General features: G+C 45.4%; 4 protein-coding genes, 1 long non-coding RNA gene and 5 other non-coding genes across 17 annotated transcripts; 7 read left to right on the top strand and 3 right to left on the bottom strand.

Annotated features, from left to right (window-relative positions):
• Window positions 1-5,835: 5,835 nt before the first annotated feature.
• On the bottom strand, window positions 5,836-29,831 carry STUB1 (STIP1 homology and U-box containing protein 1). The gene is made up of 7 exons (XM_075702027.1): window positions 29,595-29,831; window positions 23,042-23,240; window positions 20,164-20,329; window positions 17,610-17,676; window positions 14,753-14,809; window positions 13,927-14,043; window positions 5,836-9,875 (listed from the first exon to the last, which is right to left on the bottom strand). The coding sequence occupies exons 1-7, from the start codon at window positions 29,694-29,696 to the stop codon at window positions 9,750-9,752; spliced, it is 834 nt and encodes a 277-aa protein (XP_075558142.1). The 5' UTR covers window positions 29,697-29,831; the 3' UTR covers window positions 5,836-9,749.
• Window positions 29,832-30,203: 372 nt separating this feature from the next.
• Window positions 30,204-50,552, bottom strand: dare (NADPH:adrenodoxin oxidoreductase, mitochondrial). Of its 2 annotated transcripts, XM_075702029.1 has the most exons (13): window positions 50,193-50,552; window positions 49,041-49,232; window positions 47,789-47,881; window positions 46,786-46,908; window positions 44,737-44,781; window positions 43,853-44,023; window positions 42,955-43,147; window positions 41,023-41,198; window positions 39,354-39,416; window positions 37,206-37,314; window positions 33,824-33,994; window positions 30,646-30,726; window positions 30,204-30,517 (listed from the first exon to the last, which is right to left on the bottom strand). In XM_075702029.1, exons 2-13 carry the CDS (start codon window positions 49,197-49,199, stop codon window positions 30,510-30,512), a joined length of 1,392 nt encoding a protein of 463 aa, XP_075558144.1. In that variant the 5' UTR covers window positions 49,200-49,232; window positions 50,193-50,552; the 3' UTR covers window positions 30,204-30,509. The 2 variants fall into 2 exon arrangements, with proteins under 2 accessions (XP_075558144.1, XP_075558143.1); XM_075702028.1 differs by having other exon boundaries at window positions 30,204-30,726.
• A 207-nt stretch (window positions 50,553-50,759) lies between these two features.
• RhoGDI (rho GDP-dissociation inhibitor) lies at window positions 50,760-67,407 on the top strand. 2 transcript variants are annotated; one of them, XM_075702030.1, is made up of 5 exons: window positions 50,760-50,869; window positions 57,691-57,888; window positions 58,280-58,363; window positions 59,796-59,936; window positions 64,192-67,407. In XM_075702030.1, exons 2-5 carry the CDS (start codon window positions 57,705-57,707, stop codon window positions 64,389-64,391), a joined length of 609 nt encoding a protein of 202 aa, XP_075558145.1. In that variant the 5' UTR covers window positions 50,760-50,869; window positions 57,691-57,704; the 3' UTR covers window positions 64,392-67,407. The 2 variants fall into 2 exon arrangements, with proteins under 2 accessions (XP_075558145.1, XP_075558147.1); XM_075702032.1 differs by lacking the exon at window positions 50,760-50,869 and adding an exon at window positions 50,897-51,067.
• Window positions 67,408-73,205: 5,798 nt separating this feature from the next.
• On the bottom strand, window positions 73,206-86,289 carry LOC142590148 (uncharacterized). 2 transcript variants are annotated; one of them, XR_012830048.1, is made up of 3 exons: window positions 86,182-86,289; window positions 74,021-74,122; window positions 73,206-73,335 (listed from the first exon to the last, which is right to left on the bottom strand). It is a non-coding gene; the product is annotated as an uncharacterized LOC142590148 (long non-coding RNA). The 2 variants fall into 2 exon arrangements; XR_012830047.1 differs by lacking the exon at window positions 73,206-73,335 and adding an exon at window positions 73,565-73,688.
• Window positions 77,675-170,592, top strand: LOC142590147 (uncharacterized). Of its 5 annotated transcripts, none has more exons than XM_075702034.1 (7): window positions 77,683-78,302; window positions 141,752-141,860; window positions 157,293-157,490; window positions 157,769-157,963; window positions 161,494-161,691; window positions 162,781-162,975; window positions 169,913-170,592. In XM_075702034.1, the coding sequence occupies exons 1-7, from the start codon at window positions 78,262-78,264 to the stop codon at window positions 170,177-170,179; spliced, it is 1,203 nt and encodes a 400-aa protein (XP_075558149.1). In that variant the 5' UTR covers window positions 77,683-78,261; the 3' UTR covers window positions 170,180-170,592. The 5 variants fall into 5 exon arrangements, with proteins under 5 accessions (XP_075558152.1, XP_075558149.1, XP_075558151.1 ...); XM_075702033.1 differs by having other exon boundaries at window positions 78,128-78,302; window positions 169,910-170,592; XM_075702035.1 differs by lacking the exons at window positions 77,683-78,302; window positions 141,752-141,860 and adding exons at window positions 146,496-146,573; window positions 149,229-149,405 and having other exon boundaries at window positions 169,910-170,592.
• LOC142591736 (U1 spliceosomal RNA) lies at window positions 86,834-86,997 on the top strand. Its single transcript, XR_012830500.1, has one exon. It is a non-coding gene; the product is annotated as a U1 spliceosomal RNA (small nuclear RNA).
• Window positions 96,293-96,456, top strand: LOC142591739 (U1 spliceosomal RNA). Its single transcript, XR_012830503.1, has one exon. It is a non-coding gene; the product is annotated as a U1 spliceosomal RNA (small nuclear RNA).
• Window positions 104,572-104,735, top strand: LOC142591731 (U1 spliceosomal RNA). Its single transcript, XR_012830496.1, has one exon. It is a non-coding gene; the product is annotated as a U1 spliceosomal RNA (small nuclear RNA).
• On the top strand, window positions 111,810-111,973 carry LOC142591733 (U1 spliceosomal RNA). Its single transcript, XR_012830497.1, has one exon. It is a non-coding gene; the product is annotated as a U1 spliceosomal RNA (small nuclear RNA).
• On the top strand, window positions 134,039-134,202 carry LOC142591735 (U1 spliceosomal RNA). Its single transcript, XR_012830499.1, has one exon. It is a non-coding gene; the product is annotated as a U1 spliceosomal RNA (small nuclear RNA).
• Window positions 170,593-288,358: the final 117,766 nt, after the last annotated feature.

Raw genomic sequence — 288,358 nt, forward strand, 5'->3', positions numbered from 1 at the left:
TAGATAGGAGCCTCCTCGAGCTGAGCTAAAGCTTCCTCTTAAAAGCAGCAGACGGGCTACAGTAGAGACGTCGTCGTGCAGAGCTCCGCATTCATGTTGAACTTCTCGGGTTTTCACAACGTGCGCCCAATGACACGGCGGTGCGCCTCGTGCTCCAATTTCGCGGGCGACACGACCACGTGACAGCAACGATGCGAGTGGGCCCCGTTGCGCGATCCGATGACTCGGTTCCGGCTCCTTCGTAGAGTTATATTACATATTACAATGAGGGAAAATTGAAGCCAACCAAAGTCGGCCGTACGTGTGTGTCGAAAACACGAATGCAACAGGGACGTGCATGCGCCCGCACGTTACAAGAAATTAGCGAAATTGCACTAGCATATCGGGAGAAAAAAAACTACGCTAGTCAACGCGCACGCTGGTGTACATGTGAATGAGTTAATAATCAGATGCTATAAATCTAAATGCGGTGCGTATGCAGCGTCTTTATGAAGTCCTTCTGTACGTCGCGTCATGTCATGCACTGTTAATTGTGCACTACGCCGTTCGCAAGATATGTAAAAAAAATTGGAGGACGTTTAAGCTTCGCCTTCAAGAGTGGAATGCGATAGCGTTATCGCACTCCGTTGGCACCGCCTACTCAAACGATCTACGCGAGCCAAACGTCGCGATCGGCTCGGAGAGCCGGGCCGCGACGCGCCATGAAGGCGGACGCGATCATGGGGCGAGTGGCGCGCCACGTGTCGGGGCAGTGCCGTACATTGCGAGGAGGGGGTCTTCTGTTTGCCGCAAGATGTCTCTGCGTATGCGCAGAGCGCAGAAGAAATGTAGCGGAAACGTACTTCGCTACTCGTGAAATTGCGACTTCTGTAATTTACATGGTCATTATTACCGATATACACCGCAGTATAACTTTCTACGGCACGTCTCTAAGGCAACACCGCATTCACTAGAGGCGATTTTGTACCGCTTTGAACGCTCGAACTCGTGGCTGAGTGGTAGCGTTTCCGTTTCACACTCCAGAGACACTGGCTCGATTCCCACCAGCCCATCTTGCACGATGTTTTTTTATTTATGAAGTGCCTTCCGGGATTTATCGCTCACGGCCAACGCCGCTGACGCCGACGACACCGGCTTTTCTGCGACACGAGCTCCTTAACGCTGTCGCGTTAAAAAATGCGAGCGGCGCAGTTGATACGAATGCACGCGCCAGCGCTCCAAGACGTCGACGCAGCGACGTCACGGCCGAGGACTATGTTTGTCGTGGGACGAACGGTGAGGCGAGGTGTATGGAGAGAGGGGCGCGCGATTCAAAAAGCAAGCGCGGTAGGATTGACTACATTGTTTGTCCGTTTCGTTCCCGACTCTTTTGGCCTAATGGAAACTGGCGCGCATGCTCGGTCGTGCCACGCGACTGCATATAACGGTGGCCTAATGGTTACAGAGCATCGAGCTCTAAAACCATCACGCAGCAATTGCACGCATACTTCGATGATACTATTGCAGGCGCTTCTCCTCTCCACAATACCGAGGAGGAGAAGGGTTTTCGACGATTTCGGGGAGCGATGCGAGACTGCGCAGCGAGGGCGGGGTAGCGGGAGTGCGTTAAAAACGCAAGCCCTCCGATTTCCAACACATTTTACTCCGTACATGATATTACAAGTTCGACTTAAGTTGTACGAAAAAAAGCTATTAGGTATGATGCATTAGGCGCATTTCTTTCGTTAGAAATACGTAGAGAGACTTTCCGGACGTCGAGACCACTCAACGCGTTTCTTTGTCCCGGCTATACTAATCGATATTAAGGCACGTGACCGCGGACTCCAGTAACAGTGACGTCCGATGAATATCCTGTGGACATCCACAGCCGACTAGGACGTGGACATCGCAGGGATATGTCGAGTACGCGTCCTGCGCGGATATGTCCCTCAGACGATTGTTTGGCAGCACTTTCCGCGTCCTGCGGACGTCCCTCCCACGTTCCGCAAGAGACTCACGTGGAAACGCAGCTGCATGCATTTTGTCGACATGTTGGGAGCTTCTGCACATTGTTGTCTATTACGTTCCTGGTGACATGCTGTGCACGAACAGGTGTATACATTTGCGTGCACATACGTTGTGCGTGCGGAAGCATGTGCATGCTGGCAATGCCTCCTTTCTAACACTCTAAAAAAAGTTTACACCCTTTGGGGTGTATATCTGCCACACAACGATAAGCGTCATCTGCCTTGCTTGCGTTTTTTTCTTCTTGAAAGCGCCGCGCCCGCTACTTTCCTGTCGGCAATGCTATGTCATGCTGACAACGCTACTGCCGTTCGCTACTGGTAAGTACCGGGCTCGCAGCGTTAATGAAAGGAAATGCGGACAAGACAGGTCGTTGTCTGGCAACGATCTGTCTGTTTATCGTTGTCTGGCAAGATACGACTCAAAGGGTGTAAACTTTTCTTAGAGTGAAGACGCCTGCCGCGCGAGCTGAGAAGCTGGTTGCGGCCCCTCTCCTCTTTCCTCCTCTCCACCAGGGTCGGCTGCGAGCGCCAGTTGCGACGTCTAATCACGTTCCACTGCCTCTTCGAGATTTTAGCGGCGCCTGTTGCGAACCCGGAAGCAGGAACCGCGGCCTCTCGTCAAGCCATTGGTCGAGCGCGCGCCAGCCTAGTAATCGTCACTTCCTCCGCAACAGGAAGTAGCGTCGGCAGCGAGCGCCGTCTCTCCGCGACTACCCGAACTACAGGAACCTCCATTCCAATGGGAAAACCAGCGACGCGGCATGCATCTAGCAAAGGAGGCATTGATACTCCTCATTCTTCTAGGCCTTTCTTAAAGTGAAAGTGGCTCACCGACCCACTAACCGACGTTTTCGAAGCAAACTGCGTCGAAAAATTACAATGTGTCGACGAACACGCGAGCCACAGACACGATATATAGCCTCGGACTTCAATTCGAACGTAGGGGGAAATGCAACTCGACTACGTGGAAACTCAGTTTCTTGGAGGACAAAATATTCACTGTATGCTGGAAAATGTCCATGAGCGATATCCTTGGGATGTCAATGGTAGGACATATCCAACACTCGACGGCAAGTGCGACGTTGCATCCGAAATGGTGCACGGACATTGGCATACGATGTGGATGTCTTACGGACGAAGTGTTTCCACTGGAGTGATTTTTGGGGCCACAGTCCCATTGCCGTTAGCGCATACGTGGAACCATTTCATGTGTAGAGGAACGAAATTAAAGCTATGGTTTGTGTCGGACAACCAGCAGAGAACCAACATGAACAGCTCCCTAAAATCTTCCTCTTGTCGCCCTTCCACCAACTGAAAGGAAGGTTCACAGAAGTATTAGCAGTGCAAGATGGACGAGCCTTCCTCGAGCTCTCCCTTGCATGTTGCAGCAGAAAATGACAGTACCACGCAAGCATGATATGTCTAGCTTTTCGACATACCTTTCCAATTCCTGCTGTTCTGGGAAGTTCCAAGGAATTTCCACGTCGAGCTCTTGTGATGGTCTCGAGTGCAACAGAATGCTTGTTTGCTCACAAACACAATAACACTGTCAAACGCGATTTAAGGAGCTTCAAGGTGGCAGAACCAACTGTTTCACGTTTATGTCCCGCCTGGAACCTTCTGAAGGTGTCTGAACTAGCTTGAAATAACGCTAAAGAGAATCAGTTGTGATAGGAAAAGTATCTTTTTTTAAACCTCTATTTTCATTCCTCGTATATGGCAGAAATATTACGGGAGAAAGCTATGACCAAATGACCAAAAATTCATTTTATCACGTTCACTATGGCGGCACTTGTCTCGAATTCAGCGCTTCATGACCCACCGGTGGTTCGCTTTGTCGCATTCCTCTGGTGCATCGTGACCCACTGTAGTAACAAGTGTTTTGTGCTCCTGTTATACTTCAAGTGAAAAAATAGCGCACCACGTGTCAAATCAAAAATGGGAACTTTTCCTCTCCATTAATTTCTGCCAAAGACTCGACTTGGACACTGCAAGAAAGCCACACCCAGCCGTTCCGGGCGAATAACTGTCGTAACCCGTGTCACAATGAAAGTGTTAATTTTGAGCAATAACCATGGCTCCCGCACGTCTCTGCGACACCACGGATTTCAATACAGTACATTGTCATGCTTGAGCAATTTTGGTGCCAGCGGAGTTTATGAAGATTACTCTGTTGATTCCTTCGTTCACTGAAAGTCCAATAAAGTCCTTCTTTGGCAATAAGCAGCCAATTAAGCCCAAATAGACGTAGCTAAAATCCATGACGCCACAATCAACTGGTTGGTGCGAACACTTCAGTATGGCACAGCCACCTGTACTTCGATTCTGCATATCTTCCGGCTTACCAAGCCGGCTCCTGTTGCAAGAGCGGCCAATTTGCTATTCCACAGAAGCATAATTTGCTAATCAAGCTTCAATCAATTCTGCACAGTGCCCGTTTAACACGTTTTATTTTTACCGCCCCTCAACACACTTTGGCTAATGTGAAACGCACAAGTACTCCCGATTAGGTAAATGCCAACACTGAGCAAATGAAAATTGCTGCATCAGAAAGGTAAACCACGTAGCGAACAGTCGTCATAAAGTACGAATTTCAGAATACTTGATCAAAACTGAGCATTGCAAGCTTTCAAACAATAATATACTCATTTACAAGTCTGATGAAAGCAAACAGTATCACGATTCTGTAAACTGCATTTGACAAAGTATAAAAACAGATCAGTAGAATTACCCACATGTGGCTTTAAACAATCGTGGCATTTCAAAAATGGAGTTGCTGCAAAACTGACATACTCAGTGCAACTAATACTGTACACTGTGAAAAAATTTTCTTTTTCGCTTCGAGATATCAGGTGCAGTTCATTGATGTGCAATATTTTGGTTTCAAATCAGATGTTACTGTTTAATATATTTCTTCTCTCAGCTCTTACAACCAAGTTAAGGGACTAAATACATTCGTTACAAATATATCAGTCCCCACCCCGTGACTTTAACCTTTTAAGTGCGACATATTTTACTTTAAAGAGACACTAAATGGATGGATGGATGGATGGATGCAAAACTTTAATGAAGGTCCTGAGGTACGCGACTCAGCGCGCTGCGGGCCGCTCCCACGTTGGGACAGTCAGGCCATACCCGACCGCCGCATCGTGGGCCCTCTGGACAGCCCATAGTTGCGAGAAAATGATTTTTTTCTGTATCAGTAAATCAACCTTCCACAATGCCAAAAACACCACTGTTATCACGAAAAAACACTTAGCAGGCCAGAAAAGGGGCAAAAACAACAGACGGAGGGGGTGACACCTCCACGAAGTTCTCGCGCCAGCCTGCCGTGAAGTCATAGATTTTGATGGCGTCTGCTATGGCCTTGGTAATTATTTAGTGGTAAAGCTCGGCTGCGTTGTGTTCTAACGGAGCTGGACACCGACAACAGCAAGATTCAGGAATGTCTACTAAGCCTACAGTGCTAAAATGTGAAAGATTACTTTGAAATCCATGATGTTGCGCCAACATATGACATTTGACTTTCGGTGCAAAATTAAAAAAAAAAAGATGAAACTCTGACCTTCATTTTGTCTTCTAATAATCAACCTATCATCATGAAATTAATGACAAGTTTTCAAAGGCTACTTTATGTCTAAACTGACTTATTGCTTCACTTTAGCATTGTCCCTTTAGCTGCCTCAAGTGATTTCCTAATGAGAGCATTCCTGCATTTTTCGTCAATAAATACAGGAAAACTGGAATTTGGCATGCGCCCAAACTTCCTCAACAGGTTTGTACATAGCAGGACGACTTCACCAAACATGGAAACAAGAAAGACACTCGGTTTAACAGTTTGAAACTCGACCAGTGTTTATTTACACACATCGCTGTTAACTCGATCTCGAAAAGAAAGGAAGGAAATAAAAGATGTGGCAGCCCAGTCCACTCACTTTCATACCTTGCACACATACCAACATCAACGTCGATCAGACAGTCGCCTTGGTTGCCTTGCACAAATACACGACTGCTATCAGAGGCAGCGGCAGTATCGTTTATGATTCTCATTCACCAACGCACACTTTCCCTTCAATACTTCAATGCATGAACATACACACACCACTCACACAGTGTTTCAACGCTTGCACTTCGCTTAAGCCAGTGCAGAGCAGCTACCCGAAGCACGAATAATCAGGGACAGAGAAAGCGAGCAAATGCTGTGAAACACTTGGTGCCTGCAGCGCTGAAGATTGTTGCGCGATAGAAGCCAACTGCTTCATTCCAACTGTAACGCAGATACTTAGTGTGCTATGTGTCCTCTGTGCAAATACTTTATTGATCTGAGTCATTTGTGTTGACCCAGGTCACTGACCAGGTCAGTGTTGACCCAGGTCAACACTGACCTGAGTCAAATACTGACCTGGGTCATTTTCCAACAGCAGTGCAGAGTTTTCATGCTTGTGCCACGCACACATGCAATGGGCAGCCATTTCCAGCACCAAGCGACACCGGGAAAAGAAAGAAGTGGGGAGGATGTTGCATGCTAGTGTTCCCTGTTGATGAGCAAAACGTGAACAAAGTGAATGCAGGAGCCAACGTTTCAACAAGTGGACTTGTCTTCTTCAAGGCCTTGAAGAAGACAAGTCCACTTGTCGAAACGTTGGCTCCTTCCTGCATTCACCTTGTTCACGTTTTGCTCAATCGTCTTGAATTTCCATCTCCCGCATTCCACACAAAAGGCAAGCACTGAATTTATCGGTGTTGCGTTACCCTTCCAGAAACATTTTTTTTTTTGGTGCCAAGAGCGGCAGCGGGTCTGGGAAAACAAGTGATCCCCCAATACTTCCTATTGGCCCCCTAACAGCCCCCCCCCCCCCAGCACCGTGGAGTGTCAAGTGACAGAACAGCCTCCTAAAATTGTAATGAAAGTGGACAATCATGCTCTGTTCTCCCAACAAAAGAATCCTGGTGCCACCCGTGGCCAACAGGTTACTTAGTTTCCGAGAAAACTGCAACCTAAAGGGCTACGCAGTTCATCCGCAATTTAGATCAGCAACGACAAACACGGCTGCAACAACCTCGGATGTCGTGCTCTGCCGACTGTTTTGAGTCACGAGCTTCACACGGAAAGGTTACCCGCACTACCGCAAAACGGTGCCAATAGAACCATGTGACGTAGCAGCACCAGCCAGTTTGGCAAATTCAGCAAAATATGACCCAACTGCGTTAGTTTTCTGCTGCGATGCAACTTTTTTTGTCATCAGTGATTGACCACAGTTTACCAGTTATAAATGGAGGCATGCTATATGCCACGAAAGCTAGTGTCACATTTTCACAGTGGCTACCAATTTTCTCTTTCCATTCATGGCATTACCTTCAATATAAATAAAGTGTTGTAATCCATTGCTTTATCTCAATTTAATACTCGACTTTAATGTAGCATTAAGCATGGCTTTTGTGGTTTCCTGTAGAGTTACGAAGCCTTCACAATGTGGTCATCAATCCAGAACCATCTCCCAATGTAACAAAGAGCTCGGAAACTGGCTGAGGCTGCAAGTAGCCAATCAAATTTCAAGCAACAGCAGTGCAAACAGACACCACATTGTGTCCGCATCCCGTGCAATGCTAGTGGCTTAAAATACACCACTGCTGTTTTCTCCTCGAGGTAGCTCTCCCTTGGCCCTAGTTCTCTTTGCTTCGAGTGTTTGAGATTTCAAAACAGGGATCCTTTTGCCCGACTCCGTTCCTCTCCTATCATCCATAACTCATGACAGACTAATTCTGCCGATAACGTAGACGGAGCACCACTAGCGCCCCTGCCTAAGTGTGAATGTGGACTGGCATGGAATCGCCACATTATTCCAGCCCAAAATGTGCTAGAATGGCCAATGGCATCGCACCGGGAAGGGCACATTCAACACACCCTTTATCAACACGGAGCAATGGTGGTCTTGGACTTGCCAACTGCAAGGTCAAAAGAAAGATGGACTGCCCGTGCTCAGTTCAACAGTCAGATTGCTGCCAGACTATTTGCAAGATCAAACCGCATCCAAATCCATTGAAGAAATCAAACACTCTGAATTGATGTAGCCAGCAACAACAACAATGCAACATCGTGTCACTTTCACATGTGTGCGCAGACGGCGCTATGTGAGCTGACAGTCACATAATGCCATCAAGATGAATGACACAGGCTGTACCACACCACTCTGTTGGTGTAATATGTGGAAATCCAAACCACATCATCATCATCATTATACGCAGCTTGACAAAGAAAAGGTACCGACATCGATTCCGCACTTACGACGCAAGGAAGCCTGTGTCGGTGACTGCTGCAGTATTACGACAGTCCCACCACTAGACACTCCTGAACAAAGCCATACAAGTGAACGCAAGGCTTGATAATGGGAAACCCAGATCCCCACTTCATAACAGTGTACAAAACGGCACGCCCAGACAAACCTACGTTTACAACACACCAAGTTCTAAAAACAGGCATTCCTGGAACCGGGTACCACTGGGCTTTTTTGCCACTTTGGACTCTATGGCTGCAGTAGAGCGTACAAGTGCCAAGGCTAGTGCGGTATGGGACAAGCAAACCTAGAGCTATGGGACCATTCGAAGAGTAACGCGGATGCCCTAGGGCAGTAATGGTTCATCACGCCCATGACACTGGATGTATGTACAACTTATACCTTTACATGGGCGGTTGGAGAGAAGGCAGCAGGTCACTGACACAAAGCGACAAGACTGACTTAAAGGCTGCACACACCACGTCAATTTTCCCGCTGCCTCTTCAGACATAGACAAGAAGCTCACCTGAACCTCACAATTTCAAAACATTCCATCAGACGGTTATGGTGGTAACCACTAAGTCGTCGCGACCAGCACAGTGAGAATGGAACAGACGACGAGAAGGGGGACAGCGCCAGCTTTTCTCGTATCTCCCTTGTCGTCATCTGTTCTGTTCGCAATGTCCACTGTGGATGAGGCCCGCTTCCAGCAATTCCAAACTGTTCGTTTAAGTTTGTAGGAAAACACAAGAAACTTCTTCAGTGCAAGCTTCTATGAAGCCCGTGTGGTACAGCCAAGACCTTCCTCCGGTTGCCCACTGTAACACTTGCATTTGAAATTGACGGAAATCAAGACTTTCCAACTGTAACTCATCTGTGATTGCAGACTCTTCCAGACGCCACAGTGGGCTGTTCTTTCAGGATACTACCTTGCCGTTACGTTGCATTTGAAGTCCTGCTGTTGAAGACGTTGGGTGAAACGAATATGACACTGTGCAATCAATCAAGCCAAGACTGAACAACATGCTGCTCCAACGGCTCGTTAATTTCGTAATCGGAATGCTCAAAGAGTGAGTGAATCCATGCTACTAACCATTACAGCAGAGGCTCGCACAATGCAATTCACAGCTGTTACCAGAGTTGAGTGTGCATAAATCATTCACTCGTGTACATGAGAGACCGATCTATACGCAGGACTTGTTCAAGACCCGATTTCACGGGGAAACCTGACGACCAGCTGCGGGCATGTCGAGAACAGACAGGTGCGGACAAAGAAAAAAAAAAAGGAAAGAAAGAAAGAGCCCGCTGTCTGGTAGCTGCGCAACACACGCACGGCAGCTTAGGGAGGTGCCCACCAGCTCGGTCTTGTTAAGAGCGAAGAAAGCAGGTGGTGACATGAAATCGAAGCGGGCGACTTTTGACGGGACAGCGCACGGTCCTGTGCAAAGTCACGGCGGACGGGGCATTCTCAGTAGTCGAGGGCCCACTCGTTTTCCGCGAGGAAGCCGTCCACCACCTCCTTCATTGCCAAGTTTGGAATCAGCTGGTCCTGGGTCAGCGGTGTTCTCGTCACTGGGTCGAAGTGGCCGACCCTCTGTTTGCGATTAAAGAAAGGGAGACCGGTTATTTAGGTGCCATACGAAGCAGCAAGACGGCAGCTTGCATGCGAGTTGCCAGAGCAAAAACGTTGAGCCTCCTCACTCTCTCAAAACAAAGGGTCGCCACCCACCTTAATCAGGCACAAACACACACACAGAAGTACTCGTACACACATACAAAAAAAAATCAAGAAATGTGCGGGGCAACAGTCATGACTGTAGTTCAGTTGGCACAGCATTGCACACGTAAAGCAGTTGTGGGTTTGGCTCCTACCAGGAAATTTTCTTTTCTTCCATTTGCATTTTCTTTCTGTTTTGGAAAGGATATTAGCTGCACTACAAATTTAACCATTTTTAATAATTGTACACGTAAGAAAAAAGCACATAATATCCCCCCACACTGTTCTTGGCCCAACTGTCTCTTGGTTTCATACGCATGTGACCATAAATATACTTGGAAGTCAGCGCCTTCGCCTGTACTTTTTTCCTATGTATACATGTTTCCCTTGCGCTATTTCAGCCGCAATGAATTCACACCGACTAGCTTGAAACAAGCTATGAGGTTTTACGTGCCACAACTACTTGCCGATTATGAAGCAAGCCGTGGTGGGGGAATCCGGAAATTTGGACCGCCTGGGGTTCTTTAACGTGCACCTAACTCTAGCGAGTTGCTCAACTTTCATTTCTTCGAAGGCTTCTTATGGTTGCTACTAAAACTTAAGCCCCTTTGTTCCCCTAATCATCTGCCTGAATGTTAGCACGAAGCTATGGTGGAAGCCCATACGCATTTTGTACGGGGTGAGTGCTTCACAGATGAACCTGTGTCCTGGTCAGCAGATCAAATTCAGCACCACGAGCTGGCAAGCTAACCAGCAGGATAACACCTGGCAGCATGAGGGTCAGAATGAGCACCAAATGGCAACATTAAAAAGGCAAACGGCAATGAATATTTGGACTAGTACATAAAAAAGTGCACTTTCAGACAGCCTAGATATTTGGCAGCCTCTGAGCAAAATTTTACATTCAACGAAAAAAAGACAAGTCTTTTTTTCATCGTGCCTCTTCCCGACCAGACAGGATTCCGTAAAAAACCCTGGATATTAATCTAACATTTTAAATACGAGTAGATGAATCCCAAGAAGTTCTCAAAAGAAAAAAAAAATGATGTTTTTGATACCAAAACTGAAAAACAAAAACACTGCCGTCACCGCTTGCCGAAGATGAGGCAGGATCAGGACGCTGAGGACCAGCGAGTCGCTTCTACATAAGCGCCAAGGTTAGACGGCGCCTGTGGCACGGCGGAAATAGTGGGAGGCTGTGGTCTGGGATTTGCATCACGTACACTGAACACCTCCAGGCGCATGTGCCATCTGCTAAAGGTGCCACTTAAAGGTCCTTAATACGAAAGACAACTGCCAGCCCCGCAGATTTGTCGAGATTGCATCAAAAGTACATACTATTATTAAAGAAAAGCTTTCTCTGGGAATCCTTCCAGACTTTCCTGACCATGGCAGCAGGCTGAGCTCTACTACTGCTGTAGTGCTGAATATGTGGCTTAAAGGGCAGCGCTGACGTCTTGGCTACCCTTAAAGGTGTCCAGGCTGCTGGCCTCGTTTTCTACGAATTACTTGAGTGACTAAACAACAAATGATACCTAAACACCCCCACTGCAACAAAGATACCTTATAGAGAGCAATATTCCTGTAGTAAAACCAACTTTTCTCACCTTGCTATGCCTACTTTCGTAACCATTAGGACTGTACTATACAGTGGAATCTCGATGATACGAATCTCACGGGGTCACGAAAAATATTTGTACTAGCCGAAATTCATATCATCGAAACACAATTAAAACGAGCTAAATTAAAGAGTCAGAGGTGAACTCACTTCAGCACACGTACGTAAAAAGCATTTATTTCTTGAAGAAAAAGTCTCTAATGTCCTTCTGCTTCTTTTTCTTTGTCAGGTAACTTAGCAGACTTTGTTCAAATCCATAAAAACACGTGCTCGTGTCGTCGCTGATTTCATCTGCCGCCATAGCACGCTTCGGGACGTCGAGTGCGTGCAGCATTTCAGCCGCCGGTGGTGGTCCTTCGCCATCGCCCACGTCTATGTCGTCGCCATCATCGCTAGAATCAGTAGCCTCGCATGTGGCCTCTTCTACAAAGTCTTATACCGTGCGCACACCACAGGTGGCGAGATTGTCATCTGCTGTGCAAAAATCATCAGCTGTGCAAAAATCATCAGCTGTGCAAAAATCATCAGCTGTGCACTCGACATTAAGCCGTTCCCAATCCTCAATTGTATCTTCCGGCTCTGTGGGCACCTCTTCTGGACTCCCGAAGAAGCCGCATTTGCCAAAGCAGTTTGCTATGCTAGTCCGAGTTACCTGATCCCATGCCATAGCTATAAAATGGATGGCGTCCAAGAGGCTTATTCGTAGGTCGCCTTCGTCCTTTCAATCAATTTTAGCAAGTAGGTGGCCCACAAGAAGGCTCTTGAAATGGTGCTTTGCGTTCTTTATAATCCCAGCGTCAAGGGGTTGCAGGTGCATTGTCGTGTTCGCAGGTAAAAAGACAAGTTTGACGTTTTGAAGCGTTACTTGCCTCGGGTGGGCGGCGCACTGGTCAAGAAACAGAACAATCTTCCGAATTATGCAAGCCATCCTCCTGTTGAGGAGCGACAGAAACTCTTCGAACAGCGCCGCCGTCATCCATGCCTTTTTGTTTGCGCGATAGACGCATGGCAAATGACTCTTGCACTTGAAGCACCGGGGCTTATGAAACTTGCCAACTACCGTGAGCTTAAGTTTCTCCGATCTGTCGGCATTACAGCATAAGGTAACCGTAATGCGCTCTTTGCTTTTTCTTGCCTCCTTTGCATGCTTCGCCTTTTAAACAGAGGCTCTTCTCGGGTTGCAGGTTAAAAGACAGGCCTGCCTCATCGGCATTAAAAACATCACAAGGCTCATACTCCTCGAAGAGTGACGGCAGCTTCGCTAGCCAGCCGCTGACAACTGGCTCGTCAGCTTTTTTCGCTTCGCTGCAAACACTTTTATAAACAAGACGTGCCTAGTCTTAAAACGCTGCAGCCACCCACCTGAGGAGGCCTGGAATCCATCGATGTGTAGAGCAAATGCAAACTCGTCAGCTTTCTCCTGCAAAACTTTACCGTCAATATTTACACCAGCTGCTGTTACTTCTTTAAACCAAGTCAGGAGAATCTCCTCAAGCCTCACGAGCTGGGAGGTCTCGCTGTGCAACAATTGTGCTCAGTGTTGACGTTGTGAGGCCTAGCTTCTTAGCCAACTTCGTCCCCTTCCTCTTGGGATCCTCATCGACCTTTCAAAGAATGTCTAATTTCTCTTTAAAGGAGAGCGCTTTCTGCTTGTGAGACATAGCTCGCTGCGACTAGGCAAAGTGGCGCAAACACAAAGAACACGGCCCGAAGCACAGCAGCCACTCCGTTTGATGGCACACGGAAAAGGAGGAAAAGCACAAAAGCAACAAAAGCGCAATCACTTCAAACTCTTAACGCCCAGTCGCGTCCTCCGCGCTGTCCGGCGCCGCGTTCGTGCCGCCGCACCAAAATAGAAAGGGAGAAATCGCGCGACTGCGCTCTGTTCTCTTTCGCGGCTGTCGGTAGGGCGGCATTTATTCGTATCAACCAATGCGGGTCGAAAATCCATTCGTAACAACCGTTCTCTAGCACGTTGCAAAGTAACGAGGCTCGGCCGGGACCACAGGAAAATTCGTATCATCCGGAAATTCGTATTAGCCGAGATCGTATCATCGAGGTTCCACTGCGCTTGAAAGTGATAAACCAAAACTTGAAATGCCTTTACTGCTATGTAAAAATTTCACTGCCCTTATCGCATCTCATTGAAAACGCAATTCCCTTTCTCCGCTGCCACCATGGAAGACTAGACAACTACAACTGTGAAGAAAAGACGTGAGGGAAAACTTGGTGCAAAAGAAACCTTGCATGCGACAGCATGGGATAAAGAGAAGCTGGCGTTGGCAACAGACAGAGGCAAAAGTGAGTCACCTGTAAGTGCTCCTCGATGTCCCTGCGGTCGTAGGTGATCCCGCTGGGCGTGATGACAGGCTCGCGCATGATCTCAAAGCTGATCTTGCCGCACAGGTAGTCTGGCACGTCTCGCTTCTGCACATCAACACATTGTTTTTTCAATGTCGGAACATTCAAAAGAGAAAAAAAGTTCAACACATTTACCAGGCCGATAAGGAACAAACGTAGATGATGAATGCTTTACTACTCAGGCACAGGAAACTGAAGTGTAAGAATCAAGGCTGCCTTACAAGAAGATTTTAGTGTTTTACGTAAAAAAAAAAAAAAAACGCCATCACTGAAGGAATAAGACTGCAGTTTCACCCAAAAGGGGAAGAATTGATAGTAATAGCAAAGCAACAGAGAATTACATGGAGTAAGGTTCAGAGTTCCTTGGACCGCACATATTGTAGCGAAAATTTGCTAATTCTCCCCGCACTTTGGAAAGTATTCGGGACAGCAAGACAATGCGCCTGGAAAGCACGATGATGCGCCAGGCACAATGTTGTGCGTGTGTGCGTGTCGCGTACACACACACACACTAAAAAAAATGTTGGTCTGTGTCTCGCATGTGGAAGCATTCAAACAAGGTATGCGGCATTACTAGTGGAGCCCCTAATCCACTGATCATTATGGGTTTGGTAAAACCCATGTGCCTTGCCGATCCTAAATTATGTGCTATACAAGCTCGCAAAGTACACTGCTCGATTGTCAGCGGCACCACCCGGTTTGCTGCGTGGTGCACAACCTAGCAGACGATCTTGTCATTCCTTCAGTGGTGATGCAAGGCATAAATGCAACTCACTCTGCGCTTGTCGTCCACTTTTGCAAATATGTTGTTCAACTCTGATATGTACTTGTCCTGCAAAGAGAAAAAGGTACAGTTGAACGTCGTCATAACAACGTCGTATCCGACATGAAAATACCTTCATTACATCCAATATTCGTTATAAGCATATTACACTACACACTGATATTGGTGAGAAAGTTTTTGTATTTGCCTCATTACATCCGCTAATTCGTTACATCCACATTGGTTATATCAAGGTTTGACTGTATAGCCCCAAGGTAAAAGAAAGAAACCACAAAAGCCTTTCCAGTCATCTCATGGACATCTCAAAGTTAACGTTGGTTGTGTCCAAGCATCAGAGAGGTGCTTATTCTTTTCAAGATGCACAGGCCATGAAGAACAGTACTTGAACATAAATTACCACTGCATGTACGAAGTGACTCAATGTCTTTTGCGCCGCACTCTGAAGCATGTGACCCAAAGCCCTACAATGTAAAACTATTCTAATATGCTTTTATTCCAATCTCCTGACGTCAAATCTGCGTAACCGCTGATGCAAATCAAATCTGCGTAACCACCGACGCAAGCATCAGTCAGTGACCTGAAAGGTTGTCTAAAGGTTAATGAAACGGTCCCCTCGTTCATAAGAAGTCACTTTTGTTTGCTTTAAAAACGAATAACATTGCTTACACTGAGCGGCTTGTCTTATCTAATTGGCTGACAAGAAGAGAGGAGCACGCTCAAGTGGAGAGGGATTCGATGAGGCCAAGCCAGTGCACTGGAAATCGATAACCGAGTGAAGAGGGTGGCGCCGGCGTCTGCGATTGGTCAGCTTTTCCTTACTTAGCTTGCGGTGGCTGGTCGAAAATCGCGGGGGCATGCAACGGAAGGTTATGGATGCCGCTAAATTGGATCCTCAGCAAAGAAGAGTTGGCAGAGCCAGGTGGTAAACATGCCGAAAGTGCTCGAAAACACTACGCGGCCACGCAAAAGGTTTTGTTGTATGCAAATAAACCCATGCCCTCAGGCAGGTGCGAGTAGCCAGTGCCTGAGCGATCGGTGGCAACCATCTTTTATTCCTTTCGGAACGGGGCAGCCTGCGGCTATTCAGAAAAAAATTGAGTTTTGTTCGGCATATTGATACATCTTTAACGCGTACCCATCACTTTGACGCGATGAATTGGCTGCAGTCTGAAAACTTTTGACCAATAGCCGAGGGCTAATGCCGAAAAGGCGTCGAATCAGAAACAACTATTTTTCATTTGTTCAGTCCAATCATGCATAATCAGTGTGTACGTGTAATATCAGGTGGGGAGCTATCGCAGTTTTTGTGACGTCGCATGACAGACAGGCTAAGTGGGGGTTGTCCAAAAAAGTTTTCGGCCAATCGCGGAGGGCCGACTGCAGAACTGGAATTGAAAAGTTTGGAATAGCTTTACGTTACAGCGCCCCTGCCGATGGCTGCACCCTCAATCGCCAATCCATGGAAGAGTCTGCTCATATAACCCATGCAAATAAAAGCATAAAATAATGTTTGAAACTTTATCAATACAGCATGTCACAACAGAACCTCGCTCCCCCCCCCCACCTCATTCCAAGTTGGAAATGCACTTCCCTGCATGCACTTAAGACGAAATTATTCAAATGAAGACGTGCAAACCCTTGTACCTCATATAATACAGTATCTGTGAACGTAACCGCTGGTTAATAATCTGGTTGCGCCCCCACGAGCTCAGCATGCCGCCTTAAGAGGAGCTGACATGACACTAATGATAAAGCTCTGTATTGTCAGCACAAAGAAAACACCCACCCCTCAAGAAAATTTCATCCGCCGGTCATCACCAATTTCACTGCTGTTCTCGGGTATCAGGGGTAGCACAATATAACTTCGCAGCAGAGAGGAAAACATGAAATTGTGACTGCATCTTTAGTGGTGATTTGCATTGGTTGAACAGCAGCACAGGCAGAGGTTGGCAAGCAGTAGAGTGTACAGACGACAAAGGAAAGAAACATAAGTGAAATCACCGTTATCACCCTTTACTGCTATCCTGTCATGTGTCTGTGCACTCGTGGGTTTGTATCGCCCTCAGAGGAGTATATTGTAACTTAGCGTCCATGTTGTCCTCCGAGCTTGTTATTTTTGTGTTCTGCCTTTGTTCTTTGCTCAGTTGATGTGTTCCAGAGCTGCCATCGTTCAGAACACAGCAAAACATGAGCCTGCTTGTACAAAGTGTTTTTGAAAACCTGTAGGCGAACTGCCCAAACTGGCACAAGCGAGACTAACCTTTCACATGGCAAGTTGTTCGGTGACGAAGCAGCAACTTGGTGCAAACCACCGTCACTCAACAACTCACACTGTCACTAGAGCGAAGCTTTTCGTCTGCAGGTCAATTTACCTACAGGTGGAATGCTTTGTACAGGCAACCTGTATTTTCGCTCGCCCAAGGGGCAATCTTGACCCTCCCCCCCCTTTTTGTTTAAAAACTGAAAGCCGAGCACTCACGCAGGAGCAGCTTTGATGATGAATTGAATTTTTTGGTGCAGAAGCTGTGTTGACCAGTGCACCAGAATAGAGTTATGGAATGATCAACTCATTGCAGAACAGATTAAAACGGTGAACAGGGCTGGACAATAATGACTTCTTTGTGTTCTATAATCTCCACACACTATTAATTGCTGCTTCGAAATACATATAGTGACAGGATCAAGAGGTTCTTCTAAAAGAAGTTGAACATAAAAGAGCATGTCAAATTTTTCAAAAGTCACTGAAAAATTTAAGAGTAGCTTTCAACTGCAGCTGTTAGTGCAGAGGAAATCATCATCAGGCAGCAAAACGAACTTCAGAAAAGCAGAAGCAGTTTCATTAACGAACCAGTGCAGCCTCCACTCGTTCGATGTCCGCCTCGCGGGTTCCCTTCATCCTCATTTCTTGCACCCTCCTGGAAAATGAACAAGAACAGAAGACGTGCACGATTCCACAGCGCACGGGAGAAACACTGCAATTCTGCACTACAAACAATCGTACTTTGTTGTCGTAACACGTCAGGCCTTCAGATCTACTGCATATCTCTCTGTGCCCCATTTCATAATATTAGAGCCAGGGTTGCACAATTGTTTTCAGCGTGCTTCTCGCGCCATTTACAGCGATTCTAACACAGCTATTTGCCGAGGGCCATCACTTGGTCAAAACGGGCTCCACTGCATTGCGGAGAAGCCAACACTTCACAGGTGATGCCAACACTCCGTGGGACCTGATCGTGCAAGCGCAACTGACATCGGCACGGCAGCCGACCTAGTTGCTTCTTCCTCAATGCTACTGGCTCAAAAAAGTGCGTTCACAAGTGTTTTCTCAGTTAAATTGTGGAATCCATGTCAAACGACGCATTGACAGTTCCTGCAGTATGACGAGTTGTAAAAAAAAGACTGCTCACCAAGTTTCGCGAGCAGTACAAGAACAAGAATGCATGCAAAAAGGAAGTATGCAATGCACAGTCCTGGCCCACTGCGCCAGTTTTTACGGAGCAGCCTAGGCTGCTCCACAGAGCGATCGCAGATTGAAATGTGCTCTCGATCTTTCATTGGAACACAGTTTCTTTGAGAAAGAGCAGGAAAAGATGCACTGACTCCGCAACTCGACTTCGCCGTTAAGTTACAGGTGCATTTTCTCCATGTTCCCAAAACAAGGTTGCTGATGCTGTACATCTGGCAAATAATAATCAATTGTGCTGGTCTTCATGCTGAACCCGAGCTGTGATCATAGCCGGAATGTTAAAAGTATATCAGCACCTCCTGCCTAAATACATGGGAACAGAGAAATCATTTCACTCAGCAGCCATTGCGTTGAATTTGACAAGGTCTGTTTCATTTAAAAGAAAAAGTTAGAACATACTGAATGCAGTCAGTAATTTTTTAGTTATGTCATCAATTCTATAACAAACACTGTTCGATATTGCAAAACAGAAAGAAGAAAGAAAAAATAAAAGAAAAAGAAAACGCATGAAGCATCAAGCTTGCACCTCGATAACTCAGCAACAAAACACGATATCACAATTACATAAATTGCATCTACTGTGACACCTAAATCAGACAAAATTGCTATATCATACACCACTCTAATATAAGTCAGTAATTTGCAAAAGCCCCCATAAGAATTTGCAAGACTTCATGCAAGCAGTAAACTTGCATATCAAATTTGACCATTTCAGATGTTGTAACAGATGCAATTTAAAAGAGAACTGCATTATTTGTTCTTGGCGGAGAGTTACAAATTTGCAAAACTTCAAGCTTCAGTTTTTCTTTGATACATTTGAATTTTCTCCAATTTCTTTAAAACCTACAGGGTCCCAGGTCACAATTCTGCTTCCTACAGTGAATGGAATCCAGTTTTCTCTCTTATGTGAGGCAAATGCAATTCAACAAAGCTACATCACTGTCTAATCGGAGTGTTTATTTGTTTTACATATATCTGAATAGGTGGTCAGACTTATCCCTCAGCTAAAGCCTGCTCTTAACATAAATGTTTGTCGCTGTAAGCTGATATGGTGGCACCGGCATTCGTAAATGTCGAGCAAGAAAGGGCAAAAAGAAAAGTGAAATGAACGACTGCAAAATATGGCCCCTGTTTACCGACACCTCTTGAATTCACAATGGCAAACTAGCCTCATGAAAGTTAACATCTTCAATCGGAGGCAGGAAAAACAAAGAAGCAGGAAAAAAAGAAAAGAAAGATAAGTGAGTAAGCAAACAGTTGGCCACAAATGTTTACGGAACATGGGTTCCATAAAAATGCAAACTTACAATCTGTTTAAATATAAACCCCCATGCAAGCGATCTTGTACGCGACAGCGACAAGCGACGCGATGAAGATGGCTGTCGCGTTCGCTCGTCGCCTACAAGTTGCACCCCATGCGAGCGATGACTTTGAGCGACGTCTCCCCAGTGTTGCTGGTATGAGGGCAGCAATATAGGCGCTGAAACTAGTGTGATGAGTGCTTTATTAACTTAAGTTCATGTGTTTTACTGTAAAAAGCAGCATAAAATATTTCTGAAAGTCTTGCAGTAGGTTCTTATCCTTGCACGTATAAAAATTCAATCGTTTGCTCGTTCAGTGCGACAATCGGAAGTACTTGAGTTATGTACATCCAATCCCGGCTTCGCGCGACAAGGCCGAGCGATCTGTTCATGCGATGGCCCGATCCGTCGCTCGAAGTCGTCGCTCGTCACTGTCGCGCACAAAATCGCGCTCATGGGGATTAGCCTTAAGGGTTGACGCTTCCAATTTAATGAATCGGCTGTCTAGGTCGCAGACACAACAACAGACCGAGACTTTAAATTCGAAACTATGTGCAGATATTTCGCGATAGTTCCGCTTTCTCGTGTATCCCATGTCCCACGAACTTTTTGTGGCCGACCGCAGCGCTACGCACTTCTGCTTGTCGAGCAGGATCAGCTGGTTGAGGTAGGTCTGCAGCTCGATCTCCTGCTGGAGCCGCTTCTCCTCGATGAGCTGCCAGCGTCGCTTGCGCGCCAGCCGCAGCTGGCACGCAATGTCGTCCCCAAAGTTGAGCTTCTGCTCACGGGCCAGGTCGTTGGCTGCACAAGGTCAACAAAGAATTTGTTCGTGACCTGTCAATGCAACAACAGACAAAGACGAAAAACAACAGACAATCACGCAGAAGTCCTTGGCAAAACGGGTCTTCATTTACATCAGCTTATGCTATCACATACATTGCAACTTGGCAAACTGACGGGCCCTAGTCACCATAAGCTAAGAAAAAAAAAATCAATTTGCATGTTACAGTAATTCTTCATGAATTATTGTGACATGCGAATGGCTTTGCTTACCAAAGCAATGACACCGCAAGCATGCCACTGCTGCATCACAGGCACTCGGTAAGCATAGTGAACAAATTTCTTGCAAACTGACAACGTGAAATTGACTAATGAAGCGGGATGTTAGCAATGCCAAGTATGAAATGTGATCTTCTGTTCCAGGTTACAGGGCAAGGCACCGATGAAATCAGGTTCTTTACAGGTGCACAAAACATGTCCAGACATGAAAGGAACATCACACTTTGCCTGACTTCATGCACTGAAAGATAACGGGAACCAAAAATCTCAAATTTTTCTTATATGCTTGCAGGGAACAAAAGGTTCATGCCAGGCTCCGTGTGCAAAGTTAATTTTTTCCTTTGGTATTTTTTCACCAAGTGTTTTCTAAAAAAATGTTTTCTAAAGATGGTTTTTTGTTATGATTATCTGAGGCACTCTTTCAATTTCAATGAAGGGGACCTTGGCACAATAGTGAAAAGCAAATTCTTGTTTAGACTCATACTAACTGTGCTGTCAGAAATATTTGCTTTCCGTGGTCACAGATACTTTTATTTATTTATTTCATACTCGTTTCCCAGCAAATTTGTGTTTAACAAGCTCACAATGAGCAAGAATTTAATCTATAAGTTTATAAGTTTATAAAAACACGAGCTTGAAATTTTCACAAACCCTATAAATGGCTTCAACTGTTCACAATGTCCAAAGACAGACATAAAGAAAGTTGCAGTTCTGCCCATAATGTCAAGCAGTGTTGCGATAGCTTGTGCAATATTACATGCAGTAAAGTTTTGTACTGTTTCGTGTGGTTTCGGTTAGAGCAAACATTCACAGATGCATGCTAGCCATCGTCTTTGGAGATGAAGTTCAAGTCATCTTTGTTTGTGGAACTGGCGCAGATAGAATCTGACAGGCAATCTGTGGTTCCAGAGCTTGAATCCTCGCAGGGTAACTTTTTTTCTCTTTTATTTACTGCCTCAAACTATACTGGCAGAGCATGCGTAACTGAGCACAAACGTTCATTTGCCTGTGGCACATCGTCCAACCTTTCACTACGCAGTCAAAATTGCAAATGCACTCTGAAATTTGTAGACAGTGCAGTTCTGTTTGGACATAAGAATCCAGAAATATGCATTACGGTCAATGCTTGGCATACCGTTAACAGCGGTAGCACATGCTTAATTAAGTTAGCCCTCGATTACTTTACATAAAGACGAATTGTCATACCTTAACGGTTATCTTTCACGAGTGCCTGCACGAGTCCACGACTGGTGCGTTTGTGATGCCTATACTTGAGCATGTGCAGATAAGTTTCGTGTCCTCCTTCTCTTCTGCCATCGTGCGGCCTCTCACTTGATAACGAGAGTTTGCGTTCTGCTTTTTGTTTTACTTGTGAAACCATGTTTGCACACTTGCCTTTCGGTAACGTGAATTCCTACCAACCTGCTCAACCTTTAGTCATTCTTGTGAAATACTTTGGGATTCCTGCGTTGGACACCGGCGGGCATCAACATAACCAGAGGAGTGCGCGCATAACAGCTATTGCTGCACACAACAGCACGCTGCGTAAAAACATAAGTTATTAGAAACGGAGCGCAATTAACACACAAACACAGATGAAGTGCAGACAGGCCAAGCGACAGCAACTGCTCTATTACGCCTCCGAAAATTCGCCTCTACACTGCACACAATACCTGGAGGACATGCGTAGCACCACAAGGGAACAGATGAAAAACAGGCAGGAACTACTATATGGGTGAATTTTGAAGGCCTAATTAAACAGTCGGTAGCGTCGCTCATCCTATCTATACTTCGTCTGTGCATGTGTGTTAATTGGTGGCCACTCTTCTAATAGCTACGCTTCAGCAACGAGCCCAGCAAGAAGTATATTTATACGCCAAAACAAGTTTCAGCTTGAAAGGGTGCGTTTTAATTCTGGCCAGAATAAGAGACAGGCTAGGTAGATGGCTAATAAGACGGCTCTGAGTGCAAGTAATGGAATGCATTTGAAACCGCCCGAAAGACGTCATTACGACATGACGCCACCTTGAGACAACAAGAAACGGCTATGAAATGGACTATTTTAGTACTTTGCATGTGTAAACCTATGAAAACACAATGTAGCTTAGATTAAGCGCATAGGCAAGCATGACTATGTTTTCTTGTGCGCAGACAAACCTTCCTGTTGAGTTTCCAAGCTTCCTGTTTGGCTGCCATCTTGTTTGGACAGCAAGGTAGCCTGCATCGTTCTTGACTTCAATGCTGTCTTCTTTGACGCTTTCGTCAGAATTGGGATGAGACTGAAGATGGCGGCTGTCCAATTAGCTGTCTACTTTGCCGCCAACGGCGAATATTGGAACACAGCCAGAGAAGGAGCAACAAAAGATTTGGGAAGCTACTTTCAACAGAACTCGCACATGATGGCTTGCTCGTTGCGACCGGGTCAAAAATGCAACCAAGGAGCGGGCGACTCACCCCTCTGCAGGTACTTGACGGCTTCGTCGTAGTTGTCCATCTCCTGCAGTGCTTGACCCAGGAAGAAATGGCCCTTGACCGAGCTGGGGTCCAGGTCGAGCGCGCGCCGGCAGTCCTGGCATGCCAGCTCCCATTGCTGGAGCTTGAGGTAACATAGCGCCCGGTTGGTGAAGTAGGTGGCCGTGGATGGGCTCTTGATCTGCAGGGAGAAAACGAGCAAATGGCAAAAGAGAAGCAAAAATCATTCGAAAAGGAAAAACAAAGGAAGGAAAGTTATCAGAGCCACCCCTCCCCAGGTTGTCCGTCTTAAGCAGACAAACAAGTAGACGTGATGCACAGATGATCACGTCTGCAAAGTATTACAGTGCTGCGCTCCAGCAAGAACAGCGAAAATTTAAAAGCAAACGTTGTGCGCCTTCTATCTCGAAAAAACACGCTCTCGGAAAGAGTCACGTTCACATGCACAAATGCCTCTCTGCAGTGTTTGTTTCGTCGCTCACCAGGACTAATCATCCAATGCGGAAGGCACGTCGCAAAAAGGGGGGAAAAGGAGGCAGGATTTGACACCATGGTGCATCCTTTGGCTCCAGTACAAGAGAAGAGGGAAGGAACACCACTTGAAAATGCTACCAGAGGCAGAGGGGGGGAGTGCCTCCAGGGCAGTGACGCTCGCCTCACCGGAGGCGTGGTAGCAGGACGGTCAATTTCTACTACCTTGTCCAATAACGAACCAATATAGAAAATTATTTCAGTGAAATGCTCCTTTGATGGCATTTGACAGCTTCCAGCGTACAACTAAACTTTGCACCGGGGCATGGTGAGGGGCCCTCTAAGAGCAAGCTTAGGCTCGGGAGCTCCTGTCTAAATATGCAGAAAAACGGAAAAATTGTTTTCTCAGTCACGGCCGCTGGATAAAAAAAAAAGGTGCAGCCTGCCACGTCAGGCGGGCTGCAATGGGAGCGAATGTCTCAGCCGTAGTTGCATTCTCAGCCGCTTGGCTGGGCCGAACAGTGCTAGCTCTCGGGTACGCGACAAGTTGCGTCCCCAAGAGCTAGCATTTTTTTTAATCTTTATTTTTTGTTTTTATCCAGCCGCCGTGTCTCAGTGTTCCCTGCGCTGATTTTGATGAGGTTTGTTGCATTTAAAACGAAAAGTTCGAGATATGGTAAATGTAAGACGCAGAATTTTTATTTAGGCTGTGGATATTTTATCAGGAATTGTTCAATACTGTTAAAAAAAAGAAGAAAAAGAAGAAAGAAAACTGAAATGCCAACTTTTCGACTATGTAACACAGTAATAAATAACAACATCACACTTCTGTGAAATGCACCTATTGAGTTATCTCAAGCAGAGAACACCGATGTATTATACACTTTCTCAAGTAGGACTTTCGGAAAAAACCTTGAAGACAGAATAAATTTCACGAAAGCTGTAAATTCACACATCAAATTTGTTTGCTTCAGTTCTCCAACAGACACAGTTTGGAGAGCTGATTATATTTGTCTTTGATACAGAGTTACAGATTTGTAAACGCTGTGCATCTTGTTTTTAAGCTTGCCAATTTCAAAAAAAAAAAAAAAAGTTTTTATAAACTATGAGGTCCCACATTAAAATTCTGTTTTTTACAGTTGCTATATTTACCTTTTTCTCTTGAATGCAGCACATATTATTTAAATCGGTTCAGGATTCGTGCAGTGAGAACATTTCTGTGTTTCATATGTCTTCCAATAGAGGAAATTGGAGTTGGACCCCAACCTAAAGTCTTTTTTTTTTGTAATTATAAATTTTAAAATAAGAAGTTTAATTTACGCTTCTGTAATGGTAAAAGAGCCACTCTTACCTTGATAGTACTCTTGGTACGGGAAATATGTAACCTCCTTCCCCCCCTTCCCAGTGAAAGATAAAACATCACTTTACGACTCTCAAAAAAAAAAAAAAAAAAGATTCAGTTATTCCCCTGCACATTCCTTGGTCTCAGTCAGCTGAACTTTGCTCCCTCTGATAAGCAGGACACATTCACGAATGACGCATGTGAATCACATTCCTTTCTGTCTCATAGTAATTATATCTCACTTTAGGAAAAGATCATTATGCTGATTTCTCAAGAGAAGGCAGAATTAGTAAATGAGACAACTGAAGTTCAAAGTTGTCGCATTGTGGCAGTTGTAGAATTCCAGCACTTCTTATCTAAAACCATTGATAACAATAGCCAGGTAGATGCGGTATTTATTGATTTTCAAAAAGCTTTCGATATTATGTCCCATAAGCTCCTAGATGTAAAGCTCGCTGCATTAAATGTAAACGAAAACGTTCAAAATTGGATACGAAACTACCTAAACGGAAGAACCCAGTCTGTTGTTCTAAACAATGCTGCATCTTCACCAATAACTGTTTCTTCGGGCGTTCCTCAGGGAAGCGTACTGGGCCCCTTGTTATTTTTAATCTACATAAATGACATTGTCGAACTAATTACATCACCCATAAAACTATTTGCTGATGGCTGTGTGATTTACAGAGAAATTACCACTGAAGATGACATAGATACATTGCAAACAGATTTAGATAAGGTAGCGATCTGGTGTAAAAAATGGAACATGAATTTAGATATAGAAAAGTGCAGTAGCGTAAGCTTTTCCAGAAAATTATCCAAATGTCAGCACCGATATAACATCAATGGCATGCTTATCGACTTACAGTCGGAATATAAGTATTTAGGAGTCGATTTTACCGAATCACTCACTTGGCATAAACAGATTGACACTGTCATAGCAAAAGCTAGTAGGATGTTACATTTTATTCGCAGGAATTTTAAACAGGCAACACGCGAAGTTAAAGAAACTTTATACTTCTTACAAGTTAGAACAATACTTGATTATGCTTGTGTAATATGGGATCCCTATCAAGATTACCTCATTAATAGACTGGAAAAACTACTGAATCAAGCAGTAAGGTTTGTTTGCAATAATTACAGCCCGTACTCTAGCGTTTCCGAAATGAAGGCCACTTTAGGATGGGATCTACTACATATGCGTAGGCAGAAGTTAAGGCTTAAACTATTGCACCGAATATATAATAATCACACAGGTATTAATCGCTGTAACTATCTCCTGGAACCAGATTATATATCGACTCGCTGTGATAACAACAAAAAGACCTCAGCCTATAACTGCAGAACAAACACTTTTTACTACTCTTTTTTCCCCAAATCAATTAGACAATGGAACAGTTTATCAAATGATATAGTAAATGTGTCAAATAACGAACTATTCTATTCAATGCTGTGATGGCGCTCTTGTAAAACAAATGTATGTGTTATATATCTTGAAACCTGCTTGTTTCACGTTGCTTGTATGCCTTTCTCTAACAGCTATTGTAGTGCTTCTGTTTGTGAGTATATCTGTCCAAAAGCTTTTCTGTATCACCGGTTATATTTTGTTCCCCCCTACGTAATGCCTTTATGGCCTGATGTAGGTACTCTGTGAATAAATAAATAAATAAATAAGAAAACCAAACAATGTTGTCATGAAACAATGTGATCCAAAAAAATCTGTTCATGCCTTCAATCACAGCAAAAGTGCCATGCGGACAAATGTCTATGATGTTGACTTGGGCTAGCCAGATTTATTCCAAACTGTGAACATCTAAGAGACACCGACAACTGAAAAGACAACACACTTTCGTACTCAAACATGTTTTTAGATGCTTTACGAAGGAATAGACCTTTCTCATAATTCTAAAGCTACCTTATTTACCTTGGTCAACAAAGCAGTCGGCCCAGGTAATGCCAGCTAGTCATGTTTAGTGACATCTGTGTACAAGTGCAGGTTTGCTTGTGTTTTGACATTAAAAAATGTAGACATAGCTCTCGTGATGAAGCCTTACATGCAAGGCAAGCTCTGACATGCGCAGCTAGCACTTTCGTCCTCATCAGAGCCATGACTGGTGCCACCATTGTTTTGAAAAATATGCAGTGCATAGAAGTTAGGAAAAGAGTTGTCTACTCCAACTCATCGTAATTAGAAAAGGCTTCTGCTCATAAAAAAACATATAGCTATAACACGACTGTGTAGTCAGGCATCAGGCACACTTCGCTTTAATTAATGGTCTGCAACAGATACCCGCTAGATGAATAAATTCAGGGCTCCAAGTTGACACCCAGCTCACAAAGCTACCTTCTTTTTCATTTATTTATCTTTTGCATGAACACGAAAGATTAATATTGAGAAATGTGAAAAGTAGACTGGCCGGTGGCTTGCATCCACTGGTCGTCAGCAAAAGCTACTTACTGACTCTCCCCCATGCACGTACACATGCAAAAATAAAGGAGTTCATGCAGGTTTTTTACACAGGAATTCACCCATGCTGAGCTATAATTTTATGTTCTCTGTAAAAAAAAAAAAGTACTAAAAATTCTAGAATTAGTCCGCTGGCAATGAACGCAAGAAGCAGAGTCTGGTGCTGTATCAAGCGCACCTCTTGATGAATGTGTCATATTTGTGCTCCGTCAATGGGCTATTCTATGCCTGCAGTCATTCAGTTGCAGCGACAATCATGTAAATCGCAAGCAGCCAATAGCACGATACGACACCAAGTGCACTAGCTTGACGCTTGGAACACATTTTGAGCACACAGCAGCAATATTATGAAAGAGGTAACGCAACATATTTTTTTTTTTGCTAGCAATTGGGGGTTCTATAAATATGCTTACCGTCGCACAGATCACACTAACGCATGATAGTGTGTGCGTCTGTTTACAACAGCCACGTAGCTTGCTTAGTTGCATTGTGCATAAGTGCTTGTGCACCATTTGCTTGTGAAAGCAGGAGAACAACAGGTCACTCACTACACTTTGGTTATACTCAACACAGTAACAATATTTACATAAGCATGAAAAAAAAAAAAGAAGTCAGAATGACGTGCAGTTGTTACCACACAGGGGTAACCACACAGGGGATGAGCAAATCATACGCGGCTAATGTAAAAATTAGCATATAAGATAAGAACTGCACAGTTTAGATTCGAATACCGGCTTCTAACGTGGCGCTCGATTTCTACACATCACTGCGTACATGAAACGCCAAGATATCGAGCCTAATGATAGCGCTCGACGCTGGCAACACAGACGCACGCAGCATAAAACAATAAACTGAACCATGAAACACGTGGCTTGCACTGCCTGTTTGCAAACAAGGCCAACGCGAACGACCCACGTGGGCTGTTTACCAGGAAATCGTAGTAAAAAAAAAAAAAAAAAAAAGACAAACACAAACAGAGCAGCATGTCACTGGAAGCCGCGGCGAAGCTGCGGTTTAAAGAACACGTCCAGCCCGCCGAACCGGGGCATTGCAGCCCTTTTTTCTTTTTCTCTCTAAACAATGAGGCTGTTTTTAGAATTAAGCCGACCCCCCGCCGAGCAGACTTCAAGCTGATTCATGATCCACTGCCGCGCGCCCGAGGAAGCCGCAACGTGACACAGGCGTCGCAAAGGCTTTCGTCGAGGCAGAAGCCCCAGCAGCGCGGCAAACAAACAAATCTGCTGGTTCGGCAGGGACAGAGGAACCGGATGTTTTAATATCTCGGGAGAAGCTCGATCGTTTCGCTCGTACGCGACGAGACACCGCGCGGTATCTCGAGTTTGGCAGAAATTAATTGGCTTTCGTCTCTTGCGAGTCTTCGGCGCGACGCCGATGTCGACCGAGCCAGCCAGACCGAACGGGTTTTACCCGCGCTTCAATCAAACGTCCACAGACGATCGACTGCATCGTTTCGACGACTGACAGACGCCTTGCCGATCGTTCGAGGCACGCCGATAATTGCCGACGACGTTTAAAAAAAAAAAAAAAAAGGAAAGCTAGTTCTGCCGCTATCGTCTGGTCGCACGACGTGGATTCCATCGAAAACGAAAACAGCAATACAAACACGCTCGGCATGAGATAAAATGCGTCAAATCCGGTCGCAACGGGGGGTTTCTGACAGCTCGGAGAGTTCGCTCTCGGAATTCAAAACAAAAACGAACAAAAAACGAGTCCGTATTTTCAAAACATTTTGTTTTGTTCGTTCGCTTACGGGCGAAAACGGCCTTCGAAACACCCTGCACAGCAACTGCGCGACGACGGGGGATTAAAATTTCTTTCAATGCCATCAATAAAGGACGTTTCGCTTCCGCGTCGCATCAGCTGTTCTCAGTTGAAACGAACAGCAATTCTCCTGTTACATGTCGTCGAACGTGCCGATTATTGACAAGCAGCAAGTTCTGAACGCGGCAACGCGCTGCAGACTATTTAAATAATATAGCCAAACTCGTGAAACTGCTATCGGAGCTAGATTAACTGACAATTTTCGAGATGATATCGAGCGACTGTTCCGACTGTCGAAGAAAACCAAGTCCGTCTTGGCGTCGAGCTTTTTACACACCGTACGCTAAATTAATGCAATCACAGCTTTGATAATAATAAGCTCACTTACAGAAGGTCACTTCCGCGCGGAGCAGCACTGCTAAAACGTGATGACTGTTTATCGAAGAAAGGATTGCGAATGCGAACTTGAAACTTACGATGGCTTTGCTGTAGCAGGATATGGCGTCTTCGTACTTTCGGGCACTGAATAATTTGTTACCGAGGTCCTTCAGTTCGATGGCAGTCATAGTGTCTTTCATAATCCGGTCTCGTCCACCGGGTAGTCCACGAGTGAAGAGTAATTAAAAAAAAGAAAGAAAGAATAACTGCACTGCTTTCGTCGCCTAGCCGATCTGCCAACCTCCGGCGGCCGCCATTTATTTTCGGAGCTTCCCGCCAGGCCTCGACGTGGATTCATCAAAGTTAAAGGCTTAGAATCCCACGAGGGCGCTGGTAACAAGCCGCAGTTGAAAAAAAAAGAAAAGAAGACTAACCGTTCGGCATTAATGACAACTAAGTTACATTTATTTGGAAGTGGAAATATATGACGTCGTTTTTTAAAGCTAAAATGTAACTGTTGTAGATTAACAGCTCGCAAATTAGCTCTGCTAGCAGCCAATATCGAACATTGTCAGTTAAGTATGCTGTTATTGCGTTAATTATTACTTTATTACTGCATCTTACTTGCAGCTAAACGATTTTGAGCCACGGGTTAGTACAGCAGCTACATTTAGTACTGCCATGTAGATAAGAGACCACCCAGGATGTTTTATGTTCAGTAATTTTATTGTCAGCTGTACAGGCACACATACATAAGGCACGCCTTCTCAATGGCCAAATGCATGAAACCATAACTATAAAAGAAATCTCACTTCGACGTAAACTAAACAAACTATCCATGAATAAACCACTTCATCACACAAGCCCTTTTTGCCAAAGTTCTGGCTACCATGAGACACTTGCAACAAGAACAGAAGCAGAGCTTTTATTCCACAAGAAGCAGGGCCTTCGTTTCACATGTTTAAGAAACAGTAGCCAGCGCTTGGCCTGGCTGCAACCTTCGGCTTCACTTATTATTTGTCTTGTATCCAAAACGAGGTAGGAGAGACAGAGAGAGAAAGAAAGAAGAGAAAGAGAATCTATGAGACAACATGAACGACTAGCTAAATGCAACACTAAGCATTTCTTTGACGGAAAGCAGCTTCTCACTGGGTTTGCCTTTACATTCACCTTGCGCCTTCTCGTACGCTTCGATCTTGAGCCACTCGTCGAAAGTGACTGGTCGTATACCTGAAAGATCGAAAGAGAGTTCGAAATTATCCCTGGAGCTCAACTTAGTTACGTCCAGATGGATGAAAAACAGTGCAACCCCCCCCCCCCCCCCCGCAACAATTGAAACTCTTCATTCATTTTCTCAAGCAAAAGAGAAATACTACAAGTACAAGCAGTGATATGTCCATTTCGCTCCCGCAAGAGATACGCACCTGGTCACCTGCAAAGAAACTAATTTCCCCAACATATTGTCATAGGCATGGCATGAACATTATCGCTAAAGTTGTCACTCCAACTCGGGAAAGACAGTGTAGTGTCGGTTTTGTGGTTTCTTTTCCCCCCCAGTACAAACAGGAGAATTTCGTTTTGGATCCATGCAGAGCGACCAAGTTTGGGTGAACAGCGAAGAAGTGCCACCGATTCGTGGTCGGCACACAGAAATATCAGGGCAATTATTTTTATAGTTCTGTAGAGGAGCACTACGGCTGAACCTCGTACATTTTCTATATCTACAACCTGTGAACCTCTCTCGAGCGCCGCTTTGCAAAGCACCGGACGCTGGACAAAAACGCTACACAGAACTCGAAATTTGTCCAACCAATGCACATCACCTTAAATGCGCGCAGCCCGCCTTTGAATTTTACCTTCAAGATGAGACCACTACAAGTCCCTATGCTAAAAGGGGAGAGGGAGACCTGTAAGGCAAAATGGCAGGTCATGCAAGGACAAGAGCTCCTATGCTGTGCAACGGACATTCAAGATGAATGTAACAGAGACCTGGCTCTGAAAGATCACGCTCCTCAAATTATTAACAACGGTCGACAATAAATAGTGTAAAGCCACATTTGCGGAAAATTATGGCTGAAGAGTGGTTTAATCAGCTGGATCTCATGTCCGTTCACTTAGTGCCAGCCAGTGTCGACAAAGTTATCTCCGTGTTTATGGAGAAGCCCTGACGTACGAAAATCATGGTGTGAAGGAAATATTTGAACCAGGGACAAAACATCTTTTAAATGAAAGGAACTGTATTAAGCACATACAGCGCTGTTATTACGGTCACACTTTTAAAAGCATGTAGGTTGGAGACGGCTTTGCGTAGTAAAATCATCATGCCATCTTCTGATAGAATAACGTTATGCCTCCTAAATCTGCAACCGTATATGTTGTCGTAATTCTGAATAAACTACTATATGCATGGTTGAGCTTGAACCCTCATCTATGGCTGCCATTGCATATACTGTTTCATCATGTGAACAACTGTTGGACCCTCCGCGTCTGTCCGGTGCATTAAAAATGAAGCTATAAACAAAGATGGACCATGGCATGTTAAACATGTAGTCCATGTTTAATGCTCCTTCCCAAATTTTCTCGCATGTATAATATAATCACTGAGATACCATTTATGTCATAATACAGTGGATTTGCATTACTTTGACTCCGGTTAACTCAATTTTACAGTTATTCCGATCCTAACCGCAGGTCCCGCCCAGTGCCCATGCATTTCTATGGGCCCACTTTCATTATTTCGATCCTAAAACTGGCATTCGCCAGATAATTCAAACTTGACAAGTCAAGTAAAACTCTTGCTTGGGCTAGTTGGTTCGTGCTTAAATGAGTAAATAGCAAGGCGCAATAGACCAGGACAGAAGACCAGAAGACCAGGACAGAAGTGACATGCGCCGGTCCTGTCGTTTGTGTTCTTCTTCTGTCCTGGTCTATTGTGCCGTGCTATTTACTCGTTGACAAGTCAGCATGCATGCACCTAATTCTTAAGCTGATCCCAATAGCAACTCCGTTACTGGCAGCGCCTGTCTGGGCAGAGCTTAGAGGACAGGGAATGCGCTGGACGCCTGTCGCCGAAAATTCCTATTTTCGTCCTGCTCAAGAAAGGTTTTTCAAGCAATAATGGTAGCTCACAATGTCCGACTACGGCATTTACCTGAACCTAACGCATGTCTTTTTTTTCCCCAAGAAAATGTGATTGAAAATCACATTAGAAAAGTTTGTATGCTTTAACGCATAACACAGCTGCGGATTGTGGCAAAGCTGAGTTTAGGTAACTGGCTACCACTGTGCAACTGAAATTAGCCTTGCCCATTTTTCTTGCTAAAAGTCAGGTGAATGTTAGATTCATACTTTGTTTAGAAGCTTTCCTGTCATTCCTACGTTAGTTTTCTGCTTTGAAGACATAGAAAGCAGTGCGCGTTTGATTCAGGGGCATGTTAAAATCGGGCAGTTACTGCCAAATGAATCGGCAGTGTGCTTTAACTTTATTTTTCTGCATCTTGTTTAATCTGACCCACCGGATAATTCGATCAGTTTCGTTGGTTCCATCAGGCTCGAATAAAGGCAGAATAAAGGTCTACTTCGGTGGCTGCTGTTAAGGGCGCGGCCGTGCGGGCACTGTATCTTGAAAGCGATCTGCGATGTGGGCAAAGTGCACCTAGTGCCGGGGCAGCTTCGTATGTGCTGTGCTTTCAACGTTTCGTTCGTGTTGAAGCGAGAGAGCACGAAGGTCAATTCGCTTGCTGCTGTCGCTGCGCTTATCTCGCTTAATTTGCGATCGCAATCGATGCTTCGCCTTTCGGGCTAAAATGCGACTTTTTGTTTGTTTACTTCGAACATTTGTCACTCACTGTTTGCAATAAAGTTGTCAGACATCGCGACGAAAGTTCCGGAAGTGAGGCGTTCGGATCTTACGAACTACGGATGAAACGGACGTTTTTTGTAGTTATCAGGGTCTGTTGTAATGAGAGTCGATTGTGCGCGCGCGCGCGCGCGCGCGCGCGTGTGTGTGTGTGTGTGTGTGTGTGTGTGTGTGTGTGTGCGTGTGTACACACATGTATACATATATTGAAAAAGTGCAGGTGCATATATCCTACCAATACTAGATCCGAAGAACTACTTCCTTCCCACAAAAATTATATATATATACATAGGGAAAAACAGTTTGTTCAAGAAACAGTTCAAAATATTTCAGGCGTCGTGCCTGGAAGTGGATCCTTTAGATATCTAGTCACTACAGCTTGTCTCAAATGGTTACCTTTAGTACCATTAAACCATGCGCCTTAACTGTAGCACTATGCATGCACCAGTTTGGAAGTCCAACACTTGCCTTTCGACTCGAGCAGTTTCAAGATAGATGCCGAGCCCTCCCTGTCGTCTGCTGGCAGAAGACCCGACTCAGCATCTTTTACTATTGCCTGGCCCGTTTCAAAGCTGCTGTTCATCGTCGCCACCAAAACGCCTACTGGACCAGTCTTGAGCCAGCCACTACAGTAGACACCTAGACAGGTAAATAAGGTCACATGTACACATACTTACAAATACAAGTCTGACAGCCTTAGAGTACTGTCAGCCCCAATGCTAACGGGATGCGGGATCTCCGGGATAGTTTAATATTTCTAAAGCATAAGCATGCAGCGTCAAGTTTGGATTTGCAGCCTTGAGAAGCTTGTGCTAGCAACACTGTGTTGTACTGCTTTACTGGCTGCACACCAAAACTACCGCATTTACTCGAATCTAACGCGCACTTTTTCCCCAACGAAACGGGTCCAAAAATTGCGTGCGCATTAGAATCAAGTAGGACCCTAAATCTGCGTTACCATATTGCCATCGGCATTTCAAACTGCCCGCCTCGTACACGCTTCGAGCCTAGCTGCTGTAGCTTCCTCCATGTGGTGTAGTATGTGTGCTTAGGTTAGTACACCTATGGTGTACTGGAATCGCGCAGTGCCTCGTCCGGCGGCGAAAACATGACTCTTATTGTGATGACGGCCGGGAGTGCTGGAGCATGCCAGTCTACTTCAGTGCCGCCTGTCGCTGCAGCCGAGAGTCATTGCTGGTGAGAGGAAAAATAATGGCGCAACGCAGGGCCTCCGGCATTAGCAGCTATGGTGGTCGCGGACGTCGTGCATGCGCGTGCGGAACTCGACAATTGCTTGCTTGCTGTGGTTTTTCCTGCCGTGTTTACACATTCTTAATATGCACGGCAAGCGCTAGGTTTGTAAATGTTTTTTTTTTTGTGTGTGTGTGCATTGAGGTTCCTACATAACGATCAGAACAACTACAGGCTGCTTCAAATCGGGAACATTGGGAAGACTGGCTCAATATGCCCTTCTTGACCTTCGGCGTCCTTTTGCAGAGCGAAATACCGAGGCGATAGAGGCTGCATTCATCACAGAGCAAATTTTTCTTCTTCAGTGAAACCTGGTTACTGCCCTTCTGGCTGATGCAACACGAAAGGAATCCCATGCAACCCACCAGGCACAGTGCAGGTGCTCCTTCCAGGCTTCCAAACTTCCAGGTGTGTTTCGAAATACTACAAACATGTTTGCTTACTGAATGGAACGAGCAAACGAGCGTTTCTTTGTCTGCTGCAACCAAAACGCTGAGCAGACGATCAGGAACACTGCATGATCTGTGGTTGGAAATGTGCAAGCTTAGATGGCGTTATTGATGTATCCTACCAGTTTGCCTTATTTATTTTTTTGTAAATTATAATAATCTAAATGGTGTTTTGAGAGTGCTTTTATAAAAGCAGAAAGTTTTGCACAAAATTTCACACAAATTTCACGTGCTAGGTACGCTGGTCAATCACAGCGCCCGCCTGGTGGCGTCATCGCAGAAGCGTCCCCAGTTCTCTCGTTGTTTTGCTGTACGGACGACACGCTGCCAAATTCCAGCACACCATGGTACACCGTCCGTCTTCCCTTTTTCCGCATTTGCTCTGTCAGCGTGCAAGTGCCGACTGCGAAGACAATGCAATGCTGCAATTAAAAGGAAAGTGATCACGGAGACGGACAGAAATCGGGCTGCATCATGGGCGTTTGGAGTTCCGGAAACTTGCGTGCGGGACTGGCGGAAACGGAAGAGGCGTTCTCTCTGTTAGCTGCTGCGTATGGCGCAGCGTCCCCCATCTTGAAATCGATCTGTGATGAAGACAGAGTCTACGCATCTAGGCTGCACAAAGGTCAATTTGCTCGCTCCTGCTACAGCACTTCCTCACTCCAGCATTTTGATAAAATAGTTTCTGTGGTCACTGGGTGAGATGTGTTCATGTTTGCTCATGCGCACGTGATGCCACGCTTGTTAATTTAGTTAGTAAGTGAATGTTTAAAAGTTTATACGGCTGATAAAACTACTATCCTTACTTTTCATATAGCTGTCCATTAATTTGCCATCGCAATCGATGCTTCGCCTTTGGGACGAGACTGCGACTTTTTTTATTTACTGCAACGTTAGTGTATTGGAAGTAAATATTTGTTTCTCTAAATGAGAAACATGTACATGTATTTCTGTATGAAAGAATGAGGTGTGCAATACTGCAAAAGACTTTCCTTTTTTAGGTCATGGCAAATGGGTGCGCGTTACAATCGAGGGTGCGTTAGAATCGAGTAAATACGCTACACAGAAAAACTGATGTTTTGGTAAATCTGCATGTCGTACATTTTTAACGCCCATCTGAAATATGTGTGCACATTCCAACAAGTCTAATGCTTTTGAGTGCAATTCAATTAAGCGAAAGCGTTCACGTTTGAATTTCACGAGACCAGAAAAGAGAAATCTGTGGATTATAAAGCTGCTGGATTACTGAATGAATGGCGAAAACAATAAGAAAATGCTTACTTAGCAAAGAATTCATTCACATTTTTAGTTTGTATTTTGCTCTAAATTTAAATGAAGGGCAAGCTTTTCCTAATCTGGTGTACATTACGCAGCGCATGGAAATTATAAGGCAATCTGTACTAAACCTCTCTCGAGCAGTGGGAGCCTTTCAACATCCTTCACATTATGGTGCTGGCATGGAACACACATATCCGTCCAAAGCTGACTTCCCACAAATTAATAAACGAAATAATTTTGTTCTTGGCATGTTGGATGATGTAATTTCCCACCACAAGAAAGAGAAGCATTAGTGCCTGCATTGCGCCTGAACCGATTTGCAGTTTCAGGTGGCTTCTAGACAGTCTGCCACATCGCGATTCTCGCAATGAATGAAACTGAAACTGCTTCTTGATGCACCCTCATTTTTGCACGAGTCCTATATACATACAATGTGAAATAAGAGAAAGAATAAACAGCCTAATCAATTAAAATGTCTTCTCTGTTGTTTTTTTTTGTATGTTCACTGTTATGCTTCGCTCGTTCACCAATCATTGCCACGTGCATGCTGCCTCAAGCTCCTACCAATCAACCAGTGAAAAGCGAAAACCTTCATAACAAAGAGCTTTTTATGCTGTAGAACAATGTAGATTTATGCGAACACTAGATATGATGTCCAAATGATCCAATCTGCCGAATTAAAGAGCAGTGAATGGACAAAATTTTAGTGCATTTACTTTAATATTGCTTCGGCACGGTGTCACCAAAGGCGGACCTTCAATATAAAGATCCTATCCACGAGAGATTAGTGCAGTCCCATTTATTTAGTAAAGGTTAAGTTTCCTTTTTTTTTTTCTTATCCAATGTGAGATAAGTGATGGGGAATCAAGTACCTGGCAATGACTCGACTCGACCTTGAGAATTCGGCACGAAACCTCGCTTGCCGTCGAACGGGACGGCGGGATCAACAACTTCACTCGTGTAGCCAATGCTTTTCAGGACCTAGGAATTACATGGAAGACAAAGAAATAGAGAAACGAAGGACTAAGCACTGGTGACCAAAGAGAAAATTATAATACAGTTGAACCCACTTATAATGATCCCAGATATAACAATAAAGGCCCCACTTCACTGTATTTGTGATTTTCCGACCCTGCCTGTTTTAAAACAACGTCCAGATATAGCGAACGTTTGCAACAGTGCCGTACTGCTACAACGAACACTTCAAACCCAGTCGTGGTATAAGGAGGGTGCATGAAAAGTTCCGAAGCATGGAAACGCGACTGAAGTGGGTGGCCCGAGACAGCGCGAATGTCATGAACAGATGTTTACTTAGGATTCTGGTTTTGGGCAGGTGCTACCAAAACTCACACATACACACATATATATACCAGGTATTTCTACACAGACTTGAAGCAATACTTAAAGATAGCCCTTTTGAAAAAAAAAAAAAAAAAACAATTCCTCCGGAGACACGCAGTTGTCGGTGGTGGTGACCACAGGGCGACGGGCAATACAGGATAATTGGTCACCAATTAACAAGAACTCGTTGATTTAACTTTTAAGCTTTTAGTTTCAGCAGGCTCATTGTAACCGGGAAATCGAAGCGAGATTGCCAAAGCCAGCGACTCGCCAGGTTGGAGGTATATGTCATTTAAAAACTGGCAATATATGCTCTACCTGATAAAAAATGCTGTCGATAAATGGCACTACATGTGCACTACAGCGGAGGTTCGATTTCTTAGATATTTTGTTTACATTTGTAGAATGTTTGGACGTGCTTTCGACTTGTGAAGAGATGCCGACGAGGGGTGGTCGGCCCACACTGTCGGATGAAGAAATTTTCAATATTCTTTTCGATAGTGAAGTAAGTGAGGACGCAGATGGTGACGGCGACTTCCTTGGAGAGCCTTCTGAAGACGAAAGCTGCCCGGACGGCAGTGTGGTGCTCCTGTCCACATGCCTGAATGTTTCTGGGTTTTTCATACAAAAACGAATCTTTGGCTTTCACTTCTAGTCCACAACTGAAAAGTGTCGCTTGAGTTTGTAAATAAAACTTATTTGTTCGCATTTCCTTAGCATTTATTACCGTAAAGCACTATATAACGGATGCATCCACAGAAGTCTGTGTAATTCCCACATGCGGCAAAAATAATCCATACGGAGGGCCCCGCAGCGTGTGTAATGCGTATATGGTAGCCAACAGGTTAAATGCGTCGGTCCCATCCTGTCGCCACTCCTTTTCTTCTCTCGGGCATTCTTCTCACACGCCAATCTCGAAGGGTTGCCAAAAGTGCAACGTGAAAGGAAGAAAAAGTGAAGGAGGAGGAAAAGGCAGGGCAGAGCTCTCAGCGCTGTCCAAGATGGCCAAGAAACATTCAGTTGAGGGGGAAATGGGGGAAAGTAAACACTGCACTCTTCAAATGTCCATCCTTATTAGGTCCTTTTCAAAAATTTCTGCGGGAATATATTCCTTGAAAGGCATCGCAGTCACTCCCAGTTTGATCTCAGTTCTGAAGAACAGGGACTCCAGGGCCCCTTTAAAAGCTAACAAGAAGGACAACACGCTGAAAACAAGGAAAGCACGCAGAAAGTGAAGTTTTACTGTAATGAAAATGAACAGGGCCTATGCAAGAAACAGCCAACCTAAGGCACGGCCTTATAACGCTGTATTCACAAATGGGGGTTGAATTGAAGCTCTTTGACTCCGCACAGCATACAACATCTATCACTCCTCAATTGAAGCGGTCACATCGAAGAACGCTCCTCAGCGATTCCAGCTACGAGGAATTGCTTGATGAAAACTTTTCCCCTCCTGGGCCTCCCTCCAAAGCTCATTTCTAGTTCTGAAAGTTTAGCTCAGGTATACCTGAGGAGCCTTACTGATGATTGGTGAGTACTTTACTAATACGGCAGCACTGACCTTTTCTTTCTGGAGTTTTTCTAGGGTCTTTTTGGAACTGAGGTGAATTATCGAGAGATGAAACATTTTAGAAGTACATGCGTCAGACAAGAACGACACTGAAGCAAGTGATGCTTACCATCTGGCAAGGAATTGTCTCAGTTTCGCTTGTTGCAATGGCCTTGCTTCCTGATTCAGTTTTCTGGAAGCATCAACAGGAAAGTCGTGAGCCGCAGGCTTTACAATTTTTCTGCCTGCAGGAAAAGCAGCAGCCTTTCTGTAGTCTAGTACATTTTTTTTTTTTTTACTATACAGGTCATGCTAGATATTGAAGTGTATAGCATCAAATTGAAGAGGAAGAAATTCTCTTTTAGACAGTACTAGTCCCAAACCACACGTCTATTAAGAAGAACTTGAAAAGGAAGGTGAACAAAAATTTTCTAAAAGAATCGAGAAAGTTATAGAATAACATCATCTTTGCTTCGCATGGAAAAAAATAAAACTGAAAAAAAAAAAAATCCAGAGTATCCACTTTCAATGCAAGGAACCTGGGCAATATTCCAGGAAATATCAACTTTCTGTGTATGGAATTTCTCAGGATATAAAAGAAAATGTTAATCCTAGTGACAAGCCCTAGCGCAATGCAGAGGTAGACTTCGGGACGTCTGTTCCTGAGACACCGTAATTCGCTGCGCAGCCACTGGAACATGATTCCGTCTGAAGGAGAATAACACCCTGCAGATGAGAACTGAAACTTTGAGAACACACAGGTTATCTTAATATTGGTGCACGGCGAAGAAAGTGAAACACCGTTCTGAAATCTCATTAACCAAAGTTGCCTTCCACGTCAGTGCTGCTTGTAAACTCCAAAAACTTGTGCACAAACGCACCAGCATCGGCAGCAATGCAATGTTTCCATGGATGAGCAGTGTGCAACACCGATGCCATCATGGCACCTATGAGCGCTCATCACGCCAACCACGTCCCTTCTCGGAGGCACGTTAAAGAGCCACGCGCGACGGTAAACGAAGACAGAAAAGCGAAACCAACTAGTTTTCAAATAACCCAATAGATGGTACTAGCTGTCCGAGAGCACTCATAAAGCGGCAAAATATGATTTTGCAACCATATATAGCGGGCTATCAAAATGGCAATCAATGGGAATAGTAGCACGTGCAAACAGGAAAGTGTGCCAAAAATAAAAAATAAAGGTAGAGGCACTTTACATGAAGCTGGGTGAAAGAGGATTTGTGATAGCTCGTTCATGTCTGTATTGCACACGGTGTCCTTGACGTACATGCTGCAGCTCATCTATTTCCCCTTCAGTCACACATCACTCGAAAGACGCTGGTGCTAAGCACCTGGGTGAAGCCTCTGTTTTTGCTGTGGCACAGTGTTGCGGTGCTGTCTAGCACGCACACAGCGAATGGTGGCTGTTACCACTGAGAAAAATGCCCACTGTCATGCCCTCTTCTGCCCCATCTTGTGTGATTAGACACATGACGCAAATGAGGCTGCAGACAAGACGAAACAAAACAGTGAGCACAGCCACTATGTATAACTTCCTATTTTATGTAAAATTTAGTTCGATTACACATCTCGGAGGCACATATGACACACAAGGGGCTTCACACAAGAGGCACAACAGACTGAAGCACACAGTAAGTATAGCTTGCTACCATAATTAAAACAGGTTTGAAGTGCTACCATGCAAGTAGTTTGCATGGCTCTTTCAATTCAGCTGACTATGATTAAAAGAGTTTTACTTTTTAGCTTTGAGCAGTTATGACACTCAACAGGTTGCTGACCTCAAGTCGGTTGACAGCCAGCTCAACGCCTGAGACACGCCCTGTGCTTGAGTCTGCCAAAAAGCGCAGCGGACTTCGCAGAAAACGTAGCTCCCAGGAGCGGGGCTGGTTGCTCGGTTTCCTCTCCGACGTCTGCACCATCAGATCAAGCAGACGCTTGCGGGGTCGTGGTAGGTCTGCACACAAGCACGGGGCAACACACAAGCACGTCTCATCAACTGGTTTGCATTGAAGCCAAGAACTTCCCACACAGGGCTCCCCGACATCTTGCCAGAACATGAAAGTTACTGCCACACGCTCTTCTCCGCTTTATTGTTTCTGCACACCAGCGAGAACACAGCTTGCCAGCACGACCCTTTGAATTGAAAGAGCATGGTGTGTGCTTTCCAATTAATTTCTTGTGTGGCCATTCCACTGAGTGCATGCGCCTTGTTCGCTGCATGTGGAACAGCGACGTTTCTAAGCCCTACTTTAAAAGTTTAATTGTTTTATTCGTGTTACCCTTAGGTCAAGAGGCATTAGAGTTGCAGATGTCTTCCAAGATTTAAAAAAGCAAAAAATCCTCAGCCACACTTTGAAGGGACAATAAAAAAGAAAATATTGAGCTGTATTAGTAGACTACCCTTCCTGCAATACCAAGGTTGCTCTCACTGAGAGAAGAGGCTTGGTAAGCAAGAAGAGAGGCAAGAATTAAAGGCAGGTGCTGATCCCACTATGAAGTTCCTGCACCATGCCATGGATTTTGATGCCGTCTGCACAGGCCTTGTTAATGCTTTATTGGAAAAGACGGACTACACTGTACTTCAAAATCGCCGAAGACTGAACACATTTCAGGAACTTTTACTGAGCTGCAATAGCTCCAACGTATAATAAAACAATTTTAAATCCGTGATGTAGTACTGAAGCGCCGACATTGGGGCTGGCTTTGGTGCGAAATTTAGAAACTGGAATCGACATTCATTTTCTCTTCTAACGATCAACCTCTTACCATCAAATTAACAAAAACAGTTCTTAAAGAGTACTTCGTCAGCCTATACTGACTTCACGTTTCCATTTCAGCCCCTTTAATGGGCTGTACATACATGTCTACGTGTTCAGCCTAAAATTCGTAAGAAGTTGCCTTGCACATGCCGATGGCTCGTCCATTGCGAAATCTCCCACATGTCAGTTTAGTCTAATAGTCAAATCGAAGTATTGAGTCAACTCAACCGAAGTAATATCACAGATATTTGTGAAGCAGTGCTCTTCCTGCTAACTTGATGAATAAGATTGCACGTCAGTGTGCAGGGAGTGCAAAGCTGTTGAATGGTGATGTTTTTGAACCCCAGTACTTGCAGATGTTTCTACAAAACACAGGTATGAAATGAATGCAGGTATGGCCTGAAGGTATACTATAATATGAATTAATTAAACTTACACCAGTGTGTTTCTTACACTATCAATTAAATATTTACAATTGCTAAGGTTATCATAAGTATTATTCATTATGCTTGCAATTACATGAAGCTTTGTTTTTCATGTAGGTAGAAAATAATCTTTACTGGCTTTTAGCAGCATTTTCTGACACCTCTTTGCTGCATTACTGAACTGTTTCAACCTTGGGGGCATTATATAAAAAAAACAAAGTGTATTCCATTTAAGGGTAACCTTGTTGAGACAAATTATTTGATAAGCTGAACAATATGAAGACCTTTGTTTAGGTTATACTGATTCAGTGAACTTTTGATAAAACAAACGGATCTTGAAGGTACTTCCATGTTCACCTGAAAAGGTGTTTACTGTAAATAAATAATGTCCCAGATCTTCACAAATAGGCCCCCTCACCTTGAGGGTGCCTTTGAGGTAATCAAAAAGAAATGGAACGAAAAGTTCTTCCGTTTCAGCCCATGTCAATGCATATAACAGTGACTGACCAAGCAACAGCACCCGTACCGGCCAACCTCTCTCGGACCTCGTTGAAGTCCTCTGGCCGGAAGATGCTGTCCACACCTGGGATCTTGGTCATCTCTCGCAGTTCCTTAATGGTGAAAGCTACCTCAAAGGGCCCTCTCCGCCCGATCACAATCACGTTCCGCACACGGCTCTTTCTCAGTGCTTCCAGGGCCGGTTCGACTATGTCCGTCTCCTGTAGGTGGAAAAAGAAGTGTGACAATAAGGTTCGCCTTTCTTGACCACTCAGTGTGTGGGTCAACACAGGGACAGCTGATGAGTGAACTGGTTTGGAGTAAAAGAAAGCTGATACAAGGCAGACCCTTTCATTCCATTTTAATCATCTGTCGTGATGACTAGCTGCCTGTGCAAACAATGAAGGCATGGGGGCACGCAATGTTTGTGATAAAAGGGAAGAACATATAGATCTTGAACAAAAATGAAACTAGTGTATTACAGCAGAATATAAGTTCGGGACAGTTGACGCTTGCTGAGACTCATGTAACTTTTTTTTTTTTTTCACATAGCTTTTAGCGTTGTTCTGCATCACAGAATAAAAAAACAAACAAGTATGAAAGGCTACGAGTGGCCTTTACAAGGCCTTCTGCCTTTCGCATTAGAATGACCGACAGGGCTACGTGCAATGGATGTTGCGGCGAACAGACCACCGAGCATGTTTCGTGTGAATGTGCTGGATCGAGTTGATCACAGACCTTAGTCAGAACACACCATTTTGGAATGCCAACCTCAGAAGCGATCACACTAGTGGGTGACAAAGGCACAGTCACAGCTCTCAAGGACAACAACAAACCTGCGCAAGCAGCATTACATCAGCCAGCAACCGTGCATTCACAAATGACCGCAGTGGTTGTTTCTTCAGTCTGCATAGAACAATGCGCACCTGAAGCGACTCTGAGGGTGATAGCAGAATGCGAGCGACATCCAGGGCGACGTTGCCGTGGCCGATGACGACGGCCGTCTCACCGGAAAGGTCCGGGCAGACACCAACGTCGGCAGGGTGGCCGTTGTACCAGCCGACAAACTTGCGGGCGCTGAACACGTTCGGAAGGTCCTGCACATCGTAATTGCGGAGAGCGGGCCACGTGCATTGTGAGAGTCGAAAGTCATGGCACTTGAAAGTTGCACTGAGTCGGTGCAGAGCTCGTGGGGACACCCGACTTTCACGTTCCCGAACCTTCTAGCTGCATGCGCAACATGCATGCAACTCTCCCAAGGTTAGTAATGACCAAACGAAGCCATGAAGAAAATTAGTTGTGCAGTTTGATTGAAATGTAGAAATAACAAAGAAATGGGAAATGAAAGTAGAAGACCTGATGCTTGTTGGTAACAAACCCACAACCTTTGCACGATACATACAATGCTCTACCAATTGAGCTAAGACAGCAACTGTCTCTTTCTTTGGATATATCTGTGTGTTGCAGCTAACCTAGCCCTGACAGTGTTGGCAATGCCATTCGTGACCATGGCAGAGACACATCTTGTCAAAGTTAGTTTCTCTAGAATAAAACTTGTGTGCTAAGGGAGCCTGTTCGTTGCGCCTACGGCAGCAACAACAGCTGGTATGTTCGGAAACCACCCAATGGTGCACAGGGGACTCAATTCCTCCTTTTTTGGCTTTGGAATTTCGGCAGGGGTGAAATTATCGCGCAAATTTTAGACAGCTGCTTCGGGGGATTATGCTATGTGCGGTTTCCCGCTATGGTTTAGAGCACAGCCCTGGCATGGGTAACAAGGGAGTCAGAAGAATAACAAAGCACGCCCTACCTCACCAGGAACACCGAGGCTCCTTTCTTGATCAGCGCCATATGTCTGAAAAAAATTAAATTAAATTAAAATCTGGGGCTTTACAGGCCAAAACCACAATCTGACTGTGAGGCACACCTCGGTGGAGCACTCCGCATTAATTTTGACCACCTGGGGTGCTTCCATGTGCACCCCAATCTAAGTACACAAGCATTTTTGCATGTTGAAACCACTGAGATTTGGCTGCCACGGCCGGGATCAAACCAGTGGCATCACAGCGCAGCACCGCAGGTACTGGACTACCAGGATGGGTGGGAAAAAAAAAATATTTGCTGTCTTGGTCAGGTGCACTGCCAATGAAGAACAATTTCACTGGGTGCCTCAGCTAACACAGAGCCAGTAAATCAGTGAGCTATGCCTCAACCAACCCTATGTTGTTAGCAAACTTCTACACAAGCCTCCAGTAATTTTTGTGGTCTTATTTATAGAGAAATTACTATTGATTAATTAGCAAACAAACATTTTATTCGATAACATTGTGGCCACAATATCGATACAAGGTTTGTAGGGCCCATCTTAATTTTTTTATATTTAGGACACAATAGCAAAATTTTTTTGCTTTTTTATAGTTTAATGTAAGGTCCTGAAACCTTTAACTGCTGCAACCCTCTGCGTGCACACCACAGAGGCTACCTTAAATGCGGGAAAAAGGGTCACACAGAAGTCAGCATCGCAAACTCAGAATCATTTTTAAATGCCTTCTGCAATCCTTGTATGACGTTGTGGCGACAAGGGATACCTATTCTGGACGTTGTAAAATTCCACCACATCGCTGAATTCTCTAACAGCGGCATATTGAGCCAATCAGACGCCGCAGCAGCCCTCGTGGCCAATCAGAGCTGACAAGATGGTGAATTTGACAATATGGCAGAATTTTACAATGTTCAGAAAAGTGCCCTAGGTTAATAATTTAGAAGTTGTTAATTCACTGCTATTTGCTAACACAGTAAGAACACAATATGGGAGGACTCTTAATGAGGTAGCCAACAACATACAGGTGGTTTCATACACCCATGGTGGCTTCACATTATTTTGAAGAAGGAAAAAAAAATTATTTTGTGTTAGCTGAGGCACCCAGTAGATGGCAGGAAAGCTCTTCGATCTTGTTATACAACCCAAAATAATGCTACCAGCTCTTCATTTGTGTGTTTTTACGTTCTCAACAGCTGGTGAGTGGATGACGAAGGATACCATAGTGGAGAATTCTGAACTAATTCTGACAACCTGCCCTCCCTGAAAGTACAGCCAGCTGCAAGAGTTTGCAGGACACGCGATTTGCGAAAAAAAAAAAAAAACCTGAATTCCCACAAGGCCCAGGCTCATAGGCTCAAAGCCAAAGTTTCAGTGCCATACTTTTTTTGCGACCAACACAGTGACTCATTTTAATCGGAAGTATGATGGCTTAACAGGGCAGAAGTTTACATTTGGTACAAGACCTGTGCCTCATTAACTTTCTGTGCCTGACTCTGCAATGAAATGCGGTATATGAGTGTTTCTGCATTCACCCCTCGAGGGATGTAGTTGCAGAAGTCCGGGAATCAAACCTGCGACCTTGTGCCCAGCAGCAGCATTGCGTAGCCACCAAACTGGAGCAGCGAGTTGCGGCCGGCTTTTGCGTGGGGCCCAGGAGCTACAGCATCAAGTAGGGATTCCTAAACTCTGGGGCCCGGGGGAATCACGACAAGTTTTGGAAAGAGCCGCGGAATTTTCGCCTCCTTGCTCCACAAGCGTATAATGCAGGGAATAAGAATAGTACAGGTGCATATGCACACAAAATACAGTCGTGGCCAAACAAGGAATGCCTCTGAAGCCATTGTTTTAACAAGCATACTTGTCTTCACCACAGCAATCAGCAAAGACGATTCCTGTTTGTTTGGCTCCAGGCTGAGGATCACCTCGTTCGGCACTTGCTGATCACGTTAAGTCTCCATCTTCCCTTGTACCTTTGCATTGTGCACGGAAAAAACAACAACACACAGATGCACAAATACACACACACACAGGACTGACCAGCACGACAGCGTGGTAGGCCTTCCTCAAGTCAGCCACCGTGACGTCCGTGCCGAGGCGGACGTTGCCGTACAGGTTGCACCGGGGGTTCTTGGCAATGTTTGTGAAGGTGTGGACCACATTCTGAAAGTGCGAGTTTGCATGGGACAGTTACCAACGGTACTGACAGCCCACATGTATGAGCGCAATCATCACTTGCGGCAAAGCTTTAGCAAGAGCTAGCCAGCTGGAATCAGAAGCTTATTTAGTTCGGAATTGTAGAATTTCGACATGATATACAGAAGAAGGTCCCGTAGTGATTCACTGTGCGAGACCTCTAGACAGAAATACACAAACACGGTGTAAACGAAATGGCAGTAACAAAAATGACCAATTGGGTGAAAAAACATCACAAATAATATAAAAACAAAAAAAATTAATTGAGAAAATTTTATGACTACTGGCAGGAAATGATCAAGAGTAAAAGTGTGCTCTATCTGGGATAGTAAAGTTGTTTTAGTTTGAACGGCACATAAAATGAGGAACACAACAAGGAGGAGACATAACAGGTCCTAACCTCCAATTCTTCCATGCATCTCCTTCTGTCATGTTCCTCATTTTAAGTGAGGTTATTTGATGATCCCGAATAACCAAAGTGATTTCCAGTGTTTAAGCTTGGTAAATGTCATCCTTTCTATGCGTGAGAAGCCTGTGGTAGTTTCTACAACTGAAAGCTGCATTCTGCAAATATTCGACTTCGTGTGTGGACATCACACCAACTACTACACAACTAGATTCTGCTTATGGTGCACTTTCGACTATGTTTTGTCCATTTCAACTGACTCACTTGACAGCTTAGTTTTGCTTTGGATTTTCCAATACTTTAACCCTTATATTGCCTATGTTCTAACATTTTCTTTTTTGCACAAGAAAAACATTCGGATTGCACATAAAAATATTTGATGTGAGGTCAGAACCCCATACCATAATTAGTTTCATTCCATTTCTCGACTTTCACACTTACCTTCACCTCGGGATGGTCTGGGGCAACACCAAAGCGGACCAAACCGAACGGCACTGGCAAACCCTCGTAGATGTCAACAAGGGCATTTGGATGCTGTTTTGGGAAGACAGTTAGGTCCTATCAACACACCGTAGAGTGCTTCTTGAACTGCAGTTGAGTGAATTCTACACAAACAGACTGACTATACTGCTGGTCAAGGATGCACTAGAGACCAGCATTGGGTTGAGCTGGACTAGCAGATTACACTTCCAGACCCGCATAAACGTCAATTTCAACATGAGCAGAACATTGGCAAAGCAAGAAGGATGGAAAGCATGAAGGAAGGAGGTGCCGCCACCCTGAACTTCCTAGAGTAACTATGTACCTATAGTTACTGTAGGGAGCCAGCCAGATACAGATGTTTCTATGCCAGCTTGCCATGACGTGGGTTTTGACAACATCCACTTGGGTATACTTAATTTTTTGTTAGTAAAGACGGGCTGCGTCACATTCTAAATGGACCAAGGTCTCATACCAGCAAGTTTCTATAACATTTCCTGCACCAAAGTGGCCCAAATAAAAGATAAGTACTTAAAAATCTGCAACGTCCCACTTACATACCAATGTTGGGATTGCATCACAAATTTCAATAAGTAGCGGAAAGTTAGGCCTTCATTTCCTTCACTAGCAATCAACCATATTCTGTCAAAGGAATCAGGATAGGAATTTGAAAGAATACTTTATCAGTCTAAAATGACTTTGCGCTGCTCTTAAGATGCGACGAGGTATGGCGAGCCAGAAAAGACTCAAAAAACAAAAAGACAAGTGGTGACGACGCTCTGAAGCACCTGCACCAGCACACCATGACATCATGAATTTTGGCAGCACATCTCGAGCATAGTTTACTGGTTATATATGCAAAGAAGCATTGCGTTACACTTGAAGTGAACCAAAGGCTCAACATACCAAGCTTTGACAACATTTCTCAAGCCGAAATGGCCCCAATATGAGAAAATGCTTTGAAATCGGTGAAACCAGGCCAACATACCAGTGCTCAGGTTTCAGCTCAAGATTCAAGAAATGCCTCTCAGAGGCTAGGCCATCACTTTTCTGACCATCATCAACCTGCCCTTTTTCGGTAAATGATTTAAAATAGGGTTTTGAACAATACCTCACCAGTAGAAATTGGTTTAGTGCAAGCTCTTTTAGTGTCGCTTCAAGGAACACTAGCCTAGGTGAACATAGTGGATAGTGCGACGTAGGACGCACCTACTTTGAGAACCTGCTGTGCCGTGTAGAAGCTCGCCGGACCGGCACCCACGATTGACACCTTGAGGGGTGAGTTGGAGTGCTTCCACCGTCGCACGTAGCACCGGGAACGCGAGCTTCTGAGCAGGTGGCACCTCACAGCACCGACGTTGAAGACAACCATGGTGTCGTGGTTGCGTCGTCGTACGGCTGCGGCCTGGCAGAACAAGAACAAGGGGAGAAATGGTCTTATGCTGGCGAGCATAAAAATAAACAAAGAGGAGGCTAACACGGGTGAAGTGATCCTGACGTGAACATAGCGAGCAGTGCAAACATAACCCGAGGTCAAGTGATAAAAAGCAGAGGTCCTCGTTCGAGATTACGTTGCGACAACAGTTGCCGGTGTACCGCCGACCGTTTCAGAGCCGACGGACAGATGAGTGGTCTCCGCGAAACAGCTGTGGGTGAATCGCGTGTAACGGCGTTTGTCTCTGACACAATGACAGGCATGAGCTGTTCGTGTTTTGTCGACAGTGACAGACCTGACCTGCAGCAACAACATGAACTTATTCTAACTTAGTAAATTTGAATAACCTTGTTGGGCTCACTTACGGAAGTCTTTTCATTCAAGAATGGAGAAATGGCGCAGCGGTAAAGATAGTCAAGAAATCGTGCCGTTCTAAAGCGGGTGTCACACGGCGTACTACTTGATCCCGATCGAGGCCGATCCGGATCGAATTTTTCGGTCGTGATTGGCTTCCTTGCTGATCTGCGGAAGGGAGCCAATCGCGGTCGGTAAGCTCGATTCAGATCGGGCTAGATTGCGATCGAAAGTGGCCGTATGACACCAGTATAATTTCCTTTGGCGAAACGATTAGTTATTCAGCTATGAAGACTGTAATAAAAATAAGCGTTAATGTTCAGCATTCACGAATTTACACACAATTTAAGAGGATATGAACATTGCCTCAGGGATGTAAAATACATGCAGACGAGTATCACGGCAGCTTTTGATCAATGAGCCAAGACAGGCAATCAGCGTAATTCGCCAACCTTAACGCTGTGGTGACAGACATGCAAGAGAGAGAAGGCATGCTGTTTGAAGCAATCGTGTCAGAACCTCGCCATTTCGCATCAGCATTGGGAATGCCTGCGAAAGTTTTCAAAGCGCGGTTACCTGTTAAGCCAGCGTCCTTGCGTTGATGCGGTACACACGTGAAGGCCTTCTGGGACGATTCACTCGGCTGTTAGCAGCTGACATCGCGCATTAAGTGCAGTGCAGCTTATGATCGCTGTGGGCGAACCTAAAGAGTAGTTCGCACGGCCTGTTCGTCAACGAATCGGGTAGTAAATGGAGCCAGACTCGCAAAACTTTGCTTCTAATTCCTAGCAAGCAATTTAAGACGTCATCGCAACTACAACGGCACGTAACACAAACAACCGCTGGGTATGTTTATAAACTGTTTACCGCGCGCCGGCTACCACTACGACGAGCTGAAGCGTGATCGAGGAGCCATGCACACTTCACAGCCGGCACTATTCATGTATCAATCCGCCGTCCTGCAATGAGCGTTTTTCAAACAAACATTGTTTATGCAAGCTCGTAAAAATTCTCGCATGCTTAAGTTACAGGTAATTATGTTTTGAGTTTCATTCAAGGCAAGTGCTTGCGACAATAAAGTTAACTAGTCGCCTTCCGTTGGTACACCTTTTATTGCGCGCACGCACCTCCGCGCTACGCGCCGGAAGTCGATAAAGAGTAGCCATCTTGGATTGATTTTTACGAACACCGCGGGTGGCGAATCTCAAAGCACAATCAGCGCACCTCCACGACTTGTAGACGACACCCGAAAGGTCAGTTTCCTTTCTTTCACGGCCACGGGGACTCCTTCTCCCGCCGACGATCACGTCTTGGTTTCCGAAAACGAAACGTGGGGTGCAAGACGCGAGTTTTTTTCATCGGGGGTCGAAGAGCATGGCTTCCGTCCGTTTGAACCAAAGCAGCCGGCGTTCTCCGCAATTCCATACTTTTGCAGACTGCGAAGCGTAGAAGTGAGTACGATTTGCTGGTGTTGGATCCGGTTGTGGTGAATTTCGCGTGTACGACGTTGATCTCACTAGCGAGCTTTGTGATCGCGCTTAAAAGCGAAGTGAAACCCTCTCACGAGGGCGTACTGTCACGAGCTGCCCGCGGAAACACCCAACCTTTTTTTTTTTTCTCCCCCTCCCCCCTCTTTTTTTTTTCTCGCCGTTGCTTTGATCATTGAGAATGATCTCATCGGCATCTGACATGCAAGAAACCGTGTACGCAGTTACTCGTCACACTGAACCCTGCGGATATAACGTGTTCACTGCAAAACCGACATTCGCAGGCGGCGTTTATGTTTGTGGCTGTAGAGCGACTTCGGCCTCTCTTTGGAAACACAGTTGTCGCTCTGTGCGACTATTGCGCAACAAGTGGTTCCGCGCTTTTCAATCTCGAGCGCGAGCTTTTGAGCCGAGCATATAGATCTCGTATCCAAACGTCGGCTGAATGTCTCCTTCATTTCCGTGGTCAGACGAGCCATTGCCTCTTTAAAGAGCCTGATCGCTCCGCGAGTTCTCTTCAGCCACCTTTCTTCTCTCTCGTTTTTTTTTTTTTTTTTCCTGCTTCTTTAAAACTCTCCCGTCGTTTGTCTCGCCGAACTGACGTGTCCGGGAAGTCAGATTTTTTTTTCTTTTTCTTCTTTTTTTAGTGCTTTCTTGCAGTCGCGTCAGGTTTTTTTTTTTTTTTTTGCCACACGATCGTTCCTTTTTCTTTATTTAGGTGTTTGTCAAGGCGACGCGGTGTAGAAGTACCGTTAACCGTGCGGTTCGTTTATAGCAAATGAATAACCCGCCCAGCTTTCGGACCCTTCAAAACTAAGTATCGTTCTTTTTGTTTTTCGTTTTCAAACCGCTGCGACGAAATTTCAAACTCTCGTCGTCTGTCGGCCAAAGTAGGGGATGTGCCAAGCCCCGAAGTGAAAAGAAAAAATAAAGGAGAGAGAGAGACGGTTGCTGTGCTTGGCTAAGCCAAGCTACGTGCAGGAGCGTAACTTGTATTACGTTACCCGACTTCGGCAGCAGATATGTTTCATTGTTATCTTTTAGCAACAGCACACTCGGGGGCATGGTAGACCCCATACATTTCACATACCTGAGATTTTCTGCACCGTGCCTGGCATGTTGGACGAGTTCCAGGAGTTGTTGGCATTATTGCTCAAGCATGTCTAGAAAGATGTGAAAAACCGTTTGGGTGCGTAATTGGTTAAAATAGGATTTCGTCCCTTGGCAGGTCAGCAAGGAAAGGTATACGTTCCCACGATCTACTGCGGTGCGTAAAGTTGAAGCATGTTGTCTTCGTTTTCGATGCTGTCATTGTGGCCTCATGTATGTTTAGGGTTCAGAAGAGTACCTCGATTTTAAGCCTGCTGTTTCCTCTTTCACAGGCAACGCACATGAGAGCTTTAATTTGCTTTTCCTCAGTACCCATTTTGGTCAGGAATTGTGCTGGTAGTGAGCAAGGTACCTCTGATGGCTAGTGTAAATGATTGTTAGAGAGCCACACAAACATCTGATGCGAAGATGGTTTTACATAAAGTTGATTATGCTTACAAGAACACCACACTAAACTCGGAAGGTGAAGCACAGAGATGTGGTGCCATGCGGTGGTTTTGGCATCTCATGTAACCCCAGTAGTGCATGTTATGTCATCATGTACAACAATGTTGCAGCCCCTTTGTCAGTTCCTTTAGCACTCATGGATGTATATTGAAAACATGGGTGGATCGCATTGAAATCTATTCGTACAGTTCCACACAAAGCCATGTGCTTAAAATGACCATATATTTGCTGGGCTAAAATTTGTGCGTGTGTACCAAAGACATGTACGTGGGCGCGCTACATGGATGCTGTGTACCAAAGACATGTACTCCGTATGTCATTGCAAAACTGCAGCCTTGTTAATGTAAGTGGGTTGTGAAAGGCATGCAAACAAATTTAAGCCTTTTGACATGCACATTTGTGTGAAAACTGTTGCCCTTACTTTTGTTTTCTTTGGATTTGTAAGCAGTGGCATTCAACAAAAGACAGCCTCTGCTATTTATGTCACTGAATCAATATGGACTCTAATAGCGAAAATGGTTGGTCAGTTTGAAGTGATGTTTTACTGCCCGCTGGAGTCATAAAGGCCTCTTCATTAGGTTATGTGCTAGACAGCATGTTGCGTTGACAAAATTCAATTTAAATAAGTCATTTGAAGTAGGCCTTGTCAAGCAAACAGGCACTCCCTTCCTCTGGCAGAGTCAGACTGCGCCTAAGTGACCAGTGGAATTCGCTCATTACTTGTGCCTCTATGTGTTTGCGTTAACTACAACTTTTGGGGCTTAAAATTTTGTTGGTCACCCAACTATTGCTTTTTACTAGGTTCATTCAATAGGTAATAAAAACAAAGCCATCATGCTTTGTCTGAAACGTAGTTTCTGGAATGCTCTATTCTATACATATGGAAATTACTTATCCTTCAATTTATGGATGCCCAAGTCATTTGTTAGTTAGGCCTGCTTCCAATTCAACGCGTATCCGAGTAGTGCTGCTTGACAGATTTGAGACTCGTCATGGCAGGGAATGAAATTAGTTGCATTGTGTTGTGAATGATTTCCAACCCTGCTGATGTACACTGCCACCACTGTTGATTGTGCAACTCCTATCCTAATACCCCCCCCCCCCCCGAGCTTTTTTCCTGATTAAAGCTAGATAATGGTGGCAGATAGAGATTCCTTATCTGGCTCTTTGGACTCCATAGATTAAATACTAGCAGAAGTCACAGCCTTGAGTGAAAATCAGCTGAGCACACTATTCTTGGAACCTGATGCAAAAAGAGATATGTGGACTTTCAACTTCTGTTGTACTAAGCATTTATTTTAGGCTTGGCGTGGTAGCAGGTACACTCGCCCAGAAAATACTGTGGGACACACAAGCTCATGGCTGCACTCAATGCTCTGAAGCAAACTTGTGCAGGTGCAGTGACTCGTAGAGGTGTGGGTTGGTGTGGGTCTGCTACATAGTGCGGGGCCTGCCAAGCCTGAATTTTGGTGAGGTCAGCCTTGCTTTCAGTAGCATATCGCCATTTCAGCAAGCCAGCCTTACTTTTGTGCACCACATGTGAAAGGATGGCGGTTTCACCACCTTGAGTCCCAGTGCACCACGCCATCGATTCCAGTGAACATTTCTGTAGTGTGCCCAAATATTGTAGCTGACCACACGAAGCCATGCCTCCAGGCATCACTGTGGATGCTGCACTGGCGCTCTGCGGCAAATGACAACACGCTTGCGTGTTGCCATGCATCGTTAAAGAGTGTACATTTATTTTTTTTTTCACTGATGTTTCACACTATGCTGAAGGATTGAGCTTGTGATTGCAAAAGTTCTTCCTCCTTTCAGGTCCATATTTCTCGCATTAGGCCATAATACAAATGCCATTTACTCATCTGTGTATCATTAGTTTTCTAACCAAACTTACTTGCCTGGCAGGTCCTGTTAGTTGACGCACGTAGAGGTGACACTGGGCATGGCTCTCTCTGGAGCTTCTAGCACACCATAGCATTTCCATTGCACCTTGCCAAGATTGCATATTGTCGCACTGTTACTTGCATGGGTCTTTCAGCGCAAAAGGAAAAAAATAGTGAAAGCTTTCACTAGTGCTTCACCCAGCAGTCAGTGCAAAGAATTCCTTTCGTACGAGAGGGCTGGTAGCAAAGGGGAGTAGAAGGACAGAAAGGGTAGCGGGAAGGATAAGAGAACTATTTAAATGTGTAGAACAAAGTGACGAGATACAAGTTATCCATAGTTCGCTTGTGGAGTGACATGTGCATGTGAACTATGGGCACTGGGGGCTTTAGATTGGCATTTTCAGTTGCAACATTCTGTCCATCACAATGTTTCAGTCATCACTAAAACAGCATGTAAAGTGCAGTTTTTTTTAACATGTTATCATGTACGAAACACATTATACTAAAACATAACTACTCCCGCTGTAGTGCACAGTTATGTCCCGTGGTAGCAGTGTTGAAAGGTTGCTAAGGTTGGAGGAAAATCGGGAATCTCCTCGCTCGCCGTGCTGCAGTTTCAGTCAAGCGTCTTTTGGTTTACTTTTTCTCCTCGTACTATGTGTGAGCAAACTTTAACGCTAGCTGTATTGTGGAAGAACCAAGACGTTTTATAATGATTTCATTCTAAGAAAGCTTGGCGCCACTGTGGCCACATTTTGGGCCAAGCCGCATTAAAGACGAGCGGAACAACTCAGGATTCCCACAATGAAACCTGCCGTGTTTTGAAAAGCTTGCATAGACAATCTTGCCAGATTTATTTCTCAATAGTACTGAAAGAAGCTGTGTGGATGACAGAAGGGCCGTAAACTGAAGTTGGACGTAATAGTTCTGCGGAAACCCGCAAGGTGGAGAGAAGTAATTAATAAAGGGAAAATCGGACATCCACCCGTTCATGGCGGGTTTCTGCAGAACTATTACGTCAAACTGTTGCCTTTGCTTCGAGTTGTCAACAAATTCGACTTCGCCCTGCCATCTGCTAGCCGTCTGGTTAGCTCAGATGGTAGAGTGGCTGCCCCGGTAAGGTGGTGGTCCCGAGTTCGAGTACCGGACCAGGACGAATTTTTCTTCAACTGCAAAGCTTTTCTTTTGAGGAACCCGTATGGGTTTCCTTTGTAGCGTTTGCTACGAATGGGTGGATGTCTGATTTTCCCTTTATTAAGTACACTGAAGTTGTACATATCTTCATGAACACTTGGGGATAGCGAAAAAATAATGGGACAGGCTTGTGTTGTGTATTCTCACCCCCATTTTTCGTGCTGCACTCAGGTATTCACTCGTCTACCTATGGTTGACAGCCTTGATCGCAGTCCTTCAGACCGTTCAACGTTGGCAGCGAGAGGTCGTGAACACCTGCTGCTTTTCTTAATTAATATTCTGCTTTAATCAGGTGGTTGGTGCACTTAAAGGTTCCCTGCATTGTATGAACAGACATTCTGCATTGTGTGTTAATGCACGAGTGCTTCCTGTTGGTGATAACGGTTGCATAGGCACCCTGTGGCAGTCGGCCACAGTGCTTCCTCTGGCTAGTTATTTTAAAGTTTTAACGACATGGTGGCGCAAGGACTTGACAACAGAGTTGGTGGGATGCGTACAGTACACCGTGCTGATATCAGCTGTTTACTGTTTATTATGAAGCACGTGTTTCCTGAGGCATTCCAGCTTAGATAGAAAACCAATTAAAGTGAGTGTTTCATTGTATAACTGTGGCTGTGCCAGCCATTGCTGTCTCAGTTCACGTGTGTGAGGTATCGCACGTGCTCTTTGGACCTTTAAAGGAGTGACAACACAGTAGTGCAAACAGTGACATGGGCATATATTGTGCCTTTTTGTACACGAATGCTTGCTAACCGAATTGCTATCTACAAAACATGCCGATGGGCGCGTGACAAATCTAGGAAGTCCGACTCACTGTGACTGGATATCGAGTGGATGCGTTCACCCATCCTGGACAGCAACGCCTAGTCATTTGCATGTGCAGTCGCCGAGCAGTAGTGTTTGTCCATTCCGGTGTCTTGCTCTAATAATCTATAAATTTGCAAGTCAGCGCTGTGTGTCTCTTTCTCTCCACTCTCTTTCTTTGTCCTATGTCGGCAGCGTTGTTTTTAGGTAATATAGATGTTAGAAGCTGTTTCTCTGTCATTCCTATCTACCAATTCAAAATTCATAATAAGTTTATAAATTTCTTTCATTGCATGGAAATGCAGGTGCATGAAACACGGATGCAAGGACCTAGACCCTGACTATCGACTGACAAGTCGTGCAGGGGTGGAAAAGAGCGACCACTGTACGACCTTTTGGTTGATAGTTGACATTTGTGTTGCCTGGCTCATTCTTGTGTCCGTGTTATGCATGCCTGAATTTTTGTGCCATGAATCCCCACCTATTTGCCCTGTTTTCTGTTGTTCATAAATTCCATAGTCTATCAAAGTGCAGATGTATCTGCCACTCTAACTTGCCTTAACTTCCCTGCCCATTCTAATTCCCTATTGGACTTTTTTTTCTTTTTGCATATTTGTTTAGCTGACTTTTTATGCTACATAAAAGCTTGTGCTTCGTTGTCAGTTTCTCCCAGTTTGCAAACAGTTTTGAAATCCCCTCGTCCGCCTAAGTGCAGAGGCCTACCATGCTAACTCACCATGGCTGCCCTGCTAAGACAGTGACAGAGCATCAAGTAATGTCAGGTTTGTGTGTTGTAAACGACCTCTCAGTGGATGACACAAATTGTACGCAATGTTATCTTTTGCATGAGTTGCAGAGGCAGAGAGTGCACTGAACAAACAAAACGAATATGCTCTGAAGAAGCAGGGGTCGCCATCTGCACAGATCTTCAGGAATGCCGTCAGCCATACACTTCGACACGTCCAGTGCCGAGTCGCGCGAAATCTCACGAAGGGGATCATATTCACGAAATTGATCACTCGAGCACACTGTCTCAGGTCCTGTTAACAGTGACCTGGTGCCATCTTGTTGTCTTTCATTGTGTGGTGTGCGCTTGTCATTGTTGGGCCCCTTGTAAAAAGTGCATGTTCGCACATCCACATTCAGGCGAGCAGTGGGCCATGGCCGACGACAAGGTGCAGACGGCAGTGCCCGAGGTAGAGGAAGACGAGGACCACCCCAACTACAAGCCACCTGCAGCCAAGAGCCTCAAGGACATCGTTGAGGCCGACAAGGAGGACCCGTCACTCCAGAAGTACAAGGAGACGCTTCTAGGGGCCGCCACTGCGGAGGCCATTGTTGTCGGTGGGCACCTGCCATGTGCATGCATGTTATCCAGTGCAACTTTTGCAAGCTTGTCCAATAGGGAAAACAAACTCATTTGTAACCTGTAATGCAAGGTGGTATACCTGTGACGCATGGCTGCAAAAAGCACTTGAGGTTTAATACCATTCATGCAGTATATTCACATAAGAAGTGCATATACCCATACTTTTTCATGTAATAAAATCACTTCAAGACCAGCATCCTGCCTGTCCTTTTGCCCTTCCTCTTCTCTTAGTTATTCCTGTTTCTTTAAAGCGCTGGAAATGCAGAAAATTGCCTGAGTAGATGCTGTGCACAATTAGATGCTATTTGTTCGTAACGAGACATTGCTTGTCTGCATTGCTTTTTCCTTTTTGCTTCTCCCTTTCAGAACCAGACAACCCCAACCGCGTTCTTGTGAAGAAGCTGGTGCTGGTTGTCGAGGGGAGACCCGACGTCGTGCTCGATCTCACAGGTGACCGGCTGTCTGGCACTTGTGCATTTTTAATTCTTCTCGAGTGGGCTTCTGCTATAACGAATTCGTCATTCGTAGTGAGAATGGAGCTTTTGCAAGCAAGAAGATGACTAAAAAAATGCTGCCACTTTTCGCGGACTGTTGTACACTCTTCTGTGTTATTGGCCCTAGTTGATACACAGAGTACATGCCACTGATAAAGTTCACGTGGAGATTTTGTCAAATCATTCATTCTGGCGTGGGTTCAGATTTGAGGAGCAGCAGCTGGACACTACGGTGTCAATTTTCTGCGCAACAGAATGACATATTGGCACACAAAAAATGATGATAAGCTTCTAGACAACTGATCTATCAATCTAGCTCGACTTAATATTTTCCCTTTAGTGTCCATTTAAGGGAACCCCAGGTATCCGAGATAGATCTGCAGTCCCCCACTGCAGCATCTGTTTTAACTTCCTGTGCTGTTTCGGGCCGTTGGACCCTGTGATTTTATTTGATTTTGACATTCATAAGGTGCATCTCGAACACAGTAATGTGATCCAGCTATTATAACCAAAAGTGAGCTTGTTACTTTCGTCGAGGTGCTTTGTAAAAACAGTATATTGATTGCCGCAGTATTGTTAGTAGGGCGGGTGGGGTGGCTGGCATTTGCACTCGCATTTACTGGTTTTAAAGGTTCAGATTTTTTGTGTCCTGAAATGTCGCTGGACACTACTTCGTTTGGTTTTGACACCATATTTATCACCCTGGCTTCACACGAAAATCTGCAATGAGATAGTTTGTAGGTACCATTGCCACATGCTTTATCAGTCCTACTTCCCGTTTTTTAACGAAAAATCCGGACATTATGCTTGCATCATTGTGAAATTCATAGTTGAGATTTAGACTTCAGTAGCGCAGCACTGCTACTCATAAGCACACAGATAGGAACTGTTGGGCCTTTCCCATTACGCATCATCGGCGGGGGGCAACAGCTGCATGCCAAGTGTTGGAGTGCTGTGCATGATGGTGCACTCGAACTCTCTGGATTTTAGCATGATCGACTACCCCTGCCAGTTTAATCCAATTACTGGAAGTTATCCGGCAGCCTCGTTACTGGCATGTTTGTAAACTAGCACTAAGCAGTATTTTTCTGCTCCAGTCGTTGGTCACTTGTGCTAACCTTTCACGGATGACTGCGCAGGTCAAGCTTCTCATATGGCAGTATTTCTTTATCACACACTCTTTTCGATGAAACATGAAATAAACAGAATTGAGTTGAACCGTTCTCCTGCATACAAATCAAACGTAATACGGTGCATCTTGATGTTATACTTTAGTTGCCTGTATTGTGCCTACATCCTGTAATGGCAGCACTCCAATGCCCACAATAAAATAGCCTGTCGGTCTGTTGATACTGATGGAATGGTCTTGCTCTGTGCAACACACGCAGAGGACTTCGAGCAGATCAAGAAGCGCACATTCATCGTCAAGGAGGGCATCCAGTACCGGATCCGGATCGAGTTCTTTGTGCAGCGCGAGATCGTCACAGGGCTCAAGTATGTCCAGAAGATATACAGGCACGGACTGCAGGGTGAGTGGCGCTTGACTGTGCGGCCAGTTCTCCCATAGTTTGGGCCTGTACTGCCGATTTCAGTCGGCCATCCATGACGCACGAGTGCTGCAGGTCCAGAAGCTTCTCATTCAAGGAACTTGAATAGCCCTTCACCACACGCAGGTGATGGTTACAAGGTTAGCACATCTGCTGGACACCTAAAACAGCTAGGTCACGATATGCTAGCCTACTGTAGCAGAGTGTCGATTGTGCGCACAACTGCATGGCGTGCAAACTGCACTAGCCAGTCTCGAATACACTGCATAGTGGATGACATCAGCCGCGCTCACCAGTTGCTTCCACACAGTACCTGCATATGCACAATGCAGGATGCACTGCGTGCTTAAGGGCTGGTGAACTTTGCAATAAGCTCGAGTGATGACATCAGTTTTCATTGTAGCGACAGTATAGAGAAAGTAAATGCTACGGACTCGCCATCCTTGCTACATTTGGCTTGTGTCAGTACTACAAACTTACAACCACGCATACACACTAAATCCATGGCTTTTCTTAATGCGCAAAACACTTACAATGCAGACTTGCCTTAGTATGAAGCATGAAATAAGTTTGCAAAACACCAGCAAATATACTTACAAGTGGAGTGGCCAGCCGTGCCTGCACCATTTTGGAAAATGGATAACTGGATCTTTACAAGCGAGAGCAGCTTTTGCCTCTTTGTCTGCCCTCTCTTGTCATTCCGTTCTGATTGACTTGTGACAAAGTGTGTTTTAAGTGTTAAAAATCGGTCTTGAACATAATAGGTTGCCGGAGCACGTTATTGTCCATGTAGATCGGTGACTGGAAAACTCGTGCGAATAAACATTACGCAGTAGACCCTGATTCATACATTTAAAGAAAAGCAAAAATGTACTAACCAGGAAAATGTGTGATCTGGAGTCACTACAAAAATTTTAAAGGCTCGACTGTAGTTGACGTATAAGTAATGCAAATTGTTGCAACACAGAACGCCAATGTGTGCCAAGGTGGTGGGGCCTGAGCAGCCCGAGACATGCGCTGTCATTTTTGCGGCTTCTGCAAGCTTACGTTGGCACTCCCGGGTCATTTTGGTGGGAATGCCCACTTGGGGGCAAATCATTGTGGCACGAGACTCGGACGCATGTCGAGCTGGTGGGTCCCCAAGTGACCCAAGGCACACATTGTTTTCCTATTGCATACTGTTTAAGGACGGCGACACAAAACGAAATCGAGCTGGTGGATGCCGCTGGAATTCAGTGCCTATGATGCTGCCAGAGCAAAACATGACGCTCTTCGCACCGCCTGTACATGGGAACAGTGGCGTGTTTGAGTTATTGCCTATTAAAAGTGTCCAGTACGCTTCCAACGGCGCTACGCCCCACACGCTGTGACACAGATGGGTGAAGATACTTATCGCAATATGGTTGGCGGCGATAGCTGTGAACGTGGTGTGCAATAACTGGGAAGGGATTTGCTGGTACTGGAATGGGAAACTGGGTGTGTGCCGGCATTTTCATGTGAGACGGGCAAGCGAGTAATGCGGGGAAGCTGCTGCGGTGGGCAGCTGTTGTCTCCGACTGTGCATGCCTCGTGCCTTTTCTTATTTACAAAGGATCTAGTGGCCGGAAAACGTGTCATGCTATCCCAGTATAGCAATTCACTGAACATTGCTGTCGAATAATTGAGTTTTCCAGGAACATGTGAACTGGTACAAAAGAAGCGTAGATGTATTCAATCATTCTTTAATGTTTTCGATCGCGAACTTAGTTGCCGGGAAATCATATGTAACCATCGAATCAACAAATTTCTACTGTACAGTGTTAAATGCTGCCACCATTTCATTCTCGAGATAATCTATACTTTTAGCCAGCCATCAGTGTAGACAATGCATACTTCCAATTTTATTCTAGACAAAAGGGCAAAACAATGCACTCGAACCCAGTATTAGGTACACAGCGTACACAATGTGATGCCACCGCCTTGTGAAGTGTAAGCGCAAATGAGCCAGTGGTTTAGCCTAACAGATGATATTGCAGTCAGTCTGATTTTTCAGACTCTCTAAAGACCGCAAAAATGTCAGAAGAAATTGGGTAGTCTCAAAAAAAGAGAGCATGCTATTAAAGGGGCCCTCAACCACCCCTTGGGCTTGGTGGAAAACAGTCTGCGAATAGCATATGCTGCTGTGAACATCTCAGCGAAGTTTTGCGGTCGTACATGGCATGTGGAGCTTTCAAGCAGAGCGCAAAGTCACCCATCTTACAAATGCTCTCTTTTCAACAGAGGCCTAGTCCTCATTTTCTTCCAAATGCTTTAATTCTTAATAAAGCAGGTTCCCATACGCGGCTGCTATTGGCCAATGGACGACGTCAATCAAAAAGGTTGTTTGGATCAGTGCGCTTCTTCCTACTTTTACTGTGTGTATTTATTGACGAAGTTTAACAAACAGGCTGAAGTAAGGGAAAATGTGCTTTCGAATTTCAATAATCATTACCTACTTCCACAAGAAGCCAACTATTGTCTGCTCACGTACGCTCAGCCGTGGTCACCTATCTAGGAATTAAAATCAGTCAGTCTCGCTAATTTCGACTGCTTTTGAACACTTGTCTAAACACTTATCTAGCCTCGAATATTGCAAAACTTAGGATTAGACTACATACACACGTGCCAGTGCTTGCACACTCCTGGCTGCTCCTGGTTAGAGGCCTTGGCAGACTGACAGTGCTTCAAAAACGTCCAAGTTGGATGTGGCTGCTATCCGTTGGTCAAGCTGTTGAAGGACAAAGCCGGTCCGCACCACGTTGCTTGGTCAGAATGTACCCTATACATGCATGCATATACTAAAGCCCTGTCGTGCACAAAGCAAACACTGCGCATATGCACTACAGGTGCATGTAACTGCGGTATTCTGCGTAGTGTAGGTATTGTGGCCGCCGTGGTGTGCCGCCACAAGTCCACTGGCTAAGTGCACTGTGGTTTGCTGAGGACAACCACATTTGACTTACCTTTGGCTCGTCGTAGGCATCACAATTGAAAGTATTGGCGTCTACGTTTACATCCGAAAGGAAATTTTAACTGGTTGCCACGAGGACATTTGCAAGGCGGAAAATTGTGGGCACAACACTCTCCACCCTAGCCTTCGCAGTGCAAGGCATTGAAGAAGAAACAGGAGCCGAGAACTCCGCTTCTGCTGAATGCATTGAGGTAGTTTTTACGGCAAAGTATGTCTGAAATAGCCTATTTTATCTTCAAATGCATTTTTCCTTTTCAATAAAAAGTGGGTCAGGGCCCCTTCAACTGCCCTCAAGGGCTCAGATTGCCACAACCACATCCAAAATAGCTTTAAAAGCCTGTCGGTACAATTATTAGGCATCTCGGTGCTTACTGTGACAGGAAAGGGCAAGTGCGTACGTGATGAAGGAACATATTTCATGTTCCGCGAGTGTGGGCCCTTTGCACTCTTGGTATGCTTCACTGCAATAAATTGTGTATGCTTGACCGCATCCCACCTCTGTATTGCAGTGAAGCTGATTTTCGGGAACCGGCATTCTGCAATGCTTTAGAGCCTTAAATCTGCTTTTCATGTTTTGACGCCATTGGCAAGTATGACGAATGTGGAGACAGCTTCGTTGATGACATCAGTGAATCTTTTAAATAAAAAAAAACACGGCACCAAGCAGCCGGAAACTTGATAGCAAACGTTGAAGCAGCTAGGCTTAATGACAAGAAAACTAGTTCTACGGCTGCCAGTGGATTTGCATGCACGAGCATGGTTCGAGGCTCTGGGATAATCAAAATGGCGGTGACAGTGGCTTCAGTTATTGCTTTTTCAGACCTGGTGTCATGGAAAGAAGTACGAAAAATAGAATGGTGAAGGGGTTTCAGCCTCTGAAATTTTAAGACGTCCTTATACGTTGGCTTTGTGTGGGTACATGGCGGTGCCACAAAGCTGTCCGAATTATCAGCCATGTCTGAAAAATTAGGCATCTGAAAAAAAATTGGTCATTGACTGTGTATGTAGGATTGCAGGTTTTTGGGCTGGTTGGTTAGTTGCAATAATTGAGGTCATAGCGCTGGATTCACACAGACAAGAAAGACGACGGGACATGCAGCACATTTATTGTGCAACATTCACTTGTACGTGTTCATTTGGCTTATCTGTGTTCTCTACTGCACTTGAATGTTGTTCAGTAATTCATATACAGCAATCGTGCTGATGCCCTTGTTTTTTTTTTTTTTGCGTCCTCTGCAACGCTTGCAGTGGAGAAGATGAACCAGATGGTGGGCTCGTACGCCCCCAAGAAGGAGATCCAGTCCTTCACGACGCCGCAGGAAGACATGCCGTCGGGCATGCTCGCCCGCGGCTCCTACACGGTCAAGTCACTCTTCACCGACGACGACAAGCACGAGCACCTCAAATGGGAATGGACCTTCGAGATCAAGAAGGACTGGGATGACTAGACGTCATCCTCGCCTCCGGGCTCGGACGGTGACTCGGAACCGCGTCTCCGGCAGTTTCTCGTGCCCAACTCTCCCTTCCTCGGCCAGTGGCAACTCACCGCTAGCGGCGTAAAAAGGCGCCGAGATTGGCCATAGTTGGCAGATAGGTGTGAGAAATTTGTTTTCCGCCGCTCCTACTCTTAACTCATCCCCGAGAAGCCGGGCGTCTGCAGTGTTGGTTCCTTTTAGTGTAGCTGGCCATGCCATTGCTGCATTGCTTTTCAAGGTTGGCGCCCCTGCTCGGCGGCTGACCAAGCCTGCCTGCATTACGTGGCAAGGGTGAGGCTTCTACACTACTCTAGAAGCTCCTCAACATTGCTGAGAGCAAGCACATCATCACTTCTCATATAACGTGGTCATTAGACTTCGTTGGCTCTGTTTTGTAGATGCTGTGAGCACATTTTTATTAAAGTTCAGCTCACAATTCACCGAAGAGCACCTCTAAAATGCAGAGACCACGTCATATGAGCAGTGGTTGATTGAGTCAAGGTTGAGCATGAAAATGGGGAAACGTTAAGAATCTGTGAGCCGGGGGGGGGGGGGGGGGACTCAAATTTCTCACATTGTCTGCTCCAGAATGTAGTCACTGCACCCAGAGATATTGGGGTCTGAAGGTTGGTAGGAAAGCTGTTTCACTAAGACCAAAGAGTGGCTGTGCAAGGTTTCCCATCGTTTGCTGGAAAGCAAATTGGGTTGAACAGTAGATGCCAAGACGATCTCTTTGACCAAACTGCGACCCCCCCCAAAAAACGCTTTGTTGTTGCATTGTTTCTGGAAGCAGAAGTTCCACTAGACCCCACCGTTGGTTAGTGGAGTTGCCCACAGTAGTGTTGTGCCCGTGAATGTTCCCGTTGCGTGGAGTAAGAATGCGAATTGTGGTTAGTGACTCCTGCACTTGTTGTTCAGCGATTGCGAGCGTTGGTTGCAGTGACGACGACAGAAGCTGTCTCCGTCGTTGGGCTGCATTTGTTATACCGTTTTGTGTACGAGGCTTGTTGCAAAGGCCACAGTAAAACTACTTATAGTACACCTCTGAAGAAAAAGGGAAAAAAAGCCACTCATTGATGACACATCAATCTGGCGGACACTGTCAGTTTCATGCTCTGTTTGGTGGTGTGCTTGCTTTTTCAGCATGGCTGCCAGAGTGTGGCAGTTTCAGCTGCTTTGATTGCTCACTGGGACAAACAATTTGGTGGGGTTCACGTTGCGGTGCGTTGCCACTGGCCACCGAGTGTTCTCCTGAGTTCTGCGAGAGTCGGAAGTTGAGTGGACAGTTCTTTCTCCCCTCTCTAGCTGTACATAACGAGGCGTTGTTTTCACACGCCTTACGCGCTTCCGTTTTGATTAATTTTGTTTTCCACAGTTTGTGGTCGCTTGTTCCTAGCTGGCGTGTTCGGTCAGTGTGAGCACGATCGACGACTGCGGCATCATTATTTTTTCCAACTCTTTTTTTGTTTTTGTGTGTACCACTTTGCTCAGTTTTATACAACTGGGACCTTTTGTATTTTTCCCTCTCTCTCTCTCTCTCTCTCTATCTTTGTTTTCTTTTGTTACTTACACTAACCGCACAATACGTCGACGTACAGAGGTGAACGTCGTTAGAGGATGCCTCTGATGTGCCCAGGAAATGCTGCCTCTCGGATGGACGGTTGGCCAATCGGAGCTTTTGGCAATGTGCGGAAACAGCTTTCGATGGCCGGCGAGAATTGTGAATTATATGAGTATTTTGATAGCACTTTGTGCATCTTGAAAACCGGGGATGCCAGTTGGCTCCCCGTACTATAAGGAAAACAAATAAAGCTCGGTGTGGTCACGCTCAACTTTTGTAATGAGAGTGTTAGTCTAGTAATAATTCTGCAAGTGCACTATGCAAAACTGGAGCTGCGTTCTGGACCAATCACTTTTGGAATTGGTTATAAGCCGGTGAGGAAGTTGGATGTTATGAAAGGATCGGCACGCCTTCCAACGGTGTTGCAGTTCAGTTGCGTTTCTTGGTTCTCAAGTGTTTTGACAGAATGGCCGTAGTGCTTTTGAGGCGTTGCGTTAGAGGTTATGTGAAGCTGAAGTGGGAAAAAAAAAAGTATGTCCTCGAAAGTGATCGGCCTGAGAACACTGACCCCGGTGTGTGATGTCGGAGAAATCTTTTTTTTCTGAACCTCCGGCACGAATGCTGTGCACTGGGTGTTGTCTTCCCGACGCATTGGTGTATATTGAGCAGAACGAACTTGAGGTATCATTTGCTTTGTTATTAGCAAGTTTTACAACGTGGGGATTTATTAGCTGTTTGAATGGTAACGTGAAGCTGTGTTAACATAGATCCTGCAGAATCTTTTGTTGACTGGGACAAGAGGTTGCCAAACCGGTGTCGTCTGCTTACTGCTCTGTGAACACTGACAATAGAGCAAGCAGACTGGAAAAAGCCAGCAAAATATTTTTCCCGCTCGCAATGCATATTGTACGTGCATCTTCCACAACAGTTTTCCAAGTTTTGCTATTTGTGTTTCTGTACAGTTATACAGTGTCTCACTTGCGATTCGTTGACCGAAAATGTGCAATGCCTGCTTAATCACACCTAATGACACTGCACCACCTTGCAGATTGCGTACTTGGCATGTTCGCACCGCTGCAACAAAAGCTTGTTATGTGAGCGCCGAATCAAACATTGTCGTGCCCAAATGTAAGCTTCTTTTTTTTTCCTCTCGCACGTGCCTTTGGTGTTTCCATCACACGACGTGCCTGCACTTTTGACCGTGTTTTGATTGCACCGATAGTTGCGTGCACCGTTTTTTCTAAGCCCGTTTGGAGCAGTATTTCTAGGCACCGTTGTTGGAGTTGACAGGTGATGTAGCGGCTGTATAGTTCGGCCGAGCTTCTTTCGCAGGAAGTCCTCAATGTTTTGCACAGAGGCTGAACAACGTTGCGTTTGTCATTCTGCTGGCCCCGATGCCATCCACTGCAATAAAGCATGTGCATCAAATTTGCATTGTGTTGTGGCTTCCATCGATGCAACTTGCGTCGAGGCAACTGGCCTTGCGGTTTGTGCGGTTCAAAAAAATATAAAAATTGTGATGGGCCTCTCTCTCGCCGGAACCGGCAGTAGCTGTGCTTTTGATCACAACAGCAGCGCAATGGCTCACACTTTGGAGACTCTACATTGAAACCTGGGTGGATGGTGGCATGTGGAGCTGGTATAATGGGAGGACACCCCTCGTTCGATCCTACCTTCTTTCTTATCCACCAATCGTGGGCAACCATTCCCGATGGTAACGCGGGTGGAGCACCACTTGGCCCACTGGTAATGTGCTAACATTGTTAGTAACCCCAACCTTCTTTTATGGTGATGTTTCGGCGACTTTATTTGCAAATACGGTAAGCCTCTTGAGGGAAAGAGAGGGAGATCTTCGATGGCAGAAAGGTGGACAGTTCAGCTGGAGCGACGCACCTCGGGGCTGCTACTAATTTACTTGAGAACGTAGATATTCTTCTCCACAACCACTGCACCTATATTGATGAGGCTTGTCACATTTAAAAGAAATCGATATCTAGTGACTCTAGGAAGCAAATATTTTGTTTAGTTCATCAATTTGTTTACAAAGAAAGTCTAGAAAATTGAAAAAGACTCAACTACATCAAATAAAAATTTATTCATCTTCATTTGGCACATAGGTTTTCCTTTCTTGTCCAAGCTAAGCACAGCGTGCTTGTTGGTTGTGCAGGCATCACGGTGAATCACCGAATGTGTACCACAAAACAATGAAGGCATACTAGTACATACTATGCATGTTATACAAAATTACAGAGACATCAAGTTAATAACTATAAACCTAACAGTAAAACCCAATATAACAATTTCATAACCTGCACCTAATGATACTTCTAAAGCAGACAAAATTGATGTATCATACGGTGCTTTGAAATGTTCCACCAATTTGTGAGCATAACTTCTGCAAAACCCTCGTAAAAATGGTAACGATCTCCCATATGCTGTACATTAGCATATGTTCATTAGCAGATGTTCCAACTGATGCCGTTTACGGGACTGGGGTGTCTGTTTTTAATGCCGAGTTACAGATTTGCTTTTATTTTGTTAACTTCCAAACTTCCTGAATTTTTTTTTAAATTCCAGGTTCTAAGTCAAATTTCTGCATCCTAGAATTGCTAAACTTTCTGAAATGCGACAAGCTTTATTCGAATTGGTTTAGCGGTTGTATCATAAAATCAATTCTGCATTTTACATGCATTTGAATAGGGGAATTGGAGTTGGTACCGAGAACTCCTTCTTAAGACCTGTACAGAAGAAGGCACACAAGATTATAAATACACAAGTGAATATTTGTGCAGGGGACTTTTTGTAAGCAGGAAAGCTGTAGTATGATTGGTCATAGAAACAAGAAAAAGTCTAGAACTGTACCTAAATTTGAAAACTAAGCATGGTAGATATAAAATGCCTCAACAGTGTCTTTGGGCCTTGGTAGTAACCTCTGTAAAGTATGTCCTTTCAGTGTACGTGACCACATGTTCAGCATGCTACAGTGTCTACACCTGTGATTATGTGTATGGGCAAGGCATATGACAAACCACTGCACAGGCAACTCTTTCAGCATAGCTGATGTCAAACGATATAGTATACCCTTCCTGTCTGCGCTGTGGCAGCAATGTGTTAATGACCTTGGAAAACTTCCGATCAAGTTAGCCAAGTAAAAAGTATTTTGTTGTATAGTATACTATACACTCTAAAAACAGTTGCACCCTTTGGTGTGTATATTTGCCACACAACAATAATTGTCATCTGTCTCACCCACGTTTCCTTTCTTTAACACTGCGAGGCCGGTACTTCCCAGTCACGAACAGCTTGCGCGTTATCAGCGTGACAAAGCGTTCTCGACAGGAAAGTAATGAGCACAGCATTTTCAAGAAAGGAAATGCGGGCAAGACAGATGACAACTATTGTTGTGTGGCAAATACACTCTAAGAAAAGTTTACGCCCTGTGGAGTGTACATGTGCCGTATAATTGAGCAGTGCAATTAATTCTGCACTATCTCTGGTTAATCACTCCACCAGAATATGGCACCACCGATGTGGTGCACAGGTGTTGTGCCATACTAGGTGATGTACGCCTTCCAGAAGTGCTTGGATTTAAAGTGGATGGAAGGATCAACCAGTCAGCAGATAAGATAGGCGAGAGACATTTAAGTATTGGTGGAAAAAAGGCTGGGGAGGGGATTGATATGACCGGATCTGTTACATACATAGGTAGCGGTACAGTGTAGGAAGGGAAGTTTTGAGGATGAGAAAAAAAGATTAAGGAGATGTCTATACAGAAATGCTATAATGAAAACATATATGGCATGCGTGATTAAACTCAAGCAGGCTAGGTGCCTATTTGCCACTGCCTCGCTTCAAAGGGGATGCCGTTAAATCATCGTCATCATACGTCTTTCGTAATTCGGTTAGCCACCCTAACCTGGTAATCAGTATGATAATTAGTAATACAAGCTGAAAATACTGAAACTATCCACCGTCAGCGTCCTGCCATCACCGAAGAAACGGGCACACTTTTTGAACAAAAATATAATACCTAACAAGACCTTCCTATGTCAACTTTCATTGATGGTTGAGTCAGTCGACACGACGATTCAGTGAAGAGAAAAAAAAGTCAGGAGGGGGGATAGGGCATTGGGAGTGTTGAATGGCACATTCAAGCTACCTTTCGTAGCGCTTCGTTATGAGGCCCCTTTTTTTTATTTCAAATATATAACAAAACCGTGACTGTCCAGAGAAAAGAAATGGTTACGTAGCTGGTCCTTTGATCACACGAATAAAAATGATCATACACGAAAGCTGCGTGGGATACAAGATCATCTTGCGTTTATGTTTATGAAACTGTTTAGGTGTGCGTTGTCAGAACTAGGCCATTCTAGTTCGAACTATGCAAAGCGCAACTTCGCATATGCTATGCGCGCGTTACTCTACTAATTCGCGCCATTGTTGCCCACGGCAAAGGGCACCGTGATGGCTAGGGTTGCCGGGTTTGGCGACTTCTCCCCAAATCGGCTACTTTTGGAGGCTCTTGGTGAGCAAAAATTGTGGTTGGCGTCTTGGCTACTTTCTGGATAGTTTTAATGGTGGTAATTGGTACTGGTAGTGTCCAAATCATACTCCCTCCGATGGCTCCCTCAAAGCAACAGTCCCAAACGCCAGATTTTGAATTTGAAGGTCATGCTTTTGTGTCTTGCAAGCTCTGGAAGCAATATCATAGCCGACATACGGCCCGTGAGACTGTTCGACTTGTCGTCCTGGACTGTCCAGAATTGCCCGAGATGCTTCGTACACAATGCTCATTGGCTGAAATCAACCCCTCGGGCAGTACGGGACAGATAATTAAAGTGGACCATTGGAGTTTCTCTACGGTGGCGCACAGAAGCTTACTCTGAGTAACAGAAATTTGCCACTCTTAAAGGCTATGCTTGTGTGTCATTCGTTAGACGGAAGCAATAGGTGCCAGTGTCATAACAGTGCCAGTACGTTTATTATAGACACTGGCGACTGCATACCAGGGAGAGTAGAATGTATGACGTCACGTGTGACAGTTTGCACAGGAACGTTTGAAGAGAAGTCATAGTGGTGCAAGGACGGTGTGCAGCGAGTTTATTGTACTGAAACTGGTGGCACTGCTTCGGCTATGAGAGAGCACGCATATCTGGAGTAGAAATTATCAAATAATGTCAACTGGTACTGTAAATCGTGATACAAGAACATGTGACAACATTTGTTTTGCTATTCTTTTTTTTTTCCATCAGTGCAGCAGAAAACTACAGGTCTTTTTCGCCATTTTCTTTTAATTTATTTCACCTTAAAGGCACCAAGGCATTACATAAGGGGGGGAGGGGTGCACAAGTTGTAATATACAATTCAACAAAAACTCAAAGAGAAGAAAAAAAAAACGCAGTACAGACGGAAGACAATCTAAGGGCAACGACAATATTGCAAAGCGGGACAAAAGAGAGCATTCTAAAACGGCCTAGGACGAGTATATTCAGTTAGATTGCCACATGGGATTGTTTAGCATGTTGTGGAAAGTTTGTCGGTTAATGCACGTGACCATATTTTCGCGCCACAAATTGACAATTTTTCAGTTTGTCGCACCGTGGCTACTTTTATTGCCGTATCAATTATATGGACACTCCAAGCGCATTTCTGCCGTCGGCGTCGCCGTATGTGTGAGTGGAAGCGTGCGAGGGTGAGCCGGCGAACGCGGCTCAATTTCGAGTGCGCGAGCGAGGAACGCGGGTCGGAAAACGCGATCTCTTCTCGCGTGTGAGACACGGGAGTGAGGTGAGGGGATGCTGTGCGTTCTTCTCCGGCGGCAACTGCTCACGGCGCGGCCGTGCGGACACCGTATCTTGAAAGCTATGTGCGACGTGGTCCATGTGCGTACTCGCGTGGGCCTCATCTTCAAAGCGACCTGCGACGTTTGCAGAGCGCGCGTAGTGCCGGTAGCTTTGTATGCGCTGGGCTTTCGACGTTTCGTTCGAGTTGAAGCGAGAGATGCACGGAAGTCAATTAGCTCGCGGCTTCTGCCGCGATTCCTCACTCCGTCGTTTTGACAGCGAGTTTCCGCTGTCATCGAGCGAGACGTCTTCATGTTTACCTGTGCGCGCGTTACACCGTGCTTGTTAATTTAGTTAGTAGGCGAACGTTTACAACTTTATAGGGCCAATAAAATTACTATCCTTACTTCGTATAGCTATCAACTAATTCGCTATCACAATCGATGCTTCGCGCCTTTCGGGAAAACTGCGACTTTTTTGGGTTGCCAATTAAAGCTTTTGCCGCATTTGGCGACTTTGTTTTGGCCGCTTTTTCTCCCGAAGACCTGGCAACCCTGGACAGCAGAATAAAAAAAAAAAATGGCGGGCAGTTTGGCTGAACCCAAGCAGGTGCTTCGGCTGGCGCTGACTTATTGCCCTTCGCTCGTACGAACACTTGTGTTGATGTGCGCCATTCAGTCGGGCGAAAGTGCGTCGAGGCGAGCCTGGTCGCGTATTTGGTGGTGTCGTCGTGGACCTGTTTACGCGGATAAATCGGTGGGCACTGTGTGCGATGTGTCGCCCATAGTTTCGCTTCTGCGCGAGGAGGCGAGGAAATGCGCGTCACAGCGGACCGTTCACTTGCTGTTTGAAATGGTGTGTAAGGATACACGGTGGTGAAGCGAGCTAGGAAGGGTTACTTCAAGCAATACGGGTTCACACACACAAGCCCATTCCAGAAAGCCACGGCGCAAGCGTAAAGGTTAGTATATTACAGTATATAACCGGGTATAACGACCTAGTATACAACTCCTAAAAAAAAAAAAAAAAAAAAGCCAACTCTTTGAGGATAACTCAGACGGCTCGCATTGTCACGAACGCATTTGGCTGTGTAGCAATAGTACTTAAAGGCAACGAATTATGCTAAGTGTGGTTCTTACGTGGCCTTGAAATACATAAAACCAGGCTCGACAATTAATTCCCATACGTGTTCTCCTGTGCGTATCGGTTATCTATATTTTGCCGAAATTTTTATTCATTTTCTTTTTGTTTTCGTTCCTTATATGTCTAAAGTCCATATTGTAAAGTTTCCGAATAGAATGCCACGCGTACGGCAGTAGGTTTATTCAGGAAGGGTTTGAGCTGACGCTATCAACGTAATAATAATAATAATAATAATAATGTAGCATTCCTAGTTAAAAGGACACAATAGAAGTCAAGCTTTCCTGTGGAACTGGCATCCATCTTGTCTACCTTTATTCCGACTTCATCCTCCTTTTCTCCCCTCCCCAGGCTCTTGTGCATCTTCATCTTCTATCCAAAGGCTCATATGATCACCTCAACAGGTTCCTGGAGTGCCTTCAAGACATGCCATCTATTCAGAAGAAAAAAATAACTACTAACTCAAGCAATCACTTGGTACGGACCGACACAGATTGGTCACTCTGTAATCAGCGAGAACTGAGCCACTTTGCAAGGAGCAGAGAACTTGCTCACTCCCCCAGGTCAGGTGAATGATGTTGACAATGACGCTCAAGAGTTTTTGACAACAGAAACTAATAAACAAGAGTGATGAGTCCGACCTGATGACTGCAACTGAGAGCTTATTTCACTGGCTGTAGCCTACTTCAAATTCCTGTCAAAGTGGGAAACAGTCATGTGATGGCTTTGGTAGACAGCAGTGCTTCTGTGTCTGTAATAAATGCCAAGCTGGTGGATGCAAGTCACCTGTGTCGTGGAAGAGTACAAGGTTACGATGTAAAAGTGACATTGCATAATCAGTGGGCCTCAGTAAACATTGAGTTCCAAGGTCATAAAATAGAGTGAAGTATTGGTGATAGAAGGTGCAATGTACAACTTCTTGCTATCCAGACCAGATATAAACAGAATCATCGTATATTGGGACGGTGCGGTTTTATTCGAAAGAGGAAGGAAGCAGGAATAGATAACAGACGGAAAGACAAGGAGGTTTAGTCTGACAACCAAGGGACGATACACAGCAGGGTAGACAAGATAACCTACAAGTTCTCAAGTGCGTGGAGAATGTTGCAGTGACCTACCCTGAACTTGTATGCATAGGAAGCTGTCCACAATCGATGAAGTAACACAAGGTTCCTCTTGAACTACCTGACAAGACCATCATCCACAAATCACCTTATAACCTGTCAAGAGAGTGAAAGATATGGTTGAAGAAAGAATTGCACAAGATGCTGGACGCCGGTATATTCCGACCTTCAGTATCACGCTTCGCTTCTCCCATAACAATTGCACCGAAGGGAGGTAGAACTTTCAGGTTGCGCAGATACTACAGGGTTCTCAATCATCAGACAGAATTTCCCATGCTGAAGATAAATACGATTATAGATGAGACAGGTGGTTGCTGAGATTTCTCACGCATTCACTTGCAAAGGTTTCTGGCAGATCCTGTTGACCAAAGGAACAAAAATGTGCAGTCCTTCTATCATGCCCTTCAATTTGTAAGAGTTTAACCAGCTTCCTTTTGGCTGGAAGAACTCTCCAGCATGGTTCCAGAAGATCATGAACGAAGTCCTGAAGTCTTTCCTAGGTGTATTTTGTAACTTGTATGCAGACAATATTATTGTCTTCTCCAAAACAGGCTGGGCATCAGGATCACCTGTCTCTGCTATTAAATGCCTGGAGCGTGGCACACCTCAAGGTTAATTTTAAAAGTGCATTTTTTCAAACAAAAGTTGTGTTTCTTGGAAGAGTATTTGATGGGACTACCATAAGCATGAAACAAGACTTCTCTGAGAGGATCTCCCAGCTGGTAAAACCATATGATGTCCACTCATTGCATGCGCTGTTGGGATTAGCAGGACATTTCAGACCCTTCATCAAATGTGTTGCCATAACAACTTGATGCCCCAACCACCTAATGCAGAAAGAAGTCCCGTTTGAGTAGAGAGACGAATGTGAGAGGGTCTACCGTGACATAGTTTACAAAATCTCTGCTGACTCTATTCTATGCATACCAGACTTCGCTTTACCCTTTAAAATGAATACCGACACCTCACACTATAGGACAATTACAGTTTTGTATTAGAACTGTCCAGAAGCATCTGACTGAGAAAGGCAACACATAGCAGGTTACTAAAGCTACACCCTCAAGCCGTCTGAAGTGAACTACACCACTATAGGTGTAGTTCACTGAAAAGGAAGCACTTGCAGTTCTTCAAGCTATTCAGTACTTCTGTATGTACCTAGAAGGTAAGAAGTTCACTTCGGTCACCTATCACCAGGCCCTCACTCATCTCCTGAATATGACCCAACCTAAAGGACGTATTGCCAGATAGGTGAACTACTTGCAGCAGTTTGACTGTACCATCTCCCGCCGACCTGGACCCCTTTTGACTGATCCAGATGCTTTGTTTAGATTGATGATACTATCCAACAAAGAACCACTGGAAGAAATCAATGAAGTAAAATTGTGGGAAGGCACTGAACAACTGATTTTAATTGAAGGCCGGCATCAAGTCCAGCCGACGCTGGTTTTCAGGGTGCTTTATTGGTAATACGATAGCCCAGGATCTGGAAGAGACAACGGATTTTGGCGCACCTGTAACAAACTAGTTAAGGGTTTTATGTGGCCTCACCTGAAGGAAGAAGTCAATCAGCATGTTTGCTCATGCCATATTTGTCAAGTCATCAAAGTGAAATATAAGCAGCGTGTGGACGCCATGATAATACCTTGCCACTTGAATGTGCCTTTTGAGTTTATACACCTGGATGTTGCCGAGCTAAATAAGGAACGAGAAGGAGTCATAAAAACACACGCTTTTCTTCTGGCCATAAATGAATGCACTAGGACGGTCACGGCACAGGCAGGAAAAGAAGATGCAAATACATAGCGTCATCGCTCTCCTCGAAAGGGATGCGCTTAAGGCTATCAGGGCGATCATTTGTGACAACGGCCTAGCGTTCAAGAGTGAAAAACTAGCAAGATGGGCTCGAGACCAGAACATATCGATCAAGTTCTATGTGCCATAGCATCCTGCGGTGAATGGGCTTGCAGTGTGCTCTGTGCTATCCAAGATGTGAAACATTACATCAGGCTTTATTATAGTTTACCTGGTGGATGGACGTGCTGCTTAGAAGCAGCTGTAAAATATCGCAATTGCTACCACACCAGTAACTTGGGATGCAGTCTGCAGTTTGCTTATTTGAGAGAAACCCCTATTCTGCAGGAGAACCGCGAGTTGGGGCTCTTGAAAAATCTCAAGAGCTTCAAGGAGCGGAAACAAAAATCCCAGGAGGAGAGGTACCAGAAACAAATGAAAAAAAGAAAAATCTTTGACAAGAGACATTGCTCAGACATCCCAAACATTCAAGTCACTGACCTTGTTTAGTTAGGAAAGGAGTAAGATATTCCACTGCAAAATTTTGTGGTCCTTACTCTGTGACAAAGACAGCCACTCAAAAAAGAAATATTAAAGACTGGTACATCGCTGAACGTGGCTCAGTTGAATGTGCTTCAATTGGAAACATTTTCAAGTATGACCCTGGGAAGGGTTTGCAAAAGAAACCCGTAGGGGTGAAGCAGTATGAGCCTTTGGATAGGAGATGAAGTGCAAGAGACTCAGTGGGGAGGGGAAGGACTAAGTTGGAATAAATGTAGGCAAGATGGACGACAGTTCCACAGCACAGCTTTAATTCTGTTGTGTCCTTTCAACTAGGAACGCTACAAAATATAATAAGAGGCACCTCTGATTGGCTCAAAATGTCGGCATTATACAATTTTTCACCATGGCAAATTTTGACTGTCCAGAATAGCACCCCATTCGTATGTAAAGAAAATAGGGCAAAGTTAGATACTGCAATAGCCGTATTAGTGGGACAAAGAGGAACTTCAATGACATAAAGGTGCAGAGGTCGGCCTGCTGCCCCAAAGGGGTGTCAGGGAACAACGGATCGTGATAAGACTTGCCGTGGTGGCGTAATGGCTTTGGGGTTGCGCTGCTAAGCCACAGGGCGCGGTATCAAATCTCGGCCGCGGCAGCCCGATTCGATGGGGGCTAAATATGAAAACCCTAGTGAACTGGGCATTGTGTGCACGTTAAAGAAACCTCGCATGGCCAAACTTAATTCGGAGTCTCCGACTACAGTGTGCCTCACAGTCATATCGTCATTTTGGCATGTAAAACCCGAGAATTTAAAAAAAAAGAGGGGGAGAGGGGGGTTGGTCGAGATGTGAAGAGAAAGGTGTGGTGACGAGGACGAGAGCGGCACAGTATGTTGATGATCTATTGTTTTATATTCTGCCGCCGTTTCACTTTTTCAAGAAAAAATCTAGAATCAAGATTTACACAGCTTGGTTTGAGCTTTTCAATTATAAATATCCTTTCTCTAGGAGCCTCCTCTCTTGGAAAGTGCCACAGGGATATTTGCTCAACCGTGGAGGATTTTATAATTGCTACAAACAGATTGTCTTGAATTCTCAAACATTTTATTTTTGTTCATTTCCTCCAGTTAGCTTTACCAATTTTAGTTTTTAATAAAGATTGCCTAATTTAATTCAAATCTTGGCCAGTCCCCCACAGTGGGTGTGCGCCATCACCTAAGGAATACCATACCATACCATACCATACCATGTTGATGACTTCACGATCATCATCACCACGCTGTTTCTGTACAACCACGGCCGCTCAAAACGTTCCATTGAGCGGCCGTGGTACAACGCGTGCTGTACGTGCACGCTTCGTATCTTCACGTCGACGAGACACACTTCGTGTCGCCAGGAGATCTGTCGCGCCTATATTTACGCAGCTGTCTGTACCACCGACGTATTGAAACTAAGTAGCCGCTAGCCGTGCTGCTACCCAGTACGCCAGTGCTGCGTCGATTATTCGTCGCAGCACGGCCTTGCTGACAGAGTCCGACGCGCACTGTCGTTCTCTGCGCACGTTCGCGTTGACACGTTCCAAGGTCCGGTATGGGCATTGCGTTGGTCACGTGACGGAACGGCTCGGCAAAGATCGGCCGACGCAGATTTAAGTGCCTGGACTGGCGCAATTGGTCCAAAAAGCCAGGTAGCTCTCGTTTTGCACCTACGGTTTTGTCCACGCCTACGACCTGTACCGCAAGCTGCAGGGTAGTGCCGGCCTGATTCGCAGGGGATGCCGTTAGAAAGTATCATCATTACCGAACCTGCCACAAATGGCGTAATGCCTTCTGCTCAGTGACCGGCGGTTCCATTCTGATCGCTCGTCTGCCGCCGACTTCGTGCCGAAATGAGCACCGAGCTCAGAAACGAAGCCAGCGCATCAAAATTCATCCTGTGAAGATGCGTCGGGTGCCGAAGTCCGGGCCTGAGCTGTCGTTCAAGTGAGCTTTGCTTTAGTTTCGCTTTGCGACGGATGCATTGGGCGACCGTGTTACTGACGCTGACTTACATCCCCGGCCTCGTTTCTGCGAGGGGCAAGAACGCTAGTGTATAGTTTGTCAAAAGGTCCCACTCATTGCAAGCAGATCACGCGATGACAGTCGTGTCTCCAACGTATCAAACGGCCGCCCACCGCGCGAAAACAGCTCGTTGCTGTGAGAAATTATATTCGAAAGGTGCGCTGTAGCCACCGTGGTGGCTTAGCGGCTACGGCGCGGGATCAAATCCCGGCCGCGGCGGCCGCATTCCGATGGGGGGCGAAATGCGAAAACGCCCGTGCATTGCTGTGGATGTTAAAGAACTCCAAGGGGGTCAAAATTAATCCGGAGCCTGCCCACTGCGGAGTGCCCCATGACGATTTCGTGGTTTTGGCTCGTACAACCGCAGGATTAAAAAAGAAAAAAGGTAGACCAAGTAAATGTTGACGCTAGAGAAATAAGACAAGGTAGCTAGATGTCTGTGGTGGTTCAAATTATTCGATCATTACATGTTGGCTGTATCTCTCCATTCTGTCTCTTTTTCACGTTCATTATTCACTCGTTTCAATTTTATTCGTATAGCATTCCACACGCAATGGCGTTGAGCTTGTCTTGTTTAGCGTTGATGCGACACTTGGTTGGCCCTTTCTTTTTTTTCAGCGTTTGACACTTTAAATGAGCCCCTCGCCTCGGTTTTCTTCTTGCCTTGTTCATGCTATCGTAGAGGTATAGGGCCCATTAGCCTCAAGTGTCTAAGGTTTCTTAAAAATGCATGCCCAAGGCTCGGACCAGGCACTCGTGCGGCCTGGTCTCCGGTTCTCCGACCCAGCTCTCCTCCGTTCCAAACTCTAAAGGGCTTTACCGATGATGATGATGATGATGAAGTGGTGCCTTTCCATTTGCAGTAGATGAAACCATCGATAATTTTTTCTTATTCTGCCACCGTTTTTCTGCTTTAAGGAAAAGCATCTTAGAACCAACGTTCACGCAACTTAATTTAAATTTCTCCATTTCAAGTATCCTCTCTCTAGGAGTCTCCTCTCTTGGCAACTACCACAGGGATGTCTGCTCAGCCGTGGAGGAATTCATAGTTGTTTGAAGACGTTTTCCTTAAGTTCTTCAAGCATTATCTTTTTTCCGTTTCCACATGACACTTTAACCAGTTTTTGTGCCACCAAAATCTTCCTAATACCATCCAAATCTTGGCCAATCACCCGCAGTGGGCACGTGCCATCGAAGAAGGAAATCCAATCCAATCCATTTGAAGCGGGTGGCCATTCAATTCTAGTGCACATACAGGAACACTATTGAATTCAGGCAAGGGCGCGGCACTCATGTTGGAAGGCACGGTGGCGGCATGGCAGAGGGCGGCAGCAACACAGGCACTCGCATTTCGCCCCATTTATGGCCAATTATGTTCACTTTTGATTACATCCTTAGTTGCGACTACTGATGCGTGTGATCATTCTTTTCTGCAAGTGGTTACAAAGCAACAAGATCCCAGATGCTCCAACTCCCTGTGAAGTCAGCCAAAAAGCCTTGTCTTGAAAAAAAAAATAGAGAGAAAGAAAGAGAAATTGCTTGCAACGTTACCAAATATGGCATGTAACCTCGCCAGCTCATTCAATGCAGAACATGCAACACTGTTCTTGGGAAAGCACTGCACAACAAAAAAAGCGAGAGAAGAAAAAAGAGGCGGGGCTTGCAACCTAAACACGATGCGGTACCTTGGCTTTGGTATGGGAGAAGGCAGGGAAAGGAGGTTGCTTGCAGATGCTACATATAGTTGAGGCAAACGGGGAGGATGTTTGTTCATCATTGGCCGTGAAGCTTGCCTGCCAGCAACACGTCAATGCTACATTTCACTTTCTCCTATCTCCTCTGATAACAAACCAATAAAAAAATGTAATAGGACAACTTACAGTGTGCATCTTTACATAACCTTACAACTTTCAGTGCATAACCACAGTTTCCAGTGGGGCCTAGTGAGGGGCTCTTATTCTTTATTCTGGACCATTCTATACATGGCGTCTCTCACAGCTCCACTATAGCAAAATTTCCAATGGAACTAATAGCTTATGAAGTTATTGACACTTAATAGCCTGTTAGCATGATACAAGCTCTTATAGCGAGAACCAATAGTATATTTGCTTGTTGACACCCAATAGCCCAATCCAACCTGTTTAGAGCTATTGGCTCCAATTGGTCCAGCAAATGGTTGACACTCAAATTGAGGAGCTCATATACTCCTATGCACAAACCCAAATGCTAATCGCTTCAGTGACGAAGACCCATCGTATCACTGTGCTGTCTCACACATGCTGTACACCGTATGTATGTAAGCAATACTTGAGTCATCAATTAGTGCGAGTGGTTCAACACAAACATAGGTAACATTTTATATGGCACTAAAAAAAAATCTAGATGCTGCACTCCAGTGATCATACGAAACTACAAGGTCCGTTATTTGAGGACTGAGATATGTTAGTTATTCTTATTATTGATTTTGTTATTTCAGAAGCATTACTTAAGGAGCAACTTTCTGCGAGACCTACTGAGACTAATGGACATATCGAACCCCATCAAAACATACTGGCATTTAGTTCTCATTCTAATAGAACTCCCAACACAAATATGGATTACCTTAGTCTACTATACAGCTTGCAAGGGCAGAAAGCTTCACCTATAACAGTCGTAATTGTCAGTGGGCTTCATTACATATTTATATTAGTCTACCAGCCAGCACTATGACACTGAATAGGCACTAATGCAAATTCCTATTTCAGTGACGAAAAACTAATAAAGAATTACGCTGGACTAATAAAAACTCTTATCAGACTAATGAATACCTTACACAAGAACTTATTAAACTAATATGAATATGTATTGAAATTTTCACTTGGGCTGCAGTGTTGCTAGGGTTGTTGAATCCCAAGAATCAAAGGAAAAGATTAAGCCGCAGAACGCCACTAGTGATGATGTTGATTGAAAACAGTACTGTTAAACCCGTTGCCGTTCTTGTTTGAAAGGATGCAAAAATTGAATGGCTATACATTTTGGATTGTCTGTTTGCCTTGACCTCATTCATCTGTTCTTTTTTTGCGTGTTTGCGTGCAAGCTTTTCTAATTTTTTGTGGAGCCACACTTCAGCAAAAAATACCAAGTGTAGCATCCAGCGAAACCGCTGGCCAATTTTCACTTTATCAGCTTTCCCACAGATGTGGCATTTTGCAGTGTGTTCAATTTAATTCCATGTTTGCGAGCATTGGCTACCTGTTTTGTGTACAAGCCGCTGTGGTTGCTCAGTGGCTATGTTGTTGGGCTGCTGAGCACGAGGTCGTGGGATCGAATACCGACCACGGCGGCCGCATTTCGATGGGGGCGAAATGTGAAAACACCCATGTACTTAGATTTAGGTGCACGTTAAAGAACCTCAGGTGGCCGAAATTTCCGGAGTCCTCCACTACGCCGTGCCTCATAATCAGAAAGTGGTTTTGGCATGTAAAACCCCATAATCTAATCTAATCGGTTTTGTGTACAGTAACATCAAAAGTGTGCATTGCCTGTGGTGATGCAACTGATGACAAAAAATTAAAGTACATGCCGGTTTCGTGGAAACTAGACAAAATGGAAAAATTTCCAGTGAATGTAGCTGTAATCGAATGGTGGCGCCATTATTGACAACTGGTGACTAGCGATGACAAATTCTGTCAGGGCAAAGAGCTGCAAGCTGGTATGTGCAAAGAAGTTGCAAAAATTTTTATCCTTACCACGTCGCAGTTTACAAGAAAGGTGCAGTAGTTGCCTGGCTAAGACGGCTACAAGTATAAATAGTGGTGCTGCAAATGGTTAGGGCCTACATCAGGACTAGAACCTTGACTAAAACGAAACTGCCTTTATGTTTATAACAATGCATCAGAAGACAAAAAAGAATGTGCAACCAAGCTAGCTATAAGGCACTATAAAAAGGAAATCTATTAGGAAAAACGAAAAAAGGATTATCAGTAGGAAAAGAAGAAGTTATGACATTTGGTTGTTTTGACTGGGTCAATTTGAGAGTTGGTATTTTTACTGAAAAGTTAGGTCTATCCTGCTAAATTCACGATGGTTGGCAACCCTAGGTACCATGCATTGGTCGCTGCAAAGATGAAAAGTGCCTTTCCCTGTAGTGGTGACAGATGGCACCATGAAAAGAAATTATAATGTTTTTCAGTGCATTGCCACGTAGTACAAGTGTGCTTTGGCACTTGTACTACATACTGGCACTGTACTTGTAATGATCGCAACCATAGTAATAAACTGAACCCACTGCAATATGCTGCCTCCGTGCACAATTTGAACACAATTCAGCCAGTGGCTGAAACAACTGTGTGTACCTGGTACTCCTATTCAGGCAACGCTCAACGTGTATACTCTTGTAATCATTCGTGTTTGTATATCTCAGTGTTCACATTGCATCGGTTAAAAGTGGGCTCAATATAGTTCTGCTGGAAACAACATTTGAATAGTTCGTGCTGGTCACTTCATTGCTGTGGGGTTTGCCGCATTCACTTGCGCAATGCCTGCACTTCTTTTCTTGAATTTTTATCGGGCGCAGGCCCTACATGAGGCAGGGTTGTGGCTACTCCTAGAAGCTGTGAACTGCGCTCAGACTGCTATGCAAAAAAATGCAACTGACAGTTACTGCATCTAGAATCGGCAAGCGATTTTTCTGGCACGGACTGACGCCATCTTGTAGTGGTTTATGAGAGTTAACCGGCATGGGAGTATGCGCATGGCGCTTAGTAAAACGCTTTTTTCACAATCCATATTGCGGGTGGGGGCATTGCACAAGTAACTACTGCACTTGCAACAATTTACATTAATTGTTTTGGATTACATGGCTCCAATGTACATGTGCCTGAGAGGCCAGGCTAACCCTAGCTGTTAGTGGGCATGAGACAGGGGTAATTGGAGTTCACTGGGAAAGGTCTTTGTCCTGCAGTAGACATAAATAGGCCAATAATGACGATGATGCATCTGTTGACAAGTCTGTTGTCACCCATTAAACAAAAAAAAAACCTTAGAGTCTACTGTGTGATACGTTAGTTCTTACTCGGGAGGAAATGGCTGTGAAGGCCAGAGAGACTACCCTCGCTGTTCATATTCACAACAAAAATATAGTGTGTAAAGTACAAAATAACTTTGTAATGAATTTGTAATAACATCAGGTCTCATACCTTTATGTTGCAAAATGTGATGCGATTATCATATGGAAGGCAATGCAGCTCTTGAACTATTTACCAGTTGAGGAGCAGAGTGACACGTTTCTGGGACCAGCCACAGCGTGCCACTTGTGCTTACGACCAAAATTTAGTATGTCGACCACAAACGTGCACAGGTAATGCATGATTTGACCTAACCTTATGTCCGCAAGTGGCAGTTGCAATATGTGAAGTAACTTGTTCTGTATAAAGTGCCACAGATAAAAAGAAAATATAGACACTGAGAAACTCCGAGAAAGGTTTTATGACCACATTATTTGCATAGCTTTTGCGCTGTTACCTGCTCACGATGAAACGGAATATAGTGAGTTTCGTGTCGTTATTGCAGCTCTTGTGAAATTATATTTCAGTTTGCACAGAGATGTTTGCCTTTGTGTTCATGCAACTTGGGTGTTTTAGCATACCAGTTAGAGTTGACAACAGGTGTTGATTTCTAATGAAATGTGAAAAGCAGCGCTCATGCTTAAAGATCAGCACTCTTGACACCATTGGTACATCCTGTGTTGCAGAATTTTGTGTAATGGGCAAGTTGAGTACAAATTGGGCAAAAGTAATAAAAGCAACAGATAAGACGAGTGATAGTGTGAAACATGATAGGCATAACATTAGGAGACAGGAAGACAGTGCTGTGGTTTTAGAGAGCAAATGGGAGTTGTTAGTATTCTAGTGGAGATTAAGAGGAAGAAATGCCGTTGGTAGGATGTAATGGTTGGGCGTTCTGTTGGATCAACAGAATGGCAACAAAGGGAAGCGCAGTCGAGGATGGCAGAAAACGTAGGTGGTGTGACGAAATAAGAGTTTACAGGCATAAGATGGGGTCAGCTGGTGCGAGACGAGTAATTGGAGATCGATGGGAGAGGCCTTTGTCCTGCACTGAGCCTGAAAATGGACTGACAATGAACAGATAAGACGACACGTGCTTATTTGTTCGCTGTATGCACCGTCTTTTTTTCCATCTGTGCTTGGTATGCCTGTTCAAAGTAAAGACAATAGGCCAACCACAAGTCTTTTTTTTTTACCCATATCACAGGTTGCTGACGTATGGGTACGTGGTTATGACAAGTTTGGCTGTGACTTATATTTTCTAGTGCTTGCTTAATTTGGTTGTTTGGCATTGCCCTGTGCACATTATTCGTGCACCAGTTTGAAAACTGTATTTTCATATGTGTAGCAGTGATAATAAATTATGGCATTTTGTTTGATGCAGAGACATAGAATGAGAAGTGCTGGTATATGATGCTTCTTGACTAATCTTGGCAACCTTGCGATTTTTAGCCATGCTTAAATTTTAATATCAAGATTTTTTTGCAGCACTCTCTCAGCATGAAACCTTATGGTTGTTCATTATCAGAGACAAATTGCTTTCATTCCCACGTACTTTCAGGTGGATTATATTTACGTTGATTGTACTCATGGAAATGCTAATTTATATTGAAAAGGCCTACAAGGCATTAACAGATTTGATCAACAGCTGGTGACAGGGATTCCGAAATGATGGTGGCAGGCTATGCAATGTTTGTTGTTGTGAAAAAAATCTAGCCATATATGCCAAGATATTAAGTCTGGTTGAAGAGAAATGTACTTGCAATTTTGAGCCTTGAATATTTGTACTTTGATTGTTATTAATTGTCTTGTTGGCAAGCCGATGAATTACTGCAGTCTGTGTGAGATTCAACTCCCCCCCCCCTCACCCCCAACTATCTTAATTTCATTGGTGTGGTTTTGTTCCCTGGACAGCCAAACTGTAATGCTAGTTTGTGGCCGAACTAACTTGAGAGTGTTCAAAGAAGCCGTGTAGCGAAGTAGCACTCCCCCCGCCCCCCCTTTCTGTGGTTCATCTTATACTTTCTTATATTGCATAGATATATATATTTAATTAATATTGTCGCCGATAGGCAAAGGGCTAATGTGGGCTGAGTGAAACTATCTTCCGAAAATTATTACTGATTGCTTATTCTTCTGAGGGAGCTTGGCGCAGTCCATCGTACTAGCAAGATAATTCTTTGGGTTAATTATCCATTTACTTCGAGAGAGTAGCGTAAGTGCAAGACAGCCCTTGAGGTAAATTAATAAGTTGCAGCACGGGAATGCAAATGACTTCTTTGAAAGACCGATTCGGCACTAGAACATTCATTAGGGCCAGGCTAATTGGGTGCACGAGATGTAGGTGTGCGGCTACTCGCATTCGCGGTGCATATGAGCGGTCGCTAATTCGTAGTCGCTGCTCATATAAATGACCGCTACACGTGCCAGAGCGTCGTTTTGGGGCGGAAGCAAGCAGTGACTGCCAACAGCGACGTATAAATTTATGTGCCGTAAAATGACCACTGGCCAGCCCGACCGCTATCGAGCCTGATCATGCTTGACCGGGATGGAATTTCTCGATCGCGATTGGCTTCCTTGCGCAAGCTGTGAAAGGGAGCCAATCGCGGTCGAAAAAATTCAGTTCTGACCGGGTTCGATCGCGATCCGAAGTACTTCTGTCCGGACGTCCGTATCACACTCGCCGACCACGCAGGTTGCAGTCTTGTTTATCGTTATTTTAGTTTCGAAGCATGCAGAGAAAGTGGCGAACGCACCTTGGAACTTTGCTGTTCGTGACGCCTCGAGGAAAGTAATTGAGAGCTGGTACGCCATGGAATAAAGATTGTACGCTACTTAGCCGAGCGTGATATCCGACGAGAAGCTGTGCTCTGCTGTGCTGTTCGCGGCGGCGGCGGCGCTGTTGAAAAAAAAAAAAAAAAAAAAAAAAACGTTGATGTAGAAGAGGGAGGTGTTCGTCCAATTTCGTACTAAAATACTTCTAGTATAGTATATTGTAGTCATGTGTTGGATTGTCGCCAGAAAAATGACCTCACAGCTGCGCGCACTCCATGCCACCTCCTTAATCCGTGCATCCACGAGTGAAGCATGTGCGTCCGATGTAGAGAGACGTGAGGCGTGGTAAGCGGCTCCGCCACCCGTCGACGACGCGAAGCTAGACGGGCGTGCCGTTGTCGCAAAAACGTTCTCTTTTGAGCATGTCAATGAACCATGGTCACATCTGTATGGGTATTTTTAAAGATTGCATTAAAAGGTCCGAGGGAGGGATCAAAAGTATCGATACTTTTACCAACGCAGTGACCAAACTCTTCAGTAAACGGCGTAATTTGTGTCCGGCAATTCATGCCGAACCGAGGCGAGTTTGCCGTCTCCGCGGATTGTGGAGGCCGTGCGAGACCGTCCCTCGGCATACTTACCTGGTGCCGGGATTACCGTGATCAGCGAGGCGGTGTCTCCAGGGAGAGGCGCGGGCATTGCACTGCGCCCGTGCTGACCCCTGCCACTACCCCAAACTGGGGCAGATGGGGCATGCAATTTTTGGTAGTGGGGGACTGCGTTCGCGCTATCCCCCTTCCTCTCTAAATCCAAAGACAGAAATACAGACTGCGACGCTCTTGAACCCCATAATATTCGCTGCCTCATTACGCAGTTGATACGGACTTCGAGGTTTTAGAACTGGTGGGTAGAAGGCGTTATGCGAATTTTGAGTCCAAACGAATCCGAAGCAGTGTGTCGTGGCGAGATATTGCAGATGGGGGGGTGGAGTACTACATGCTTGTCTATGAAGTGTAGGGGTACATACTGGAGGATTTCGACCTCCGGTGCCGGTTTGCCATCCAGTTCTATGACAATGCGGGAGCGGAGATAGTTGCGCACTGCAGTTTTATTGTGTTCAAATTTTCAACAATTTCGTAAAAAAAAAAAAAACGACGCCCTAAACAATAATAATGAAAAAAAACCTGCTCCATACAAGCACCAGATTTAAGATTTTTCTTTTATGGTGCATGCAATGCACAAAGCCGAACTGCGTGCAGTAAATTCCAAGGAAATAATTTTTCCGTTACCATGCATTAAGTGGGAGCTTCCAAGCTTCATCCTTTACACCCCTACATGGCACAAAAAACTAACCAACAAACTGACACTCTAGTTAATTCTGGTTAGGACATTCCACCCTTGCATGCCATTGTAGGGCAATTGGAAAACTGTGTTGATTATTCTTTTCTTATACACGGCCAGTACAATTTTAGGGTTCCTTTCTTGTCAGCCACTGCTCATAACTGCCTAATCCTGTTGAAAACTTAGGCAGAATGCTGCCTCGACCAGTAATAAAATGCGAGAAGGACAGACAACATGAGCACTACTTTCGCCTATTATCGGTCCTTCTCCGAGACACTTGGGGATGATTGCGAGCCCGAGTTGGAATGAGTTGACTTGTTAGTTCTCCGACATATGGTTCAACTTAGTCTCAAGAGTCTGGCTAGCACAACTTCTTGGGGCTCACTTTGAGGCTCATGGATGAGACTGAATCAGAAAAAAAGTTGACTTGTTAGTTCACTGACATATAGCCACAAAGGTTGAACATGTGGTTCGTTAATTGTGAATGAAACATTGTTTTGCAAATTTTGGTCACTGTTTGCCAATATTTCAAGGGTATGAGGAGAAGGAGAAAAAAACGTTTATTGAAAGAAAAAATACAAGCAGATGTCTTTCTGCTTGTGCGGGGAGGCGCCCTTAGTCCAGGGTTGCTGCGACTCTTGCTGTCTCCTGGGCCCGCCCTACCAGTTGCTGCTGGTCACGAGGGTGTGTGCGAGTCAGCACGGCCTCCCACTGCTCGGGTGTGGGGTTGGGTATTTTCGGGACTGCCTTTATGTCGGGGTATGCCCATGTGGTGCGATATAGGGAAGTGTAGTCGTTACAAAGGGGATATTAGTATGAGTATAGTGTAGGGTGTATTGCGTGTAGTCTGCTTAAATGGGGGTATGTGTTCGCTTGAAATTGTCGCCTTACTACGGCATCTTCGCGTGAGAGAGTCTTGTGTGGAGGTTGGTATTATCGTCTGTTCAATCTGTGGTGTTTTAGCATGGTGTTGTAAAGGTACGGGCCCCATAGATGTGGCCGTATTCCTCTCTTGTGGCACCCGGGAGGCACGAGCTCGGGCTACAGCGTGCGCATGCTGATTTCCGTGGAGGGACTCGTGTCATGGAGTCCATACTATTTCAACGTCCAGGAATTAGGAGGCTTGTTTAAGGAGTCAGTGGGCGATGGGAGATATTCTGCCTCTCGCATAGCTATGGCAAGCTGCCTGGGAGTCAGTAATAATTGTGACATGCTCATTGGTTAGACTAGAGGTGATGGCCAAGGCGATGGCTGTTTCCTCCACTTCGAGGGCATTGGCATTGCAGACCGTCATCTAGACCACCTCTTGAACGGTATAGGTGTCAACATGCTGGCTGTCATGGCTGCTTTTTGGGGGTGCTGCGGGGCATCTGTGTATAGTGTGGTGGGCAGACTGCCGTATCTTCTCCAGAGGGTCTTTGCGTGAGTTTGGGACGACCGGCATGATGTTCTGAGTGCATGGTTCTTGGGATAGCGGCTACCTTAATGTGCTCCTGTATGTTAGCGGCCAGATAGATTACTTGTCCGTGGCCTTTGCCCTGTCTGGGGTAGCCTAGGCGCACTAGGATTGTTCTTCCTGTTGGTGTGAGGGCTGGGCATTCTTGTTGGTTTGTGAGGTGGGCATCTATGATTTCTCATTGTGTTATGTACTCCCATGGCTTTGAGCTTGAGTGTGGCTTTTTCTGGTGGTAGGCTAGTGCTTGCTTGTATGCTTTCCGCATAAGTATGTCTGTTTGACCTTTGTCTTTGGTAGTGAGGGGCAGATACAGGACAGCTTAGGTGATGTGGCTGATTATCACGGCCTGGACGAGCTGTGTTATGTTGTCTTATTTAAGTCCCTGTTGTATAGTGGTGATGCGGCTGACCATTTGCATGATTTGGAAGGTGGTCTGCTTGAGACGGATGGTGTATTCGCCTCCGCCATCCTGTTATATGTGGAGGCTGAGAACGCGGATGTGGTTTACTGTGGGTGTACCTTTGGCATCAAGGGTTAGTGTGATGTGGGGTATTTCATTGAGTTTTCTTCAAGATTTCTGTCGAACGACTGATAGCTCCGACTTCTCAGGGGAGCATCGGAGATCACTCGTTTTGTATACTGCTGGACAATGTCCGTCACTTGTAGGAGGGTGTGTTGTTTCACCTTTGTAACCTGTGGTGGTTGAGATACTGATATCATTGGCATATATTGCATATCTAATTCCTGATATCGCATTGGTTGTGAGGTAATTTCATCTTAATGTTGAAAAGGGTGGGTGATAGACCAGACCCGTGTTGGGTTCCTTTACTGCGGGAAGATAACGTCAGGGTTCTGAGTGAGCCAATGTCTATTGTGGTCGTGTGGTTGCTTGGAAAGGCTCATATGTAATTGTAAGTATTACGACCACAGTTGGTGAGTCTTACGTTTGTAAGGATGGTATGGTGAGTCACATCACCGAAAGCATCTTTGAGGTCAAGTGCTATGATTGCTCCGGTGCTGTGTGGCGAGATGTGTTCAAGGACTTGTTCCTTCAGCTGAAGGATGTCGTAGGTAGAAAGGTGAGGCTGGAATCTGCGCATTGTTTCAGGAAAGCAGTCGCTGGATTCTAAGTAAGGTTGAAGTCGGTTCAGAATGACGTGTTCCAGGAGCTTCCCTAGGCATGGTCAGTGATATTGGTCTCAGATTTTCTATGCTGGAAGGTTTCCCTGGCTTAGGAATGAGTGTGATGTCCGCATGCTTCCAATCTGCTGTAGCGTACCCTGTTTAAAGATGTCAGTAAAAGGTTGCGTGGTGCTGTCATCCAGATTGCGCAGGAGCTTGTTATTTATTTTGTCCTTGCCTGGGGTGGTGTTTCATGTGAATGCCTGGATTGCTTGTCGCACCTCAGAGATGGTGATCGGCTTGCAGAGGTCGTGGTTTTGCCCCCACTGTACATGGGAGGTTGTCCCTGTACGGGTTAGAAATCGCCTATGTACCGCATCTGCAACTCCTCTAGGTTGTCGCCATAAGAGCCCAGATGGTTGTGGAGGAGATGTTGGATCGTTTGCTGGCCAACTGCGTTGCATGGGGTCAAGAAGATGGCGTAGCGGTGACCATGTTTTGGCCGTGCTAAGAGTGCCCTGGAACTTGTTGCATAGTTGTCGCCAGTTGTGACCGGGTAAGCTCCCCAGCATAAAATTAAGCGTTACCATGAGTTTTGCTATATGTAGTTTCAATTTACAATTATGTTTTTGGCGCTTTCCTCTCCTAACAAGGCATCGATGTGCTTCCCACAGGTGAAGAAGGTGCAGGTCTACTGCGGGTATGTCTGTGGTTAGTGTGATCTGTTTTGAATATCTGTCTACGTTTTGCTGGAGCTCTCGTACCCACTGTTGGAGATTCGTAATACCTGTTAAGGAGTCATCCGCTCGCTCTTTGTGAAAAGCTGTACAATATGTGAGTGATATCTTTTTTATCAGGTGGCATGCATGCGTAACATTCAATGTGGTGGCAAGTATGTAGTGGTCACTGCCCAGGGTTTCTTCCATGTTGTGCCAGGTGGCATGTTGTATCTCTTTAGTGGGGGTAAGGTCAGGGCGCACATCTCTGGAGATGCTGTTTCCTAGATGTGTGGGGTATGCGGAGTGTGTTAGGATGGTGTTGCTGTACCAGTACTGGAGTGCAGTGCCTTCTGATGTGGCTTTCATGCAGCCCCATGCCTGGTGAACTGCATTGAGATTGCCTGCTATCAGCAGGCTATTGTTTTTGGCTATGGTAATCGCTTTGGTGATCAAGTAGTTGAACTTGGCATGCTTCTGCTTGGGTGAGCTGTAGATGTTCAGTATGAGAAGGCTCTTTCAGCCTCATTGGAGCCGTAGGATCTCAAGTAGGTTGTGATCGACGTCACTGCTATCTATTGCGTGTTTTAGTGCCATGAGCATTTTAGCTGTAAGTGTGGCCATGCGGCTTTCAGGCGTTGTGGTACTATGTGTGTTTTATCTGGCTGGAGTTGGGTGTGTGTCTGTTTCCTGCAGTGTGATTACGCTTAGTGTCGTTTTGATGTTACTTATGTACTTTCTCAATTATCTGTGGTTGCGTTTGTAGCTGCGACAATTCCATTGCCAGATCAGGAGTGGGTTTTTGTTCCTGTGGTTGGTTTTGCTATTCATCCTGGCTTACGGGTGGATTGGCAGGGTGTCCCTGCTCTACTTCCTGTTGTGCCGGTGTTTTCACTTTCTTATGTCACTGATCATTTGCGAGATGTGTTTCTTTGATAACATTTGCCAGTTGTTGGATGCTATGTTGCATTGCTAGCATCTGCTGTTGCAGTGTAATGACTTTCTCCTCGACTTGTGCAATTTCGTCAGTTTTGCTGATTCCGTGAGAATAATGGATTCAGAACTTTCCGAAGATGATGGCAATGAGGGTGTGCTTATTGGTGAAGACTGCTGACGAGTAGTACAACTGTTTTATGGTTCTGCAATGTGCCTGCAGAGTTTGGTTGTTTTCCTCCTGAAGGCGTTTATTTTACTTTCTGATGGCCTTTAGTTCAGCTAGGATTTGCTGTTGAATATCAGGGCAATGTGTGCGCAAAGAATTGTGTGGGGTGGTTGCTGGGTGTAGCTGTGGTGAGAGGGTGTTGTTTTGGGGGCTGTGTGAGAGGGGAAGAGCTGTACTGACCAGCTCACTGTTTGTGATACTGGCGCAATAGGTCCGCTGAGGTTCCGGGTCATTCCCTGTTGGTTGTCCGAGCAGGAGCAGGACCTGGAGCGGGAACGCTTCCATTGCTGGTCTGTGCATAACCGAGACTTCAAGGCTAGGCATCTGGTGCAAATTAAATGTCGTGGTTGAAAGGTTGGGAATGTGCATTGTTTGGTCAAATCCCTGTTTGCCTTGAAAGTTGCATCCAACTGCATTAACATATGCTTGAACACATTCGCTTACTTGGGCCATTACAAACAAATGATATTGTCAAAGGACACCATAGGGCCAAATTTTAATTAGGTGTGGTGACAGTACATCATAATGCATATAAGTGGCTACCAACATAATGACATGATGAAGGACCAGAGTGCTCGAGCCTGTAGGAAAATATTGCGCCGCGTATTATTAGGTGATAAAGTCGCTGCACTTACATATGGCCTGTACAATGCTTAACCTTAATTTATCAGTGGAAGCAAACATGTAATGGCCTTGTGGAGAGCAAAAATTTACCTGCAGCTTGCACAAGGTGTGAAGTGCACCGGCTAGAAACCAACCCACATACTATGTATTGGTATTAAGTGCTCACAACCAGCGACAATTACTTTTTATTGAATGCACACTTCAAGGGCGCTGTTGAACGTTTGAAACATTAAGCAAAAAGGGAAACCAGAGGCCTTGTGTCAATTCATAAGTCCTTTGGGGAAGAGAGAAACGTCCACCTGCGCTTCGTTGGAGAGAAGCTGCTCGAACATGGCAAGCATGTTTGATTGGCAGTTGCGCCACTCGAGGAAGGCAAAAGGGTTGTGGTGGTTTATGGGATGGGGAATAACAGGCAAAAAATAAGAAAGTGGGAGAGAAAATCTAAAGGAGCGTCCCACATTGCTTTAGCTAGTTAAGGTTGATGTGGCAGAACCAGGAGGTCCTTAAACGACTCGGGTCTTAAGTTAGTTTGGAGGGTGTCCACGAGGACCTGTCGTTACTTTTGAAACTGGGGAAGAACCAAATGATGTGTTCAGTAGTATTCGATAATTGGCAGTGCAAACACTTTCCCTGATCTGGTAGATCATGAAAGAAAATGTGTCATTCGTCTTGGCAGGGGAAAGGTTAGTAAGAGCCATGAGTTGCCTCATGCGGGCTGGCTGGGAGCGTGAATAAGATTTGTAAAGGGGAGTGCGATTAACAAGACAAGCAGAATGCTCATTGCGTTGCCTCTTAATAGCTACCATGTCCTCATTTGGGTCATATTCAGAGTCAGAAGGGGTCCAGCTGGCTTAAGACATGAGGGTGAGTTCATCAGATGCCATCAGGTGGGCCTCCTCATATTGCGGTTTTCCAGCATGTCCGGGCACCCATGCGATGGTGGCATTGACGTTGTAGTAGCGAAACAGAGTGGCCTTGAGTTTCCGAATTTCCTGGGTGCCCAAGCTGTGTGACGGGGGATATTGGCACTCCAGGAAAGCCACTCCACTGTTGGTGTGAAGGCGTATGTGTTTGTAACATGGGACAGTGGATATGCCATTGGTGACATGAGTATAAGCGACAGAATGATCCGTTCGAGTTCTGCCCCTTTAATGGTGACGTCTGGTGGTAATATGCATATCTTACAAGCATCAAGTGAAGGTATTTGCCTTGCTGCTGTTGTATCTGTGTCAGTTTTGGAAGCCTCTGTGTATGTGTTTAGTGTGTCTGGACGCTCTGTTTGCTTATGTTGTATTGCGGCTGTATTTTTGTTGAGTGGGCATGGACTTGGTTTAGGATCAGTTAGTGATAGAGTAGCCCATAGTGGTAGTACTGAAGGTATATCAGGTAGCTGTGTTGTATTGTGACTGATGGCTTGATCAATATGTTGTCCATATGAGGTCGTTGAAAGTTGAATATGTGAATTGAGAAGTGCACCTGCTCTGTGTGCATATGTTGTCGTATTACTGTTGCTGTAGAGGTGCTGAATTTTTGTCTGCATTGGCAGACCAGTAATGAGATGGGAGACTCTCTGTGTACAGGATTTCGATTGCACACTGTAGCTTTCGCGTAAAATTAAAAGATGGATATGTGTATGTAACATGCGAGACGATCATGCATGGCATAGTTGTCTAAAGTTAGTCTTCCTTGAGATGAGATTGGCGACACATAAAGTGCTTGATAATACTAAGTATTTGTTTCACCTTTAGATTATTTTAGTGATTAGCTTTTGACACCTTGGTCAATATTTAAAGCCAGCACCCTTATAGTGGGTTGAAATAGTATAGGCTGGTTGTAAAGTTTGAGTGACAATAATTGGCGTATTGATTTTGTTCTTTATCTGGGGCCATTCATTACTACAATTTACTCTGATTTCTGGGGTTAAGCATTCATACCAAGTCTTGGATGGCATTAATACCTTGTTGAAGGGTGTGCTCTTCTTTTCCTATCATGCCTGTGTTGGACCACAATGTTATGTCATCTGCGTATATACTAAAATGTATGCCTGTGATGTCTCTGAGATATGCAGGGAAACGGGCCATTACCAAATTAAAAGGTTTCAATAGAATAAGCGCCAAAATTGACGGCACACAAGAAGAAATACAGACAGGACAAGGCGCTACTTGCAACTGTTTATTGAAATGACAAGTGGCTATATAATCAGCCACTTGTCATTTCAATAAACAGTTGCAAGTAGCACCTTGTCCTGTCTGTATTTCTTCTTGTGTGCTGTCAATTTTGGTGCTTATTCTATTGAAAGCTATGCACCAACTAGCCCCACAACGTGTTTTACTGCAAATTAAAAGGAGTGGGTGACAGGATGGTGCATTTCAGAAGGCCGGTATTATTAGGTAGTGATCGAGATAATGTATTTCCTACTGTGATTTTGCTCATGGCGATTGAACTAGAAAGATTTTATGAAATTTAGGCATTGGCCTATTTTACCAAAATTTTCAGCGCTTTCAATTACCTATTGGCGTGGGACCATGTCATAAGCCTCTCTAATGTCTATTCCAACTACTGTTCTTGTTTGTGCCGTGCTAATAGGAGGAATAATATGCTCACGTGGTAACAGTAGGGCATCTTGTGCATTTGTTTGTGATCGAAAGCCTACTTGGAAGGGGTGAAGAAAGTTGTTTGCCTCTGTGTAATGCTGCAAGCTATTCAGAACCATCGCTGCAAGTTAGCAAGGACTGTGGGGGTTTGCCTGGTTTAGGAATGGGTATAACAATGGAGTGTTTCCAATCTAAAGACAGTGTACCGCTCTCACAAGCATCGTTAATTGCATGCAGTGGCGGTTGAGAAATTCAATAGTGACCAGGTTCGATCGCGATCCGAAGTACTGCGACACGAACTGTCCGGACGTCCATATCACACTCGCCGGCCACGCAGGGAGCCCAGTTTTATCATTTTATTTTCGAAGCATGTAGAACGAAATCGGCGAACGCACCTTGGAACTTGCCGTTCGTGACACCTCGAGGAAGCTTATAAAACGTTGTACGCTACCTAGCCGAGCGTGATTTCCGACGAGTAGCTCTGCAGTTGGCGGCGGCGGCGCTGTTGCCGTAGTTGCAACAAGGCGTTAATGCAGAAGAGTGAGGTGTTCACCCGATTTCGTTAGGCTGTAGTGAACTGAAATACTAGCTCACTGTACGTTAGGCTGTCGCCAGAAAAATATCCACACAGCCGTGTGCATGGAGGCTGTGGCCGTGCGTCTGTCCTTGTCTGTTGGGGTGCGCTACTCCAGCGCCTCCTCTAAAGGAGGCGCTGGCGCTGGCTATTCGTACATCCAGGCGTGTGTCCTACACGTCCAACCTAGAGAGATGTGAGGGTCCTGGAGCGTAGTAAGCGGCTCCGCCACCCGTCGACGACGCGAAGCTAGACGGGCGTGCCGTTGTCGCAAAAACGTTCTCTTTTGAGCATGTCAATGAACCATGGTCACATCTGTATGGGTATATTTAAAGATTGCATTAAAAGGTCCGAGGGAAGGATCAAAAGTATCGATACTTTTACCAACGCAGTGACCAAACTCTGCAGTAAACGGCGTAATTTGTGTCCGGCAATTCATGCCGAACCGAGGCGAGTATGCCGTCTCCGCGGATTGTGGAGGCCGTGCGAGACCGTCCCTCGGCATACTTACCTGGTGCCGGGATTACCGTGATCAGCGAGGCGGTGTCTCCAGGGAGAGGCGCGGGCATTGCACTGCGCTCGTGCTGACCCCTGCCACTACCCCAAACTGGGGCAGATGGGGCATGCAATTTTTGGTAGTGGGGGACTGCGTTCGCGCTATCCCCCTCCATTTCTGAATGTAAAGAAAGGCATGATTGTGTACCCGTGACGTCACCGTGCACAACCAATACGCGCTGTCGAACGCTTCACGACGCGTGAGAGTGCACGGTGCGAGTGCACAGCGGCTCGGGTGTGTTGTTTTCGAATGTGGTGGCTGCTGTACAGTTCTGCGCACTGGTTACGGCCGCTTTGAGTAAAATAAATTGAGTAACGAAGTGTGAAATGCTGTATTTTAAGTTAATCAACAAATATCGCCGCAAAACAACGCGTGTAAGCCGCCACCAAGAAGGCTACTATAAGGTACCACCTATCTTATCTACTGCGCACCACCACCAACCGAATGCCAAAAGACGGCGTGTGTGTACTACAGTGAACTAGAATATATTAATGTATTCTAGTTCACTGTAGTGTGTACCCATCGACACCATGACGCTAAGAGGAAGCTTTAGCTCGGGTCCAACTCTGACGCGGCTTATTCAAATACATGTAAAACGTAAAAACGTTTTTCTGAGATGACCCCTGCACCAGTGTTAATGAAATTTGTTGCATTTGAGAGAGAAAGTTAAATTCTAGTGACTGCTGGAAGCGGAATTTCGATTTAGGGCCTGAATTGTGTTAAAAAAGATTTTCAAATATTCGACCGTTTGAAAAGAATAGAAGCATGAAGTTGACAAATTTATATCTCTGCATGAAGAACAGATATCGCGGTACTGTAAACGGCATCCATTAGATCATTGAAAGCGGCCAAATTCGATGCATCATTTTACATATTACGTGAATTTGTTACGTTGGTTACAAGGGTTCTGCAAAAGCTGTATTTCCACAGTACTAAATTTCTTTAGATTCATGTGGGACATATCAATTTTGTCCGCTTTCGATATGCTATTATATGCAATTCACAGAATTGTATTATTGTTTTTCGTTGTTGAGTTAGAGTTGTAAACTTGATAGTTTCGCTTCTTGAAAATTTTTGATTTTTGCCAATTTTTAATAAAAAATTGACGATTTAAATCAAAGATCCGAAACCAACAGTCACTCGATTTTAAGGTTTTCTTTTAAATGCAACAAACCTTGTCAAATTCGGTGCAGTGGTTGCCAAGAAAAACAAATTCTCTTTTTACATGTATTTAGATTCGAGTACCCAAGCTAAAGCTTCCTCTTAAAATGACATAGGCCGGAGCTACTAGATGGCACTGTTCATTTTCCGGTTTTGCTGAAACCGCCAATCAGCATCCGCCGTTGGCGGAGGTGTGGCCACTGTGATAGTTTCGCAGAAGGCGAACATTTAAGAATACGGGCCAGTTCTTTATCCTATGGCCCAGCTGTATAATATAGTTGTAGGGGTTATGCGCATGCATTCCTCGCGGCCGATTGCAACACAGACCGGCCTATCATAACCAATTTGCGCACAGCCGCTGAGCAGAACGCTACCGGGAACACTGACGTGCGTGTGCACAGCGCACATAGCAGAACGTGCAACGCTGACCACGGTCCGCTAAAAACCCGATTTGGCGGAGCGTCGGAGTGCATCTAGTTGCTTTCATAATCGTTTTACAGCCAAGTTGAGAGCGCGTCAGTAACGTCTCTAGGAGACACGCTTGTTAGATAAGTGAAATCAATGCATTCTATGCAGCCACCGGTGCGCGCAATATGTGTGTGTGGAGCGGAGCGTAAGCAATGCCCTGCTAAACCTGTCTAGTCACTGGGAGGCCCAGCTGCGCGCTGTAGACCCGGTCGTGCAGACCGTGGCCAGCGTTATGGACCGAAGTAACATAAATGCTTGAGTGCAGTGGGGTCGTGCGGGGCCCCGAGAGCCTGCATGCCCCACACTACAATAAAGTTTTCATGATGATGATGCAAGTAAAAAGAGTGGGCGGCGCTGTTTCAGACGTAATTGTTCGGGAGGTGTATTTATGAAAAGGTGTTGCCCAATCCTGTTAAAAATTGGTAGAGTGTTGCCTGGACCAGTGATGGAGTGTGAAAAGGACAGACAACATTGGCGCTACTTCCAATTATTATCGTTCCTTCTCTGTGTGTTTATTTGCACCTGTCTGCTAACAGCTGTGTTTAAGGAAACTATCCCATCAAACTTCGCGAAGAACTGGGCTAGAATCGCTACATATCGTTGCCAAGTCAGAACACTACCATGATCATCCTGGGGCCCACTTTCGTCATCATCACCACCAGCCTATTTATGTTCATTGCAGAACCATGGCCTTTCCCAGCGATCTCCAATTACCCCTCGCTGGTGCCAGCTGGCCCCATCTTATGCCTACATATTTCCAAATTTCATTGCATCACCTAATTCTCTGCCATCCTCTGCTCTTTTTCATGACACTCATTCTGTAGCTCTTATAGACCACTGGTTATTAAACCTATGCATTACAAGGCCTGCCCAGCTCCATTTCTTCCTCCTATAGTATCAACTAACATATTGGCTGCCCCCCTTTGCTCTTTAATCTACACTGCTGTCTTCCTGTCTCTTAACGTTATGACTAACATTTTTCATTCCATTGCTCATGAAGTCCTTAACTTCTTCTCCAGCTTCTGTGTTGACATCACCATGCTTCAAAGTCATTGTAGTGCTGTGTTCAAAATGTGGTTTATTTAATGTGAGTGAAACATTGTTTTGGACATTTTAATCATTGCTCGCCAATTTTTCAAGGATAGGCATCTGGTGTATGTTGAATGTCATGGTTGAAAGGTCTTGCAAATGTGCATTGTTTGGTCAAATCCCTGTTTGCCTTGAAGGTTGCATTCAACTGCATTAACATATGCCTGAACGCATTTGATTACCTGGAGCAATAGAAACAAATGATATATAGAAAGGACACCATACGAGCCAAATTTTAATATAGGTTAGGTGACAGTATATCATGATGCGTATGACACGATGAAGAACCATTGGAGCCTGTAGGAAAATCTTGCTCCATGTGTTATGTAGGCGATGAGGTCGCTGCACTTAAAATATTGTCTGTACAATGCTAAAATGTAATTTATCAATGGAAGCAGACATGTGGCCGCCTTGTGGAGAGCAAACATTTACCTGCAGCATGCAGAAGGCGAGATGTGCACCTGCTAGCAACCAGCTCGCATACTATTTACTGGTGCGAAGGGCGTTCAACCAATGACTATCACTTTTTGCCGAATGCATGCTTCGAGCACACTCTTGAACTTTGTAGTTGTTTTAAATGTTTATTAAGTAGAACGAAAAACAGAGGCCTTATGTCAATGCATCAGGCCCCTGGGGAAAAGGGAAGGGAAAAGGGTTGTGGTGGCTAACGGGACGGGAATAACAGGCACAAAGTGAAAAGGTGAGAGAAAAAAATGTAAAAGAGCATCCTAGACTGCTTTTGCTAGTTGGGGTGGATGTGACAATGAGGAGGTCCTTAAACGACAGATCTTAAGTTAGTTGGGAGGGTGCCTACGAAAATCAGTCGTGCCTTTTGAAACTGGGGACAGAACCAAATGATGGTGTTCAGTAGTATTCCATAAATGGCAGTGGGAACACCTTCCCTGATCTGGTAGATCATGAAAGAAAATACTCGTTTGGCAGGGGAAAGGTTAACAAGAGTCATGAGTCGCCTCATGTTGACTTGCTGGGAGCGTGAATAAGATTTGGGAAGGGGAGTATAATTAACAAGACGAGCAGTGTTGCCTCTTAATAGCTGCCTGGTGCTCATTTGGGTCGCATTCAGATTCTGAAGGGGTTCAGCTGGCTTGAGGCACAAGGGTAAGTTGATCACATACCGCCAAGTGGGCCTCTTCATTTTGGGGTTTTCCAGCATGCCCGGGTACCTGTGAAAGGGTGACGTTGATGTTATAGTAGCTAAGCAGAGTGGCTTTGAGTTCCTGAATTTCCTGGCTGCTCAAGCTGTGTGACAGGGGACATTGGCATTCCAGGGAAGCCGCTCCATTGTGGGTGTGAATGTGTATGTGTTTGTAACATGGGAAAGTGTATATGCCATAAATGGCATGAGTAAGCGACAGAATGATCCTTTCGAGTTCTGCCCCTTTAATGATGACATCTGGTGGTAATATGCATATCTTACAAGCATCAAGTGAAGCTATTTGCCATGCTGCTGTGGTATCTGTGTCAGTTTTGTAAGCGACTGTGTATATGTTTACTGTGTCTGGACGCTCTGTTTGCTTACGTTTTATTGCAGTTGTATTTTTGTTGAGTGAGCATGGATTTGGTTTAGGGTCAGTTCCTAGTATGAAGAAGAATATGAATACGTAGTAACAGTAGGGAATCTTGTTCACTTGCCTGTCATCAAAAGCCTGCTTAGAAGGGGTGAAGAATGTTGTTTGTCTCTACGTAATGCTGCAAGCGATACAAAACCATCTGCTCTGCTAATTTGCTAACCGTGGCTGTGAGTGACATAGGGCGCAAGTTGGTAAGGAGTGTAGGAGATCTGCCTGGTTTAGGAGTGGGTATACAACACGGGATTGTTTCTAATCTAAAGGCAGTGTGCCCCTCTCACAAGCATTTTAACATGCCCGCAATAAAGCACTTTTGGCATTTTCAGAAAGATTCCTTAGGTCAGAATTTGTGACACCGTCCTCTCCCGGAGGAGTTCCCGATTTTGCGGCGTGAAGTGCAAGTCCTAATTAGCTTAACACAAACTCTTGAGTCCATGTCGGTAAGAGGAGGTGTGTGGAAACATGGTTGCGTACAAGGTGGGATCAGGTGTTGCTGGTTGGGGAAATAAAATGTCTCCTGCTTAACTAGCTAGGTCATCAGGTGCAATGTCAAGATGAAGGGCAATGTTTTCCCCTGTATTCTGGCTTTTGGATTTTCCAAACATTTAATTAAGGAGTGTCGAAATTCTGGATAGATGATGTGTACCATTAAGATAATTGCTTAACTCTTTCAATTTATTAGTATGTAATTTATTTGCATACCTAATGGGCCGTTGGATGGCAGGCTTAAGTTTTCTTCTAAGGTGGGGTGTGATGCCCTCTCTTTGTATTCGTTTTGAGTAGAAAAATTTGGGAATTTAAGATATTAAGTAAATGCTGATCTGGATCGGGATTTTTGTGAGGAACGCAAGTTTTAGTGGAAGAGTCTTTCAGAGTGCTTTGAATTGTTGTAACAAGGTGTGAGAAGTCGTGTGGTTCTAAATCACTGCTGGTGAGTTCAGCATGGTATTTATCTCGATTTACAGCATACTCGGCGTATCTGCATGGGATGTGCCGTTTGGAATGGAGAGTAATAGTGATTGGGAGATGGTCACTTCCAATTGTATCTGATAGCGTAGTCCAGCTATGCTTGAGTTTTAGACTGCACCCAAGTCGTATCTGGTTATACGACTATACTGAGCTAGTCGAATAGGTGAGTCTATGTCAATAAAATGAGTAAATTTAGCAGCTGTCATGAGAGTAAGGAATTGATGTCCATGTTTGCTAATGCGTTGGTAACCCCATTATTGATGTACATTAAAATCTTCTCTAATAATGAAAAAAAATCTGATTGGCAAAGGTTTCAAAAATGTGTAATCAAGAGAAATCATATTGGAAGGTATGTGAGTGTCCCAAACGAAGATAGGCCAATGTGATAATGTATGTGTGGTTATGTCTCGTACAGCGCACTGCAGTGATCTCTTGTTCTGCGTTACAATACTCGGAAGTGTCCAGTTGTGAATGTGGTATGTCTGCTTAAATACAGTGCAGCTTTACGTGGGCTGGGGTTGTGATAAACGACGTAGTCAAACAGAATGGTACTGGAGCTATTGGTTTCTTGAAGAAGGGCGATAGGATGGGTTCGCTGCAGGTGTAGCAAAAGCTTCATTTTTTGTGGTTGCTGACCACAACAGTTCCACTGAATAATCCGTAGTTGCATCCTGGGAGGACAGAAAGCTCTTCATGGTTGGGATTGGGTAGGTGATCATGGAGTGAACTGAATTTGTCTTTGAAGTGTAGCATTAATGACGTTAGGCAGAATTGTCATTGTTGGTATGGTATATGATGTACCACTCTGTGAAGATGTGTTGCAAAAGCTGGGGAAGTACTTGTTGCTTTATTACTTTTGTGAGTGACCTGCTAGCTGTATTTGCTTAGCGAGTTCTTCTTGCAGGACAGGAACAATCTGTTATTTGATGGTATCAGTTAATGCGGTTTCCAAGGATGTGAAAAATTCTTCTCTGGTGGCCTTTAGGTTTGGCAGTATTTGAGATTATTGGGATACGGGTTTGGTCTCCCTCAGCTTGGTGCAGCAATGCTTTAGATGTAGTGGCTTTCTGATTGAGAAGTGGTGGAAAATTTTTTCTTGTAATAAGGACTTTTGAGGTGGCCATTGAAGGTTTTGGTGATTCGTGTCCAATTTGAGCATGTTTTTTAAGTCTTCCCACTAGTGAAATTTGATCTCATTTAGTAGCTGGGCATGCGGGGTCTGTCGCCATGTTTCTGCCTTTATGATTTCCGCATGAAGGCATAGTTGCACATTTGTGATCATCATTTTTCTATAAACCACATCTGTCGCACTTTGATGTGGCAGAGTTTGGACAGATGTTCTTTTTGTGGCTAAAACAATGGCATGTAGCATAGATTACATGCCGTGGCCTGTATGGATAGACCCACATTATTATGTTTAGGAAGTGAATTATGCATGAAGGTGGGGCTCCTTTGAACGTGACAAGTGCAGGATTTGTCTAGCCCATTCATCGAGTGCAGATAACTTCGGATTCTGAGAAACAGATATCTGCAAGCTTAGCTGGTAGGATGTCTTGAATCCAGTGTACTCCTGTTATGTTGCCGGCTTGTAAGCCTTCGGACACATAAGATGGTACAGTGCAATGGTACGGTCTTTGTTCGTTTGTTTAATGCAGAAGTTCAGTGGCCAATCGGCGTGGCTTGATATATGAACTGCGACTAAATTCGAGTGCTCCAGGGCACACACCTGGAATGTCTGGGCAGTCAGGAATGCTTTCACCTGGCGTTAAATGACTCAGTGTGCATGGAGGAGGCCATTACCTAGAAGGTTGACTGGTTCTTTGGTACGGGAGATAATTGTTATAGGCATGCATTCAACCTTGTGCAATAGGAATTGAGGTGTTCTGGGCATTGCAGGAAGCGTTGTCTCCTACCTCGAAGTTGGCAATGATAGAGAGGTGTGGCGATGAAGTGGAGGCAGGCTTAGTAGCTTTGACTGGTGGCAGGGTCTGTGTCAACTGTTAAGGGATCGTCAACGACCAGTCTGAGTGCGCTTAAGGGGCTTAGTGCCTGTGATATGTCATGCCAACGTAGCCGGTGTCGAGGAAAAGCCCGACGGCGGAGGAGCCGTGCGCGTCGTTAGGCCTCCGGAGGTTTGCTTCGTCGGTGACTGGGGAGGTTGAGTGAGACGTACGAGGCAGCCGGGTTCCCCAGCGGCGGCGGGCCGAAGTTCGCCGTCGCATATAATATCGGTCGCGTATGCACTTCAGGACGGCGGCTGCGCTCCCGAGAATGCAGGTTGTAATTTTCGAAGTACGCAGAATGGAGTCCCGCGAACGTAGCTTTGAACGAAACGTGATGTCGCATGCTGTTTCAGCTGCGAGTGATTTCCGACCAGAAGCCGTGCAGTCTGCAGCGCGGCTGCGGGTAGTCACTCTAACCAGTACGGAGGGCGATTTTGAGTTTTAAATCGTCAACTATCATTAGGGTGTCTCCAGATTAACGTTGACGCAGACGTACCGGGCGTTATGCAACCACGGTTACCACGCCTACCGCGCGCATCCGTGAGAGTGCCCTCACATGCCCTCACGGTATCCCTGGTATCCCCCATAGAGTAAAGAACCATCCATGAGTGTGTCATATGCGTCCAACCTAGAGAGATGGGAGGAGGGTACGGGAGCGTGGTAAGTGCTTCCGCCACCAGTCAACGACGGGAAGCTTGACTGGTTCGCCATCGTCGAAAACCTTCTGTTTTAAGCAGCTGGATAAGGACTACTGACTTTTTTGCTGACTCTTTGGGCGAGTTACAATAAAAGGAACGAAGGAGAGAGATAGAGAATTACACTTTTGCCATCTTAGTGACCAAACTGCATAAGTCAACGGCGTAATTTTTATCCGGCAGCTCGTCCCCCACCGGAACGATGTTGTCGCCTCCGCGGAGTGTGGAGGCCGTGCGAGACCATTACTCGGCATACTTACCTGGTGCCGGGATTACCGTGATCAGCGAGGCGGTGTCCCCAGGGAGAGGCGCGGGCATTGCACTGCGCTCGTGCTGACCCCTGCCACTACCCCAAACTGGGGCAGATGGGGCATGCAATTTTTGGTAGTGGGGGACTGCGTTCGCGCTATCCCCCTACATTACTGAATTCAAAGAAAGACTCTCAAGAACTTGTGCTCGCGGGCAATGCGATCAGCGCAGGCAAAGCACGTACTAGTTAAGGTTCATTAGCACCGGTGTGTTGATGGTTCCAACTGGTCGATGTTTGGTGCGTGCTTCGCCATGGACAGTCAGGAACGAGAAAACGAGGGGCCCGATTTATATTGGTCATATCATAAGCCAACAAACAGGAAAGGCGCATCAATCGTTTTTATGACTCACATTGGACTGGCGTCCAATATGAACCAACCATGGTTGGTTCTTTTTTTCTCTTAGCGACCACTGCTTTCTAATTCTGCGGTTTGCCGATTCGAACATGGTCTCGCAAGGAAAAAGACTGTGGCATCTAAATCCAGGGCTCCTAAAGGACAGGCAAGCAACCGCAGAGGCGTCATCCATTCTCTTTCGATCGCTGCACAACAGAAAGAATCTAGATGGCATAGAATGGGATGAAGGCCAGTGTGCTTGAGTGCTTCAGGTCTTGGGGCAAGCGTCGATTGCGCTAGGAACGCGTGGACGTTAAAATCGTCTACGACGCGATCCTGCTCTCGAAGCCACTGTCCTGCGGGCTTGGTGTTGCTCCGGCGCTGGCCTCACTCCGAAAGGAACTTCGGATTCTCCTGCAGCGACGTTGGGATGGCTTGAGAGCCCCAACTTGAGCGGTGGGAAATGGAAGTGTGGTGCAGCAGAGATGTCCTACGTAGATATCTTTCAAGGAAGAGCACAACTCCCTCTTCCGTAGTAGATCCAAGTGATGGAAGCATAGTCGATTCACCAGATGGAGTTCTTGCACCGGCGAGGCAGTTTCACACGAACTTGTATGGCGAACCAGCTGCCACTCCAGCTGTGTTTCCATTCGTTTCACCATCTGAGCCGCCGGAAGTCTGCGACTCAGCCATAGTCGAGGACGACCTATTTTCGGCATTGAAGTCTATGAAGCATAATCACAATCCAGGATCCGATGGTTGAATTTTATGTGAAGTTTTGGACACTGTCAGGGAAGCCGTTCGCATCATTGGTGAACAGGCTACGCAGTGAAGCATGTCAAAGAAAGGGGCTAATCACTCTCCTTTGTAAGTATGAGTCGAGAAGCACCGATCTAAGAGCATGACGTCCAATCACACTTCTGAACTGCGATTATAAGCTCATAGCAAAGTGTCTGTGTATCCCGACTCAGTCCAGTACTCAACACTTTTGGGTCCATACCAGCCATGCTGTGTCCAGGGATGTTCCACTCAGCTTCACGGTTTAGCAGCCTGGGACCTTCTCCTGTGGGCAAATATATGCCAGGAAACTTCCAGGTATTCTGTGCTCCTTTAATCAGGAGAAGGCTTTCTATATCATTAGCCATAGGTACCTGTTCCGGGTTCTGGAAGAAGCTGGCTTTAGTGTGGGTTTTCGGCAGATGGTCCAAGCATTGTATTCTCGGCCGACTTTTGCTGTTCTCATAACAGGATAGCGTCTCGGAGGCATTCATTGAGGGGCGTGGTGTACGGCAGGGGATCTCCCTGCCGTACACCACTCCTCTCTCGCTTGCCCTCTACGTGCTCGCTTTTGAACCGCTTCTGCAGAGGTTGTCCTGTGACAGTAGAATTGGCAGGTTCCTACTCCCACCAGGTTCCCCTCTGGTTGCAATCTTTGCCTATGCGGATGACTTGTATGTTGTCGTCCCGGACGAGGCACTAGCTTGCACCCTCTTGGATGTCATGGACAGTTACTGCGGGGCGAGTGGTGCAAGGTTGAATAGGTCGAAAAGTGCAGCCACGTGCTTGAACTCCACTCCGTCCAGTCAGCAGCCCGTTCATGGTCTTCCCGCGAAAACGCGGTTGCGCATTCTAGGTTTCCAATTCGATCCAGATGGTCTGTCTCCTGAAAACTGGCAGCAAGCTAAGGAGAAGACTGAAACCAGGATTCCCGAATTCAGCGCGTTGACACGTCCATTGACAGCTCGAGCGACAATTATTCGTTCACTTCTGTTTTCCTTCCTTGCGTACGTGGCGTGTGTGTCTCGTGTTCCAACCCGAACCAAGCTTACCTTGGAGAGGGTTCTCTTTCGTTTCCTATGGAAAGGGACAGCTGGTTGTGTAGCTCAGCTGGTGCTTAAGTTGCCCAAGGATAAGGGAGGACTCGGAATTCCCGACATGGGCGTCGTGGCTACTGCGCTACACGTCTGGTGTACCCAGGTCGCTCTTAACTCGGGTATGCTACTGACTCGAAGCTTTACTTCCTTTTTTCGTAGTACCGGACTCCGTTTGTTTTCGCAGATCACATTTTCCCACTGTGTGCCTCGCTCAGGTTCCCCATAGACCATTTATTCGGCGACTGCCAACTCTCTGGTATGCCTCCGCCAGGTTCACCCCGGCGTCGATGTAGTTTCAACTACAATCCAACAACTAGTCGATATCCTCATCCCAGGTCTCCCCTCGCATTGTCAAATGTACCATCTGTCCGTTCACAGGCCAAGCTGGAAGTTCATTACGGCCAGTTTCCTCGACGCCAGGCGATCTATATTCATGTGCCGCCTGGCGCGAGGGTGCCTGTCGGTGAATTACAGGCCCTTCACAGTCATCCCGGCTCGTGAAGTGTGCCCCTTTTTGTAGCGGTCGTGAGGATTCGGTTCATGTCTTTACGCAGTGTTTGCTTCCCGCAGCTCTTCTTTAACGGATTGCTAGTGTTTTTAGTCTCCCAGGTCTTCCATATCAGACTGTTCGATTTTTGCACCCTTTGCCTAAGGAAGCGATCAACCTGTCCGTGCTTCTTCTTGTCGAGTGCTCATACCACGTTTGGTTGGCACGCAGTGAAGCGGTTTTCGGGGGGCGGGCGCCGGGCCTTCACGAGGTGCTTGCGAAAGCACGGAAGGAGGTCTGGTTCCATCTCACTCGGGAGCGGCACCGCTTGGGCGAGAAGTTTCTCGAAGTGTGGGCTCGTGCTGCAGTGATCTTTGATGAGTCTGGTAGAAAGCTCTCCATTAAGTCACGATGCATCCTCCTAAGGTCGCTCGACTTGGCCGTGTGTGCCAGTCGATCCACGGGGTTTTGTTTGGCTCAGTGGAACCCAGAGCCGGAACCGGTCGTGGCGCACCCTCGTGTGGTCGCGCTGCTCCGCGGATGCCTTTGGCGGTGTCCATGGTTGTATGCCTTGACCTCTTTTGCGTTACGGCAATTCGTGGGTCTGTCACGCTCGTGTCCTGTAAGACCGACATGACTGTTCGTGTGTTGAGTGCAGTAGCCCAGTTGTGCTGTACCTCAGCAGCCACCTTGTCCGGGAAGGACCGTGGGCCCGAACCAAAGCCCCCCGCCCAGTGAACCCGGGGCAGAGGAGGAGCGCCGGGGTCAGTGTACCGAATCACGTTGGGTTGGCGAGTACATCTAAGCTCTGGGGCGCGGCACCTCTGGGTGCCAAGTCCTCTTTCCATCTGACAACGGTGCGCGCTTGTGCTGACCCCTGCCATTACCCCAAACTGGGGGCATATGGGGCATGCAATTTTTGGTAGTGGGGGACTGCGTTCGCTCCCCTATCCCCCTCCATTAAGAAATACAAAGGTAGAATACCCTGAGTGTTATCCTTTGCCATGCGAAACTCGGACAGGGAATTAAGGTTCGGGGGCAGGGGCCGTGTTAAGATGGTTGAGATCCTTACTCGAATAGCGCTCGTTCGAAATCTATAGCGTGGCGTAACTCCGGGCCCAACTGTGATGCCGCCTATTCAAACACATGTCAAGCGCTGAAGTGCTTTTCTGAGATGTACTGGGCCGATTTTTAATGAAATTTGTTGCATTTGAGAAATAAAGGAGGAGGAAATACTTTTATTGAGAACCGTGTTAAAATAGAACCTTAATTTATAGCGACGTTGGAAGCGGTTTTTGATTTAGGGCCCGAACTTTTCTAAAAGAATTTGCAAAAATTGGTGTGTCTGAAAAAAAAAAATGAAGCACGAAGTTTATGAATTCGTAGCTGTGCTACAAGAACAGATATTGCAGTTCTGTAAACTGCATGCATCAGAGCATGCAGTTTCGCTAAGTGTGGGCTCGGCACGTACCCACATATCTTTTTTAAGCCCTGGCGAAAGTTTAGCTGGGACACCCTGTATAGACATGCAGGAGAGTCACCGATCTATTTATTCAGGTATCTCACGGGCTCCGACTGGAGTATTATGTGAGGGGGGTTACGAATTTACGAATAGTCAAGTCGCTCAGGCATAGCAAGGGGATAACTATTTAGAATATACTTGGTTTTTCCTTAATCGCTTATTGAGGACGGTTTACAAAAAACTTGTCTCGGGAGACTTTATGGCCAAAGGCAGGAGAGTTCCCCGCGAGGCCATGACACCCTCGAGGGCGGCAGCGGTAACAGAAAAGCTGAACGAGTCATGTATGTCAAAATTATGCAGAATGCAAAATAGGAATTTTCACCCAAAAATAACTTGCGGCGTTTTCAATACACGAATTTGAGAAATATACGTTAACGCAGAACACAGTATACGGTGAACCGCACCAAGATTCACATAACGCATTAAATGCATTCTGTGCTTGACGAAAAAAGAAAAATTCTCATCAGGTGGCTTGCTGAATGGAGGTGGGCATGCATTAACCTGCGCGAGGAATCAAAATGTACAGCTAGCTGATTAAGGATGTGAATTAACGGTGCTTAACGGTGATTAACGGTGCTTGAACTGTATGTTTTTATGAACGTACTTGTACGTTCCCACCCTGCTAAGATCATGTAAAAGATCGCAGTATCTATAAATAAATCAATAAATAAATAAATAAATAAATAAATAAATAAATAAATAAATAAATTAGAATACCACCAGTTCCGAGATATGTTTTGTACATGTTCAATACGTTCAGCGAAGTACATCGTTACAAGTACGTCGTTACGAAGTACAGAGAAGTACATATTGGGAAGAAACTAACCGGAACGCCAGCGGCAATCTTACGGTGTTTTCGGGGTCGGATATCCCAAAACTGTATCATACTTAATTAATTAGTGAAACTTGCTTAATTCTCAAACAGAAGAGAAAATGTCAGCTTTTTCAAGTAATCTAGCACTAGGGGCGAATTCACGCCGCCGCGCTGGATATCATTAGAAAGCTATATTATTCGGATTAACAAAAAAACTAGCCTGCATGCTCTCATATAGTAGTAGTAGTAGTAGTAGTAGTTTTATGACATGGCTGTTCGGACGCCCATTGTGGCAGGGGTGCTTGGTTGAACTTGGCGCGACAGCTGTCGCTGTACTGGGACACACTGTAAGCATACATAATAAATTCATGACATTCATAAATGGCACCGCTGAGATCTCGGAGGCCACGGGCGTTGTCGAGACACGCAGCCGCTACGGACCTTTCAATACGTTTAGGTCGTAGAGAGAGATATTTTTACGTTCAGGTGCCGATTCGTGCTCTCATCGGAGCAGCAGAAAACAGCACCTTTTCCATGCTGTAAACTGTTAACGCTATATAGTAGCTTTCATGCAAAAGCTGCCAGGACCATGAATGTTGCCGTCGCAGACTATCTTTGCCTATTATTGCGCCACTGCGAGCGTGAATTCTTTACAGCGAAGCTGTTACGGGCTAGTTCCCCCAGGATCGTGCCCGTGTCTAGACGCAAAACTTACCATACACGTGCGCCGATCCCGAAGATAGTGCGATGCCGGGCCGACCCGCGCCGGAGGTGCAGTTCGCCATTAAGGGTCCCACATACACAGCTTAGCTGGTCATCCTTCTTCAGAGAGTGGAAGGGAACTGAGTTTTTTTTGTTCTTTTTATGGCTCAGCGTTTTTTTCTCTTTGTCTTCAATGTTGCAGGGTATTAAAGTGGTACTGTAGTTCGCGCAGATTATTTTTTTTTTGTACTGTCGGTGATCCCTGATCACGCGAAATTGTCTACCGGGAAGGAGGGGGTTCATCATTTTTTTTTGTTCAGACGATCAATTTTGTCTTCAGTAAATCGAGGAAATCATAAGAAGGCATTTGCATGTTTTTCAAACCGATAAGCTGCAGTTGACAAATGCGGCTTTAGACTTCGGCAGTTCAGTTCGTAAGGCCTTGGGTGACACGATGCTGCACACACAAATCTGGCCCGAGGGCGTGGAGGAAGGAAGGCGTAGGAGAGGCCCAGGCCAGCACGGACGTGTTGGAGAAAGTGTGGCGGAAGTCGTGTGCCGTTTTTCGCAAATGAGCACTGGGACTGGTACCCCGAACGTCATCGTTTCCATAGCAACCGCGCTCCCGAAGCTCTCGCTGCTGCTCTCGGCCTCTGAAAAGTGAGATAAGATTTTTCGGCCCGTGTCTTTCTCGCAGCACATTCTGTTCGCGAGACAAGCTGACTTTGGAGCGTGGTGTGTAAACTTGAAAGTTGTGTTTAAGGTATAGAAGTGTGAGTGTCAGCCAGGCAACAGAGATATTCAAGTACGGCACGAGTCTTCGTCGTCTTCTTCAAAAACGGAAAAACACAGGAGCGCGTCTGCGTCACTAAAACTGTTACAGGAGTGTCGTAGGGTTTTGTTCGGAGTCGGCAGTACACACTTCCGGCGGCTTGTAGCAATGCAAGTTCAAAGCTCGCGCCTATCTGCTCCGGCGAGCTGATTGGAGGCGCAAAGGGAGATGGCACACCAACGTGGCTGCATTTCCAGCTTCAAAAAGTTGATGTCGGGGCCTCTTATATGTTGTTTCTTTCCTCCATGCCTGAGGGTTACTACCGGGCATCGTATCTTGTGCGCTCCTGTCTTCCGTAGGCAAAACACGGGGCGAGCACCATGGTGTGGTAAGCAGCTCCGCCACCAGTCGAAGACGGGAAGCTTGACTGGTTCGCCATCGTCGAAAACGTTCTGTTTTAAGCAGCTGGATAAGGACTACTGACTTTTTTGCTGACTCCTTGGGCGAGTTACAATAAAAGGAACGAAGGAGAGAGATAGAGAATTACACTTTTGCCATCTTAGTGACCAAACTACATATGTGAACGGCGCAATTTTTATCCGGCAGCTCGTCCCCCACCGGAACGATGTTGCCGTCTCCGCGGAGTGTGGAGGCCGTGCGAGACCGTCCCTCGGCATACTTACCTGGTGCCGGGATTACCGTGATCAGCGAGGCGGTGTCCCCAGGGAGAGGCGCGGGCATTGCACTGCGCTCGTGCTGACCCCTGCCACTACCCCAAACTGGGGCAGATGGGGCATGCAATTTTTGGTAGTGGGGGACTGCGTTCGCGCTATCCCCCTACAAATGAATCCCAAAGAAAGATCTAGTATGAAGCGTGACCCATTGCCTTGAGGTCGTGGCGGTGAGGTTATGTGAAACCGGCAAGCGCTCGAGCGATCTCTTTGCAACTGGGCTCGAGGTTTTCGGTCGAGGAGTGCTTGCTTTCCCGACGGTTCAGTTTACTAGAAAGGGCAGCGCGCGGCGCTGCGACCGACCACTCTTAAAAAGCAACGGACGGAACGTTTCCATCCACTGCGATGCACCTGTACACTTCTGGTTATTGATGAAAGAAAAAGAATGCACCTGTACACTTCCGGATATGGAGGAAAGAAAAAGATCGGAGGCAGCATTAAGTCACGCCACGCGAAGATAACCTTCATCCCGGAGCCCGACAGACAACTTACACTCCAAGACCTTCACGCAATCTTGCTAACCTCGTCTCTTGGAAAGCTTTTCGAGCATGAGGTGTCAGTGAGGCTTACACAGCACGTGGCAGACCATGACATATCACAGCATGGTGGGATTCCGGCCCCATTTGTCCACACAAGGTGCCATTTTGCAAATCACCCATGATGTCTTCGACCCGCTCATTCCAGGCCACACCAAGCAAAGTCTTGGATTTGTCCAAATCCTCTGGTTGTGTTGAACATCTTGTGATCATTACTGCACTCTCCGCAATCGTGTTGAACATCATGCGATCATGACTGCACTCTTCCCCACTGAATGTGGGTGCACATATACTTACACCTACGTTCACACTTTTCTCAGCATGCACGGCTGAGCTTCACTTCGGCCTGCTCACCATACTCTCTAAAAAGTGTCGACACCTCAGAAGGTGCCCGTCCTCTCACCTTTCTTATTTAATATTGCTCTCATCCCCCTAGCACGACAGTTGGCTACCGTTCCTCACCTCAAACATACTCTCTACGCTGACAACATTGTGCTATGGACTACCCATGACAGTGATGGCGCCATACATGACACCATCCAAGCAGCCGCCAATCTGACCCACAACTATGTAGTTAGCGTAGGACTTTCTTGTTACAACACAACTGGGGAGCTTGTAGACGCGCACTGCCAAGCACAATACCTTCGTCTCACACAAACCAACACTGGCCTGCATTCCCTTGACATTCAAGTACTTGCCCGATGATGAATGCACTCCCCAGTTAAATTCTGTCACTAGTACTCAACCACTCGTTGCAAAAAACATTCTTGTAATATATTATAAGAGAAAATAAAGTGCTACTTGTCCAGTTCTAGTTCGCTTTTAGAAAAAAGAACTCATTGAATTTACCCTTGACAATGACGGGGACGTTCGAATGGTTTCATTTTCGCTTGACTCCGCGCCGTCCATGCTTTCGTGTTTCAGTAGTTACGTTATCACATAGTGCTGTGCTGGTTTTTCTGGCTCTGGAAACTCGCACGAACTGCAAGTAGCAGAGAATTTAACTTCAATGTGATGACGTGGGATGCCCAAACGGTCTAAGCCACTTGACCAAAAAGCAGCTGCAGCGGCGAATCCACCGCCCTATCTTGGCTCGGTACCACGTCTGTCGGGCTCCGTTTTACTCATAGAGTTAGTTTTACTCACCGACGGCAGCAAAGGGCGGTGAAGGCGCATGCATCGTCACCACTTCCCGGGTTGGGCGGCGGGAGATATGAATTTAGAAAAACGTATTCGGACCCTTCAGATGCAATTTTCTCGTAAACTAAGTCTTTTCATGGCACTAAACAAGCATTGCAAGGTTTCTGGAATGGTATTTAAACAGTCCACGTCGACTAAGTATTTGCCTTTAGTGTCCCCTTCAAGCCGCTTGAGCTACAGTACTCCACCGGTATTATAGCTCGGAACCGGATGCCGTATGGGTAGACACAGCCTGCATGGGCGATAAAGCGGTCGCTACCATTCTGGATCACACACTGTTAAGAACAGCCCGCTGACATGGAAGTTTTGCCAGCCAGTTGCGACAGCGGGCGTCAAATTTTCCTGGAGTGCCGCCGCAAACCTCTAGCCACAGCGTGACTAAGTCGACTGTGTGTGGAGAACAGTGCGCGCGTCCTCGACTCTCCGTCGCTGGAGCCAACATGAGTACGACGAATCAGGCTTTGCGCCTGAGCCCGAGAGAGTCCCCGAGGGAACGTAGTTCAAGGCCCCTTCCCACATGCCGTTTGAGATGCAAGACAATGGGCAACCGGCTGCGCTGCGGGGGTCAGTTCGGGGAATAAAGGGCACCTTTCCTGACGTGGGCCCCGAGTTCGGCGAAGACCGCCTGACCTCGGTTGAGGACCGTGAACCTCGCTCAAAGTGTGTGTGTGAGTGTGTGTAATCCCTCACGCAGAGAGGCGACTTGTTTACAATGACTGGTCGAACGGTTCCCTCACCTTGGGATCGAGGGAGGACCGAGTGTTTATAAACCGCTGTTGTGCGGCTGCTCAGTAGACTTTCTCTCGCAGTCATGCTAGACTGATGAACTGCAACATCCTTATGTAGATACTGTAAATAACCTATATTCCTCGTTCTCGATGAGAAGCAGTCCTTCTCTTCATCAACATCCTCAGCGTGGATAAGTTGGACGACGGCATGGGCCAGCTACCATCTAATTCATGCCCGACTCCAATCTTGACAACTGGTCACGAACGGTGGGATTGAGCCCCCAATCCTTACAACACTCTCCCCCATCGGAACCCCATTGGAACACACGCACTCCCCCTCGCCACCTCTCTCGAAGCTGCAGAGGAAACAGCCATTGCCCTAGACATCGTCAACACAGAAGCACGGTATGTTTTATCAGATTCCAAAACTGCAATCCTATATTTCGCATGAGGCCGCGTCCATGTCCCTGCTTTTTGCGTACTGGACTTGCCCGTTGCACCCCTGCCCCATCATGTGGAGCTGACTTGGGTGCCCGTGCGTTGTGGGAATCCTAGAAATGAGGCCGCCAACCTCTTAGCCTGAGGTTCTTCAAACTGGGCTCTTGTGGCCTCCGATCCGGGATTCATGAAGGAGCGCACGCACACTTTGATCGAGCTGATGCATGCCTCCGAGGTGGCGCGTCAGCTGTACCCTTTACCACACAAATCCCTTACAATTGACAAGCAATCCTTTGGTGCCAATTACAAAGACATGCTCTCCACTCTGCTCTCACTCTTTCTATCATCCACTTTTCCTCACTTCAACCTGTACTCTATGTCCTGAACCTCGTGTTTCTGCTCTCCATCTCCTTTATCATTGACTGGCAGATCCTCCCCCGCAGAGCCTAGAGCACCTGAAGACCTGGGAGGACTGGGAGACCCTGCTGCGCTCTGGAGACCTGGTTGTGCAGACCATGGCTAGTGAACGAGCGGCCAGCGTTATGTACCGAAGTAACATAAATGCTTAAGTGCAGTGGGGTCGTGTGGGATCCCGGGAGCCTGCGTGGTCCAAACTACTCAGTCTTTATAATAAAGCTTTTATGATGATGCAAGTGAATGATCCGTGAAGCCCATACATTCGCTCAGTGGTGGCTCAACATGGCCTCTTGCACCGAGACCACAGAGCAAGAATCGAGTTTTGCAGAGAAGTTTGGTTTCCAATAGCTATGCCAGTAGTTTTTATTCAGTGCACGCTTGTTCGGCAGCCCTGTCGCGGCTCTGCCTGCAGAGCGGGAACACTAAAACAAACTGTGCACTTTTATGTATGATCACGTGTTGGGCCGACAGGTTTGGCTTCAATCGCGTTGCATGATGGTCCCTCCTAACTTTTTCCTTCCTCCATGCTTGGCGAGCACAGGAGGTACTGCTGAAATTTTAGCCCGAAGCATCCAGTTTATTTGGTCCATTCTCTGCTTACAATCAGAAAATGAAATGCGTGTTCTTTTACCACAGGTGCAAAAGCAGTTTCTGAAATAGCTATAGCACGTCTGTCCTCCTCGCTGGAACCTAGCCACACTGTCGAGAACATGGACACTTTCGATCATAATTGAGTCCCATCCAGGTGAACTTTCTAAACACGAGAGAAAATGACCACTAGGTTCAGCAACGAGGATCGAGTGTGTTTAGCTTACAGAGTTTGAGGGTGGAGACGACAGTTTATACGAACTCGAGTGAGCAGATTTGGATCGTACAAAATCGCAATCGAGTGACCGCGTAACATGAGAATTATATGTAGCTAGTCTTCGAAACATTGAAAGTAAGTGTAAATTAAGCTGTTACATAGCACGTTCGCTCTCTCCTTGGCACACCTTTCAGAAGTGCATTATAGATGACGCCTTGGATAAAAACTGAAACTGCGCTAATGAATGACATGAACAGCCGGACTTGTTGCTCCTGTCGCGAACAAAAATGCTTGCATATTGAAGATGTCACATATATGCCCACAGAAGCCATTTATTCTGGAAAAGTCACTGAAATTCAGCTGTAGAAATCGATCGTCACACCCACAAAGTAAACACGAATGAGCAGGAGAGGACCAGCACGACAATGATGACGGAAGCCAGATGGCAGCGTCACTGAAATGGCAAAGCACCTAATTTTTGTATTTATGGTGACCATGCTTACGACCCAGTGAAAACACTATGTCCATAGGACATTCGAATCATGTCCCAGTGTCCATGCTCCATTTCGCATACAAGTAGGACATCAGCTGGACGTCAGTCTCGGATATCCTATTACGAATGTCTCAAGCATATCCCACATGGTCCTGTTACAGATATTCTACCTTGAACGTCCCAAAGTTATGTCACACACGGACCATTTTATTTTTACATGCACGTGAATATTTGTCCTGCAATTGAAGCTATGTCTGAAGAGTTTCCTCATAACAGAATTATATTTTCTCGCATGTTCCAATTACAACCTGAAGTTATCCTGTCTGCAGCTTGTGTTGACATTGTACTATGAATTTTCTGACGCAGTTTACTTCAGACTTCAATTAGTTCTATAAGGCAATTGCGCTTGATGGAAGGCCTAGAAAAATAAGGAATATGGTGCACTTCCACACAAGTGCGTGCACGTGAAACGTGCACACAAAGTATCTGTTCTTGATGTGTGGGCATTCTGCCCATTACATCTGTCGCATAGCGTGTGCTGTGACCGTAATTTACATTATGGCGAACTCTATCCAAAAGGCCTTGGTATACGTCTGTAAAATGTATGCAGCATGTCGACATAATGTCCCTCACGGACATGCAACGGACACCTGCAAGACACAGAAAGTGTGGCCAGACTATCATGTGTGGGTCATTTGCAAGATGTATTCGACGCATCCCTAGTATATCGATATGCTGGCAGTGGAGGTCCATAGGATACGCAAAGGACACAATTGTTGTCACTGGGGAAGTACAGTATTTCACAAAAGGGGCACAAGCTCATGGTCTATGTAATCTGTAACTAAATGCTCACTATACAGGCATCACAGAGTATGGGGACACACACAAGAGCCAGTAGGGCGCAGAACATTGATACCTGGAATATTTTTTCACACTAATGCAATGACAGCATTAATTGCTATAGTAGTGGGCACAAGAACAAATGAACTGCATTGCAAAAGTCCTGCTGCATGCTTTAATTCAGCAAATCCTAGTCTCCGTAACAACGAAAGTAAGTTTAAATTAGGCATTTGCATTGTACGATTCTTCTCTCCTTGGCACATCTTTCGACAGCTAGCACATTAAATGATGCCCTGGAAAATAAAAACTGCATAAATGAAGAATGTTGCATGCAGTCAGTCGGCCTCCTTGCTGTTGACGCTAGCGGAAATGTTCACAAATTTAAAAGCAGTAGACATACAAAGAAAGCTGGTGAAATACACCTAACAAGCGCTTCTGAGCCACACGGCAGGCACTGCATACAGAGTGAGTAATTGCAGCATAGGGGCACCGGAGGCGTCAGGCGCCGCAAGCTAAGCAAAGCCTGTGTCACCTTAGTGAGACCCTCTCGCTACCTGTGCTTAGCGTCAGCTTTTGAAAAAATGATGTGTGTATATTACTCATAATTGCGCATAAGCGGCGCCTGCTCCTAGTGATATTCTTGCACCAAATGCAGCGGCAAGCACTAACCTTAAAGCTCACATCTGCATATGAAGGAACCTGCAAATTATATGTGTCGGATCACTGAATGCAGAATGAAATGTGCATAATAAACTTCACTCTTAGCGCTAGCCTACTTTGTCCATCATGGCGCATATGCTGTAATTATGTATAGAAAGGTCCTCTCTGAATATTTCGAAAGGTGCAAACGCCAACACCACAAGTTCTTTTAGCAGCTGCAGTCACTTGCGTACATAGCATCATAGCATTCTAAGTGACATGGACATCATTTACTTTCTCATCCTGTATCTTGCGCTGGCAGTATATGGTAAATCTGTGCCAAGCAGCTTAAAACAATATGCTGCATGCAGTATTTAGTGCGGTGGCATCGTCCCAGTGCAAACATGAAATATGTTGTAAGGAGTACAATTGTTTGTTTAATAACAACATAGAGCACTAGAATTTCGTATTCGTAGTGGCAAGCGTAAAATAGGAAGCTATCGGAACTCCCAGCTGATCTCGTTGATGTATGTGCTTCTATACTGCTGCAGCATGTTATCTTAAAAGTGGGGCTGAAAAGAAAGGTCCACCGCTGGGAATGGATGTGTTGACTTTGCATTTACAGCCGTAATTTGGTTAAAAAAAATAAAAAAAGGAGGGGGGGGGGCAACGACTCTGATTTGCCCACATATATGAGCTTTCTCCATGAACAATAGAATAAAATTGTTTACGTTTGCAATTTTCAAAATCGAGACATTGTGAAATTTTTGAGGAGGGCACAATAAAGCTTTAAGATATAGACAATAAAAGTTTGCCTCACTACAACTACAGACTGAACACACTTGTCTAGAGGGATTGAGTGACCGGCTGTAGACTCTGCTACCTCGCAGCAACGGCTAGGGTCTGCGTATGTTTTTCGTATAACCATAGCCCTGGCAAGTGGCATGATCATGCGTGGTCTCATTGCAGTGTCAGCCTGTGCTTCTTCATTGCAAAAGATGGCGGCCAACTCGGCCAAAGTGCAATTACAGCTGTACACATATTTAGTATTCGTGTGCCTCTTATTATGCGCATGTGTTTGTATCATGTTCCGATTGGTGTGCTTGCAGTGATGCAAGCATTTTTTTAATGTCCTGCAGCGCAGTCGTTTATTCAACTTTATTTATCAATGTACAAAATGTGGCCATCTAGTAATGGCTGAGATAGCCGGCAGTATCAACAAAAAATATGCAGACCCAATCGACTTGTTGGAATTGACATGAGGTGAAGCTTTCTTGTGACAGTCAGTTAAATGCTATAAAACTAACTGCAATGCATGCAGTTCTTCTTATTTTTGTCCCATGCGCCACGGACTCCTATGCAATGTTTGCCTATGCACCACACAGGTCACAACCTTAAGAGGAAGCTTTAGCTCGGGGGTTCCTACCTAAATACATGGGAAAGGAGAAATCGCTTTTCTCGGCAATGACTGCATACAGTTGCTTAGTATTTTTAATAAAAAAAAAAGTTAGTCTAGTGACTTTTGGTAGGAAATCTTTGTTTACGCTGTGAATTTCTTATTAAAAATTGTTTAAGATTGCTAATTTTCAGAAAATGAAATTCGCATTTGCAGTTGTGATACTCAGCAATGAAGAAAGATATCTCAATTCTGTAAATTCCATCTTATAGTGCATCTAAATAAAGTGGACAAAATTGATGTGTTACACATAGCTCTCAAATAGACCACTACCATGTGAGTAGGACTTACATAAGCCCTTGTGAATAGTGTAACCGATTCACATAGTATATAAATTGATATATTGAATTTTCCCGCTTTGGATGCAATAATGGATGACCTTTACAAAACTGTGATACCTTTTCTTGGTATGGAGCTATGAATTCGTAAACTTCGTGTTTCTATTTTTTTTTCAACCTTACTAATGTTTGAAACATTCTTTTAAATATTCACGCTTTAAATCAGGACTTCACTTCTAACAGTCACTAGAATTTAACTTTCTCTCTTACGTGCAACAAATTTCAATAAAATTGGCCCATCAGTTATCTCAGAAAAGTGTTTCTATGTATTTGAATGGGCGGCATGGGACTTGGGCCTGAGCTGAAGCTACGTCTTAATGTCATATAATGATACATAGGTCAGTAAGCTCACTCAATAGTCAGCTCACCAAGACTTGGACCGGCCCATGAGGCTGAGTTCGTGTGAGCATGGCTGAATAGAATTTTGGCCAAGTCTGAGTCTGCATGAGCTACGCCGAGTTGAATTTTGGGGAATCTGCACACACATGCCATTAAATCACAGCATAGATAAAATCTGCAAGCAGCTGCATCTCACAATTAACAAAAAGAAGTTTCAGATACCCAAATATCATGGTGTCTTTGTTTATCTTGCAAGTTGCACGATGCTTTAATTATAGAGGCAGTAATGACAGGATATGGTTGTATGAGTTTACGCAGTAATACATCTAATTGCAAACCATTGCACCATAAAGGATTGCACCATAAAATTGCACCATAAGCCATGCCTTCTCTTTTGTTAGGCATGGCTTATGCCTCACGATACGTCTGCACACTTTATTACCTGTGGACGTGCAAAAACGATCTGTACTTGAAAAGGTGCTATCATTCATACGAAGGGATGCAACCGGCTGACTTCACTGCATGATTTTGATTTGCTTTTTTTTACTGTGTTATCTGCTGTTCATAAAAAGAAAGGCGTTGGCCTCCTTCCCACATTGTTTAATGTGTATTATACATCAGGGGGAGAGAGAGAAGCAAGGAAAGGCAGGGATGTTTAAGGTGAAGTAGCTTCTTGGAATACTGCGATATGTTATGGCCAGCATAAACAAAAGAAATTCAGTGCACTGAAGTGAGTTCATTATGCTATTACCCTTTAAAGTGAGGTTCACTACAGTAAGGATACATAGTCCGCAACGTATTGAAGATCTATTGGTTTTCGTGCAGGAAAAAAATTATGCATCAGAAGAAAGAGATAAACCTGTTTAAATAATGCTTATAGTTGAATTCAGGCTTTGAAAACAAATTGACTATGCTGTTTATTCCTAGTCGAAGCGTTAAATATGCTAGTGTAGAAAAGTTATTACTATATATAGTTTGCATGTTTGCTTTGAGAGCTTGATAAGCAATTGTCTCGCAGTGCAAATAAGAGAACCTTGGAATGAGACGCGTAATTCGCCAGGAAAATATGCGTGAAAGCCGACACGAAAAGTCTCCAACTAAGTACTTGAAAATTCAGAACACTATGCTGTCATGTCGTATCCCCGCGACAACGCACTTGCCCGTAGTTGGATGTTGTACATCTTGAGTAGCTCATACGCAACAAACCAGAAAATTGGGACAACATCCGATGGCCATGTTTACTTGAGGTGCATGTAAACTAACGAAAGGCATGGAAAAGTACGTACTATCAGCACCTGAAGCTATCCTTAAAAAAAATATCTATTGCTTGAGATTGTAGCGCATCAACAAACGCATAGAAATCACAGAACTGACTCTGACATACAACCTTTTTTCTGCCTTGTTTGCATGTCGGTGCTGATAGTACGTGCCGATAGTCTACCACATTTCCTGTGTGTCAATTAAGCTTGCCATGTAAGTTTGCGCAGTGGCTGGCTGCTGTTTGCAGTTATTTTCTCTGGGCAAAGAAACTTTAGTTAGCGGCACGTATGCTTCTCCAGCTTCTGATCAATATAGGCTGTTGTAGCTTTCTTGTCTTAGGTTCTGGCGCAGCATACTTACATTGCAATGAGTTCATGTCCTTGTGAACAATCCAGATTTCAACTTACTAAGATTGATATTGTTGTGAAATTGTTTCAAGTACGAAGCTAAGAAACTGTTTCAAGTAGGACATTGTAGGTAGTATAAGTAGAGTTGGGAACACGCCTGTGTGATCTACTAGTTGTGTGGAAGCTGATGGACAATCATCTATTTTAGTGCATGAGAGCCGGATAGCACAAAAAGCTAACATTGTCTGATATTCTGATACACTTGTTCAACTTGAGCTGGTGGTGAGGTTGGCATGTTCTAGCTGCCCTCAGGAAACTGCCTTGTGGTGTGAGGTGTTGAGCTCACTGACTGATGTCCACAATGTGGCCTTGTTGAAACATAGTAGTGTGCCCTTTGTGGATGTCGTGTACTATTGGCTTACGTTGTGACATATATAGTCCTGCAGATTTCGCTGCATAAGTTTGAGAAAGATGTTGCACTCACGGCTACACTGTTCTTGCTCAAATTTTGCAGAAAGATTTCATTTTGGGGTCTACATTGTTTAGTATAAGCCGTACAGCCCAGTTAATTGCCTGCTTTTTAAGAAAAAAGAGCAAATTTGGCTGCACTTATGGGGATGCGAGCTGTGGCCGTGATGGCGCAAGCATAAACTTGTGTCGCCACCTGCTGGCAGCTGCAGAAAGCAACATCTCATGGAGGGCAGTCATGTGCTCCAGAAGCAGGCAACACAGGGCAGCCTTCCGTGAAATGCTTTTTTTCTGCAGCTGCCGGCAGGCGACGACACAAGTTTATGCTTGCGCCGTCACAGCCGCAGCTCGCATCCCCATAAGTTCAGCTAAATTTGCTCTTTTTTTCTTAAAAACCAGGCAATTAACTGTGCTGTACAGCTTATACTAAACAATATAGACTCCAAAATAAGCGGAATAATAGACATGTCCTCTGCTATAGAGGTCTCGTAGATAAGAAGCAACACGGGGTAGGATTCCTAATCCATAAGGACATAGCAGGCAACATTGATGAATTCTACAGCATTAATGAGAGGGTAGCTGTAGTCGTAATCAAGCTTAATAAGAGGTATAGATTAAAGGTAGCTTACAAGCGTACGCTCCAACATCCAGTCACGACGATGAGGAAGTAGATCACTTTTATGAAGATGTTGAATTAGCGATTAGAAAAGTGCAAACTCAGTATACTATAGTAATGGGTGACTTCAATGCAAAAGTGGGGAAAAGGCAGGCTGGGGAACAAGCAATTGGCAACTACAGCATTGATTCTAGGAATGCTAGAGGAGAGATCCTGGTAGAATTCGCAGAAAGGAATAAGCTTTGAATAATGAACACCTTTTTCAAGAAGTATGGCAACAGAAAGTGGACCTGAAAAAGCCCTAATGGTGAAACAAAAAAATGAAATGGACTTCATACTTTCTGCTGATCCCAGCATAGTACAGGATGTAGAAGTGATAGGTGGGGTAAAGTGCAGTGATCATAGGTAAGTGAGGGCTAGGATTCACCTCAATTTGAAGAGATAAAGAGCAAAATTGGTCAAGAAGATACAGGTCAATCTTGAGGCAGGAAGAATAAAAGCAGACAAGTTCAGGCTGGTACTTGCAAACAAATATGCAGCCTTAGAACAGAGAGATGATGATGACATGAAGCTAATGAATGAAACTGTGACTAGGTTGGCTTCAGAGGCAGCAGTTGAAGTGGGAGGCCAGGCACCAAGGCAACCAGTAGGCAAGCTTTCCCAAGTAACAAAGGACCCAATAAAGAAACGATAAAAAATGAAAGTGTCCAACTTAAGAGATAAGATAGAATTCACGTAACTGTCAAAACTGATCAACAAGAGGAAAATAAGTGATATTCGAAACTATAATGTGAGAAAGGCGGAAGAAATCGTAAAAAATGGATGCAGCCTGAAATCAGTGAGAAAGAAACTTGGCATAGGACAAACAAAGATGTATGCACTAAAAGATAAGCAGGGTAATATCATCAGCAATCTTGAAGATATAGTAAAAGCAGCGGAAGAATTCTATACTGACCTGTACAGTACCCAGAGTAGTCAGGATACCTACAGTACAAACAGTAATGAACAGGATACAGAAGCTCCTCCTATAACTAGCGATGAGGTCAGAAGGGCCCTGCAAGACATGAAACAAGGAAGTGCGGCAGGAGAAGATGGAATAACAGCCGATTTAATCAAAGATGGAGGAGACATAACGCTTGGAAAACTGGTGGCTCTTTATACGAAGTGCCTATCGACTGCAAGGGTCCCAGGAAACTGGAAGAATGCAAACATTATACTAATCCACAAAAAGGGAGACATTAAAGAATTGAAAAAATTATAGGCCCATTAGCTTACTCCCAGTATTATATAAAATATTAACCAAAATAATCTCTAATAGAATAAGGGCAACACTGGACTTTCGTCAACCAAGGGAACAGGCTGGCTTCAGGAAGGGATACTCTACAATGGATCACATCCATGTCATCAATCAGGTTATCAAGAAATCCGCAGAGCACAATAAGCCTCTCTATATGGCTTTCATAGATTATGAAAAGGCATTTGACTCAGTAGAGATACCAGCAGTGATAGAGGCATTACGTAATCAAGGAGTGCAGAATGCTTACGTAAATACCTTGGAAAACATCTACAGAGGTTCTACAGCTACCTTAATTCTACGCAACAAAACCAGGAAGATACCTATAAAGAAAGGGATAAGACAGGGAGACACAATCTCTCCAATGCTATTCACTGTGTGCTTAGAAGAAGTATTCAAGCTATTAAACTGGGAAGGCTTAGGAATAAAGATCGACGGCAAATATCTTGACCTTCGGTTTGCCAATGACATTGTTCAATTCAGCAACAATGCAGATGAGTTACAACAAATGATTGACGACCTTAACAAAGAGAGTGTAAGAGTGGGGTTGAAGATTAATATGCAGAAGACAAAGATGATGATAAATAGCCGGGCAAAGGAACAAGAGTTCAAGATCGCCAGTAGGCCTCTAGAGTCTGTGAAGGAGTATGTTCACCTAGGTCAATTAATCACAGGGAACCCTTATCATGAGAAGGAAATACACAGAACAAAAATGGGTTGGACGCATACGGCAGACATTGCCAGCTACTGACTGGAAATTTACCATTATCATAGAAAAGGAAGGTGTACAATCCGTGCATTTTACCAGTGCTGACATATGGGGCAGGGACTTGGAGACTGAAAAAGAAGTTTGAGAACAAGTTAAGGACTGCGCAAAAACCGACGGAACAAAGATTGCTGGGCATAACGTTAAGCAACAGAAAGAGAGCAGATTGGATCAGAGAGCAAATGGGGATGGACGATATCCTAATTGACATCAAGAGAAAAAAATGGAGCTGGGCAGGTCATGTAATGCGCTGGTTAGATAACCGTTGGATCATTAGGGTTACAGAATGGGTACCAAGAGAAGGAAAGTGCAATCAAGGATGACAAAGCACTAGGTGAGCGATGAAATTAGGAAATTGGCGGGCGCTAGTTGGAATCGGTTGGCGCAGGACAGGGGTAATTGGAGATCGCAGGGAGAGGCCTTCGTCCTGCAGTGGACATAAAACAGGCTGCTGCTGCTGATATACGACACATGCTGCATTAGAAAAACAATACAACGAAAATCACAGCATAGGGGAAATTAACAGAATATTTACTCTCTGTATTTTTCAAGTGGCATCCATGTCAATACCACAAATATCAAGGTTAGTGTGAGAAAATTGAAAACTGCGATGAACAGACGAATTCCACACAACAAAAAAAGAAGCAAAACAAAACTTGGGGCACCTTCAGAAGGTAACCAACATACGTCAACCTAGTAAACTGCAAACAAACGCGAGCTCATGCTCGTTACTTACGTAGAAGAGCAGAAAAAACATCTTCAGAAAGCTTTGTGTCTTCTGTAAACATTTCGACACCAACAAAAAATGTCTGGGAGAGTGTGCGGAAAATCAGCAGTCGATTACACAGCCTATGCAATCCACTCTTCCTGGTATTCAAATGACCCCCAAGATCAGATGGACATTTTAGAAGGAACATTTTGCCCAAGTGTCAAGCTCATTTAACTATAATGCCACTTTCTTATCCTACAAAAGCATGACAGAAAAACAGAAGTTACATACCAGAGGAGGTGTGAAGGAAGACTATAAAATCCTATTTACTATAAATTAACTACGGAACACACTTAGTACAGGCTAGCAAACAGCACCAGGTTTAGATAACATTCTTTATGCAATGCTTCAACACTTATCTGAAATCTCAGCAAATGCTTCACTCAAGTTCTTAGGTGTAGGTTACAGGCACAATACCCCAAGCATGGAAAAAGGCTGTAATCATCCCTTTCTTTAAAACAGGGAGACCACATACTCTGCCTAATAGCTACCGTCCAATAGTCCTGACGAGTTGTCTGGCAAAATCATTTGGAAGCTTAGTAAATGTCAGGCTCGTGTTCACCCTTGAGCACCGTAACCTGCTAGATACTAACCAGTGTGGCTTTTGAAAGACACAATCAACATTAGACCATTTAGTCCGGTTAGATAACACAATACGGGAGGCATTTATGCATAAACAAGTGTCTAGCAGTCTTCTTTGTTCAAGAAAAGACCTACAACACTATCTGGAGGTTCAGAATCCTACGCGACTTGGTTGATATGGCAATAAAAGGCAGAATGTTGACCTGTTTAGCTGGCTTTCTCTCAAACCGCACCTTTCAGGTGTGCATTGGCACAACCCTCTCGTGTATTTTTACTCAGAAAGATGGTGTACCATAGGGTTGTATTTTAAGTACAACCCTCTTCATAGTTAAACTGAATTCCGTCGCAATAATAATACCCAGTTCTGTCAAGCATTCCATACATGTGGATGACATACAACTTGCGTACCGCTCATCCAGCATTAAAACCTGTGAATGCCAGATACAGCTGACTATAAACAGACTTTCTGGGTGGGCAGACAAAAACTGCTTCTGGCTTTCGAATGAGAAAACAGTGGCTGTATTATTATCATGCAAATGAAGACTCCAACCAGACCCTAATCAACGGCTAAATAAACATAATCTGCCTGTGAGAAAGGAACACAAATTTCTAGGTTTGGTTTTCAAAAAGTCACAAAGTTTCATTCCGCATATGAACTCATTGAAAGCAAAAGAAAATAAGGCACTTAACATACTAAAGATCTTATTTCGAAAAATGCTGGGGCTCGGACAGAACACGCATCTTACACATGCACTGATCATTAGTTTGCAGCATTCTTGACTATAGTTCAGTTGTGTATGGAACAGCAAGGCTGCCATATCTTCAAAGACTAGATCCTGTACATAGCATTGCTCTCCGACTTGCCATGAGAGCGTATCTAACATCTCCAGTGGCTAGCCTGTATGTAGAAACTAATGAACCATCTCTAAATGACAGACATTGTTTGCTTTTGGGACCATATGCACTGGAAATCTGCACATTGGCTTCACACCCTTGTTTTACCACTGTTACTCAGTGCCAAGTAACAAACCTTTGCACCAATAGACTCTCTACTGTAAAGTCGCTTTGTCTCAGATTTGAAGAAATATGTTGTAAATTAAATATCCCACGAGTATTTGTGTGCCGTGAAAAGACCCCAAGCATCACCTACCATGGTATAACCTGCATGCTGTAACCTGCATGCTATCTGTGATTTCATCTTAACAAACTTCAAGAACAGCGAAATACTGCAGGAGCACTTGATCCAAGAGTTCTACACTGTGCAAGGAAAATAGTGGGGCTTCACAGAGTTTTACACAGATGGATTCAACACAAACGAACACGTAGGCTGCGGAGTATATGGAGCAGGGTGGGAAAAAAGTGTACATTTACCAAATCACACTTCAATTTTCACTGCGAAACTTCTTGCACTTTACATAGTGGTAAACAAAGTAATAGAAGACAATGGCCATAACACAGTTATGTACAGTGATTATTTGAGCGCACTTCAGTCTTTAGCATCCAAAAATTACAAGTTATGAAGTTTAGGAGACATAGTGAAAGCTATTAAAGGAGCAAGCAATAGTGGGAAAGCTATAATATTCTGCTGGATTCCAAGCCATGTCGGGATAAGCGGAAATGAAAACGCAGATAAGTGTGCAGCTATGGCAAGAAACAATACCGTCGAATGCTTAGAGATGCCGTCAACCGACTGCATGGTGGAATGTTGACGAGCACATAACAAGCAGTGGCAGTTAAGGTGGGATGAAAATCAAACTCACAAGCACTATGTTATAAAACCAGAGCTTGGTGAATAGAAGTTGTGCAGACACAAAGAACTCTTCATAGAAGTAGTTTTGTGCTGACTTTGAATTGTACATATGCACCTGACCCACAACTCCCTGCTACGTAATGAACAACAACCAGCTTGTGAGAACTGTGGAGCAATTTTAACTGTAAATAATTTTCTGATCTCTTGTCCGGAACTAAAGTGGGAACAGAAACAAAGTTTTCATTGCTTATGCGAAAAATGCCAGACATTTCACCCTGCACTGTTAATTGGGCATGACTCGGAAGTATAACTAAAAGATCTCATCAGATTTCTAAAACCAACACGAATATTATACAAACTTTAAGACCCTGTTGCCTTGATACTTTGGTCGGAATGATTTAAACATTTTTAAAGGGAAGCTGAAACGGTTTTCAATTTCCATGAATTGCTGGGATTGGGAAGAACAGACCTAATAATTTACGGTTCCGAAATTTTTTTCTTCGTTTTGTTAATATAAGGGGCGGAAATCGCTTTCTAAACCACCCCCGCGGACACGCCCCCATTGCTTCCCGGAGCGCCGGGTGAGGTGGTTGCCAGAGGAGAGAACCGGCGAGAGTGACGTCATTCACGGGGACCGAGCTGCCGGACCGGCGTGCTGGCATGTACTGGCATGCCTCTTTCCGTCCTGCGCTTTATTGAACGACGCTACGAGAGATCTGCCGCCGCCGCCGCTCACGTTTGTTTTCTTTTGCGATTTTCGTTAAACTGTTCTTTCGTGAAGCTGCCCGTCGCGGCAGCTTTACGTGCATGCTCGCGCGAGCAACGCCCCTGGCACACTGCGAAGTATAGACGGAAACGCGCGCAGTAATAAATTTTGGTGACCGGACTTCGTGCGTAGCTTCCACAGCGTTGCACCTGAGATATGAAATGGAGTATAGGCTTGCACAGTGACATGCGGCGTACGGTTGCAGTTATCGTGTTTACCACACGGCGGTGCTAAAACTGCCTAATATCTTTATGGCAACACTAGCATGGAGCACGCATACCGATTCTTGATCGAGCCACAATCGCAAAGTCGTCGAACCATAGTCTGAATATTGCACATATAATACCTCTGGTCATCTCTGAATGTGTATGATAAGCTACTTCAGTGACTGTACCTCACAGCACTGCATGTGCGCTCTTTGAAACGCGGCACTTATGTTCGCGATCGTGTATCAACACTGAAAAAACCACGGGACTTTAGACAAGCAGCGGCAAGGTGCTTGACATCGCGGAATTGCACCCGTGTTTACAATCTAATGAGAAGTTAGTGCTTCGACATTCTTCGAGCACCAAGTTCCCAGTGACACTTTAGCACATTTTTCTCCCGTCATTGGTACGTGCAGCTACATGAAAAAAAAAACATAAGCACCAGCTAAGATTTCTAACGCGCGAGAAGGTACACAAATCGCTCTCGCTGTAGGTACACTCAACATCGTCGTTGCCGCCGTTACCGCCGCCACGCCGTCTGCCAGTCATGCAAGTGCATTGTGAAGTTTAACAAAAAATCTTTCCATTTAGGAATGCTAATCAAGTGATTTGTGAAATCGTGCAGGCTTTCCAGAACCACCACTCAGGTCTCAGGTGACCAATGTGTGAGCCCAACCATCAATAGCACCAACAAAAAATAGATTTCTTTTCGAGTTTCTAACTGTATTTGTTATCGGTTCTCTTTTTACTGCTTTCTGTTGTGTTGGTGACTATACCAGATGTCTACATGTGACTATGTGTTTCATTACACTATTTTTTTTTTGTCATGTGGCTGCGTTATTTAATATTCATATGCCTGGAACCTGTGCTCAAATAAATCTTATTCAGTTGCGAGGGTGCAGCATTCTGGTCATTTCCTTGCTTGTGTCGCCATTCCTTTTGGGTGCCATTCATAATGAATCTTGTCCTACATTTGTGTCATTTTCTTATGAAAGCTCTCAGCTTGTTAAAATAATGCTTTCAGCAGTTCAAGTTAGTAAGCTATCCTTTTAGCAGGACAAATAGTTTGGTTGTAGTTGTTCACTTAAAACAGCAGAGAGTTTTCAGACTGTCTTGATTCTGTAAACTTGAATGTGGCGTTTCGAGTGTTCAGCGTTTGGATGACTTGGAACTTATGTCTCTGAAGCAGTTTAAGGGTCTGAATGCACAGTACCCTCCCAGTTCACAGTACACCAGTTCTGGTCTCTCGTGTTGGCGTCATTGTCACGTGCTGTTGGGCGCAACTCGGGTAGGAGGCAGGCAGAACAGCAGCTCATGCAAGACAGCACTTTATACATGTGCACATTTTTAAAAATTTGATTTATTCATCAAGTGTTAGTACAGGAGGAGGTCCTGGAGTTACAAAACTGCCAGGGGATCTCTTAGGAGTAATCGACAATACAACAATTAGCACACTATTGGCAACATAACCGTGACAACAAAATAAGTGATGCTAACTTAAGGTACCTAAACGTCACAATATATGAAATTCTAGAGTAATACGATCAAGGAAGTATATATCCTATGCAGACAAAAGCTGTAGAGAGAGAGGAACTTTAATGAGAGAAAGGTGGAGAGGTTGGCCTGAGTGATGAGCCTCTAGCCTGCTACTCCACGGTGGGAAAGGGGTTTGTGGGAACGGGGACAGGGTAGGAAAATGAAGCAGGTTGGCATGATGGTGATGATGAGAGCTGCTGACAGTGCTACACACGCACATGGACACTACACAGCAAATCCAACTTGGTGGAGAGGAGTTGACACTATACTGGAGCATGATATGAAAACATGTCCGAAATATGAAGCACAATATGAAGAAAAACGTGCATCCATACACACTGAAAGATGCAAAATAAATATGGTTACAACATATAACCATATGAATGATATAGAGAGCACCAGCTGTCAGAAATAGAAAGTGCACAGCTACTGCAGTATGTGAGAAGTCAACACACTAAAACCATATACATGCCAAACGCAGAAACTAAGCCCTAAAGTTCTTCACTCTGTCCTCCTGCTTTAGTTGTTTCCAGAAATGTTGAACCTAGGCCACCTATCAAAAGGTGTAAGGCCGGATAGATTGCCCGTGAATGACAGGTATATGTTTACAGGTTGACACCGGTAGCACTGACTTCTTGGCATACGTAGCAGTGCTGACAGTCTAAAACAGAACTTACGTGGCAACAGATGTTCGCTTAAATGACCAAGCACGGCCACACGGACATTTAAGCTTCCACTGAAGCCTACAAGCTATTACTGCAGATTTGTCCAGGAATGGCTCAAGCCATGAATGGCAATGCTTTCTGTCAAGCAGTTACATATTGAGAGTCCCAAGTTGGATAATGCCCCGGAGCAGAGCTGTAAGCTCTTTCATTGATGTGCCCTTGCTTGTCCTCTCGCCCTGTTGCCTCGTGCTCCATTATGAACTGTCCGTGCGTGTACACCATAATTCGTCGCCATCGTCTTGCGTGGCACAATTTTTTTTTGTTTTCTGTTCCCGCACGACGTCGCCATGCGGGAACAGTCGCGTTTGCTGTTAGCTCTCGGCCCCCGTGCCAATCCGATCTTGTCCTGTAGAATGACCTGTGTATAGTGTATAAGGTCCCTTTTGTTATTCTCACAGTCACCTGACTCGGAGTCTTCGCTACTGACTAGAGAGCTGGCAACGCTCTGTCACGAAACGGGTGACGAGCGCTACGGGACCACCTCAAAGTCGCAACACTGTGGAGTCGTTATAGATACCTTTCAGTATTTTTACATACGGCTCGTCTACACCCCGATTCCGTAGTGCCTCCATGACTGCTGAGGTTTCGGCTGAATCAAACGCTTTCTCGTAATCAATGAAAGCTATGTATAAGGGTTGGTTATATTTCATACATTTCTCTATCACCTGATTGATACTGTGAATATGGTCTGTTGTTGAGTAGCCTTTACGAAATCCTGCCTGGTCTTTTGGTTGACAGAAGTCTAAGGTGTTCCTGATTCTATTTGCGATTCCCTTAGGAAATACTTCGTAGACGCCGGACAGTAAGCTGATCGGTCTATAATTTTTTAAGTCCTTGGCATCCCTTTTCTTATGGATTAGGATTATGTTAGCGTTCTTCCAAGATTCTGGTACGCTCGAGGTCATGAGGCATTTGCATATACAGGGTGGCCAGTTTCTCTAGAACAATCTGCCCACCATCCTTCAACAAGTCTGCTGTAACCTGATCCTCCCCAGCTGCCTTCTCCCTTTGCGTAGCTCCCAAGGCTTTCTTTACTTCTTCTGGCGTTACTTGTGGGATGTCAAATTCCTCTAGACTGGTCCCTCTACCATTATCGTCGTGGATGCCGCTGGTACTGTATAAATCTCTAGAGAACTCCTCAGCCACTTGAACTATCTTATCCTTATTAGTAATGATAGTGCCGGCTTTCTAATGCATTCAGTACCAAAAACACGATCACGGAAAGGGACGGACATTTAGACAAGATGCATTCATCCTGCTTTTGTGTTCTTTTCTTACTGTGATCATGTTTTTAGTGCTAAAATTCATTGCTATTCCACATGTAGTTTTTTACATACAAGTCTGATATCTAGTGAATCTTTCTCTGCATGCCCATGAGTCACATATGTCAAGCACAGCTTTATGCAAAGTGGTAATTTCTTCGAAATTTTTGTTGCAAATACACTTGGATTTCTTGAATCTGTCTGTGATTCATATCCATACTTTATTCCAAACACGTACTCAAATTCACACTTTCTTGCATATGCCTCCACTCTGAGCAAATGTATTGCAATGAGCATGCAATGCAGCTTATATATATAAAGGCTGTAATGAATTGGAAATCCCTGTCTTCCCCAAGCTTTTCCATGGGCATAAGAAAACAGTGAAAACTTTTCATGAGGTGCACAATTGCATGACTTAGGGAACAGGTTTCTTTTAAAGTGACGTATGTATATACACAAACAACTTGTTTGCTTTATCTGTCAGAGAATCAATCAATTTGTGAGCACATGGTAAATAAAACAAAAGGAAAATTCCTGGCTTCTTTTAATCAGGCCCCTAAACCTAAAGGATTTCTCAAAGATATTTCTAGCCGTTTCGTGTGAGCATGGTTTTTTGCACATCATCATTTGCTAGAGATCTAGCTGCATAGCCGAACCTAGATATCCTGCAGACGCAAAACACCCCAACGTATCACAAATGACTCTTTCGCCTCACGCAGGCCCGTATACTTACAGAACCTAATTTGGTGGTAGCAGATCTTCGCGGCGACGTTGTGCTTTATCGATGCGCTCAGCGATGTGAAATGCAAGGTCAGAAATAGACCGCAGCGTGGTTCACTTTTGATGAAAACTGGCCGTGCGCTCACAAACTTGCGAACACTTGTGACAAAGCTTTCTATCCTCCGTCGCTTCCGCCGACACGAACGGATTATCCGGTTGCCGAATATTCTTTGTAAAACAGGAATTGTCCAATCGACTACAGTTCGTCATAGCTCGAACAAAACACCGCGGGATTTCGTACTGCTTCAACCGCATTCGTGCTTTTTAAGTAACGAGAAGCCGTGCAGTGCAGCATATAGCTGCGTCGAGATTTCACTGTAGAAACGTGCTGTTCGCTCCGACCTGTAAGGCATCTGTCGGGAGTTGTGGTTGTCCAATTGTTTTCTTGTAACGGTGCGGTCCGAATCTCGACATATGTATACGCTACCACCGCCCGTCGCCATGCCGTCGCATATTTTTGCAATTTTCCTGCAATATACTCATAGAGTTTATGAATACACTTGTATGAAACACTATGGTTGCAATTACGGCGGTGGTGGTAAGTGGCTCCGCCACCAGTCGACAACGCGAAGCTTGACGTTGTCGGAGATATTTGTTGCTTTTGAGCACTCAATGTAGCTTATTCAATCTTTTGTGCACCAATTGATGCATCTCAATAAAAGGCCCGAGGGAGAGATGAAAAGTATCCCTACTTTTACCAACGCAGTGACCAAACTGTTCAGTAAACGGCGTAATTTGCGTCGGGCAATTCATCCCAAACCGAGGCGAGTATGCCGTCTCCGCGGAGTGTGGAGGCCGTGCGAGACCGTCCCTCGGCATACTTACCTGGTGCCGGGATTACCGTGATCAGCGAGGCGGTGTCCCCAGGGAGAGGCGCGGGCATTGCACTGCGCTCGTGCTGACCCCTGCCACTACCCCAAACTGGGGCAGATGGGGCATGCAATTTTTGGTAGTGGGGGACTGCGTTCGCGCTATCCCCCTACATCACTAAATCCAAAGAAAGATTGAATATGGCTCTTCTGTGCCGCTGCAGGTTGTGCCCGTAGGTTCGGATCGAAGTAGTGTGGTAGGCGTAGACAAATCGGTGTGCATAATATGAGCCGGGAAGCAAGCGGAGAAGAGCTTGAAAGAAGCAGCAGCGCTGTCGAAATCACGCGGAAGCAGAGAGGTTAATTGTAGTGCGCAACATGCTAGGTCGGAGCAGGAAATACAGAAACACCGGATGACTGCAGCAAAATAGAGCACGTAATAGTTTAAAAAATAAAGAACGTATTCCGGTGGACTTCTAAAAGATAAAAAAACACGTAGTTGGTGGAATGGGGAAATCGGGAAGGCCATCGAAGAAGCCTGTGCAAGGCATCCGGATAGCACAGACATGCGAAAAAGGCACAAGAGAAAACAGACGAAGAATGGGACTTGTGCGGTCAGAAGAAGCGGAAAATCCGGAACCTGATCGAATGGGAAGTTGGACAAAAATAATCGCTGGCTTTCAGGAGTTTGTGGGACAACCTAAAGAACTTTGAAATGTTTTCCGAAATGACGCGAAATATCTAAGGAGAAAAAATACAATTGTACAGGTTTGTCGATGATCCCTGGTCGTGTCGACGCAATGAAATACATTATCGGAAGCGTAGCAAAACCATTCGAAAGTAGTGAAAGTGCAGGCCTGGGGGCATTGATGCATAAAAGAAACTGCTCCTGAACAACGTCATCTAGGGGGAAAAAAAAATCAGCCCTTCCACCTTGTGAAGAAGGACGAGCAGGGAAGCTGTGGTGTGCTTTACCTTAATCGACTTATCTTTGCAATATAGGTATTATTATTATTATTATTATTATTATTATTATTATTATTATTATTATTATTATTACCACTATTCAAGGACATAAGCAACGAATACATCTTTTGACTGTAGAGCGATTGATTCTTTTGTGAAGTGTGCAAGTACCGTCGCATGGCAGACGGGAATTCCACAATATTTACAGCTTCACTGCGAACTACGTAATTATGAAAAGTAGATGAAACTCGGCGCAATGTTAGAGTCGTGTTAACCGCTAGTTGTCATATAATTTGTTTCGGAATAGTTTCGATAAAACAAGAGTTAAAGCCGTTTTCTGTAACCATTTCCCTCCGCAGACGGCCATGCACTTACAGCGGACGGGAATTTTGTAACATTTACGACTTCACTGTGAACTAAGTAATTATGGCAAGTAAATGAAACTCGGCGTAAAGAATACATGTAGCGGCCAATTTCAGTAGGATTTTCCCCAAGATACCTACGTTAAATTGAGAGCTCTAGAGCATTCGCGAGAAACTGGAGAGTAAAATGTTTTCTTGTCGACGCTACGCGTAGACGGAGGAACAAGTGCCACCGCCGAAAGGTAGCTATACACAGCTTCGCCGTAAAAGTGGGAAGAGAAAACTAGCAAGCTGTGCCGCAACAAGGTTGGCTGGAATACCGGCGAAGCTAATCAATAAGCTGCGGCCAAAAAGCAAGGACGCACTACAAAAATCATTTGAAAAAATTGTGGAGAAAAATTTTTTTTTTACGAGAGTTGGCGACAACATAGTAGGGTGAACGTAATTCGAGAGCGTTTTTGAGGTGCTTTTTATTTTAAATTTGGTTCTTAAAAACTGAAGAACAGCATTCAGGACGGCAAAAGTTGTTTGACACGTTTTTCAAGAACTTTGATGCAGCAGATTTTGGAAAAAGAAAAGTGGTACGTATATGTACCGCTGACTTTACTACAAGAAATGAAATGTGTTACACATTTGTACCACTGTTCACAGGCGGTTCAAAACGAAAAGGCAATGTCTAACAGGAACGATATTTACAAAGACAGTGGTGCTGTTCACTTCCGGAATGTCTTAAAAAGTTCAACGCACAGAGGAACTAGGCATTCGCTGCACAGAAAGCTTGTTCGAACCTGCTTTTGCGCGGTGGAGTACCACCTACACATCTTCGTCGGCTGGCCGACCTCTCTGGGTGATGGCCTTGGCCGAGAAAACTGATGTCGTCAGGCGCTCCTACCATCTGCTGACCACTTGCAGTCTACTTCTTGTTCTTATGGGTGACAGTCCTCCCTTGCGGCGCCCTGAAGGTTTGTCCATTTATTAGCCTGCGGTCAAGCCGAACGTAGCCTGCGGCCAAGGAAAAGCCGAAATAACAAGTGCGTGGTTCCATACTGCGTGGAAAACTGCACGAAAGCATTTACAACGTAGGCGTCCAGTAGATAATAGAAAATCCAGTGCCAACTTTTACTTAGAGCGGTGGCCTGCTGGGTATACGCACTGCGCTTCTTATCAAATATATATCAGGTGTTGTAATCAGATATCGCCTTCGGGCGGGTAACTCGATCCTACAAGAGCGCCACGAGAAAGCCTTCGGCTGACCTCTACAACTGCTTTCGGATTGTGGAAGTTTGACATGGCAGTGACACATTTGCTGTCCTTCCATTGGTCCGCAGTTACTGGCCCTTTGGACCACCACAAATGCTCTTCTTTCTTGAGCTTGTCGTCACTCTTGATCATTTGAGGGAAGTCATTGCGGTTGACGAGCACAGTGCCAGTTGCAAGAATGCCCTTCTCGGAAAGCACTTCAAGGAGTCGCGTGGTACTAAAAAAAATATGTGTCAATTAAAAACAAGCTGATAACCCTCTTGGGCATCCTCGGAGAGTGAGAAGACGACGTGCTCTCCTAGTGTTAGATCAGCGGTCCGGTTACCGCCTTTTCCTTCGTAAATCTGCAACTGTAGGAGGTATCCTGTTTCAGAATCGGCCCGGCACCAGACCTTTTACCCGCTCTTGATGGGTTTCATTGGCATGTACTGTTCAAAGAGGATCGTCTTTTGAACGGTATCATGGTCTCACCCACTTCTTGATAAGATGAAGGGGTGTAATGCCGCTTGGAACGTTCGTTAAAGGTATCGACAAGAGGACGGCCTTTTCCGAGTCGATCATAACCATCTCAGCGCCTTTCAGCTTTGAAAGGTCTGTAAAATGAAGACAGTTGAGGATTGCTTGAAATCGCTTAAACGTCATCACTTATTCCTTCCACGTAACAAAACGTTTGTCACTGCTCTCATATAAGTACACGTGTTGATTAGGGTTCACACTTCTGCTTAGGAACGTGGTGCCTAGGCCGGCTGATGCTTTTTCTTGGGCATACCTGTTCGTCTCTGTCTGTGCAACAAGAACGTCAAGCACTTCTTCATCAATGTACAGGAAGAATGCCTTTTTTTTTGCGGTTAAAATGAGCTTCAGAGCAGAACAGCGGGCCCACGTTTTCGGTACCTCTGAAGTACTAATGAATACGTTGTTGCGCCAAAAAAGGAAAATAAAGACTTGGGAGGGAGAGTACGAAACGACAGATCGATTCTTCCTCCCAAGCGTTTATTTTCCTTTCTTTTCCTTATTTTTTTTTGGCGCAACTATGTATTCATCAGATCCCAACCTACTCGCCCAGCGACAAGTTCTCCCCCACTCTAATGTACTGTTGGGGAGGTTACTAGTCCAGCTCTTTGACGGAGCGTCGTCGTTGTCTTCCGAATGAGCAGCGTGGACCAACTCGCGCGCCATTTTCTTTCTCGCTGGTCTTTTTCTCCAGTACAAGCGCCTTCGCTTCGAAGTCAAACTGGTAGAAGCAGGAACACCGTCACTGGCCTCCCCTGGAACGAAATCCTCGTCTCTTGCGCTGTCCCCCTCGTCGTCAGTCAGTTCTGGGTTGTCAGGCAATTCAAATAAGAGGGCAACATCCTCCTCCTGTGTAAGGCTGCGACCCGTAATGAGTTTATAGTTAAGTATATTAGTATCTCTAACTGCTAGAGCTATCGGCTCGCGACGCTCTGCTTTCACGCCGACAAAGACGCGCAAGCCCGAAGGCGACCGGCGACCTGTGGACACACGGGCCCGCGCGACTTCGCTCGCCAAGCAGGTAAATCGGTCGAGGAACGAGTTGCGAGCTATAATTTCGATTATGAAAAAAAAAGAAATCCGCGTTCAGACAAAAAAATGCAAATGCACGGCCTGTGCGACTTGATCGGTGCGATTTACCCGTCCGCTTTTCCCTAACAACGCCAGCCAAAAAAGCAAGTGCCCGGGAAAGTTGACTAAAAAAAAATTGACTCGCCGTCCCGTCCCTGCGAAAGCGGGCGTCCAGCGAAGCTGTTGAAAACCATCGCTGCAACTGCTGAGGGGGGCATGCAATGTTTTGTTGCCTTAGAGTATAATGGTAGCAATGGGAGTAATGGTAATTCTGACAGCACGCCGCCACATATTGAAATAAGTTGCTAGGCTGGTTCTTTTACACACGAAAGGCTGCAGGGATGTCGCTCCCCACGTCGCGAGCTGCCGTCACCCCGCGGCAGCTATCCACAGCTATCGGGAGCCCCTTATCATCAATTATGGGGTCCGGATATGCTTATTTTGAGCTTATTGTTTATTGAAACGTATGCTGTGCTGTATGCAGTATGCGTGATTCCGAAGAATGTATGCGCCGTTCGCTTCGCTTTGCTGAGTGCTAATTGAAGCCTCTGCCTTACGGGGGTGCGAACCACGGCGCCTGGCGCTTCACTACCGCCGAGATCGGCCCGCATTTTCGCTAACGGACACCAAAAATGCCGACCACCGAGAGGCTAACAACTTCGCTGTAAAACAGTGAACGATTAGGGCACCCAAAATGTCTGCTCGTGGTTTCATATCAATCACTAGGTTCCATTTGGTGAACGGGTAAAACAATTCACTAACCGGGCGTCTTGAAGCGGCGTTTTCAGCGAGTTTTTTTTTTTCACATGCCACAGCAGCAGGCACCGAACCGTAATCAAGGCGTTTGCAAAAAAGTAATTAGTGTTCCTGTATATGCTCCCGCAGGGAGCACCTGCGGGAGCATATACAGGAACACTAAAAGTAATGTGCTGTCCGCGCCACTTGACGGAATAAAGTGAAAACACGCAGTGAAGCTTCCTAAATGCTTATGTAGATGGCAGCACTAGTAAGATTTTGCGCCAATTTGAACAGTTGTTTGATTAGGGGCGTTTGGAACACGTCCAAAAAGAGGCACATATTTGTACAGCTGTACCACAAGGGCAGAGAGAACGAACATAGAATCATACAGACCGATAACGACATCGTCAGTTACAGTTTTCAGGCTAACAGTGCATGTCACAAAATTGGAAGTTTCAGGTATGGACAGAAGAGGTCAACATATAATGGGAGAACTGCAAAACGGTTTTAGAACAGACATGCGCATGCACGATAAGCTACTTCTGCACCAGTCTAATAGAAATAGCTATTGCAGAAAATCAACTTTTATACTTGACATTCCTGGGTATTAGTTTAGATATTAGTGGTTCGTACCACAACGTAAACGCAGACATTTCGCAAAACATATTTGCGAGTGAAAGTCGGGCGGAAGACAACACAGCGCTAGTAAAGGAAATCGACGAGAATAATGAAGCACAAACGAGTAGGGGCAATGCCTCCTTTACTAGATTCCCGACGCGTTGCTCGCTTTCCCATTGTAGCGGCGGTTCCCTTAGTTCAGCACAAATTCCGTGAGGCGGCGCTCGTTGCCTTTTCAACTTCCGGCGGAAGCGGCAGCGGCGGCCGAATGTTTCCGCCGGCGCGTTCGTAGAGCCGATATTCTAGCCACCCTACCGACCCTACCGATATGCGCGGGCGTCTGTTAGCGAGCGTTCTCGCGGGCCTCCGAGACGGTGACAGATGCCATGGTAATCTCAGAGGCTGCAGCTCGTGACCTAAGTTGCAGGCTTTTGCCATGAGAGGCGCTCATTGCCTTTTCGGCGAGACGAGAAAAGGGAGAGGGCATGGAACCGAGTTTACCGGACAACGCGGCAGGCATCTATAGTAAAGGAGGCATTGGTACGGGAATTATGGGCTAACCCTAGCGATGAGACAGTTCACAACAGTAGGTCGTGGTTCACATTCAAAAAGGATTGCGCCAAGGTTGCCCACTTATCACCTCTGCTCTTTATGATGCAGTACACAATAGGCATCGAAAGGAGGCTGGAGTCAAGTAGGTTAGAATATATCGTATCAACATGCGGTATAAACAACGACGTCTTTCGGATTTTATATACGTAGATGACATTGTCTCGTTTGCAGATAGCCAAGGAGATATTAAGCAGTCTCGTAGATATTTGCGGTGAGGAGGGCGCCTGCTGTAGTATTGCGGTTTAGTGCAAAAAAAAAAAAGAAAAGAAAAACTTACGGTGGATAACGGTGCGCCTGTGATCAGATTGTCATAGAACAGAAAAACTAAATCCCCAGGGTTGAAAAATACAAATGCCCAGGAATATATAGATTAAAGAGAGGCAGGATGACATTGGCAAAGTACTATAGGGACAAGCACTCAAAGCCATAGCCAAGAGGAGGGCAACCGTAACGAAACATAGAGCGCTAATGTGTGCTCGCCAAATGTAAGGTAGTGCGACGAGGCGTTTGAAAAGGGTTATGGCTCCTAGACTTACATATGGAGACTCGGCGTTGTGCTTAACATCTGAGGTGCAAACTGGAATAGAGATGAATTAAGGGGCTGTTGGAAGGAGTGCGTTTGGGGCGCCTGGGAAGGCAACAAATTAGGCGGTGCAGTGAGACAGCGTCCTTCGAAGTATTGGTGAAATTTCGTTATTGCGCAACTACGTTACTTGGAAGCCCAAATCAAAATCTGCTTCGAAAAGAAAACGACCGACGAATGTGACGGAAAATAGACGGGCGGCTAATGTTTTTAAGAGCTTATAGAGGAGAAAAATCGACTCGCAGTGGAGAAAGAGAACAATGAAACTAACCAGTAAATACTACGTAAATAAACGCGAAGTTAGAGAGGCGGAAGTTACCTCCTGGATAGGTGTGATGGAGAAGCCAGCGATGTAGGTATATCAAAACAGGGACGAATCAAAACGAAACGGAAAATTCGTACGGCAATTCAGAGTAGTGCTCTGCGCACTACTTTTCGAAGCCATGGCAGATCAGGGTGTCCGAGAACAGGGTGTTGCAGGGAAAAAAAAATTGCCGGTGACGTCACTAATTGTGTAGCTTGTAGAGATGGCGCGGAAACCGTAGGACATAATTTGCTAGGGTCGCAGTATCTACCCAGAAGTCACTGAGGACATATAGTGATCCTGCCCGAGGCAATGGGCTTCGGGGATACTAAAGAAAAACTTGAATCGGCGGCGGAGATAGTGAAAGACGACAGGATTACTGGTGGCGCAAAAGCAGTGAACATAAAGAATAGATCGTGAGACATTTGATTCCTTCCAACCCCTTCTCAAGGGGATAACCATAATATCCACTTTATCTGTCGAGAGGGTGCCCTCTGCATAGTGCAGTTTTATCATATATTCTTTCAGTGATATACTTGCAAGCAACGAAAGGGGTGAAGTGTAGGCACTGCAGGCGTAAAACCGACGTTGTTCGAATGCGGTACCATTCGCCAAAGAATTTATATTCGAATGTTCGTTTGTATTAGGCACAAGCTCTGTATGCGTCTCGCTTTCTTTTTTTTTTGATGCGCAGACCAGACGACGCGGTGACGTTCAAGCACGGGAAACGTGAGAATGGCGTCGAGGCCCTTCAAGGAACCATAGAAATCACCAACAACAGCAGCCGAGTGGTCAATTTTCGAGTGAGACGCTATGTTGCGAAGTTTGAGTTTCAGTTTTCTTTCTTTCTTTCTTTCTTTCTTTCTTTCTTTCTTTCTTTCTTTCTTTCTTTCTTTCTTTCTTTCTTTCTTTCTTTCTTTCTTTCTTTCTTTCTTTCTCTTAGTCGATTGCCAAGAGTAACACCACGAGTAACGAAACTTAGGGGTGCGTGTCGAACTCCGGTTTCGTTACGAGCGATATTACGTGCATTGCTTACTTGATGCTTTAGTAATGACTAAAAGACGCAATTATATCTTGCGGAACTCAGGATATATACGTGAACAATTGTTAGAATAAGTTAAGTAAATTCTGGGGACCCCCGATGGTTGGAAGTTCCAAAACCGTTGAAATCCGTTATTTGTTGGCTTGGCCCTTGCGACCTGCTAAGTATGAAAGAAACATTTCTCCAAGCGGGCATTATTCGAGCTCCGCGGCCCTTTAACTGCGGGGTATAGTTACTCGGAACTACATTATTCGTGCATTTCTTGTGTAGCGGGGAATGATCGCAACTAAAATGTGCGAATAATGTAGCCTATAGCACGGAGCAAGAAACATTTAGAAGAGGAAACTCCGCTGTTTGCGGCGACCAGAAAAGGTCACAAGCCCGCGGAGCCGTTATCGTGCAGGCGGCGCCTGGCGGCCTGGAAAGAAATTACCGCCGTTGAGAGCGCGCCGGAGTGGCCGGAGCCGCCTGCCCGGGCGCTGCATTTTTTTTTTCGCTGCGGCTTCTACGACGCGCCGCATGGCGCCGCCACTGTATATGGCCCCGTCGGCGCATACAACAATTGTGACTTTATCTGGTCGCCCGCGCTCGCTCGTGCTGACGGGAGTTTCACCTCCTATATGTCTTACTCCGTAGCCTATAAGCAATGAAGGCCGGACTCGCCGCGGTAGTCCAGTGACTGTGGTGTTGCGCTGCCGAGATCGATGTCGCGGGTTCGATCTCCGTCGCGTTTCGATGGGATATTCAGGCACACGTTGGAAAACCCCAACTTTGGAGCCCGAGTACGATCTCGAGGCTCTCAGTCGCAAAAAATAGCGTGTCCTTCAAGTCGCAGTGAAGTTGGTCGCGAATTTTACGTTCTCGTAATTCGACTCATTTTTTTTTAGAGCGCAGCTCTTTGGCGTCCGTTCCTGGGTTTCGCGTCGTCGTCGTCGTCGGCCTCGTAACCAGCTCCGCCCCCCTTTCATCCCCCCAGCGCTAGCAGCGACCGACTGATACCGCTGGATGCCGCTGACGCCGCTAGAGAGTCAAGATAACGTGACTGCATAGAACACCGTCGCCGCCATGCAGAAAGAGGAGGAAAGGGTCCCCCCCCCCCCTGTTCTTGTGTGGCGGATAGGGTGCTCTTCAGTTGCCGACGCGCCGGTTATTCGTTGTCCCTGAAACCAACTCCGCAGCTGGGGTTGACTCACTATCGGCGTCAGCGGCATCAGTCAGTCGCTGCTATCTCTTCCCTCCTCCCTTTATCGTGTTGTCCGCTTGCTGCGCGCGCTTCTGCCCCCATCGTTTGCCGCTGGGTGTACACGCCGCCCCCCTCCCCCCTCTTCCTGCGAGTCTCCGGTTGTCAAAGCGCCGGCTCGAACTTCATTCCTTTCTTCGCTCCTCCTCCAATGCAACCCCTGTGCGGTGGCAATCAGAGAGCCAGATCGGTGGCGGCGGATCTGTATATGTGCACCGCCCGAGCCGAAATTGCCGCTGCCGTTCGCCCTGTGCGGTGGCAATCAGAGAGCCAGATCGGTGGCGGCTTGACATAAAGACAAACAGCAATTTCCTAACACTTATGCGGGAGAACATCCCGTTCCTCTCGCTCGTAACACGTCCCACGGCTGTGACAACCTCGCGAGGCACTTGTATAGATCTCGTCTTTGAGAATCAAGCATTGGTGTACCAAGTCGAACATATATCAGTCTATTTCTCCGACCACAAAGCTTCCTTCATGACTGTCAAGAACTGTTAGTGGAGTCTTTGTTAAAGGAATACGTGTGAAAAATAAAAAAAAAATTCTGTGATAGCGCATACATGTGTTGCTCGATTTCTTTGCCTCAATCTATTGAAAAGGTGAAACAGCTTATTTGCTGCGCTCAAATTTCGCATTAGGAAGTAACGTAATCGTCGGTAATTTTTTTCAGAAATGAAGCTATTGTTTTCGTTGTGTGTATGTGAACTTTAGAATTGTCGTCATGGCGTTCTTCATTTGTTCTTTTTTTGAGATTCTTTTACTTCTATGAGCTAAGGGAGAGGAGCAGCCAGCGCCGTCTAACAGGCACTAACGTCACCTTGCATACAGTTCATAATAATAGTAAAAAAATCTATCGTTAGCAGGAACAGCTCATAATAGCACTAACAAGCGATTACTTTGTAACAGTAGTTTCACTGCGCTTTGTGACCGCAGCGACCGCCTAATTTCTAGAGACTTTCTAGGGAATTTATAGAGGCATAAAAACACCTCCTAACTGCTATGTATTCAATGCGCCGGATAGCAAAACGAAGTCCAGGCACTCGGGGCCAATGGGAGCGCGCTACCGACCAGTCGGGACGCGCTGTATATGCATTTTATTAATTACAACAGAGAGATGACAACACAGACACAGTACTGTAGATCGCCGCCGCCAAAAAAAATTACCGACGATTACGTTACTTCCTAATTCGAAATTTGAGCGCAGCAAATAAGCTGTTTCACCTTTTCGATAGATTGAGGCAAAGAAATCGAGCAACACATGTATGCGCTATCACAGAATTTTTTTTTTATTTTTCACACGTATTCCTTTAACAAAGACTCCACTAACAGTTCTTGACAGTCATGAAGGAAGCTTTGTGGTCGGAGAAATAGACTGATATATGTTCGACTTGGTACACCAATGCTTGATTCTCAAAGACGAGATCTATACAAGTGCCTCGCGAGGTTGTCACAGCCGTGGGACGTGTTCCGAGCGAGAGGAACGGGATGTTCTCCCGCATAAGTGTTAGGAAATTGCTGTTTGTCTTTATGTCAAGCCGCCACCGATCTGGCTCTCTGATTGCCACCGCACAGGGCGAACGGCAGCGGCAATTTCGGCTCGGGCGGTGCACATATACAGATCCGCCGCCACCGATCTGGCTCTCTGATTGCCACCGCACAGGGGTTGCATTGGAGGAGGAGCGAAGAAAGGAATGAAGTTCGAGCCGGCGCTTTGACAACCGGAGACTCGCAGGAAGAGGGGGGAGGGGGGCGGCGTGTACACCCAGCGGCAAACGATGGGGGCAGAAGCGCGCGCAGCAAGCGGACAACACGACAAAGGGAGGAGGGAAGAGATAGCAGCGACTGACTGATGCCGCTGACGCCGATAGTGAGTCAACCCCAGCTGCGGAGTTGGTTTCAGGGACAACGAATAACCGGCGCGTCGGCAACTGAAGAGCACCCTATCCGCCACACAAGAACAGGGGGGGGGGACCCTTTCCTCCTCTTTCTGCATGGCGGCGACGGTGTTCTATGCAGTCACGTTATCTTGACTCTCTAGCGGCGTCAGCGGCATCCAGCGGTATCAGTCGGTCGCTGCTAGCGCTGGGGGGATGAAAGGGGGGCGGAGCTGGTTACGAGGCCGACGACGACGACGACGCGAAACCCAGGAACGGACGCCAAAGAGCTGCGCTCTAAAAAGAAAAAAAGCAGATAGGGTAGTACGACGCGTGTTCTAACGACGGAACAAAATGTCTTCACAAGATATCTGCGCCATGTACGCGTACGCACCGGCGGCTAGCAGACGATTCGAGGGGCGGTCTTGCGGTGAATAGTGTTCTAGAATATTCCGCGTACTTTTCATACCAGATTGCAGGCTCGCGAGGTTTAAAGAAAAAAAAAGAAGAAACGCAAGGAGAGCAGGTCGACACACCGCGTCAAGCAACCGTCACGCAGTAAGCGTGCGCTGCAGCGGAGGTCCTTATAGCTGGTGTCACACGTGAGCGGGCGCCACTCAAACTTCTCGAGATAATGCATTTGCGTTACAGTGGACAGTTTCCCGAGAGCCTCCCTGTAGGGGTTCGGGACGATCTTAAAGGCCAAATACGACGAAAGTTTGTACCGCGTAAGGAGCCTACAGTTTCAGGTAATGTAGTTATGGGGAAGCCTTCGTGCAGTGTTTGACGTTTGAAATAAAAGCGGACGCGTCACGAAGAGCTCGCAAAAAACAGCTGTTTTTTGATACCGAAAGTAAAAAAAAGCCACCAGTTCCGCTCTCCGGAAGTGACGAATTACCCGGAACACGTTGCTGCTCGTCATGACCTCCGAGATAAGGTGGCGCCCGCGGAGTGTTGAAGAATCTCGGAGGCGACGTGCTGCGACATATGTCGTAACGACGACCACCAGGTGCGCGTGTCGTCTGCTTAGGTGCTGTTTAAAGGCTGCTAACAAGAAAGCTGTGCAATTAGCAGACCTGCGGCTTTGCCAAGATTGCTTCGGCGGTACGCACTACTCGTTCGTGAGAAATTTAGCCGAAGTGAAATTTCGTCGCAGTTCCGGTTTAACTTGAATAGTTACGCAAATGCTAGAATATTTTTTTTAGCAGCGAATTTCTTATTATTGCGTGGTGCGAGTTATTCTCGTGGTCTCTCGTCTCACTTGCGCAGTTTGCGGACGATCCCGAGTTCGAATTCGCGCCGCGTGCTGCCTGTATCGCGCCGCGGTCCACAACGGTTGTTTTCGCGACCTTCTACAACGGTGAGTCACTGTCGAGAATGACAGAGCGGCGGTGAATGCCGCAGAATGCACAACAGGAATTTTGTGGCTTGTCCGTTTATAAACGTGTTGCTTTTACGGAGTGTTAGGTTACCAGAGACGCAAGTGTGACATGTTGTTGGACGATTTCTAACGACATCCCCTTTGAAACGGCGCACCGACAAATAGTCACCTGCCTAGTCCACTTGAACTAATCAGGTATTACTACATCCGTTGCACTCTGTAGCATTTCCTCTATATCTACTTCATATACCCTACTTTTTGTTCTTCTTGTAATTTTGCAAGCGTCTCTAGCTTATCTAGAATGCGGACCAGCTAACGCGCTTCCGCAAACTTTGAGATCCACCGCTTTTGGATGGTAGACGTTCCCAGCGGTCGACAAAAGCTTAAGTGAATTTATTGACGTTCCCTATTACATTGAATTTTAGCGACCAGTTTGGTAGCACCAACTGGTGGCGCAGCTAGTTCTACCAGTGAGGGTTGGGACCTATTATTGCAGTATAACCGACATTCATCATCATCATCATCGTCAGCCTGGTTACGCCCACTGCAGGGCAAAGGCCTCTCCCATACTTCTCCAACTACCCCGTCCATGTACTAATTGTGGCCAGATCGACCCTGCAAACTTCTTAATCTCATCCGCCCACCTAACTTTCTGCCGCCCCCTGCTACGCTTCCCTTCCCTTGGAATCCAGTCCGTTACACTTAATGACCATCGGTTATCTTCCCTCCTCATTACATGTCCTGCCCATGCCAATTTCTTTTTCTTGATTTCAACTAAGATGTCATTAACTCGCGTTTGTTCCCTCAACCAACCTGCACTTTTCTTATCCCTTAACGTTACACCTATCATTCTTCTTTGCATAGCTCGTTGCGTCGTCCTCAATTTCAGTCCCCATAACCGACCATATTCTACTTAATCGTCAATATGCAACCCTTTCATTTTAAAAGCGAAGCCTTTGCGATCCTTGCCCGGTGTCGTGACCGTGCCAGCGGCCTACCAGGCGTGGCAGCCTGCCGAATAGGCCAGCCAATCACAGCCCAGCGCGCGCGCCGCTGGGTTCCTTGCAACACCACCAGATGGCGCTCGCCTCCGCCTTTCCGCGGAGGCGAGCAGATCACGTGGGAAGTGGGAAACCGGCACTCGACCATTGATTACTGTCTGATGTCAGAAGGAATTCATGATAAGTTAAGAGAAATGGTCATTGACGAGGAAGAGTATAGCACCATAGGAGTGAACATAAACTTATCATTTTGAATATGTAGTTAGGAAAGAGAGCAAGGAGCGCAAAATGGCCAGTCCAAGTTTGAACGCTGAACAAATAGCAAATATAGTCACTAGAGTCGAGGAAGAACTCGGCGAATGACCAAGTAAAGAGTGGGAATATAGCGAGCTTCTAAGTGTAATAACGACAGAAATACGGAAAGAGAAACAACATGTTCGTTGAAAATTAAGGAATAAAAAAAAAGAAGCCGACAATCTGGTGGAACAGGGAGAAACGTGAAGCGATAGCCGAACGACAGAAAGCATCCCCAGAGCACAGGCAGGAAAAAAGCGCAGCTGCCGCAGGATGAAGTGGCCAGTAAATGGGAAATATACCGGGTGAAAAAAATCTTAGGTTCAAGTACAGGTGCAAGCTAAGGTAAAAGGTGAAAAGTGAACGTTGGTTGTTAGAAATACGTGAGAAAAAGAAGGCCGCACATACAATATTTTAGAACCGCATAAAATTATTAAGCAGGAAGTCAACAACAATACAACATATCCTAGACGAAGATGGAAACAAACTGGAAGGAGAAGCGCCATTAATTACAAAAAAGTCAGAGAGGCTGAAATAATCACATCGGTGGCGGCAATGGAAAATAAACCTGCCATGAGTAACTGCTTAAGAGGAAAAAACGAAATCAGGAAAGCAACAATTTGTGATAACTCAAAGGGAAGCTCATTACTTTTCGAAGCGAGATCGGGATGCCTTAGAACACGTACCTATAAAGCGAGATATAAGAAATGAAGAAGGAGCATGTGCTTTCTGCGGTAAAGCTAGGGAAACGATGGAGCATGCTTTATTAGAGTGTGAAGATATCTGCCCAGCGGTTGATTTAGGCACCACTGGCCTCCTTGAAGGCCTTGGGTTTAGCGTGAACAGCGGGAAAGTAAACATGTCCGCAGTAAATTGGTGGAAGAAAAGTAGGGAAACGATAAAAAAAAACGGAGACATACAAAAGTAAAGGTCACAATAGGGGGTCAGGAAATTTGGTTGTGGCAGTTCATCGTGTTTTTCTTTTTTTCACCTAGGTAGGACATTAGGCAGTATAATAGCAAGAGCTTGGTGGCGCAACCCACCGCCCCGTTTCATAGGTGATGCTCATAACATCCATCCATCCATCCATCCATCCATCCATCCATCCATCCGTCCATCCATGCATCCGTCCATCCATCCATCCATCCATCCATCCATCCATCCATCCATCCATCCATCCATCCATCCATCCATCCATCCATCCATCCATCCATCCATCCATGTCACACTCAGCTAGGGGGCGCTCGTGGCGTCATTGCAGAAAGAAAGTGTGCGAATATATAGCTTGTTCCGCACTCCTCTTGGCCTCCACGTCGCACCTCCCCCCCCCCCTTCTCAGCACTTAAAGAACGCCAATCTCGAAGGTCATGCTTTGCTGTATTAAAACACGGAAAGGGACGAGGAAGACATCATAGCCACCGTGTTTTGGACATCACTCGCTGCAGGGTGGCGTAGATAAGCCTAGATAAAGGCAACCTCGCAGATGTGTACTGATCACGGAGTCTTGACAAACCAGGTAAGTAACAGCGATAATATTAGTATCGAGCCATCAGGAGCACAATGTGCGACTGCAAAATCAAATGTAAAGTAGGGCAAGTGCATGGTGCGCTAGAAATACATTTTGAATAGTTTTTTAAGATAATTTGTGTACATTGTAGTGTACTGCAGCTCGTTGTATAGTTACGTGTTCCGCGATTTGTCGGCGTGCGGAACGACACTCCTAACAACACATACACGTTGGCGCAAGTAAATTTATCGACCGTCGCAGTGGACGGCCACTGCGAACCGCGGAGGTCCTCGGTGGTGCTCCGTTCCATCAGAGTCCGCAGCGAAGACCCGCAAGAAGTCGAGAGGCTTTGGAAGCGGACGCCCGCGGGGCTTGTTGCAGAAAAGAGGTGCGCCGGCACAGTTTCAATTTCAGGAGACGTTCGCACCTGTACGACGTTTTTTTTTTGCATCTGTCGTAGCAGCCGCACGAAAAGCTCGCCTGGCCGTACGCTAACAAGACATTTATTTGAATCGCGTTCGGCTCGTTTTGCCCAGACCAAAAGCTTTGCCGTAAGGTCAGATGACCGGTCTCCGCAGAATAACAGATAATATAGAAAATTTTTAGTGCCACACGCACGCACGATCAGCACGAACAGCTGAAAATCACATGCAAGAACAAAACGACACATGGCGGCCATGACGTTTCCTCAGTTCCTGCAATCACTTCCGGTGCTAGCATTGCGAAAAACAACGGCTCTTGAGATTAGAGACATTTAGTGTGTCCGATATTCCGGCAAATGGTGGTTTGGGCGGATTGCCGGATGGGCGGGGGCGTAAACATGAGCGACTGGAGTGGTGCAGCCACCTGGTGGCATAGATGTCAACCAGTAGCTAAGCAGAATATAGTATGTGGCTGTGTTTATGTGGTTGAGCCTTACACTACCAGCTGACGCCACCAATCTGGCCGCTCACGTTTGCGCCCCCGCTCATACGGCAAACCGCCCACGCTTGCCGGAATAACGCACGCACTGAAATTCTCCTACCCGAAGGAGCCGTTTCTGGGATAGCCAATTCATTTCGTCACTGCTTAACGTTGCTCGGCCGCTGTTACTATTTAGCTCGACATAAAAAAGAACATTCAAATAAAAATGTTGTGTCCCATTGAAAGCGCTCAAATTTTGCCATCTTGTGGGACGCATACGTTTGAACGTGCAGCACATAATTCAAGCTCGAAAATTTGGTGCCGTGGCCCTTTTTAAGTAGAATATGGTGGGTCACTGTTATATCATTTGCGTGCTCTCTACTTATAAGCTCTGCATCACAAGGTGTCGCTGCTAGCACTGTTGCCGCCATAGTAACCTGGTATTCCAAAAACGCTAAGAAGTCTAGGGATAAACTAGATTGCCCTTTACGGAATACCGGAGACGCTGAGAGCAGGTTGTGCCATCTTGTGATGGTGAAGTCCACTATAGAGCCCACACAACTTGCAAATATACAGCACATTTCGTTTAGCTGCTGATGTTTTTGCGGCGAGTACACCTATGCAGAAAAAAATAAAATAAAAAGAACGCGTGAGTACTGGTGATCTAACCTAGTACAATTAACTGGTGGCTTCTGTTGCGAGAATACTGCTTTGCTCCCATTTCCGAGCGTTTTCATGTCTCCGAACCGCACCTGCTTGTCGGTAACTTCCCTGCCTTTCCTCTCCTGTTTCTTTCTCTCTCTCTCTCTCTGTAAGGAGGGTACATACCGTACGTTCCAGCTAACGTGGGTCAAGCTGTTTAAAAAAACAACAACTAAGAGACTATGGTACCAGCGGTGTTTTGTTATCACTCGCCTTGTGCACAATGGTGATTTTTTTCTGCTAGTTATTGTTAATTAGTCAAAATTGTCTAACTTAAGTACTTGTATAATTGCGTAAGATCCAATGTAACATTGCGCATCGCATTCGGAAACATGATATTCAACATTTCCGGCTGAGTACATTTTCCCCAGTTATATTGTTTTTCGAGTTCCAAATTTGTGGCACGAAACGCGAAAAAGAATGCCAATTGAAAGGAGGGCCCGCGTGTATCGCGCGCGCGACAGCAGCGTTTCAAAGGGTTTCAAAGAATCAACACCACTCAATGGCTGACCTGACGACCGCGAAAAAGTGACAAGATACGGCCTGTTTCTCGTTTGCGAGTACAATAATAACCTCGAAACATATTTTTTTACCTTGAATGATATGCAGGTGGAAGCTTCGGTTCAAGCAAGGCGAGCCGCTTAGCACAACTCTATCTACGATGCCGCATACAAAACAGGATCCACAGTTCGGCCAAGGGCCCGCTGGCGTTGGCGACGCAAAAGTGGAGTATAGCATTATTTCTTGCTTTAATACAGCTCAGTCACTCGTTCACATCTCCAACTGTAGCGGACCAAGCGTGCATCTAGCTTATTTCACTTAATCGCGTTTTACTGTCCTTTTGTACACGTATTTCTTTCTTTTTTCACATTGAGGGCCATCTGGCTTGGCTGGCCGTGGACTGATTGCTCGTGTAAGCAGCGCTTCGCATTAGAAACTATAGTGCAGCAGCAACTTCCTTTATTTGATTTTACGCACTTTGCCCCGCGATGCACTACAGGCGTGAACGACATCGTTGACAGAATTACATGATCAGATAGTCGCGAAGTGACCCTTGAGTTTTATCGCCGCAGATAGTTAGTTTTACTCCATAAGCAAAATGTCGTCCTTCTCATTTTGTATACGGGACAAACAAGAAGTAGGATGCCCTTTTCACTTCCCCGCCGAAAGTACTTTTCTAATAAACGGTGCCAATTTGCTTTACAGCTGTATGAATTTACATAATATTGGAGCTAGAAAAAACGTATAAGACGTTATTCTGTGTGTAAACGTTAGACTAAGTCAAGCTGTCGCTGTGTCTATTGTGGTTTCGCATATTTGACTTTGTCTCTGTAGACTGCAATATTTCAATAGACATCGAAGTGTACGAAGGCTGAAAGACTTTAATTTTCACTACGATTTTGGTTGGTCAGAGGTATATAAAAGTGGCGTTGGGCTACCGCTCAGTCGAATGTAATGAAACTAATATGATGAAACTTTCTGCTGCAGAAAAAAGCAGTGCGTGCAGTAATTAACTCTAGATTCAACGCTCACACTGACCCTCTTTGTGCCTCTCGGAGTTACAAGAAGGTGCATGACTTCTACAATTCCTTATTACCAAAAATATGGGAAAGGGAATATTTGACAATCTTGAGAGATTGGCTTGTGTCAATGAACGTGATATCCCATACAACACACGCAACCAAGTACTCTGGCACTCTCCTGCTTTACGAGCACAATACGGTGACAAAATAGATAGCTAGTATTTTTCTTTCTTGCTTTTTTGTGATACGTAGTCGTATAAATGCTGCGAGCATTGTGTTACCAGTGGGGATTTGTTGTTTAGGGTTACAGACCATGTCAAGCCTATATTGTGCTTCTTTGTCTGTTTTCCTGACAAATGTATCTTTTTGTATTGTTAAATAAACTTTGACTTTGATGGCGTATTTGCAAGCAGATAATAGTATAGCCAAAAAGGGACGACCACGTTGACACTTCGCTATTCGTCACTCTTAACCGCCTTCTCAAATTCTCTTTTAAAATATGGCCGCTTCTTCTATGCCTTCGATGAAAATTAACACCAGTGTTAAGATGTGATTTGGGGCCAGGTTTAAAATTGTGAGTCAGAGACGCCTCCGAGGGCAGTAATGGACGAACTGCAACACTTACCGCACCCAAACATATATTCAAACATCCAAAAAACAAGTACACAGGCACAGGACATGTGGGCAACCAAGATCAAGCGTCCCTACACAGCGTTCAGAGCGACTACCTCCGCGAATTCACAGTTTGGTTGGCATTGTGTCGCTCGACGAACTGTAATAGCGGAGGCGGCAGGCGATCTCTCGAAGACTCAGGTTGGTCGGCTAGTTGACGTGAGCGGAAGACGTGTCGATTAGAGGTCGCCTCGGGCGTTGGCGCTCGACCGGGTCCCTCCGACAGAGGTTGGCCTCCCGAAACTTGACGTCCGACCCAAGCCGACGTGTCCTCCTGGCTCCTCTTCTCAGCTCCGTCTCCCTGCTGACTCTTCGCCTTCGCTAGGCTGCCCGAGCCACGCGTATCTTGCCGATTCGCTGAGCGCTCTTTTGTGGCGCTTGCTCATTGGTAGTGTTATTCTTGATTTATTATTTTGCTACGCCACGTGCGCACGTGCAGAGAGATGTCCTTGCAGACGGTGCAGGCGCGGCGTTGCACGTGCTTCCATGGTTTCGACGCCGCTTTGTCGTCGTCCAGGCGTCTCTTTTCGCTTCACCACAGCCAGTATTTCTTTTATTTCTTTGCCATCACGGAATTTGGCGAAAGCACTGGCGTCATCGTCATATCGTCAGCTCGTGTATTTCTGGCAGCGTTGGACTGTGAGAACTCGCAGATTCGCAGGTTTCCATCTAAACCATCATTGCGCAATAATGATATGACTTTACGAAGAGTGAACTATATGAATGTTGGAATACGTTGTCGCGCACTGTAATTGGTCGCCCACATATTGCCATCACGCTTTGCGGCTTGTCGATGCCGGTAAACGTTGGAATACAGAAGTTATCGCTATTCCAGACGTTTCGAAGCTATCGCCGTAAAATAGTGACTGCTTTACAAAGATGGAAATATACGAATGTTGAAACACTTCGTCGGACTATGTATATCACTGACTTGGAACACTCTGCAGCTTGTCTGTTCCGTGACACATTGGAATACAAACGCTGTCGCCGTTTCCCACGTTTCGCTCAAAGCTATCGACGTAAAAAAGTGACAGCTTTACAAGGATGGAAATACACGAATGTCGGAACACGTCGTCGTGCGCTGTAGTGGATCACCGACTTGGAATACTCTCTGCAGCTTGTCTATTGCTTGACAGGTTGGAATACAATAACTATCGCTGTTTCACACGTTTCGTTCTAAGCTATCGCTGTAGAATAGAGACGGCTTTAGAAAGATGGAAATACACGAATGGATATGGGAAAAATACGAAGGCGTGGTGACCGGAGCGTCGGCAGCGGGGAGCGAGCGTACTTGTCTCAGTGGGAAAGTTTAATGCTGCAGTTCGCTTTATTAGTTCAACTATGCTATGTCTGCATGAGAGATTACGCAGGGTGTCTACTAACCGGGAAAACCGGGAAAACCGGGAATTCTCAGGGATTTTGAGTAGTCTGGAAAAACTCAGGGAAAACTCAGGAAATTTGTCCCTCTATCAGGGAAAATTAGCTGTAATTTTATTGAAAAGGTCGAAAGTCGCGGTAAAGCTGGCTCGAGCAAGACAGGAATCGTAATGAATCGTCTTTGACGGCCTGTCGTCGGCTGGAGGAGTTTCCAGTGTACAGTCAACGACCGACTTTCCGGATTCCCGATAATTCGGACGGCTTCGCGGCACCACCACCACGTACACCATAGAGTCAATGTATCAGAACGTCTGAAATTTCGTACGCAAGAACTCTTCACTGTCCGATTTTCCGGACGTTTTGCCATGACCGCAGGTCCGAAACGGCATTAATAAAAGCCACCACTGCTGCCATTTTGATCACCTCGCCGCCTGAAACCGGCGCTCTCGCACGCAGATCCGCTGGCAGCCGTAGCCACCGCTGCGGCAACGCTAGGCCTAGCTGCTTCGACGTTCGCTATGAAGCTTCTTGTCGTTGGGTGCAGTGTTTTTTATTGAAAGAATTCGCTGTTTTCAGCAATGGCACTGAATCCGCCTTTGCGGTCCTCGCGATTGGCTTAGAAGCTTGGAAAGCACGGTGCGATGCATAATGTCGGTTCCCGAAAGTCAGCTTCGCCTCCGTACAGGAATGTTACTTGGTGAAGCATACGCAAAAGTATCGCAGTGAAGCGTAACAAGCGTGGGAAGGGGCTATTGCCACGGAACACGGTATGTATTCCTTAATTATACACGCGTACTTCCTGTCACAGCACGAGCACCGATGTACCAGATACGTGTACTGACAGGCCTTCAGAGCGTTTTCGAATGTGCCTGTGTCGGCTTGAGACGTTAAGGGCAGTAAATGACATGCATTTATTTTTTTCCAACTGGCCGATTTTTCGGACGTTTTCCTGGCCCATAAGGAGTTCGAAAACTAGGACGTGGACTGTGCAACTGACCAAGAAGATGCTTCAAATGGTCCGTGGGGCGAACGAGTGACGGAAGGAGTACAAGAACAGAAAGGTCCTACGCATTGAGGAATGAACGGGAAAGGAAGCGTGCTGCCGCCGTTTTGAAGGAGCTTGAGCTCAGAAAAACAAAGTGTTGGCTGATGCCGAGATGCAAGTGTCCCTCATCCAAACCAAAATAAACTCTTTGAAGTAGTTAAACACAACAATGAGGCGCCGTGCGTGGGCTGAGAGTATGTCAAGACAGTTGCGGTACACTTACGAGCGGTTGAGAATGAATCTCGATTGTGACAAAGTTCAGACTTCATACCACTGAGCTTACTATCAGTTGATAGAAATAGCTCATATTCGAAAATAATTTCTTTTATATGGATCTCCTTTTTTATTCGTATTTGAGAATGTCCGACTCGATTTGCAATTTTTTTCGAAGACATTTTATTTGCTGTGCATTTTACTAAGCCCTTCCTTCTGTTCTCTTCTTGAATAACATGAATACTTCTCCTTAGTATTCAAATTGGATTAAGTAGTTTTTTAATTTTTTTGATATGCTTACTAGAGAGTGAGCGCATCGGGCAATATGGTTTCAGCTGGTCTTGACATAAAACAGTTCTGCATCACTCAGTGAATTTCGCAGAGGCATTCAGGGAAAACCTGGAAAACTCAGCGAATTTGGAAATGTCAACTTGGTAGACACCCTGTTACGGTACCTCCAACATAAGGCGCGCGGAAAGACAGCCCGCTTGAAGCCACATCTGTCTCGCCTTGCCCTTTGCCTTGGCACCCGCAACATATTACGTTCAGCATAAGGTGGGTGGGCTGCGTGTACGCTCGGCCGCGCGGGTAGCCACGGCCTAGCTAGAGGAGACGTAGGCTTTCCCTGCTCTCCTTCCCTGTCTCGGTCGTGATGCAGTGCAGGCTCCATCATGTGACCTACAACATTGAGCACGCGGGACGGTGGCGTGCATCATTGGAACACCAGTCTCGGCTCGTTCTCGCATTCTTTCTCTCGAAGCCGCAGCACATCACATGACCACCTATATAGGGCGCGTGGGTCGCTAATGCCCCTCGCACTTAAATGTTATTTGGGGCATCACGGCGACGAAGACGACGACGAAAATGCGCCTGGACTGCCCATAGAATTGATGGAATTTATTCTTTTCGCAGTCACGCTTTATTCTACAAGATATCACTGTAAAGCAACAGCGATGTCGTTGTGTCGATCCGCCTGGGTTCGTGGACGAGGGAGGGCTCGAGGCACCCTCCGTCGCAGAGACGCTCCGCAGCCTGGTGGTGGTGAATGATGACTGACCGCGAGCAGCTGTGCTATGGTGGCTAGACGATAGCTGTGCTCGTCGGTGTTTATTTAGTGCAACGGTCAGTGTTGCTCACGGAACCTAAAGGTCCGCCGGGCATGGCGGGACAACGAAGATAATGCCGAGGAGCCATCACGTGCTCGCCACAGGCGTACTTAAGAAATATGTACGGGGGTGAAAACGCGTCCGTAAGCGATCGCTGTGAAATGACACCGATAGCTTAAGGCTGTTACCTCTTAAATGGAGCACTACCATTGATAGGGATCGGCCAAAGTTCGCTGTGGGAAGAGTTAAAATTTACTTGCTTTTCCGCATGCTTAATATTGACTATCACAAATATTAAAACATTATTGCCAAGTGAAAGAAATGAATGTTGACTCGTCTTTGTCGTTCACTGTAGTGGGTCCCGTGGGCCGCCAAAACAAGCAAGTCATGGTTGCCCGCAGCGACTCGGGTCGCGGAGCGCAGCAGCTTACTTCTGCGCTCGCAGCTGCACTTGGCCGTCGTCGTAATGGGTGCCGTTGTGCTGGCCGCCTATTATGCCCTGTGGCTGGCCAAGTCCAGGCATGCACCGGATGCGCCGGAAGCGGCACGTGCAGTAAGCTATAAGCCATCGCTGAAAAAGAATAGCGATAGTTTAGCAAGAAGGAAAATACGCTGCTTGAAGGCGTCCGTAAGCTATCGCTGTAAAATAACAGCGATAGCAGTTTTTTTTTGTTGCCTTCGAGACATGGGGCACGCACACGCGAGGCCAATCGGCCAAGGTTCGCAGTGGTAAATATGAAGTAACTTCGCGTTAACGTACGTTACGCATTGCAAGAGACGTTAACAGTGACATGTACGGATGTTGAGACTAGTTTTTGTCATGCACTGCAGTGGATTAAATTCCGTGCCAAAGCAAACGAGCCATCGCTTCCGGCAGAGACTGAGGCCATGAAGTGCGCCAGGAGCCTCCTACTGACGCAGCTACTGTTGACTGTCACCGTCGTTACGGGTGCCTGCCTGGCGCTGTGGCTAGTCAAGTTGAAGCGAACGCCGGATGTGCCAGATGCGCCGAGTTTGGCAGACAGAGTAAGCTATAAGCCGTAACTCCGCAACAGGGTTCTAAGTTGCGAAACTCGTTTTAGTGCGGGTTACGGTTCAGACGTTTAAGTTCAGGTTCACCTTCAGAGCGAATGTTATAACGGTTCCTTATAGATCCTTAAACCACAACGAATTGGCTTAAACCGGTTTGTTAGGGTTTAAGGAATTATTGGAAATTTGAAACAGCACCATAAAAATGCAAGGTATGTTCTCATGTGCAGACACGCATGAGTTGTTGCCACATACTACGTAGTTTGCTTTAAATAATCGACGACGTGCAGAATCACAGTGATTTGCGTTTGCAAGTGCTATTTTGCATTGACCAGTTGCCTTCGCTGATATGCGCAACATTGCGACCGTCTTGAATTTTATCTTACGAACAGATTTAAGGTAACAACGTTGCTTGTGAATTTGAGTCCAGTTATTTGCAAATGGCAGTTTGTTTCGAGAAAGCATCCCTTCAGTAATGTACTGCCGTTCAGTGATATAGCTAACCAGAGTAGAATAGTTGTGACATCACAATTACCGACACTTACGAAGCTATTTTTTTTTGCTTTGCACACAACAGCCCTTGTACCAGTGAACAACGTCTGAAGAAACGGGGGAAACCCGCCAATAAGTGGAAGACGCCGTGAAGTTCGGCATCAAATTTTGTCACTCATCCCCGATTAGGGCACAAGAGAACACCTTAATAACGCAAATGATTTCCATATTCTTCCGTTAAAAGGGCGATTTTTATCTCGCTAGAGTGTATGGCTTTCGGGTGTAGCCACTTAGGCTACACTAGCGATATATACAGAGTTTGCACAGAGCTAGTGGATACAAAGGCTTGCCTTCCCTCATCCTATAGTTAATTCGCAATATGCTTCGCGCTGGCCACGATACTACCAAAAAGACGTGCAAGTAGCAGTCACCTGCTGGTTGACAATTCAGTTTCCTAGAACCAAATGAGTTTTGCAAATATACTCAAGATCCAGGAAAGTTTATCGCCTGCCCCACAGAACGTACTTCGACGCGTAAATGGGAACAAATAGGAAATACATAGCTGGTAGACACATGCGGCGAGCGTTATCCAATTTCGGCAAGTGACTTGTGCAGTTGCTAGAGGAAGGTGAAAGCGCTGTGTTTGTGAGGCTTTGATGACGCTCCTGCAAGAGTGCAGAGGGGTGAAAAGCAGTTTTGAGCGGCTCTGTCAATCTGCTAGCTTTGCAGTTGTTTACCCCTCATAACTAATGAATCGTGCTAGATTTGCCGTAAACTATTCATCTATATCAGCTGGTTTATTTCTCATACATATGTGCTAAAGTCAGAAAGAAAACAAAAAAAAAATATGGAGGCAAGAGAATGTGATACTGAAAATGGGCTGCAACGTGCATGCAATGATAACATGGATTATGGTCTACTTCGCTACCCTTCGTGGCTTAGCTGAGTAAAATGAGCTCAGCGAGAGGATGCGATCAAGACTCCTACAACTCGGGCGGTTGCACTGCCTAGCCAAGCTTTATTTGTGTCTAAAAAAAAAAGCCTTTTTTTCCGTGCTGACTTTCGTAGCAGGCGCACAGCGAGGGCTACCATGGAAGGCTATCATGACTCGGGTTGTGCGGAATAATTAAAGCGAGTGACTGGAAATAAACCGTGCCATTTTTTTTTCTAGTCATTGTACAGTCATCTCCAGATGGCTGATATCTCTAGGACACGTACACACCGTATACCGCCAGTATAATTTTTCCGCATTACTCAGAAGCGCAGCTATTTGTTAGAATACGGTGCCTATACGGCAGGCAATTGCAATCGAGCTGTACCTGCTTCATTTGCAATTTATTACATTGGCTATGAAACTTCTTGCTTTCATTCCCAGAAAAAAGGAAATTGCTTTCAAGATGCATTTACTTTCCAGCAAAAGCTGGTTATGGATCAACGATGAAATGAGATGTAAACGAACCATAATTTCCGTAATCTTTATACCTGACGCAGAGAAAGTTTACTTAATCAGTCATAAAGCCTCCATCATAGATGAAAGGCTTTTTTCGTTTATTTATTTGTTTATTCAAGTTACCCCTAAAAGTCCTTTGGTTGAAGGTATTACATAGTGGGGAGTCCAGTACAAATAAGTGCAAGCATACGCAAAATTCATTAAAAAATTATGCAGTAGAATAGGTGCAAAATATATTTACACGTTACATGAATATCAGAGAAAGGTAATAACTCGAGTTATCGGTTGTTAAAGGAGGACGAATAAAGAACACAATGAAACAAAGGTACAATGTTCAGTAACGATTAAAGTACAGAGCAAAAGTATAAATTGAATAAAAGTGCAAAATACAGTAAACATAAAGAAAAAATTGTGAATTATAACCACAGTGAGAACAAACCAGTGGAATATTAATGAGGGATGGTTGCATGTACGTTATCATAAATGAAGTCATGGAATTTGCTGCTGTTAGTTTCTGTAGCGATGTGTGATGGCAACTGTATTATGGTAAGATGCACTTAAAAAACCGCATTGCATGTTCCGAGCACGCATTCTCATATGGCATATTGCTGTTAATATTGTATTGCTCGGACTGTTTAGTGAGAATTCTCAGAGTTGCAGCCAATTTTGTATATTACGGGGACGGCAGTTAGAAACTAGTCTGGGAGGCATCTGTATTGCAACGGTTGCTTCGCTGTGCACGAAACCATCCTTAACCGTTTAGTGAATTAACCACCGTGAAACAGCGACTTGCTTTCGTTCCGGGCCATTATGAACAGTTGGCTGAACCGGTTGAGAACGGGTCTACAGTTTTCTTGCTATTCAGGTTCAGCTCCATAACGGTGGCACACATTCCGGCACGGTTTAAGTTCCCGTTTGACAAGAATAAGTGGTTCTATAAAGGTTATGGTTCGGCGCCCTGCTGTAAAACGACGATAGCCTACGGAACAAAACCATATACGGAGGCTGAAATGTGTCCGTAAGCTATCGCTGTAAAGAGCGATATGTTCAAAGAGTTACTAATGTTTAATGATGCACGTGCCCGCGAGGCGGGATTGGCGAAGATTTGCAGTTGAAGCAATAATAGATAGCTTTAGCCTATTCGGTATTCTGATATACGTAGGAGCACCTGCGTAATACCAGGTTACCGGAAGTTCGTAGGGACGGTTTGTGACGGTTCATCTAACCACCTTGCATCACCGATATGTTTTTTTTTGTGTTCCAAGTGCTCTTGTCGAAAAAAGGACAGTTAAAAAGGCAGCGTGTTCACGATCATGCCGCTGTGGAAAATTTACAGCCGCAGCATAGCACGCTTGGAATACACTTGCTTAATGCCGTAATAGTTCTGTGTTTGCCTACTTGAGCTCTGCTCCACCATGTGGCGACACCAAACACGTGGTTTGGTGACGCCTCCAGTAACCCGGTGATTCGCAAACGATAAGAAGTTTTCGCACAGTCTAACAATGATACCAATTGGAAGTATTCAAACTATATAAATAAAGCGAAACGAATGGACATTTAAACTCGTGTTTGTCATGCACTGTAGTGGGCCACGTTCACCGCCAATGCAACCAAGACTTGGCGGTCAGCAGCGCCTCGGGCCGTGGAGGGCGTGAGGAGGCTTCCGCGCTCGCAGCTGCTGTTTGCCGCCGTAGTGATGTGCGCCGTAGTGCCCGCTGCCTACCACGCGCTGTGGCTAGCCAAGCCCAGGCACGCGCTGAATGCACCCGACTGGACACATACAGTAAGCTATCAGCTATCGGCGTAAAAAACTTTCCTAAAGAGAAGTATACGGACGTTGAAACGCCTACCCAAGCCTTTGACTCCGGATTTATTTTGAAGCAACGTTCCAAAATGCACATTTGTGTAATGTGAACGTTAAATAAATGCCCGAAATACATATAGAATGGTATCTTAATTTGGAGAACACACACAAAAAAATGTTTCTTAGGACTAAATAAAGCTAGCTTCACTGCACTGATTGAAATTGACTTTTTCAGCACCAATAAAGTAAAAAGTGAACGTCTCTAACATGACATTCGTAACCCTGTGAAAATTGTGGTGTAGCCGACTGCCACGTGGAATTCGGTTTAATTATGTACAAGAGTCAGTGGGCCTGCCAACGACGACGATGAGGTTTCGCGTGTTTGCAGATTTTCATATGGTACCGCCGAGATTTCAAGTTTGTTGCAGCTCCATCTGTCACTGAAAAACACAACTAGATGCTTAGATCTGCTTAGGTTGTCTTTGGAGAGGTGAATTGGCACTCTTTATCGTGGACTATAGAGACAATTATGCAAGAAGTGCTTGACATTGAAAGAAACTAGAGACAGAAAAGCTTCGCAAAAATTACGACGCAAGCATCACCTTTGAAACGGGGAGGCGGCATGTCTCACCAGGCAAATTTTTTTCCCTTTCTGGTGTATCCTTACCATTACATGTTTTAAAGTACGCTCGTTAGAATTACTGTATATATGCTCTAACTTGCGATAGTTCACTAGAGCAGTGAGAGGCTGCCTCTTAAAGCGTCACTTACTCTTTGTAGATATAGGTATAGCCCAGCTCGTCCAAAGCAACCCATCTGGTGAGAAAAACGTGCGGACGCGCCTAACATGTCTGCATAAGGTAAAACGATAAGCTATCGCTGTAAAGGAATAGTGATAGCTGTTTTTTTGTGCATTTTAAATGTGGCTTGTAATCACGAGGGCAGATCGGTCAAGGCTCGTTGCGGTAAAAATGGGACATGACGTCTTCTTCTGCCAACTTAGTGTTTTTGAACTATTACAAAGTGAAGTACATGGGTGTTTAGGCTCGTCTTTGTCGTGCAATGCAGTGGATGAAGTACCGCTTCGAAGCAAGCATGCCATCAATGCCGGCAGTGACTCGAGCCACGGAGTGCAGCCGCTGGCGCCTTTTCTCGCAGCTGTTGTTCGCAGTCGTCGTCCTTTTTGGGGCCTGCCTCGTGCGGTGTATAATGAAGTTCAAACGAGTGCCGGATGTGCCAGATACGCCGAGTTCGACAGACAGTGTAAGCTATAAGCCGTTGCTCTAAAACAGGGTTCTGAGCCGCGAAGCTCGTTTAATTTCGGTTTGGGTTATGGTTCGTACTAGCTCAAACTGGTTCATTACGGTTCAAGGAAAAACCATAAGTATTAAAGCAGTACAATAAAAAGGCAAGTTATGTTCTCATCTCCAGAACACCTGTGGCTTCTTTTTTTTTTTGCCACGTACTATGTATCTTGCTGTACCTACACTAAGGCAGCCATTTCCTTTCTATTCAGTAATCTTTAAAGGCGTACTGAACCACCCGTCGGGCTTGGTGAAAAAACATAGTCCCCGAAAAGCATACTCTGCTGCGAACATCTCAGCCAGGTATTGCTGTCGTGCGCGGCACGCGGACCTCCTCATTCTTTTGGGTGCTTTATTTCTTAATAAAGCGGATTCCCATCCGCGGCTTCTATTGACCAATAGCTGATGTCAATCAAGAAGGGTGTTTGAATATATGCACTTCCTCCTACTGTGACTGTGTATATTGATGTGGTTTAATAAACAGGCCGATGCAAGCAAAGATGTATTTCCAGTTTCGATAATAATTACGTACTTTTGGAAGAAGCCGAGTATTGTCTGCTCACGTATGCTCCGCATAGGAATTAAACTTTGGCCACCCTGCTTATCGGCGGGACTCGCTAATTTCGACTACTTCTGAACGCTCACCTAGCCTCGAACCACGCGAAATTTAAGGTTAGACCACACGCACGTTTGCCAGCGCGCGCTCACTCCTGGCCGCTGCTGGTTAGACGCCTTGGTAGAGTAATTGACAGCGCTTCAAGAATGCGCAAGTTGGATGTGGCTACTGTCCGTCGGCCAAGCTGGTGAAGGACAAAGCTGATGTGCACCATGTGGCGTGGTCATACTGTAGCAGAAATGACTACGGATATCTTTATTATGTCGCCTGGTGACCGAGAGGCCTGAGTTGTCAAAGAAAATACTTCAGACAAGTAAGCTTACATTGTATATTGCCAATGATAAATGAAGCAGTACATGCTCACAATTTTTGTACCGGTCAGGTGGACTTACTGATGTCCGTCACTGTGTTTACAAAATGCAGAAACACGGATAGCCACCTATTTAATGGAATTGAAAGCTCATAGCGAGTGAAGTTTTGTCATCGTGTTTGGCATGCCGCTGAAGCAGAGACAATGAAGCTTCAGACAACGATATTTACGCCGCTGTGCTACCCTCACAGTTGCATACAGCGGTGCTTGACGGGTTTCATACTATACGTATGTTGTCTGCGTTCGTCGATTTCAGCTAGATTAAGAAAAGAAACACAAAAAGTGCTTGGCAAAGATGTGCTGTCAGCAAGATAAGCTCAAGCTGTAATATCCCATTGTTCTCATAACACATTGGCGAGAAGTACGTAGAGGAAGGGGGGGGGGGAAGAGAACGTTGGGCTCAATTTTACAGCATGTACTATCTGCATTTGATACCCCTGCGGCAGATTTAGCGCTTAGGTGCGGCAGTAAAGGTTTTGACACAAGTGGAGTACTCGTAGGGAAGCAAGGAACTTTACGGGGACAACAGTGCTCACAAGTATTTCTGCAAATATTGTTTGAATAAACAAGGACACTAAATAAAGATGCTATAAGCAAGCCCAATTAATGCTCATGGACCCTTGAAAAAGTACTGTTTATGGTTTAATGTTGAAAAAGAAAACTGCGGTTTGTGTATTCAAACAATGCTGAGGTTGCAAGCAGGTGTACACTTTAATTATCAGAGGTGAGCAAGGGAAGCCTCAGCATGGAGCCAACATTTCAACAAGCAAACATGTTTGTGAGGGCCGTCACAAATACAAGTTCCCACGCTGAGGCTTCCCTTGCTCGTTCACTGCTGATTGGCTTATTGCTGGGCTAAACGTACTCCGAGTATATTTCAAAAACTCTTTGGGAACACAGTGGTGCTCAGTTTGCCATCTGCTGTTTGAAGAGATCAAAAAATTGTTTTTAGTGGTTTGTATGTTTGAGAAGTGTGGAGTACATCGGTTGTGTGAACTTGCCTTTTCTAGGTATCTCTTACGGTGCAGGGCTAGCCTAGTTATTGATTTCATGTAAACTGTACATGAAACATTCGTAATTAACGTATATAAAATAATGCGCATATCCAAATCTAATTTTAGTTCTAGAACTTACCATCGTAACAAAGCTCCCTTAGGTATTGTCATATATAAATATCTTGCTGTACACATTACAGATAACTTAAATTGGACCATTAGTATAGAGTACATCATTAACAATGGTAATCACATGTTCTGGTACTTATGGTGCAACTTTTCCAGTGCACTGTCCATGTTAAAAGCACAGCTTTACAAGAGTGTAATACGCTCGACACTTGAATATGCATCTGCAATATGAGATCCCAGTCGCGTTAATCTTATTACTTCACTTCAACTAGTACATTTATAACTCTACTCGTTTCATTCTTTCAAATTATAGCTGTAATGCGAGTATAAACTCAATGAAAACTAACCTATAACTTATTCCACTAGCTAACTGCCGCAAAATCGCCTGTCTATCGCCATTTAATAAAATTTTTCATGACACCACACTTGATGATGACTTTATACTGTGGCCTCAGTACATTTCAAACTGTCGATCATTGCAGTAAGGTAGGAATTGATTTATGTTACATGAAATACTTCTGATCTTTCATCCCCTGTACATCTCTGGAGTGTAAACACTTTCAAGTATCGTAGCCAACACCGGGTAACAAACTTTTTCACAAAACATTAGCTAACATTGTATAATCAGGAAAATTCTTATATTACCATAACTCACTGCACTTGTTTGTTTGCTTCACTCCACTACTTTGTAACCGGTCAACTCTTCAATACCGTACGGTCCTGAGGGTATTTTAAAGAAAAAATAAAATAATAAAATTATGAGTGACTGCCAGAGTTTGTCAACATGAATTTACCATTTCCTCAAAGTTGCATTGAGCACTTTTAATCATTTTAAAATTCTTTGCATTTTATGTAAAAAAGTTATTGTTGTGAGATACTTGGTGATAATTCCTGTGAAGCTGGTTTGCAAAGAACAGATGTCAGTTTGTGCATTGACAAGTATACAGGAGCCTGCTACTTTGTTTCCGTTCTGGTAGTCGTGGCTATACTGACTAGAAAAAAAAACAAGTTGGGACTCAACACTTCGTTTGTCATAAAACGCCTATAAAAACAAGTATAAGCTTGTGTGTAAAATTTTAGCATTCCCGCTCTGTACCATACAAAACTAGACTGCTGTTTTCCTGATAGGGCTCACATCCCTTTGTCTGGCAAAGTTGCCAACATTTAATGAGGCATATAGTTCAAGAGGACCTGTTTCCATTAGGGCGACCGTTGAGCTTCTTACTGCTTGGCGTGAGCAGCTTACATACCAATAATTTCTCTTTTGTCCGACTTCCCGAAAAGAGAAATGATGACGCTTTGACAAACATGCAAGCAAAAATGGTGAAACAAATGTTAGTCCAATAAATCAACAAATTAGGCTTCTAGTTGAAGTGTTCAGAAACTTACATTGTAAGGATTCTGGCCCTTGATGTTACTTCCAGTGCTGACACAGTCACTGTTGACTTGTACGTCCAGAGACAACAGAGTCCAAAGGTGTGAACAAAGATGAGCAGTGTTTTGGAGGCTGGAGTCGAAAGAAAGAAGAGCCTTAATTAATATGGTGGAAGCGTGGGTGTGTTTGTGATTCATCTACAACTAAGGACAGTGCACAAAATGCTTCGTGACAGAACAGCGCATACACACAATACTATTTTGCCTGTGCATTGCTTTGAACGGCGTCCTTGCGTGCGATGTGCTTAGTCAAGCCTCGATTAGATGACTATTTCTTCTGCGAGACACTAGGTGACAAACACTCATTTTATCATGTCTCAAATTCAACTAATCGAACTGTATCACCGGAAGTACGTTTGACACTAAAGCGCAATTAATTTACCGCAGGGTATCGTTTATTCAAAAACAGCCAAAACTATTTATTATTTATGCTGTTATTCGTGTTAGTAATTTTAGTAACGTGGCACAAAATAACGAGAGCATTGCTTGAATAGCCTTTGAAGAGCAATAACTTATTATTTTTCACTTTTAAGAAATGACTACAGGAATCCTTTTTATCCGCCTCTCATGCAAAGAAATTGAAAGTTGAGAGTGCGAAACAACGCTTTCTTCTAACCGGGGCACACACTCATAGGCTGAAAGGTTAATCCGCTTTCGTGGGTAGTTTCCGAACAGACTGCGCTTGGTTCCAGTGATGAATTTTCACGCTAGCTAGCACATTAAAAAGAACACGTCATTGCGATTTCATGTCATTACGAGTCACAGTTTACAATTATTCTACGTATTTTAGCTTGAGAAATTCAAGTAGTTCAGTCAATTTCTGGCATCATATTGATACATGCATATTGCGTGTTTCTTGTGGTCGATGCACGCGGCCGCCCCGACGAAGACGACGAACGCTCTCTGGTTCTCGAGCTCTCTGCTGAACTGGCCAGCTCTGCATGATCCTTTGTAAATACACTTTGTAAATAGTCTCCAGTTCTTATTCCTTCCTTCGCGTAGCATTTTGGTGGAGGTGCGGGGTATCGATCCCAGTACCTGGTATCGACTTCAGAAGGCGTGGCTATACGTGGTTTGAAAATCCGTTCACAGATGCGAGGTCTGACGTCGGACGCCGAATTTTCTGCGACGCGGGCTCCTTAACGCTATCGCGTTAAGAAACACGTCGTTAGGCACCCAGACGCAGCAGATCACTCACGACGGAGGCCGTGCCGCTGCTATGCCAACGAAGCGCCGCCCCCCCCCCCCCCCCCAGCTGATCAAACTCGCCGCCTTTAAACACGTTCGCTTGGTGGCGGCTGTAGAATGTGCGACGCATATAAAGGCTGACATATTGTTGTTATTTAATTAAAACGAACATGCACGTCACTTTGACGTGCGATCACGTGTTGGACCACCAGTTTCGGCTTCAATCGCCGTCGCGCTAGGCCCTCCCTCTTATTTCTTCCTCCATTTTAAGCGCACTGCGGCTTGCTGAGAACAGCCGCGTTTGGCTTGCGTTTTGTCGCATCGCAGGCGCCAAAATTGGAAGCAGTGGCTTATACGTAAACGAAAAAAAGAAAATTTTGACTGCACGCCACGGTGACATTTAGAAGCGTTGTGGCCCCGCCCCACACTCCGCCGTAGCTTTCGCTGTGCGAGGCATCGAAGAAAAAACGATAGCACAGCAAAGGCAGTGTTCGATTACCAATAACTCCGCTTCTGCTTAACGCATTGCAGTACCTTTTGCGGCAAAGTATTTCTGAAACAGCCAACATTAACTCGAAATAGCATTCTCCACTTCGATAAAAAGTGGTTCAGGGCCCCTTTAAACCAATTAAATGTGCCATCGCGCAAGAAACGGAGTCAAACTGCCATTAGATGAAATGCGCCGTTATGTCCTGCAGCTAATGCTGTTGCTAATACCCGATTCGGGCACTCTAGAGGGCATCTTCCATTGTACAAGTCATTTCCATACTCTTTCGCTAAGAGCTTGTTGTTTTCTTCTCCGACTATACCGTATCGCTTTCTGGTGGACTCATGGATACTATATTGGTTAAGCGTCCACAGGCTGCACTTTGTGGGTGGATTTAAAGTCACGCCTTTTCCCGTCCCAGAATTAATCCGCAACTTTCTTCGCGGCAGCCTCGGCACGAATGAAATTACGGGGAAGTTGTAGACCCTGAATAATTGACTATTTTATTTTCTGTATTTTATTTCTGTCTGTATAACTGTGTATTTCTTTTTGTATACGGCACCTACATTATAGGTCGGCAGGGCGGGCAGCCGCGTTCGCTAGATCTGTGCCAACCGAACTATTAATTTATTGCTTAGCTATGAAACTCCTCGTAGTTGCTCTGCTCGGACAAAAGAAAATGATTTTCAAAACGCCTATATTCCGGCAAAAGCTCTTCGTAGAGCAACGTCAAGATGCGAAGGAAGCCCGATTGCTGCTATATTATTGCATATTGTTTACGCATGCCGTAACAAAGTTTGCTTAACCAGCCACAAAGTCTCCAGCGCAGATGGAAAGCTCATGTGCGTGCTTCTCTTTATACATGCAGGGACGAAGGATCTGCGCGACTGGTCCGGAGCTTGCTTGTCTCACAGAATACATTGTTCAGTTTGTGTTGCTCAGGTTTTTTAGCGAGAATTTTCACAATAGCAGCCGATTTCATATTGCTCTGAAAACAGTTAAAATATATGTGTTAGAGGCATTTGCATTGATTTGGAACGGTTGCATTGTTTTGCACGGAGCCGTTCCGAGCCATTTAACGAATTAACCATGACGGAACGGCTAATAGGTTTCGTTCTGAGCCGTGTTGAACAATTGGTCGAACCAGTTGAGAATGGCTCCACAAGTATTGTTCCTGTTCAGGTTCAGCTCCAAAATCGCGACACGCATTCCGGTTCAGGTTCAGGGTCGAATGGTTCATGTCCGGGTACAGTTCGACGCCTTGCTGTGAAGCGACGATAGCCTAACGATCGAAGTGACTACACTGCACTTGAAACTCGTCCGTAAGCTATCGCTGTAATATAACAGCGATAGCCTAAAAAAAGGTTTCTCCTTTCAACATATGGCACATGCCCGCGAAGGGAGATTGGCCAAGGTTTGCAGTGCAGACAATACGAACTGGAAAAAAAAGTTTCCTTAACATTCTCCGATGCCGATCTAAATCGAACCCACGTCGCAAAGGATCCTCAAGGACAGCAGTCCGACTGCACTTGCAGGGTGTGCAACAAATGCACTAAGTGAGTGCTCTTTTTCTTGTCCTTCCAGCTAATCTAATATTAGGGATGAGAAACATTGTTAACAAATTGACGTGTGCGGTTGTTGAAGACGCCTTCATTTTTTTTCGCTGCACTCCAGCAGGTCACCTGCGGTGCCACAGAAATCGAGCCGTGGCTGGTGGCAGCGACTCGGACCCCGAAGTACGCCGGCTGGTGCCTGCGTTCACAGCTGCGGCGGGCTGCGAATTTGTCCGCGCGGTGGCTCCACGGTTCCGAGATGCTGCGGGCCGTCGTCGTGATGACCCCGGTCGGGCTGACCGTCTGCTACGTGTTTTGGCTATTCAAGTATAGACACACGCCGTACTGGACAGACTGCGTCACCGTCGGGAACGAGAAGTACTGCTTTTGAGCGGGACCGCGCTGTGTTGGACAGTAGGGAGTGAAACGCTCTTTGAAATGCGCCAACCCTCTTCCCGGACCCACCGGCGGCGACTTGGCGACCTTCTCCCGTTCCGAGCACGAAGGGTCGGATTCGATTGGCTGCCGCACTGCCACGGAGGCGAGAAGAAAAAACGAAAAAACCTTCTGCTGTTCCGAGCACGAATGGTCGGATTCGATTGGCTGCCGCATTGCGACGGAGACGAAAAAAAAAAAAATAAACGTTCGTTATGTGTTTAGAATGGCGCAAGTTTTTAGGCTTTAGTTTTGGCGCTGAATAGTTTCATGCGGCCATAATTATTCGTGAGCCACTCCACTGCGGTGTTCCTTAATCGCAGGCATTGCGTTGCAACATTAGAATTAATAAATCCTCTCAATCAACGAGTCAATTAGTCCATCCTGCCTTCTGGCCAGGCCAGCATCACTGGTGGATAAGAGGGTCGTCTCGTGCATCTTCGCTTTTTCTCGCGGTGGAAAGCCGAATAAATGTAACATAGCAGAGTGTGGGTGTAAGCCAGTTCGTTATTCATGATTTTGTGAAGTTACCTCAAGCAAGACACGACACATGAAGAAAGCGACAACACGAAGCTGTACTGACACGGCTAGGTCAGCTGGTATATCCCCCAAGTAAACGTGAATTGCGTCACGAGCGCCAATTTCTCCCCTGGCGCTTGGTAGGCCAAATTCCGATAAGAAAATAAAAATAAGAAATGAGGTCTGTTTCCATGGCAACGGCTTTGTTGATGCGTGAGCGGGAAACGCAATCCAGGTTGTCGTCTGCTATGCGCTTGACAAGCACAAGACTTTATCTGCAGGCGCCAACGGAAACCAACCGCCACTTGCATAAGTTTTTCCAGGTTGTTTTCTTCTTTCAGATTGCCTTCAACACCCTTCGGCTTCTAATTTTCTTACAACATATATGCAACGCATCTGCGTGAAAGCTTATCTTCTTGTGTGCGAGATGCGCGAGCTAGCATGCCATGCCACTCGGCAACTTTGTTTCAGCAAAACATAAGGAGGCAGAAAAATGTGGTTTATTCACTGTTCCTATTAGCAGCCTCGCACAGCAAGACACTCAATGCACAATATAATAATGTATAGCTGAGTATCTCGTTAGTCAGTGCAAATGGGCGTATTCTGCACTACGATCATACAAACGTAAGACAGCTTCCTACAATTTCTCATAGGCAGAACATTGCTAGTTGGTTTGCTGTGCGACACAGCTTTACCAAAGAAATTTCCGTCGCAACAGTTATTTGTGAATAATGAAAAGATTATCAAGAGCAGCAGATCCACATTTTTCGCATACCAGTAACGAAAACTTCATTTTTTATTCCATACAATGGGTATACTTGCTAGTCCAAACAACATGCTATACCTGTATCAATTTTCTGCATAGCCCTATTTTTGCTAGTGTGCCGATAAATATTCAGCAAATTATGTTGAAAATATCTATAGTCTTTTTTTCGTATGTGGTTTTGTTTCGAAATACAACATATAAGCCCACCAGAGATTCATTCAGATCTGTAACATTGCGAACAAGGTATCAATACGAAATTCCTCGCGAGCATATTGCAGATGTTAGCAAACTGTTCAAAGAAGGACGTGAAAGTTGCAAAGGTGATCCATGACTGGACCAAAGCCACCGTGCAATCACCACGAACACCTTTGTTCCCTCACCCAATCTGCCCTTTTCTTATCCCTTAAATTTATACCCATTATTCTTCTTTCCATAGCTCGTTGCGTCGTCCTCAATTTAAGTAGAACCCGTTTCGTAAGCCTCCAGGTTTCTGCCCCCGTACGTGAGTACTGGTAAGACGCAGCTGTTATACATTTTTCTCTTGAGGGGCAATGGCAACCTGCTGTTCATGATCTGAGAAGGCCTGCCAAACCCACCCGAGCCCATTCTCATTCTTCTGATTATTTCAGTCTCATGATCCGGATCCGCGGTCACTACCTGTCCTAAGTAGATGTATTCCCTTACCACTTCCAGTGCCTCGCTACCTATCGTAAACTGCTGTTTTCTTCAGAGACTGTTAAACATTAGTTTTCTGCAGATTAATTTTTAGACTCACCGTTCTGCTTTGCCTCTCCAGGTCAGTGAGCATGCATTGCAATTGGTCCCGTGAGTTACTAAGCAAGGCAATATCATCAGCGAATCGCAAGTTGCTAAGGTATTCTCCATTAACTCTTATCCCCAATTCTTCCCAATCCAGGTTTCTTAATACCTCTTGTAAATATGCTGTGAATAGCATTGGAGAGATCGTATCTCCCTGCCTGACGCCTTTATTTATTGGGATTTTGTTGCTTTCTTTATGGAGGACTACGGTGGCTGTTGTTGTGCCCGTACAGCCAGCCCGGATTCCGAATCTACAAGACGCAGAATTTATCCTGCGAACGCCCTTCGGACAAACCCGGGGCTGCGCCGAAAGGCACAACGCCCTAACGCTCCCTCGACAAGTCAAGATGCTGCGCCGCCAGGCAGCGGCGTCCTGTGGAGGAGCATCGGCGAGCGACATGTCCAAACGTGCAACAAAGTGCTAGACATATTTCTTTTCCCCTGGAGGTCACCGCGCGCGGTAAATTTGAAGCGGGTGGCCAGCGCAGTCGCTGGTTGGACCTCTCGGACGACCGTCGAGTGCTGCCTTTGTATTGGGCCGTTTGAGTGACAATCGTTTCTCCGGGCTTTATAAGCCCCGACGCTGCCGCCTGGAGAACCTGATCCACCGAACAACCGTGAGCCGAGTGCCGCTCTCGAGTGGAGTGAGATGTGTTACGCGTTGGAGTCTTGCCGGACGTCGCGGTGCGAGAACAGTCGCGTTTGCTGTTAGCTATCGGCCCCCGTGCCGATCCGATCTTGTCCTGTATAATGACCTGTATATAGTGTATAAAGTCCCTTTTGTTATTCTCACCGACGCCTGACTCGGAGTCTTTGCTACCGACTAGATAGCTGGCAATGCTCTGTCACGAAACGGGTGACGAGCGCTACGGGACCACCTCAAAGTCGCGACACTGTGAAGCCGCTGTAGATATCTTTCAGTATTTTTACATACGGCTCGTCTAAACCCTGATTCCGCAGTGCCACCATGACTGCTGAGGTTTCGACTGAATCAAACGCTTTCTCATAATGAATGAAAGCTATATATAAGGGTTGCTTATATTCCGCACATTTCTCTATCACCTGATTGACAGTGTGAATATGTTCTATTGTTGAGTAGTATTTACGGAACCCTGCCTGGCCCTTTGGAAAAGCAACGTAAAAGCCTATAAAAATACCGAGCGACCTTAAACAGCGGTGCCATACAAATACTAAGATAAACGCTGAGACACTGACGCGCCGAACACGTGTGTATCAGATGGAAGGAAAGAAAGGCTCTTTTTGAGAAACCGCAACTGACGGCGAGCTAACGGAATCGACCAGCTTAAAGCGTCGCATGGCCACTGCCTCTACAATCTTTCCAGCTGGCCATTTGTTTTCAAAGACAGATTACCTGCAAAAAAAAAAAAAAAAATGACGCACCTAAGAGACGTGTTCGGTGCGTCAGTCTCTCAGCGTTTATCTTAGTATGTGCATCGCACCTCTGTTTAAGGTCGCTCTGTGTTTTTTTTTTTGTTTTTACGTTGCCTTTGGGATGCACACCCGTGTGCGATCTGTATAAGCTTAGCTTTCGTTTCGTTAAATCATCAGTTGTCAGTACCGCTTCGTGTTGTCCCTATCTTCAAGTATCGTGTTTTGCTTGCGGTCATCATCATCATCATCATCATCAGCCTGGTTACGCCCACTGCAGGGCAAAGGCCTCTCCCATACTTCTCCAACAACCCCGGTCATGTACTAATTGTGGCCATGCCATGCCTGCAAACTTCTTAATCTCATCCGCCCACCTAACTTTCTGCCGCCCCCTGCTACGCTTCCCTTCCCTTGGGATCCAGTCCGTAACCCTTAATGACCATCGGTTATCTTCCCTCCTCATTACATGTCCTGCCCATGCCAATTTCTTTTTCTTGATTTCAACTTACCCGCCGTGGTTGCTCAGTGGCTATGGTGTTGGGCTGCTGAGCACGAGGTCGCGGGATCGAATCCCGGCCACGGCGGCCGCATTTCGATGGGGGCCAAATGCGAAAACACTCGTGTGCTTCGATTTAGGTGCACGTTAAAGAACCCCAGGTGGTCAAAATTTCCGGAGTCCTCCACTACGGCGTGCCTCATAATCAGAAAGTGGTTTTGGCACGTAAAACCCCAAATATTATTATTATTTCATTTGAACTAAGATGTCATTAACTCGCGTTTGTTCCCTCACCCAATCTGCTCTTTTCTTATCCCTTAACGTTACACCTATCATTCTTCTTTCCATAGCTTGCAGTAACTTCTCAAAATCCGAATTAAATGGACGATGAAGGGAAACGCTAAGTTGGTTTGATCGGGCGAAGCGTGCTTCCACGGCCGCTCGGAGCGTCGCATCCGTTGGGCAGTCGACATCAGAGCTGGATTCACGCGACTGGTCCGGGCCACTAATTGGGGTTGAGAAAGAAGGCGATGAGGCTCAGTGCCGCTGAATCACGTGAAAGCAGCTAGATGGGAGACTCCGAGCTAAAGCTACGTCTTAAGAGCGAGCTTTAGCTCCTACCTACATACATAGCAAAGGAGAAATCGTTTTCGTCGGCAACGACTTCAGCAGATTTAATGAGGATCATTGCATTCAAAATAAAAAAAATAAAATTGAATGACTGTTGGAAGCGAATTTGTTATTTATCTCGTCGTTTCTTTTCTTTGTTTTAAATGTCGCAGTAAAGGTGAAACGCGACTTCTTCCGAAACTGCGAAAGGGGTCGTCATGAGAACTTCGAGGAACTGAGCACGCTGCAATCGTTGGTTACTTTCGCCTGTTCCCATTATAAGCACACCATATGTTCTGTACGCGGTGTCTGATTGTATGCCTTACCACGTGCTACTATGTATAAAATAGAATTTGGCGAGGAAGAGCAAGCACTTAAGAGTGTGCCTCTTGGTTGCACACCGCGCTGTCGCAACGGAAGAAAAAAAAAAAAAAGCTAATACAGTCTCTGAGCGCCGGTAAGTACTCATGCGTGGCTCTGTATTTCAGCGAACCTTTTCTCGTGAGCAAGCTGCCGGTGTTATTTCGATGTGCAACGTTCTCGATCGAAGCCATTCGGAGGATGTCCTTTTTTTGCCGAGATGACCTGTACAGATAAATGATAACTGAGCCACAGTATCCTGCGACGTGTATTCACGGTATACTCAGCGAATGAAACACATCAGCCGGAGCATGCGGCCGCTGGCACACCCGTGTAAGCAAGGTGGTGTTGCATTGTGGTACATCGCGAGGTCGAAAACTTTGTATTTTTCTTTTCCTTTTTTCTTTTTTTTTTGTATCTGCGTGTGGTTGCCGGTGAGTGGGTTCTGTGGTCAGCCCGGCGGTGACGACTGTTGCGACTTATCGACTGTCGCTTTTCTTTCTGCGAGCAGACTGCACATAGCCGTTTCTACGAGATTTGTTGGGCAAAGGTTACGATCTACCGACTGTTAGTCAAGTTTTTGACGGAATGCCGTTTTGCCAGGAGACGGTATCTACTGACTGTTCGAATCAAATTGTGGAGAGCATCAATGGAAGTTTTCCGAAAATGGCGTTGATGTAGAAAAAAATGTAGAGGGCAAAGTTTACAACGCTGCTTCAGAAGTGAGGACATGAAGTCACACTTGTGTAAGCTTCATCTGTTTGGTCGTCGAAAGCGCACAACTCTAATGTATATTGCTGCGAATAATGTCACGATAATTTGTTACAAAACTGAAGCGAGAAATATATAATATTTTTAACCGAGATGTGTAATGTCATGATATACATCATATTCATCCGCGTTAGACGGTATAGCCAACAAAATTTACGGAAGCGGGATATTTTTTCTTTATTGGAGAGTTTCGGTGTTCTAATCTCGGGGATTAACTTTTCAGTATTTTCGTTTAAACGAAGAAATAGAAAAGAACTTAATGAGAGTAGCATTCCGGGCAAGTTGGTAATCCATTACTTAAATAATATTGCGCGACAAAAAAAAGAAGAAAGAAAGAACGACACGGACGTGAGAAAAGACGACACACCAAGCGCAAACTTTCAACTAAGTTTATTGTGCCACTGCGTCGAATCGACGCAGTGTCACAATAAACTTAGAAGTTCGCGCTTGGTGTGTCGTCTTCTCTCACGTCCGTGTCGTTTTTTTTGTCGCGCAATATCATTTAAGAAATAGAAAAGACTGCGCCATTAAATCAACCTTATATTCCGGACATGAAACATTCCCATTTTTGCCCGAAATTCTACAACCATTCAAATCTGCTGTATGCCAGTGTAATGAGGGTACTTGTGCGTTTAGAGTGAGCGTGAAAAAAAGAAATGTCGCTCCGAACTACACTGATAACAGGGCAACCTTTAAAGGCGCACATCTTTTCTCGCACCTTTACAAGTACAAGCCTGCTTGTTATCGCAAATCGCGGCAGCATGCCACTCAGGGCTCGAACGGTACTGCTATTTTTGGTCCATTGAAAACGAAGCATCGATCGTTATTAAAATTTTTACGGGGCAATATACACTGAACGCGAACGCTAGGCGTCAATTCTATGCTTTCTGCAACGGAGGGCGTCCGGGTTGCGTTTCGGTGGCCCGTGGAAATTTCGCGCCGGTGGATGCAGAATGTAGGTCTCACATCTTGAAGGGGCAGCGCAAAAAGACGATGACAGAAGGCAGGAACACACAGGACAGCATTTACCTGTGTGTTCCTGCCTTCTGTCGTCGTATTTTTGCGCTGCCCCTTCAAGATGTTCACCCAGTACCAACTCGCCCAAATGTCGATCCTTCTACAGGTCTCACATACTTTGAAGCCTCTGTTACCATTGTTTGGGGAAAATTACCAATATTTAGAGAATATTATCATCATTTGTGGCAGACGCGGCCCGCGTTGCCTATGAAGAATGAGAATGTGCTCAATGTTTTCATTAATCGTTGGTGTGATGGGCAGCTGCAACTTCGATATCTCGGCGTACATCCGGGAACTCCAGCGCCTCTCAGAAACGACCTTTCGGCCAGCTTGCGCCGCGTGTTGATGATGACGATGACCTTAAAAGTTGTGACGTATACGCACTAAGCTGGGTTGGTCGCGAAGGGATGCGAACACGGCGTACAAAATGCGTCATTAGAATGATTTCAAAGCTCCACAAAATAAATTGGAAGCGAAGTGAGTGAGCGTGTTTGCGGCAGCTGTTCGTTTGCCTTTGAAACCATGCTCGCAATCCCTGTGTACAGCGAATATTTACCCTCTAAAATGGCAGCGTCCAGCTGCACTCACATAGTGCCGAAGAAAACAATTCTACGGAACACACAACCGGGATCGCACATGAAGGTGTTATCAGAGTTTAACGGGGCGCAGTGAACTAAGCAAGTACCTGTTCGTTAACCTTCGGTTATTGCAGTGTAAGTAGTGTGAGACAGGCAACTATTTTATAAGGAGCTGTTCGTTTACCTTTGAAACCATGCTCGCAATCCCTGTGTACAGCGAATATTTACCCTCTAAAATGGCAGCGTCCAGCTGCACTCACATAGTGCCGAAGAAAACAATTCTACGGAACACACAACCGGGATCGCACATGAAGGTGTTATCAGAGTTTAACGGGGCGCAGTGAACTAAGCAAGTACCTGTTCGTTAACCTTTGGTTATTTCAGTGTAAGTAGTGTGAGACATGCAACTATTCTATAAGGAGCTGTTCGTTTACCTTTGAAACCCTGCTCGCAATCCCTGTGTACAGCGAATATTTACCCTCTAAAATGGCAGCGTCCAGCTGCATTCACACAGTGCCGAAGAAAACAATTCTACGGAACACACAACCGGGATCGCACATGAAGGTGTTATCAGAGTTTAACGGGGCGCAGTGAACTAAGCAAGTACCTGTTCGTTAACCTTCGGTTATTGCAGTGTAAGTAGTGTGAGACAGGCAACTATTTTATAAGGAGCTGTTCGTTTACCTTTGAAACCATGCTCGCAATCCCTGTGTACAGCGAATATTTACCCTCTAAAATGGCAGCGTCCAGCTGCACTCACATAGTGCCGAAGAAAACAATTCTACGGAACACACAACCGGGATCGCACATGAAGGTGTTATCAGAGTTTAACGGGGCGCAGTGAACTAAGCAAGTACCTGTTCATTAACCTTTGGTTATTGCAGTGTAAGTAGTGTGAGACATGCAACTATTCTATAAGGAGCTGTTCGTTTACTTTTGAAACCATGCTCGCAATCCCTGTGTACAGCCAATATTTACCCTCTAAAATGGCAGCGTCCAGCTGCATTCACACAGTGCCGAAGAAAAACAATTCTACGGAACACACAACCGGGATCGCACATGAAGGTGTTATCAGAGTTTAACGGCGCGCAGTGAACTAAGCAAGTACCTGTTCATTAACCTTTGGTTATTTCAGTGTAAGTAGTGTGAGACATGCAACTATTCTATAAGGAGCTGTTCGTTTACCTTTGAAACCATGCTCGCAATCCCTGTGTACAGCGAATATTTACCCTCTAAAATGGCAGCGTCCAGCTGCACTCACATAGTGCCGAAGAAAACAATTCTACGGAACACACAACCGGGATCGCACATGAAGGTGTTATCAGAGTTTAACGGGGCGCAGTGAACTAAGCAAGTACCTGTTCATTAACCTTTGGTTATTGCAGTGTAAGTAGTGTGAGACATGCAACTATTCTATAAGGAGCTGTTCGTTTACTTTTGAAACCATGCTCGCAATCCCTGTGTACAGCGAATATTTACCCTCTAAAATGGCAGCGTCCAGCTGCATTCACACAGTGCCGAAGAAAAACAATTCTACGGAACACACAACCGGGATCGCACATGAAGGTGTTATCAGAGTTTAACGGCGCGCAGTGAACTAAGCAAGTACCTGTTCATTAACCTTTGGTTATTTCAGTGTAAGTAGTGTGAGACATGCAACTATTCTATAAGGAGCTGTTCGTTTACCTTTGAAACCATGCTCGCAATCCCTGTGTACAGCGAATATTTACCCTCTAAAATGGCAGCATCCAGCTGCATTCACACAGTGCCGAAGAAAACAATTCTACGGAACACACAACCGGGATCGCACATGAAGGTGTTATCAGAGTTTAACGGGGCGCAGTGAACTAAGCAAGTACCTGTTCGTTAACCTTCGGTTATTGCAGTGTAAGTAGTGTGAGACAGGCAACTATTTTATAAGGAGCTGTTCGTTTACCTTTGAAACCATGCTCGCAATCCCTGTGTACAGCGAATATTTACCCTCTAAAATGGCAGCGTCCAGCTGCACTCACATAGTGCCGAAGAAAACAATTCTACGGAACACACAACCGGGATCGCACATGAAGGTGTTATCAGAGTTTAACGGGGCGCAGTGAACTAAGCAAGTACCTGTTCATTAACCTTTGGTTATTGCAGTGTAAGTAGTGTGAGACATGCAACTATTCTATAAGGAGCTGTTCGTTTACTTTTGAAACCATGCTCGCAATCCCTGTGTACAGCCAATATTTACCCTCTAAAATGGCAGCGTCCAGCTGCATTCACACAGTGCCGAAGAAAAACAATTCTACGGAACACACAACCGGGATCGCACATGAAGGTGTTATCAGAGTTTAACGGGGCGCAGTGAACTAAGCAAGTACCTGTTCGTTAACCTTCGGTTATTGCAGTGTAAGTAGTGTGAGACAGGCAACTATTTTATAAGGAGCTGTTCGTTTACCTTTGAAACCATGCTCGCAATCCCTGTGTACAGCGAATATTTACCCTCTAAAATGGCAGCGTCCAGCTGCACTCACATAGTGCCGAAGAAAACAATTCTACGGAACACACAACCGGGATCGCACATGAAGGTGTTATCAGAGTTTAACGGCGCGCAGTGAACTAAGCAAGTACCTGTTCATTAACCTTTGGTTATTGCAGTGTAAGTAGTGTGAGACATGCAACTATTCTATAAGGAGCTGTTCGTTTACCTTTGAAACCATGCTCGCAATCCCTGTGTACAGCGAATATTTACCCTCTAAAATGGCAGCGTCCAGCTGCACTCACACAGTGCCGAAGAAAACAATTCTACGGAACACACAACCGGGATCGCACATGAAGGTGTTATCAGAGTTTAACGGGGCGCAGTGAACTAAGCAAGTACCTGTTCATTAACCTTTGGTTATTGCAGTGTAAGTAGTGTGAGACATGCAACTATTCTATAAGGAGCTGTTCGTTTACTTTTGAAACCATGCTCGCAATCCCTGTGTACAGCCAATATTTACCCTCTAAAATGGCAGCGTCCAGCTGCATTCACACAGTGCCGAAGAAAAACAATTCTACGGAACACACAACCGGGATCGCACATGAAGGTGTTATCAGAGTTTAACGGGGCGCAGTGAACTAAGCAAGTACCTGTTCGTTAACCTTCGGTTATTGCAGTGTAAGTAGTGTGAGACAGGCAACTATTTTATAAGGAGCTGTTCGTTTACCTTTGAAACCATGCTCGCAATCCCTGTGTACAGCGAATATTTACCCTCTAAAATGGCAGCGTCCAGCTGCACTCACATAGTGCCGAAGAAAACAATTCTACGGAACACACAACCGGGATCGCACATGAAGGTGTTATCAGAGTTTAACGGGGCGCAGTGAACTAAGCAAGTACCTGTTCGTTAACCTTTGGTTATTGCAGTGTAAGTAGTGTGAGACAGGCAACTATTTTATAAGGAGCTGTTCGTTTACCTTTGAAACCATGCTCGCAATCCCTGTGTACAGCGAATATTTACCCTCTAAAATGGCAGCGTCCAGCTGCATTCACACAGTGCCGAAGAAAACAATTCTACGGAACACACAACCGGGATCGCACATGAAGGTGTTATCAGAGTTTAACGGCGCGCAGTGAACTAAGCAAGTACCTGTTCATTAACCTTTGGTTACTGCAGTGTAAGTAGTGCGAGACATGCAACTATTTTATAAGGAGCTGTTCGTTTACCTTTGAAACCATGCTCGCAATCCCTGTGTACAGCGAATATTTACCCTCTAAATGGCAGCATCCAGCTGCACTCACACAGTGCCGAAGAAAACAATTCTACGGAACACACAACCGGGATCACACATGAAGGTGTTATCAGAGTTTAACGGCGCGCAGTGAACTAAGCAAGTACCTGTTCATTAACCTTTGGTTACTGCAGTGTAAGTAGTGCGAGACATGCAACTATTTTATAAGGAGCTGTTCGTTTACCTTTGAAACCATGCTCGCAATCCCTGTGTACAGCGAATATTTACCCTCTAAATGGCAGCATCCAGCTGCATTCACACAGTGCCGAAGAAAACAATTCTACGGAACACACAACCGGGATCACACATGAAGGTGTTATCAGAGTTTAACGGCGCGCAGTGAACTAAGCAAGTACCTGTTCATTAACCTTTGGTTATTGCAGTGTAAGTAGTGTGAGACAGGCAACTATTTTATAAGGAGCTGTTCGTTTACCTTTGAAACCATGCTCGCAATCCCTGTGTACAGCGAATATTTACCCTCTAAAATGGCAGCGTCCAGCTGCATTCACACAGTGCCGAAGAAAACAGTTCTACGGAACACACAACCGGGATCGCACATGAAGGTGTTATCAGAGTTTAACGGGGCGCAGTGAACTAAGCAAGTACCTGTTCATTAACCTTTGGTTATTTCAGTGTAAGTAGTGTGAGACATGCAACTATTCTATAAGGAGCTGTTCGTTTACTTTTGAAACCATGCTCGCAATCCCTGTGTACAGCCAATATTTACCCTCTAAAATGGCAGCGTCCAGCTGCATTCACACAGTGCCGAAGAAAACAATTCTACGGAACACACAACCGGGATCGCACATGAAGGTGTTATCAGAGTTTAACGGCGCGCAGTGAACTAAGCAAGTACCTGTTCATTAACCTTTGGTTATTTCAGTGTAAGTAGTGTGAGACATGCAACTATTCTATAAGGAGCTGTTCGTTTACCTTTGAAACCATGCTCGCAATCCCTGTGTACAGCGAATATTTACCCTCTAAAATGGCAGCGTCCAGCTGCATTCACACAGTGCCGAAGAAAACAATTCTACGGAACACACAGCCGGGATCGCACATGAAGGTGTTATCAGAGTTTAACGGCGCGCAGTGAACTAAGCAAGTACCTGTTCGTTAACCTTTGGTTATTGCAGTGTAAGTAGTGTGAGACAGGCAACTATTTTATAAGGAGCTGTTCGTTTACCTTTGAAACCATGCTCGCAATCCCTGTGTACAGCGAATATTTACCCTCTAAAATGGCAGCGTCCAGCTGCATTCACACAGTGCCGAAGAAAACAATTCTACGGAACACACAGCCGGGATCGCACATGAAGGTGTTATCAGAGTTTAACGGCGCGCAGTGAACTAAGCAAGTACCTGTTCGTTAACCTTTGGTTATTGCAGTGTAAGTAGTGTGAGACATGCAACTATTTTATAAGGTATTTAAGGTACAAATTCAATTATATTAAAGTATAAGGTATTTTAGTAAGGTACAAATACTTCATTTTAACTAAGGCTGTAATAAAAAGCAAAGCAAACGGAAAGCAAGAACAAGCCCGTTATTCGGAGTGCCAGAGTACCGTAGCTGTGCTTTAAAAGAAAATACAGGTGCAGCATAACGGAGTGTCCTGTACATTTCTTTTTCTTGAAAAGATGTTATGGGATCTCAACTGATGCCTTTATGGACTATACAGATTTTTACGCAAATTTTTTAATGAAAAGGCTACGAGCATTGGATAGGAGTTTTGGATAGGAGTTCGTAGGGAACGCAGGAGTACATTGCCGCTAATAATGTAAGTTTGAGAAGGCTAGTTGAAAAAAGATTGTTAACTCTTTTTTTCAGAACCTTGAGGGCAGTTTTATGCAACACTTAGAGGTAGCCACATTTTAATCCACCCCCATTGTTTGTATTGTTAAATATCGCGCCTAATTCGAAATATTCATCGTTAAATTTCAATGCTCGATCCAGGAGACAACGAAACGGATCGCAAAAGGCCGCCCCGCTATCCTATCAGTTGGAAACGCCCCGAGACAAAAATCGCGACGAAGTTTTGAAACTTAAACGTCGCGACAGATACTGACTGATACGGCACGTTATGCCTGGCAAGAATCCATCGCGTCGTGCCGTGTTTGCCGCGACATGTCATCACTGAAACTTCGTCACGGGCCGTTTCCGTCTAACCTAAAAAGGGGGCGCGCTCGAGTTCTGTATTGACTGGATTGAACGTTGAAATTTGATGACTTAAAGCTCGTATTACCCGCGATCTTTAAGATAAAAAGAAGGATAACTTAAATGGGGACTTCCTCTGAATTTCTCCTATAAAGAAATGTCCTCTAGGCTTGAATAAAAAGTTGAGTATTTGATACGTAATCTTCTAAATAGAACTCACATTTATTAGAAACATATATTTCGGCAACTTTCGGTTTGTAGATGAAAGTGTCCTGTTAAGCGACACTTGGGACGAATTGCCGCAAACGATTGACGACCCTAACTTGAGAAATTGTAAGAGTAGGGTTGAAGATTCTTATGCGGATGACAGATAACGTTTAATAGCCTGGCAAGGCAACAAGGATTCATGATCGCCAGGCAGCCTGCAGAGTCTGTGCAGGAGTGCGTTTATCCAGGTCAATTACTCAAAGGCAACCCTGACTATGTGAGGGAAATTTACGGACGAAAAAATTCGGCAGCATGTTAAACTCCTGTATCACGTGAAGGCGAAAGCCTGCTTCACACTTGCTAAGGCTTGAAGTGTGGCACGTTAGGAGGGATGAGATTTCTTGCAAGCCACACAACTAGCCTCATTGCGTGTGACAAGCCGTTGCCCGCAAGCTTCGGCCTGCTCTCCACGGCGTCCTACCTGAGCCTCTGCAACTGGGGCGCGATCGGAGATCTTTGTTCGACACGCGTTCTGTTCGGTTGCTGCAACGGCACAAAGTGGCAGTATGCAAAATTTGTGAGAATGGGGCAGAGAGTGAGCAGGCAAGCGGTGAACTCCCCGGAAGTCTACTTCCCTAGTTGATCGTCTGCTTGCCGACGGCACACTGCAAAACGAAACGTTTCTCCTCTTCAAATTAACGAAATCTTTGTCTAAAAAAACGTATTTTTCTTCTCAAGTTTAAACACGTTTTCAAATAGTAATGCGTAATAGTAATAGTAATTTGAGGCCGGCAACTTTACTGTAAACGGGGCTTTGGAAATTTTTTGATAGAGAAGCGCAGCGATATGCCGGTAACAAAGGTTTTTGTTTCGTCGTTGCGGACTGGCGGCGCTCCCAGTGTAAGGAGCAGTGGGTCAGTCGATGACGCCTCCTTCAGATGGCCGGGTTGATAGGTGGATCAAAGAGCTTTGTAGGGCGGGTAAACTTGTGAGCTAGAAGTTACTAACGCTCACAGCTGTAGCGCGGAAGTTGATATATATGCAGGAGATCACCTTATGTAAACAACAAAATTGCCGAGCAAGATGATCAAATTGACAGGGCAGTGTGTTTTGCGCAATCGCGGGAGATATATATGCCATGAGCTTTGTATCACACTGTCGATGTCAAATTTCGTTGTAGGCCTCCATTCGGTCGAGGTGAAAGTTGACAGATAATGATACGCGTGGCTGCAGCAATCTTTCTGGGTAAGTTGACCGATTATTTTAGAACGCCAATTATTGGGGGCTTACTACTGGTACCCATGAAATTTGTATACACGTGTGCCCATGAAATGGGATGATGTTATCCATTTCATTTGCCCAAATTCCTTTATTTAAAACTGAATCTGTACGAAGCAAGACCTGCGCCATAACAACAGCAACAACAACAAAAAAGAAACTTCAAATATAGCGAAAAGCCCCACATGAGCCATGGAACGATATCTGATAAGCATATAGATATGAGATAAAAAGGCTAAAGCATGGATTAGGTAGCCGGAAAGGGTTTGCTGACGTTCTAATCGAGATAAAAAGAAGCTGCGTTAGCGAGTTTGGTAATGCGTAAAACACTTAATCGAAGACATTAATAGAAAGCTACAGAACAGATTTCAAGTGAAGCGAAACACAGTCGAGTATGGTGCATGAATAAATTTTATAATTTTCATAATTTATTTATTAGTAAATATACAGATAATTACATGTGCGTGGTATACCTAAGGAGGTCCCATAGCCAAAGACTGTATAGGGACGTCCCGTTAAAGACACTTATGATGTTATACAATGTTTAAAGTAACAGTAGTACAGATGAGAGCTAAGAGTAATGTGAAAACATGTTTATAGCATATGAGTAATAAGAACACTTGTCAACATCATGACAATAAAAAAAAACAATAAAATAAAAAAAAATAGACAATATCAGTAAGTATTTATTATGAATGCTTTTAGTTCTCTTTTAAATTGGTATACATGTTTTGCATTTTTTATTATAGGTGGTAGAGTATTCCAAAACGATATCGAGGAAAATTCCGCAGTCTATTTACCATAGTTAGTTCGCACTTTAGGTAGACGGAAATTATTATTGAGTGCAAATCTAGTCTGACTATGAGCTATCCGGTCACGAGGTGAGGAGCAGATTGATGGTAGTTGCTTAGTCTTATATTTGTAGAATAAGATCCCTAGATTATACTTGGTGAGTTCTGAAATGGTTAGGATGTTGTTTTCATGTAGCAGGGACTTTCCATTTGCAAAGCGTCAACTGCTTGTGATAATTCTTATGGATTGGTTCTGGATTACCTGGAGGGATGCCAAGTGAGTGTTATAAGTGTTACTCCAGCATATTATGTCGTAGTTAATGTGAGAGTGAATGAATGAGGGGTATAGCGAGGTTAATGTATTATGTGTAAAGTAGGGACGAGTTTGAATTAGAACGCGAATACCGTATGTTATTTTCTTTTTGATGTGAGAAATGCGATCTTTATATTTCAAGCTGCAGTCAAGAGAAATCCCAAGAAAAGATGAGCATGGACTGGGAGAGATAGAGTGTGAGCGAAAAGTTGAAGAAGGGGAGGATGCCGAATGTTGTTGATGTGAGGAAAATACAACAAATTTAGTCTTGGCGGCATTAATAGATAATAGGTTAGGAATAGGAGTTATGGAGTGATAAGAATAAACAAATTGGAGGCATAGGAAGTGCTCGACTGAAGATGCGGAAAGGTTAGTTCATATTCATTGGAGAAACATTACATAGATAAGCATTCATCCTCTAGTGGGCTTGCGTTCGGCTAAATGTGACGACGTGTATTCGCTATTAAAATGCCGTAAAAGAGAGTGAGTACTTACGAGCTTAGAAGGAAGCGGCCCTATCGCGACGAGCAATATCAAGTTTCGGACAGAGTTCTGGCAAGGCTCAACGAAGTCGTTAAGGAGAGCAGCATTCCGGGCAAGTTGGTAATCCATTACTCAAGTGATATTGCGCAACAGAAAACGTCACGGACATAAGAGCAGACGACAAACCAAGCGCTTGGTTTGTCGTCCTTTCTTGTGTCGTTTTTTGTTGCGCAATATCATTTGAGTAAGACATCGTTAAGGCTCGCTATCGCATGTCTACGAAAGGCAGTCGTTGTTGGAATTTGTTGTGTAGAGTTTCCGTGACTGCCGGAACTGACTCATTTGAGCCGTATCTCTGTTCTTTGATGTAAGAAGTTGCACGAGGCTCGCTTCGACGCGAATGCCGCATCTTCAGTGCTGGTTCCGAGGCACGATGATAAAGTGGGCACTCGCGAGCTTCAGACACCGTACCTGCTTCGCTCAAGGTGGACTGCTTAAATATATTGTACCCGTGTTCAGTTGGAGCAGACGTTCAGTCCGCATCTGCAGGGCAGCCATCAGTACTCAGTTCCTCAGGTTCTCACCCTGGCAAGGTTTGACAAAACAAAACGTGCGTCCGCTTTGGTGATCTGAAGAAAAAAACGTACGGTCACAATGACACTGCTGATAGCATTTGGACAAGCATCGATGACGCATCAGGGTCACGGGGAAGAACACAGGGTAACATTTCAAGTTGGAGAGTGCTTACAAAATTTTGTCTTGTCAGAGAGAATCGTGATGATACGGGACAGACAGCGACCAAGCTTAAGAATTACTTTTAAAAAAGCGCCATATCGATTGTCGCGCCGAAGGCTTGTTTTCACTCTGATTACCTGTTCACCACTGTGAAGAAGGCCTTCGTGTTGGGCCCAAAATGTCACGTTTTTTTTTTAAAATAAATTTTCGCCTTGGTCAAAGACTGTCCGGTGGGATCACACGATGGGCTCGCTTGTGCCTTCGTATTGCCCGTTAGTATTACTTTCAACTCATTAGCCGTAAGCGTGTGGCGTTATTCTTTATGACTGATACACTAGGAATTCCCGACAAAACCTTTGTACTGTTGAACACGTGTCGTGTATCCCTAATGCAATGCTCACAGGGCAGAATAGGTGCAACAAAGGTGCTTGCATGGATGACATTTTGACGGTGGCTAAAGCACAGGCCGATATTTGCGTTTATCGATGCGTTCGTTGTGCCATTTTTGACATTTGTTTCGAAGAATAAGCAGGTATGATAAGCGAACTCAAACGCATACGCACACACTACATTCCAACAAGCTTGCGATGCCTACTTTTCAACCAAAGTAAAGCAGCATTCTGGCGCCGTTCTAAACCATTGTTATATAAATCGCATCTCGTGAGAATGATTGCAATATAGGTGAAGAATTCTGTGGCACGTCTCGTACTAGCACGCGTTACGCAAAACTTAGGACTACGCACCAGCGATAAGCGGTGAGTCGCCGCACATGCTCACAGCGCTGTATTTTCTTAACATTCGCCGACGTTTACTGGAACTACGATTGCCAAACTCAATAGCAGAGGAAAGCATTACGATTCGTAATTTGGGTGGCCACACTACGCCGCCAGGGTTAGCGTTCTTCGACCTTGCTAGCCGCGGGGACGTACTGTGATTATACGTGACCTTCGGCGTACCATCGGCCCCTAAGCACGTTTGGGCTACACAACCATGGTGCAGATAATCCGACTTGCGTTCATTATGATTGATTTTACTACTTTGTTGTAGCGCAGGCCAGAACGACAGGTGTACAAGGAAAGGAGTATTGACCACACACAACGCTGTGTCTTGTCTAATGCGCGTTCATGTGCCTGGGTCGCATTGCCTACGCTACAGCAACGTCGGAGATGCCATATAAACCAAGCCCCTACAGCTACCCTCGGCTACCTTTTGCATAGCTGCCAATAGCAGCAGCATCGTCGTTGTCATCGGCCTGTCAAAACAGCTAGATAGAGACCCCGCACAGAGAACGAGCTGCTCTGTCATCAGTGAAAAGCTGTAAGCACGAGTACGGGCTGTGAATATAGTCTTGAGTTCGACGGAAGCGAATACGCTGTTGAATTAGAACTGAATGGCAACTGTACGGTGAGGGCTGCATGCGAATGCCCCGGTAACGGCTAATACAATTGAACTGTTCTTGTTGCAGCCGCTTTCGTTCTGCGGTCCTCCAGCAATACCGTCCGGTGCCCAGCTACCAAATGTCCCGTAAAGGCAAGTTTTCCTGAGACGTCTTAACAAGGACGCACCAAGTTGGTGCATGGCTTCAGGGGCACGAGTAACGGGGACACGAGTAACGGGGACACGAGTTAAGCTATCTTTTCTTGAAAAAAAAGAGTGATGCGTTTCACGTGTTTCGTTTGTTTATTATCCTGCGGCTTCTGCTCGTATTGCGAGCGTGTCGGTAGTGATCCTGCATGAAATGACCAGCTAATGAAATGGACAAGAAAAAGAAGCACGCGTGTCATTGGTTGTCTCCGTTTGCTCATTTTGTCTCGATCTCCATATTTCTCCAGGAATGCGTTGACACAAATGATCATTTAGTTATTGCTCCGACCAGTGTCTTTCCCTGCTCTGTCTCCGTCTCTACGTACTGTACGTACTGTCAATGTCTCACTAACTATGCTATATAAACGCATTAAATAATGAGCAACTTATCTGTCACTAAAAGAAACGCTTCTTGCTTGTTTTATTTGTTAGAAATGCGAGACAAGAAGCTTTCGGCGAGAATTCTGTTAGAGGCGGTAACTCCTCCGGTGTGGCTAAATTTGAATGCGGTGTATGTATAAACTACTTTGACACTCTACCCCATAGACACTGATGTGGACATTTCCATTTCCTTTTTCGTGCATATGACACTTGCGAACTTCTTGTGTTCCTCGAGCTGCTTCCATGCTTGCTAGATTTGGGAGTGCTTCCTCGGTACGTTTACTATGTTGCGCTCTCACATGTTCCCGCTTTCTGCATACATATTGGTTATGCGCATAAGAGATGAACATTTTCAAGCTCTGATGTTTTATTGGTGGGAGACATATTACGTATCATTACGCGGTGCCCAGCTAAAGGTGACTGCGATTCTGTCTCCAAAGGCACATAAAAAAAGAAAAACAGCTACAAACAGAATATCTGACCTCGGGTCGAACGGAGTATATTGCATTGCCAAACCGAGTAGTTCAGTTTCAGTTTCAAATAATATCTATTGCTACTCTTCGGATTTTTTAAAAAAAGAATATAACGCGTAAGAAATTCAACAGGAAGAAAAGGCACCGTGTAAGAAATCTAAGGTGCTTATAGAGCGTGTCCCAGCTGGGGACTTGAGCCAAGGTTTATAGATATGTCGAATCACTCTAGGAGGACGAGACCAAGCATGCTGTTGGGAAGCCACACTATTTTTAGCGTCCTGCTTAACCGCACATTTAGTCAATATTAATTGCTTACTTCACAAGCATTAACTTTTGGGCAAACCTTCATAATCCCCGGAACGAGGCACTACTATAAGTGTGTTCTTTTGATTCGTCGGCACTCTCCCTATTTAGGTGTCGCCCTTCGAGTTACATACCAAGAGCCAAGCTTCTTGGCATTTCTTTTACTAAGATAATCGGCGCTTGAACCACGGCGAGCCATCGTTTTTGGGAAGTTGGCATTTTTTGCGGGTGAAAAGTGGTTTTTGTTTCTAGGACTTTTCTGAATGAATCCTAAGCTCGTTATATCTGTCCCGGATTTCGCCGGAAAAGCTTGTGCTGCAGAACCTAAATGAAAAACTAACAAATAAGCAAACGGACAGAAAACACGCCAAACTCGCAACTAACCTTATTTACTGAAATAACGCGCATGTATGAATGGTTCATCGTTTTCGGAAAGTCGGCATTTTTACGGGTGAAAAGTCGTTTTTATTTCTAGGACTTTTCTGAATGAATCCTAAGCGTGTTATATCTGCCTCTGATATCACCGAAAGAGCCTTGTGTTGCAGAAGTTGAATAATAAACAAACGTACAGAAAACACGTCAAATACGCAACTAACTTCATTTCCTGAAATAAAGTTAAAGGTTCAAGTTTGCACATAAACAGCGCAAAGCTGTTGCAACCTCCAATGCACTATATATCGCTAGTTACCTCTATGAACTGAGACTCTCTGTTGCATAGTGAAACAAAATGAGCACCGATACATGTTTCAGCATTGCTTTTGATAAGAAAATGTTTTCGTTTGCCCCCTTGGCCGTTGTTTCGGAGCTCTTTGAGTCCGTTTGATCTTTATTTAACTTACCGTTTACACTACAAACATTGACAGCTGTGCACCAACTTGCCCAACATCGTACTTTGCCATCGATTTTCAGTTCACACGCCTTCGTCTCTGACTCTTCATCGATCAACGGATGTATGAAGCAGCCTACTGAAAAAACGGCTTCTCCCTCTTTTTAGAATGTGACTGCGTTGAAGTGTCAATTCGTATGTGGTGGAGGTCTTGGATCATTTCCCTTCTGGCTGGCAAAGCGAGGTTCATGGACAAATGGCACGCCGTGCTGGGTAAGTAAGAGCACCTGATTTAGTTTGTAATATTTTTATTCGTGATTTTATTCACCAATGTTTTCCAGTCGTCGCCTTATGCAGACTGCACAAGGCATGCAGTGGCGGTCCGTATAGATATGCTGAAATGTTCGATGGAGAAGCCTTGCGTCCTGAGCGCTGGCTGAAATCGGCTGGTTCATAACGTTCTGAGAGACAAAAAAAAAATAAGATACTGTGCAGAATATTGCTGCAGTTGCGACAAAAGAAACATGAGAGCAAGGCGCGTTTTTGCGCGCTTTGTCCCTTGTTGAACAAGCACATTTTTAAGGCGTAATTGTTGCATTAAAGAGCTTGAATCGACATGCTCTTGTGCGGATAGGTGTGAATTTACAGCGCTCTCAGTCTCTTGGCTCGAATTCACTGCGGCAGCTGCAGCCGCTCACTGCGTGTGCCACCAATCTGCTCGAGAAGAATTTGTTCCTCTTCTTGTTCCCGAACAATTGCGTTTACCAAACTCATTTTTTACTGATCCAAACAAGTACATCATCCTCGTCCGCTACACAGTATTTTCGGCTGTGGCACCTGTTAATATGCGTAGAGATGCCACCGATACCCGAGCGGTCTGCGATGCTCACAAAACTCAGCACAATTCGTCAAGCAGCGTGCGATGTTAGCAGCGTGCGGCTTTCATCTGCACACTTTGCGCCGAAGAAAGGTGCTTATAATGCTTGCGGTACTTGTAGCGTTGGCCAATGTCACGCGGTGTTGTATCTTGTAGAGAGTTTTTAGCGAGTCCGGTATTCCGGCAAGCGCGCGGGCGGTTTTCGGGACCATAGCCAGATGAGTGGAGGCGTAAATGCTTGAGTGGGCGGACTGGTAACGCCATCTGGCGGCGCAGACCTGAACCAGACAAACATAGCTATTATTGCCGTTACCAAGTGTGTCCTACTTCGCTGCTGGTGTAAGCTTTTTGGCAGCGCTGTAATCGTGAACGCGTTGCTTCTTGAAAGGTTCTACTTTGCCAACAGCCATGCAGAATACACTCGGTTATGCTGCAATATTAGCTCTGTGTTTGTCTGCTTGAGCTCTGCGCCACCAGGTGGCATCCCCACTCCGGCCGCTTGTGTTTACGCTTCCGCCCATCCGGCAATCCGCCCAAACCGCCCACATTTGTCGGAATAGCGGACACGCTAAAACTGTGCATTAATTGTCACGCGCGGTACTGCAGTGTATTACCTGTACAACAACTGGAAACGACATACAGCGGCGATTTATCTGTTTTCTTCTTTTTAATTTTTTTCAGATGAACGAAATGGGAGAGCCATGCGTAGGCACGTGCTGTGGTGGAAAATGCGTACTGCCAGGCTGTTGTGAAAGCCGGTTGAGTGAATGTCCAAACTTCCATCCAAGCTCCTCGAGTCCTTTGCGACAATGCGACTCAGTAACTTTTCAAAAATAAAGATAGGTACCGAGAAAGCGGTTCAGCGCATAACTGAGATGTTTTTTCTTCTACAAGCGGTCATTTCGTACTTTTGCGGTAAAAAAACGCCAACTTTATTTGGTTTTCTCTGTTAATGTGTTATACAGCATCACCGATATTATTGCGATTAGCCGTCTTTTGGAACTTCACCGCTTAACTTCGGCAACACGAAAAGATATGAAAGTACAAGAACAACACAAACGTGGACAGGTCATAGGAAGTTCAGATGGCACAGGTATTTTAATGAACAGGGGATGGATCAAGGCATAAGTGCCTTCACGCACGGGAGACCCTCATTTCTGAATAGATGCCGAAATAACGTAAAACAAGGGTCTGGCTCATTGATTTAAGCTGATGAAACTTGAAATGTGGCTAACTATTGCTTCGCCAGCTGCTCCACAAACAAATGAATCAAATCAACGATGAAAGCATGAGAAGGAAAGGTGATATATATTATATAAACGTCCCGGCTGTAAAGCAGTTTATCAAACGACGTAAACAGTTAGTTTAGAAAAAAAGAAAGCCGGCATGTTCTGAAGTTTCTGCGATTAGTCACAAGACAACAATGTAAAGCCACTCCAATAATACAAAATAAACATATAAGTTTAAAAACACGCATAGACATGTTAAGTGTTAATGAGTACATACAGTTTCACTTTCAGTAAATGCAGTTGTTAACAATATTTAAAGCGCATTGCTGTACAACGCCCTTATCCACGGCCAAAGTAACTTTCCGCTTTGAAAGGATGATCGTCAGTGTGATTCACTTATCGGTCACATCAAAGCATGTCTTTGCTGCTCTAACTTGGAAGAGCTTGCTGAACCATGCACACAGTCCCTTTTGTTCTTGGGATTCCTTCGTCAAATTAGTCTTTTAGCTGCACACGATACCACGCAGTCATACGTTATTGTGGGGCACCTTGTGCGCCTGCGTGTTCTATTCCGTGAATAACTTGTCGATCTGTGGCACTACCGCGGTGCGAAGGATAGCGCTACCGCCGCATTCTCTGATGGAGTGTACTGCGTAATGATGTGGTGGCGACTGGGCCAACAACTTCATGCGGTTTCCTACAGAAATCACTATAAAGAGAACTCCGGCTTTGCTATGGTTCATTACGCCACACGAATGCTGCCTTACTTCGATAGACGTTCTTGTGGCATTCTGCCAGAGAAAAGTTTGAAGTCGCTTTCTTTTGTAAACTGTACCTTTGAAGACGTGCGAAGGCAATTAGTTTCTGCGCAATGCATAATCGGCGCAAATAATCGGCGCACTTATAATGCAGCGTCTTGTTGAAAAATGGTCACTTTTCCGAAGTCAGAAAGTCGTTTGAAGCCAGAAGGCCAAAGTGTCGGCTATAAATCCATGTACTATATCCTCCATCATTATCGTGCTGGCGGAACCGCCGTAGTTGTACGCTGCTGTCGCAAGCATTAGCGCCATGGAAGTTTCCATGTCGTAGTAATTTTTGTAGGAAACCCTACAGGACGCGCTCACTTCGATCCGCATATTTTTGCCCTTGCCACTTGCTCTGTGTCGTGACAGCAACAAATGCTGAAAGTGTCCTTCCCCGAGTCATAGCTTACACTGAAGACAAAAAAAAAATATTAGTGATGTTTTCTCGGTGTTATTTGGATTATGTAATGTGACGTTGTTCCGCCTAAGACGCCCTTCTCCTGGCTTGCTTCGTAACGTTTAGGGTTATGCATGTTTTGATGAACCAGGAATGCTCTAAAAAGCCTAATTAGCGGTATCACTAACTTACGTGTACGCTCGAGCATGGTGCGGTGCGCCATAACCTCGAATCACGCGGCATGTCAATCGCAGTCGTGTGCAAAGGCGGCGCAGCCGCAGTAGACCTGTAGTATTATGTATCAGGGTAACGCATCACGCAAAGCTAAAACGACCCGATTCCGTGCCGGGTGTCTCGCATTGACTGGCAATTCCAGCTTGCCTTAATTCGACGGTTGGTGAGGCGCATAGCTCAGGTACTAGAACCAATCAACACTGGGTTGAAATTAGACACAGACTCGACAATAAGTTTCATTCAGTGGCTGCGCTGAGCAACTCCATGGCAAATGTACCCCACCCCCTCCCCCCGTTCTCGTGGCCTAGCAACTCCGGTTCTACAAGAGAACGAATGTTTCAACGCATCAGAGATGCTCAAAACTGGTCTTCACTTGAATGTCGCTGCGAACTGCTCAAAAACTGCCGTCACTGTTTTTTTCCCTTAAGCCGATGGATTTATCCAAAGTGGCAGTTGAAGTTGTCGATGTAGTGGTAAAAAAATTTCTCATCCTCCGATCCGTCAAATGCGTGAGTCATTAGAATGGCTTCTACAAAGTTGTACTCCTCGACATGGAAACCTGCAGTAGGGAATGGGATGGCGGCGGATTTTTGTGCGGGGACTTTGGTTTGAAAGGACGGCACGTGATGTGCGCGCACTTCGAGTACGCGGTAGGTCGCCGAGGCGAGCATCGAGGCCACCTACAAGCGCGGGGTCGTAAAAACCGGAAGCGATGGAGTTGACTATGTAGACACTGCGTTGCCCTCTCGGCTTCATGACGTATCGCGTTTGCTCTTTTCACAACATTTTCAAAGGTTTAGTTTCAATCGCATGAGCGGTTTCATATATTCTAAAGCTGGCTTAAAGGTTACTTGTAAAAAAATAAAGGACCTCGTGGTTAAAAAAAATCTAAAGCTACAAAGTTCAAGTCAAACCGGCAGTTTTTATGTTTGAGGATTACGAAACGTGTTTATACGCGTGGAAGTACCTCATTTCTCGACGTGATCCTCCTGCGAAACTGACGTACCGTATCTGCTCGAATATAGGTACAACACGTATATAGCTCGACCCTTATATGTTGGACTCGCTGAGAAAAAAAGGGCGGGTATAGGCCTACTCATGTCTTTTTAGAACAAAAAGAAATTGAAGCATGACGCACCTTACTTACCGAGGCTAGGCCATTAAACCACGCTAGTCGATGCCACAAGCGGCAACCTCGTGGGAACTGCCAGAAAAGTCGTCCTCGTCGGATGGTTCGCAGAAGTCTGCGGCAACTCAGACAACGCCGTTGTCGGTGCCATCGAGTGCGTTGGATATGCAAGATTTCTTAAAGCCAGTCTGGTCAATCTCTAAACTCGCCTTTACGACGGGCACTACGGCAGAGCTCCATTACCTCAGTGCTTTTCTGGCCTTATCCACGAATATAGGTTGATAGCTCACTGTTCGTCACATATTCGGGGGGGGGGGGGGGAAGTCGACCTGTATTTTAAGAAATACCTTACTTATCACAGAAGTTCATGTGCACGAGGATGCCAGCAGCATAGAAAGGTTTCTTCTTGCGTGGCAGCGATAAATGAACAGCCTGCTTCACCTGATTATCACTGCTGAAACGTTGACCGTCTAGGAACTGCTTCACTGGGAAACAAGTGATAATCACTTGGAGCGAGGTTGGGACTGCATGGTAGACTCTCCCAAGTTAGATCTCGCAAAGTGCACATTGTGTGGTACGCTGTGTGCTGGTGCGCATTGCTTGGCTTCAAGAACGCCCGTGGTAATCAGGCCAAGGAGTTTTTTTTCCTGAGTGCACTGTGTACACGTTGGAAATTCTCAAAGCAGTACTCGATTTCCCCGGTCTCATTACTGGGGTGGAAATTAGCATAAGTATGCCGAATTCACACGCACAGAAAAAGAAAAAAAAATCGTCGCCATGAGTTTCATGTTGACGAGCTGCCTTGTCTGGCATCGTCTTCCACTGACGTCCGGCCATCTCTGAGCCGTTTGCACCGCTCAAATATTCTACTGTTGCTTAATTGGCATTTCATCACTACATTCAGATTGAAGCCTAGCGTGAACTTTAATCGGCTTTCCGCTTTCGTTAGCGAGAAACATTACCAGGATATGCTGTTTCACAGATGGATGGATGGATGTTAGGAGCGTCCCCTTTGGAACGGGGTGATGGGTCGCGCCACCTAACTCTTGCTATTCAGTTTCAGTTTATTGATGCGATTGAAATTTTGTACAGAAAAAAAAATAACTCTAGGAGGTCTCATAGTCAAAGACTGGGGAGGGACCTACCTCCCCGGTCTTTGACTATACTGCCTAATGTCCTACCTAGGTTAAAAAAGAAAAACACACAAAGAAACACAATGAACTCCCACAACCAAATTTTCTGATCCCCTATTGCGAACTTTGCTTTTGTACATCTGGGTTTTTATGGTTTCCCTACTTTTCTCAACTGCGTTCACAAGCTCCTCCGGGGCGAAGCGACATCGGCGGACCGTGACGTTTTAGCCGACAAATGTCTCGTCAAAGCATGGCAAAGAGATGACGCTTGTGTGTGTGTACGTTCTACGAGAAGTTCGGGTTTCACTTGAGCCACCCTCGTACAAAGCGACAGTTCTTTCTTCGGACAACTTTCTTCGGGTATAGAGCTGCGCTCAAATTTCGCATTTAGGGAGCATTGTAACTTTCGGTGAATTTTTTCTTACTTTATTTTGGTTCCCTCGACTTGGAGAGTGATATTGTAAGGAGCCCTAACGTTAGAGGAATATCCCGGCGCTTAGATCTTCACTGTTTAGCTCTTTACATCATTTTCCCCCAAAGGCGCACGCCCTGTTGGAACTCAGTGGAACGCAGTCTAGGAAAGACACAGCAGAACGTTCGCGATCGAAGACACTGAATGAAAATGAACATTCAAAGGTTGACGCTACTGTGAGCGTGACGGGCTAAATAAATTTTCTGCACTGCTAGGGCGAGGTCGACGGCAGTACAAGCTGCTATACCCAAAAAAAGAAGAGGCAGGGAAAACAGTTCAGAAATGTTGAGGAGCTCGGTGAAAATACGACGGGAACGAATGTCGGGAGCTGACGCGCGGGCAAAAGGAGCCTAACTATACTTGTTTTAGTGCGATATCAATTGACATTCCAGGCGCATTTCTGCGGTCGCCGGCGCCGTGATGTCCCGTATAAAGAACAAGGGCGATAACACCGTCGCTGCGCGACGTATGTTGTATGTGCGTGAGAGTACGCGAGGGAAGTCGGCGATCGCGGCTGAATCTGGCGCGCGCGAAGGAGGAAAGCGGAGAGCAAACCCGCCGTCTTCCATCGCGCGAAAGGCCGTGTGGGGGGGAGGGAGAGGGCGGCAGGCGTTGTGTTCCGACTAGTGTCCCTGTATATGCTCCCGCAGGGAGCAGAGTTGCGCACAGGTCCGCGCTTGTGTTCCAGCTCTGCAGTGAAGCAGCTCCTTGAGCGCGCAGGAGGCAATTACAGCGCCGTGTTCCATTTGCTTTCTTCTCTGCTGGTCGTGAACTACATGCGGTAATTGTTCGCAAGTGGTGAGCAAGATGACACTTGTCATCGCCTCACACGGCTCATCGCATCGGGACTGAAGCGTTAGTTTTATGGACGGTTATTTGCGTAGTGTCGTCTTGACACTGCGGTGCTTTAATGCGCATTTGCATCTTCACGCCCTGCGTCAGTTGTCCCGGATGGACAAACTCGCACGGTGTTTCTTTTTTCTTCTTTCTTTCAGGAATAACAGAAACGTGCTGTACCGTACCTTGCATTACAAATTTTCCCGTTCGTCCGCACTTTTGGCCATGTCGAGTAGCAGCATTCTTCTTATTGTGATACTCAAGACTTGCCTTGCTTTCTGACGGCGCCTTTGCCCTTTCACGCAAGCCTTCCAAGTAGACAAGCTGGCACGACCCAAGAGGGGCAACGTTGTTATTCACCCGTTCCCTGATGGCGTTAGCTTTATTCTTCCGCGCAAAGCATGAAAAGTGGCATTTAGTAAGGAAATGAGCGGAGCTATAGTTGGTAAACGTTCGCGATTGTATTGCGATTATTGTTACACTGACGGACTGACGGAACTAATGGGCGAACATAAGGAACTGGACGCGGACGTACGTGACGCAAACTACCAAGTTGTTTAATAATACCGTTTAACAACACGCTCATATACAAGGTCATGTGGCGGGGGGGGGAGCGAGATATAACAAAGCTATGACAAGGTGACGACATGTGATGAAGTGAACGGTGTTTTTCCGGCACACCGCATCATCTCATGTCGTCACCCTGTCATAACTTTTTATATCCCCCCCCCTCCCGCCACATCATTTTGTATATGAGCGTGTTCCTGTAGCAGTATTAAACAAGTTGGTAGCTTGCGCCGCGAACATCCGCGTCTTGTTCGTTATGCTCCTCCACTAGTTCCGTCAGTGTAACACTAAGCGTAATACAATCATGAATGAAAAGTGGGTCGACGCTGGCACACAGTTCTGCCGCTGCGTGAAAACCACAGTTACGTATTCATCTCCTGTTGCTTTGAAAAATATGGCCGCGGCAGCGGCCGCTCGCGCTAGTGATTCGCATCATTGTTATGAAGTTGAATCGGTGCTGCTGTACCGTTCGTTGAGTGTCGTCTGTCAAGCACGCCTAAAATGCGTACCCAGAGCGGGTGCATTTGGAAGCGGGAACAGACGTGCCACTTCGGTAGGTCGCTGAAGTCTCTTCGTAGCTTCGTTGCATTTTGCGAGAAGCATTGCTCCCCATGTTCTCGTTTTGGACCAACCTTTTGACCGACAGCTTTCTTCATCGCTAATCTTGTTCTGGCCCATAAATTTTTCTTTGCGTGAGACGCGCGCGCGTGTGCGTGTGTGTGGGGGGGGGAGGGAGGGAGTAAGTGCGCGAGCCTAGACTGAGTTGTCACATCCCTGTGCAGTTAAAGGACAACGCCCATGAATTTTTCTCCTAAGAAGTGAATGTATTGTAGAGCTTTGCAAAATGCTGAAGCGAACCGCCTTCACACCATTCCAGTATATGTCATGGCCGAACAACTAGAGATTTGCCTCGTGTCTGCTTAAAATGGCGATTATTTCGTCGAGAGCAGTCTGCGATACCTCATTAAGATTTGTTCCTTTAACGAATAATATCTCACGATCACACAAATAATGTTTTTCCATTTCTCGAGTAACTTGATGTTTTCACACGTGTGGAACGTGAGAGGCGCCATAATCCTTAACTAACTTTTTTCAACTAGATGAATACGGTATTGGGGCAGCTCGCTGCAACGTTCATGGTAGTGCGGCGTCTGTGTAACCGTCGAAGAAAACACCTAACGTGTATTACAAGAGAGTTCAAAACAGCATGACCGGTATAGAATGCAGGAAAAAAAATTAAATTATGGGGTTTTACGTGCCAAAACCACTTTCTGAGGCACGCCGTAGTGGAGGTCTCCGGAAATTTTGACCACCTGGGGTTCTTTAACGTGAACCTAAATCTAAGTACACGGGTGTTTTCGCATTTCGCCTCCATCGAAATGCGGCCGCCGTGGCCGCGATCCGATAGAATGCAGGAACGGCAGACACATTTCAACGTTTATATTAGGCAAGCTTTCGCGATGAAAACTGGAAAGAAGCTACATACTACCGTCTGTTCCGTGAGAGGGACCAGAAAAAAATATGCTTTTGTCCAACGGTTGTAGTCTTCTGCATTTGAGCATAGTACTACCGACCGGCTGTTTTCGGCCGCTCTGGTCACAATGCGACGTGCATGAAAGGAGAAATATTTCACGGATATGCAACCGATTTCGGGGCAAGTTAAATGAAAATTTCTTGTTCTCAAAATTAATTCGTGGCCGCATCTCTCGCACATGCCGAGTTCCATTCGGATGTTAGGTACTCCCGTTGTATCATCCTGTCAAGAATCTCATATAATCTTGTCAACATCGTTGCTGCATTACCATTATAACGTAGTTTTACGCGACCTACATACGCATTCTGTCGGAAGCCTCCAATGGCAAAGATCACCGTTATGATTTCTGTGCACGACAAGAACAGAACGGGCAGAAACCCTGCAAATTAAGATGCCTAAGAAGGAAACTCGAAAAGAACACAGAAGAACTATTTTACAAGAAAATCCTAACAATAACCGAGCGAGAAATTAATTACGGCACTTTTATATTGACGCTGTACGTTTATTTAGAAACTGCCCCATACTAAGCGCACCAATATGAAGGATCGATCGATCGATGTAACAGAGTTCTTTTACTCTCTTTGATACAGCTAGGTTAATAAACGCTGCACTCTTGTTAAATTGTTGATATCAGCAGGCTCCCAATAAAGAAACGTCTGGTGCGCCCCCATGCACTCCTTCGTTCACTGTTCATTGCTTTCCGGTTTCGCGGCTTGCTCACAGTAGCGTTCACGGTTCATTCTTTCCGGTTTCGCGGCGTGCTTACAACTGCGTTCACTGTTTATTGCTTTCCGGTTACACGGCTTGCTCGCAGGCACGTGGCTGTTTATTGCTTTCCGGTTTCGCGGCTTGCTTCAACTGCGTTCACTGTTCGTTGCTTTCCGGTTTTACGGCTTGCTCAGAACAACGTTCACTGTTCGTTGCTTTGCCGGTTTCGCGGCTTGCTCACAGCTGCGTTCACTGTTCATTCTTTCCGGTTTCGTGGCGTGCTTACAACTGCGTTCACTGTTTATTGCTTTCCGGTTACACGGCTTGCTCGCAGGCACGTGGCTGTTTATTGCTTTCCGGTTTCGCGGCTTGCTTCAACTGCGTTCACTGTTCGTTGCTTTCCGGTTTTACGGCTTGCTCAGAGCAACGTTCACTGTTCGTTGCTTTGCCGGTTTCGCGGCTTGCTCACAGCTGCGTTCACTGTTCATTCTTTCCGGTTTCGCGGCGTGCTTACAACTGCGTTCACTGTTTATTGCTTTCCGGTTACACGGCTTGCTCGCAGGCACGTGCACTGTTTATTGCTTTCTGGTTTCGCGGCTTGCTTCAACTGCGTTCACTCTTCATTGCTTTCCGGTTTTACGGCTTGTTCAGAGCTACGTTCACTGTTCGTTGCTTTGCCGGTTTCGCGGCTTGCTCACAGCTGCGTTCACTGTTCATTCTTTCCGGTTTCGCGGCGTGCTTACAACTGCGTTCACTGTTCATTGCTGTCCGGTTTCGCGGCTTGCTTGAACTGCGTTTACTGTTCATTGCTTTCCGGTTTTACGGCTTGCTCACAGCTACGTTCACTGTTAGTTGCTTTGCCGGTTTCGCGGCTCGCTCACAGCTGCCTTCACTGTTCATTGTTTTGCGGTTTCGCGGCTTTCTCACAGCTGCATTCACTTTTTATTGTAATCGGGTTTGGTGGCTTGCTCACAAAGAGCGAACAATGCCGTGCATGGAGGCGCTATAGCAGACGCATGGAAGAGGAAGGCGCAACGCTACAGAGAAAGGTGACTTGCTGCATCTCATAGACCAGACAAGGAACATGCATAACGCCAGTGCAATGCCACGTGACCACACTCTTTTATTTCCTTATCGTTCATGGCCACTTGGCTTTCTCTCTAGATCTCGAACGCCAATAATAAGTAGGATGCCTCGATATTCTCCTCGCCCGCCACTTCGTCGCTCACCACGGAGCTGTGGAGGAGGTGCGCATTGATGCACCCTAATCATAAGCGAAGTGTGGGCCATTGCTATCGCACTGTCTTCCTGGCGAAAAAACACCGGAGCTAGGAACAGCGTACAAAAATTGACAGTGTACTTACGTGATTCGAATACGAAAGCGTTAGGACTTGTCTATGTGATGACTTTAAAGCTCCACAATTATCCATCTTGCTCTAATTTGTAGCAGCCTTAATCTACTGCTATTCACCCTAAACCTAATCAAATCGAATCAAAGGTTTTATTTCCAACAAAGCTTGTTGAGGGATCCAGCCGCCAGACAGCTTGAATATGCCTGAAGGCCCTGACATGGCAGGAGTAAGTCAACATATGAAACACTGATATATTAGGATATACAATTAAAATGGGTCACATTTACATTAATTACAAAGATCACATTTCAAAAATACGTTTACAAAAATACGCTCTAATTTGTTTTCGCATCATGGTACGTATCATAACATTTCTTTCTCAAATTTATTTAACAGTGTAGGTAGCGTGTGTCTTAGCGAGTGCATGAGGTAATTTGTATGCCTGTGGGGTACTAACCACCTGTCTTCGCTGCGGGTACGCGCATCACTGCTTTCACATTCAAGTCGTGACGTATGTTTTAAAAATGTTTTAGAATTTTCGGAGCCGAATAAAAAAAGAATTCAGTAGCCGGTATTCATAAAGGCTAGTTACTCGTGTTATGTTATTATTTTCAAAAAGTTGCACAGCAGAATGGAAATAAAGTACATTCGCTACATGTCGAAGTGACCGTTCTTGAAGTTGAAGCGCATGAAGATTACGTTTCGCGGTAGCAGCCCATACAAGCGCACAATATTTCAGATTCGATTCAAACAAGGCATAATATATCTGCAACTTTACTTTCTCAGAAAAAAAGAATGACGGCAATGGGATAATAGATTTGCGGCAGATGACAATGATTTCATAACTAGTTCAAGTGACATGTCCAGTTCGTATCTTATGAAAGCATAACGCCCCATACTTTGTATTTGGTCAAAGTCTCAATAGTCGCACCATCCAAGAATAATTCTTGATTTAAATAGGGCTGCCTGCCCCATGCCTTGTGTAATATGGCCTCTCATTTAGAGCTATTAATTGTTTGACCGTTTTCACGAGACCCTAAACCCTAAACTTCATCCACATTAATCCACTTCAATCCACCTTAATTCAATTTTGACAGTGGGCCAGGTCCGTCGCCGAGGCTGTTTGTTCACCGTGGGATTACGCAGTGCCAGTCGCAGCAGGTGTAGCACCGGGAACGTGACGTCCTGACTTGGTAATGTGGGTTTTGGCACACTCGGATGATAACAACGAACGGCGGATTTTCTTATTCATGAGGCATCTAGTACTTTCGCATTGAAAGAAAAGGCTTTGTGAATTCGACCCCTGGGTTGTTATGCAGGTAGACTCGAGTTTCCGCGGGCTCTGGCGACGGTCGTAGATGAACGAACTAATGGTATCAAAACATAAGATTCAATCCTTGGCACGCTTCCAGTTTCATTGGCTTATCTAGATTAACTCTTGTGCTATCACCACTTGGGCGTTACATCATGGGGGGCCGAACGGAGTAGTGCATAAGGTGTCAAACCGTCGGTGTCTTCTTCATTTGCTTATCGTTATACACGGTGCATCACCTGCTGGAGTAAGATGTAAAAACTTTCGGATGCATCTTTTACGCACTTTGTGGTAGTCTGTAAGTACTTCAAAACGTGTATGATGTGCACTGAATGTGCTTTAAAATACATCATTATTTATGACCTTGTACCGCTGGGGAACATGGATAGAAAAAGGAGACAACGCCCGTACGCACCTCAGAAAGCGTGGCAAGCAGCTTTCGCCGAGTGTGTGTAGATAGCGGGACAATAACAGTATTGCTGTATTGCTATCATAACAATAAGCGGCGTGGGCGCGTGACAATAGAGTTTCAGAATAGCGTCTGTCTCCTTATGTACGTTAAACGCAAGCACTTTTGCGGGACGTTACGCTGCGCGTCCCTCCAATACTTTAATGTGAGCTAACGCAAACGCAAGGAATACGTTAGGAGACAGGGCACCGTCTGGTGCCTCGTGCCAAACGTGTCCAAGCCAAGGCAATCCAACCTGTTGCTATGCGGACGCGTCTTGTCTAGGCCTACGGACGCAGGAATCGCGGAACGATCTCAAAAATTGAACGCACTAAGCACTCGTAACTAGCGTTTCAGGTGAGTTTAGAGAAAGCGAAAGCTCATTTCAATAGTTACTGGCGATCGAGGCGAGTCAGAGTGCAGCCATCACGAGAATGCACGCTGAAGCGGGAGCCATGGGTGCCGCCACGTTCGACAGCGCTATTTCTTTGCGTACGTAAGAATTCGAATGTTAAACTCGCCAGGTAACGTAAGTTATCATATCGCACGTAAAGCTCCGAAACCCAATAACGTTCAGAGCATGCGCAGTGAGGAGAACGTTATTTCTTTACGTACGTAATGCGTTTACGTTTGGTTGCAAACACAAAACTAAAACTATCTATTGTGCGGTCACCTGTGATTCAAACGAAGAAGCGGCATGCGAAGAATGCACAACCGTGTCGACATACGCGGCTTTATCTCGACATTTTATCGCCTGCTGCTTTCGCGCGTTTCGAGCTTTGCTCGCCAACTGCCGTCGAGCAAGCTCAGGCGAGCGGGAAACTCCGGGTGTCCTGCATAGCACTCCTGCGCCCGTATTCACAAAGCCTTACATTCGTAAGTGCTCTTAGCCCATTGCCCGACCGACTTCGCTAATCATGTGTAGAGCATCTGGATTGGCTGGAATTTTTCCTTACGAACAATCTTGGCGCAATAGCTTTTTGCGAATATGGGCCCTATAGTTTTCAGGCCATCCGGATATTCCTCGACTTTTCAATACGGATCTCGACTCCGGGCCTGCAGAATACGTGCATGTTGTGTGTTTTGCATCTTCCTTCTACCGTCATCGTCACCCACCATGTTGCTGCTTTTTACCCTCTTCCCTTTCCCCCGGCGCAGGGTATCTTGCTAGAGGAAGGTACTCCCTTGAGCATAAATATACGGATCAATAATTACGCGATAACGCTGATTTTCTTTTGCACCTATAGATGTAACTTGAAATTGAGGTTCGCATTATAAACTTTGCATGGCGAACTTTTCAGTGCACTCGTCAGTTTCAGTGCGTTTGAAATACGAATAAATTTAGTCCTTTCGGTGAGCCTGTGGGTCCACATACTTTCGCTCACGGGCGTACCTCGGGCCGACCTCCCTGCAGATATTTTCATTAAGGCTTTGTATTTGTTTATAAATTTTTCTTTCTTTATAAATAACCTTTCTCGCGGTAAAGAGCATGTTCATGTGTACTTGTTTTGCCTTGGTTTATGGTGGCGAAGGCTAAGAATTAGTTGGTTTTGGTCTTGTTCCTTCTAGCATCCCAGTTCGTTTTCTCTAGCGTTGCATTAAGCCGTACTGCGTCGTGAAGTCTGCATTTTGACATCTTGCTCTTGCAGGTTTCATTTCCGTCCTTTGGTACACATTCTCCGCCGCAACAGGTGCCTTGTAGCTGTACATTTTCTTGGCGTTCCTGTTCTTCAAGCTGAAAAAGAAATTTCGCAGTTACATAAATTGGCGGTTCGCACCCTGAGTACGTGAGCGCGTCCATGGTTTGGGCAAAGAAAATACGGTTCGGCTAACATTTTTCACTGGCTCACTGTTAAGCACAAACAGGAACGGTTTGAAGCCAGGTTTGTTTCCTAAACCTGGCTTCCGTTGTAGGGAGGCTCGACTCCTCCGTGTCTCCCAGTACTCGTGTTCCTTGCACTTATGTTGCGTTTCCTGGCATTATCCTTCCCCGCATGACACACAGGCGATTGCGCTAGTCGGCATCATAGTCAAACTGTGAGAAAATTTGGCTCGATTTTTTTGATGATGACGATACTTGTCTTAAAATCATTAGACAGACAGACAGACAGTCAGACAGACAAACACAAACGGACAGACAGACAGACAGACAGACAGACAGACAGACAGACAGACAGACAGACAGACAGACAGACGGACGGACGGACGGACGGACGGACGGACGGACGGACGGACGGACGGACGGACGGACGGACGGACGGACAGACAGACAGACAGACAGACAGACAGACAGACAGACAGACAGACAGACAGACAGACAGACAGACAGACAGACAGACAGACAGACAGACAGACGGACGGACGGACGGACGGACGGACGGACGGAGATTATTTATACCGCAGCAATGAAACGTCTCAACAAGATCAGGTGTTGTCGCAATGCGTGCTGGTTAGTGTGTCCTCTTGGAACACAAATGTAGCGCAATCAATACGGAGAACACAGACGAGAGCGTGAACGCACAGGCACTGCGTTGTACCTGTGGGTTCATGTTTTCAGTGTCCGCCGTATTGGCTTCACCTGCGCTACACTCTCAATTAGAATTTGCTTTCAGTGGTCGAAGTATTGCTGCGGCGTGCGTGTTTTTGCGTGTCCTCGTGGCTACTCAAATCACTTCTTCGCTTTCCAAGTCAGTTGTGTGAAAGTAACTGTGTCGTTTTACTGGTCTACTATGCAATGTGATTTGAAAGGCAGCGACTTAAACGCAACATCACCGAAGGAAATGCGTGTAATTGCCTGTTGCGATTTGCTAAGTTTGCTGCTGTGACTAGGGCGAGTATTCGGCAACTACAAGCTCTTTGCTTCAAGTAAACAGGCGCGGAATACTTTCTTTTTTTTTCAAATGCAACATTGAATAAACGCCTCAGGGAGTAAGAACACATGACATGCATAGAAGATAATAAAAAATTAGAACAACAAAACAATACCCAGCATGGCGTCCCGTTTCGGAATCTCCCCAGCTTCTGGACTGCAAAAGGATCGAACTCTCTTCCTTCTATAGTTTCAGGGCAGATTGTCACACAGGCGTTCATGATCGCATTCTACGGAAATGTAAAATGAACAGCTTTCAATGAACAGTTTTAGCACCCCGCTATTGCTCTGCAGCCGGGCAGATCGTGCACCTTAGCTAAACTACGAGATATTTATGCACGACGTAAATCAGATAACACGCGCAAAGCTCGCATGTGGCTAAGGCAGTAACGGGAGGAGTAGACGGTGGCGCTGTGTTGGAACATTCTATTTTCAATTCTTGCTTTTGACCTTTCGTCCTAATCCCTTGGGACGCAATTTTTATTTTCTCATGCGAAAATTTGAGCAGCCTTTCATTGGGCTATAATCTTACAACCGAACCTTACTCTTATTAATAAACTACATGGTTGCCGCTTTACGTATCAGCTACTATTATAGCTAAAGATGTATCACACACTATGCAGTTACTTGCATATTTCATGAATACGCAAAAAAATACATTCAAATTAGTTTAAAATTTCGGAAAAATATGCAGAGCAGACGGAGATCTTAGAGCCTATGCGAAGCGAGGCATTCGTGAAGTAGTCATTTCAATTATATACAACAAGGTTAAAGCCCGCAATCGCCTTTACTTTAATCTTATGCAACATGTAACCCCACGCAATTCATCTGTTTATGAACTGCACTGGTGGCAACCTTAATTTAAGCTGTTTCATATCAACGTCATGTCAGTGTCATGTCAGTGTCATACAAACAGTTCATGTGGATGCAAAATGTCATGTGCAAGCGCAGATATGTCACGAGAGGCGAAGGCGACGCTTCGTCATTGTCGAGGTAAGAATTGGGAGGACGGATGTACGCAGAGGAAGGTATCACATGCACGTCAGTATATTTAAGGCCACGTTTCATACCACTTGTGTAACAATGACACACACCTTTTGCATAGTCTTGGGAGGTTCAGTTTGGTTCCCCTTACGTAATGGCGCACATCCGTGACAGGGGACATCCAGCACGGGGCGGCCAGTACGTTCACAACCTTGTACAATATTTACACTTGCTCCGGAGCAGGGAAAACAAAGTTTACGCAAGTGCACTCCCCGATACGTGGGAGCCCGAACCGTTTTTTGTTTCGTTTTCTCCACCCACTCGGCGCGCAATTTTGAAGTGACGGACTGTTAACGTTTTTTTTTCAACGCTTCCAACTCTCCTCAGTGCTCTTTGCCCTGTCAGATCAGCAATTTTTGCTACTCTTTAGCGGGCGATGAATGCGGCGAGCTTCAATTCTGTCACTCAGGGGTGGCGTGTCACTCAATTACCCTCGACTCCTCGCGCGCTTGCGCACAAAGATACACGAATACGCCCGAGGACTCGGCGCTGCTTTAAACTGGTATGACCGGAGAAATGTGGCCCTGGAAGTGCTCCGAATCTACCATTAGAATTCGACATTCAACGTGTTGCAGCTCTGACGAGTGACGCGTCTCCTCGATGACAAAGAAGGGGGGGAGGTGGTAGAGGCGAAGGGAAGCCTGTGGGTCGCGGAGGGCACAGCACCGACATTCGCGCATTTTAACCTCATTCCCTGGTGGTTAACTCTTGACGTTTCCAGGAAGTCTCCTCTCTAGTAGTGGCTGTTGCAGTATACTGCGGAAATGTGTCTTAGTGTTTTGCGAAAAAAGGAATAATACTTGCTTTTGGGGGACAATATGGCCCGCACTGGTATTCTGAGCTCATCGACTTTACGGCGACAATGACTGGAAGAGTATAACAAAGCAATGTTTAAAATTTTAATTGCTAACCTAAAAAGAAAAAAATCGAATAAGCATTGTGGAGTGACGCATCTGTGTGTGCACTAGGAAGATGTCTCTACATATCTCTGGATGGTGCAACATCTTGAACCTTTATTCTAAAAAAGAAAGGAAACACCAATCACCAAAAACTTTCATAGCATTACTGGCTGCCTCCGTTTGATGCTGAATAATTCTTTCTGTGCTTAAATGGCCCCTCACCACGCCACATAGGAAATTCCGGTTATACATTGGAAGGTGTCACGTGCCCTCTAGGGAGCGTTCTGCCGCAAGAATTTCCCAAATTGGTTTATTATTACCCGCGATAGAAACATTTCATTGCCGCGAACCCATGATTTCAGAAGGCGCTCGCCACCGCCAAGCGAGACACTCTCTCCACTTGCCCCGTCTATCCTCCGCAAGCGAAACTCCTTCCCTGCGTTCTCCAATACCGGAGCTCTAGGATCACGTGACGCAACGTCACAGGCACCGCCTTCTTTTCTTTCCTCTCTTTTTTTGTCGCGAGGCGCACTTCCGCTGACGGTGTCGCGCGCGAGCTGTTGCGATTGTATCGTTTCACGCAGCGCACGATTGTGCGCGCTGTGCTGGAGAACAGCTGACTAGCGGTATAAGTCGGGGCTACCAAACACTGAGGCAGACACAAGCAGATTGCAGAGTATGATCGCGCTTTGGAACACTAGAAAACGACATACTTTCCTTGTCTGCGCGCGCGACTGCTGGACGTGGGAACAAGCAGACGAAACGGAGGTACATCTCTTGCTGCGGTGGTAAGTAAAACAACAACACCCGGACATTCCGTGTGTGTTTCATTATTTCTCTAAGCTTTAATTCGTCTATTGAAGCAACAGATTAGACAAATAACAGATGCTGCCTCGAATAATTCTCGAAGTCACGTGTAACTGCGAGTGACGTCACAGCAAAGACATCCCTCCTGCTTGGAGCGTGCGCCTACGTCACAGCAAAGACATCCCTCCTGCTTGGAGCGCGGCGCCCGCGAGAAGGGCAGACAGCGTTCGGTTTGGAATTTCAGCTCATTCTGCAGCGCGTTGCGACGTAATACTTAGCAGACACAATCGTTAGCGCGCTAGCATGCACGGCGCTTGTCAGCTCAACATGGTCATACCTGGTGAGGGGCCATCTAAGCAACATATTCGTGAGTCTCACAACGTGTATATATATATATATATATATATATATATATATATATATATATATATATATATATATATATATATATATATATATTAGCAGGCTAACCAAGACATCAAGCAGGCAGAAGTTATGCGATGACGTGTTTCTGATTAATGCATCACACTCTACAGCCGGCGTTGCACGTAAAATTTTGGGTGTCAGTAAGAGTGACCATGTCGGACGACATATTACTCTAATTAGTTGTCGTTCTAGGCATAGAAGGCAGAGTCAAATGGTTTGTGGGACACGTGAAGCGTTTGATTTTGCAGAAAAGATCGCGTTTAGAACAAATGACAGAAGGTCTTTCAAAGACGCCTTCTTGAAGCACGGTGTAGTAGTGACGTTAATGAAAGAACAAAGAGCAAAACCCGAGCGATTTAGCTGCGGCGTTCGAGATTGCCACGGCTTTTTGACGAGCTTACTCTAGTGTGAATGAGTATTTAGAAAAATTGTACCTGGATTGTCTAATGATAGAAAGTAATACCTAAAACCAACAAGTCAGATGGTATAAACGTTTAAGGAATTCCAACCAACATCCCCCATTTGGGCACATCTTATCATCACACCTCGCGAGCTTTCAGTAACCGCTATTCGCAAGAGGGGGCGCCGGTGGCTGGTCGAATTATCCGAAGCAACGTGCTTTCGCGATCGAACTAAAGGTTTACTTCCATAGCTCCCGATATACAGTTTCCCACCTGGACTTCCCAGTGCTTTCGAATTAAGCGAAAAGTCGAATTAACGGGGTCGAAATAATGAGTGTTGACTGTAGTGGGATCCTAAGTTCCTAAAGGTGCCGTTGAATTTGGGTCTTTGTTTTCCTCTTCATTTACTGTTTACCTAAATGTAGCACTTTCGTAAAGGGCGACTCACCCACGGATACCGCGCCGGCAAGAACCATCTTTAGGGCACCCATGACTCTCACGTCGTCGTCTATTTGTCCACACGTCTGTGTGGCCAAAGAACCTCGCCGTCTTATATACGTCTGTAGTACTCGCAAGCGCTGTTTACTTTTACCTTTCTCTCCCCAGACTCATTTACATTGAAGAAGCAGAACGGCATGTAGTTTCCGTGCGCCTACGACATTATGATCCTGTGACATTCATTCCCTCCATTCCCCTTTGAGTTCTTCGACGTCTCAAGCTGCCTACGTGCTGCTGCAGTGCCTCTCCACATATCGGGTGCTCAGCCGCTGCGTCGCTAAATTTAGAACGTCTTTTAAAACTTCACTACAGCTCAACGCTTCCTCATGAACTCGTGAATTCAACCTTTACGGCCTTCTTTCATCACGCGCGAAGCCTGGTTTTACTGCGCCAAATAATGGGCTCAACGGTTACTTTTAGAGCGCAGCTCTTTGGCGTCCGTTCCTGGGTTTCGCGTCGTCGTCGTCGTCGGCCTCGTAACCAGCTCCGCCCCCCTTTCATCCCCTCAGCGCTAGCAGCGACCGACTGATACCGCTGGATGCCGCTGACGCCGCTAGAGAGTCAAGATAACGTGACTGCATAGAACACCGTCGCCGCCATGCAGAAAGAGGAGGAAAAGGTCCCCCCCCCCCCCCTGTTCTTGTGTGGCGGATAGGGTGCCCTTCAGTTGCCGACGCGCCGGTTATTAGTTGTCCCTGAAACCAACTCCGCAGCTGGGGTTGACTCGCTATCGGCGTCAGCGGCATCAGTCAGTCGCTGCTATCTCTTCCCTCCTCCCTTTATCGTGTTGTCCGCTTGCTGCGCGCGCTTCTGCCCCCATCGTTTGCCGCTGGGTGTACACGCCGCCCTCTCCCCCCTCTTCCTGCGAGTCTCCGGTTGTCAAAGCGCCGGCTCGAACTTAATTCCTTTCTTCGCTCCTCCTCGAATGCAACCCCTGTGCGGTGGCAATCAGAGAGCCAGATCGGTGGCGGCGGATCTGTATATGTGCACCGCCCGAGCCGAAATTGCCGCTGCCGTTCGCCCTGTGCGGTGGCAATCAGAGAGCCAGATCGGTGGCGGCTTGACATAAAGACAAACAGCAATTTCCTAACACTTATGCGGGAGAACATCCCGTTCCTCTCGCTCGTAACGCGTGCCACGGCTGTGACAACCTCGCGAGGCACTTGTATACATCTCGTCTTTGAGAATCAAGCATTGGTGTACCAAGTCGAACATATATCAGTCTATTTCTCCGACCACAAAGCTTCCTTCATGACTGTCAAGAACTGTTAGTGGAGTCTTTGTTAAAGGAATACGTGTGAAAAAAAAAATTCTGTGATAGCGCATACATGTGTTGCTCGATTTCTTTGCCTCAATCTATCGAAAAGGTGAAACAGCTTATTTGCTGCGCTCAAACTTCGCATTAGGAAGTAACGTAATCGTCGGTAATTTTTTTACGTACCCGCTTGAATTAAATGTTTAATAGTTGGAGGTTCGATGCAATGTGGGATTCTGTTCAGGCTTGGTGATACCTGGCGTGATGAGGCGCACTTCAGGACGTCGACGCAAGCACCGTAAATGCGAGCACGGTCTTGCTGCAGGCATCTAGTGTGAAGGCAGAGAGGTGCGACTGGTAAGTGGCTACGTAGTTGTGTGCAGCATTTCTGCAGCTAAACAGAAAAAAAAATATGGTGATGAGGTCAGCCGGTCAACGTGTCAGATGTGCGCCCCGACTGCGTCGGTGACTGTGTAGGTTAATGTGATGCGCTCTCCCGCTATCGCAATCATTGCAGCCGTAGGCGTGCACTTCGAAATACCGAGGTATACCCCTTGTAGAGCTTGAGCTTGTATTACTTGGAGTGCCCGCAGGTTTTATTTGCAGGTGTTTCCTCATCACGGGGAGGTTATTATTTTAGCGACTAGAACAGAGGAATTTAGTAAGACCGCTTCGCATAGGTAAGCCTTTTATGGGCCCAATAACTTTTTTGTACGAAAATAACTTAAGGCAACGTGAGTGATACCATTGATAGTTGAAAAATGAGGCCGATTGATTTGTGAAAAACGTATTGTGACCTACTCTGTGGTGATGCATATATGTTTAGAAGAATTTGTACTATTAGGATATGAAATCGCATAAGTAGGCAGGGGTGCTTGTTGATTGATATGATTAGTGAAAAATTCAGGAAGCCCAAGACATAAACGCAATGCCTCTCGTTCTAGTAGAACCAGAGGCCGAATTTTTTATGCAGGTCCACCAGAAAGCAAAAGGCGGCCGAACTCTATTATCGGGCGAACATCCATCCAATATATCATAATCAGAACATGCCGACGCAACCCTGGTCGATTGCTGGTGAGTATACGCAGCATTCCTATTGCACGTGCTCCCTTTGAGGCAATGTGCTCTATATGTGGACTCCAATTAGGTTTTTCGGTGTACATTACTCCCAGATTTTTAAGTGAACTCATCTGTGGGATACTTTCTTGTCGATAAAGAATCGAAATTTGAGCAGGAACGCTTTGAGGGAAAATTAGGATGACGCTTTTTTTGATGGTGATACCATCAAGCCACAATTATAGACGGCACATATAGAAGTGTAGAGTTCGGTGCAAAGCAAAAGATGCTATGTCGTCAGCGTATACTTGCACATTTACATCCTGTTGCAAAGGTACAGTGCTCGGTAAAACATTAAACACTAATGAAGATAGGACCGATCATCGTCGTAGTACTCTTGGTACGTTAATGGAGACCATCCACGTTGAGAGCAGTAATGTTTCCTGCCGTTTAAAAATTCCTAAACCCACGCGACAAAATAATTTGGCAGACCTGCATTATGAAGCGGCACTTATTAGGCTTGCATGTTCTACACTGTCATACGCCTTAGTGATATGCAAGGTGACTAAGGCTGCGTATTTTTCCTGACACCGAGCTAGTTGAATACGACTCTATAGGTCGACATGGGCGCACCAAATCTAGCACCCACGTCTGAAGCCAATTTGGTGTGGGATCGAAATCATGTTCTCCATCATCCAGTTATCCATACGATTGTGTGAGATTGAGTTTTACGGGATTAGATGTAAGAGATGTTGGCCTGATGTTATTATAACCGGCACCTCGTTTTTTTAATGGGATTACTCTTGCAAGTCTCTATTCCGGAGGAATCCACGAATATTTAATAGCGTGGTTTACCACGGTAAGTAATGCGCGCGGCAACATCTCAAATAAAGTTTTTAATATTGCCATAGTAATGCCATCAGGGCCTGCCGCTGAATTAGATGGCTGGCTCAGTAAATTTTTCGTCTCCGAAACCGTAACTTCGAAGTCTTCACCATGAGCAGGCAGCGTAGCGTGATAGGGCAGAATCGACTTAAAGCGACATTCTAGACCTTTATCTTCCAGTAATTTCGCCAATTCGCAGGGTGTTGGAACCACAGAGTCGATGTTTACTAGTGCTGGAACGACCTTTTTATTTCTAAAAAAATCGAAAAACTGCTTTGGCTTTTGAAAGAAAGGCCAAAGAAAAGCACTTGGCCTTTGAAAGAAAGGCCAAGTGCTTACGATTAAAGTCGTCTTTCGCATTTGCAGCTGTTCTTTTAAATGTTGCTGCCGCGAACTTATAGTCTCTCCAATTGCTAGGACACTGGTTATGAAGTAGTTTTTGGAACGCTGCTTTTCTTGTCCTGCAATCACGTGAGTGAGTGAGTGAGTGAGTGAGTGAGTGAGTGAGTGAGTGAGTGAGTGAGTGAGTGAGTGAGTGAGTGAGGGAAGAAACTTTTATTGCTGGTCCGGCGAGGACGCGAGCTCGTCGCGCACCCGGCTAGTCCCACGTCGGGACCGGCAGGTCTAGCCTACCGGCCTGGTCGCGGGCACGCCGGACAGCCAAGATTTGCTTTTCTAGAGCGGGGCTACGCAGAAGCGAGTCCCACTCCTCCTTGATGAACTTGGGGTATGTCGACCCGCACTCCCAGAGCATGTGCGCTAGAGTGGAGGTCTGCCCGCAGGAGGGGCAGGCGTCGTCGCGATACACGTCCGGGTAAGCCTCGGGGAGAACGGACAGAAAAGGATACGTGCTGGTCTGCAGAAGCCTAAGCGAAACGGCTTGCGCCCTATTCAACTTGCGGTGAGGGGGTGGAAAGACCCTTCTAGACATGTAGAAGAATTTAATAATCTCGTTGTGAGTAGCGGGAGCGTGGCCGTGTGGCCGTAGGGAGGAGGGGATTCGGTGCTTCTTGCAGAGGAGGCGCGGTCGGTGAGGTCACGCGCAGCCTGTTCACGTGAGCGCTCTGCATTACACCAATGGTTTGAAGACCCGCCTTCACTGTAGTGCACAGTGAATTGAGCCTCTTTTTACGGAATCTTTTAAAACGGAAAATAAGTTTATGACATTTTGTTCTTCATTATCCAATTGCTTATTACGTAATGCTACATGTAAGATCTTTTTGAATGTGCTGAAATTAGCAAAAGTATTTGATTGTATAATAATTTGAGTCAATGGGCTTACAAGCTCAAAAAGCATAGGAAGATGGTAACTGCTTGTGCCCGAGTTTATAGCAGACCATGTGGAGATAGACAAATGAGTACTAGCGAAAGTGAGATCTATCGCGGGAAGTGACTGACTACAAATAAATGTGGGTGTTCTTGCGCTAATACACGATAAATTATTGTTAAAATTATGGGGTTTTACGTGCCAAAACCACTTTCTGATTATGAGGCACGCCGTAGTGGAGGACTCCGGAAATTTCGACCACCTGGGGTTCTTTAACGTGCACCTAAATCTAAGTACACGGGTATTTTCGCATTTCGCCCCCATCGAAATGCGGCCGCCGTGGCCGGGATTCGATCCCGCGACCTCGTCCTCAGCAGCCCAACACCATAGCCACTGAGCAACCACGGCGGGTATAAATTATTGTTAGCGGCCCAATCCCACATACGTTTACCACTCGAATCGGTCTTGAAAACCCACGAAGTTTTATGGGAGTTAATGTCTCCGCTAAAAGTGACTTCTTTTCTACAGGACGCAGTTACTGTCTCTATAACTCTAGTATTCAGAATGCCTCTGGGGAAATAAACGTTCTCTAATGTCAGTGAGATGCGGCCTGGAACAGAAATGTCTATGGCTAGAATTTCACTTTCTGAAGTCATAAGCTGCAGGTAAGCGATTTTAGCCCGGTGCTCAATTTTTGAATTGTTCTTTTTGCCGGCTGGCACCGTCACCTTTTTCACACAGGACGCAAGGGACTCGCTTGTCACTAACGACACTAGCGACATGTGCCCCATGACTTTTCGCCGAGAAATTAGATTAGGTGTGTCATTGTAGTAAACTTCCTCTTTAGATACGAAACGTGTGGGATCCGTGAGAGGGCGCGTTCGATAATTACCCCAAAAGAGCGGTGTTTCCATGCGCTTACATGTGCTTGTCCATCGACATTTGCAGTGCAAGGACTCATTTCCTTGCTTGCGAATATAGACAAAGCAGCATTTTTTTCTAAAGACAGCTCTCTCAGTTAGGTTTTCGCAAGTACAATGATGTTAGCGTAGCGGCCTTTTGTAGCCTTGCTCGTATCTGCAGCCATTTCACGGCAGATGGCCCGATGCATTGGTTGTTACTTGGACGGTCTTAACCCGCCGTGGTTGCTCAGTGGCTATGGTGTTGGGCTGCTGAGCACGAGGTCGCGGGATCGAATCCCGGCCACGGCGGCCGCATTTCGATGGGGGCGAAATGCGAAAACACCCGTTTGCTTAGATTTAGGTGCACGTTAAAGAACCCCAGGTGGTCAAAATTTCCGGAGTCCTCCACTATGGCGTGCCTCATAATCAGAAAGTGGTTTTGGCACGTAAAACCCGAAATATTATTATTATTATTATTGGACTGTCTTGAACGAATAGCGGGCAAGGTCAGCGAGCGCTAGGCTAAATGGTGCTCTGCTCAACACACCGTCTTTCGGCGCTCTACGGCCTGTTTTATCGTTCGTCGAGGCACTATACTCGGTCATCGCGAATAAATCTCTGTCAGTCGGATAACTTCGTTGCCAATGAAAAGTACGGCCACGGATTCCGGCCTTCATCAAGCGTCTGTAATTACATGATGTTTTACATAGTTGTAGGCGCCTTTTATGCGAAAAAAGGACGCACGGCCGGGGTGAGGTTTTTGAGACATTTTTGATGCTGGCCAAATGCGACCGAATCGATGAGGTTGTCCAAGGACGGACGAGCATGTCCACAGCAAGACATTGTATTCCCATATTTATGTTAGAAGTATATCAGCACAATACTTCTGAAAAAAAAAAAAGAGTCAGATGCCTAATCTGTATTTTTCTATAGTAATATTTCGTGCGAAAGGGTTTAACAATAAGTTCTTTCTATTGAGTCTGAACGAGTGATCGGCGTACTTATTGAATGCGGCCATGCGAGACAAGTCTTACTATTGACAGTAAACAGAAAGGGAGATGTTGGCATTAACAAAGAACAAAAGAAAGAACACCCACACATGGATAGCGTAGCCTAAGTGATCGTCTCCTACGCTACTGCAGGCTGAAATTTAAGAAAGAGAAAGAAGCCTACCGTTTTACCTGCGAAAATGACGATCTGATTATTAGGCACGCCGTAGTCAGAGATTCCAGATTACTTTAGACCGCCCGGGGCTCTTCATCGTGCACTCAATGCAAGGTACGCAGCCGCTGTTTTTTTTTTTGTATTTTGCCCCCACCGAAATGTGGCCGCAGTGACTCGGATACGTTCCCACGACTTCGTGCTTAGCAGCGCCACACGAAAGGCACTAGGCAACCACATCGGCTTATGCTAACTCCGGATGCTGGCTGAGATTAACAGACAGCGATCGCACAGACACATAAATAACGCCTACAATCGTAAAACACGACAGCTATATTGGTACAGTTTCGCTAATCCCTGTGGACCTCTTGAAATACTTCAATGGAAAAATATTTCATGTGCTGTCTTAAAACGCCACGCGTGAAATTTCATAGCAGGAATTTCGATGACACTGAGAAGCGCAGACGACTCTAATGCGTCATCCAGGTATCGGCCATGTTCGTTCACATGCACTCAATATAGAAGAATTCAAGATGCTGTGGTATCTATGGAGGGCAGCAAACTTCATTATGGTTTCTTTTTCTCTGGTTCATTTATCGACCAGCTGGTCTTAGTCGACCTCCCAAATTACGTCTTAAAACAATGCATGGGAACTAATTCACGGATCATATTTTGGGGCTATATTTAACGTCCTGCATAGTAGTCGCCTTAGAAAACTCTGTACTTGTATGCAACCTAAATGTTCTACTCAAGCTAATGTGTCGTAACTGTTTTTCAACATAGCTTGTTATCTAGTATATACATAGGTGGTCGAGTTTACTTAATTTGCTGACGCTGTAACAGAGTTCGAGCGCAGAAACGCGCTTGTTTTTGTCAATAATGCTGTAGACGATCAAGGTCTCCAACATCTAGAATACGTAGTTAGAAAACGTTGCATGTCTGTTAACGAGGCTCCTATGAACGTGTTAGCCAGATATTGCCCTGGATACAGCTTGGAATTTAGAATATCGTGTCAAAAACACTCAAAAATCGCTTGCTCTTTCTTTCGTAACGTCGTCATGCAGCGTCATCGCAAACACCGGAACCCAGAGCAGTCATTGGCTCATTTTGTGATCGTGAAAACGTCCTCAGTGATACAATTATTGCTCAGCTGAGTTAAAGGAGGAAGGAGAAAGATAGCCAAGAAAAAAAAAAAGCTCATCGGTCCAGTAACTACACGTCTAACTTCGTTTCCGCTGGAAGGATCCTAAAAAAAATTTTGCGGCAGGAGATTCGCGAGGTGCCGTAATTTTATAGCGATGCCTTTCTATGGTTAGTTGGAAAAGTGCTTCAGGACCCCTTTAGGGGACATTCTCTTTGAAAGCGAGTTGATTATGCAGCAACTTCTCTGCATCAGCGTATCTGTCGTCACGATTTCAAAAAACCGTCAGAACGGCATTTCTCGCTGCTTTCGTGTGCTGTCTTAAAATGCCACCGACGAAATGTCGTGGCAGGAATTTCGGTGGCGCTGAAAAGCGCAGGCGGCTCTAGTGAGTCATCCAGGCGACGTTTAGCGTCAGCGATTTTCTGCGCGTAGCTGCCAACCACAGAGGCTCCTGAACACGTCAGTCATCAAATGGAACTTCCGTCATCCTTTAAGTTCACGAGCTTCTGGATTTGAAACGTCCGCCCGTTTATTCGGCCCAACGCCGGACACAATATTGACACAGCCTGCACAAATTGATCGTGCGTTCATCTTGAACACGCGGTTGATCAGAAACGCCCACTATAGGAAGGACACTTGAGCGTCCCAAAAGTCAGTTGTGTGCTATCGCCAGGTCGTTACACGGCATGCCGGACACGCATCAGTCGCAAAAGGTTAGCGGAAACCGCACTTCTGGTTATGGCTGTAGGCGCGCGCAGTTTCAATTAGAGCACCGTGGTTTGGTTCAGGCCGTTCTTGCGCTAATTGCGCATTGTTAGTGCTCCGTGGACATCTCTAAACGCTAACTTGGTGCGTCCTTTTCGTTTCAGTCTTCACTTTGACGCCGTGTTTGTTTTCCTACGTACACTAGAAGAATGGCCTAATTTCACGAGACAGAAGTGCTCAGATAACCAGAATCCACCAACACCATATCGATGCAAAGCCGCCAAAAATAAAAGATACCTTGTCTTCAAAAAGAAAGGGGGGGGGGAAAGAAAGGGAAAAAGGGACGTTCGTCCAGTCCATTTGGCTTCTTCATGAATCGCAAAAATAAAACGATTTTGTGGCTTTGTGCATGTAATGCCTAGGGCAACCCCCCAGCATCTTTACCTCCGAAATCGGCGTGTCGCGAAAGGCGGTTAGACTAGCTCGCAGAGCGCATTGATGGACGTCGAGGGACGGGAAATGACACCGTGGAAAAAAGTGGCTGTGGTGTCTCATCACCTCCGCGAAAAAGAAGTCCGTAAATGTGTCACCGTGAAATTTCTAATTGTGACACTCAACCACATGCGACATGATGAAGTCGTTATCGCGGCGAGACGTTATCGGGCGCCAGGCGAAGTTGAAACTGAGGGTCGAAACAGCTTAAAATGATCCCTTCAGGCGGAGGAGTAAGGCTGGCAATAATACGAAGAAAATCGCACGATAAAAAATCAACCGTAGTGAAGCGACATGCAAGCTCTTGCAGTAGGCCACCTAAGCAACGCAGGCACGCCGCCCATCCTTGATAGCACATAAAAATTAAACTGTCGAAGCGGAGGTTTCTCTTTCCGGTTTTTAAAACGAAAGCTTTACTAACCTCGTCGAGCTGAGTTTCCCCGTCGCCGCGACATTGACCTTCATTTGACCGCAGCTGCGCCGTAGCCTTGGCAACGCATCACGTGACTCGTCGCGCAGAGCTGCGCCGCCAGCTCCGCCGGCTTGGCGCATGCTCTCCCCGCAGCAGGGTCGCCGCCTGACCACGTGACTCCGCGCGTCTGGCTAAGAGGAGTGCCGCGCACGCCTACTAGCAGGGTTGCCAGATCGGGCTGTTAATAGCCAAATTGGGCTACTTTTTATGCGGGTAGACGTCGAAAATTCCGAGATGCCTGCATGGCTATATTTGGGCTATTTTCGTCTTAAGGACTTCCCTGTACCGAGGACCACACCAACACTGACAAAATTCGGGAACGCCGGTTAATGAAAACCAACATCTCCATTGCTGCTAGAAAGATATGTAGTCCAAGGCTGTGTTTTTAGGCTATGCCGGCGCTTGAAGGATGACGTTAAATCATGGATGCCATGTTTATACGTTAATCAAGCACGAAGCTCTCGTCTTTTTGTTTTGGTTTCGGCGCCATCTGCGGTCGGTTCACGCGTGTTTCAGCAAAGCAGCGTTTGCCAATGTGAATGAATTGGTCACTTCTCAATGCGGTACGTCAGTTTCGAAGGAGGATCACCTCGAGAAATGAGATCCTCCCACGCGTATAAACACGTTTCGTAATCCTGAAACGTAAACACTGCGGGTTCGACTTGGAACTTTGTAGCTGTAGATTGTTTTTAGGTCACGATAATTTCTTTAACAGGCGACCTGTAAGGCAGCGTCAGCAAATATGAAATCGCTCATGCGATTGAAACTATACTTTGGAAAATGTTGTGGAACGAGGAAACGTGGTACCTCATGAAGCGGAGAGGGCAGGGGAAGGTCTATATAGTCAACTGCGTGGCTTCCGATATTTACGACCTCGCGCTTGTAGGTGGCCTCGATGCTCGCCTCGGAGACTTCCCGCGTACTCGAAGTGCACACATATCACGTACCCTCCTTTCAAACCAAAGTCGCCGCACAAAAAGTCCGCGGTCATGCTATTCGCTCCTGCAGATTTCCTTGTCGAGGAGTACAACTCTGCAGAAGTCATTAAAATGACTCAGGCGTTTGACAGATTGGAGGATGACAAATTGTTTTACCACCTCACAGAGAATTTGAACTGCCACTTTGGATAAGTTCGTCGGCTTCGGGGAAAAAAAAACAAAAACAAAGTGACGGCAGTTACTGAGCAGTTCTCAGTGGCGTACAAGTTAAGACCAGTTTTCAGCATTGCTTATGCGTTGAAACATTCGTTCTGTCGTAGAACCGGGGTCGCTAGGACGCGAGAAAGGGGGTACATTTTCCGTGGAGTTCCTCAGCGCAGCCATTGAATTAGGGCTCCTGAGTCCTTTCGCCCAATATCCATTGCTTCTGGCACCTGAGCTATGTGCGTCACCAACAGTCAAATTAAGCCGAGCTGGAAATGACAATTAGTGCGAGATACCCGGTGCAGAATTGGGTCGTTTTAGCTTTGCGTGATACGTTACTCTGAAGCGTAATTCTTGAGGCATACTGCTGCAGCGCCGCCTTTACGCAGAAATGCGATTGACATGCCACGTGATCCGAGGGTATGGCGCACCGTACCGTGCTCGAGCGTACACGTAACTTACTGATGTCGCAAACGAAGTTTTTTACAGCGGATATAGATACCGCTACCGCCCAAGGAAATTCTCGTGTCGTTGCTGACGTGGTAAGCGAAAAATTCCCGTACGTGGGCCGATCCTGGGTATATAGTGTAATGCCGTGCCGACCCGCGGCGGAGGTGCAATTCTCCATTAAGGGGCCCACGTACACAGCTTCGCTGGTCATCCTACTTCACAGAGAGGATGAGATTTTTTTAGAGCGTTCCGGTATCATCAAAGCATTTGTAAGCCTAAACGTTGCTTGGAGCCTAATCGTTGGAGTATTAGGCCGAACAGTGTCGTAGTAGCTAATCCAAATATCGAGGGAACATCACTTAGGCCGAACAGTGTCGTAGTAGCTATTCCAAATATCGAGGGAACATCACTTACATATATTGTTTATATAATACTCATTTACCTCTTCTTCTCATGCTTTCATCTTTGATTTGATTCATTTATTTGTGGAGCAGCTGGCGAAGCAATATTTAACCACATTTCAAATTTCATCAGTTTCAGTCAATCAGTCAGACCCTTGTTTTACGTGATTTCTGCATCGATCCAAGGATGAGTATCTCCCGTGCATCAAGCCGCTTATGCCTTGATCCGTCCCCTGTGTTCATTAAGATACCCGTGTCATCTAAACTTCCTATGACCTGTTCACGTTTGTGTTGTTCTTGTACTTTTATATCTTTTCGTGTTGCCGAGGTTAAGTGGTGAAGTTCCAAAAGACTGCTAATCGTAGTAATATCGGTGAGGCTGTATAACACAGTAACAGAGAAAACCAAATGAAGTTGGTGTCTTCTTTTACCGCGAAAGTATGAATTGACCGCTTGTAGAAAAAAAAAAACACGTCTCACTAGTGCGCTGAGCAGCTTTCTCAGTACCAATCTTTATTTTTGGAAATGTACTGAATAGCATTGTGGCAAAGCACTCGAGGAGTTTGGATCGAAGTGTGGGCATTTACTCAACTGGCTCTCACAACAGCCTGGCGGTAAGCATCTTCCACCACAGCACATGCCTACGCATGGATCTCCCGTTTCGTTAATCTGAAAAATTTTTTATAAAGAAAACAGGTAAATCACCGCTGTATTTCGTTTCCAGTTGTTGTACGGGTTATTTACTGCAGTACCGTGCGTGACAATTAATGCACAGTTTTAACGTGTCCGGCATTCCGACAAACGTGGGTGGTTCGGGTGGACTGCCGGATGGGCGGAGGCGTAAACGCGAGCGGCCGTAGTGGTGATGCCACCTGATGGCGCAGAGCTCAAGCAGACAAACACAGAGCTAATATTGCGGCAATCCCGAGTGTATTCTGCATGGCTGTTGGCAAAGTAGAACCTTTCAAGACGCAACGCGTTCACGATTACAGCGCTGGCGAAAAGCTTACACTAGCAGCGAAATAGGACACACTTGGTAACGGCAACAATGGCTATGTTTGTCTGGCGCAGCTCTGCGCCCCCAGGTGGCATCACCACTCCGGCCACTCAAGTTGTTACGGCTCCGCTCATCTGTCAGTCCGCCCCAAAACCGCCCGCACGCTTGCCGGAATGCCGGACGGGCTAAAAACTCTATACGAGATACAAGACCGCGTGACACTGGCAAACCCTACAAGTGCAGCAAGCACTATAAGTACTTTTCTTCGGAGCGAAAGTGTGCAGATGAAAGCCGCAGGATGCTAACATTGACGTTTGACGAATCGTGCGGAGCTTTGTGAGCATCGCAGACCACTCAGGCCTCGGTGGCATCTCTACGTACATTAACAGGCGCCACAGCCGAAAATACTGTGTAGCGGACCAGGATGACGTATTTGTTTGCATAGATAAACTCATAGATAAACGGAAATGTCTGCCTGTGCTTCAGCCACCGCCAAAGTGCCATCCATGCGAGGGCTTTATTGCGCCTATTCTGCCCTGCGAGCATGGCACTGCGGATACACGATACGTGTTCAACAGTGTAAAATCTTTCTTGCTGACTCCTTAAGTGTCAGTCACAAAGAATAACCTTGCACGCTTATGCCTAATGAGTCGAAAGTAATAATAACTGGCAATACGAAGTCACAATCATGTGATCATGCGATCACACTGGACAGCATTGGTCCAAGGCGAAAACTTATTTTTTTGAGAACGTGACATTTTGGCAGTAACACGAAGGCCTGCTTCACAATGGTGAGCAGGTCACCAGACTGAAAACAAGCCTTCCGCGTGACAACCGATATGTCGTTTTTTTAAAAATAATTTTTAAGCTTGGTCGCTGTCCCGTTTCATCACGAATCCCTCTGACAAGACCAAACTTTGTAAGTACTCTCCAACTTAAAATGTTATAGTGGGTTCTTCCCCGTGACATTGATGTGTCATCGATGCATGTTCAAATGCTATCAGCCCTGTCATTATGAACGTACATTTTCTCTTCAGATCACCAAAGTGAACCAACATATTGTTTTGTCAACCCATGGCAGGGTGAGAACCTGTGCAACCGAGAGCTGATGGCCGCCCTGCTGCTGCGTACTCGACGTCTACTTCTACTAAACACGACGACAATATACTTAAGCGGTTCGTCTTGAGCGATGCGGCTACGGTATCCGATGTCCGCGAATGCCCCCTTTATCATCGTAACACGGAACCAGCACTGAAGATGTGGCATTCACATCGAAGCGAGCCTTGTGGCTTACATGAAGGAACAAAGACACGGCTCAAATGTGTTAGTTCCGACGATCACGGAAACGCTACACATCAAATTCCAAGAACGACTGCCTTTCGCAGACATGCGATAGGAAACGTTAGAGATGTCGTTGAGCCTTGTCAAAACTTTGTCCCAAACTTGATATTGCTTGTCGCGATACGGCCGCTTTCTTCTAAGCTCGTGAGTGCCGACTTTCTTTTTACGACATTTAATAGCGAGCACACGTCGTCACACAACGCAAATACACAGGAGGATGAATGCTTCTCTATGTAATGCCTCTCCAAGGAATATGCGCTAACATTTCCGCGTCTTCAGTCGAGCACGTCATACGCCTCCAATTTGTTTACTCTTATCACTCCATTTATTCATGCACAGTACTCGACTGTTTCTCTTCGCTTGACATCCATTCTGTAGCTCTGTGTTAATATCGTCGATTGAGTGTTTTACGCACTGACAAACTGGCTAACGCAGCTTCTTTCTATCCCGATTAGAATGTCAGCAAATCCGCTGCGGCTACCTAATCTATGCTTCAGTCTTTTTATCTCATATCTTTATGCTTATCAGATTTCGTTCCATGGCTCGTGGTGGGACTTTTCGCTGTCTTTGAAGTTTCTTTGTTGTTGCGCAGGTCTTGCTTCGCACAGATTCAGTTTTAAATCAAGAAATTTGGGCAAAATAAACGGATAACATCATTCCATTTCATAGGCACACATGTACACAAATTTAATGGGTACTAGTAGTAAGCGCCCAATAATTGGCGTTCTAAAATAATCGGTCAACTTACCCAGAAAGATTGCTGCAGCCACGCGGATCATTATTTGTCAACTTTCTCCTCGACCGAATGGAGGCCTACAACGAAATTTGACATCGGCAGTGTGATACAAAGCGCATGGCATATATATCTCCCGCCATTGCACAAAACACACCGCCCTGTTAATTTAATCATCTTGCCCCACAATTTTGTTGTTTACATACGGTCATCTCCTGCATGTATATTAACTTCCGCGCTACAGCTGTGAGCGTTAGTAACTTCTAGCTCACAAGTTTACCCGCCGTACAAAGCTCTTTGATCCACCTATCAACCCGGCCATCTGAAGGAGGCGTCATCGACTGACCCACTGCTCCTTGCACTGGGAGCGCCGCCAGTCCGCAACAGCGAAACAAAAACTTTTGTAACCGGTGTTGCAAATGGGTCGCAAGCTCCAAGGGTAGCGTTGGCCTGGCGGCCTGGGGCACAGCTGGAAGCATCCGAAGGTCCTGGCAAAGGATGAGTCGACTGCTAACAGAACAACTTGTTTATTATAGCATCGCAAAAGAGCGGCCGGTCAGGTCGACCAAAGTGGAGAGACGGGAGAGCACGTTACTCGACGGAAGAAATCGGAGCCTCCCTCGGCGTCCGGGGCAGCTGCTTTTATACTCTCGGAGATGGGGGCAAGAAGGAACGGCTCTGGATGGACAGAAGTCCTACCAGGCCTCTCAGAGAACTGACCTTGAAGCTCTTGTAAGAGCTGGTGTAGTTCGCTTTTCTGCTCAGGCGACAGCGGTGCTTTACTGATTAAGTCACTAATGACTTGATCGATGTCTTCCAGCTCAGCTGGCGAAAACCCCGTAGCCGCATGCGGCGCGGTCCTTAATGCAAACATCACCCCAGGCAGACACAGCTCCCAGTCAGTTTGTTGTTCAAAACACAAGGCTCTCAACACGCGCTTCATGACGGAGTGGAGCTTCTCAACGGAATTCGACTGTGGGTGGTACACGGAGCACTGTAACAGCTTTACCCCGCACCTTTCGAGAAAGTCTGTCGTCAAAGCGCTAGTAAACACTGTGCCCTGATCTGACTGGATTTCCGCAGGAAAACCAACTCGCGCAAATATGGACAGTAGTGCATTGACTATCTCAACTGAGCTGAGTTCTTTAAGTGGCACTGCTTCAGGGAACTTTGTCGCTGGGCAGATCACAGTGAAAATGTGTCTGTACCCCGTGGTTGTTACCGGCAAAGGTCCCACTGTATCAATAACGAGCCGTCTAAAAGGCTCCGTAATGATAGGTACCAACTTCAACGGCGCCCTCGATTTGTCCCCTGGTTTGCCCACCCGCTGACAGGTGTCGCATGTCCTCACAAAGTGTTCTGCGTCACGAAAACACCCTGGCCAATAGTACTCTTGCAAGAGACGGTCCTTAGTCTTCTTAACTCCTAGGTGTCCGGACCACGAACCTCCATGCGACAAGCGCAACAGATCCTGACGGTAGCACTGAGGCACGATCAGCTGATCGAACTCCACTCCCCTGCGGTCTAGATACTTCCGGTACAGGACCCCACCTCTTTCCACAAAACGAGCATTTTTCTTGGCGATACCTTCCTTGACATTGCAGCGCATGTTTTCTAGGCTGCCATCCTTTTTTTGCTCGGCTATCAAAGCCGACCGGCTGACTTTTAGCAACCTATTAAGTCCGTCTGACGTAGGCGCGATGAGCAAATCTGCAGATAGCTCTTCTAACTTTCCCGTGTCGGGCATTTCCTCTCCAGTATGTGGTGCCTTCATGCTACAGGCTCAATTTTATTCAGTTCGGACGTGCTCTGAATATCAGCTTGCTGCACCTCCGACCCTTTCTCATTGTTCGACGTCGGCCCCGCAACTACCGCCTTTGCAGCTAGCTCCCGAACTCTCGATCGGTTAAGGCCTGAACGCTAGCCTCACCAAACAGAAGCCCCTTCTCGCGCAGGAGGTGATCCGACCTGTTCGAAAATAGGTACGGGTACTGGGGGGGGGGGCAGCATAGATGACACTGCGGCCTCCGTCTCAAGTGCTCCGAAAGGTCCTTCAACAAGCACTTTTGCTACGGGCAGACACACGCTATGAGCTTCCACGGCTTGCTTGATCCATGCGCACTCACCCGTGAACATATCGGGTTCTACGTAAGAGGGGTGAACTACATTCATTGTAGCTGCGGAATCACGAAGCACTCGGCACTCTTTCCCGTTCACGAAGAGGTCTCGCATGTAAGGCTCGAGAAGCTTCATGTTCTCGTCAGTGCTGCATAATGACAAAAACACGACTTTTGTTTTTGTTTCTGGACACTGCGCCGCTACAGTCACTCTCATTGCATCCTCCAGTCTGCATTTGAACATCTTGCTCTTACAGGTGCCGTTATGCGTGCGCTGTCTGCCGCAGCAGATGCATTTGTCCCCCGTGCTGTCACCGCTAAGCTGAAAAGAAAAAAGGGAAGGTTCCGTCGTTTCGTAATGCATGTATAAGAAGGCAGTGGCGTAGCCAGAAATTTCGTTCGGGGGAGGGGGGCTCATGTTGCAGCTCGGCCTCCTCCTTAAGGGGAAGCTTCAGCACGGCTGCTCCTATCTAAATACGAGTAGAAGGAGAATTCGTTTTTGTTGGCCACCACTGCACGAAACTGACGAAGTTTGTTGCATTTAACAAAAGAAACTCAAATTCTAGGGACTGTTTGTTTGGAATTTTCCATTTAGGTTGTCAATTCTTTATTAAAATATGTCAAATATCGCCAATATTCAGTAAACGATACCATCAAGTTTAAAGCATTGTAACTCAACAATGAAAAATGATATCACAATTCTGTGAATTGCATCTAATAGTACATCTAAAGCGAAAAAAATGATATGTTACAGATGAATCTAAAAAAAATTAGTGTTATGGAAATACGACTTATGCAGAACCCTTGCTCACAACGTAACCAATTCACGTAAGACACAAATTGACACACCGAATTTGTGCGCTTTGACTGTTACAGTAGATGGCTTTACAGAAGTGCGATATGTGTTCTTGATGCAGAGCTATTAGTTTGTAAACGCCGTGATTCCATTTTTTCGAACTTTCGAATTTTTCAAAATATTTTATACACAATTCAGGCCCTAAATCGAAATTGCGCTTTCAACGGACACTAGAATTCAAATTTCTCTCTCAAGCGCAACAAATTTTATTAAAAGCGATCCAGAGGTTATCTCAGAAAAGCGTTTCTGCGTTTTAATGTATTTGAATAGGCCGCATTGGAGTTGGGCCCGATCTAAAGCTTCCTCATAAACAATTTGTCGAGGGATCAAATACACGAATAATAACTGCATTGCCATTGCCAAAGATGCTGCAACCGAATTGTTGAACGCTACGCACGTTCAAAACAAGTAAGATGTATTTTTTTTATCAAGGAATATACCCGTATGTGCCAAAAATTGAGCCCAAAGTAACTGATATCAATGCTTCCATGTTTTTTGTATATTCAGTAACTAAAGCAAATATCACACGAATTTTAGAATCATATCAGTTCGAAACCAGCTAAGCAGTGCATGCTGCTCATACGAAAAATGTAAAGCCCATGAAATGAACAAGTTGAGGACAAATATGTTAATGAAACTGTCATTGAAAGCCTTGTTTACAATTTTGTATATATGCAATGGCCAATGCAAAATTTCAATGACGCTGTAATTTGTTCCAGTGCATTACGCAGGAGCAGCTGTCACCACTCGTTTATCGTGAGCATCGCGAGGTTGCGTTTTACCGAAATTACAGCCGCTACAGAGAGCACGTATAAAAAGCAGGCGTTCTGCATGATATACGAGGGTGGGTCAAATGAAAGTGAGCCAATGCGAATACATGACAAACGGGGTACTTTATTTAAAAGTAATCTCCATGAGCATTCAAACATTTGTCCCAGTAAGGAACCTGTCTCACGATTCCCGTCTCACAAAACTCCCTGGGTTGTGGCTATAAAAAGTCTCCAACTGACTTTTTCACGTCACTGTGGGGCACGAATCTGGTTCCCTTGAGCTGCTTCTTCAGGCGCCCCAACATGTGGAAGTCGCAAGGCGACAGGTCTGAGGTGTAGGGCGAATGTTTCAGCGTTTCCCACTAAAACTTTGCCAATGTTGTATTAACCACATGTGCGACACGGGGAAGGGCATTGTCGTGGAACAAGATGACCCCATTTGTCAATTTTCCACGTCGTTTGTTCTTGATTGCGACACGCAGCCGATCTTGTGTTTCACAATATCGGAAACTATTGATAGTCTCTCAATATTTAGCAAATTCTATCAGTAATGGCCCCTGACGATCGAAAAAAAGTCAACAACACCTTTCCGGCGAAAATGACGGCCTCTGCTTTCTTGGCCGTCATTTGCCGTCGTGTTTCAGGTTCGTAGAAATGGCACCATGGTTCGTCTCCGATCACAATTGGAGGCAAAAAAATTGTCACCCTCATTTTCATACCGGATCGGATGAGTCAAGGCAGCGCCGAACTTCGTCTTCTGGCCGTGGTTCAAAATCTAGGGCATCTGTTGCGCACACAAGAGCCGATAACTAAGACGTTCATAAATTGTGGTGTGAACTGAACCGTGACTGATGTTTACACGATCTGCCAGTTCACTAATTCATATCCTCCGTTCTTGCCTCATCAGCTAATCAACATTTACAGTTTTGTTGGGGGTGATTGCACAGTGGCTTTGGCCCGGTCTTTGATCTTCTTTGCAACTTTCACGTCCTTCTTTGAACCGTTTGCTCGAACGCTTCACAGTGGCCAATGAAATGCAATGTTCTTTGTCCACAATGCAAATTCTTTGTCCACAATATTTGGAATTGTTATTAACAGAAATTGTTAACCATGTTTGATACCACTTTCACAGTTGTATTTGTGTCCAGACCCTGCTACAGTCTTACATATAAGGCTAGCAATATGTAATAAATAAATAAATGCGAAGATACAATGGAATATACAAATGCGAAAATACAGCTTGATAAAGGGCAAAAAATTGTCATTGGAAACAAAGTTCACTGCATGTTTGCACAAAACCTCGCAACAAGATATCTCAACATACGTATAGAGAGAGAGAATGAAGAGGAAAGGCAGGGAGGTTAACCAGATATGAGTCTCCGGTTTGCTACCCTACACTGGGGATGGGGGATAGGGGTTAGAAAGATGACAGAGAGGAAAAAAAACATACGTATAAGTCGCCAATAAACCTACGTATCTAAGAAAAAGTCACTGTATATGATGCGCCAAACAAGGCCAATAAACATGCTGCTCAATCACAGATTCCCAGAATCCTAGATCCCGCCCCCATTCCATCCACTCCCCCCGATGTATCGCGTGGGAAGGAAAGCGGCGCGTTTCCTTCCCGCTTCTCTCCTTTGCGCACACAAGACTGAGCCACCATGGTCGACAGTCGCACATACAGCATGCGGCGCGCGGTCACGACGTTATCGCCCTTGGACTTTATAGAGAACATGAGGGCGACGACAGGAATGCACCTGGGGTGTCCATATAATTGCTATGGCAATAAGATAATAAGAGTGTCCGGCAAATGAACTGTCCCGTGGCCCATTACTTTCCGCAAAAGTAACAAAAGCGAATTTCCACCATGCGACAATTCGCTGCGCCGCAACATGCCTTTTTTTCCTTTTGTGGGGCGGGGGCACCGAAATAAAAAAAAAACGCAAAGAAAAGCATCTTGGCCGCAAACGAATGCCTACTTTGGGCACCTAATGTGGCTACCGAAGGACGAATGAGGAGAAATGAACGTTTATTGTGAGAAACAGCGAGAACGTGTACTTTCTTCGTCCTATAGGTGGGCGGCTCTCTTAGTCGAGAAACCTGTTGGCTAATGCCGCAGCACGGGCTCGGTCCACCAGACTTCGCTGATCTTCCAGGTTCTGTGCCTCTAACATTGCCTCCCACGTTTGCTCTATCGCTTGTAGCGGTTCTGAGGCATCACCTTAACTGTTTTTCTCGCGGTGTGGGCACACCAACACCATGTGTTGGAGGGTGTCTGGTACATCACAATATCGGCATAGGCATTATAATTTGGTGGGGTGTATCCGGTGCATGATAATTCCATGGACGTATCGAAGAAAACGTGAGACGCCTGGTCCACCGAAAACCTTACGCGCACTGCTCGGTATCCTGCACCGGCAAGACAGGATTTTCCGGAGAGGTTGCGAGCGAACATGGTGCAATCCGTCGAGTCCCCACAGTGATGGCGGCGAGCGACCATTGTTGCTTTTTCTCGTCTGCTAGCCAGAAAGCGTCCGAAACTCGGCCAGGCGAAAATCCACTCGGCCAGGCAAAAACGAACCGAACCGAAGTGCGCCGCGCGTTGGTCGAGGCGACACGAGAAACACGCATGCGCTCTGGTTGGCTCTGGCAGCCCGTGAGTAGGGTAGCAAGAGCAAAACAAATTGAGGAGGCTTAATGTGTCCTCGCAAATAAAAATCAACGCAGAAAAAAATAAATAAGAACATAGTCACCCTTGCGGGCTTTATTGTCTTCACATGGATGCTCTGGCGTACATAAAAAAATGTTCATAATTTTTTTGTGTGACATGACGGCGCAATGAACTACCGCAACGCTTCGTCTCATCGGACCTCGCTGCGTGCTTCGGCAACTTGCCCGATAGTGTGTTGATTTGGCTTCTCTCGTTATATGTTCCGATGTACGACTTTAGAAAAGTCAATCACCTTTGACGTCAGATGTTTATAACGACAATAAACCCCCAATGTTCCGCAATTGAAAATCTAAAGCACAACTTTGGAAATGCCAATGCACCTTTTACATCGAAAGTTCATGAGAACTTTATAACCATAAAGTTTCGGAATTGACAACCATGCGCTCCGTAGGTTCTTCGGACTCCGCGAGATGCCGCGGCGACCCAGTTCGCCATCAAAACGCCCTTGAAACTTTGTGCTCGGATGGGGCTGCTTGCGTTATGTGACTCCCGGTGCATGGGCGTTGCCGTGAAATCCAGCCCGAGTTCGCATTGTTCGCGGTGAAATGTATTTCTAGCGTGAAAAAGACATTTTAGACAAAATCCAGAATGATTTCCAGCTCCGGGGGTTGTTTTGGCCAGCGGTGAATGGACAGCACGAAAAAATTTCGGGGGGGGGGGCTGAAGCCCCCATAAGCCCCCCCCCCCCCTGGCTAAGCCCCTGTAAGAGGGTGAATAATACTTCCGCAGGAAACACGTTTTTCATGCAGTGTGCGCTGCGCCACAAGGAACCGAACACAACGCGTTGTTCGGTTCAGTGATCCAGTTTAAAACAACTGATATAGTTAATGAGAAATTGAAGTGGTGCGAAAAAAAGGCATGCCTGCAGCATGAAATCGCCCTTGTTTCACGTCAGAAAGGTTGAGGACTACTGCACTTTCATCAATGTTGCAAATTGTCATACCAGAAGTACAAGTCACTTCCAATGAACTTTCTTTTCTTCGTGAGCGCCGCCATGTTGCGTTAGCAGTGGCCTCATCTATAAACTGTCTGCTTTCGCCGCCATGCTTACTTGGGCGAATGATGTATGTTGCAAGCCACATAAACAATCTTCGGCTGTTGTTGGAGGTTGTTTTCGGACTCGCACGGTCTACTTCGGAATAAGGATGTCTTCTACGCTGGAAACTGTTCTGTGAGACGTGACAAACTCAAAGTGATTTAACTCGCAATTGGGAGAGTTTGCGCTGCCGGCGATGCGAATGGAGCCCCTGGCGCAGTCTGCATGCAGGTGCTTGAGCCTGCAATCAGCCTCTGAGATCAGTTGCGTATTTCTAAAATTTCGTCTCACAAATATGCCCTTACTGCCCTTGCTGTAAATTTCGTTTCACAAATGTGCCCTTGATGTAATCATAAGCTGTGTTCTAGAAGCAGCGAGTATTTAAGAAACGTACGCGACGATTGTAGCACGTGGGCTATACGTTGTGATATACGGACTTACTTCTGCTGTTTAATTACGCAGGCTTTCAAATTTTTATTTGTAGACGGATAGCGTGAGGGCCTTGTTCGTTGGATGAGGGGCTCTTGCCCACGAATAAATTAGTTTTCGTGTGTACTAACGACACTTGTACGTAAAATTTGTATGTGAATATTTCCATGCAATCAATTATATTTTCTGCCAGTTTTGTAATTAAAAAAAATGTGTTTACTCGCTAGCGATCACTGCAGCTCAATTATTTCTTTACAGTAACATATTACATGTAAGCAGTCATTTACTGACGATACAAGTTGTAACCCGGCGACGAAGCTTTGAGCCTCTATACTTTCAGCATTTAAATTTCGAAGGAACTAAGAGGAAGTACTGTAGAACGTCTGCGGTAGTGTCCCACAGCAGTCTTGCGAATGGGCATGTTCAGTCAGGCAGACACCGACGGATGGACGGACGGACGGAGGAACACAGGCAGACAGACAGAATGTCGGGCGGACGGAAAGGCGGACGGACAGGCGGACAGACAGACTGACAGAATGACGGACAGACAGACAGACAGACAGACAGACAGACAGACAGACAGACAGACAGACAGACAGACAGACAGACAGACAGACAGACAGACAGACAGACAGACAGACAGACAGACAGACAGACAGACAGACGGACGGAGGAACACAGACAGACAGAGTGACGGACGGACAGACAGAATGACGGACGGACGGACGGACGGACGGACAGACAGACAGACAGACAGACAGACAGACAGACAGACAGACAGACAGACAGACAGACAGACAGACAGACAGACAGTTCGTCACCTTTAGTCGACATGCTCCGGGTATGGAAACATTCCGTCGAAGCCACATGCCCCGTGAAAATTTTCGTCCCAACCTGCCAACTAAATTGCTCGACTCGTCTCAGTGATGTTTCCGTCCGTCTTTTTTAACATTGTGCGGGAGACAGGGGCTTCACAGTTACGTGCACAGTACTCCCCGATGCCGAAGGGCGAACTGCCACCTAAAAAGAAGTAGACTGCATTTTCCGTCAATTTGCCTCACTTTTCAACAACACAGGGTTGTGCAGCCACTCACGCCGACATAGAAAAGCTTGGTAACGCAGAGAAACCGAAACAGATGAAGAACGTAAGACCGGTGGCGAGGCCATCCTGATGTTCGGACCCCCACCAGATCCCCGTGAGGTCACAGATTTTGACAGCGTCTACGAGGGTAGCGGTCTGTGAGTAAAGAATGACTTCATTGCAGGCTGAGCGAACAAAAATAAAACAATCTAGTTTCACAATTTTCCCGAATCCAAACGGCCTTGCTTTGAGGGAATACGTTGAAATCCGTGATGTCACACTGATGCGCCATCGCTGACAATTAGGTGCATTAAAAAAAAAAAAGCTTTAGATTCGTTTTTTCTACGTGATATTTTTCAAAACTCTCTTAGTTTTGCCCATTAGTTAACCTTTAAGCGATGGCACAGGCAAACGTCGAATTCTAAGGTCATATGGGAACGTCACTCCTTTTTTTTACATCTGGGCGTAGTGCATGAATTTGTGAGAGGGCGGGGGGGGGGAGAGGGGGAGGAGACGCTTTTACATGTGTGACACAGATCTGGGCCAGTATTCACAAAAAAGTTCTTGCGGTAGATTTCCTCTCGAAAGAATATTTCAGCCAATCGTGATGTTGGACATCGCATTCGCTAAGGAGGACGGCCAATGTCAAAGAACACTTACGAACGAAAAGCTCTGGTAATTCGGCCCCCGTTTTTCAAACAACGCCTACGGCTCGAAAGAAAGCGATGGCGTTTTGACTGCGATAGGCTTCGTGGCACCTTTTGCCGCGCATTTAGCCAACGATCTCGTCGTAGACAAAAGAGCAGCGTCTTCCACTAGAAGATGGATGCGCCCTGCTATTCAATGTGCGGCATCGCAACTTTGCATCCTGATATATTTACAACGACTGTCAAAATTTGCCATTTAAACGTACGGCAAACCATTTCATTGGCTGCGACATAGTTCATGCAGGTTCTTTCTCATTCGAGAAGGATTTGCAATGAGCGGTGCAGACAGTTCGCGCCTAGAGACGACTCAAATAGTAAAAGAGGTGCACGGTAGAACTTAGTTAAAATCCAGACCTCGATCTGGCAAGGAAGAATAGTATGTCATACAGGACCTCATACAAGAACTCATACTTTGCCCTGCTTTTCAGGCACTAAAGCGCGGGAAGAGCAGGAAAAGATATGACGACTTTTATTGACTGATTATGAGCGAGTGAGCATCTGATCTTTTCCAGCGTCAAGTATAGATTCTAGACAAGGGCCGGTCTTATACCTTAAGCGAGATATGTATATATTTGCAACTCTTTGTCACGCTACAAGTATCTAGGGTGAGTTCATTTTAATTTAGGCGAATGTGAAACGGTTTGGATATATTTAGTCTTTCTTTTTTGTATATGATTTTGTTATAACGGGCTCTCCGGTAGGCAAGCCTTCCCCTACTCTGGCGGTTAATGAACAAAAAAAAATAAATTATGGGGTTTTACGCGCCAAAACCACTTTCTGATTATGAGGCACGCCGTAGTGGAGGACTCCGGAAATTTTGACCACCTGGGGTTCTTTAACGTGCACCTAAATCTAAGTACACGGGTGTCTTCGCATTTCGCCCCCATCGAAATGCGGCCGCCCTGGCCGGGATTCGATCCCGCGACCTCGTGCTCAGTAGCCCAACACCGTAGCCACTGAGCAACCACGGCGGGTAATGAACAAAAGCCCTTCGAAATTCGCAAGTCTAACTTGTGGCGGGCACGCCTCTCTGGTAACCGTTTGATGAATGAAACGGGGGTCACATCAAACGGGGTCCCTCAACCGTGGCCGGTAAACCCAGACATCACCTTTCCACGAAGCAATTTTCTTATGTTCGACAACAAGGGAGACGATGGAGAGGGGGGAAGGGGACACTCTACACTTGAATGAATCGCTTCCTAGGAAACCAGCGATCAGCAGTTGGTCTATTCCAACATGGTAGCTCTACCAGCAGGGACTGCGTTACCAAAAATTGGAAGTTTCGCCTGAAGGCGATGCCGTCAAAGCGATAGCATGGTATGACATTGCGCTGAAAGCGTCTGAGCCTGGTGCGATCGCGAGCTTTACCAGCGGCATTGCCGGCGTCGCACCTCGATCTTGCACAAAGGTGAGACGGAAAAAAAACCTTCTGCGGCGTTTGTGAACGCCCTATCAAAGGATCGTGCACAGATTTAGCCCTACGTATAACAGCCGTTCCGCGAAGACCGGTGTACGCATCACGGTGTGGGACGCCCAAAGCAACTCACCACCTGTAGCACCAACGTGTCTACGGACAACACTGATGCCAGTAGCCAAAGCCAATAAACGCTGGTGTCAGTCAGTCAGTCAGTCAGTTTTTATTTGCAGGAAAATCACATCCTGCGGGTGGCAGAGACTAAAGGCATGATTGCCTGACGAGGTCTCTGCCCCCGTAACAAAAGGAGCAGTCTACAGCAGTACAGCAGAGAGCTGGTAACAAAAGAGAGGCGGCGTTACAAATAGTACACGCACACAACCTACATCATACATTCTACACAATATGGGTGTACTTAAACACTACGGACAGTTTATTTTTTAAAAATCACATTGAAGATTCGCTCATATCACAAAAATACTTACAAGGAAGTAAACAATTGAAACGGAAATTTACATTTGTCATTGTAACTCAACAATTTCAACCAAAAACAGAGTCGACGGAAAACAAAATGAGCCGCAGTTCACGTTTGAACGTTTTTCTGGGTAGGCAGAAATCCAGAATAGAAGCACAGTTATTTAACATGTCTATTACCTGATATTCCAGATCCTGTTTTCCATAATTTGTTCTGACTTTTTTATTTCTGCGGTTGGGGTTACGGATGTCATATTGCGCCAAGACAGGTGTGTAAATACTGTGGAGTTTCTGTTTATATATTCGCTGTGCCAGTGTCCATAAATATACTTTATTTGCAGGTAAAACATCAAATCTAGGAAAAAGTGGTTGTGTCGGCAACAAACTAATAGGGCCGGTGTGGTTCACAAAAATCCGGAGGACACGTTTTTGCAGCAGCTGTAGCCTATCGTAGTTCCCTTTTGTCGTTGTCCCCCAGACCAGAATGCCATACAAAAGTTTAGAATAGAACAGGGAGTAATATAGTGATTGCTTTAGCCAAAGGGGTAGAAGAGGAGCTATTTTTCTAATACATCCAACAGACTTCGCGAGTTCGGAGAGCAGATAATTGACATGGGGGGTCCAAGACAACTCTTCACTAAACCATACCCCAAGGAACTTTTGTACACTTACTTGTTCTAAGTTATGTCCTCTGTATTGTAAGTTAATCATTTTTGTATGCTTATTGATTGGCTTAAATATCATGTACTTTGTTTTTACTGCATTTAACTGAAGTTTGTTTTGTTGCAACCATGCGGATAAATCATTTAAATACAGATTGGCCGAATGCTCAATGTCATGCAGTGTTCTACCTGTAAAGAATAAACTAGTGTCATCTGCAAACATGGTTATTGTGGGTGTTCTTTGTAGTTCCGTAATGTCATTAACATATAAGAGGAAAAGTAACGGGCCTAATATCGAACCTTGCGGGACACCTAGTTTAATGTCAAGCTGTTTTGAAGAACTGCAGTCTATTTTAACAAACTGACGCCGAAACGATAAGTAGCTCTTGATAAGGTCCAATGTGATACCTCGAATTCCATAGCAATCTAATTTTATAGCTAAGATTTCGTGGTCAACGGAATCAAAAGCTTTGCGCAGATCGAGAAATATGCCTAGGGTGAAGAGCTGATCTTCAATATTTCTGATTATTTGCTGCTTGACGGCAAGAAGAGCGTCCTGAGTTGTCTTGTTTTTCTGAAAACCATACTGTGAGGGTGATATTATATGATACTTGGTTATATATTTTGACAGTCTGTTATTGATTGACAATTCGTAAATCTTTGAAAACACCGGTAGCACTGAGATTGGCCGGTAATTACTAATATCGTCAATTCTACCTCCTTTGTGTATTGGAATTACTTTGGCCAGCTTTAATTTCTCTGGGAAGACTCCAGTAGAAAATGCCAGACTAATGAGATAGTCTAGGACAGGGCTGATAATTAATGATACTCGCTTTACAGGTTCAACTTTAATTTCATCGTACCCACTTGCGACATTATTTTTTAAGCATATTATAAGACCATTGATTTCTCTTTCGGTAACGGCATCCAAAACAAATGAATTTACTAGACGAGAAGGCCAGTAGAGCCCACTTTGTTGAATAGACGGCTGGGGTACGGCTGCATTAATGAAGTACTCGTTAATTTCATCTGCTAGTGTCTTACCTCCCATAGAGTCATTGATTACTATTTGGTCAGCCTTAACCGGTGATTGGTTCCTTCCAGTAAGGTAATTTACCTGTCTCCAGATCTTTGCCGGATCCGTTCTTATCCTAGCAAACATTGCTTCATAATATGCAAGTTTGGCTTTCTTTATATCGGCGTTTAATTGATTGCGATATTTTTAAAATTCTTTGAGCAAGTCACCGTCTTTGCATTTTATGAATTTGTGGAACATATTATTTTTCTTCTTGATGCGTTTTAGCAGGGCGGTGTCAATCCAGGGCTTTTTAATCTTCCCATTGCATTTCTTATGCTCTCTCAGTGGAAATGCATCATTGTAGCAGCTAAGAAAGACCCGAAGAAAAACCTCATACGCAGAATTTGCATGCTGCTGTAAGTACACATTTGACCAGTCAGCCCGCTCAATTAAAGAATGAAAGTAGCTTAACGATGAGTCGTTCACCACCCTATGTTCAAGCCTGCTGCGTTTATAGTTCGTGGTTAGGATGTGTTGTGTGGCAAAGAATATAGGCAGATGGTCACTGATGTCACATGATAATGCCCCTGCTTTGAAATCTGATGCATTCAGGTTTGAAACACATATATCTATGGAAGTAGAACTTTGTGAAGTAATTCGGGTTGGCATAGAAATAGCATTTTCGCACCCATAAGAGGATAAGAGATTCATCAAGTCGCGCGCAGAAGAGTCGTCGGCCAACGTGTCGATGTTTACATCTCCCAAGAGAAAGAACAGCTTATTAGTATTAATACAATAGATTATTACATTTTCTAAATGCTGTAGGAAATGTCGCTTGTATCCAGGTGGTGGTCTGTACAGATCAGCAATTAAAAACGTGCTGGTTTCCACCGTTAGGCACTCTATATCCCTATTCATAATTGTGCACTCATCAACAATATGATATGCATACTTTCGCTGTAGATAAATAATCAGGCCACCACCTCTACCTGTTCTGTCTAATCGTATTGGAATGTAATCAGTAAAACAAGGAGAAGGCTCATCTTTGCTTAACCATGTTTCTGTGAACATGAATGCGTCAAAATTAACTTGCAGGGATTTCAGCCAAATGTCCAGCTCATCTTGTTTGTGCCTCATGCTACGGACATTTAAGTGTAATAAGGAAAAACATGGGTGTAAATATTGAAGATTTGATTTGAGCGTGGACGATTCAGTAATGAAAGAGGATGAGTTGAGCATCATACTGATTAAATTAAAAACCCGGACTAACACAATGACGTCTAAGATTATTTGATGCGGGCGATATCTTGTTTGTTTGCAATTCGAATGGCGTCGGTCTGTTCATCTTTCCGTGCCAAAATTTTACCCGAGCTGACCCAGACGTATTTCCATCCGGCTTTTTTCTTTTCCGCAAGGGCAGCCCCAAGAAGTTGCTTGTTCTGTCGTGTTAAGTGCTCATTCACGTAAATGGTAGTGATGCCTGTGCCCTTATATCCCACATCTTCAGATGACAGCTTCTTTTTTTTGACTTGGCAAGGAACGTGTTGCGCTTGGTTCGTGATATGAACCGTACAACGATGTTCTTATTCTCTCTGCGGGCCGTGGGCACCCGGTGGCAAATGTCGATATCAGTATCAGTTACCGCTTCACCAACAAGTTCACCGATCTTTTTTATCACTGAGGTCGAGTCGAGCTCCTCTGGCACACCCCTGATTTCCAGGTTATCACTTCGCTGATATTGTTCGACCTCGTCCACTTTCTTTTCAAGTCTCTCGTTTTCCGCTTTGAGATGTTGAGTCTGAGCTGTGAACGCTTTTATTTCTTGATGTAACGCCTTGATGTCACCAGTAATTGCCTTAACTTCATCACAGGTGTCGCTACAGAAGCGCAGACTATCTTTTATTTGCCTCATTTCAGTCCGCATTTCCCTGCGGAAGTCTGATAACGCACTTGCGAGTTCCTTTTCTTCTTTCTTTGACATCGTGTACCCACGTCAAAAAGCAGTCAAAATACAAAATATATATCAATTTTTGGTTGTCCGGCAGCAGTGCAGCAAGCAAGGTAATTACTATAACGTGTCAAGGTCGTTTATTCTTACCTGTAACGATAAACAGGATCCCTTAGTCGCCCTGCTCGCTGGGTGCACTGCTGCCGGACTGAAGAGCGAAGCAGGGATTCCGGGCTTATGTAGGCAGCCGGGCACTCTGCTCCGTCAGCGTAGGCAGAGACGAGGATGCGCAGTAGGATGCACGGGCGTCACGGTAACCAAAGGGCTCAGGAAGCCTGCGTCGTTGATGGCAAGCCGAAGTGTTGATCCAAGGCCCCAAGAAGCGTGTGGCTGTAACGATAAACAGGATCCCTTAGTCGCCCTGCTCGCTGGGTGCACTGCTGCCGGACTTGTGGCTTCTGCACCTAGCAGAGAAAGCATAGCGCTGACTATGCCTCCAGTTCGCTTCGTAGTTTTTTGCAGCCAAACGCGCTCCGCCACCTCGAAGACCCCTGAGCTACCGCGCTCGTTCCGCGCATGCGCAGTCGATAGCGGGACAGCACGGCGGCGCCGGCGGCGGCGCGAATTTGGCTCCCACGTCCGTATTATCGATATCGCTATAACAAAAACGTGAATTGTAGTGTGGACTAATAATGAACTCGCCTCTGGTGGACAATAGGGTCCGCACTCGTACTCTGAGCTCATCAGTTGTACAAGAACGACTGAAACGGTAATAAAAAAATACAGTGCAAATTTTAGATAACTCCTCGAAAACGAGAAATGAGGATAGGTACAATAGAGCAGCAGATTTTATCTAGACCTCACAAAGATGCAGCTGGATTTCACAAAGGTTACTGGTTATGAGAACGGTAAGCTGTCAGCAACCCACTGCATAACCTCACTGGCTGCTCTTCGGTGAAAATACATTATAACGTTTCCATACTTACGCAGAAAAGCTGTGAGTAGCATGGCACACGATACCTGGAGTACTGCGCATGCTTGACATTATTATTATTATTATGTGTTCTTTTTCTTCGTTTTAATTTCCTATCCCATAGCTTTTAGTCGTAGTTGCTTTACATTTTTGTCTTTTGTCTTTTTCAGTGCGTAAGCACGTATACCTCTTTGATTGATTGATTGATTGATTATACGGCAATACCGGTGGACGGTTGCCTGGCAGTTGCTCAGAACTAAGCTTGACACATACGCCTAAAGAGAGCAGAAAGAAGTTTCTCCTTTATTTTCTTTGAGGCCATGCTTCCTTTCTGTAGGTCATAAACATAATTCTGTTTCTTCTTTCTTTCCGCCTGGCCCTTAAACTGTTGTTCTGAATACAGAATCAGTGTATGGTACTTTTCATCTGCTCATTAGCCGAGCCACATTCCCTCTACCCTGAAGACTATGTTGACGTGTGTTGCAAGCGATATTGCTATACGGCGAGCGGTATGCATTTCTTTCGTTCCTTAGGTCTTGCGACATTTATATAATGCGTTATCCTTGGAATCCTTTCCATACATCGATCGTTGAAGAATGACTATAAAGATCATTAGGTATAAAGACCCTGCTTCGCAGTACCCTACTGTACTAAAATATTTCCCAAGGGTTGAAGATCTGTTAAATGAGCCTCCTAAGGAGGTTTTCAAGGTGAGGTCAAAGCGCAGCTGAAAAACATGCATGCTATGAACTGCCTGTAAGTCTAAGCAATGTTAATATGATGCTTATTTTCTTTCACGCATCGCTCCTACAGTACAAAGTTCTCTAATTACCACATTCTGGTAGCGCTTACTGCTAATACGCACTTTCTCTGCACTTTCTTGCCATTTTCGTTTTTCTTTTTCTTTTGTCGCCACTACTGGCAAGCCTGGCTATGATAGGGTTGAATGATTATCACCCATCGCGCCTGATATTGTTATTCGTACTCTTATATATTATTATTATTATTATTATTATTATTATTATTATTATTATTATTCCTAATAGTATTTAGTAGTAGAAGTACCATGGGCGCTAACTCCGCTTACCAATCCCATTTCTTATTCATAAACTGCCACATACCATGTATTGTCTTTCCTTCATGAAGCATGAGAAGTGGTGGCATGGCGTCTCCGTGGTTCTACAAAAGAAAATGTCTGTAAGAAACGGTTCGCTACGAATGTGCTGGCTTCACAATCGCACATCTCACCAAGTGAACATCCCTGAGTGTGTTTCACCGTAAAATATGTGGCTAAGGCTTGGCCACAAACCTTCAAAAAAACAAAAACAAAGATGCGCCAATCTCAGCGTCGCAATAGTAAGTTCACACCGACCTTCACTGTAATGACTGCGCCAATGCTCTTGCGGGAAGAGCCTTGGCGCAATTATATACGCATATAATTATACAATATAATTATATACCAATATAATTCAATGCAAGGCTTTACAGGGAGGCATGCATAATCATTCATAATAGGATGCTTGTTTTTTTGGAAGAGATTTGCGCAAGCGCATGTTTTACGTCAGTGGGAGCACCAAGAAGTTCGTGTTGTTTCACCGGCCTCCGTTAGCACAGAATACTCGGGCGTCGATGTCATCTTGCAGTAACTAGCTATGAAACGCCTTCATAGTTACATCTCTCGCAACATAATTCCTCCATAAATTCATGACCCACGCATCGATGACCCACGCCAATGCCGAAACTTGCCCCACTGTCCAGCGACTGGCACTGACATCTGACGATTTAATGAAATGAACGCCAAGCAGTCTGATTCATAAGCTCATTAGAATTTCAATGAGAAGACCTGAGACGGTCACAAGAAAACTGCTCTGGAGCGCACATTAGGAAGACATTTCATGCTCTCGAGACAAACAGGCATCAAAAATTCAACAGAAAGACGTTGGCCAACATGTTTTAGAATGACGTTAGGAATACATCAGAAAATTCCAAGGAAGCACGTCAGAAAGTCTAATGGTCGCAAGGTCAGAACTCCCAAGACTTTCATGCGAAACTCGTCTGATATATTCTGAAGGGCGACTTGCCACATCACACAACCGCGCAGCAAGCCTTGTATTCTTTACTCACTTTTTCCGAAATTGCCGGAACATTCGCAGGAACAGAAAGAAAGTTGTAAACGGCAGAGCATAAGAAAAAACGTGCAAGGAAAGCAGCAGGAGCAGACGAAGAGAATGGCAGCCGAAGCGATAAGAGCGAAAGATGCGCCCACTGGGGCAACAAATGAAGCGATCATATAAAGATACAATACGCCGAAAAAGAAAATAGCCGAAGGCCCATTTTATTTCTACGGATAATTGCATCACTTCGCTTAATTGTTATGTAGCTCGAAAAGATACAGCCACATATGGAAAAGTTATTGAATTTTCCTTTGGCTACGAGTGTCATGGTGACGCTTTATTTCCAATACCAAAACTTGCCTCACTGTCCAGCCACTGGCACTGACATCTGATGATTTAATGAAACGAACGCCAAGCAGTCCGATTCATAAGCTCATTAGATGTTCATTGAGAAGACCTGAGACGGTCACAAGAAAACTGCTCTGGAGCGCACATTCGGAGGGCGTTCCATGCTCTCAAGACAAACAGGCATCAAAAATTCAACAGAAAGACGTTGGCCAACATGCTTTAGAATGACGTTAGGAATACTTCAGAAAATTCCAAGGAAACACGTCAGAAAGTCTAGTGGTCGCAAGGTCAAAACTCCCAAGACTTTCATGCGAAACTCATCTGATATTTTCTGAAGGGCGACTTTTCTTGTTGTGGATAATATCCGTCTTTGAAAGCAAACGGCCAGCTGGATTGTAGACGCAGCGGCCGTGCGACGCCTTAGGCATGGTGATTGCGTTAGCTCGTCTTCAGTTGTGGTTTCTCGGAAGAAACCTTTATTTCTGTCCATGTAATAAACAAGTATTCGGTGCGTCAGTCTGTCAGCGTTTATCTTAGCAGTTGTATCGCACCCCTGTTTAAGTTCGCTGTGTGTTTTTACTACTTTTTACGTTGCTTTTCGGATGCACACGTGTGTGTGATCTGTATAAGCTTGGCGTTGGTTTGAATGAATCATGAGTTGTCAGTACCGCTTTGTGTTTTTTTTCCCCTTTCTTCAAGTCTCGTGTTTTTCTTGCGGTAACTTCCGAAAATTCGAATTAAGGGACGCTGAAGCGAAACAATAAGTTGGTTTGGTTGGGCGAAGTGTGTTTCCGCACCAGCTGGGAGTTCGCCGCATCCGTTGGCCAGTCGACATCAGAGCTGCATTCAGGCTACGTGTCCGGGTCACTAATTCGGGTTGAAATCGACGGCGATGTGGCTCAGTGCCACTGAATTAGGGGGAAGGAGCTAGATGGAAGCCCTACAGCTAAAGCTTCGTGTTAATAGCAAGCTCTAAAAAATAAATTACGTGGTTTTACGTGCCAAAACCACTTTCTGATTATGAGGCACACCGTAGTGGAGGACTCCGGAAATTTCGACCACCTGGGGTTCTTTAACGTGCACCGAAATCTAAGTACACGGGTGCTATCGCCACCACCGAAATGCGGCCGCCGTGGCCGGGATTCGATCGCGCGACCTCGTGCTCTGCAGCTCAACGCCATAGCCAATGAGCAAACATGGTGGGTGAAGAGCAAGCTTTAGCGCCCACCTAAATACATGGCAAAGGAGAAATCGTTTTTTTTTCGGCAACGACTTCAGTTTTGATGAGGATTATTGCATTTAAAAGAAAATAATTAAATTAAGTGACTGTTGAAAGCGAATTTTTTATTTGTCCCATAATTTCTTTTATATATATATGTCGCAGTGAAGGCGAAACCGCGACATCTTGTGAAACTGCGAAAGGGGACGTCATGGGAACTTCGAGGAGCTCAGCAGGCTGCAAGCGTTGGTTACTTTCACCTGTCTGTCTGTTTTCTCTCACATTACGCCGCTGATATGTTCTGCACGCGCTGTCTGATAAGATGCTAGTCCACGTTCGATTGACTATGTATATAAGTCGAATTCGCGGAGGAAGAGCAAGCACTTAAGAGTGTGCCTCTTTGTTGCCCACCACGTTGTTGCAGCGGAAGAGAAAAAAAAAAGCAGCTAATACAGGTGCTAAGCGCCGGTAAATATTCACGCGTGGCTCTGTGTTTCAGTGAACGTTTTCTCGTGAGGAAGCTGCCGGTGTTATTTCGAGGTGCAACGTTCTCGATCGAAGCCAGTCGGAGGATGTCCTTTCTTTTTTTTGCCGAGAGGACCTGTACAGATAAACGATAACTGAGCCACAGTATCCTGCGACGTGTATTCACGGTATACTCTGCGAATGAAACACATCAGCCGAGCATGCGGCCGCTGGCACACCCGCGGAAGCAAGGTGGTGTTGCAGTGTGGTACATCGCAAGGGTGAAAACTTTCTTCATTTCTTTTTTTTCGGGGGATAAGCTATACTGCATGTGGTTGCCGGTGAGCGGGTTCTGTGGTCGGCCTGGTGGTGACGACCGTGGCTACTTACCGGCTGTCGCATTTCATTCCGTGAGCACACTGTACATGACCACTTCTACGAGATTTATTGCCCAAGAGTTACGATCTACCGACAGTTAGTCAAGAGTTTGACGGAATGCCGTTTTGCCAGGAGACAGTATCTACCGACTGTTGGAAGCAAAGTGTGAAGACCATCAATTCATGTTTTCCGAAAATTGCTGACGTAGCAAAACATTTGAAGGGCCAAATTTACAGCGCTGCCTCAGAAGTACAAGCATGAAATCGCGCTTGTGTAAACGGCAGCTGTTTGACCGTCGAAAGCGCACAAATCAAATGTATATTGCCGCGAATAATGTCAGGATAATTTGTTACAAAACTGAAGCAAGAAATATATAATATTTTTAATCGAGATGTATAATGTAATGATATGCATCATATTCATCCGCGTTAGATGGTATAGCCAACAAAATTTACTGAAGCGGGATACATTTTTTTTTGTTCGAGAGTTTCGGTGTTCTAATCTGGGAGGTTAATTTTTTTTAGCATTCACCGGTTCTCAGTATTTCCGCTTAAACAAAGAAATCACCTTATATTCAAGTCATGGAACCATTGCCATTTCTGCCCGAAATTCTACAACTATTCAAATCTGCTGGGTGACAGTGTAATGAGAACACTTGTGCGTTTAGAATGAGCGTGAAAAAAAATGTCTTCGCTCCGAACTACACCGATAACATGGCATCCTTTAATGACGCGCACCTTTTCTCACACCTTTACAAGTACAAGCGTGCTTGTTATCGCAAATCGCGGCAGCATGCCACTCAGGGCTCGAACGGAACCGCTATTTTTGGTGAATTGAAAACGCAGCATCGATCGTGATTAAAATTTTTACGGGGCAATATAGACTGAACGGCGAACGCTAGGCGCCAATTGTATGCTTTCTGCAACGGAGGGGGTACGGTTTGCGTTTCGGTGGTTCGTGGAACTTTTGCCCCGACGGATGCAGAATGTAAGTCGTGCATACCTTAAAGCCTCTGTTACAACTGTTTGGGGGAAAAATGACCAATATTTAAAGCACATTACCGTCATTTGTGGCAGACTGCCTACGTTGCCTATGAAAAATGAGTATGCGCTTAATGTTTTGATTAATCGTTGGTGTTATGGGGAGCTGCAACTTCGAAATATCGGTGTACATCCGGGAACTCCGGTGCCACTGAGAAACGTCCTTTCGGCGAGCGTGCACCGCCTACGCAAATGCATGCGTGTTGATGATGGCGATGACCTTAAAAGTTGTGACGCACACGCACTAAGCTGGGTCGGTCAGGAAGGCAGGCGAACACGGCATACAAAATGCGTCATTAGAATGATTTCAAAGGTCCACAAAATAAATTAGAAGAGAAGGCGGTGAGCGCGTTAGCGGCCGCTGTTCTTTTTCATTTCAAATCCTGCTTGTAATCCTTGTGTGCAGCCAATTTTAACCCTCTAAAGGCCAGCATCCAGCTGCTTTCACGCAGGTCGAAGAAAACAGTTGTTCGGAACACCCAACACGAATTACACGTGAAGGTGTTGTCAAAGTTTGACGACACGCAGTGAACTGAGATAACACCTGTTTGTTAACTTTTAGTTATTGCAATGTAAGTAGTGTGAGACATGCAACTATGTTTTAATAACGTAAAAAAAAAACATTTCGTTTGCACTGAGGTAGTAATAAAAAGAAAACAACCCAAACTGATCCCATCCTATGAGATCCTATCCGAGTCCAGCTGTCATGCACCTAATGCACCCAGATTTATACACGACTGACAAGGGTGGACATTGCGATTCTAGAGTCACCCTCGAGCATATGCTATGGGAAGGTACGGGTATAATACGTAATAACGGCGATGCAGCCTCAAACAGCGGCAGCCTCCGCGTGCGCTGGGAGTCTGCGTCGCTCAGCTCGCACCTGCAGCACCAACTCTGGGCCGTCCAGCGAGCCGAGGGAAGCCGCCAAGGGCCAACAACCCTTGGACGAAGCCTAGGCGCGGTCCAGGCCCGCCCCACCAAATTGCAGCGCACTCGATAAAGTTATTTGAATGAACGAACCAAACTGAAAGCAAGAACAAGCCAGGGATTCGGAGTGCCAGAGTAGCGTAGATGCGGTATAAAGACAGATGCAGCGTCACGGAGCTCCTTGTAGATTTTTTAAAATATATGTTATATGATCTAAACTGGCATCTATCCGAAGTACACAAACTTTTACGCAAACTTTAATAAAGGGCTACGAGCGTAGCGAACGCGGTGCTTCTGCATAGGAGTTCGTAGGCGACGCGGGCATACTTTTGCCGCTGATGTAAGTTTGAGAACGCTAATTAAAAAAAAATCATTGTTGATCAACTTTTTTACGAGAACTTTGAGGGCAGTTGTTTTGTGGCACACTTGGAGGTAGCCACATTTTAATGCTCCCCCCACCCCCCGCCCATTTCTTTTACTGTTAAATATCGGGCTTAATTCGAAATATTCCATCATGAAATTTCAGTGCTCGATCCAGGTGATAATGAAACAGAGCGCCGAGAGAGGCCGTCCCGCTATCTTAACGGATTGAAGCGTCCCGTCACAAAAGGCGCGACGATGTTTTGAAAACTTAACGTCGCGGCCGCTACTGAAACGGCTCGTCATGCCTGACAAGAATCGGCCGCGTCGTGCCGCGTTAGCTTTTGCTGGGACCTGCCATCGTTCAAACTTCGTCACGGGTCGTTTCTTAACGTAGTAGAGGGACGCGCTCAGTTCTGCATTGAGCGTTAAAAATTTGGCGATGAATAACTTGTATTAGACGCGATCTTTAGTAAGAGCGGTATTATTTAAGATTGACTTCCTCCGAATTTGTCCTATAAAGAACTGTCCTCGAGGCTCGATTAAAATGTTGAATATTTTATAATAATTCTTCTAGAACTCACATTTATTAGAAGCAAATTATACCTAGGCCATCTTCGGTTTGCAGATGACAGTATAATGCGTAGGGTCGATAACCGGTGGATCATTAGAGTTATAGAATGGATGCCTAGGGAAGGGAAGTGCAGTCGAGGACGGTAGAAAATCAGGTGGGGAGATGATATTAGGAAATTTGCAGGCGCAAGTTGGAATCAGCCAGCGCAAGACAGGGGCAACTGGAGATAGCTGGGACGTATTATACCCTTCGTCGTGGCAATGGACACAAAAATAGGCTGGTGCTGCTGCTGATGCTTTCCTAGTCTTAGAACCCCGCTGCAAGCGCGCCAGGTGTGCGACGCTCAGAACATGCTTAATGAGAAGTTCTGTGTTGTCTAATGAAGCACCGCTGTGTGTTCACCATGTTGATACTCTCACTCGGAAAACATTTTCAGCGCCGGCAGACCAGGACGGAAGGAAGACGTGGGCGTTGTCTAACGAACCCTGCTATGCGCCTTAGGGGCAGATATCCAAGTTTATTCAAGCGAGAATGCAGTGGACGTTTTGAGGCTTTACGCTACGTGCGTATTCTAGTGAATCCACGGGAGTTACTGCTTACCATGCGTGCGCACAGTAAAACCGCTACGCTTTATTAAAGGCAGGAAGACGGCCTGTGTGAGATATTCCCACGTATATAGCCCAGCGCGCCTGCTGCGCGTGTTCTATAATATATGCAGTTGTTCCGCATCACGCCTTATCCCTGGCGGCATTCCCGGAACAATGCACAGCTTCCCTTGCTTTCAAGTGATGCGGATTGTTTGCACTGGTTCTTGAAACCTCGCTCTGCAGGTTATTGGGTGTCATATGTGCCCCTCCGTGATGTCTAAATGTCGAAACTCCCGATAGCAGGTTATACCGCGTTTGCCCTATTTTCCGGGAACTTATTTGAAGCCTCCCGTTTGTCATATGTCTAACCGCCAAAAAAAAAAAGAGATATCTGATAAGCCTAAAGTTATGAGATAAAAAGACTGAAGCATGGATTAGGTAGGCGGAGCGCCTTTGCTCATATTCGAGTCGAGATAAAAAGGACGAAACTGCGTTAGCCAGTTTGTCAATGCGTAAAACACTTAAGAGGAAGCTTTAGCTTGTGCCCAACTCTGACGCGGCCTATTCAAATACATGTAAAAACGCAAAAAACGTTTTTCTGAGATAACCACTGGACCGATCTTAATGAAATTTGTTGCATCAGAGAGAGAGAGAGAGAGAGAGTTAAATTCTAGTGACTTTTGGAAGTGGAATTTTTATTTAGGGCTTGCGTTTTGTTAGAAGGATACTCAAAAATTCAGAAGTTTGAAAGAAATAGAAGCACGAAGTTTAGAAACTAATAGCTCTGCATCAATAACAGATATCGCGATTTTCTGAAGTTACCGCTAGGAAAACACGAGACTTGAAGAAAGCGACAACACGAAGCGGTGCTGACAACTCATGATTCATTGAAACCAACGCCAAGCTTACACAGATCACACACACGTGTTCATCCGAAAAGCAATGTAAAAAGTAATAAAAACACAGAGCGACCTTAAACAGGGGTGCGATACAACGTAAACGCTTAAGCGATAAACTTAAACCATAAAGATAAACGCTTACAGACTGACGCACCGAATACGTGTGTATCACGTGGAAAGAAAGAAAGGTTCTTCTTGAGGAACCGCAACTGACGGCGAGCTAACGCAATCGCAATTCTTAAGGCGTCGCACGGCCGCTGCGTCTACAATCCAGCTGGCCGTTTGCTTTCAAAGACGGATATTATCTACAAAAAGAAAAGTCGCCCTTCAGAAAATATCAGATGAGTTTCGCATGAAAGTCTCGTGAGTTTTGACCTTACGACCATTAGACCTTCTGACGCATTTCTTTGGAATTTTCTGATGTATTCCTAACGTCATTCTAAAACATATTGGCCAATGTCTATCTGTTGAATTCTTGATGCCTGTTTTTCTTGAGAGCATGAAATGTCCTCCTAATGTGCTCTCCAGAGCAGTTTTCTTGTGACCGTCTCAGGTCTTCTCAATGAATCTCTAATGAGCTTATGCATTAGACTGCTTGGCGTTCATTTCATTAAATCATCAGATGTCAGTACCAGTAGCTGGACAGTGAGGCAAGTTTTGGTATTGGCAATAAAGCGTCACCATGACACTGGTAGCCAAAGGAAAATGCAATAACTTCTCCATGTGGGGCTGTATCTTTTCGAGCTACATAACAATTAAGTGAAGTGATGCAATTATTTGTAGAAATAAAATGGTGCCTTTGGCTATTTTCTTTTTCGGCGTCTTGTATCTTCATATGATCGCTTCATTTGTTGCCCCAGTGGGCGCATCTTTCGCTCTTATCGCTTCGGCTGCCATTCTCTTCGTCTGCTCCTGCCGCTTTCCTTGCACGTTTTTTCGTATGCTCTGCCGTTTACAACTTTCTTTCTCTCCATGCGAATGTTCCGTCAATTTCGGAAAAAGTGTGTAAAGATTACAAGGCTTCCTGCGCGGCTGTGTGATGTGCAAGTCGCCCTTCAGAAAATATCAGACGAGTTTTTCATAAAAGTCTTGGGAGTTTTGACCTTGCAACCATTAGACTTTCTGACGTGTTTCCTTGGAATTTTCTGATGTATTCCTAACGTCATTCTAAAACATGTTGACCAACATCTTTCTGTTGAATTTTTGATGACTGTTTGTCTTGAGAGCATGAAATGTCTTCCTAATGTGCGCTCCAGAGCAGTTTTCTTGTGACCGTCTCAAGTCTTCTCAATGAAATTCTAAGGAGCTTATGAATCAGACTGCTTGGCGTTCATTTCATTAAATCATCAGATGTCAATGCCAATCGCTGGACAGTGGGGCAAGTTTCGGTATTGGCGTGGGTCATCGATGCGTGGGTCATGGATTCATTGAGGAATTATGTTGCGAGAGATGTAACTATGACGGCGTTTCATAGCTAGTTACTGCAAGATGACATCGACGCCCGGGTATTCTGTGCTAGGCGTTGCCGGTGAAACAACACCAACTTCTTGGTGCTCCCACTGACGTAAAACATGCGCTTGCGGAAATCTCTTCCAAAAAACAAGCATCCTATTATGAATCATTATGCATGGCTCCCTGTAAAGCCTTGCATTGAATTATATTGGTATGTAATTACATTGTATAATTATATGCGTATATAATTGCGCGAAGGCTCTTCCCGAAAGAGCATTGGCGCAGTAATTACAGCGAAAGTCGGTGTGAGCTTATTATTGCGACGCTGAGATTGGCGCATCTTTCTTTCTTTTTTTTTTTTTTGAAGGTTCGTGGCCAAGCCTTAGCCACATATTTTACGGTGAAACACACTTAGGGATGTTCACTTGGTGAGATGTGCGATTGTGAAGCCAGCACACTCGTAGCGAACCGTTTCTTACAGACATTTTCTTTTGACGAACCACGGAGACGCCACGTCACCACTTCTCATGCTGCATGAAGGAAAGACAATACGTGGTATGTGGCAGTTTATGAATAAGAAATGGGATTGGTAAGCGGAGTTAGCGCCCATGGTACTTCTACTACTAAATACTATTAGGAATAGTAATAATAATAATAATAATAATAATAATAATAATAATAATAATAATAATAATAATAATAATAATAATAATAGCAGGCTTGATGGGTGATAACCCTTCAGCCCTATCATAGCCAGGCTTGCCAGTAGTGGCGACAAAAGAAAAACAAAACGAAAATGGCAAGAGAGTGCGGAAAAAGTGCGTGTTAGCAGTAAGCGCTACCAGAATGTGGTAATTAGAGAACTTTGTACTGTAGAAGCGATGCGTGAAAGAAAATACGCATCATATTAACGTTGCTTAGACTTACAGGCAGTTCAGAGCATGTTTTTCAGCTGCGCTTTGACCTTACCTTGAAAACCTCCTTAGGAGGCTCATTTAACAGACTTCAAGCCTTGGGAAATATTTTAGTACAGTAGGGTACTGCGAAGCGGGGTGCTTTACCTAATCATCTTTATAGTCATTCTTCAACGATTGATGTATAGAAAAGATTCCAAGGAAGTGCATACCGCTAGCCGTATAGCAGTATCGCTTGCAACACACGTCAACATAGTCTTCAGGGTAGAGGGAACGTGGCTCGGTTAATGGGCAGATGAAAAGTACCATACACTGATTCTGTATTCAGAACAACAGTTTAAGGGCGAGGCGGAAAGAAAGAAGAAATAGAATTATGTTTATGACATACAGAAAGGAAGCATAGCCTCAAAGAAAATAAAGGAGAAACTTCTTTCTGCTCTCTCAACGCGTATGTGTCAAGCTTAGTTCTGAGCAACTGCCAGGCAACCGTCCACCGGTATTGCCGTATAATCAATCAATCAATCAATCAATCAATCAATCAATCAATCAATCAATCAATCAATCAATCAATCAATCAATCAATCAATCAATCAATCAATCAATCAATCAATCAATCAAAGAGGTCTACGTGCTTACGCACTGAAAAAGACGAAAGACAAAAATGTAAAGCAACTACGACTAAAAGCTATGGGATAAGAAATTAAAACGAAGAAAAAGAACACATAATAATAATAATGTCAAGCATGCGCAGTACTCCGGGTATCGTGTGCCATGCTACTCACAGCTTTTCTGCGTAAGTATGCAAACGCTATAATGTATTTTCACCGATGAGCAGCCAGTGAGGTTATGCAGTGGGTTGCTGACAGCTTATCGTTCTCATAACCAGCATGAGACCTAGTACCTTTGTGAAATCCAGCTGCATATTTGTGAGGTCTAGATAAAACCTGCTGCTCTACTTTACCTATCCTCATTTCTCGTTTTCGAGGTGTTATCTAAAATTTGCACTGTATTTTTTTATTACCGTTTCAGTCGTTCTTGTACAATCGATGAGCTGAGAGTACGAGTGCGGACCCTATTGTCCACCAGAGGCGAGTTCATCATTTGTCCACACTACACTCTACGTTTTCGTTATAGCAATATCGATAATACGGACGTTGGAGACAAATTCGCGCCGGCGCCGGCGCCGCCGTGCTGTCCCGCTATCGACTGCGCATGAGCGGAACGAGCGCGGTATCTCAGGGGTCTTCGAGGTGGCGGAGCGCGTTTGGCTGCAAAAAACTACGAAGCGAACTGGAGGCATAGTCAGCGCTATGCTTTCTCGGCTAGGTGCAGAAGCCAGGCCAGCTTTTATTGGCTTTGGCTGCTGGCATCAGTGTTGTCCGTACACACATTGGTGCTCCAGGTGGTGAGCTGCTTTGGGCGTACCACACCGTGATGCGTATACCGGTCTTCGCGGAACGGCTGTTATACGTAAAGCTAAATCTGCGCACGATCCTTTTATAGGGCGTTCAGAAACGCCGCAGACGGTTTTTCTTTCGTCTCACCTTTGTGCAAGATCGAGGTGCGACGCCGGCAATGCCGCTGGTAAAGCTCGCGATCGCGCCAGGCTCAGACGCTTTGAGCGCAATGTCAAACCTTGCTATCGCTTTGAAGGCATCGCCGTCAGGCGAAACTTCCAATTTTTTGGAACGCAGTCCCCGCTGGTAGAGCTACCATGTTGGAATAGACCAACTGATAATCGCTCGTTTCCTAGGAAGCAATTCATTCAAGTGTAGTGCGTCCCCCTTCCCCTCCCCATCCTCCCCCTTGTTGTCGCACATACGAAAGTTGCTTCGTGGAACGGTGATGTCTAAGTTTACGGGCTACAGTTGAGGGACCGCGTTTGATGTGACCCCCGTTTCACTCATCAAACGGTTACCAGCGAGGCATGCCCGCCACAGGTTAGACTGGGGAATTTCGAAGGGCTTTTGTTAATTAACCTCAAGAGTAGGGGAAGGCTTGCCTACCGGAGAGCCCGTTATACCAAAATCATGTACAAAAAAGAAAGACTAAATATGTCCAAACCGTTTCACATTCGCCTAAATTAATATAATCTCTTCCCAGATACTCGCAAAGTGTGACAAATAGTATCAAATTTAAGCTCCGACACAGCGCCCGTGAGGGAACTGGCCCCTAGACTAAGACTACAGGGTTATACATTGACACGCGACATACAGGGTAATCACCACCAGTAACCTGAAAGTGTTCAGCTCTAGAACTTTTGGTATGTCTGCTTCAGCTGATATTGAAGCAACAGTATATTATTTATCTTACGGGTGAGCTCCCTTTAGCGTCTCGCCACCGTTCCAAAGTTATCGCTTAGCTCAAGACGCGCCTGCATGTATTTCAAGTATCCAGAATGTCGTCACGGGTTCAATAGCGAAAGAGAGTTATCTAATCAGATTGCACGCGTGAAGCGAATACTGGCGTATACATTCTCAATCAAATTTCAGCGCCCGCGATTGCGCTGCAATGTACGACCATTCAAATCTGATGAACTGATGCCTTGATTCGTAGATCAGATTCAGAGGAAGCCCTATTAGGCGAGCAGCCATCTTTGGGCTTTGAGTGTTTGCTTTACCAGCGCAAGCTGGCCTTTCTAATGAGTTATATCCGTGACTCACTCTTTTGGAACTGGCTTGTTCTTCACATCGCTACAACTTGACAGTATAGACGTGCTACATCTTCATTGAGTGAATACTGGGAAATTAACTAGGATTTTTGTTGCGTGTGCGCTTACTCCATTTATAGAAATAATTAATTATTCACAACTGACTCCTTAATGTAAGAAGTTGTAATTGACAGCAACCCGAACACTCACAGAAGGTCTCAAGAATGAACAAAATTTAAATGCTTAATAGTTTGCTTCCGCCTGATGGCAAGGAAGGAAATTTCAATAAAAATATTCTTAGGATAATTTAACGTTTCATATGAGTTCCCCCTTTGCAAGCTGCTACCGACTTGAATGTGTTTCGTATTGTGGGTCCTTGACGTATGTCAAACCTTTGAACAAAGGGTCATTCGGAAGTTTTCATTTCGGGAAGGCGTGTTACCCTCCTGCCTTTTACTCCGGTTCACAACCATGCAAAAGACGAAAGGTAAATTAAATTATGGGTTTAACGTGCCAAAACCACTTTCTGATTATGAGGCACGCCGTAGTGGAGGACTCCGGAAATTTCGACCACCTGGAGTTATTTAACGTGCACCTAAATCTAAGCACACGAGTGTTTTCGCATTTCGCCCCAATTCAATTGCGGCCGCCGCAGCCGGGATTCGATCCGACGACCTCGTGCTCAGCAGCCCAACACCATAGCCACTGCGCAACCACAACGGGTCAAAGACGAAAGTTCTGTATGAGTAGCGCCGTTCGTCCAAACCCACGAGCTACCGTAACTCACCTCGCCTGTATCGCTGTCATCTAGTCTCGGATAGGAAATGTATATTTTAAATCGACGCATCAGGAATATGAAGAAACCTGCCATCGACTAGCGCAGCTAGGTTTTTTTCATGTTGTACTTCGTCCTGTGAGAGATGAGGCATGCCACCGACACAAAAAGTGCGATATACTAAAGAAAAGGGCAGGTAATGAAAGTACGAAAGGCAAGGAGTTTAACCATGGACGTGCCTGATTGACTACCGTGCGCATGGGGAGGGAAGAAATTTAATGCTAATTTAGCGAGTAAATGCGAGGGAAGTGCGTTAAGCATTACGTCGCACCTTTGTGAGGTCCCGGATCCAAGATTTATGCCACGTTTACTAAATTGCAGTGCTGTTCAGTACTTCAGGGTTTGGAGCATAAGACCACACACACACACACACACACACACACACACACACACACACACACACACACACACACACACACACACACACACACACACACACACACACACACACACACACACACACACACACACACACACACACACACACACACACACACACACACACACACACACACACACACACACACACACACACACACACACACACACACACACACACACACACACACACACACACACACACACACACACACACACACACACACACGCACACACACACACACACACACACACACACTTTTCTAAGCGGTCCCATCTCCCCTCTACCTCTCTCACATCTACATCCGCTCCAATGAGAGTAACCTCCCAAAGTTAAGCTCATGTGTCAGCTCATGTGTCAGGCTCAAGCAATCGTTGCCTTTTTTTTTGTTTCTGCGTCCGTTCTGCCTGCGTCTGCGACAACAGCGAGAAGTGGGAAGGCAGATAAACAGAATGCGGTGGAGGGAGGTGGTAGCGTAATGGTTAGCGTGCCCATCTTCCAAATGCAGGATGCTGCAAATACACGGGCTCGAATTCCGGTGGTTTGTTTGTAAAGACAGCTTTCTGCGCTCTCTGGTGACGGCGAAGCTCAGAATGAGGCGGCAGCCTGACGACAACGGTCGCCGTCAACGCAACAGAATAAGCGGGCATGAAAGGTCACACCTAAATCCGAAAGTATATTCATTGGAAATGCGGTATGCTCCTGTCGACAAAAAGAAGTGATGAGTAAAGATCGGTGTTGTTCAGCGAGACTGTAGACCGATAATGTCACCATAGACAGGACGACGCTCCAATCCCGGTGCTCAGCAGAAATGTACATCGACAGCATGTCAACTAGCTTGTAACTGATACTTCATTAAGGTCGTAGCGTGTTTGTGTTGGGTCTAGCAGGAGCGAGTAGTGTAAGAGATGACATTGGGGAGAAAGCGGTGAACGAAGTCCGCGAAAAGTACTTGAGGATAGCCATATTGAACCTTGACGCCGTGCTGAAGAAAGCCTGCGACTTCAGTTGCTCAAATCGCCAGAAAAGCTTGAGTGGTAGCTCACCGTTTGCTGTATTTGGTAACCACAGCGATAGACACACATTTTGCGGAAGTAAACAAAGGAAAGAGACCTAGCGAGTTGGCCGGTCTTCTCGAGCTCTGGCATAGTTTGAAAAATGAATGTGGGGAAGTATGACGCGCAAAATAGTATATGCCAACCCAAATGAATCAGCGTGGTCATACTGGCGCGACACGCCATGGTGACGTGCCACCAGGACATCATGAAGTTGCAGCGATGACAGTTTTCATTGGGTGCTTGAAAATAAAAATGAGCACATCAGAGACGTCCGTGGGATGTTTCTACGGTACAAGAGCACATCGCCCACTCCCCCTTGCCCCCCCCCCCCCTCAAAAAAAAAAGAAAAGAAACACGAAAATATGCTCGCGAATAGGGGCATCATCGGGTACTATGGCGCTTGTTGATGTTCAGGATGACGTCAGTGTTTAGTTCAGTGTTAATTTCTGAGAAAATGAGTTGAAGTTACGTTCATTTGCATCACAATGGCGAGCGTAATCAGGCAAACATTGACAGTATTTCACCAGAGGGTGCCTGACTACCCTGTGGAGATTGTGTACGACAATGACAATAAATAACACAGAAAGCTTCGCTTACATCGATTCGCACATACGTGGGATCCACATAATCTTTTAGACTATCAATTTATATGCTTTATAATGGCGCTCATTAATGCAATATTTGCATAACATGCTAACGGACGACGACACAGACAATTTGCTCAATTATTATGTCGTGACTTTTGCGTCCAGGTTCAAAACTAACATATCCATGTATATATCTTAATGCTTAAGCAGATCTCGATTTGCAGCTGCGGCGGTAGCCCATGTGCGGATAGTAAAGTCGTTAGCGAAATAATGGGGGCACCTTAACGAAATCGATAAGTCAAAATCAAAAGCCGTCCACGACGGCGTCTCTCGTAGACGCTGTGCGAGGTTAGGACATTAACAATGTGCGCCGACTGAAGAAATGCTGCTACGGAGTGCTTCTGACGTTTAACATACCTTGTTTGCTCCGTAGCACCAAAAGAGACAAAAATAAAATAGAAAAATTGGAGGCTTATCAAGGTTAAGCCCAGTGGATGCGAATCCACTAGCCTTAACCTTAGCGTATCCTTAGCGTTTGGAGGCATCTTGACCGCATATACGCCCAGCGCAAAGACGCTGACGCGGTTGCGGGCACAGAGACTGACGCGACGGCGGGCGCGCGCCGCTTCATCCCTGGCGTGACGTCACATATCACGTGATGCAGCGATGGTGGCGCCGCCGCCGCGTCGCGCGCGACGGCGCGAACCGAAGCGTGGAGGCCTCCGCCGGGCGACGTCCGATGGCGCGATATGAGGCCCCATCTGCAGCCGGTGTGACGTCATCACGTGACGTCACATCATGTGATCTCACTTCAGGGTCAATGGTGGCCACCGCCGGGAGGCGACCGACGGAGCGATATGAGGCCCCATCTGCAGCCTGTGTGACGTCATCACGTGACGTCATGTCACGTGACCCCACTTCAGGGTCAATGGTGGCCACCGCCGGGCGTCGCGCGAAGGCCCGAAACCTACGTTAATATGCTTCGCGTAAAAGAAAGAAATAAAAAGAACCGTATGAAAAGCACAGAATCAATCATCGCTTGTCGCGACTAAACGCTCTTAGTATGACAAGTCATTTGCAGGCGACGAGGGGCTACGCTTGATCAAGAACACTGATAGCGCCGGCGGGACAAGCATTGTGGAGGAGTTCAATGCGCAGGGGTAGCTTTTAATTATTTTATTTTTGTTTTGTTGACGTCATCATGCGTCACCGCGGGGTTTGAAAAGTTTAAGGTCAGTACGCCACGTGGTGGCACTCACGCGAACTAAACCCTCGTATCCAGAAAAGCTGGATACGCCGAACAAGCGCAAATTTGAATAAGCAATGCGGAGCGAAGAACTCGCTCCCCAACTCTGGGCCGTCCAGCAGGTCCACGACGCCGCCAGGAAACTCAACCTCCCGGTTCCGTCGTGGGAGACGCCCACTCCATGAGAGCCCCAAAGCTCTCGTGCCCTGTGGGACCCTGAATAAAGTTGATTTCCTTGCTTCCTATACAAACAACCCGGAGAGGGTGAGGAATGCTAGAAGGAAAACTAAGCATCTTCAACATTTGGTGGCATGCCTGTCTTTCTTTTACAATATCTCAGAAAATGGTATCCATAACCGTCTGTGAAGGCAGAAAACAAAAAGCTGCAAAGAAGCGGGACTCCGTAAAGCGCCGAGCGATTCTCTTCGCGAGCGACACGTTCCGGCCGAATTAAACTTATTCCCCTTTAATGTTAGAAGTGCCTTGATGAACAAACGTGAATGTTTGGAAATGATCACGTGCGCTCAGCGAAATGCACAGTAGCGCTTTGACTGTGAAGAAGAGGGAAGTGTGGTGATGCTGACCTTTGTCCTGCCGATGTCAGTAGACACAACTTTTCTCAATGAAAGAGAGAGAGAGAGAGAGATGAGAAAAAGAAAATGTCAGAAGAGCCGTGATTTCTTAATAGAAACTCCCCGACGACGTGATTGTTAAGTGGGAAGAAATGTCCAGAAATAAATTTTCAAGGAATGTATTTTGTTCTCCGTGCTTGCACTGATCGTAGTTTGCGGTGTGGCGACATTTATACCCTTCAGAAATACCGACACTAGCCGACGCCAGTTGTGTTTCTTTCGACCTGTGGCCCTGTTACCTGGCGTCGGTATATCCTCTCGCAAGTACTTCCACAAAAGGAAGTGCAATATTATGGTTACGCCATCGGTGTAGAACCACTGTCAAATAATATGACCATATTGAATCAGAAAATCGAGCTGGAAATTCTCTTGAAAGAAGTAGAAATTCCTCATCGGCTGCGCAAAGGTTTGTGAGAGTTCCCAAGACAGGATGTTCTGAGCGAAAAAAAAAGATGTAAAAGGCGATAAAATTTAGTCCGAGTTGGTTAAACGCCGCTTTAAAATATTTCTGCTTAACGCTTTCTGGTCGAGCGACTTCTATTGAAATTGTAATGCTTCACGACGAATTATGACTAAAACAAATAAATTGAATCGCCAAAGAATCTAGCTGCTGAGTTTATTCGTTCATCGTACTCGTTTGATGACAGCTTATATTCATTAGAGGCGCAATCCACCTTACAATCCCTTTCCTGTCGCGCGTCTTGTATTGCGAGTGTTTCGTTATTTCGCGAGAGCATTGCGATAGCCCCCAAAAGCGCGCCGCTTACATTTCACCACCTGCACGCATGCACAATGGTCGTTTTCTTATCGTCGCCCGTCCTCGAGCCCGCACTGGGATGGCCTTCCATACAGCATCGCGGCTAACGCCAGTTTTAGCGTTCGTTCGCATAAACCGCTGATCGTATAAAACGTCGCAGTCACAACGTTTCATACGATCTGGTCGTCTTTATTAATTATTTAGCGTGTTATAAGTACCCGTTATGTAATGCCCCAAGTATGGCGCCTTTATGGAAATACACTGAGAGCGAATATCCGAGAGGGAAAAAAAAGAACGACGTGAACACCCATCAATGCTACAGAAATGTGCACTGACCCACGTATTCAGAAATGCATCTTAACCTGAAGCCCACGCTTGACTTGATTCAAATGACGCCTGTCGTGAACTCACCAAAGCAAACGCATTCAGCGCCTTTGGCGCGCATTGAGCGTCTTGGGCGATTTAAATGACAGGGCGTCATTTATATCAAGTCAAGCAAGGGCTTCAAATTAAGACGCATTTGTGAATACGGGGTTAGTGCTGTAGATAACTTGCTCGTTCTCAAATTAAAGTAGGGAGCGCCCCCGCAATGCCGCGTGGGGAGATTAGGCGTTCGTGCTGCATCATTGCAGCTCGCCATCGAAGTCGCGTGATGTCCTAGCCGCGGTATGAAAGCAATTTTTGAGGATTCAAGCCGATTCCGCCCACAATCGTGACAGAGGTTTAGATGGCATGATAGGTACATGCTACAAGCAACACATTCAGTTTGGGACAAAGAGCTTTCGGATATCAAAAAGAAAAAAATTGCTGTGGGAATTTACGTTTCCTATAGTTCCATATAGTTTCATAGTCACGTTTCATATTCGCTCCTGGCGAATGTGAAACGTAACTTGTTAGAACGGCCAGAAATCGTGGAAGGGCGTAAGACTCTGCTTAATGGACTGAAACTTCAAATGGCTACGCGTGCTGCCTTGGAAGAATCGATCTTGCCTCAGTGACACTGTATTTTCAGGAGAGAGTAATTTCGCCTCCTCAAGTTTCTTTTTCTTCTCTTTTTTTGAATATCGAGCCATTCTGTTAGTGATGAAGCGTAGTAATCAACACGGAATGTCAAGAATCGTTTAATGAAGTAGATCGTCTCCATGAATACAGGGTGAACTTCGTCGCGTGGTAACCTTCTACCTCTGTGTGCTTGGACGATCTGTTTATTTCCGCTCTTGAAAACGATACCCTTAGGGTGGATCAATTCCAGGCATCCTCCTGCAAGGCTAGCTCCCTCTACAGCCAACAACGTCGGCCTTCTCCTCCTGATATTTCTCGCTTTCTATGCTCGCCTAGTTGCCCAGAACGTAATTTATATACTGCAATATTAGAATTATGAGCAGTAATGGTTAAAGGTAAGTAATGGCGACCTAATTAGAAAACATCAGTATAGATCATGTGCCGCTTTTCCTCGTCTTTTCTAGACAAAGCATGCACGGGAAAGCAGGGAGGTTAGCCGGAAATGCTCTCGTTGGCTACCCACTGTAAAGCATATTGCGTCGCAGCAGCGATAACATAGTTTCCTTTGGCATTATTCAAGCCATCCAGCAGAAAGTCCTGCGAAACCTTGTACCGCCCTTCATGCATTTTCTACAACGGTCATGTTTCAGAACACTCTTTGTTTTCGGTATTGTTTCGCTGTGTATATGTGCGCTATTGTATCTGCCTACTATTGTACCCGTGTTTAAAGCCGCGCCTGTTAATGGGTGTTGCGTGGCTCTGTGTTGGGCGTTAGGCTTTGTCGATATTGAACCTGATCGAAGTCAACATTTCTCCTCCATGCCAAAGTTGCAGGTTCAGAAGTGCCGCAAGGTTCATGGATATTGTATGTTATAAAGTTTAGCTAGTCGGGGCACATTGAGTAGCAAAAACATGACGATGCGAGCGCTGATTTAACCAATTATCATTTATTCAAGAAACTGTCATGTATACACGCACAAGCGCGTGTTCTATGCACGCTATCCACGCTCATTACCACCATCCCACATTGCACACCTATATGGCTGTCATATTAGATTGTGGGATTACGTTGCCGGAACGCTGGTCATGGGTGTGCAGGATGAGATGTTGGGATTTGACGCTGCGCATGCGTGAAGTGCTTATAATTAGCGTTTCAAGAATAAACGATCGCTTGTTAACGCTCGTATTCGTTATTTTTCGCGTGTGTTTCCCCTGTGTCGTTGTTCACCTTGTGCTAGGAAAATTAGCTGTGCAGATTAATTATAACGATATGGTCTCCGCAAGGTCATCGTAACGCCATCGCAAGGTTACAACAAAAACAAAACAACAAAAACAAAAAAGAGACACACACACACACAAAAGATACGTAAGGGCGTATAAGGCCTCATGTTTATCACTTTTATTTTATTGTGAATATTGATTTGACTGAGCCGTTTCTTTTCCTTATACAGCCCCATTGTGTGCTGTGGTCAACGACCTACGAAGGCGAACCATTGAGTGCGTGGTTAATGCGCAGATTAGAGAAAAGAATCGGACGGGGAGATGTACGACGAATTGTGTTCGTTTCAATGAAACTGCTTGAGGCAAATCACAATTGCTCGTGCAACTCCGCGCCCTTTGCTTTTCCCTGCCCTCCGCGAACCCAACGCGCTCGGCCGCTAGCGTTTGAGTGTTGCATTGCCATTTGTTGGTCGTGTTATGACCAACCAAATCAATGGTTGGTGATAGTTGACTAATGGCACGTGCCTGGTTATAACGTTGTGCTTCTCTTTTTTTCTCCTTCTTGGAAACAGAACGTAGCTAATAAATCGCTAGGGCTTAAACGAACGAAGCAACAGTGGCCAGCGCGTGGCGTTGATAAGTTTGTCTGGCAGCTTCGCTCACTTTCTTGCTTTGTTTGTCTTTGCTCGAGGCTCCATTCTCGGACACAGTCATAGGAACGTTTACATTACGATGCCAGGCTGCATTCTTGAAACTCGCAGTCTATCTACGTTTCATGTCAGCTTTTCTTCCTCGATGCATAACGCTGTCATTGCTATATATATATATATATATATATATATATATATATATATATATATATATATATATATATATATATATATATATATATATATATATATATATATATATATATATATACAGTGAAGTAGACGCGCGTATGAAGCGGTTTATTGATGTTTCGGCCGGGGTCCGGCCTTCATCCGAATGATTCTGATGAAGGCCGGACCCCGGCCGAAACATCAATAAACCGCTTCATACGCGCGTCTACTTCACTGTGAATATTTACCCGAACCGAGAACTGCTTTTTCCTGGTATATATATATACCTGTCGGATTGTTTTAAATTTCACGCTGCTTTTATTCTTTGTAGCTTTTTTAATTTGATTTGAATTAAAGACATGCAATTGAGTTTCCTTGGAGGGGCGTCTGCGTAAGCAGGCGTTTGGTGTGTTGCGACACAACGTACACGAGCACATGAAGGTTGGACCCACCCGCGTGTAGCCGTGTGCGGCTTAGCCGTGTCTAGGGAAAGGAGGATCCCGGTGGTTGACCCGATGCCGGGTGTTAGGTCCTTTGAGGTCCTCCGGCGGAGGTAACACACCTCTTTGGCCTCTGCTTCACATAGACGGCACCTCCAGACTGACCAACCTGGAGCAAATCGGCGCTCGCATTTTCCTGTCTTTCTCTCCAATCTTCATCTTTCTCTCGCCTTTTCATCTTTCCTGTCTTCTTTTCACTTCTTCTCTCTTCCGTATTCTGGGCGGCAAGGGTTAACCTGGTGTAGTTATCCAATCTTTGGTATCTTATATTAGGTTATAGCGGCGATGCATGGTTGGCGTTTGCAGGTACTCTAGCAGCCTTGTAGTGTCCCCTTGTTGGGCTCGGCGGTGGGTGGCCACCATTGCCTCCTTATTTTCAAATTTTGTATGGCAAATACTTTCCCCCCTACCTGATCGTTACGTGAAGAGGGGGCGCACCGGACATGCAGCTTTTTTTCATGCAACCGAAACATTCTTTTCCAAAGTACCACGTTGTGCACAGCCAACACGAAACTAAGACAGTCCGAATGATCTCGCCATTTCTTGTAGCGAAATCCCTCATGGATGCCATTTGCCCAGGCTATAAGGTAACGAAGATTGGAAGCGGCGATCTTCTTTTTGAAGTTTGCGGCAAACTGCAGTCTGACAAACTCCTAAAACTCGTAGCATTTGCAGAAGTTCCAGTTTCAGCGGGCCCACACAGATCGATGAACACAGTGCGTGGTGTCATCTCGGAAGATGACCTTTTCGAACTCAGTGAGAGTAATTACTTGAAGGATGGCAAGAGCAGAACGTCGTTAAAGCACAAAGGCTAATGATAAGGCCAAATTACAGCCAAATACCGACCAAGCATATATCGTCACTTTCGGAAGCAGCAGTTTACTCGAATCAATAGAAACCGGTTACTGTAAACTGCGCGTCAGACCGTATATCTCAAATCCGCGTCGATGCTTCAAGTGTTAGCTGCCTTGGGCATGCGTCGCAGAACTGCAGAGCACGTGCTACTTGAGCTAAGTGTAGTTCTTTTGAACACGCTTCTGACATCTGTATTTCAGCAAGCCAATGTGCCAACTGTCAAGGAGGTCACCCCGCCTACTCGCGATCGTGCCCCTCGTGGAAAAAAGAAACATATCATATAACTGAAAGTAAAACTCAACCTCTCTTTTCCAGACGCACGTAAGCGCTTCTCTCTCCACAACCAGTCCAGTCCTTCCTACACCAATGTGGCACGCCGGGAGGCAGCGCCACGTCCTTCGGCGGCCACCAAAGTCACGCGGAATGGCCTGGCGGTTACGCCACCAGCCCCCCTGACAGGAGCAGTCAGTGCTGTTCCGCGCCCAGACAAGGGCCAGAAGACCTCCGGGCCTGCCGGACCCAGGGCCACTGCACGTGCAGACAGGCCCGACAAACCACAGAGTGTGCCCGCTCAGCGGGTGTCATCCACCGCCTCTGAAGAGGCGATGGATGCAACCAACACTCCTCCGGTGTCCCAGACGCCGAAAGAATGGCGTAGTTCCGTGGAGCGCCCCGGGAAGAAAGGAAAATCTCGCATCACGGGGCCTTGACAGGCTTCGTGAGCTAACTCGAACTACCTCTCTCGACACACAACACAAAACACTTCCAATATGGCTACACAAATTATACATTGGAATGTCAGAGATCTGGATGACATAAATGAATTCCTATACAAATTTAATTCAAGGGTGCTGTGTGTGCAAGATACACACCTCAATTCTACACCCAAATTTTCTGTGACAAAACGCCATTTACCGCAAAGACTATCAAAGCTAAAACTTTGATTAGACCAGTTATGGAGTATGGAAAAGTTGTGCGGCACCCATACACTTCATCTAATCAGTCTAAGCTGGATAAAATTCAAGGGCTTGCTGCACGATTTATCTTTAACAAAAATCGTCGTTCCCACTCTCCTAACCAGTTATGTGAACATGCTGAACTTGGCTCTCTAGAGTCTAGAACTGAGTATGGCCGTTTTAACTTTCTTGTTCTTATTATTCATGGCCATGTTAAAAGTGATGAAGATGACTATTTTCACTTCTCTCCCAGTAACTATTTCCGTCATCGCCACAGAATGGATGACATCCTTCCTCCTACTACTCGCAATGATTGTTTTAAATACAGCTCCTTTCCGAGAGCACTAAAACCATGGAATCTATTATCAGACTCAATAGCAAGTATGCTATCTATACGCGACTTTACTGTAAATGCCAAAATCACATGTGTACGCATACCATAACTCGGCCATATGGTAATACTGCAATCAACCGGGTATTGTATTACATGCTGTATTTGCCCTGGTAATACTGCAGTGCATTCCCCAAAACGTACTTTTATTTTCTTCATCCTGTAGATATATTGTTGCTTGTATTGTCACCTACCATTCCTGTAACAGCCCAAATTTGGGCTGACAGTATCAATAAATGAAATGAAATGACTGCAATGACGCTCTCGCTTCATCGGGCGGGTTTGCCGTAATAGTTGATAAGGGTGTCGCCTGCCAGCATTTACAGCTGCAAGCGCCCCTTGAGGCAGGTGCAGTCAGAGCAGTGCTTTTTAGTAAGCAGCTCACAATTGCTTCTTTATACACCTCGCCCAACTGTCAACTCTCCGAAACTGAGTTTGAGAGACTTATGGCACAACTTCCGGAGCCCTACATTGTCGTTGAATACCTAAATGCTGACCATACCCTGTGGGGAGACTGTCGTTGTTTTGCCATCATCCAATTGAAAACTTCCTTTTAAGTACAGGTGCACGTTTGCTAAATAAGAAGGAAGCAACTTTTTACAGCGTCGGAAACGAAACATTTTCATCCATCGATTTAACCATTGCATTAAGCACGGTCGTGCCGCACTTGGAGTGGAAAGTGCAAAAAAAAAAAATCCACATGCGATTGACCATTTCCCGATTGTTTTAAAATTAAGAAAACGGGACGAAAGCTCTCCACATCTGCCCCAGTGGAAAGTTGACTCGGCGAAGTGGCAGCGATACAGAGGGCTGGCATATTTGACCCGTAATGACATTTGTACGTTTAGTATTGACGATGCAGTGTCATATTTAACCACATTCATTGTCGCCGTAGCGTGAAGACGTATCCCGCAAACAAATGCATCGCCTATTAAACGACGGATGGCTTGGACAATGTAGCAACATTGTATAGCTGCGCGGCGATACTTTCCGGCCATGTACAGGGAGTTTTAGCGATCCGTTTTCGAGACTCGACATAACCGCGGGCGACCCAGCCACGTGTGCATGCTTCAGAGTACTTGGGTTCGTGGCAGGTTTCCCTCATTCACTATTTCCCCGCGTGGGAAAGACTGTTTTCAGGAAAAGCAGCTTTCATGCGTTGGTGATTTATTCGGTTGTGTGCAAGAAGAAGCGCTGCAGCTGTGGCTGGTCAAGGACAGAATGTCGTTGCAGATGTGGTGCACCAAAGATGGCGAAGCGAAAGACAACGAAGTTGCTGACGAACTGTGTGTGGCGACCGCACCACGGGCCCGTGCCGCGTGTGAACAGCGAGTGGAGGCCCAGTGCTGGTCGACAGCGCTGGTGCGTCGCGGTCGGCACACGTATAAGGGTGTCTTGGCCAAGGAGCTGTGGTGGCGGGGAAGGCGACGGGAGCACGGCAGACGGTGGTCATCAGCTGCGGAGATCTGACGCAGCCGATGTCCCTCGGGTGTACCGAAGGCCCCGAGCCAGCCGTCCAGGCAGTATGTACCGGGGTGCTGCTGCTCATATCGATGTAACATGGTTGTAATGGCGCGTTTCGAGGACAGGACCCAGAAAGAATGCACACAGGACAGTCGCCTTTCTGTGTCCTGTCCTAATAGGCGCCGTTATAACCATGTTCCATCACACCAGCAACTAACTAACCCATCTAAGTCTGTTGCTCATGTCGAGATTGCTGGCCAAGCAGCAGCTGCTGAGGTATACTGCTTCGGCCGTGTTATGGTGCCTGGGCTACGCGCTAGACAGCCCTGTCTCGTGAGCCAGTACGCGGCATTGCCCCCGTCTCCGCCACTCACGCCTCCTCACGCCCTCCCAGCCTCCACCAGCCAAAGCCAACAGCAGCAGCGCCGACTTCGCCGTGCCTGCCCATCGAAGCCGTCGCGGGCGAACAGCAGCGTGAGAGCGTCGTGGTGCTGACTCGTACGCCGTGTCAGTGTGCCGAGGGTTTAGCGGTCACGCGGTAGCTTTTGGCGCGGGAAATTTAGCATTTAGCATAGCGTTTGCGGCAGCGTGAATTGCTCGCTGTGCTTGTTCTTGTGTATGCTTTGTCACTTTTGCTTTTTCTACTCGTAAATAACACGAGGATATATATATATATATATATATATATATATATATATATATATATATATATATATATATATATATATATATATATATATATAATCGAGAAGAAAGGGGGTTAACCGAGGGGCCCGATTTTTATTAGGCTTATCATAAGAAGCCAACAAACACTGACGCCAAGGACAACATGGGGGAAATTACTTGTGCTTAATAAATGAAATAATGACACGATAAATTAATGGAAATTAAAGTGGATGAAAAAAAAAAACTTGCCGCAGGTGCGAACCGAACCCACAGCCAAAGTCTGTGAGTGGTGGCGCTGGCTAACACTCCCAGGGTTCTACTAGGACACATAAATACCCAAGAAAGTGAATGGGGAAACAGCGCCGTGGTATCCGAATTGGTAGTGCATTGCACGCGAAATGCGAACGTTGTGGGTTCGGTTCCCACCTGCGGCAAGTTGTTTTTTCATCCACTTGAATTTCGATTAATTTATCGTTTCATTATTTCATTTATTAAGCACAAGTAATTACCCCTATGTTGTCCTTGGTGTCAATGTTTGTTGGCTTCTTATCATATGACTATATATATATATATATATATATATATATATATATATTCATGCCTATCGGACTGTTTTAATTTGCACGCCGTTTTTTAGGTGTGAGCTTTTTGCATATAATTTCAATTAAAGATATAGAACTGAGTTTCCCCGCAGTGGGTCTGCGTCAGCAGGCGTTTGGTGTGCTGCGACACCACCTACCCGAACACATGAGGGTTGAACCCTCCCGCGTGTATCCGTGCGCGGCTTAGCCGTGTCTGGGGAAATGGGGATCCGGGGGATTGAGCCGATGCCGGGTGTTCGGATCTTTAAGACCCCCCGGCTGAGGCAACACACCTCTTTGGCCTCTGCTTCACATTGCAAATAAATTGTTAGTAAGCTTAAGTATCTCGGGGTCACAATCACGCACAATTTGAATTGGAACGAACACATTGAAAACATTTGTGGTTCTGCTCAACGCAAACTGTCTGTTAAGGCGAAAGTTGAAAGATGCTGCATCCGAGGTAAAGCTCAAGGCGTGCAAAACAGTTGCACGGACCACACTGGAATACGCATGTATGGCCTGTGATCCGCACCAAGTGGGCTTGATAAGTAAACTGGAACGAATTCAAAGACTAACCGCAAGGTTTATCTTTAATGCTCATCAGACGACGCAGTCTGTAACTGCGTTATTATCTGCCGGCTTGCCCGAACTCGCAACGCGCAGAAAAATAGCCAGGTTGAAATTCTTGTACCACGTGTGTAACAATAAATTCAATTTGGACTCCAGACTATACTTGCGTCCCCCTGGACGAGTGTCCCCACGTACAGGTCACCCTCATGCTGTAATGCCCTATGTGCCGCGCGTTGATGCCTTCAAATTTTCCTTTCTTGTGAAAACTATGGTCGATTGGAACAAGCTTGACGCAGATGTACAGGCGCCCAAATCTTTAACTGGCGTGCGCGAGCGGCGACTTTTCCGTGCGTCCGCGCCGTATGACCGGGCGAGGCTGGAAACAGCTTAGCAGACGATGGGCCCAGCTGAGCGCGCTTTGTCCGTATGCACTTAGCCTCAGACTCTTTGCAGCCGCGCCCCGTCATACGGCGCTGACGCACGGAAAAGTCGCCGCTCGCGCACGCCAGTTAAAGATTTGGGCGCCTGTATTTATCGAAACGCACACAAATGAATCATTCTAGCGTAAACTGTCATGTGTTTGCTGAATGCATTGTTTGTTTATTGCGGAACTGGTGTTACGTGTTTGTGAAAAATTCCTTTACCCCCACCCCTGTAACAGCCCGCAAGGGCTAACAGTATTGGAAATAAATAAATAAATAAATAAATAAATAAATAAATAAATAAATAAATAAATAAATAAATAAAATTTTTGTGCTCTGCTATGACACTCGTGTCCAATTCTCAACGCACGGCATGTCGGTAATTGTGACTATCGTCCGCTAAGCAACATCACGACAATGATAAACGCACGAATGCTCTCCTTAAACTGATGAACTGACTTCAATAAAATTTCTTGAATTTAAAAGAAAAAGCTCTGTTTTGCCAACTGCAGGAAGCCGTGCACCTACTTAGACAGCCACATTTTTTTTTACAATATTATGTGCAATGGCGGTGAGTTAAAACTATGCACGAAGTGTGCAAATGAAAAATTACATAAATGAAAAATAAAAATTCACAAAAACGTATCGCTGTTCTGTAAACTGCATTTGCTGAAGCAGCTCAGGTGAAGAAAATCGATATATAAATTTACAGGCAATGTGTAATTCATTCAACGTTTATGAGAGTTTCGCAAACGTTATATTCACGAATTAGTGTTATAATTGAGAGTGGTGTAAAATGACGTTAACTTTGCCCGGTTTAGATGTTTCCATAAGTGCACTTAACAAAACTGTGCTATCGCTTTTGTGTTTCACCTAAAATGTTAAGATGTTGCAAACGTTATGCCTCAGCCTTTCTTTAATGTGGCAATTTTCAACAATTTTTGTATAAACAATCACGTTTTAAATAAATATTACACTCCGTGTTTGTGTTTTATTTTCTTTAAAGGGGACAAACCGAATTAAATTGAATTTGCTGGGTGTCGAGTGAAGGTATTTCTTCCTTTTTATTTATAGGTAAGAGCCTTTGGAGCAAAGTTTCCTTTTAATGTTCAATGTCTTCATGAGGTTTTAAAAACACAGAATCCAAAAGACTCAGTCAACTCTAGAGTTTTCAGCTATTGGATTGAATAGCACTGCACAAATTTACCTTTTCCTGCATACATGTCGTGGTGGCTTACTTGGTATGGCGTTCCACTTCTGAGGTCCAATTCGCGATGCCGTTTCTCGGTCGTGACAAAAGTATTTGAAGGAGAGCTGAGCGTAAGAAACATGCGTGCGCACACATTTATGTGCACGCGAAAGAATTTACAGCTATCAAGTATAAAACTACTACCGTTGTTATAAGAACGTTATTGCGTGGCCGTCTAGAGCGGCCTGACACACAAGTTGATTGCAGCTTTCAGCAGCTATGACGCCATCGGGGTAAACAGATTTCGTTTCATCGGTTTTGCGAACCTTTTGCGACTGACGTGCGTTCTGCAGGCGTACAACGACCCGCTGATGTCGTACAACGAACTTTTTCACGCTCAGCTGTCCTTCTAAGTCAGCGCGTCTGATCGGCCACGCGTTCCAGCCAAAGCGTCGTCAAATAAGACCGAGTGAAGGTCTTGGCGGGTAGTGAGCCGAGTGAACCAGTGCGTGTCTAAAGTCCAAATGATTACTTTGAACCTAGAGGACCGGGCAGAAGTTCGGTTTGTTGGCTGACGTGTTCAGGAGCATCAACGGGGGTTAACACCTACGCATGAAAAATCACTGACACTTAACCTCGATGGGATGACCCTTTAAAATCACCTGCGCTTCTCGGTTTGATGCCAATTCCTGCTATGACGTTTCATCTGTGGCATTTTTGAAGCTGCGTAGGAAGGTAAGCAGACTTCGTGTTCTTGGGGGTTTTGGAGGCCTTGAGGACGGGGAATAGAGACACGAGAAAAGTCCCGGCGTGATCAACTGGCTGTCAAAAACAGGTTCACCTAATCTTGATAGACGTGGCAATGTTTTCGGGTTTCAAAGACATATTTATATCGTAAAGGAATAATGTCCTAAAGAATCGAGATTTCAGTGCACAAGCTCTGCTGAAGTGCCTGTAAAGTAAGTATTCTGTTGGCTATGTATGTGGAAGATACCTAGCTACATTGAAAAGCAGTTAAGATATATTAACTAGACTAATCCATGTAAGTTGCATACAACTATAGAAATTGTTAAAGGAAGTACATCGTCGGACGCAACATACATCCCAAAATATGGTCTGTTTATTATTTGATGTTCTGCTTCTTAGGCTGTAATTTAGCGCCAGGACACAATGCGCTGGGAATTAAATAGGTTCTGCAACACACACACACACACACACACACACACACACACACACACACACACACACACACACACACACACACACACACACACACACACACACACACACACACACACACACACACACACACACACACACACACACACACACACACACACACACACACACACACACATATATATATATATATATATATATATATATATATATATATATATACTTCAATATTGAATGCTTGTCGAAGGACGTGACTGATGTCGCACTCAAGACTAGTGGTAGTTATTTGTTCTTTACTCAAGCATTCCTGAAGTATACCGCCCTTAAGGAAAATTTGTCAATTAGCTTTATTACGTATATGCACATGGACGAGTTGATGTGCCGTGATGAATGTATATATGTTTTTTATATCAATCTATATAGCGTATTTATTACCCGGCGCTTGAAGTAGCATAAGAGGCTGATTAAACAGTCTAACATTTCCGGCTTCTCTTGAAAGTCAGCATCCATCTCTGTCTCTGCAGTTCAAAATACACAGACGTCACACATGACCCCATCTAGTGTGCACGGAGGTCACTCTCTTGCTTGAAATGCGAAGAATTCTCTTCTGACATTCTTTGGCAGCAAATACCACCGTAGGAAAATTATAAGACAGCACTAGTCTTTCAAAAATGTTGTACTGATGTCTTTCTAAGATGAATACTGCAATACATGACACTTGACGAAAACGACATGACATACTCGATAAAACAATCGATGACGTGGAACTTCGACATCATCCCCCGGTTATCCCTCTCCCGCTTCCAACTCTCTCTGCAGCTCGGCTGAGGGATACTACACGCCCTTTCCGTAGGCACATCTGCATCAGAAGTCCGACCACCGACGGCCGCCAATCAGGAAAATGGGCAAAAGGGGTAAATAAATCTATTTGCTTTAAATAGGAGTGATTCAACTCATGCCAACGCTGCGAGCCTTGACTGAGGGCCCGCTAACTTGCGGTGCCCGGAGAGGCGACCTTTATCGTGCTATCACATTCACCCGGCCAAGTGTTGCGATTATTCCTCTCCAAGCAAAAAGAATAGCTCATGAGTGTCAGTGCCTTCTCTATTGACATCAAGGGCTTCCGCTATTCCCTACCGCAGGACACACTGTATGATCTACCTGAGCAATATAATCGAGGCGTTTGGTGCGACAAGTTTTCAGTACCGCTGTGGCCTCAACACCGCCAATTTTCTTTACAACACTGGGTCTGTCTCTCTTAATTGTCCCGTGTCTCGCACATTTTTCCTTTATGAATTCCATACGCCATCTAGCCTTGCAGAAGGTTGTTTATATGTTCTGTACTGTTTTGAACCACCTAATTGACCGCACGTCGTATCACCGAGTCCCCTAGTTTAGAGATGTGGGGAAAGCCACAGGTTTAAATATTGGTATTCTTCTCTATAGAGGCATCTCGCGGCATTTCGATTGTGCGCCATAATAGTCTCGTGAATATTTAAAATAAATTCTTGCTCTCACTTCAATCTCGCGACGTCCAATTCCTTACCAGCAAGCCACTTTCTCCATGTGAAGAGGCAAACGAAGGCGTGGACAGGCAAAAACTTCGCTAGATGCCCCAGCAGCGTAGGCCAGTCACTTTTCTTTTGAGACGCTCCGACGGCGTAGGCATGCGACTCTTTAGCGGCGCCCTACGCCAACGCTTACACGTGGCAGAGTAACTGACTCCAATAACGATGAGTGTCTAAAAGGGCGTTCAGTATGGGATAAGCAATCCTTCTCCCATAATGGTGTCGCCAGCATTCCTTGCGTTTATGAAGGGGACTACTGTCTCCGAAAAGTGAAAATCGTAATCGCGCGGCAGGCGTAAGTGGTAAAAAATTGCACCTTTTGGGGTTTATCTTCTCCCGGAAAGAACGCTGTGTGCCCGGCACCTTCAGGTCACCAACGGGGCATGTGCTTACTGCGTCGCATAGCATTCTTGACAGGAAAGTCGCGAGCGCAGATTTATTTAAGAAAGGAAACGCAAGCAAGACTTGTGACTATTGATATTTTGGGACAATATACGCCACAAAGTGTGTAAGCCTTTTTTTTAGAATGCAAGGTAGGCTAGCTGATCCTGTTTGAGACTTTCTGACGGCGTAGTAAAACGATTCTTTCAGTGACTCCCAAATCCAACTCTTGCACCATCCAGAGTGGACGACCTCCAATAGAGGTGTACAGTGACTTTTGAAAGGTGAGTTACATGTGGGAAAATCACTGAATTATGCTTAAATGTGCCACTATGACTCCATTTCATCATGAATAGGAGTGATAGCTCTAAAAACGAAAATTACTTCCACTCGGCAGGTGTAGGCGAGGTGGAGAGGTGAGAAAACTCGAAGAGAAACGTAGAGTATAAGGTTCCGCTAGGTAGGATCATTAAACGCACATACTGTTCCTGTCCTTTACTGCTAAGAACCTACGGGAAAGGAAGGCCAACGTACTAGCATTTGCGAGTGCCGAGATGTGGGCAGACGCATATAAGACTCAGCCGGGGAGGTTGCTGCTCCCACAGAACATCCACCAGGACGCGAGTCATGGGTGCATTAAAGATGGCAGCTGTCAACGCGGTAACATTGGGTGAGACACTCTTTGTTTGAAAGGGTTACAAACAGAAAAGAGAGAGAGAAAATACTTGCAGGTGCAATTATTTTGAAAATTTCAATCCAACTTTTAAGTGTAGCCGTTATAAGCTACGCCTAATCAGAGAAGGTCGGCTGGATTTTTTTTTACAACTGTTCTTTTATACGACGTGCAATAAGTTACTTAAATTTTTAGACTTAATAACCAGTGTACTTTGTGTGCTGTTCATTCCATGTGCCGCATGATATACTGTTCCGCAGCTGTTCTACTTTGACTGTAAGGGCGCTGCCTCCTTTGTTTGTGACTTGCAATGCCATCACACCCGTGGGAATGAATGAACCCGAAAGAGATTAAAAGATAGAGATTAGGATACAAGTAGTCGGTTTATGACGGCATTTGCAAGAATTGGGTTGGGAGAGAAGCAATCGTTAAAGCGTTTCACGTCGCCATACCTAATTACTCCAAGATGACATCTACGCCTGCACTAAAGCTCTGTGGTCAGGGTAGCAGGTGAAACAACGCTCAACTTGGTGCTCCCGTTCACGAAAACACCCGTTTGCAAAAATATCTTGCAAAAAAGCAGTATCCCATTATGAATGAATATGCGCATGCACCTATAAAGCCTTGCATTGAAATCTGCTGCTACATTTAGAAGTTTTCCGTGTGCTCCTTTCGGAAAGAGTGTTGGCGCAATTGTCAAAACGAAAGTCTTTGTGAACTTATCATTTCGGTGCTGTGGTTCGCCCCCTTTGCTTCTTGAATATTTGTGGCCACGTTTTAGCCAAATATTTTACGGTGAAACACTCTCAGGGATATTCACCTGGTGAGATGTGCGGTTTTCAAGCCAACACACTCGCAGCGAACACATTTTTGCACTCATTTCCTTTGCGCGAACCACAGAGACGTCCCGTCCCCCCTTCTGATGCTGCATGAAGGAAAGACAATATAGGGTATGTGGCAGTTTATGAATAAAGAAATGTAAATGGTAAGCAGTCAGCGCACCATGCTACTACTACTACTACTACTACTACTACTACTACTACTACTACTACTACTACTACTACTACTACTACTACTACTACTACTACCACTACCACTACTACTACTACTACTACTACTATTACTACTACTATTACTACTGCTACTGCTGCTACTAGTACTACTACTACTACTACCACTACTAATGCTACTACTACTACTACTGCTACTTATAGTAATACACAACTTCATGGGTGATACATAACCACTCAGTCAGCTCGAAGAGTTGGCAGCAGGAGCGAGAAAGAAAAAAAAACACAATGGCAGAAAAGTGGCGAGCAATTATTAGCAGTAATCAGTGCCACGGTGTGTTAATTAGCAAACTTTGTACTGTAAAAGCAATGTATGCAATAAACAGCTAATTAACATTACCTGCACTTATAGACAGTTCAGAGAATTTTTTAAAGCTGCCCTTTGATATTATATCGAAAACCTCTCCAGGAAGCTCATTGAATACATATTCAAGTCTTGAGAAATATTGTAGTACACTACGGTACTACGAAGCAGGGTGCTTTACCGAACGTTGCGGCTAGAGGTGGAGTTTAGGTCATTCATCCACCAAGCCCGTCGACGAGTACGTCCGGTAGTAGGAATGAAGGAAAGAGGATTTGTTTTACATCATTAGCACTGGCTCTAGATACGGAAGCCCACTCTATGGAGGAGCATATTAAACGCCTGAGTTCATATCACGACGCGTCATCCCCCACTGCGCCAACAGTCCACGCTTTAAATACCGTCGTGTTCCCGAGGAGACTAGAATAGGGAATCTGATGACTGCTGTATCGCGGCCAATCACAATCGTCGAATCGGTCGCAATATCCCGCCCATGATATCACACCGTTGTGCCGGACTGCGCCTCCGACGTTGACCACCATGCATGTTGCCAAATATGCGGCCGCATATTTAGCAACCTGGGAATCCGAGATTGACACTGTTCTCAGGGTAGCCGGCAACGTTGGCCCCTTCCATCGTTAGGAGCATGTTACCATCTTGCTAATGCCACAGCGACTTTTCTTGATGACTTGCATGACGCCCCTGCCGATATTGTTTCTCGGTATCTTTTCTGCCTCGTCATTCTCTTTGGTGACTTCAATTTTCGAAGTATAGCAAGGTTCGACGCTTTTTCTATGTCAGCCCATTTTCCACCCAGTGTAATCAGTTCTTAGATATGTCCAATTGCTTCCCTCTCACGCAGCCTGTGAGAGAACCGACAAGGACTATGCCTGAGTCGTCAAATATATTGCACTTAATTTTTACACGCACCCTGAATTCATACCTCCTATAACTTGCCTCCCTGGTCTCAGTGATCATTCGCTCTTGCACTTTAAGATCAACATATCCTCTCCTCGAGTCCAGCGCGAACATTAAAAAATTCGTGGCTATAAAAGAGCTAATTTTGACCTTATCAATGAAAAATTGAGGGAATTCTTGGACATTGATCTGCAGAACCATGACCTTAGAGATGTTCAGGAAAACTGGAATATATTTACTGCGTAAGTAAACCAACTCATAGACAAGTATGTATCTGCCAGAGTAGTAGTATCACACAATAATGCACCATGGTTTACTAATACGCCTAACCATCTCTGTAATAAAGAGCAGTGGCTGTTTCGTTTGGCAAAACCTCGAAACACTGATGAACGTTGGGAAGTGTACTCTAAGGTCGAAGATTACCTAAATTCTGTTGGCGTGACTAGGACAGCTTTATATGACTCTACTTAACTTACTGTGTAATAACCCAAAGAAATTATGGAGCATTGTTGAGAGAGATGAAAGCTACCTGATATCTCTGAATGATGATTCAGGGGAACCTATACCGTCGGCCGATTGCCGTCTCATATTTATTAGAGCTTTCACTAGTAATTTTTGTCCTTGTTAGCCAGACGAGCATCGCACTTTTTCTCACGAAATTCTTCCCTCTGTGTCTCCTGTGACGACAGAATACGCTGGTATAGTAAGGGTAATCAACTCTCTGAAATTGTCTTCCTCCTCTGGCATAGATAACATCAACTCAATATTTCTAAAACAAACAAAGATGTGCTCAGCTCTTTTCGTAAACAAAAATTTTTCAACAATCACTTGATCATGGTTCCTTACCATCGGACTGGAAGATAGGGAAGGTGGTTCCTATTCATGTATCGCGTAACACACACTGTCCTCTCAACTACCGCCCAATTTCATTACCGAGCTTTTCTTGTGAAAAGCATATACTGTATTTTAACATCTTTAACTTCTTAGACTCAAATATTTAATTTCTCCACGGGTGTTCAACACGGTTTCCGCCGATCCTACTCATGTGAAACACAACTACTACTTTTTACACATCGCTTGCACACCATACTGGACAGAAGTTCCCAAGCTGACTGCATACACCTGTATACTTATACTTCGCCAAAGCGTTCGATAAAGTATGTGACGCGCTTCTTGTGGTTCAACTTTCAGCATTGAACTTAGATCATACATTACTAACATGACTAGAATACTTTCTTACCAATTGACTTCAGTATCTCACGGTTCACGATCATGATTCTTCACCATCATATGTTCCATCTGGCGTGCCTCGGAGCTCAGTTGTACGCCCATTGCTTTTATTAATTTATGTTAATGATTTAACAATTTGTGTTTCTTCTAATATTCACCTCTACACCGATGATTGGGCTATATATCGAGATATTATCAGTGAGCACGATGAACACTTATTACAATGTGACTTAGATTTCATAATGGGCTGGTGCGATAAGTGTCTTATGGAATGAAACATTAATACATATAAATTAATGCGTGCTTCTCGCATAACCGAATGCCGCCCAGTTTATAAACTTAAAGTTAGTACACTTGAATAAGTTTCATGGTATTGTTGCCTCGGAATTAATATAACGTCTGATCTAACATGGAAAACTCACGTCACCGTAATAATTAATAACCCAACTCGAATGGTAGGATATTTAAGTCGAAATTTCAGTAAGTCTCCAACAGAACTAAAATTGCTTCTTTAGAAAACCCTTGTGCCTCCCATATCAGAAAATGTCGCTGCTGCTTGGCGTCCTGACCGTGGTAACCTTGTTAATGAACTTGAACTGATCCCGAATAATGCCACACGTTTCGTACTTGCTAATTATTTTCGTACACCCAGTATAACAACAATGACAGGCAGTTTAGCGTTGTCTCAGTTATTGCTACGCGGAAATGTTTTTCGCTTGTGCTTATTTCACAAACTACACGCTGAGCTCATCCCTCCACCTACGTATCTTTTATCGCTGGTTAACCAAATTAGTAAAGTAGTGTGTGCATCCTCTGGCATAAACACATCTCAACCCTCTTTCATACCGAACATCTCACGTGACTGGGACCACTTTCCTGTCAATCTTGTTTGCAGCACTGATCGTGCTCTGTTCAGACAATCCTTAGTTGCATTTTTCTCATTGTAACTAACTGTGTCATGTAGCCAGTCATTTTGTCTGTATCACGCTGTTTTTTCTTTGTCGCTATTTCTTGTAATCTGGCTGAAGAGGAAGCTTTAGCTCGGGTGCTCCTATCTAAATACATGTAAAAGGAGAACTAATTTTTCTCGACAGCCACTGCAGCAAATTTGACGAGGTTTGTTGAATTTAAATGAAAAACATAAAATTTAGTGACTGCTGGTTTTCAATGTTTGATTTAGGTAGTCAATTTTTTTAAATGGTTAAATATCGAAAATGTTTAGGAAACAAAACTGTGAAGTTGACAACAATGTAACTCGGAGAACAAAAGTCCTATCGCAGTTCTGTGAATTGTATCTGATAGTACATATTAAGGGGACAAAATTGATATGTCAAAGATGAACCTAAAAATTTTGTAATATGGAAATACAGCTTTTGCAAAACTTCTGTACACAACGTAATAAATTCACGTAAAATGTGAATTGACATATCGCATGTGTCCGCTTTGAATGGTCTAATAGATGCCGTTTACAGAACCACGATATCTGTTCTTTCTGCAAAGTTATAATTCATAAACTTCGTGCGTCTATTTTTTTGAACTTGCGAATTCTTTCAAATTCATTTCACGAAATTCAGGCCCTAACTCGATATTCCGCTTCCAACATTCACTGGAATTTCACTTTGCCTCTCAAATGCAACAACTTCCATTAAGATTGGTCGGGGGGTGATAGGGGTGATCTCGGAAAAGTGTTCTTGCGTTTTACATGTAGTTGAATAGGACGCATCGGAGTTGGGCCCCAGCTAAAGCTCCTCCTTAATAGTTTTTGCATTACCGCTTCTTTTGTGTAACTTCATATAGCCTACCGTTCTTTTGCAAGCACTCCCCTCTACAATGCATTTGAGTTTGAGAGTATTTGGAATAAATAAATAAATAAATAAATAAATAAATAAATAAATAAATAAATAAATAAATAAATAAGTTCAGGTTGTCAGTTTCCGGTAAGGGTGTCCTTCGTGGACTTCTGCATAGGCGCTGATGAATGAGATGGGGGGGGGGATAGCCTGCCTCGTGGTAAACGTCTAATCAATGCCCTTGGCCGTGTTCAGACGTAACACATATAATAGAGGAGCCACACAATAATGTTTACATTCACTGTTCAAAGTGTGCCGTGTAAAACGGTTTCCAAGAACAATGCATTGAATGTGGCAGGACCTAAGGACCGAAACAAGCGCATACCGCAAGCCGTAGCAGTATCGTTCACAACACACTTCAACATAATCATGAAGGTACTGTAAATACGGCTCGGAGCGAGCAGAATAGAAGTACTATACACTATAATGCCGAATTAAGAACTATAGCGCCAAGTCCAGGCGGGATGAAGGAACAAAGGAAATTATGTTTATGCCAGACAAAAAAGAAAGCATGGCGTCAATGAAAATAAAGGAGAAACTTCCTAACGCCTATGTGTCAAGCATAGTTTTAAGCAACTGCCAGGTGATCGCCCACTGGCATTGCCGTATTATTTTCAATCAGTCAGTCAATCAATCAATGAGCCCAGAAATAATACTGAGGTCTGCGTGCTGATGTATTAAAAAAAAACTACAAAAGGTAAAAATATAAACCTAAGGCTAAGATTTGTGGGATCAAAAATTAGAATAAAAAAGACACGTAAAATAATAATCGCCTTAAGAGAGCCTGATGTGAGGTCCCGTGCAATGGCGGCGAATACATTTTTACAGATGAATTTTTTTGAAGATGACTGAGACGTCGAGTTGATATATTTATGAAGCTGCGTTACAGCAAGCCTTACAGAAAACTGCTAGTTCGTGCACTCTATGTGCAATATATATATATATCAAAGGAAGCGTGAGAGTCACCGAAATATCAGCAATAATAGCAGTAACTAAAGTATAACGGCCAAGCAGATCTTTTTATTTAGCTCGTGCCCAGCTACTCACGACTTTGCTGCGGAGGTATGGAAGGAGTTGTTTAGCAAAAAGAAGGAGCAGCCAGTGCTGCCATGTAAGGTTTTGGTGATGATTTATCATTTCCTTTCTGCCTACATTCGAAGTTTTAAGAAATGGCACCGTCCTGAGGTATCTAGAGGGATATTCCTGCTGCATAGGGACGCATCGTTCTAGGGCACATGTATTTACTGTTTTTCTTCTTCTCGTTAGCGATGAAAATGTGTAATATTGGTTTGTTTTATGTTGTTTCAGTCGTTGTCGCTTTCGAGTCCATGAACTCAGAATACCAGTGCGGACCATATTGTCCTCCACCGGCAAGTATTCGTTGCTTACAAAGCAATGTATAACGTTTCGCCGCGTACTGATTGGATAATGCAGGCGTGACTACGAGAGGGATTTACGTGGAAAGTGCCCGAGTGTTTACCTGATGCAGTTAGAAATAAACTCATCGATCCTTTGAGCTCAGGCCAGCAGCTTGTGTGCCGCGACAACTCTCCTGGCCACACAACACTGAGAGTGCAGCACAGTCTGAGCAAAATCAGAATGCAGTGCTAACTCTTTAACTATATACCATGGCCCTATTTTGTCCTTTGCCATCTCCAAAAGTGAAACGATACCTACCAGAGAGCTTTTTCAAAATGTAGGAAGGCAAAGAAGAATGCGACGGAAGCATTGAAAGGCACCATCTAGCAGGCGTCGCTGAAAAGTCATTAACTATGGATAAAGCGGCAGGACAAGCTCGTTACATTTAGTTGAGCGTACTGCGAAGGTTATCAATGTTTGCCAATGTTTGAAGGAATATTCGAAATAGAAAAAAATAATTAGGGTAAGTTTCGGCTCCCCTCTTCGCTCACCGGCATCTGTAAAGCTCGAAGAACTCTGATAGGAGTAGCGCATTATATTAACGGCTTCATTGCTTTTCATGATTTGGGGTGTCCCGCCCTTTGGAAGCTGGCTACCTACCGGCGGGCCAGTGCACTGACTGCTCTTCGTAAATAAACAATAATTCGAGGTCAAAAGCTTTACATATTATACCACCTCATAGGCAACTTATAGCCCTTTTAGTCGAATCACCCATATTATTAAACGGCTTCTTTCGTTTTCCTAATTCTTTAAAGATTGGGCCGATCCCATTCATGTGCCATTGGGCATGCGATATCGCAACAATGGGCGTGTAGGAGTCATAAATGTATCCACATATGTGTCGTACAGTTATCTGTGGGAACTCCCGTCCTCGTCATTATTTCCTCGACAAACATCAAGCATTGCCTTCGTCCTCGTAGCAGTATCGATCTATCAATGTTTGAAAAGTGTGAATCCGCGTGAACCGGTGTTTGCATTTCTGCAATCTTCAGTGTAGTGAATAAACATGAACGTTCCATGAGATCGCATGTTGCATAAGACGAAATCAAAGCCGATTGCTTGTAAAGGATTGATTTAGTTACATATAATTTATATGACTGGTTCCCGAAAGCATCGCTTTACATAGATTTCAACATCTGCATTGGATCTGCGTATGTGTTTCGTGGTTTTACAGCGAAGGTGTGGTTTTCAACAGCTTCGTTGGACATCCACTTTCGCAGGGTCGGGATGGCCAGTATTTATTTTTTTAAAGCAATGTTATTGTATTTCGTCGTCATTGACAACTATACCCGTGACCGCATGTTGTATCATATATATTCCGCCAGAGTTATACCTTATAGATTAATTTCTTGAAGTTTCATAGAAAAATCTACTACCTGTGCTTATAGCCTGAATAAAGGCTGCTGAAATTTTCTCACGGTACTATCAAAATTCACGCAGCAAGGAGTTAGGACAGAAGGATAAAAGAACGCAATTAATAGTGAAAGTCGCGGCATAGCGCTACCGTTTACAGCTCCCGTTACCACCTTGACCGCCTGCGAACTTGAAACGTGTTAGCTGTACTGCACGTCCTAAGTCTACCTCCATGGTTTGGCTAACGTGCACAAATCTCGCTGACGGTTAGCATGGTTGGAGTGGCTGTAGAGCGCTGTCGCAGCTCCGAAATGGCCTAATAAATGTTGTTTTTGCTATATTTCTCTAGAACGAGACCATGAAGTCCTGTGAGACGGTCTGTCCTACCGAAGAACGAGAGCTCGACCCTTTTGCTGTCACGAACCTGGCGAGGTTCAGTGACGGGACGCCATGCTGGGTATCGGTTTGTCGCCCTAACTTTATCTCTTTCTCATAAGCATTTCGTACTTTTTTCGTACTTTTCCAATGCAGCACTTGAAAAATATTTCCGCCTGCATACTTGAAACAATGAGCTTGTAGTCCCCGAATACTTGCACTGGTCGCAAGAGAGAATCCTGCAAACCAAAAGAGTCAGTTTAATTTCATGAATTATCTCGAACGATGCCGCGGCTCAAATCCCTTCCTTTAGAATACATTGCAATGTGAAACGATGGCACGACACAAAATGACTTGCACAAACGACGTGATGAGTGCTGAAGTGACCTGAGTATGAGAGCGCGTGAAAACGTGCGCATCGCAGCAATGTTCCGAGCGTTGAGAGAAACTCCTCTCTGAGACTCACAACGCTAGGTTATGAAGGTGCGTAACATAGTATTCATGATTGCTGTTGTGAGATTTCAGGCTCGTAGTGTTGCGTCTAAAGGGTGTGCAAATTTTAAGTTCGCCATCGAGGTAATTGTTACAGGTAAAATACAGTTCCTCGCCGTGATGTGATTTGCACAGCTCTGCCTCCACGAAAGAAAAGGAATGCGCCGATGTAGTTATTGTGATATAAAGCTTTAAGTGACTGTGCACCTCTCATACATTTTTGCTCAGACGCACTTCATTCATGCTTCGCCGGCGCCCTTATTTCGTAGAATTTGGTTACGTTTTCCATTCTTTCAATGCGTTGCGTGGACCACCTGATTATAGCGATATCGGCATAGATTGAGAAAGAGCGAAAATAATTCAAAATGGAATCGCCCGTTAGCATATGCGGCCCTCCGGCAGCGTTATACCTTGTTAGAAAGAGGCAAACATCTGGGCAGAGCCTATGACCAAAATGTGTCTGCTATTTGATATTGATAAATACGGCACGGTCAGTTAAGCTTTCGCCAACAAATAGCACACAGCCAAAGTGGTATGCTCTTTCAGAATTCGGAAAACAAACGTTTCGTAAGCCGACAGCAGAGCGTTTCAAATATTGCAACATAAATTTGCGCAAAATGAAATACGGCGTCGAGAAGGTGTTTACAGAAGGCCCTAACGTATGCGTGGTCTTCCACTTGGTTTTAAAAGCTCTTGGAAACTACGGGAATGGCAGCGCATTAGTTCGAGCGTGCGAGGATGATATTTATTGTTCCCGGTATACGGCTAAGTGAACTAGCCCGAAATGAGTTAGTTTCTCGATGACACACGGTGAGGCATCGAGAAAGTTTGACTCAGCACCCGCTCAAACCGAACGAGCGTGTGCGAGAGACCAGCGTTCGGCCATGCAGGCGGCATTCTCAGAAGCCAAGAGAGAAGGCTTCGGCGGAACAGGCTTGCAAAGCACATGAACGTGGAGGAACTAATTTATACGACGGACGAACTGGAGTATGAGAAGGCGGGCGAACTCCAGTCTGGCTGTGATTCCTCTCTCTCCAAGTTTATCCAAGCTGTCAGGTGGCGCTAGCAGCGGAACATTTTGAACAGCCAAAAAAAATCACGAGGGAAAAGTTTTATAGTGGTTCAAAGGGCAGTGTTCCGTTGTTAGAATACAGATGATTGTGTTTTGCAATGCATAGGTGTAGGAAAATATGTTCAGGCGAAGACGACTTGTGCATTGCGAGTGCGATTGGTACAATACTACTGAGCGCTTTGTGTTAAAATGTCAGTGTGGAAGCGTTAGGCTTGACCGAAGGCGTTAGGTTCCAAGGCTTCAAGGGATATGCGACATCCCCAAATGTGACAGTGTTTCTTCCTCAATTTGGTTACTTTTCATTTTGAAGCGTTTGGTTTCCTTATCTCGTTACTCGGTTTCGTGCCGTTGGTGCCGTCCGACGCGAGAAAGGTGAGCGAGAGAGACGACAGAGGCATCATAATGTGCTCCTACTGGTGGAAGCGCATGCGACATCACCAGCACTCCTACCGTTTAGAGAGGAGTGTGTTCGGTGACGCAACGCAAAGATCGGCTCCCTGTTACACCTCGAGATGACGTTGCCCTCTGCTGCCCATCACGGGTGGTGAAAGTCAGCGACCGCGCGCCCTCAATATCATGAAAGCATTTTTGTGTCGTGGTCACTCCTTAATTGCCTTTCCCTTCGTGAGTCTTTGATGCTGCGGCCGTTTACATTCCCGCCACATTAACCAGATGATGTATAAAATCACAGATTCGGGAGCGCCAGCGGCGGTGCATCGCACAGCAGCGTCGCAATACACCCGGCTGTGCCAGTGCAGGCTAGAAATCCGGCGGGCACTGCAGCTTCGGAGTGGAGCGCCGTAGTTTAAACACGAACGCTTAAAACATCGTTTAAACTATAATATCATGCTGGAAGCAAGACCTTTTGGAAGCAAGAAGCGATTCGGGGAGCTTGAGATCGGGAGTGAAAACACCTAGCCCTCACCAAAGCTACCGCTAGGACATTGACGTTAGAAACTCGTAACCGTCCTGTGAATTTTTAATGCGATTAGCATTCTGTGCTACTTCAGGCGTTTTGAGCCGGCCTGCCTGCCTGCCTGCCTGCCATCTATCTATCTATCTATCTATCTATCTATCTATCTATCTATCTATCTATCTATCTATCTATCTATCTATCTATCTATCTATCTATCTATCTATCTATCTATCTATCTATCTATCTATCTATCTATCTATCTATCTATCTATCTATCTATCTATCTATCTATCTATCTATCTATCTATCTATCTATCTATCTATCTATCTATCTATCTATCTATCTATCTATCTATCTACTTACGCCAACATACTGCCCAATACATCCACAGCCTGCCATCTGCTATGGACATGTCCTGGCCTAATCTACCTTGCTGGGCAGATTCTCTTATCTTTCTCCAGTGGTTTAGTCGCTGCACTAAACCACTGCAGAGAGAGAAGCAACTTTATTTGACCAAGGGATTCGGGCCATGTAGGTCCCAGCGTCCCCGCGTGACCCCGCTGCAGTACTCCTTTATGAGTTCATGGAGTTCCATGACGTGGGCGGCCCGGTCAGTGGCGATCATCTGCCTGACCGGGTCCTTCCACTGGATCCTTCCAAGAGAGACCACTGTGCACTGCAAGGCGATATACACATTTTAAGAAAAAGTAGCACTACAAAGAAGCGGATTGAAATAAGGACTTGTCCAACGGACATGTTTTTTACTCCCCTTCATTGTAGCGCAGTTTAGGTATGTTAAGCCAACTCGCCCACATCGAGCTTCTAATATACACAGATTGCTGTACTTATTAAGGAGCGAAACAACTCACCTTAGCTCGGCACTCCACTAGAAAACACAGGGGTTGTCTTTTAATATGTACATATTCTTAAAATGCATAAACATCTTTTGGTGAGCTCCCCAGCGCTGTCGCACGTAAAGTGTAATGCCTTGTATAGGCAAAAATTGCGTAATTTGCAAAGTTAGGTCGTTTTATCTTTATGATAGTGTAAACATAGACGATTGGAAGCGTTTAAGCAATAAGGGACCACTTAAAGCTAAAACATAAAATAAGTGAATACCCATAGATATACCTAGTGTTCCTTAGAATATGCATAAGGAAGCTTATAGTAGGGGTGAGCCAATTGGAATAATTTGGGGCTAGGTCAACGTGAAATTTGTAGGTGGGCCAACTTTAAGTTTGTGGGTGTGCCAACTCGAAAAGTTAGGTGGGCCAACTCGAAAAGTTGGATGGGCCAACTTAAATTAGGGGGTGGGCCAACCTAAATTTTAGGGTAGGCCAACTGGAAATGTGGACAGGCCAAATCAAATCTGGCGGCGGGCGAACATGAATTTTAACGAGGGCCAAGTGAAACTTAGAGGTGGGCCAATTTGAATTCCTTGGGTAGGCACACTTAAATTAGGGGTTTGGCCAACTTGAAGTTTGAGCGTGGCCCAACTTACATTTGTGAGTGGGTCAAATTAAAATTGGGGGGAGCCAACTTGAAATTTGGACGTGGGCCAAGTGCAGTTCGGGGTGGGCCAACCGGAAATTTTGGTGTGGGTCAACTTAAATTTGGGGGTCGGAAAACTTGAATTCTGGAGGTGGGCCAAGTTCTATCATGCGGTGGGCCAACTTGAAAATTGGGGGTGAGTCCACTTAAAATTTACGTGTGGGCCAACTTAAATTTAGGGACGGGTCAACTTGATGTTAGGGGGGGTGGTGGCTCACTTAACTTTGGCGGTAGGCCAACTTCAATTTCGGGGTGGGGTACTGGAAGTTTGGGGTTGGCGCAACTAAAACTTGAGGTTAGGCCGACTTGAAATTTGTGTGTGGGCCAACTCGAAATTTTGGAGTCGCGCAATGTCCAACTGAGCGCTGCTGAGCGTCCTTTGCGCTATGAACCTTCTCGCGTGCAAGCGAGTGCGTTGAGAAGCTTGGCGCCTTCTCATCGGGCCTTACCGAGGCGCAGTCAGAATGCAGGCGAGAGTGTGCGTGTACAAGGAACAAGCGCATAACAGGCCTGCGAGAGTGACAGCGTA

The sequence above is a fragment of the Dermacentor variabilis genome, chromosome 8 (genome assembly GCF_050947875.1).
Source record: "Dermacentor variabilis isolate Ectoservices chromosome 8, ASM5094787v1, whole genome shotgun sequence".
Taxonomy (NCBI): Eukaryota; Metazoa; Arthropoda; class Arachnida; order Ixodida; family Ixodidae; genus Dermacentor; species Dermacentor variabilis.

Coding starts and splice junctions, on each gene's coding strand:
- RhoGDI (XM_075702030.1), top strand. CDS start 57,705: ATGGCCGACGACAAGGTGCAGACGGCAGTGCCCGAGGTAGAGGAAGAC. Junction 58,364..59,795: donor CGTCGTGCTCGATCTCACAG/GTGACCGGCTGT, acceptor CAACACACGCAG/AGGACTTCGAGCAGATCAAG. Junction 59,937..64,191: donor ATACAGGCACGGACTGCAGG/GTGAGTGGCGCT, acceptor CAACGCTTGCAG/TGGAGAAGATGAACCAGATG.
- STUB1 (XM_075702027.1), bottom strand. CDS start 29,696: ATGAAAGACACTATGACTGCCATCGAACTGAAGGACCTCGGTAACAAA. Junction 17,677..20,163: donor ATCCTGCTCGACAAGCAGAA/GTGCGTAGCGCT, acceptor TTCATTTTCCAG/GAGGGTGCAAGAAATGAGGA. Junction 14,044..14,752: donor AAGTGGACGACAAGCGCAGA/GTGAGTTGCATT, acceptor GTTGATGTGCAG/AAGCGAGACGTGCCAGACTA.
- dare (XM_075702028.1), bottom strand. CDS start 49,199: ATGGTTGTCTTCAACGTCGGTGCTGTGAGGTGCCACCTGCTCAGAAGC. Junction 44,782..46,785: donor CCTACCACGCTGTCGTGCTG/GTCAGTCCTGTG, acceptor AATTTTTTTCAG/ACATATGGCGCTGATCAAGA. Junction 44,024..44,736: donor GCCTCGGTGTTCCTGGTGAG/GTAGGGCGTGCT, acceptor TACGATGTGCAG/GACCTTCCGAACGTGTTCAG.
- LOC142590147 (XM_075702033.1), top strand. CDS start 78,262: ATGCGTCGGGTGCCGAAGTCCGGGCCTGAGCTGTCGTTCAA. Junction 141,861..157,292: donor GCCGAGTGGTCAATTTTCGA/GTGAGACGCTAT, acceptor CGTTCACTGTAG/TGGGTCCCGTGGGCCGCCAA. Junction 162,976..169,909: donor CGCCGAGTTCGACAGACAGT/GTAAGCTATAAG, acceptor GCTGCACTCCAG/CAGGTCACCTGCGGTGCCAC.